Source organism: Erigeron canadensis, chromosome 5 (genome assembly GCF_010389155.1).
Source record: "Erigeron canadensis isolate Cc75 chromosome 5, C_canadensis_v1, whole genome shotgun sequence".
NCBI lineage: Eukaryota > Viridiplantae > Streptophyta > Magnoliopsida > Asterales > Asteraceae > Erigeron > Erigeron canadensis.
Genome location: NC_057765.1, coordinates 31251707 through 31530837, shown reverse-complemented (window position 1 = coordinate 31530837; position 279131 = coordinate 31251707). Strand labels below are relative to the sequence as shown.

The 279131-nt window shown below is 33.0% G+C and overlaps 33 protein-coding genes, 1 long non-coding RNA gene and 1 pseudogene across 43 annotated transcripts; 17 read left to right on the top strand and 18 right to left on the bottom strand.

The window, feature by feature from the left end:
- The first annotated feature begins 7701 nt into the window (after window positions 1–7701).
- LOC122601575 (B3 domain-containing transcription repressor VAL2-like) lies at window positions 7702–9715 on the top strand. Its single transcript, XM_043774325.1, has 8 exons — window positions 7702–7790; window positions 7964–8045; window positions 8185–8283; window positions 8446–8510; window positions 8590–8689; window positions 8782–8956; window positions 9071–9139; window positions 9349–9715. The coding sequence occupies exons 1-8, from the start codon at window positions 7702–7704 to the stop codon at window positions 9402–9404; spliced, it is 735 nt and encodes a 244-aa protein (XP_043630260.1). The 3' UTR covers window positions 9405–9715.
- Window positions 9716–14801: 5086 nt separating this feature from the next.
- Window positions 14802–17964, top strand: LOC122600993. Its single transcript, XM_043773771.1, has 2 exons — window positions 14802–15087; window positions 17397–17964. Exons 1-2 carry the CDS (start codon window positions 14892–14894, stop codon window positions 17714–17716), a joined length of 516 nt encoding a protein of 171 aa, XP_043629706.1. The 5' UTR covers window positions 14802–14891; the 3' UTR covers window positions 17717–17964.
- Window positions 17965–22920: 4956 nt separating this feature from the next.
- On the top strand, window positions 22921–24138 carry LOC122602039. Its single transcript, XM_043774772.1, has 2 exons — window positions 22921–23184; window positions 23714–24138. Exons 1-2 carry the CDS (start codon window positions 22950–22952, stop codon window positions 24040–24042), a joined length of 564 nt encoding a protein of 187 aa, XP_043630707.1. The 5' UTR covers window positions 22921–22949; the 3' UTR covers window positions 24043–24138.
- A 1693-nt stretch (window positions 24139–25831) lies between these two features.
- Window positions 25832–27618, bottom strand: LOC122601574 (transmembrane protein 184C-like). The gene is given in 5 exon segments (XM_043774323.1): window positions 25832–26099; window positions 26102–26426; window positions 26607–26729; window positions 27039–27104; window positions 27370–27618. Coding segments are annotated over 5 exon segments (1008 nt in total). The 3' UTR covers window positions 25832–25854.
- Window positions 27619–28999: 1381 nt separating this feature from the next.
- LOC122599120 (receptor-like protein kinase THESEUS 1) lies at window positions 29000–31671 on the bottom strand. Its single transcript, XM_043771578.1, has one exon. It carries the CDS (start codon window positions 31669–31671, stop codon window positions 29158–29160), a length of 2514 nt encoding a protein of 837 aa, XP_043627513.1. The 3' UTR covers window positions 29000–29157.
- Window positions 31672–34015: 2344 nt separating this feature from the next.
- LOC122599590 (trafficking protein particle complex II-specific subunit 130 homolog) lies at window positions 34016–43820 on the bottom strand. Of its 3 annotated transcripts, XM_043772119.1 has the most exons (21): window positions 43624–43820; window positions 43458–43537; window positions 42416–42645; window positions 42063–42244; window positions 41766–41949; window positions 41415–41505; window positions 41123–41283; window positions 40910–40999; window positions 40606–40767; window positions 40379–40440; window positions 40211–40301; window positions 38955–39118; window positions 38679–38853; window positions 38066–38605; window positions 37763–37975; window positions 36941–37325; window positions 36665–36846; window positions 36309–36498; window positions 35278–35558; window positions 34952–35045; window positions 34016–34496 (listed from the first exon to the last, which is right to left on the bottom strand). In XM_043772119.1, the coding sequence occupies exons 2-21, from the start codon at window positions 43519–43521 to the stop codon at window positions 34321–34323; spliced, it is 3717 nt and encodes a 1238-aa protein (XP_043628054.1). In that variant the 5' UTR covers window positions 43522–43537; window positions 43624–43820; the 3' UTR covers window positions 34016–34320. The 3 variants fall into 3 exon arrangements, with proteins under 3 accessions (XP_043628054.1, XP_043628053.1, XP_043628055.1); XM_043772118.1 differs by having other exon boundaries at window positions 43458–43820; XM_043772120.1 differs by having other exon boundaries at window positions 34952–35042; window positions 43458–43820.
- Window positions 43821–53744: 9924 nt separating this feature from the next.
- Window positions 53745–58951, top strand: LOC122600333 (peptidyl-prolyl cis-trans isomerase CYP37, chloroplastic). 2 transcript variants are annotated; one of them, XM_043773042.1, is made up of 13 exons: window positions 53745–54001; window positions 55991–56251; window positions 56333–56422; window positions 56503–56598; window positions 56800–56907; window positions 57052–57101; window positions 57249–57351; window positions 57528–57581; window positions 57693–57851; window positions 57939–58061; window positions 58244–58293; window positions 58546–58653; window positions 58736–58951. In XM_043773042.1, the coding sequence occupies exons 1-13, from the start codon at window positions 53807–53809 to the stop codon at window positions 58740–58742; spliced, it is 1404 nt and encodes a 467-aa protein (XP_043628977.1). In that variant the 5' UTR covers window positions 53745–53806; the 3' UTR covers window positions 58743–58951. The 2 variants fall into 2 exon arrangements, with proteins under 2 accessions (XP_043628977.1, XP_043628976.1); XM_043773041.1 differs by having other exon boundaries at window positions 53782–54012; window positions 56001–56251.
- Window positions 58952–60386: 1435 nt separating this feature from the next.
- LOC122600630 (NAC transcription factor 25-like) lies at window positions 60387–63223 on the bottom strand. Of its 2 annotated transcripts, XM_043773375.1 has the most exons (5): window positions 63040–63223; window positions 62461–62649; window positions 62339–62373; window positions 61240–61579; window positions 60387–60909 (listed from the first exon to the last, which is right to left on the bottom strand). In XM_043773375.1, exons 1-5 carry the CDS (start codon window positions 63221–63223, stop codon window positions 60647–60649), a joined length of 1011 nt encoding a protein of 336 aa, XP_043629310.1. In that variant the 3' UTR covers window positions 60387–60646. The 2 variants fall into 2 exon arrangements, with proteins under 2 accessions (XP_043629310.1, XP_043629309.1); XM_043773374.1 differs by having other exon boundaries at window positions 62339–62649.
- Window positions 63224–90476: 27253 nt separating this feature from the next.
- Window positions 90477–92338, top strand: LOC122599324 (NAC domain-containing protein JA2L-like). The gene is made up of 3 exons (XM_043771821.1): window positions 90477–90781; window positions 90888–91156; window positions 91467–92338. Exons 1-3 carry the CDS (start codon window positions 90595–90597, stop codon window positions 91980–91982), a joined length of 972 nt encoding a protein of 323 aa, XP_043627756.1. The 5' UTR covers window positions 90477–90594; the 3' UTR covers window positions 91983–92338.
- Window positions 92339–112079: 19741 nt separating this feature from the next.
- Window positions 112080–116655, top strand: LOC122600156 (beta-glucosidase 18-like). 2 transcript variants are annotated; one of them, XM_043772823.1, is made up of 12 exons: window positions 112080–112308; window positions 112395–112461; window positions 112785–112843; window positions 113198–113273; window positions 113365–113439; window positions 113970–114057; window positions 114145–114397; window positions 114614–114729; window positions 114831–115083; window positions 115166–115268; window positions 115365–115473; window positions 116312–116655. In XM_043772823.1, exons 1-12 carry the CDS (start codon window positions 112120–112122, stop codon window positions 116559–116561), a joined length of 1638 nt encoding a protein of 545 aa, XP_043628758.1. In that variant the 5' UTR covers window positions 112080–112119; the 3' UTR covers window positions 116562–116655. The 2 variants fall into 2 exon arrangements, with proteins under 2 accessions (XP_043628758.1, XP_043628759.1); XM_043772824.1 differs by lacking the exon at window positions 112080–112308 and having other exon boundaries at window positions 112433–112492.
- A 19346-nt stretch (window positions 116656–136001) lies between these two features.
- On the top strand, window positions 136002–138803 carry LOC122599683 (beta-glucosidase 18-like). The gene is made up of 11 exons (XM_043772230.1): window positions 136002–136245; window positions 136364–136430; window positions 136552–136610; window positions 136688–136838; window positions 136974–137061; window positions 137155–137407; window positions 137503–137618; window positions 137798–138050; window positions 138137–138239; window positions 138318–138426; window positions 138506–138803. Exons 1-11 carry the CDS (start codon window positions 136063–136065, stop codon window positions 138732–138734), a joined length of 1611 nt encoding a protein of 536 aa, XP_043628165.1. The 5' UTR covers window positions 136002–136062; the 3' UTR covers window positions 138735–138803.
- A 1020-nt stretch (window positions 138804–139823) lies between these two features.
- Window positions 139824–144536, top strand: LOC122599091 (beta-glucosidase 18-like). The gene is made up of 13 exons (XM_043771550.1): window positions 139824–139924; window positions 140461–140675; window positions 140756–140822; window positions 140904–140962; window positions 141075–141150; window positions 141234–141308; window positions 141391–141478; window positions 141573–141825; window positions 141900–142015; window positions 142097–142349; window positions 142429–142531; window positions 143452–143554; window positions 144138–144536. The coding sequence occupies exons 2-13, from the start codon at window positions 140526–140528 to the stop codon at window positions 144364–144366; spliced, it is 1572 nt and encodes a 523-aa protein (XP_043627485.1). The 5' UTR covers window positions 139824–139924; window positions 140461–140525; the 3' UTR covers window positions 144367–144536.
- Window positions 144537–145009: 473 nt separating this feature from the next.
- Window positions 145010–148634, top strand: LOC122599092 (beta-glucosidase 18-like). 3 transcript variants are annotated; one of them, XM_043771551.1, is made up of 12 exons: window positions 145048–145344; window positions 145437–145503; window positions 145985–146043; window positions 146199–146274; window positions 146358–146432; window positions 146519–146606; window positions 146701–146953; window positions 147303–147418; window positions 147502–147754; window positions 147831–147933; window positions 148129–148234; window positions 148303–148634. In XM_043771551.1, the coding sequence occupies exons 1-12, from the start codon at window positions 145219–145221 to the stop codon at window positions 148502–148504; spliced, it is 1524 nt and encodes a 507-aa protein (XP_043627486.1). In that variant the 5' UTR covers window positions 145048–145218; the 3' UTR covers window positions 148505–148634. The 3 variants fall into 3 exon arrangements, with proteins under 3 accessions (XP_043627488.1, XP_043627486.1, XP_043627487.1); XM_043771552.1 differs by lacking the exon at window positions 145985–146043 and having other exon boundaries at window positions 145254–145344; XM_043771553.1 differs by lacking the exons at window positions 148129–148234; window positions 148303–148634 and having other exon boundaries at window positions 145010–145344; window positions 147835–147927.
- Window positions 148498–149047, bottom strand: LOC122599093. Its single transcript, XR_006323863.1, has 2 exons — window positions 148989–149047; window positions 148498–148851 (listed from the first exon to the last, which is right to left on the bottom strand). It is a non-coding gene; the product is annotated as an uncharacterized LOC122599093 (long non-coding RNA).
- A 1782-nt stretch (window positions 149048–150829) lies between these two features.
- LOC122599613 (COP1-interacting protein 7-like) lies at window positions 150830–155090 on the top strand. The gene is made up of 8 exons (XM_043772146.1): window positions 150830–151034; window positions 151433–151600; window positions 151709–151821; window positions 151927–151979; window positions 152068–152111; window positions 152480–152632; window positions 152717–154019; window positions 154095–155090. Exons 1-8 carry the CDS (start codon window positions 150976–150978, stop codon window positions 154962–154964), a joined length of 2763 nt encoding a protein of 920 aa, XP_043628081.1. The 5' UTR covers window positions 150830–150975; the 3' UTR covers window positions 154965–155090.
- On the bottom strand, window positions 155035–156701 carry LOC122599614 (anthocyanin synthase-like). The gene is made up of 2 exons (XM_043772147.1): window positions 156121–156701; window positions 155035–155751 (listed from the first exon to the last, which is right to left on the bottom strand). The coding sequence occupies exons 1-2, from the start codon at window positions 156621–156623 to the stop codon at window positions 155187–155189; spliced, it is 1068 nt and encodes a 355-aa protein (XP_043628082.1). The 5' UTR covers window positions 156624–156701; the 3' UTR covers window positions 155035–155186.
- A 5879-nt stretch (window positions 156702–162580) lies between these two features.
- LOC122601821 (phospholipase A1-IIdelta-like) lies at window positions 162581–163973 on the top strand. The gene has a single exon (XM_043774555.1). The coding sequence runs from the start codon at window positions 162618–162620 to the stop codon at window positions 163881–163883; it is 1266 nt and encodes a 421-aa protein (XP_043630490.1). The 5' UTR covers window positions 162581–162617; the 3' UTR covers window positions 163884–163973.
- Window positions 163974–166527: 2554 nt separating this feature from the next.
- On the top strand, window positions 166528–168267 carry LOC122600816. Its single transcript, XM_043773585.1, has 5 exons — window positions 166528–166738; window positions 167215–167331; window positions 167481–167531; window positions 167727–167778; window positions 167907–168267. Exons 2-5 carry the CDS (start codon window positions 167227–167229, stop codon window positions 168134–168136), a joined length of 438 nt encoding a protein of 145 aa, XP_043629520.1. The 5' UTR covers window positions 166528–166738; window positions 167215–167226; the 3' UTR covers window positions 168137–168267.
- An 834-nt stretch (window positions 168268–169101) lies between these two features.
- Window positions 169102–170500, top strand: LOC122599044 (phospholipase A1-IIdelta-like). The gene has a single exon (XM_043771493.1). It carries the CDS (start codon window positions 169136–169138, stop codon window positions 170393–170395), a length of 1260 nt encoding a protein of 419 aa, XP_043627428.1. The 5' UTR covers window positions 169102–169135; the 3' UTR covers window positions 170396–170500.
- A 72-nt stretch (window positions 170501–170572) lies between these two features.
- LOC122599043 (plant intracellular Ras-group-related LRR protein 6) lies at window positions 170573–176256 on the bottom strand. Its single transcript, XM_043771492.1, has 21 exons — window positions 176135–176256; window positions 175949–176012; window positions 175382–175518; window positions 175212–175298; window positions 174967–175042; window positions 174349–174423; window positions 174174–174243; window positions 173984–174061; window positions 173847–173907; window positions 173671–173749; window positions 173448–173538; window positions 173157–173217; window positions 172997–173064; window positions 172792–172859; window positions 171924–172061; window positions 171743–171847; window positions 171506–171630; window positions 171332–171428; window positions 171166–171240; window positions 170968–171023; window positions 170573–170807 (listed from the first exon to the last, which is right to left on the bottom strand). Exons 1-21 carry the CDS (start codon window positions 176197–176199, stop codon window positions 170732–170734), a joined length of 1752 nt encoding a protein of 583 aa, XP_043627427.1. The 5' UTR covers window positions 176200–176256; the 3' UTR covers window positions 170573–170731.
- A 6313-nt stretch (window positions 176257–182569) lies between these two features.
- On the top strand, window positions 182570–187936 carry LOC122600015 (nuclear/nucleolar GTPase 2). The gene is made up of 11 exons (XM_043772645.1): window positions 182570–182898; window positions 183655–183788; window positions 183897–184026; window positions 185025–185182; window positions 185440–185541; window positions 185647–185751; window positions 185876–186004; window positions 186107–186247; window positions 186621–186724; window positions 186957–187014; window positions 187443–187936. The coding sequence occupies exons 1-11, from the start codon at window positions 182655–182657 to the stop codon at window positions 187821–187823; spliced, it is 1686 nt and encodes a 561-aa protein (XP_043628580.1). The 5' UTR covers window positions 182570–182654; the 3' UTR covers window positions 187824–187936.
- Window positions 187937–188798: 862 nt separating this feature from the next.
- On the top strand, window positions 188799–193015 carry LOC122600017 (MLO-like protein 11). Its single transcript, XM_043772646.1, has 15 exons — window positions 188799–188930; window positions 189167–189224; window positions 189307–189485; window positions 189576–189692; window positions 189787–189847; window positions 189957–190051; window positions 190158–190232; window positions 190307–190392; window positions 190580–190629; window positions 190772–190812; window positions 191111–191281; window positions 191406–191441; window positions 191695–191762; window positions 191861–191921; window positions 192671–193015. Exons 1-15 carry the CDS (start codon window positions 188799–188801, stop codon window positions 193013–193015), a joined length of 1575 nt encoding a protein of 524 aa, XP_043628581.1.
- Window positions 193016–193317: 302 nt separating this feature from the next.
- On the bottom strand, window positions 193318–194613 carry LOC122601573 (pollen-specific leucine-rich repeat extensin-like protein 1). The gene has a single exon (XM_043774322.1). It carries the CDS (start codon window positions 194611–194613, stop codon window positions 193318–193320), a length of 1296 nt encoding a protein of 431 aa, XP_043630257.1.
- Window positions 194614–195311: 698 nt separating this feature from the next.
- Window positions 195312–198824, bottom strand: LOC122599783 (DEAD-box ATP-dependent RNA helicase 42). The gene is made up of 8 exons (XM_043772361.1): window positions 198286–198824; window positions 197083–197128; window positions 196937–196986; window positions 196738–196779; window positions 196402–196515; window positions 196129–196207; window positions 195969–196040; window positions 195312–195856 (listed from the first exon to the last, which is right to left on the bottom strand). The coding sequence occupies exons 1-8, from the start codon at window positions 198771–198773 to the stop codon at window positions 195809–195811; spliced, it is 939 nt and encodes a 312-aa protein (XP_043628296.1). The 5' UTR covers window positions 198774–198824; the 3' UTR covers window positions 195312–195808.
- A 6271-nt stretch (window positions 198825–205095) lies between these two features.
- On the bottom strand, window positions 205096–207342 carry LOC122599994 (E3 ubiquitin-protein ligase RMA3-like). The gene is made up of 2 exons (XM_043772625.1): window positions 207221–207342; window positions 205096–206002 (listed from the first exon to the last, which is right to left on the bottom strand). Exon 2 carries the CDS (start codon window positions 205995–205997, stop codon window positions 205239–205241), a length of 759 nt encoding a protein of 252 aa, XP_043628560.1. The 5' UTR covers window positions 205998–206002; window positions 207221–207342; the 3' UTR covers window positions 205096–205238.
- Window positions 207343–210464: 3122 nt separating this feature from the next.
- LOC122599826 (thioredoxin 1-like) lies at window positions 210465–212302 on the bottom strand. The gene is made up of 2 exons (XM_043772413.1): window positions 211961–212302; window positions 210465–210956 (listed from the first exon to the last, which is right to left on the bottom strand). Exons 1-2 carry the CDS (start codon window positions 212178–212180, stop codon window positions 210640–210642), a joined length of 537 nt encoding a protein of 178 aa, XP_043628348.1. The 5' UTR covers window positions 212181–212302; the 3' UTR covers window positions 210465–210639.
- Window positions 212303–214174: 1872 nt separating this feature from the next.
- On the top strand, window positions 214175–215438 carry LOC122601969 (dynein light chain, cytoplasmic-like). Its single transcript, XM_043774701.1, has 2 exons — window positions 214175–214548; window positions 215113–215438. The coding sequence occupies exons 1-2, from the start codon at window positions 214306–214308 to the stop codon at window positions 215290–215292; spliced, it is 423 nt and encodes a 140-aa protein (XP_043630636.1). The 5' UTR covers window positions 214175–214305; the 3' UTR covers window positions 215293–215438.
- A 3672-nt stretch (window positions 215439–219110) lies between these two features.
- LOC122601572 lies at window positions 219111–221789 on the bottom strand. Its single transcript, XM_043774321.1, has one exon. It carries the CDS (start codon window positions 221787–221789, stop codon window positions 219111–219113), a length of 2679 nt encoding a protein of 892 aa, XP_043630256.1.
- Window positions 221790–222355: 566 nt separating this feature from the next.
- Window positions 222356–223213, bottom strand: LOC122601570 (UDP-glycosyltransferase 73E1-like). The gene is made up of 3 exons (XM_043774320.1): window positions 223206–223213; window positions 222604–222994; window positions 222356–222532 (listed from the first exon to the last, which is right to left on the bottom strand). Exons 1-3 carry the CDS (start codon window positions 223211–223213, stop codon window positions 222356–222358), a joined length of 576 nt encoding a protein of 191 aa, XP_043630255.1.
- Window positions 223214–223748: 535 nt separating this feature from the next.
- LOC122599550 (putative ubiquitin-conjugating enzyme E2 38) lies at window positions 223749–227955 on the bottom strand. The gene is made up of 7 exons (XM_043772075.1): window positions 227713–227955; window positions 227546–227624; window positions 225987–226637; window positions 225478–225541; window positions 225229–225368; window positions 224805–225116; window positions 223749–224209 (listed from the first exon to the last, which is right to left on the bottom strand). Exons 1-7 carry the CDS (start codon window positions 227754–227756, stop codon window positions 223943–223945), a joined length of 1557 nt encoding a protein of 518 aa, XP_043628010.1. The 5' UTR covers window positions 227757–227955; the 3' UTR covers window positions 223749–223942.
- Window positions 227956–234199: 6244 nt separating this feature from the next.
- LOC122601569 lies at window positions 234200–235872 on the bottom strand (annotated as a pseudogene).
- Window positions 235873–250629: 14757 nt separating this feature from the next.
- On the bottom strand, window positions 250630–251893 carry LOC122600856 (cytochrome c oxidase copper chaperone 2). Its single transcript, XM_043773630.1, has 2 exons — window positions 251789–251893; window positions 250630–251124 (listed from the first exon to the last, which is right to left on the bottom strand). Exon 2 carries the CDS (start codon window positions 251110–251112, stop codon window positions 250861–250863), a length of 252 nt encoding a protein of 83 aa, XP_043629565.1. The 5' UTR covers window positions 251113–251124; window positions 251789–251893; the 3' UTR covers window positions 250630–250860.
- Window positions 251894–255197: 3304 nt separating this feature from the next.
- LOC122600684 lies at window positions 255198–256649 on the bottom strand. Its single transcript, XM_043773437.1, has one exon. The coding sequence runs from the start codon at window positions 255996–255998 to the stop codon at window positions 255564–255566; it is 435 nt and encodes a 144-aa protein (XP_043629372.1). The 5' UTR covers window positions 255999–256649; the 3' UTR covers window positions 255198–255563.
- Window positions 256650–266521: 9872 nt separating this feature from the next.
- LOC122600221 (protein SPA1-RELATED 4-like) lies at window positions 266522–272257 on the top strand. Of its 2 annotated transcripts, XM_043772902.1 has the most exons (8): window positions 266555–266755; window positions 266866–267805; window positions 268205–268362; window positions 268496–269399; window positions 269631–269777; window positions 269911–270222; window positions 271744–271803; window positions 271889–272257. In XM_043772902.1, the coding sequence occupies exons 2-8, from the start codon at window positions 267116–267118 to the stop codon at window positions 272075–272077; spliced, it is 2460 nt and encodes an 819-aa protein (XP_043628837.1). In that variant the 5' UTR covers window positions 266555–266755; window positions 266866–267115; the 3' UTR covers window positions 272078–272257. The 2 variants fall into 2 exon arrangements, with proteins under 2 accessions (XP_043628838.1, XP_043628837.1); XM_043772903.1 differs by lacking the exons at window positions 271744–271803; window positions 271889–272257 and having other exon boundaries at window positions 266522–266755; window positions 269631–269832; window positions 269911–269995.
- An 870-nt stretch (window positions 272258–273127) lies between these two features.
- On the bottom strand, window positions 273128–277431 carry LOC122600577 (beta-glucuronosyltransferase GlcAT14A-like). Of its 2 annotated transcripts, none has more exons than XM_043773315.1 (5): window positions 277289–277431; window positions 275829–276557; window positions 274812–274887; window positions 274282–274397; window positions 273128–273750 (listed from the first exon to the last, which is right to left on the bottom strand). In XM_043773315.1, the coding sequence occupies exons 2-5, from the start codon at window positions 276415–276417 to the stop codon at window positions 273254–273256; spliced, it is 1278 nt and encodes a 425-aa protein (XP_043629250.1). In that variant the 5' UTR covers window positions 276418–276557; window positions 277289–277431; the 3' UTR covers window positions 273128–273253. The 2 variants fall into 2 exon arrangements, with proteins under 2 accessions (XP_043629250.1, XP_043629252.1); XM_043773317.1 differs by lacking the exon at window positions 277289–277431 and adding an exon at window positions 277239–277254.
- Between the last annotated feature and the right edge of the window lie 1700 nt (window positions 277432–279131).

Here is a 279131-nt window from a genome sequence, read left to right as displayed (position 1 = left end):
AACAAAGAACCTTGAAAAATAAGCAAAATTTGAAGTGGGTTTTTGTGCCCAAAAAAATCTAGGCTATTTTTGGTTTAAACTATAAAAAAGTTTGATTTTTAAAAACCGAAAAATGAGAAACAAAAGAAGAAATTATGTGATAGAAAACCAAAAACAATATGTAGTGTGTGTTTTATAGAGATTGTAAACTTATATAGATTGCAATAATAAAACTAAAATTATCAATAATAATGAAAATGGGGAATTGAGGAAATTAGGGGGAAAGGGGAAAGATAATTTGTTGAATGTTTGTTGCTTAAAGGGAAATATTTGAATGTATTCAGGTTGGTGGTAGTGGCGCGGGGGTGATATAATATATGTTGGTACTATGATAAATACAGTATTTATTAATAAATTAATAATGACATGATGAGATCTAATTTCGTACTATAAATGTTGGTACCATATCATCCTAAATCAATTTCTAGCTTAAAAAAAAAAAAAAAGTTAAATTTCACTTGAAACTTCGTGTCGCGATTCGACAGCGAGAGGTCTAGCATACGTTGTCTTATTCAGGTCCGCGCTAGAGAGCTCTATCGAAGTAGAGATGCCTATTTCAAATACCCAATGAGGAAATCAATTTCTATCTAGCTGGGAGATTGGTAAAATAATTGTTAAGGTCGAATTTGATTAGTATAAGTCTTGATCAAATATAATTTTTTTTTTAAGTAAATTTTATTCAAAGATTGTCAACCTCACACAATTTATTGAGTGGCCAAACATATTTACAAGTGAGATTTTCTAATATATGTCCTAAATGCACATATAAGTAGCATTTATTAATCTGAATATTCTTATAAAAACTAGTATTTCATATTAATTATGTTGTTTTTTTATTCTCTATTATTTTTACCCTTATATTATTACATCCTAAATTTTCTTTTTTTTTCATGACTACTAATTAAATTTTTTCAATTTCCTTTAAAATTATTCTTTCACCACACTTAATTTGTCGTCATTTTCTATAATCTCTTCCGTCGTTTCTCTTAGTATTACTTCCAAACAAACATTAACTGCTTTTTATTATAAACAATCACTACCATTTGAATGTAAAGGTAGTAGGTCTTAAATATTAAAAAAAATCTGATACGCACTGTACTAGAAATAGATTCTAATCCCATTTTTCCATTTTAAATGTTGTAAATATTTAATGTTTTTGGTTACGCGGGATGAAGTAAATATTCATGGTAAGGTGGAATGAAAATTCCATTCAAAGTTTGGCTCTATTTTTGTTATCATATTAATAATGATTTTTTTTTTTAAAAAAGTTTATATGATAAAAAGTCAATGTATAATCTAGGTGAAAAATATGAAGCATGCAAATTATGTGTGATGAAAGAGTAACTTTATAGAGTATTGGAAATATTAATTAGTAGACATGAAAAGAGAGAAAATTATAGAGGAAATAATATAAGGGTAAAAATGGTAGAGAGGAAAAAACATAATTAATATGAAATGCTAGTTTTAAGAATAATATTCAGACTAATAAATGCTATTTATATGTGCCCTTGGGGCATATATTAGAAACCCCCTTTACAAGTATACACCAAGAATTACAAATTCACATTAAAAGATGTCCAATCTTGCCAAATAGGGTAACAAAGACTCGACCGATTCTTAAGCCATAAATAGCTCAAGGTCTTGATCTCGTGTATAATCTTCTCCACCTTAACCTCTTTGCCTTCGAACTTCTCGTTCCTTGCCTTCCAAATGTACCAACAAGTAACAAAAACCACCCCTTAAAATACCTTCCTTGTATTCTTCCCAAGCCCCATATGCTTATATAGTTCGAAAATGTCCTTAACATAAAAGATAAAGATGGTGCTGACTTTACACCAAACACTAACTTTACACTTGATTTTGTAGGTGGATTCATCCGCTTCCGGACATAAGCCACATACTAAGCTTCCATAACATCAATTCCTATCTTTCAATGCCAAAAATGTGGGTATCTCATCCATGGAGACTCTCCACATGAAGACATTACACTTCTTCGCAACCCATTTGGACCATTTGAAAGTGAAACAATTACTTTAACTTGTCCCGCTTCTAAGAAACTCCTTCACTCCTTTGACTGAAAACTCGACACCCTTAATTCCAATCCACTTCCATTTATCATTCTGTTGTTTAAGAACTGTCCCATTCAGCAATCTCTTTAAATCAGACCATTCCTGTAACTCTTCCACAGATGATGGGCCACGAGTCCATAAGCAATCAAACCCGAAAATCTTGGAGCTAAGACCGAACATGTCCTTGACATAACACTTTTTCTTTTTCTCTAGTTTGAACAGATTAGGGAATGCGTTCCTAAGAGGCTTATCACATGCCCAAACATCTAACCAGAATCTAATCAAGTCCCCTGCCCCACATACTCCTTTGAAACATCCGTTTAGTGATGAATTCCCGGCCTGAACTTTATTAATGCAGCTTACAATTGATCAAATTTAATAAAATTGACAATGAATTTCCTTTTTTAGTATGTTTAGTACTTATAAAATTAAATTAGTGGATACCAAATCATACATAGAATCAGAGGATTTTCATCCAATTACCCTTTTAAAATAAAATTCATTTTGTTCAGATGTATAGTTTTACCATAATGTAAACATTTATTTGTTGGATGAAATTTGATTTTAGATAAATTTTCAAATTTTTTCTCTCTTGAATTTTCGAAATACAAAAAGCATTTCTTTAAAACTTTATTCCTTCAAATTTCATTCTAGTTACATATTTCATCCATTACATAACACATAGAATAAACCATGTGCGTCGAGGATATTTGGTACGATATAATAGAAAAAAGAGAAAGGAAATAATAAAACTTCTCATGTTTGGTTGCACCGGATAATAAGATTGAAAATGGACAATAAGATATGATTTCCATTGTCTTTGTTTTTTAAAAATAGTAGAGAATTGACAGGAAATGGGAAACAATATTTTTTGTGTTGATGATGTTATTTGTGTTAATTTTAATTATTAATTAAGATTTTATATTTTTTATTTATATTCTCTATTTATACCAAATGATATAATGTATTTTTTATCTAAATACTTGTTCTCTTTTCCAATATTTTCATTTTCTATTGTATTTTCATTCTCTAATATCTCTTAAGATTCATCATAGTAAAAAGAAAAGAAACTTTAATGACTATCAAAGTTTATGGTTGGGGACTTACAAGAAAGAATTAAGATTATTAAGGTAATTCTTATTGAAAATTTTACTATTGGGTAATTTTATACGTTATTAAATAAATATATTGATATATATATATATAGGAGAGAGATCAAATAAGAAGGTGTCTTAAGGAGAGAAGGGAAAGAAGGTCTTATGAACCAATCAGAACGTGACATGTGGATTTTATATAAAAAAAAAACGCGGTGACATTTTTGTAAATAAATCAAACTTTTGTCAGTCTAGTTCTGGGTCAGCTTGGGTTATGATCAGCTTGGTTTGTCAGCTTGGTCAGCCTGGGTTCTAGGTCAGTTTGGTTGGTCAGCTTGGGTTCTGGGTCAGTTTGGGTTATGATCAGCTTGGGTTCTGGGTCAGTTTGGGTTCTGATCAGCTTGGTTGGGTCAGATTGGTCAGCTTGGGTTATGGGTCAGCTTGGTTAGCCTAGAATCTGGGTCAGCTTGGGATCTACATTTGTGTAGATTATGTGTAGTTTTGTGTCAAGTTAACCAACATGACCCAACCTGACCCAACCCAACCCCAAGCTGACCCAACCCAAGCTTACCGAGCTGACCCAACCTGGCCCAGACCCCAAGCTGACCCAACCTAACCCCAAGTTGACCCAAAACCTATAATCTACATTTGTGTAGATTAATTTACATTTGTGTAGATTGTGTCAAGCTGACCCAACGCAAGCTAACCAAGCTGACCCAACCTGACCCAATCTGAACCAGACCCTAAGCTGACCCAACCTGGCCCCAAGCTGACCCAAAACCCATAATCTACATTTGTGTAGATTATGTCAAGTTGACCCAACCCAAGCTAACCAAGCTGACCCAACCTGACCCCAAGCTAACCCAACCTGACCCAACCTGACTCCAAACTGACCCAATTAGACCCTGACCCCAATCTGACCAAACTGATCAAGCTGACCAACTAAGCTGATCAGATCCTAAGCTGACCTAGACCAAGCTGACCTACCAAGCTGATCAGAACCCAAGCTGACCTAGAACCCAGGCTGACTAAGCTTCAAAAAAGTTTGATTTATTTACCAAAATGCCACCGCGCATTTTTTTCATTTTGACACATGTCACGTTCTAATTGGCCTATAGGACCTTCTCTCCTTAAGATACCTTTATTCAGGATTTTTACTATATATATATATATATTATAGAGTAATAAGAAGGTGGATTAAATTGGCCTTGATCTTGTTGAAGTCAAAGTTGTTAACTGTTGATCACCTTCGTAGCATAAGAAGATAGGATGGTTAGAATGGCTAGTTTGATGCTAGACACTACAACAAATTAATCATTTCTATATAAATTATTCTATACACTTTTCACAAGTGCGTAAAATTTTGTTGAATACTTCTCATTAAAAAATGTGTACAAAATAGCCTACATTAAAAAGTGTGAAGAAAGCTACAAGCTTCACATTTAAAAGTGTGAATAAAAATGTTCACACTAATAAGTGTGTACAAACTTTTTACTTTACACAATTATAAGTGTAGAGATCATTTCTTCACGGATATTATTTTTATTTCAACATATATAATTATATATAATATACAATCCAAATTAAAACTATTACGGTGTTAGATTGGTTAAAATTTATAGGGCTTAGTTCACTATTCATGTCTTCTCTGGCTTGTATCATTGATTATTTAATTTTATTAAAGTACAAAACGATAAGAGTATTGTATTGAAATACATGATTGTATCATGAATCATGATATACAATATAATTATCGTAATACAAACATAAGACACCAAGCACGTCACAATGTGATACCATTATAGAGTCCAATACTCCAATGCCATTAAATTAAATATTATAATATAAAATAAATTATGGTACTATATGTTGCGATATCATATTATAATACAATGTAATGGATTTTAATTTTTAAGGAGAAAACTAAAATTTCATTTCTTAGTATTAATAGATTTAATACAGATTGGATTATTTAAAAATAGTTTTTAAAAAAAAATAGGTTAAATTATGAAAATAGTTTTGTCGAATAATTGAAATTACACTAATCATATGCATACGAATTTATTTACTTGAGACATACCTATGGCTTGAAAATATACATGCTGATCATACCTCTCGTTTAATGAACCCTGAGAGATCGTTAACTTTGGTGATATGCCAAATACGTGTGAAAATAAAATCGTTATTTCTCACTCATATCGGTCCTTTTTTGTTCCTTTAAAGATAAAATTATAAAATATCATTTAATGTAAATGGTGTGACATGTGTCCTCATGTGTAGTGGTGACAAAGACCATATTAAGAAGAAAAATCAAAGAAAGGCAACCCTAAACTTTTTAGAGAAAGCTTTAAAAGAATACAAAATTTAAAATCCATACAAGAATTTGGATTAAATTCACCATTCTGTAGCGTACTTTTCAAAAAGTTCATTTTGTGTACGATATTTTTTTTTGGGTAATAATCAATTCCTTTAATTGTTTAGCCTAAAAATTCTCCTAATTAATAGGATTGTAACATGTAGAAAATCAGAGGTGAAATTAAGAAAGAAAATTAGTGGATTACATGTGTTAACAAATGGATATATTAGGAGGAGTTTTAGAATGATTGGTTAGGAGGATTTGTCATTTTTTTTTAACATGTACAAACGCATGTACTTACCAAATTGTTCATTGTACTTTTCAAAGATGTCCATTTTGTGTAACGTAATTTTCTTGCGACAACTACATCATTGTATTTATAATATACTAGTTTGTTATTTTGTATAGTGTACTTTTCTAAAAAGTTTATTTTATAAAATATACAAAATCTCATGAAAAGCCTTCCAAGGAGTCTTTCGAGAAGTTTTTCGAGTTCGATAGATGTAAATAAGGTATGACAACCGTAGATGGATGTAAATAAGGTGCTTCAGTTCGATAGTATTATAAATATAGATGGAGATTCCCTAAAGTTAGAAATAACTTTAGGGGTAAAGTTTAATCAATTTTGACATTTGGATCAAAATCAAAGGTCAAAACCCAAAGATCATCTTTGAATCTTGATATTTGATTTTAATTTAAGGGTCAGGATTAACAACTTTACCCCTAAAGTTATTTTTAACTTTAGGAAATCTTCATCCAATAAATATAATAATGTAGTTGTCAGGAAAAAATGAACCATTTTATAAGTGGTGATGAGTTTGTTTAAAAGAAAAAGTTGCTACCCATAATTATATTTTTAAGAAAGTACATTACAGTAACAGTGACTTTAAACCAAAATATTTTTAAATAGTGACTTTAAGCCAAAATATTTTAAAAATATATTTCAAAAAATAAATTTTCATTCTTGCCCCTCTTTGGTACCCCTGTGGATGGTTATGTTGTCCACACGGCAAATGGTGTGATGGCCTGCCACATGAATTCTTCTATGTCTTGACGACAATGTAATTCTAAGGTGATCGACAGTGTGATAAAACTGCCATATTCTAAGCTCTTCATTTTCCTCGTATGTAAAGCTAAAAAAGGTTCTCAAAAACCCATTCAATTCAGGCCGGATGCAAGAAGTTTTCACTTTTCCAGCACTACTTGAGATGATGCCTTCTTCTCAGCATTTCAGGGGATATATCAAAAGAATCACATTAATCATATTACACAAACAAGATTCACATGATCATATATATATATATGATGCAAGATTATTTCACTTTTCCAAATAAAGTACATTTATGATGGGTGGAATTACATGTCCAAATTATGGGTTTGTGTTTGTCAATAAATTTCTTTTTCAAAGTCTCTTCTTTTTCTTCATTATTAGTATCAATTTAATTTACAAACAATTAAAACCATTTCTCCTTAATTTCTAGGGTTGTCTTGGTTTCCAATGGCCGAAGATTCATCATCGAACAAGTCTTGCATCCACTGCAAGGACTCTTCCTCTGATCCCTTGATGAATGGCTGGAAATTTCACACCAGCGAATACGCCCAACTTTGCCATAGCTGCTAGTAAGTTTTATACATATACATATACATATATCTTGATCTCTATCCCACTATCAGATACACTTGCATTTGTTGGTAACTGAATTGTCTGTTTATAACCGAGAAGTGGGACTCAAACCCACGTGGATTACCTCATGGTCAAAGACCTTACCAATGGTCAAACTGTATTCTGTAATTTTATTTTAGATTGTATTAGAGCAAATCGTCTTGATCTTTTGTGGGGATATGTTGTAAAATGTAGCTGCTTTTTGAGGTCTCAGATAATTACAAACTCTTAATTTGGTAACATCTGGAATAACTGTATTGATTCTTAGAGAAGTTTGACAGACTTCTTCGGTATAGGTGTTTTCAACATGATATTCATTTATACAAAAACCCAACTTGAATTTGATGACACCCAAAAATGGGTTTTAGTTATATCTGTAATGTTATATAAAGTATTTGTTTTGATTCTGTATGGTCTATTCATAGTAAATTGGGAGATTGAGTTCTCGATCAGTTGATTTTACAATGAATGAATTAAACAATGGTTTTGATACTGCTTATCCTAAATTCGGTGAATTTATCTAGAATGTTTAAGTATAGACGTCTTGTCGATGGTGTAAGAATTAAGTTGTAAATGAAGAATGAACAATGATCCTGCGTATCTTGTTCAGTTTTGTCCATAACGAAAAATCTTGTACGGATGAAATATCTGATTACCATAACATCCCCTTAGAAATATAAAAATCATACTCGTATTTGTTTAAATAAAGTGTTTACTAACCTGATTTTTTGAACCTGTATAGTTCTATTTATAAGGCGGGAAAGTTCTGTATAACATTTCATGTGAACGAAGATGGTTGGAGGGACTGTAATTCTTGTGGGAAGGTGAGTAAAATTCTGAATTTGTCTGAATCCATTGTTTGTTTTTTAATGTAGAATTGTACTAAAGAACATGTACTTTATGAACATCTACACTTGTATTTCATAATTTTCATGCAACGGATGTTTTGTTCTACCTTTGCAGCTATTCCATTGTGGATGTATCGTGTCACTCGCTGATTATTCAATGCATGATTTTGGTGGGATAATCTGTAATGACTGTTCAAGGACTAATTTTGTGTCGGTAAGATGAGAATGTGCTTTTAGTTAATGACATCGCCTTCCACGTCGTTTTACTTTCAAGAATTGAATCAGAAGTTATCATGGGTTACAAAAGTCAGCCATTTATTAAGCTATCTTGGTATTCAAAAAATTAGACTAATTCTTTAAATCTAAATCTTCATAGGCACGGCAATGTTTAAAAAGTGAATCAAATCCTCAAGATTTGGAGAAGCAATCAATCCCTACAGCGTATCCTTGTATTTCTATGTTGTCTTTAATGCGTTATTTGTCGTTTGTAGCCTACACGTTGTTCTTAACTTGAAATCAGCCCTGAATCTGACGTGACGTTTTTATTTGACAAAAAGATAACTCCTAGTGACGCCAACCACAATAATAGCCGTATAATAATTTCAAAGAAACATGCTACGGTGAGGCAAAAGATCCCATTTACCAGCTATTTATATGGAACCATAAATGCAAGGATATGATAATCTTAATAATTATGCACAAACTTGGGCAGGCTTTTTTCCCAGAACTTTCTGCTGGTCAAGTATACCCATTGAATCTCATGGATACAGATGGGAAAACTTGGGATGTTAACTACCGTTATTGGGTTCACGGAGACAGAAGAATGCATGTTCTACAAGGGCTAAAAAGATACATGGTCTCAAAGAACCTGCAATCTGGTGATACAGGTGATTTTTATGTTAAACAAGCAACTTTAAGTTTGTCTCTTTGTTGATTGTTCTATGCATTAATAATGTCAGATAATATTTGTTTATGGTTACTACAAGTGGTTGTTCTTTCAGTGACATTTTATCAGAGGAAATCAGATGGAAAGATGGTTATAGAATTAAAAAAGACTTCCAACTCATCAGGTATTGCGTTCGTCTATTTAGTTACAAGCAATCACGGCTAGTTTAAGTTATTAAATTGCGTCAGATACCAGTTAAACCTTATACGAATGGTATCATATATCCAACCAGTCACCATATCTTTGAAGTAAACTTGAAAATCCAGATTTTCTAAAATCAGAGTTACATTTTGTCAATATCCGTAGTTTAATCACACGCTTACCATCTTACAGGCCTCAATCTGACGGGGAAAATAGCCAGTTTGCGCCCACGGAAGAGGGCTGCATAATAAATCTTGTCGCTAGATTTAATAAACTTAAAACATATTTTGCCGTTTATTTGCTGTGAACAACGCAGAGAGACAAACCCCTGTTCATGATATTTTATGTTGTATGTTGAATGAACCCTATATGTTTTTACGCTTTCTAGTTACCTGAAATAATGCACATTTGGTGGAAACCAAACGAACAAGTTAAGAACCCACTCCTGTTGGGGTGCAGCAGCCGTAAGCATGGTTGGCATTGTTTCTTAATAGGTTTTGATAATGAATCTTTGAATTAATCTTCCTTTCCTTTTTGCTAAGTGCTGGCTTATTTTATACTAGCTGAATCTTTTGTTTTCTTTTTGAACTAGTTTCTTGTAGACTTACAGTTACTAAGTGTTGGATATGTCTTAAGTCGAAAATAGTTATCTAAATTTATAAATGATCAAGACTATCTTTCTACTCTATATAACAGTTATTTATGTCCATTAACAAATAAAATGTTTATCTGGTTAAACAATTCCAGTAAGTGAAGTTACATTCTAGAAGACCAATTCAGCTGGTTCTTTATTAATGTAAGTGACAAAATGGGTGGGACAAACGGGTTGGGTAAGCCGTTAGAACTAATTTGGAGCAGGCAAAAATCATGATATCCCATGGGTTTTCTAATATGATTGGAACTATCAATATTCACTGATCACATCTCCAATTATCCGATAAGTCATTAGTTGAGGGGTAAATGGTAATTAGAGCCAACACTTAAAAGTTATCTAGAATCTTAGCATCTGATTTGAAAGTCAATTTCTGAAAAAGCAAGCTATTTGTGTTGGGGTGAGTATCTTGGATGCATATTTACTAGCTTCTTCCATTTGATGGAATACATCCCAATTAGATCCCCAGGTTCTATCTTGGCATCCCAAATGGATGTAAGATCTGCAGAATTTAAATTGGCAACCCATAATATAAAGATTCCAAAATAATTTATCATGTCTTAACAAGCTTACTAGTTACTGCCACATTGGTCTATCAATTGCATCAAGGTCATATTTCTTTGAGCATTACCAGTATACGGGTCCTAATAACTAATACAAAGAAAAAAAATATCATGTGATGATATCGATGGCGAGGACGAATCAAGGTGGAACACGTAATTGCCCCAAAACATGAGCATTGCAGCATGTAGCTAGAATTACGTGGTTGTCTTTGAGCGTTTAGGTAGTATTACTTGGATTGATAGTTCTAGTAACCCTAACTCCTCATTGTATTCTTTGTAATCGTTGACTAGTATCTTGCTAGTCCATAGATATAATTAATCCACCGCCGTTTAAAAGAAAAGGAAAATCCAATTAACGATAGGGACAAACAGTAAATCGACGTACCCATTTATGACAACTTCTAATCTCCTCTCTGTTTTGGTCCTTTTAGTGTAGGCCTAGTATTTTCAGAAATCGCCTTGTTTATTTCTTCATGTTCAAAAAACAAGATTTTCCAGAGCCAAGGGCGCAAAATTTTATCTTTTTTTTTTCCACACTAACCCTTGTATCATAACACAAATATCCATTATATGGTATGAGGCTTCCATCAAAATCTTGCCAAATCAAATAGACCAGAATCAGTGAATAGCTGAACTGTAAAGTTGCTTTACTCTAAATGGTAGCGGCGTTTACTGATACTCAAAAACATGATTTATAATTTATATATACTTATGACAAAGATCAAGAAGAAATGGTAATATGTATCAACACCATGGATATTATTCAGCCTGCTTACTTCTTTTGTGAATCTAAGCCTTTTTATTCGATAATCTTATTATTGTACGTAGTTTATAGTGCTATAAACTTTATTTATTTAATAGTTTAACTAGAAAATTCAGATTAACGTTTAACTCATATAGTTATATTTGCTAATTTTCTTGCCTCCTAAATTTACTTGGGTTTCAGTAGCTGGAATTATGGGTCTCTTTCTAGTCCAACATTTGATTTAAAATTTGGCTCTTTTTTTCTTTTGTCTTTATGTAAAATTAAGCAATATCTGATTCCATGCACTGAATCACAAGAATCATGTGTTATATTACACAAGAATTATATTGTATTACAGATATAAACAAGAATCAAATATGGACGTTTCAACATTTCATATGATCAGCACTGCACCTAAGCTGAGCTGGATTACCTTTTTCTGGTCTGACTTATTTATAATTTTACCTATAAATGTATCCCTTTTGTATTGATTTTTACAGTATTAAGGGTTCTAATTTCTTCATTTTTTCTTGAAGCTTCAATATGGCCTCTTTATCATCACACAAGTCTTGCCTTCACTGCGGAGACTCTTCCTCAGATTCCTTGAGAAACGGATGGGATTTGACTATTGGAAAATTCGCGCAACTTTGTGATCGCTGTTTGTAAGTTTCTTAACTCTTTTCCACACACAAAATGCAGTTCAAGTATTTATTGGTAATGTCATGCTAATATTCTTGATCTGTGACTTCCATAAGTCCATGCAGATCGTAGATGAGTTAACGTAAGTTTTTCTTGTTCGTGTGAAATTAAAATTTTGGCGTTGTTTGTTAGCAAATGTTTTTGATTATTGATATGAAGTAGATATCTTATAATGGTGATATTTAAGATTTCATGACTGAAACAAAATAAGAGGTTATGCATAATCTTGCAGGATATATAAAAGAATTGATGAAGATAATCTTTCAAAAAATACTCACCTTTTCCAAGTTGATCGATCTATCAGAACATTTTTCTAATTTACTTAATTTGTATCTTCGATCCATATATATAGTTTTATTTATGAGTACATTTCGTAGGTTATTCGCGGTAAATTCTGATTTGATTTTAAATTAGTAGTAGCGCGCTCTTTACATTTGAGTTGATGTTTCGTTTATAGGATACATTTGCCAGTATAAAATTCAGTAAACCTAGGCTAGGGTTTTATTAATACGTATCATATTAATCAAATTTTATTATCGATCTGGAGTAGATATCCTGTATTGATGATATATAATAAGGTTTCAAGCCGAAACATTATAAGAAAGTATGCAGAAAATCTAGTTGGATGAGATAAATGATAAGCATAATCTTTCCATTCTAAAATTGATTTATTACAAATACTTCTTATCTAATCTAGTTTGTATCATTGATTAATATAGTTCTATTTATGAATCGGGGCGCTTCTGTGAAAAATTTCACAAGAATCAGCCTGATTGGAAGAACTGCAAATCTTGTGGCAAGGTTAGTAAATTTCTGAGCTTTGTTTTAGGAAATATAACCTATGCATAAAGAGTTTGTACCGCGCATCCTCATTTTAATGTAATGGATTTCCCTGTGCAGCCAATCCATTGTTCATGCCTCGTGTCATTTGACCAGTGGCTCTTGCTTGAGGGTGGATGCCGAGTGGTGTGTATGGAATGTTCAAAGGTGAACTCTTTTCTGGTAAGATGGAAATTTTCATAACGAAATCTTGTCCTTCATGTGTTGTCTTTTTTATAATAAGTGAATTAGCTTAATTAGTACGGTTCAAACATCATAGGTACGGAATTTCAGCAATGTGAGGGATGTTACTGAGGAAATGAAGAAACTTCGCATCTGTAGGATGTATCCTTTTATTTCTATCTAGCGGACGTCATTGTTGTCTAATTATACCAATACGTTAATTGATTTCTATATATCCTACATGCTGTTCTTAACCATATATTAGGACGAAAGGTGCTCTTGCTCCTATGTTTGAGATATCGTTAACTGCTGCCGGCATCAAGAGTGGCTCTATAACTGTTCCGAATAAATATGCTGAGGTTAGACCAGATCACAACTTTCTAATACTTAACCGTTATGGACTTTTATATGCAAGTATTTGATAATGATAATGGATATGAACCTAAATTTGAACAGGCTTATTTCCCAGAAGTCAATGATGCTCAGGGCGTCCCAATAGAGTTTGTATATGATAACGGAGTCAATGAATGGTCTCTAAGTGTATCTTCTGATCTTGACAAAACGTATGTCTTGGATGGCCTCGAAGAGTATCTGAGTTCAAACAATCTGAAGGAAGGCGATACATGTAATGTTTTCTTTTATTACTCAAAGTTTGTTGATCTTTTCATGTCCTTACGTGCGATTTTCAACGACTATGTTGTTCTTTCAGTGGCATTTTCTCTGATGGTGCCGGAAGGACCATTTGTCGTGGGATTTAATAAGGCTTCTACCAAAAAATCATCGCGTAAGGTATGTGTATCTATTTGCGTTATGATTGATTACCATATACATACATATATGTAGCCTATCTCGACTTTGAACTAAGATACGTGTAAAAACCTTATGATAAACGTTACTCTCATTTATCACATATCCAAACAGTCACCATATCCGTCAAAGTAATATGTGAACCATTCTTGTAAAATCATGTACAATACCCACCCGAGATATCTTGCGTCTATATGCAGAATTGCAGATGTTTATTCATTTTATGTCGTGAACATTTCACAGGGGTCATCGCGACGTAGGAAGTAACAAGTTAATTTGTCTCTGGATGAGTGTCTGGTGTTGTGGAACCTTGGTCTTCTGTTGCTAGCTGCTGGAGTTATATGTCATATATATATGAACTTTAAATCTTATGTAGTTGTTATTTCTGTGGATTGACACACAAAGAGACATTATGTTGTCTGTGATATCTTCTGTTTTGTTTTTTAGGTATGGAGAACTTGAACCTTTTTAAATCTTATGTTATGCATTTTAATTTGTGATGCTTATGTATGAACTTTATTATGTAGTTGTTATTTCCTTGAAAATATTCCGGTTATGATATATCACTGCAACAAATATTTCATTGTTACACATTTCCTTTCCATTTTTATTTTTAATTTTTACAAAAAAATCCTTTATAACTTTATCAATTTGTTGGCACTTATAACGTGCACATAATCTATAAAAAAAAATGCAAACAAGCATAAAAGATTGAATTACTTCTCAAAATTACAAAAGTAAAACAGTAACAAATGTTATGTTTGTATGTAGTGATAAGTATAGAAGATTATACGCACCCATGACCCAACTTGGGTACTTTGAGGCAAATTTTTATTTGTATATTCACTTATAATAGTATAATACGAACATTGGTTTTCTACTATATTAAATGTGAAAATGGACCGGTTAACATATTCTAAAACTCCCGTTACTTAAAAACAAAAATTCGCTATGACTAGTTTGGTAAACATAAAATCAAAAGACCGAGAAAAGTTCACTGTTAAGAAGAAAAAAAAAAAAACTGAGGAAAGGAGTACTTTATATGTTTATGATGATGACGTGTCCAGTGTGGGGGTCAACCGTGAAATCTGGGCTAAAAAAAACAGGTGATCGATTGGAGTTAACTTATAACTACAGTATTATTTACAATCCTTAATAATAATAATAATAAAATAATTCCATATAAATAAGTACCACATATAATTAAGGTGTAAAAAGAAGCAGGTGGGGGTTTGAATGAAAATGGGAATTTGGGACAACATTAGCGATGGAGTTAAAGGGATCGGAGGTTATCTACCGACAGCACGTGTCCCGGATGCTGTTAAAAAGATGGATCAGGGTGGATGTTGTTGAGAAGCTTCAGCAGCACTGGCCTGATAGAGCTCAGATTGGGCTATTCACCTATACTTTTGCTAAAAACACGCCCAAATACGTTGCCTATGAAGGTTTCAAACGCATTCCTGGTATTATATTCTCTATATATCTTTCTTTTTAGAAGATGTAATAATATTAATATTAGTTAAGTGACAACTGACACAACCCTTAACATTGTCGTTAATTACAACCCCTATCTATCTGTCTAATTAGTTTTTTTTTTTTAATCTGTCTAACTAGGTTATTTACCCGTGTGTTATGTTTGTTCCCTAAATTAGTACTTAATTTTATATGATGGTTAAGTAGTTTGGCGGGTTATCAGAGGGTGTTTCCCCGTAATCTCTGCGGTGACATCCGTCTCAAAATGGACGTAGAGACTATTGTCTATTGGGGATGAATGTAATAATAATAATAATAGTAAAAGATTAATTAATTAATTACATAAAATAAATTAACCTTGAGGGGAGGTTTAGATAAAAGGTTTAGTGCACCAAAACGTAAGAAACTATGAACGAATTTACATTGTGTGTAACCAACTTCAATTTTGTTCATTATAACTTTATAAGTATGTAACTGTTGTTCTTTTTTCCTAATTTGTGTAACATTTTTTTAAAGGTAAATTTTGGCTCAACGACATTGCCTCTTCATATACCCAACACCAATTCTAGAGGAAACTTTGGTTATTTCCAAAAAAATCTTCGTCTCCAGTTTCAGGAACATTTTGAGCACACCCGATTTGAACCCAAGACCTCAAAATCTCAATAACGTTTAGATAGTTAGTAGGTTAGCAATTGATTTTTGTTAAATTAAACCCTTGGGATTAGTGTCACAAAATGTAAAAAACTATAAACAAATGTTTATCATTTGTGGTACCCACCGGATTCAGTCGGTTTATTACACAATTTGGACAAAATAACAAATTACATACTTACAATGAACAAATTTGAAGTTAGTTACACACAATGTACGTGTGTGTATAATTTCTTACATTTTAGTGTACTAAACCCCAAAATTAATGGTGAGGCGGAGGATAAAAATTAAGTAGGATGTTGATGTGGATGAATGATGTTTTGTATATACTATTTGATTGGCATAATTATTTTTTTCCTTTAATTTTGTCACTCTTTTATTAGTAACTAATCTAGTATCATCTACGTCATTTTTGGTTGATGGTCTTAGAACAGTAGATAACAGCAACAATCTCTATTCAGAGAGGCATTTTAGCTCTAGAAAGAGATAGATAGATAATCTAAATGTTTCGATTCGTATTTAGCTTTAGTTCAAAGTCTGTTGTCTTTGTATGTATCCAACTTAGAATTTTATCTGTGTCCAACTTTTAAATATCCTTATTACGTGTATGATTCTACTTTTGCTCGTGTATCATTTATATGGTTCCATGTGGCATCCATAAAAGTTGCCACATTAGCAAAATTACCACTAAACGTGTCCTATTTTGAATTTTTAAAGTATTCTTTTATAAATTTTGACCTTAAATATTTTGATTTGTGTTATTTAATATTTGATGAAAATTATACGAATAAAATAAACATGTAAAACTCAATCAATTCATATATCTTTCATCAAATATTATATAACACAAATCAAAATATTTAAGGTCAAAGTTTATAAAAGAAGACTTTGAAAATTCAAAATATGACAAGTTTAGTGGGACGGAAGGAGTATAAGATGATTATAATAGTTGTAGGGATCCAATAGTTGCATTTAAAAGTTGAACGCATATGATAGAAGCATCTTAAGTTGGCGATTTACTATAGACTAACAACTAATGTTGTACCATAGACTTTGATCTAAGGGCAAGTTTGGTAGGGAAAAGTTGAAAAAGAAATGCAAAGAAATGAATTGATTGAGAAATCCGATGAAGATCTCAATCAATTCATTTCATTGCATTTCTTATCTCTGTTTCGTTTCATTTTTATGAAATCTCTTTATCGAACGTGGCCTTACAGTCATTCTAGTTAACATGATAACATATCCCCCGTGTGGCTGTGTGATAGATACTCAGACTGAAATAAAAACTGAAAGTAACAAAAGTGGGGGTCTTTTGTTGATGACAATGTTCTATAGCATGCTAGTGGATAATGGTCGTCATACAAAAACAGGAAAAAAAAAAAATAGGGCTGACATCAAATACAGGGTTGGAAACATGGCCAAAATTGAGACAGAAAATCAGTATGGTTAGACCCATCATGGGCGGTATAGAATATTCATTATTCTATGAAGTTGATAGATCATAGATATGAGAGTTGAAAATGTGAATACAAGTTTTCTTAAGGTTTTAATCCTATGCTTGCTTGTGTCCTTTCATGTGCTATATTTCTATTATCCCTGCTTGTTCATAGCAATTGAAGTCAACTGATACTTCATGTGTGAAACACAGGTGCAACTGTGGTTTCTAAATTGGTTTCTGACACGATGCGTGAAGTGAAACAAGAGAATCATAAAGTTGGAATAAAAACAGAGACGATTATTGTAGAGAGAGACATGAGAAAATCAACATTACAAGCTGATAATTTCAGCCAAAATGAGAATTTAAGCTCTCAAAATGCCGTTGGAGATGGAGAGGTGGGTATACTAGTGAAAGACTTGAAGTTTTCAACATCACAACCTGAAAATTTCTATCAAAAAGGGAACTTTTTAGCTTTCAAGGTGGAGGTGGAGGTGGAGTTGGAGTTGGATCTGAGGCGATCAAGGATATGATTAATATGTTCATGAAAACAGAGTTTGTTGGAAATCACATGTTTCGTGACTTGATGGTCCCTAAAATTGCCCGTATGGAGAAGAAAGACGAGTAGAAGTCTAATGGTTTGTCTATATTGCACTTAGTTTTGGAGAAAGTTTTAGTGATTCTGAAACAAATCAAATTCACTGGGAATTGAATGTCTAAGTAGTGTTTGTAAACATATGTCCTAGTATTGATGAAACTAATCAACTCTTTTTCTCCTTAATTCCTCGCCATGTGTGTTATTTGGTTGTCAAATGCAGGTCTCCATCCGATCCCATGTTGTATTGCTGGATAATATCATTTATTGGTATATGGCTATATGCCATGTCTATCTTTAAGCTTTCTTCCATGTTTAGGTGATATATGTTTTTTTAAGAAGGAAAAATAATTAAATTCTAGTGTCTATCAAAATTAAAAATAAAATTTGTAACTTTTGTTAGTATATGCTGCAAGAGTGCAAGAGGTAATGGTGGCTGACGGATTTGGGTTAAAATTTATGTTTTTTATTTATTGTTAGCATATTTACGGATGTTAGAATTTATAGACCTTTATGAGTAGTAAAATAATTTATCCTTTTAAAAAAGCCTCTTAAATATTCTTCTATTGTAATATTTGGTAAAATCAAAATGTGAGATTATGAAAGAATCAATGGAACTCGTCAAAATAGTTATAATATCAGTAGGATTTTTAAAAAATATATGTTATTTTTTAATGATTTACCTAATACTAAATACCGTACTAAATTACTAATGAATCGTTTGTTCAAGGCAAAGTCTACTTCGCTTCTTTTTCGTCATGTCAGTAATAAGTAGTAGAGTTGGTAATAATGAAATTTGTATAATATTAATGTAATCTTAGTTTGATTTTAAATTAGAATACCAAACACCAAAGTTTTGATTGTTCACTTCTTTTCTTTTCTTTTTTTAACTGCAAATAATATATTATTAAGAGGAGATCAACTAGCAAGTTACTAAATATCCAAAATAAAAGTTATAAGAACAAAGAAAGCTTTGTGTTACAATAAGGAAACAAAGTCAGGCCTTAACTGCAAAGATCGTAAAAGAGGTTAAAAACCCCACCAGACGGAGACCGCGCTACCGGTTTTCAATCCGTGATGTTTTTGTTACTATCCCAAACAGGCACTGAGGAGACGAAACAAAATAACGAATCACTAAAACTACAAAGCATAAATCGCCTACCACAAGACACAATCGAGTCAATATGCACAAAAGGCATCGTCCATGGCATGGTGGGTTCGTGATCCAAACTACCCCCGATATCTCGTGTAGCCTGCTTCGGTTTGAAACCCAAAGATAAGATGTAGCCACGATGGAGTCAAGAACATCCTCATGTTCATTTCTTTTTATTTTGGACACCAAAGCTTTGGCTTTTTAGCTTTTAACATCAAACATCAAAGTTTTATTTTGTTTTATTTAGGACACCAAACTAATTCCTTTGTATTTTCACACCAAAGTTTTTATTTATCTCAATGTTCTACTATATACTGTCACAAATTTTTCATAAATACCCTCACTTGGAATCTTAGATCCTCGTGTTTCTACCATACTAATGTCACACAATTTTTTTTTTATCAACGTAAACATTACTTTCACACATTATGCCGTTCTCACTTTTGTCGTTCCAAAAAATAAAATAAAAATAGTATAATCAATGTATCATTAGTCAATTATTTTTCAAATTTTAAAAATAAACTGTTATCATATATAAATTTTTATACCACGCTCGCATTTTGCTTCTTATCTAAGGTTAAGTATCTTGAATGCAACTAACTATAACCAAGTGTTTATAGTAAGAACACACACAAAAGTTTTAGACATTGTATGTTGACAACTTGATGAAAATGTTTAAATCATGTAACCGACCAATCAAGACCTGCATGTGACAACTCATATGGGTTGTCATGTATACGATATGCAGTGGCGGCTTAAGGTTTTTTGAGGCCTAAAACGGTATCAATTTTTGAGACCTAGTTCATTACCATATAAATTAGAGTAAAAGAGAAAAGAAAAAAAAAAGTAACTCGATTTTTATTATAAACTACTAGTAATAAAAAAAGATATGAATGTCGATACCAAAACCAATAAGGGCGTTACTATAATGCAAATTATATATCGTAGTTAGTCCAAAATCCAAACATTAAGTCGAATATACAAAATATTGAGGCCTCGAAAATTTAGGGGCTTAAAGCGACCGCCTAGTTCTATATTACTGTTTAGCCACCGTTACTGTTTAGCCACCTCTGACGATATGACATGATTTAGACAATGTACCAATTATTAACTTACAAGGTCCAAATCTTAGCTCGTTTTTACTATAAACATTTTATCGCACTTTGTTATATTTTGAGGTACTTAATCCTCTGAAAAATGTTCGTTTAAAAAAAGTATATATTATTGGTCAACATATTTTAAAGTTAAAAAAAATACGAGTATATACCTGTGACAATAAGAGTATGTCATGACTAGTTACACATTTATTCTATGCCATTAATTAAAAAGTAACTTTATTACACCTTGGAATTTTACCATGTAATCTTGTATATATTGAGGCATTGGGTTATATGTAACGGTAACACTTTATCATTTTGTAACATTCGTGAATTTCAACCTATTTGATTATTTTTGCCTTTTGTTGACTATGTGGTTAATTGTAACACTCGTGGTGTTGGACCCATTGACTTCCGTTAATTATGTATGTAACATTTGTCGTTTCTTTTCGGATTCATCCTTCATGTGTATAACTCGTGTTTTTGATTCATTGGGCAATAGTCTAAAGACAGAATAAGACTAATTCATTGAGTAATAGTCTAAAGACAGAATAAGACTAATTAATGGAGTAATAGTCTAAATGACAGAATAAGACTAATTCATGGAGTAATAGTCGAAGTGCTGGAACCCCACACCCCCTTATCTTAGACTTAATCCCCTCTCACCTATCCATTTCTTATCTTTATTTCTCTCTACTTTATGCAAGAACACCCAAAAACACACACTTTTGTATCTCTCTCTCTCCCTCTCTCTAGAAAATCATCATCACTTATTGTTATTAAAGCTAGATTAGTGAAAGAATCAACATCATTATCATCATTACTACATCATATCAAAATTTTGAAAGTCAAAGTGCAAGAAAACTCCATATATAGCTAAAATTCGGATTTGAGGCCTTGTTGGTGATTTTGGTAAGTTAACTTGTCTCAATAACATCATTTTATATTTATAAACTCATTTCAAATCTTATAGAATCATTTTGAGTCATTTTTCCAAGTAAAATCATTCTTGGGTCAAAATTAGGGTTCTAAGTGGTCAGATGGGTCAAAAACCGGGTTTTATACCTAACTGATGATATGGGTCGAGTTTTTGTAGTGGAAAATGTTTATAATCATGTTTCAAGTCTAACCTAAACAACCCTTGGTCGATTTTTGGGTCAAAAGCTTAATGGGTCGATTTTAGGGTTTACAACTTGGATAATTTAGGTCAAATTGAAATTAAGGCTTAATTGAAGTTATGGAATGATTTTTAAAGTATGGGTTAGTTTAATAAACATTACTTATGCCAAATTATGCTCAAAACATGTCTTAACACTCTTCAAATCGTAGTCTAGGGCGAATTAGGGTTCTTGCAAAAGTCAAAGTGGGTCAAAAACGGGTTTTGATGATTTTGTGAGTCATGGGTTAAATTCCTGAAGTGGGATATGTTCATTGGCGTTATTTCATGTCTAATATAGCATAAAATTCAGTTTTGAAGCATTACAAACCGGTTTCAAGTGTTTAATTAGAGTTTGGATGTTCTTAGTCAAATTTGACTTTTTAGTCAAACCATTCTTACCCATGTTGTTTCCCACTTTCTTCCTCTATGTCTTTAACTTGTTTAATCCATGTCATAGTCAATTCCTAACATCCCCCAAATCTCATATCCGTCCAACAAACATCATTTTGATTCTCATGATCGAACGAATCCCGAAGAATGAAATTATGAACGTGTATTGATATGCATATATGTATAACTATAGGTTGTGAATATGTGACGAATATTGTACGCTTGTGATCATTCTTAACTTGAGTCTTGCCGATCAAGGTGAGTTTCGTAGCCCCTACGTTTACTTTATTTGGGATGGAAAGTGTACTCGTTTGTTAAATGTTTGTCGGTTAATTTGATTGATTATGATATTGAACGAGATGATAAGTACTTACTTGTTTTGCCTGTTCACGTGATTGCATGTGTTTATGATTACGCATTGTCCATCATGTAAGTCGTGTCGGTTTATTACGCATTATTTATTATGTAAGTCGTGCCAGAAACGTATTTTACGCATTGTTCATTATGTAAGTCGTGTCGGTTTACTACGCATTATTCATTATGTAAGTCGTGCCAGGAAATGTATTTTATGCATTGTTCATCATGTAAGTCGTGCCGGTTATTGTTATTATTAAACGTAAACGTTGACTTATGTTGATTTGTGTGAACGTGATTAGGTATCCTAATCCTTGTGTATCGTTAACGGTTGTTATCCTGACACACTTGATTTCTTTCTTTATCTAAACCTACGAACTCACCAACTTTATGTTGACCCGTTTTAGTACACTTTTCAGGTGAACAGGTTAATGGAAGACGTATTGGATGATGATTGATTGTTTGCATGCTAGGATTGGACTTGGACTTATTCGTGGATCCATGATTCATTGTTCCCGCTTATGGGTTATGCCTATGATCATTTACCATCTTTTGAACTATTATTTTGTAAACGTTTGATGGGAGTGCTCTTTATGCATTTTGTTTGTATGATCCGGTATTTGAATCTGAATGATTTGTTGGAATTACCAATCCTTTTAATGCATCCAGACTTGTCTCTACTTAATTTCTATGTCATGCTATGCTTAGTATGTAACCTTTATGATTCCGCCTTGTTGGGGTGTTACACATTTCTTAAATATCAAGAACAAATATTTGTTGCTATAAAAACAGAGCATTGATTAATTGTCTTATACATATGAAAGATGAAAATGACTTTTTTAAGTAACTTATAATTACACTGCGGCTAATACTAATTTCTCGTTAAAAATAAAATAAAATAATACGAGTAATAAATAACACTGCTAATTAACTTACTACTACCGTATTACACATAATAATTATTCTCATATAATTACGAAAAGTGTAAAGAAACAGGTGGCCGGGTGGGGTTCTGAAAATGGGATTTTGGAACAACATTGGCGATCGAGCTAAACGTATCAGAAATGATCTATGGACACGTGTCCCGGATGCTGTTAAAAAGATGGATCAAGTGATCAGGGTGGAAGCTGTTGAGAAGCTTCAGCAGCACTGGCCTGATGATGAAACTAGAGCCCAGATTGGACGTTTCACCACCACCTTTATTAAAAACTCTGCTAGATACGTGGTCTATGAAGGTTTCAAACACATTGCTGGTATATATTTTGATATTTATTTTATACATATACATGTATTCAATTCTCTTTTTCTCGTGATCAGATCCTGTATAATTCTAACTAGGTTATTTACCCGCGTGGTAGCCGTGTTAGATTGGTTACCTAAATGGATACATATATGATACATTACTTCTATGATTTTTTTTAAACAACAAATATTACATTATTTTCAATTTTATGCCTAAATTACCAGAATAAATGTTACGGATTTGATCCTGGTCTTTTTTCAAAGAGACGAGAGCCTTTATCATCCAGCTAATTAAAGCAGATATGCTTTAACGGATATCAAAGTATCTAAGGAACTAAATCAAGATTAATTAATTAGTTACATAAAAATAAACAACCTAAATGTGAGGATTAAAATAAATGATGAGGATGAGGATGAGTAGTTTTTTTTTTAAAAAAATTCTATGTTAGTTTGTATCCTTTCATGTGCTGTATTTTTCTATTGTCTCTGCTTGTTGATAGCAGTTGAAGTCATCTGATTCTTGATATGTGTAACACATAGGTGCAAGCGTGGTTTCTAAATTGGTTTCAGACACAATGCGTGAAGTGAATCGAGAGAATTATAAAGTTGGAATAGAAAAAGCGACGGATATAGTAGAGAGAGACATGAGGAAATCAACATCACAACCTGATAATTTCAGCCAAAATGGGAACTTATTAAGCGCTCAAAATGCCGGTGGAGATGGAGAGGCGGGTATACTAGACAAAGACTCGGGGAAATCAACATTGCAACCTGATAAAAATGGGAACTTAGGTTCTCAAAATGCAGGTGGAGGCGGAATTGAGAAAACCAAAGATAAGATTAATGTGTTGATGAAAGCAAAGTTGTGATATAATAATTATAACGAAAATTACAAATTCACTGACAATCGATTGTGTATGTTGACTATATATATATATATACTAAACAAACTAATTTTAATATCTCATCCTGTTTGATCTCAGTTAGCTGTCATGTTATATATTGTTTGAATGGTGAACTTGTATATAGGAAACTCTCAACTAGTGTCTATGGTGACTATGTCTAGCATTAAACGGTTTTTGGTGTCTCGACCCTGCATTTGTAGAAACTAAATGAGTTTTAACGGATTATACTTCACTGCGTGTGCTCCTGGAGTAGACATCATATTGATGCAGATGCTGTTTAAGGATTCAAACTAAAACACCAAGAAAACAAAAAGTATATGATTCTGTGTTATTAATATATCATATTAATATTCTGCATATACTCTTATAGGGATGAAAGAAGTGATGTGTGTATATGATCTTTAGAAAAATATGAACTTTCTGCAACCTGATTTATTACAAGTCATTTCATACGGTTATGTTTAAGAGAAGCCAAAGTTCCGCAGAACATTTCCCTTTAATGAGAACGCTATGTGCACTGTGCAGAAGATTTTGCAGGCAGAACATGTTACAGACGTGGGAAGTAGCAAAGTTTATCGCCATGGATGTGTTTTTAAAAGGGTAGTCCACCCTCTTGTGGCTCCATCAGTTCGCTCTTTTGGAAGGTATATCGTGCTAACTGCATGAAAGAGACATGAGAATTAACTATAGTCAATAGCCATTAGAGTCAGTTGGCAATTTGTTTGTTTGGGTATGTTTGTGTGTTTGTCGGTGCAACTTTATCCTCTAAGTTGGTTGCAGAGACAATGCGAGGAGTGAAACAAGAGACCGTAAGGTGGAATGAAGGCAATGCAAGCAAAAGTGGGATAGATTGGAGAAAGAGTTGACTGACTAGATCAACATTTAGAGTTTAAGACTGCAAATTTTAAATCAAAACTCAACTCAAGCTCTCCAAATGCAGGTGAATGTGGAGTCAAGAAAATTAAAGATATCATTGACGTATTCATGAAAAAGGAGTTTGCAGGAAACCACATGTTTCATGAGTTGCTGGTCCCTAAGATTGCTCGTTCTGAGATGTAAAAAGAGTAGAAGTCAGAATGTCAGATCACAGTTTGCGTATTCTGTATGTATCTACAGGTATCTAGTAAACAAATTGAGGAAATAAATTGATTGTCTAACAAGTATTTGTAGAATTGTAGACCCGTGTTCACGATATCTACTAAGCAAACTGCACTTAGTGTGTTGTCTGTTTATCTTCAATGAGTTATATCAGTTTTCAGGTAAAACTGTGTTTACAACTGTCATAATTACTTTCTGCATTTACAAACTATGCAAATATTTGGATTGTTATCCTCTCAAACTTGTCAAACTGATCAAACCAAGTTGCTTTCGGTAAGTGCAGTTCAGCACAATGTTGATTTGGTTCTAACAAAGTCTGACCAAAGTACCAATTTGACCAACATTTTTAGTCTAAATAGAACAATGTACATGAATTACCTAGATTCTGGGCTCCTTAAATTACCACAGAAACAGATTTCTGTTTGACTGTAACATCGGCAAAGTTTGTTTCTACTTGTACAATTTTGGAACATACTGCAACTCCTTTTCATCAGGCGTGTCGACTATAGATGATATTTGAGCAACCGACTTTGTATGAACTATGAAGTCAAAGGATATTTTTTTACCCAAGTTGATCAACCCGTTTAAAAAAATTTAAAGAGTAGGTTAAAGATTCTCCAAAAGCAGATTACAACCAAAAACAGAAGCTCTACAAACATTTGGGGGATGTTTTGTCAATCAGTCTTTTTTCTTCTCTTTGACAACTTTATCTTTGTATGGAGCAGCAGTATATGCATGCATTTGAAAAACTGAAAAAAATATCATCTCTATGATCACCAGCATGTTTTGCAGCGCTTGTTGAATATGAGCTACATCTAACCAGTAATGATCCGCCGTGATTATATCCATTGCCACCAGAATGCTAAGCAAGACACCCTGCAATAAATAATCCATTATGACCTTTCAGAGCTCGGTAGAGTTTTAAGAAAAAAAAAATCCAAATCAAGTGAGCACCATACCTGCCAAAAACAGAAGAAAACGATCCCTTTGACACATAAAAACTTGGCAAGAGGCTTATGTGGTGCTAATTCTTTAGCAAATACATGGTAGAACACCACGAGGGCGTATAAAGCCAATGAAACCGATACATTAAGTATTAGAGTAATTGTCCAGCTAAGCCAATCAGGATATATTTCAAGAAGTTGAAGAACTATCATCACAACAGAGCACACAGGTCGAATCACCACAAATTGCCATGTCCAGTACTTGAGGAGTTGCAGTTTGTAATGGTTCAAATGGACTGTATGAGGCTGCAATTCATATACTTGTAAGTCATGTTTCCCATCAATTTCTCTATTTATGTACTCTTTATATCTTTGGCTTAACATATGTATAATTTACTCAATCAATAACTTTGAAATGCAAGTGAGTTACTAAAAGAATGTTGATCTATCACGCCTATGAATTCGACAAAATTGGAAGAAACTTACCTGGAAAAGAGTCATTGGGAAGGAATGGTGAATGACTCTTCCTTTGATCTCATCAGGTACCATATTCTTACTTATAGATATGTCCAAGTAAGTATACAGCAAAGCCAAGAACTTAGCCATGACCTTCATTAGATAAACAAGAAGATTAGCTAAATGAAACAATTGTATATGTTACCTCCCATGTTGACTGTTGAGGACTAAGTGCACAAAAAAGCATTCAACTTGTCATGGATAAAAAAATTGTATGTAGCATATTTCCAAACGGTTTGTGTAACAAAAATTCAATACTTTGCTATTTTGTGTATCTAATGAGCTTTTTATCCGCTGACATTTTACTAATATAACAACCATATAAGTTGTCTTGTCATCTGTCACATCATCATATCAACTGGTATCATGTCATTAATTTGGTTATTGGTACTTATTACTGACATCTAGCACAGGATAGACCTCATACAATAACTGTCCTAGCTCTACCGTATCTGTTGTTTCATTTATCTGCAATAATCGCAAACACTTCTTTGATTATGGATCTACTAATACCACAATTTCTATGTGTAATCTCACCATTCAACGTGTATTATTGAATAATCTCATTCATATAAGCTGATATGCCATCCTAATTAGAAGTTCAAACACATGATGAGAAGTGTTATTAAAAATCATACATGCATGATAAGCAGGATGCCTTTCTATGCCCTAATTATATGCTAAAATTTATTATAATGCCATATAGGTGTTATTAGTTGCAACTGTTAATTACCAAACCCTCATAGCATTCTTTGATTGAATCCAACAACTCAAAAAAAGTTTCACTCCCACGGATTTGAAGCAAACCAACATAGGAGTTGATAGCGTAAATAGGCGCCATGAGGATGATAACGAGTATCGCCTTTTGTTCCTTGGGTTTCTTCCAATGAAGAAGATGGTCAAGGAGCAACTTTAATGACAAAATCACTGTAATCGCTACAAGTGCTCCCGAACCATATAAAGTTTGCTCTTTACGATTCATCTTCTTTCGTACTACTATATATATCTATGTCAATAGCTAGCTAGGCTGTTTTGAAAGTAACCCGGAATTAATTAATAATCTGCAAAAAAAAAAAAAAAACATAGTATTTGATTCAAAAATCAAAACATTGAAACATTTGATGATGCAAAATCAAAAAAACATATGCATGCATTAGTTTATAAAGTGTTTAATTTTTAACAGATGGGAAATGAATCTATATATATGAATATATGATAAATGTAATGAATATATAAGCAATGATAAAAACATAATAATGGCAGGGAAGAAACATAGTATATAATTAATGTACATGCAATGCAATTGTATGTATGATATCATGTTTGTGTGATTGGAGCATGCATGGCATATACATATCTGCTTAATCATGTATTCATATATTATTTTATTAGGAGCGTGGATCCCTTTGTCGGATCGGATCGTACTCTCGCCCATTTGGCTAAGGCTAATTATTTATCTTTGGAATAATATTCTCCTTACAATATACTCGTATTGGCCACAAAAACCAAGAAAGGAAAAAAAAAGAAACAAAACACTATTTAATTCTGAATTGATATTCCTTATCAAACATATGAAGATCGGTACAAATACTAAAATAAGATCCTAAATTAATTTGTCAGAAACTCAGAATGAGACCTTAAAAGCAAATTGTCATATATCATAAATTTAGCAGATCATGTATGGTAGCATAGTACACTTTTTTTTTTTTTTTTATCATAAATTAAGTTGTTGAAAAACTTACTGTCAACTGAATAAAAAAAATTTCAATTGTTTATAATGTATAGTCATATAGATCATTTATGTACTCGAAGTCTATTTCATGTAATCTATTTTAACTTTTTAAGTATTTTGTTCATTAGCTTATAAACAAAAATCAGGCTGTAAATTATAATAATTATTATGCATTATTTACCTCAATTCTTGTTCTTGGTTATAAATTAAGGATAAGTATCATGGAATGTAACAAACTTTGGACGAATGTCTATAGTAGGAAATAACTAAAGTTGTGTGTATTGTATGTAAACAATTTTAACAAATGTTTATTGTATGTAAGAAAACATATGTGGCAATCATATAGAGGTGTCACTTGTCTAATATTAATTGGTTGAATATATTTTCTTAAATAAAATAAACACAACTTTAGTTATTTCCTACCATAGACATTCATTCAAAGTTTGTTACATTTTAACATACTTATCCTTATAAATTAACCCATCACTAGACAATGGACTATAAGTGTGATTGACCCAAGCTCTATGTAGCCTACATCTACGAGTAAAGCGCATTCGCGAGCCATATTCACCACCAATGGCTGCAGCCACTGCTATATTAAGTAGCCAAACAGAACAGATTGCTGCAAACATTCAACCAGAACAGATTTGAACACTTTGTGCTTTATTTTCTATATTCACTATGGAAATGAATCATTACCAATCAACAATTTGATGGCAGTTAATAGGTGTACATAAATTTTACGATCAAAAAAGACACTCGATTCAGTGATCACTCATTAAACATCAATCATCTTCCCCGTGGATGTACAAGCTGAGAAAAAACTGCACTTGTTGCAGCATCTTCCCTCGCGTTATCTGTCCTGGACTCTTCCCCATCGACCACACTTGTACTGTTGTCATATGGCTCAAGTGGACCCAGCCCGAGTCCCTTGATATGGTTCATGCTGCTATCTTCAGGCTCCACAAGAGCCGTAGACGTCTCTTCAAGCTGCAATGCATACTCCAAGTTCCATAAGACATCACCCATTGATGGCCTATCAACACCGTATTCTGCCAAGCATTTCTCTGCAGTTTCGCCATATTTCTTCAAAGACGCAGAATTTAACTTCCCTGTAAGATTTCCATCCATAATCTGATCCAAATTTCCCTTCTTTTGCCAGGTCAGAGCCCATTCAGCGATGTTTACTTGATCTCTTGGAAGAACTGGATTCAAGGCGGGTCGGGCACACAAAACCTCCATTAGAACAACCCCAAATGAATACACATCTGATTTCTCAGTCAATTGTTGTCGTCTGAAGTATTCAGGATCAAGATACCCGAAACTACCCTTCACAGCGGTGCTGACATGGGTCTGGTCGAGCGAAGGTCCCGCCTTTGACAGCCCAAAGTCAGCAACTTTTGCTACAAAATTCTCATCTAACAAAATATTAGTTGTCTTCACATCACGGTGGATCACAGATTGTGATGCACCCGTGTGAAGATAATGTAGGCCCCTGGCGGCCCCGATACAGATCTCGAGCCGTTGTTTCCAAGAAAGCGCCGCAAGATCTGCACCATAAAGGTGGCTCCTGAGGGGCCCGTTTGCCATATACTCATAAATGAGAATCATTTCGGACCTTTCATCACAATACCCGATAAGCGAGACGAGATGACGGTGACGTAGCTTTGATAACATCTCGATCTCAGTTCGAAATTCTGCAAGACCTTGTTCAGATCTCGGGTTTCCCCTTTTTACAGCAACAATGGTCCCATCTTCCATAATTCCCTTGTAAACACGCCCGAAACCACCAACTCCAAGCAACAAACTCTCGTCAAACTTATTCGTCGCATCCAAGATTTCTTGAAAACTAAAGTTCCTTCCAAAATTATTCGAAGCTAACGAAATGCAGCTTGCAGTCATCGACGTTTTTGTCATGGTGACTGAATTTCCATACAATGGAAGCGGACGCCATGATGGTTTTAAAGGATCGGTCCTCCTTTTTGACCCACGGCCCGCCATACAACAATAACCTAAACCCAAAAGAATCAGCACCACTATGGCCCCAATAACCGCTCCTATCACAAGACCAACCTTTTTGCTCTTTTTTCCCGGATTAACAACCAAATCTTCCGCTGCAGACACCCCATCTAAGCTTCGGGCTCCATTACTAATCTTCATGATTTCAAGACCATTCAAAATAGCATTTGCATCATCCGCATCTGCTGGTGGCCCAACACTCACAGTCAAGGTGTTTGATTCAAGAGTCAAATTCGTGACAAAATCTTTATAAACAGGCACATCTAAGTTACCAGTGATACTCGATAGATCCAAATCATTACTAGCATTATCAGAATTTATATACAGATTAAAAATGAGGCTATCTAAAGACTTGCTCACAATATCACAGAAATGTACCCTAACAAAGTATGCAAAATCAGGATCAACAGGAAGAACCCAAGTCACATTAAAGTTCAAATTCGCTACGTTTGCATCACCCATCATCTGTGCTGTTGCATAAACCCAATTTGGAGCGATTTCAGGTGTTAAACTTTGGGGATACTTAACAAGTGAAGGGTTTATCGAAACATTTGCAGCCGAGCTATTAACATGAAGATACTTTTCGTCATTTTCCCAAATCCTTCCTAATGTATCGTTTTGTGGAGTTAGTTTCGGGCCACCCATATTCAAACGGTACACAGTTTCAAAAGCAAGTTCTGTTAGCCCGTTAATCGGGCTAGATCGTGGCAACCCGTTTGCTTGATCAGGGATCAACTCATCAGGGACAGATACAACTTCAATTGCATTAATGTATGCAACCGAATTATTTGCAGGTACAAAGTTTATAAGCAATGTGTCTGATGTCACATTGATAGAATACTCTTTCGAAACGAATTTAGACTCACTGTAATTCTTGAAACTCTGACTGTTTAATAACACAAAGTTTTCGGTCAATATAGTGAATGAAGCTGAAGTTAAGTTGTGGCCCGGAATTGGATAAAAATGAAGACGGATCCAATGCCGGCCTTGTTTTTGGATATCGAATATAAAAGTTGAAATGGTTGTGAAAACTCTAGCATATTGATGGATAGGTAATGGAACAGTTGAACTCGATTTGATAATATGTGAATCTTCTTGGTTTTTTAAAGAAAATGATGGTTGTAATGAATCAGGGACATATATTTGGCCAAGAAATGTGATGTTTTGTGAAGAACCACAAGTGATCAAATACTTATCAATAGGACTAAATGAAGAAGATGAAGATTGATGTATGTATATAGAAATATAAACAAAAATAAAAGCAACCCAATTCAAATAACACATTATTACTTGAAACCCTTGATCCAAACTCTCAAAATTAATGAATCAAGATTTATAAATAAATATAATAAAACAAAGAATACGCTAAAAAGGGAGGTAATTTTACCTTAAAGATTCCAGATTTATGGATTATAACTCAAAGAATTTAATAAAGTTAGATTCTTGCAAATTCAAAGAACCCCAAAAAGGTATTTATGCATTAATAAACTAAAATGAAAGCAACCCATTTCAAAAAGTCTAACCTTAAACACCAATTTAGCTCAAAAATGAAGCTAATTGCACCTTATATAGATGTTCAAGAAGAATGTAAGCAAGTTGATGGTTCATATATATATATAAGTGTTGCATACATAAACCCCAATATATACTTTTTGTTTGATGAGAGAAAAGTGAGAGAGTGTGAAGAGGACATGAATGAAACACATCAGTGAGTAATGTATAGTAGAAGTAGTAGCAGTGAAGGAGAGTCACAGCAATTTACAGGCTGCCCAAAAGAATTGGAGGTGGAATGGGCCCACAAAACAAACTGGAAAGAATCAAGAAAAAAATCTAGCCCACAATACCAACAACAACAGGGGTTGATTTATAAATTAATTAAAACAGCTGGTGTCTGTCAATCAATTACTTTGTACAGAGAAGGTACCATGATAGTTCTGCAATCTATGTTTGGATTGGTGGCCAAAATAAGTTTTCATTCTTTTTTTAAACAGTTAATCGGTATTCAATATTCGGAAATACCTTATCATATGATGGTGAAACTTGCAGTACTCTAGATAATGGGATGTAGACCATAAGCCGTTACAGGTAATTCTGGGGAAAAAAAACTACAGATTTGTCAACCAGTTGAGCAAACTTCATTTTAGAATTGGATTATGAAAATTTTCTAAACATATTTTTAAGGTAAATATTTTTGAGAGATTCTTTAAGAAGTTGAGTATGTAAGGTTAATTCAAAAAAATGGTTACATTGATTTTCTAATACATTGAATATTTTTCTTTATAAAGTACTATTTTTGTTCACTTTTTGTTGTTGATCGAAACAAATTGAACGGTTATTATAATCTAACATAATCTAGTCATGAGTATAATATGGAAGATGTAAATGAGAGTAGTAGCTCATTAATAAGTTTTTTGTACCTTAAGGTTTTTTTAAACCTCGAGAATTCAAGTCGAGATTTAAAAAAACCTTAAAGTATCGAGGTTTAAAAAAACCTTAAGGTACAAAAAAACTTATTAATGAGCTACTACTCCCATTTACATCTTCCATATTATACTCATGACTAGATTATGTTGTTAGATTATAATAGCCGTTCAATTTGTTTCGATCAACAACAAAAAGTGAACAAAAAGGGTTTTGTTAGTGACAGTCCATAGGGTTGTTAGTAAAAACTAATTGGGTGCATTAAAATTTGTACCTTGCCGTTAGAAAAATCAGGGGACGGTTTTTAATATATAATGTACAAGTTTTTAAGAATGTACTATGTTGTTAGTAACAGCCCTTACTATATAAAAGATATGATGTACTGGGGCTGTCATTATCATTTTCCAAAAAACAAATATAAAAGATATGATGTACTGTAGACGCTCCTACTTTTATTCGTGATATACCTACCTCTGCAGTCCGCACTAATACAAATTCCCTTAACAGAATATATGAAGCTAAACAAATCATTTGATAACTACAGTCGCGTAATAAAAAAAAAGTACATGAAATTCGTACATTGTTAGAAGACTTTGAAAACGCAGTTTTAGGCGTACAAGACGGGATGATTGAGGGAAGACTTTTGACAAGAATAAAAAGATATGACAAATTGACATCTTCATTGTTTTGTTTTTTTTCATTTTGTTCTTGCTTTTCCTAATTCCATGCAACCGCTACTGCAGCACATGCACTGTCATTTTCTATGTTCCTACCAACTACACATTGTTTTTCTTTTAACATACAAATCCATATATCATTGATTGAAATGTTTATTAGTTGTAATCCGCGTTTTGTTGTCAAAATCATTGCTCGATTTGACTCTGATAATTGATTCATTATCGGTCTGAGTCTTTCGCTGATATGTCTTACTGGTAACATGAAAAAAGTAAATCATGTAACAAGATGGTTAAAGAGACGTGGGGCGGGACTTAAACCAAAGACCTGCGTGTGTCCCACCATTGGGTTACTAACCGATGTTTTGTTTTTCCTTATAAATTAACGATTGTGGAACAATGATTTATATCTAATCTTATGTAATACTCGTACATAATCAAAAACTAAACAAAAACAACATTAGAAAGGAGAAAAGGAAAAAGCAAGTGAGCTCTTGGGATTAGTCTGGTCATAAACCGAGTTGGACACCCAATGATTACCAAAAAAAAAAATTATATAGTTATTTAGTAATACATAAGCACACAAAGTCATAATAAGTATACGAAGTTGGGTATGACCAATATATAACACAAAAAGGGATATAGCAATATTTGTGTAATCATATCATGTGGACTATTGATGCCACTATCCCATATATATGCACCAGGAAATGACCTAACCTACCACTACTATCTTTTTATAACAAGACAAAAAGAAATCATGTAAATGCTACAAAACTCACCATATTCATCTCTATATCAGTCTTGGGACACCGGAAAATGTAAATCGTATAATGTATTAGGCAGGAATGCAGTAGGAGGAGCTCAGAGGTGGAGGAAAAACACAGACCAAATGGGGTCCAGCCGGGTTGCTACTTATATTAGCCTCAGCAATGTTGGGTAACTCGAGTTGTGGAGGTCGAACGTATCCAGCAGCGAGTGGAACACATAATATTGAAATCTCAATTCTTGAACCTGTGAAAGTTGAGATAAAAAGAAACTGTGAACATTCAGAATTATGTTGTGCAGCAATTTTTCTATATCCATGGCTGTCATCACAATGCAAAACAAAGGTGTCTATGAGACTGGAGTATAAGGGTAAGAAAATGGACAAGATAGGTAACAGGCTCAAAATGATTAAGAGTACGGATTCAGTGGAATTGACCAGCCAGATACCCTTTTCTAAGACTATTTTTGTTGCATGGGCTCAACAGAGAATGTATTTATTACAATTTAATATATTACTTTCATAATAACTACCTTTTAGATAGAATAATGTAAGAGGTTTTAAGCATTTGTACATAATGCTTGTAACTTTCAAACCATCTTATTTGTAACTAGTCTAATCTATTTTACCTGTTGAATCTGTATTCAATAACATACAACCTATATTACTTCCTTTACACATGAAAGGGTTGAATTTGACACACCTTGCTTTGTTGAGAGAGCCACATGACCTCGCTTCCTCCCGGCAATCATCCAGTTCTCGGAATTTGCATTCACTTCATATAGTACTTCATCCTGCTGCAAATCAAATAGATGATTCAACTAATGTTTTTCTTAAAAAGCCCCAGCGTATGGTGCCTCAAATACAATTTTTCTTTTGCTCCAATTTACTTGCCTTCTAGCAAGTACTATACTATATTGTTTATTAAAGAAAATCAGCCAAGATTCTCACCATAAAAATTTGAGAACACATTGGTGGTGAAACCCTAAAATAAGTTAGAACATTAAAAGGCAGGCTGCGAAACCTTACATTGTTTTCCTCCTCGAGATACTTCAACCTTTCAACTCGCCACTTCATTGTAAAAAGCTGCCCAACTCTAAGACCGCTTGAAGGAAGAGGAAGAAAACCAATTGCTAAACAAGGTTCCAGCACTGGACGTTGTAAAGCAATGGCACACTTAAAAGTCATCAACTGTGTGGCGTCATCACTCGATCCCGTAGACACAGGGGTATGAGATCCAAGATTTCTATCCCCGCCAATTTTGTATCTAATATTTAACAAAGTATCTGGATTCATTGCTTTAGCTTCATCTGTGTAAACAAGACATGGTATTTTATTAGTTTAAAACTTGACACTGGAGCATAGATATGATACTCCCATAAACTTTCTTCTTGCTTTAATACTAGATCCTGGCAGCTATGGGTGTAGACTGAGTTGAGATCTTAACGAGCTAATGGAGCTCAAGCTAAAAAATTACTGCTCAATTAGTTTCACGGGCCAAGCTCAAGAAATTAATTTCCAGCTCAGCTTGTTTGAAAGCTTGTTTAGTTATTTCGAGTCAAATGAGTCGAGTTTATAGAGTGTAGCAGACTTGGTAAAAGTGAGGTTCATGAGCGTTTGAGGCCTAAAATAGAGTAATCTGTGCATAAAATGAAATTACTCAAGTTTGTGTTTGAGCTACTAGACGAGCTTAAGCTAATATATGAGTACCTAGAAATAAAGTAGTCAAACGAGTCAATTTACATATTGTCTTTATATCAAGAGGGTCAAAAAAATTAAAACTTGAAGGTAACATGGGTCAATGGTAGAATGGGCTAAAAATCACCCCAAGTATACTTTTAGTTCATCACTGTAGCAATTGGGTTCAATATTTATCTTAATTTGCCATCAGTAAGACCAAAACACCAAACCTCTTAATCTTGCTGATCAATCAGAGAGTCCTAATGGTTTATATTATAGATTAGCCAACTCCTAAAACGCTGTATATAGTATTTCATGTAATAGTGTCCATATTCCACATGAAGTACAACATACTACATAATACCAAAAACAGCGTTTACCTTCAGAGGTCATAGTTCCCAAGGATATACTGAACAAAATTCCAGCTCTTGAAGCCGAGGGAACAACAAGAGGAAAGAAAGCAGATGTCGGTCTCCCATCACCTCGACCAGAGTGAGCAAAACCGTCTTGCAGATCTAGCCATGCATCATGAACAGTTAAGCAGGCCTTTACTTGTGAGTGTAGTATGACCTATAAAAGATGTAGCCCAAAACAATTGAGACTGTTTATAAAAGTAACAGCTAAAACACCCATGGCCATGAACCGGTAATCATGGTCTTAAGTTATCTTCATGCAACCCAATGACTCATAAGGCAAAAGGTTACTCGGAAATCCATAAGTGTTAAGAGCAATATACCTGCAAAAGCAAAGTGCCATCACTGCACTTGTCTGCTACACGTGTACTGACATGGAATGGGTCAGTAAAATGAACAGCTATAGTCCTTTCAAAAGTCTGATTGTGTGATACTCCAAATTCAAGTTTCAGAGCTACTGTCCTCAATCCATCCACAACACTTGGTCTAGCAGAAGAAACCACCCCTAAAAGAAATATCATAACATAATTAGGTAGCTGAATTATAGTCAAATGCAAAAAAAAATAGTATTATAATGACAATAAACAAATAAATAGAACCTGCAGATGTTCCTCTTGCTAGTCCTTCATTAAGGGCACAAACAGGTATCCATAAAACGCTCACTATATTGCTGGCCCAGTCTGGCAACTCTATGCTACCATCCTTTAAACTTAGTTGTGCAGATTCTTTAATACAAGTACTATTTTCATCACTGTCTTTATTCTCAGGCCCATCTGGGTGTGTTGATGTACTGGTAAAGGTCTCCATTTCGATAGCATGTGACTCTTGAATTTTCAACCCGGGGCCAGTATCGATATGTAGAACAGCTCCCTTGAGAGAATAATTAATCGGTTTTACGATTATGCCCACCCACTGAGGCTCATTCATTAACAATGCAGATGACACTGCTGCAGCAAGATCAACAAGAGCCCTTGGTTTGAACACCTGACGTTGGTATAGAGAGCAAACAAACAGATCTTAGCCAAATTGTACTACATTCATAAGGTGACAAGATTTGCGTTTTGAAGCTTACCATCTGTGTAGACACAACAGTAAGCTGTTAATAACTTCTGCTTATAACCGGGGTCGAATAATCGGTTTTGGATAATCATCACCATAGTAGTTGCAAAATACTGATTATTTGAGTGTAAAACAGAAGTACCTAATTATCCCTTCTTTTAACCTAGATTGAACACTTTTTTTCCAGTCTCACAAGACTTCTGCTTGTTTTCACAGTAATGTCGTTTTTGGTAATTTTATGGCACTTAATATAATTTGTCAAACACTCAAAAAGATATTTCAAGTTTGCTATCTTCAACTTTTAAATTGGTTATCACTGTCAATTGTTTTCCTGTTCTGCAATGTAAAACTACAGTTATTACCTTGAGAATTGGTCTAGTTGGCCTCTCATCACTCATAAGATCGTCACTCTCTGTCGGACCACCTCTGGCGTAACCATCAGACCTGAATCGTAAATGACCAATCTTCCCAGTAAGAACACCCAAGACATACGAACCAGTTTTCTGAGGTGGCAATGAAAGCAAAATTGTATTTCTACCAGGGTTTAGGATTGTTGCACCAGAACTCTTAATTGCCTGAAAATTTTACAAAATAACTTATACCAAAATTCATAAATTTTGAGCTGCATAGAAATCAATTGAACAAAAATACACTTAAAAATTTACCTTGCCACCTTCATCGGCATTGGTGGTAGATATTAAAGTGAGACTGAGTGATTCAAGAGTTATGTCATCAGGAAAGCCACTCCATAAAGTTACGGACAAGATCCCTGGATCCCCGTCACATAACTCAAGAGGTGGTCCAGAATTACCAGAAAACGTAATTAATGACGAGACATCTAAAGACACATCCATTTCGCTGTGCGCAAGACGAACAACTTCGGATTGAAAAGCTTGACGTTCTTTCGATAAAAACAATCCCTTGTCCAGAGAAAGTAATCTCACACAAGATTGTAAGTAGCCAGCTTGATCATTTAATATCTTTTGGCACTCAGCTAGATTTGGGAGAACATCAGCCAGTAAATCTTCCCATCCTTCACCAGAATAAAGAGCACAAACCTTCTCATATGACTTTGAAGCTAGATCATAGTTACCATGCTTAAAGAAAACAGCAGCAATTTCACCATCAAGAACAACACCATGTCTTTTCCACCACGAATTATGATAATTTTCTGCAGCGGCTTTTGATAATTCCAGGTATTTTTGCTGATGGAAGCACAAACAATGAAGTGAGATAAACATGTGTCAAGTTGGACGACAGAATTTGTAAATCATATACCTCGAAGTCATCTAAAGATGAAAATGATGTCCATAAACCAGGATCAGAAACTGTTTTCTGGAGAGCATGTTCGGCAGCAACAAAGATTTCTGCAAGTTTCATAGGGCGGTCAATTGAGCTCTCAAAGTTTCCAGGCGTAGAATTGGTTCGTGACATGGCAGCGTTTGAAGCTGAGCTGGCAGCATATGCCAAGTGAATCAGAGTGGTATATTAACACACATAATCAAAAAACCCTTTACAAAAAATGGAAAAAAGTGCAACAGGACTTTTCCATACCCATCCATGAAAGTTGAGCGCCCATCAAACATTTCGGATACATTTCCAACAGAAAGAGAAGCTCTTCGACGATTAGCCTCACGCAAAAGAAAATTAGGCTCAAGAGGTAGTGGCTTCTTCTGAATACCAAAAAGCTTGACCCTTGGTGTAGCTTGAAGAATCATCTAATTTCCAACAAATCAAGCATTATATATATAAATATATACATATAGGGGTGGGTTATTTTAGGACCACCTCTTATTTTAGGACCAATTAGGACATGTGTTTTTTGTAACTTACACACCACTATCATCATCTACTACGATATACAAGACTTTTTTGTAAAAACACTAAGACTTTCTAGCGACGGGCCCACTGGAAAATCATGTGTAAGTTAACTTACACATATGTAAGTTACTTACACATGTGTTACTTACACATGACTTACAAATGATTTTCCGGCGACACGGTGGCTGGAGATGATCATGGTGGTGGTCGGAGATGATCATGGTGGTGTGTAAGTTACAAAAAACACATGTCCTCAAAATTGGTCCTAAAATAAGTGGTCCTAAAATAACTTGCACCTATACATATATATACATATATAGAGGAAAGATAATTGTAGTACACATGAAAAAAAAAGTACAAAAGTACAAGGTTCTTCCTCCTTCTCCGGCCAGCAGCCTGTTTCTTCTCCGGCGAGACTGTCGCCGCCAACCACCACCTCCTTCTCCAGCGAGACACCACCTCCTTCTTCGGCGAGACAACCACCGCCACCACCCTCATCTCCGACCACCCCAGCCACGGCGCCGGCATCAAGGGCTTCGCCCGTACCGTATCAAACCGTCATCATCTCTTGGATCGCTGCCCATCAAATCCATACGATTCCCATATGCGTCCCTTGACAACCAGTTTAGAACGAATGAGGGCAACGCCCGTACCGTATCCACCCGAAAACGAACCTAATTCTCGCTGGAAAAGTCGCCGGTAATGTCGCCAGAGGTGGTGGCGGTGGTTGTCTCGCCGGAGGTGGTGGCAGTGGTTGTCTCGCCGGAGAAGAAGGAAGAAGGTGGAGGTGTGGCGGTCGCCAGAGAAGAAGGTGGTGGTTGGCAACGGCAGTCTCGCCGGAGAAGGAGGAAGGAGGAAGAACCTTGTACTTTTGTACTTTTTTTCATGTGTACTACAAATAACCCACCCCTACATATATATATATATATATATATATATATATATATATATATATATATTTAACCATGATATTAGGTACATACACATACCTTTTCTTTAGCCAGAACTTCAGACGATGCATCAGAGGGGACAGAAGGCCAGATTGCAGGTTTAGGCCAAGGTAGCATACTAAGTAAAGCACTGTAGAAGAAAAGGAAATATGCTTATAAAGCATAAATCGAAAGCAATAACATATTAATGTTGAATATAATGTCTACCTGTTGACAGGACTTCTTTCTATAGCACAACCATAACCAACTAAATATGCAAGCCTCATAAACTGCCAATCCATCAATGCTATTGATAGTTAATACTTGATTATAATTTGTAATCTACAAAACTCAACAAATGAATGCCATACTTATTGGATACTATAATTTCCTTGGAAAATATGGTATAAAAATATTGATTTTTTTGGTTACTTGGTGTTTCATAACCTCTTTACCTTAGCTCGGCATAGAGAATATAGTTCCCCACGTACGCGATAATATTCTTTTTCTACCTCTGGTGCCACAAATCCATTACTGTAATGAGCAGCTGTTGCATTGGCTACATCCAAGCACGCAGTTATAATCCAAACTTCCCGTATACAGAAGGGTAAAATACTCTGTTGGAGAAGCCACAGCCAATGGACAAGAGATATAATCAGGAAAAATGTTAGGTGATAGTTGTAGGGAATACAAACGACTCCAATAACCAACACTATTACCAAATAGCACAGAAAATGGACACTGAAGTGAATGCCAGACCTCATGAAGGGCCAGTGCTTTTGAAAAGCTAATTACAAATGAAAATCCCCTTGATGCAACCTCAAATGGACGGTTTAGCTTGAACAATAGCTGCAAAAGGTTTTCCCATCAGTTGAAACATTGTAGAGATGATTCCATCAGATATTGAATAACAAGAAAGTGGTAGGGCTAAACCTAACTACCAAGGAAAATAAAGCAGTATATCGAGATTACCTTTGCTTGACAGGCAAATAAATATTGTCGAAATTCAAACTCCCTAAAAGAATCATCTTGAACGATTTGTGTTAGTGGTTTTTTTGTGGGGTCTAACAATGCAGCCTGATCGTCTCCTTGTTCCATTCCTCCAAAGTCCCTTTGTTTGCCAGCTATATTAACTGATTATTAAAGTTCATAAACATTGTTATAAGAGTTAATTAACTTACAACAAAAACCACTTTTATCCACAAAAAAAAAAAAAAACTAAAGAAAGTTGAATTTAGTGGTGGTTCATCATAATCGTTAACACCTGTTTCCAAGTAGCAGAGCTCTAACTCATCATATTCCCGTAACGAGTCCTCGTGAAGATGAGCCATCTCAAACATGAATGCCAAGCTTTCCTATATTGACAATAATGATAAAGAAAATCCAAAAACTTTACAAGAAGCAAACTTCTAAACAGTGACATACTTATGAAATACAGTAGGAAACTGGGAAAGTTTTTTTAATTCAGCTATCCCTAATGTTGTCTTAAACTAAAAGACTATCACAATAAGATATATGTTGCGGTTCTTCAAGAATATTGACATGAATAAATCGTTCTAACAATTCTTCCATGGTCCACAAATATAAAATGTTAAGGATGTACAGAGTTGAGTACCTTCAGAATGAAGAAGTTACAGAAGCTCCATACTGGCTTGAAACGTTGTTCACTGAGCTTACGGATTTCCTCCTCATAGAACTGAATACGCCTATCAAGAGTATTTCTAACACACTCCGTAATTTTAAATTCCAAATCTTCCCAGAAAGTAAGTTCAGGTCCATTTAGATCAAATTTGCAGCAGCTACAACAAGGATGATTTATCTTATAATACTTTATGCAAATTATGATATGTATAATATGTCTGATGGCAATGAAAGGAAACTCAGAACACATTAATTAGTTTCAAGTTGTTACCGTTCCCTCTTCTTTGAGCTGAAATCAACTTCAAGTCTGGCATAAACTTTTTTTGCCATCTTGGTGGCTTGATCATTATGGGGTGGAGCCCTGGACACAAAAACAATAAACCACTCCCGCTCATCATTTTGCACAATCAACTTAAGACGTGGTTTGAGGATTGTCTTGAACTCATCTAGATCCTGTTGAAACATAAACATTATAGTATGTTACAGTAGTAAAATAGTAATTATGTCACCAAACCACCATGGGAAAAAAAAATACTTCGTATACAGTTTTGATTTATGCCTAAAACTAATACTCCATAGAAGTATTGAAATATTTAGTTACAGAAATTATGTAATATTAGTTACCTCACAAGTTACAAGAACAATAGTTGCATACGGTTCTCGGAAAGAAAATAATAACTGCTCCTGTGGGAACCTACTACGAAGCCTTGCATCTGTTGTCAGTATAAACTCAGCTGGCAAGTTATCCACAGTTAAAGGATTGCGGGTTTTGTTATTCAATGTTGCTCGCTTAAACGGAAGCCGCTCCTCAAACACCTTCTTGACAAGGGGCCACAAATCACTTACATCTTCAACTGGAATGAATGAAATTTGAACTTCATTAATATGAACTTATTAGTAGAAAATGAGAACGCTGTCGGAGCAGGACATAGACAAAATCTAAATCAAAATTGACACCCACATTAATGTAGGGTCCCTCCTAATTCTTACACTTAGACTCTCACCATATACTTTCTACACATTGAATCCAAGCACTTATTTCAAATTACTATAAACTTTGAACTAGAAAATGAGTACGCTGTAGGTGCAGGACACAAACAACATCTATATCAAAATTGACACCCACTTTAATGCAGGGTCCATCCCGATTTTTACTCTCAGACTCGTGTATCTCAAGTAACTTAGCTCAAAAATCCAAACTTTATAACAACTAAGTCGGTTCCATTACAAAAAATTAACACCCAGGTTAACCTGTAACAAAAAGTTTACCAATTTGGCAACTTTATCAACCGAACAACTAAAAAAACCGATGCCCACATTAACAACTAACAAAAAGTTTAAAAATTTGGATACTTTATTAGCCAAAAACCTATACAAATTGACACCCACGTTAAAAGTAACAATAAGAGTAAGAATTTTGAAAAGTTATTAGCAAAAAGCCTAAAAAATTAATACCCACATTAACCTGTAAGAAAAAAGTAAGTAAATTTACAAACCTTATCAACCTAAAACCTAAAATTAATGACACCCAGATGAAGATTTGATCTAATAACTTAAAACTGTATTCAGAATAGCATTACTTAAACATATACTTATTGTAGCAAATAATTATTATATATTTATATATAATGATAGATGTAAATGAATGAGTTATATTATGTAATACCAGCAATGACAAGACGTTGAGAAGAATTCTTGATAGAAAGAAACTGAGCTAAGAAATTCGCCATGTGACTGATCGATCTACTGCAATCATGCCCAGAAAAAAAAAAAAGATGAAGTTGAAAATTAAAACCCTGTTTTTTTAGGTGAGTTAGAGAATGAGAATGAACCCCTTCTTAACAAGTGTAAGTGTGTAGTGGCGATTTGCTTGGGAGGATTTTCCGTCAATGTAGGGAGGCTTCGTGTGATCTCATATTTGTTTGTTGTTGATTTGATTTGATTGTCACTTTGATCTAAGCTTTCATTGGGTCTTGTTTGTAGTGTGAACGTCTTGGTTCATAGTAAGTGTGTGTTCGGTTTAGGTGGTGTTTGGTTCATTGATTAATGAGATAAAAAATACTCTTAGAAAATTTAATTAATTTAGGGTAAGGTGCAAAAATGTTTTAGTGTTTGTTATTTTGCGGTTTTCATGGTTGTTGTTAACTTTTGGTCAAAAATCATTCATATGATTTGCATTTCGTTCCTAATTCGGTCAAGTACCCTATGTGCAAGTGATATGAGGGACATTTTTGTTATTTCACTTAACTTTTTTCCTACTTATTCAAAATCATCCTTGTGGTTTGTTTTTTTTTTAAATTTGCATCTCTTCGTTAATTTCTTTTAACTTTAGAAATTTAATCAAACACATTGTGTAGATATGCGTAAGAATGCTTGTGAATTGATAGTATGAGTGTATGACTAAGTGAGTTAGCCAAGATTGTAAATAAAGTCCTATATATACATTGTGTTGATATGCTAGGTTGAAGCTTTGTCAATTTGTGTTGTGGTTATCTTAATTGTGGTTTTTCGTGGAGAATGTGAGTAACTTTTCATAATCTTACGTTGTGCGTTGGATTACCATACGACGGTGGATTCCATGTGTGGTAATTGATTCAGCGTTAAGGCCTAATTTGAGGTTGGGGTCTAAGAACCCCTAGTTGTATTGATTTGAGGCCTAAGAAACTCTTGAGGATGAGGCTTAAGAACCTCTTGAGTATGAGGCCTGAGAATCTCCAAATAATCTTGGAGACACAATTAAAGTTGGTAATAAAAACACTTTGCAAGAGCATGTAAAATCAATTATTTTTCTCGGACATCACCTCAATCCATGAGGATTTCAAAAGCAAATATATAAGGATGAAAAGTCGTTGGAATCATGGGAACACTTGAATATTTAGCGCTGAAATACCCGTTGCAATTATGAGAAATCTCAATGGTGAGTTGACAACTATTACAAATCAAAAGCTCTTAATGATTCTTTGTAGAGAATCATAACTACACGTTATGTCCAATGGACTAAAATTATTTTTGATTTCCTTGGATCAAAAATTGTATGATTTGCTAATAACATCAGTTTATTACACAACATGGTTATCGAATACCATGCAATTATGTCAAATACTTGAAAGAAATATCATAACTAAAGTTATGTTTATTTGACATGAAGTTGTTTCAAAATTCTCCGTAAAGAATGATATGGATATGCCATTGATTACTATTACTTGTAGTTCATGTATAATAAAGAACAAAAGGTTCTTGTGTGATTCTTTGAACACGTTCAAAGCATAAATAACTATAGGTTATCGATTTTTTGACATTATTTGTCATTTCAATAAACTACGTCATGTAGTTCAATAGTTCTTAATGATTCTTCGTTGGGAATCATTACTATAAATTATTGTGTAACAATATACAACTTTTGATTTTGTTGGATCAAAGTTTGGTTTGATTATCAATATTCATGTGATTATGTCGAAAAATTGACATAAGATACTATGATGAATTGACATTTCCATTTTCTTGAAGAAAAGGATCACCAAATTGGTGTGATATAATCACGAAAATCCAATATGAGAGCTCAATATGAGAGCACATCAAAATTCATGACAATGGTCATAAGAATTCTATAATAATCATAAACATGTGATTCTTCTAAAGACTCGTTACAATTAGTTGCACATGAACTTGAAAATTTGTCAAATATAAGTGAGTAAAACTTCACATGGATGCTCATTAAGTAGCAATATGATAAAAAAAATAATAATTCTAAAACCGTTTAACGGTGTGGTATTCATTCACTAAAGTGAATGCAATTACATGCGATCGGAATGATCAATATGTGTCATGGTCATAGAAATTTAAATATCAAAGTGTTTCTTAAGAACACGAGATGACACTAGCAATGATCGACAAATGAACACGAGTTGTCACAATAACTGACCAAATTATGAGTAACAAAAAATAAAAAAAATAAAAACCGACTATATACAATATGTCGTTTATATATGTATTCAAGATTGTCATATTATTGACATATTGTTGGTTCCTAAAGAGATACTTCGATAGCTAATATAATTTGATCAAAAGGAACAACATTTAAGAGTAAATGATACACTTTGGTATCATCATTGTATATAAACTATACAATGCAAAATGTACTTGAATCACATATGGTCATAACTAGAAGTTTATGAACCATGATTTCATTATTATTGTTTTGGCATGACGGGTTGACCATCCTGAGTCATTATGATGCAAAAGATAATCTATAGATTATTCAAAGTAATGAGTTTATAAGCTCTCAGAAAATATCAATTACTCACCAATTTCTAACCAAGTGGGGACTCATTCCCTTAAATATCTTAAGATGACATAAGAGGATGTATGTGGCCTATACATCTAATATACCATTTAGTTATTCAAAAGCGATGCATCGTTTAAATGGTCATATATCATGAATAACGCAACACAAAGTTTGCGTCAAAAGTGGCTTAGCTGATAAGATTGTGAGTATTCGTAAATGGTGGTGAATCTTAAAGCGCCTATTAAGCGTCTATTGCAAATTAAAGGATTATGAGAGCAAAAGTCTGAATTTGAGTATGTGGATTCAATTCTTTATGAGAAAGGTTATTTATTTTGACATGAACTAAACAAAAAGGTAAGTGGTGATATTGAAGATGGAAGAATGCATATTATGAAAGGCTAATGTGGTTATATTGATTAAATGATGTCGGTAAAGTTGTTGTAGTCTTCATTAATAGGTTTTTTTTAGTTATACATGTATTCATGTAATGTGTAGTATGTAGAAAACTAAAGTAGTAATGAATATGAACAAAAAGAAGTAGTATTAAATAATATTTATAAAAATATAGTTAAATGAAATTGATAAGGTAAGACTTTTTTGGAAAAAAAACTGATGAGATAAGAGAAAAACATAAAATGAAAAAATGTTCAGAACGTGGTATAAAATTTTCTATTGTTTAGAAAAGAAGCATACTTTAGGAATAAAATGAAAAAAGAGATATAAAATGGGAATTGACTCTAAAATATAATGAGGAAAAGTAAAAGTGAGAAAGTGGAAGATATAAAGGTTTTGTTTCTTTCAAGTGAAAGTGAGGGGTGAATAGTCACAACTCTCAACCAATCAAAACTTCTCACTACTCTTCACATAGATCATCATCGTGCGTCTACCCAAATATTTAATTTATAATCCAACGGTGTAGTTAATACTTGGTAAACACAAAAATTTCCTATGTATATTTCAACGAATTTTTGAAGTGTACAACTATCTTTGCAATAGATACAAGTGTACAACACTCTTTTACTTTTGTTAATTTCAATTTAAACCCTTAAGTTTCTATTTTTTGAGTTTTACTTCCATCATATTGTAACTTTAATATTTGTTTACTTTTGACTCATCTTATTTTTACTTCTCAAAGCTTTTACCTCTATGAAAAGATTAAGTTCTTAATTTTTTTGACACTAAACTTTTGAGTTCTCACGTTTCTATTTAACTACTTTTACACGTTTATGTTTTTTTCAAACATTTGGCTATATATATAACATTTTTTTAAAAATAATAACTTTCATCATCATACGTTTTACGTTCATGTTACATTAAAAGCAAGACAATATATTACATCACTGTCGTCAGGTTCATAACATCCACAAACGGTATATATATATATATATATATATAATATAGAGTTAGATAATGCAGGCAATGTCTTTGATTAGAGGTCTGAATTGCCTTTAATTAGAGGTGTGAATTAAAAATAATAACGAGATAGATGAAAATGTGCAAAAACGGGGGGGATTTAACGGAAGTAGGATCGAAGTGCAAACCACATGGATGATTTTGGTTAAAAGTTAACGGCAGGATAAAAACTATAAAAACGACAAACCAGAACGACGGTTTTTGCACTTCACCCTTAAAGTTAATATCCAAGTTTTCATGTTTTTACAAAATACTCATCAAAATCCCAATAAAATGCTTAGGATTTTAAAATCATAGAGTGGGGCTTTCAAATCGTAAAATTTCGCAAAATTGTAAAACATAGGTTGCGATTAACAAGACCTTGCTTTACGGGTTTGCGAAATTTGCGTTTGCATGCCCTAATTTGTGATTGTGTATTATTTTTTAGGTTTGTAGAATTTGAAAATATATCTATATAATATAATGAAACATAAGAACTTACCAGTTTTTTAATGACTTATTATATACCAATTTTTTTAAAATTGTTTTTTGAATTTTTCTATTCTTTTTTTAATTAACTCATTCAATAAAAAAAAATTTTAAAAAAAAAACTAAAATAAAAATTCTAATCCGAGTTAGCGAGCTATACATATAAGAGTACCGTACGGGCTTCGCCGTTACGGATATTAACAAGACGGGCGTCGCCGTTACGAATATTAACAAGAGGTAGCTGGTGAGAGTAATAGATCATAGAGAATGATAGGTCATAGAGAAGGATAGGTCATAGGGATGATCGGTAATGAAGTGATTTATCTAACATAATTCGTCCTTAACCATAATGGTTCCGTCATAGATTGAGAGGTTTCACCTATAGCTTACGGGTTACACTCTTTGAAAAAAAACTATTTTTAAAAATATATAAAAAAATTTTGGAATTAATTAAGAGTTAATTACTTAAACGGTACCTAACATTTGTGCGATATTGTTGGTTTAATACCTTTCATTTCGAAATTACGCAGATCATACCTAACGTTTCCAAAATCCCACTCGGACCACACTAGAGCTAAATGCCGTTTGATGGCCGTTAAACCCCCCCCCCCAACACGTGACTTGCACGTGAGGGGTAAAGATGTAATATCGCGTTTCTTAATTACTTAAATGGTACCTAACGTTTGTACGATATTGCTGGTTTCATACCTAATGTTTCTTAATTACTTAAATGATACCTAATGTTTAGTTATTAACTAGATTTTAGACTCGTGTCCAACACTGGACACGGGATTTACGATATTAACAATATTAGATCTTCATACATTTAAGTCGTAAAAGCTTGCAATTTAAAAAAAAACGGTTTTAAGTGTTATATTTTGCAAGTTGTAGTACAATAATCATAGGTTCCTCACTGTCATTATTAGTCTAGACATATTGATGGAATTGTTCGCCGTAGTCATTCCACAAGGCACATGCTACATATAATAATTTCTCCATTATAATATATTTTGAAACAGATGTACTCATAATGTGATATTATTAGGAGAAATAATTAAAAATTAATATATAAATATATGTATTTAATCATGATGCGCGTTCATAATACGCATATGTTTATTTTCAATCACTTGTTCTATGATAATATGATAACAATTAGGATTGCTTTTTATATTCTTTGATAACAATTAGGACTCTTCTAATATTTGTTAATAAGTCATTAGGTTTTCAAATAATTTTTTGTAGAAAATATTTCATATGTTAAATTTTTTTTATTTAATTAAATGATTGTAAATTTTAAAAAATTCTCTCAATTTGATAGCTAAAAATAAATATAAATTAAGTATTCAGAGCTAAAAAGTGTAAATTATTGATGGAAAACAAAAAAGTGTAAATTAATGAGACTTTTTCTACAAACTAATATAAATATTAATATAATAATATATTTAGATAATGATTATTAGGATTTTAATTTGTAGTTTATCTAAATGATGACATCATCAAAAGTCAATTTGATGAAATCGAACAATGTGATTGGTCAATTAGTCATTAGTTCAACTGTCTTATAGTATATATTAAGATTTAATTTATTTTTTTTCTTGTATTTTTTTTAATTTTGAAAGGTGAATTTCGCTTTAAGACAATGTTTGAAAAACCGTTATTTTAGTCATACCAGTGTAGAAAAATTTCCGGTATTATCAGTATTACCGGAAATACCGGTCGATACGACTATTTTTAATTTGTTTTATTTTTTTTAATAAAAATCTTCCAAAACTTGTTACAATTTAACTAAAATAGTCAAAATGCAATTATAATCTACTAAAAAATAATACCGAGTAGATATTTCAAAACAAAATATAAGCTTTAAAATTCACAAATAATAAAAAATAGAAAATAAAGTATCATAAAAGTAGTTTTAAAAAAATTTCAATTTTTTTTTTGAAAATATCAGAAATAACGCAACGGTAATACCGGAAAATACAAGGAATACCAGAAATACCGGCCGGTATTTACCGTGACACGAAGTTTAAAGTAATGTTTTAAATACCGGAACATAACGACTGATATTTCTGGTATTCCTGGTATTTTCCGGTATTACCGTTGAAGTATTTCCGGTATTTTCAAAAAAGAAAATTAGAAATTTTTTAAAAATTATTTTTATGACACAAAATTGCTATTTTTGGTTATTTGTGAACTTTAAAACTTATATTTTGTTATAAAATATATATACTTTGTATTATTTTTTAGTTATTATAAGTGCATTTTGACTATTTTGTTAAATTGTAACAGGTTTTGAAGAATTTTTATAAAAAAATAAAACAAATTAAAAATAGTCGTACCAGCCGGTATTTCCGGTACTACCGATAATACCTGAAATTTTTCCACACTGGTATGTCTAAAATACCGGTTTTTAAGACATTGGCTTAAAGCGAAATTCACTTTTCAAAATTAAAAAGTAAAAAAAATAATAACTAAACATTAGGTACCATTTAAGTAATTAAGAAACGTGATATTACATCTTTACCCCTCACGTGCAAGTCATGTGTGTGTGTGTTGGGGGGGGGGGGGTTAAACAACCACTTGGTTCAAGTATGGCCCGAGTGGAGTTTTGAAAACGTTAGGTATGATCCGCGTAATTTTGAAAGAAAAGGTATCAAACTAGCAATATCGCGCAAACGTCAGGTACCATTTAAGTAATTAACTCATTAATTAATTAGAGAGAGAATGAAAAAAGTATAAAAAGGAAAAAAAACAACATTTTCTCTCTTCTTCCCTTAAAGTATCTTCTATTTTGATCTCTATCATATATATATATATATATATATAACCATAGGAAAAAGTTAAATTATGGACTCCTTATTTTAGGAACCATTAGGGACACTTCTCAATCATTTATTTTTCACCATTTCCGACCACAACCATCTCCGACCACTACCATGATCCTCTGGTGACGGCGACCATCTTCACCACGACTTACACATGTGTAAGTACAACTTACACATGCGTAAGTTATACAACCACCATCACCACCACCACCACCACCATCTCCGACCACCACCACGATCCTCCGGCGACGGAGACCACCGCTACCATGACTTACACATGTGTAAGTTACAACTTACAACTTACACATGTGTAAGTTACATGTCCATAATGGTCCCTAATATAACCCAACCCAACCCACTAACTATAATATATATATATGGTAACACTCTGATGAGAACACTTTTAAAATAAGAACGGTGAGAACACTTAAAAACATCATTTTGATGCATTAAAAGTCCATAAAACTAACATAGTGCTTAATTAATTATCTTTATTTAAGTGCTTAACAACACATTGATCCGTCAAAATCGAAAAAATCATGTTTTTTGTTTTGTGCATCCATCTTTGATACATATTCATTAAAATGATGCATCCAACAAAAAACGTGATTTTCTCGATTTTGACGGATCAATGTGTTGTTAAACACTTAAATAATGATAATTAGTTATGCACTATGTCAGTTTTATAAACTTATAATGCATCAAAATGATTTTAAGTGTTCTCATTTGTTCTCATTTTAAGTTGGTTCTCATTTGATTGCCACCCTATATATATATATAGGGTTTTGATCATTTGAAAACTAAATTTTTCGTGAAAATTAGAAAACTGTCAAAACACATTGTGTTCTGAATTTAACACAATGTGTTTTTAATATGTTTTTCGAAAACACATTGTGTTAAGTTCATATCACAGTGTGTTTGAACAATTTTCTGATTTACAACGCTATAAAAAACACACCGTGATTTAAAACTTAACACAACGTATTTTAGATTATACAATAAAAATACATTGTATTTTATAAAAACACAATTAAAACACATTGTGTTAAATTCAGATCACAATGTGTTTTGACATTTTTCTAGTTTTCACAAAAAATTTAGTTTTTAAATGAACATTTCACTATATATATATATATATATGGTTTTAGGTAAAATAAAACAAACATTAAACTAAAACAAATAAAACAATAGATTTCTTTTCAGTGAAAATCATTGTATATCATGAAAATCATCGTGCATCAATTGTTTCGTGAATCTTCGTGCATCAGTTTAACCATGATCTAAGAGTCAAGATCTTGTCTTATTTGTTTTACTTTAATACTTGTTTTACAATACCCAACCCCTATATATATATATATATATTAGAAAAGTGAGTATGAGGCTGTTATGTACCCAACTTTGGTGAAAAACCCCTCACATACCAATATTTTAATATTTTGAATAAATGTTTGGCCCCTCATGATTTTTATGGTTTAAAAAATGGTATGTGAGAGGTTTTTCACCGAACTTAGGTGCCTAAAAGCCTCATATTCCCTTCCCCCTATATATATATAACCACTATATAAGGATTACATATATATATATATATATATATAACCACTATATAAGGATTACATTCATAGATTAACTGGTATCATTTAATAAAGGTTGCAAGTTACAAGTTCAAACATTAAAAAGACAAGTGGAGAAACTATATTTTGTTATCCATGTATGGGAATGGTGAGTTACCAGACATGAGAATTATGTGGTGTGTACTCAAACTACCAATATGGTACTTGATACCAAATGGTTCCCACTCATTTACCATTTTCTTCACTCAATTATTGAAATTATACATTTTTAATTGGAAATTCCTTATTATCTTTTTTATATATTTACATCATATTTTCCTCATCTTCTAGAATACAAACTACCCCTCTTTACATCAACCTGTACACCACTTGACGTCATCATCACTACTAGGGGCGGTACTAAGGGGGGGGGGGGGGGGGGGGTCAAAGGGGGCAAATGCCCTTATTCAAAATTTAAATTTTGTCATGTATTTTTAAAGTTTTCATGATTTTTAAAAAAATTTATATAGGTTTTTAACATTTTGCCCCCTTTTAAATTTATTTTTCACGGAATTTTTACTTTGCCCCCTCTGAAAATTTTTCCTAGTACCACCTCTGATCCTAGATGGGGACTTTATATATACAGTATACACACACTAAAAACTAATGTGAAATGTACAAGTCTTTATGCATAAAGTACAAAAACCTTTTTTTTTTTAATTTTCATTTTACTCCTTAAAGTTTCAATCTTTTAGCTTTTAGCCTATCACAATAAGTTTTATGTACATAAAGTACAAAAATTTTAACTTTTGTTTTTTTCCCCCCCTTTTTACCCTCTAAAACTTATATCTTTTAACTTTTGACCTTATCAATTTTTTTGTTTTTCGTTTTTCAGACACCAAACTTTGGGGATCTCATGTTTCTATCAAACAATTTTCATATGTTTATAGTTTTATCTTTAAACATTTATTTTCCTCCGATTCGTTATATATAACGTTTCTTAATATATGATAATACTCTTCATCATTACTTTTTTATGGTCATTTAAGATTTAAGCAAAACATTATATTACATCACTGTCGTTGGAGTGTCATTATTTGCATTAATATAGTAATTGCTTTGTTTAATGCTTTTCATATATCTTCTTATTCTTATTAATTATATAAGTTATTTTTATTATTGTTATGTATTTTTTATTTCAAAATATGCGTTTGAATATTTATTACAAACGTATTACACTTATACTATTATATATTGTTTGTATGCAAAAATTTATCGTGTGAATAACATGTTTCGGAGCAACGCGCGAATGCAAAAACTAGGTTTTTCTAAGTACGAAGGATGACAATGTATCATAGACCAGGGGAACAAAATATAAGTAGCCACAAAATATCCCCACACCAAAAGCAAAAGCAGAACAGATAGGATTTGGATAACGAAGATAACACCCGCCAAAACCTGCAATTGTTTGGCCATGGCTGTTATGTTATCTTCTTCTTCTTATTCACTAATCTCCCCCAAAGTTTTTTTTAATGTCACTATTAGTCCCTCTATTACCAGAAGGTATTCTGTGTCCACGCATTCCCTGTTCCAGTTCAGCACAAGTCCAGCTAGATCAGTCCAGCCAAAGCTTATTAGTTGCATTTTCACTGGCTCGAAGCGATCAACGGTTAGTTACAGGTCTATATACTACATTTCATGTTACCCATTTTTCTTTATCTTTAAAAAATGATATATCACACATTGTGAATTAGTAATTTTATGTCTTTGATTCGAACCTCGCTAGGTAAACATATTGAGGGCCCATAAAAAGTTTATGTTAATCTAAGTTAAAGACTTGCCTGAAAAGGAAGGAAACCCTCATTCGTTTATACAGAATAATTTTATATATAGAACTAACTTTTATATATAGACCTAATTTTTACAAGCAAGGCTTGGATTAAGTGGTTAAAAGAGTCGGATCTTTACTCCTTGCAAGGCCGGAGGTTCTGTCCTACCTAAGGTAGAACTTGGAAGTAGTCTCTCTACCTTAGGTAGGGTAAATTGTCTACATCCCAATCCCCCATGTACTGTAGTAGGCGGTATTGAGACCCATAACTTCTAGAAGACAGTATTGGGTGTTACTTACTTACTAGGTTTAACATTTCTATATAGCGAGAACGGTACCCACGCGTTGCAGTGGACGTGGAGTTAGCGGCGGTGAGAAGGTGGGCTGATAGGTCATAGAGTGTGATAGCTAAATGCCTTAGTCGTACGGGCTCCGCCTTCGGATTTAAAAATTCGTCGAAAGTATATCAAATGACATCTCTAATGAAAGAGCATGAAATTTTATGAACACCCATATAATTTTTATGATACATCGATGTACGGATTTTGGGATAAAAGATTTTGAATGAATTAGAGGAATAAAATGATTTATAGAGGAGGGAGAAAAAAATGAGTGGTTAAGATTTGAGGAGAGAGATGAAAATGAAAGTTGAAAGTTGTGGGGTATTGATGTATGGTACATCATGCATTATCATATGTATATTGTTGAAATTGAAAGTTGAAAGTTGAAACCTTATTTGCTTTATAATATAGTATAGATATAGATATAGATAGTATTATATTTATATGGTGTCAAAACCTCCCCGCATCTTAACCTCCCCCATACACCGTCGACGTATTGGGGCTCAAAACCCGCAGAAGGCGGCACTGAGCAATTACTTACTTACTTATATTTATATGGTGTGTTTTTTTTTTCTCATACAAAGATACAAGATTACCAAAATAGGACATGGAATCAATCAACCAATTTTTCATACATATTAATACTTGACTATACTAGAGGCTAGACACTTTGGGTTTATTTGCTTAAAATTTGCCTCAAAAGTATAGATGAATAAAAATTCTCTAAAATATAAATAGTCCTTTCTGATTAGAAAACAGGCTTCTATGTATACATATCGCTCACTACAGGAAGGATATTGTGAAAGATGATAGATATGATAACATGCATGCCCAAAAAGAGTATGCTTAACTAGGAGATCATTGCAATAGCAAGATCAAAGGTAAAGATAAGGAAAGAGAATGGTGAAATTTATGTGTCATACATTGTATGGATCAAACATGTTTGCCCACATTGTGTGGATAAACATGCTTGTAGGCCTATATTTTCGGCATATGTATCACTACTTCGTACAAGATTGGCAACCTAAATCCCCAACTTAAACAGTTTTGCAGCTAGACACATATTTTGGGAAAATTAGTTCAAAACCTTGATTGTGTATTGTTTCATCTAGTTGTGTTTACTTTGTGCTTCAATATGGATAGAACCACAAGGGTGGTGGCCTAGTGGTAAAGGCTTGGTCTTTAAGGCTGAGAATATGGAGGTCTCAAATTTGAATCCTAGGAACAAAAAAATATACCCCTTTGTGGCCATGAAGGTTCACCCATGATGATTCCAGGCTATCCTCAAAGCAGATTGTTGCTGGGTTAGTCGGCTTGCAAAAAGGGTCAGCTACCTAGGTTACCAATAAAACACTACATTCAGATAGCATCAGAAGCTGTGTATATGATTCTATGCAGATGCATTTTGTTTGAAAGTCATACATCAAAACAAGATTGATGTATCATCTTGATCCCGGTTGTTCAAGTTTCACAAATGGATTTCATGTAGGGATGTTCAGACCAACAAAAAGTGGACACCAAATTACATGTATCGGTTTTAGAGCGTGGAATTATGAGACTGGGGGCTACAATTTCGGTCATTCTTGTGATCATTCAACTTACATCTCCAGTACCTTTGCCCGGATGGGATGTGTCATTTCTTCCGCCTGCTGAAGCAGTCCTATACTCGCCAGACACAAAGGTTCCGAGAACCGGAGAATTAGCTTTAAGAAAAGCCATCCCTGCGAACCCAAACATGAAAAGTATACAGGTCTATCAAACATTTCATCATTGATCCATTTTCATTGTTTTGATAGTCTTATGTTGAAATCTATTCATGGCTTTCTTGTAGAATTCTCTCGAGGAACTGTCGTACCTACTAAGAATTCCTCAGAGAAAGCCTTACGGAACGATGGAGAGTAATGTAAAGAAAGCTCTTAAGGTAATTAATTACCTTAAGGCAGGTAAATCAGTGTAGAGTGCTTGAATAGTATTTCTTCATAGTTCTTATTGCTTGATCAGATTGCAGTGGATGAAAAGGAATCTATATTGGCAAGTGTACCAGCTGATCAGAAGGAAAAGGGGTTGGAAATTTATACATCTCTTACCGATGGGAAGGTACCTTGAAAGAATATGTTTTAGCTCTGTTTAGGTAGTTCCTAATGCTTTTAATACCACGTTACTATCCTAGTATCCTGTATACACACCTTATATATTGTTTCACCTTTTTGAAATCAATGTTTTACCGTGTTTATGAATTAGTCCATTAGTTGGGTGGATGTTGCCACAAGTTATACAGACATGTTTATGTGTCTGCAGGGGGGATTGCAGACTCTACTAGGATATATAAAGGAAAAGGATCCAGATAGAGTATCAGTAGCTCTTGCATCTTCACTGGATTCTATTGCTCAGCTAGAGCTGCTACAGGTACATACAAACGGCATTACATGCAAAGTTATAGATAATGTACTGGTTTTGGACCTGAAGATACATTGCGATATTATTTTGGTGTATTTTATGTGTAGAATATTAGTTTTTATGTATATGATTGCAGTATTTTGTTTTCGGCAGGCTCCTGGACTATCTTTCTTGCTCCCCGCACAATATACAAATTATCCTAGGTAAACGTTCTCCCATATTTTTTTTCTCATTCTGTATATTATGTTTTAATAAACTGAATGCATATTAAACAAAGTCGTGATAATTTAAATGGGTAACAAAACCTTAAGATTTTCTGGGTGGTGACAGTCGTTTTACTGAACTTTTAGGCTCACGGGCAGAGCTGTTGTTGAATTAGTGATTGAAAAAGGAGATGGCTCAATGTTTACTCCACAATCTGGTGGTGTGCCAAGAAAAGCTGCAACAGTCCAGGTATAATAAATTACAACAAGTTTAGGATACATACTATATAAATAATGTATAAATATGTTAAACAAAAACAAATGTTTGAAACTTTGGACAAGTTCTGTCCAAAATGTGACACTAACCATGTACAGTTCTGCAAATCTTTGTTTGATGCTTCGCTTTGTTCCTAACTATATACATAGGTCGTCCTGGATGGATATTCTGCACCACTGACAACGGGAAATTTTGCAAAACTGGTAAGGTAGTGAAGTTTTACATCATCCTTTCAATAAAAGAAATTTTTTTTTTTTGTGAATTAGGATATACTATATAGAATTTCAGAAGAAAAATGGTAAATGTCCTGTCAGGTAATAGACGGGGCCTATGACGGGATGAAGCTCAAATGCACTGACCAAGCAATTCTCTCGGACAGTGGGATTGACAAGAGTATTGGTTATAGTGTTCCTCTTGAGATAATGCCATCTGGACAGTTTGAGCCACTTTATAAAACAACTTTAAGCATACAGGTTGGTTCATTTTTGTCGAAATGGTCAATGCTTCTCTCTCGGTTAGTTTTCCTGTAAAGCCTAATGTTTCACATTTTCAAATGGAAGGATGGAGAGTTGCCTGTGCTTCCATTATCGGTTTATGGTGCGGTTGCTATGGCTCATGATGATGTCTCTGAGGAATACTCGTCTCCGAATCAGTTTTTCTTTTATCTTTATGATAAGAGCTATGTAAGTAGCATCTAATATGCGTAGGGTGACCATTACATTTATAGTTCCTCTTTAAGAAACATATAGAACCATAATGGTTCTGTTTATTATTTAAGAATTATCATTTTACTAACGTTTTAGAAACAGAAAAGAGTTTATCTACATGACCACTACTCGACTAATACATGGTGATGCATCTTCAGTCTGGCTTAGGAGGGTTATCTTTTGACGAGGGACAATTTTCTGTTTTTGGGTACGTCTTCAAAACCTTTTGTACTCTTTGGTCTTTAAGGATAGCAAAACCTACAGATGGCATTTTTAGCCAATTTTATTTTGAAAATGGTTGATTCGGACTATGTTTGATCTCAAGTGGGTCAAACAGTAAATCGCCTAAAAAAATACTACCTAGGTTACCCTACCCACCCAATTTGCCACCTCTAGTTAACTGTCTCATTTTGCCTAAACTGATGATCTTTTTCTACCCGCCTCCCCAAAAAATGAATAGATACACGACTATTGGAAGAGATATTCTCCCTCAGATAAAGACTGGCGATGTGGTTCGTTCTGCAAAGCTTGTGGAAGGTCAAGATAACCTCGTATTGCCAGCTGAAAAGTAACATGCTCTCTTTGGACCTATCATTTTACTTCCACTATAATCTTTGACTCATTCCGGTTAAATATTTTGGTTTATGTAGGATATGAGTTCAAGTTTCAAGCTCATTTCATGTCAAACTGATGAAAACTTGTGTAAATTTGATTTGGGTTGTACATCTGAACAATTGACCCAAAGATTTTCACATTGACTATAGAGTTAATGTTCCATATTTTGATATATACGTATCATCCCCGGTGGTCAACATTGATTATTGCTAGTTACAATATTTAATATTGATAACATTTTGTTTACGTAATTTTTTGACCTTTTTCCCCCTACAAGTTCACTGTCACTGATTTTGACCTCTTCTGAGAAGATACAATAAGAACATAGAAAAAAACGAACACTAGTTTTTATCAAGAGTATACATCTGTTGGCCTGTAGCATATCTTTTGGATAGTGGGATGTTCTCAAAGCTTATAGGTGCCGTTTTTCTCACAAAAGGCCCATTTATAGTGGGCTACATATTTGGGCTTTTGGCTTTTTGTTTTCTTAGTCGTTGTTCACCGTTTTGCTATGGAATAAAAAGACTTGTGAACTCGTGCGTATTGTGCAAATAAGTCATAAGTGCTTCGATGTAGTTATCATCACCATGTAATATCATATGAGATCACGAGTACTATATTGAAAATCTTTAATTCCTTGCAAAATGAAAAAAGAACAAAAAAAGCCAGAGTCATCAAATGGGAGATAAAGAACATTTCTCGAAGGACATCTAATAATAATTTTGTTGGAACTTTTATGCTTGTCCGAAATTCTGCTGGAAATTAGTATCCTAGACAAGTTTTTCCTACATCCAAATCCGTCATAAATCTGTCGGTAAAGACCCTCTCTGACAGAATTTGCAAGCGGAAATTTGGTGAAATTTCTTGTACTGTTATACATGTACGTATTTATTTCATTTTAAGACTTCTATACGTATACGTATAATATATGTGAAAATATGCGAATATTTTACATATTATGGGGATATATATATATACACTCATAATGTCCACACAAATGATAATTTCTTTCAATAGAAATATTAAGAGAAGATAGTCCGATCCATGTCTTAGTTGTCCCTATTCTTTTTCCAAGTGAAGTAATTAATAGTTTCAAAGTGTACTAAAGTCGAATCGTACCCATACTAAAAATGGAATTAAGTGCATCGAATGTGTTTTATTTTGTGTGGTTTTAAGATAATAATGCCATTTGAATGACAATCCATATGGTCCCAGAAGTCACTCAATCGATTAGCAAACACAAAAACGCAAATTAGAATTTAATTAAACCATTAAATATTGAAAGCTATATTGTACCTTTAGGAGCATTTGATTAATTTTCCTTTTTGTAAATTTTAATTTAATATTATTCTGGACATGATCAATAAACTTCAACTATTTACTTATGTAAATGATGAGAGGGCAAAACTACATACACATGGTTTGATATGTGCATGCTTCTCGATTCAACCAAATTTGTTGTAACATTTTTTTAATTAAATTGAACTTTGAATGTTAGATGTCTTCGATCACTAAATATGTATATCACGTATTAGTAATATTTATTAAAGTGATACGAGTAAAAACAAAAATAATAATAATTAAAAAAATAAAATTGATAGTGAATATTGCATGCATGAACTTTAATTTTCAGCATATTATTATATAACTGTAAAAAAAAAAAAAGATAAGTAAATAATTTTTCACATAATAACTTATATATATGCCTCTCTTTTACATAGTTGTGTCCTACATCTAGTCTAGCTAAATAAATCACTGCTTAAGCAAATATATCATCATCCATTGCTTCTTACCTAAATTTGGTATGTAGCTAACCAGCTGCACATTCAGACGGACCATCAAGCTAGTCTAGGACATTTTGTCTTACCAAAATTTAACAAAGTTCATATTTTCATATGTAACTTCAAATTCCATTCACACCCGGCCACTTGCCAAAAATAATCTAATTACGTGTACCAATTCATGTCCGGAAGCTGATATGGTTGCCGGAATATGCTTTGATCTCCAGGAGCCACAAGCATTGTTTGCTGTTGCAGCTGTGGCATTTCACTTAGTAAACTTCCCATAGATGCGTTGTTGTTTATCTCCGTGGTGGTGGTTGCCGTCGGTTGTGTAGCCATTGGACTCCCTTCCTGGTTACTATCGGTTAAGAACATTTTGGTGTACGTCGAAGATGATGTATTACCCGCCTCTTCATTCCAAAACACACCTAATTAAAAGAGTTCACACATTATAAATAAGTGAACCAATCACATGTTATAATTAACTTTAGGAAACTATATGGTATGATATATGGTAGCATATATAGCTAGATTTTGTGTAACTACTACCATCATAATTTTAATACTTTTAGTTTTTTACAACATGGTGCATTAAACAGTTGTATGGTGTACATGCATAAATTATGATATATTGTGGTAGATTTATCAAAAATAATCGTACGAATATCACTGTTTGGCCAATTTATATATGAAATGTAAACATATATACTAAACATTTTTGTTTAGTTGTACACCATGTTCGATCAAAAAATACATACCTGGTAATGAGGATCGTTTCATAGGAAGGAGATTCGAAGTGGAAACAATGTTGTCATGATTCTGCAAGTTGGCGTCGGCCGCATTGGAGTTTAACATGTTGTCGAACATGAGATTGTTGTTGTCGTGTCCATGATTGTCTAGCATAAGATTATACCCTCCTGTACAACTTTTTATTAACTCACCCTGGTGATTGAATGACGTCCTACTCGCCGGCGGCAGTGGAGATGATAAAATCCCAATATTCATGCTCATATGATCACTACCACCGCCACCATCTCCATCTATCGGTCTCTGCATATTGCTCTTTTTATATATTCGACATAGAACCCAATCATCCAACTGCAATAATAATTAGTTAAATTAATCCCATAAAAAAAAATTCACAGATATAATATATAGCTCAAATTCTATGAGTCTTTTTCATACATATAGTAGGACTGTTATGTGTCTACTTGCTATGCAAAAGGGGTTAATTCATCGTTATCACAAGACACTAAAAAAACCTTTATAAAACAATCAACATGTTAATTAAAATTAACTTATTTTATATTAAAACTCATTAAAATATTTTTCACCAAAATATAAAATATATAAATCTATGATCTTATTAATAATTAATACTTTACTCGTACTTTTCTCAAGTATTTAGTTTAACTTTTTATATATATATATATATATATATATATATATTTATTTATATTTATTTTCATAACCATTTAATTTATTATTTGGTTAGTTATCAAATTAACTTATTGCAACTTATTTTTTATATTTTCTTTTGTTGAAAATCGCATAATATTAATTAGAACTAACAATAATTAATAAAACTTTATTATTTGTAAGTTAAAATATACATAATCTAAGTTTGCCTTAAGAAAATTAGCATATAATATATTACGTACAATTCTAAAACTTGAATCAAATATTATTTCCAATTCTTATGGTCCCCCTAGCATCACACAAACATGCAGATACATATGAATCATATATCTTTAATTTTATATTCATATATCACATGATGTCATGTATAGGATAAGATATGATAAAAGAAGGAATATTTAATTTTAATAAATAGAATATATGCAGATTAATAATTACCCTTAAAGATCCTTTGTTTCTAGAAGCATCGAAACCTGGTGGTTTGCAAATAGATGATTTGTTATCAGCAAGTCGATATTCATGCATGATCCAGTTTGTTTTAACACCTTTTGGTGGTTTACCTCCATAGAAAACAAGAGCTTTTTTTACACCAACTTTTTCAGTACCACCCGCTGTCAAAACCGGTTTATCTGTCCCGGTCGCCTTCCAATACCCCGACGTCGCCGCCCTGTTCGGCCTTGCTCCGTTCGGATATTTTCTGTCCCTTGGACTGAAGAAATACCATTCTTGTTCTCCAAAAGATGCCTTAGCTGTTTACACCATGCATATACATAATAAATAAATCAAAAAACCCTAATATTTATTATGATCACAAAACATATCCATATCTTACTACGTAGATATAGATATATGTGTGTGCAGTGTTTAATTTATATGATACGTTCTTAACTGTATCTTATTTATTACATGTTCATTTTATTCAAGTATCGAACACTTTTTAAAATAAGAGCAGTAAGAACGAATTTAGTTTATCTAAACATATACGATGGAGTATATGTTTAGATAACGCGATCCGAACATATGTATATATATTTGTTAAAATTAATTGTATTGATTTTGAAAAAGTACTTGTTTATGTGGTAAACTAAATAGACATGAGAAAGATTAATTCAATGATCAATTAATTATTTCTAAAATACCTGGAAGCTCCCAAGGATCGAACTTATAAAGATCGATTTCCGCGATAATGGAAGCGGGAAGAGGGATGGAGGCGGCTTTCTTCTTAAGGTAGTGAACCACAAGTTCTTCATCCGTCGGGTGAAACCGAAACCCCGGAGGCAGTTGAGGTTGTTGTGATGAAGTCGAAGAATCCGTACTTTCCATCTTTAAAGTTATATTACAAGAAGATTTATAGATGGTAAAACTAAATTTCAAGTTGATCGGAAAAGTTAGCTAGCCGGCATGCTAAAAGAGAGACGAAAGAAAGAAGAAAAAGATGACACGAAATTAAAGAGATAAATATAATTAAGGTAAATATAAGAAGTGTGTATAATATATTATGGACTATGGTATGGTATTTAAGATGGGGTGAATTAAAGATGATGTATGTGTTAATAAATCTTTAATAGTTATAGTTTAGCAATAATATGATGCAATGTATGTGTAATAAAAGGGTAGATTAGTCATTAATGGGATATTAAAGCTATATAGTAATGGAAATGAGATTATCAAACCAATCTATATTTTACTTTTCTAATAAATTCTTTAATTCTTGAAGATGCATAATATATATAATTATTATATCTATATTATAACTTATTCTTTATAACTTAGATATTTGTGTTTTTTTTTAACGACGGATGTATTTGATAAAACATTTATTTATATATTAAATGATTTATTATATAATTATTATATCCTTATAACATTTATTTTTTAATTTAAAAGACATTTTAATCTAATTATTCGAATTAATTGGACCAAATAACACATGTGATACATTATCACATCATGATTTTGGTTTTATTAAAAATATAATAAATACTATAATAATACAAATAAAATAATTTATTTTTCTTTAACTAAAAATAACTATGCATCACTTTTATCATGATTTATAAATCATTTTGTATCAATATTTATATATGTATTCTATAAATTATCGTTTATCAATTTTATCATGATTTAAGATTCAAAGTTTTATTATATTTTTATTATTATAATAATAAAGCTTTATGGTAACCAATCCCTTCTAATCTTATACTTTTTAATCACACTATTTGTCCCATTACATTATGCTAATAAGTTATTATGAGTTTTGAATGTTTAGCTCATTTGGTAATTTAGTCTTTGTATATAGCTAAATTCAAACTTTGATGATGATGGAGTAGTTTAACATTATTTTGTGTAATTTAGTGAGTAATATATTTGTAGTTATAAAGAAAAAAAATTGGGTTACTTCTGTTTTTTTAAAATTAAACCTATTAATCAAACATTATTAATATTAATATTAATATATAATCAAACCCGTTATGTAATTTGCATATCATAAATGTAATTTGCATATCATAAATTGAACACTTAAGTAAGTAAGTAAAGGGGTTTTAAGTTTTCAGAGTTTAAAGAATGATGACGAAAAAAAACATATTATAATTATAATTATAATTATAATTATTACTACTTAAAAACTTCGAATGAAATGTTGACACCGATTATGTAAAGATACCACGTGGTAATTGGAGAACGGATGACAGCGTGGAATGAAGTGGGGACCATGGGAATGAAGATCTTTTTGTCTTTAGCTAGATATTTGCGGATGGAACTCGATATTGATTTACAGTATATAGGTTTCAATATTTTGAAAGAAAGTACTCCTTTCATTCGAATTTAAATATTTAAATTTGATATCTTTTTCTCCAACTTTGAGGTAAGTATTTATTTATATTCATATGTATATTTCTATATCTATACTATTTTATAAAATAAACTTTTTTTCTCCCTACTTAATTTTAAGAACCTGAAATGACGCATTTACCCCTTTATCTTAATACATCTTTATTTTTATTCTATAAACTGTGACTAAAATGTCATTAAAAAAATCCAACCTCTATCTCTTCCTCACGTAAAAACACACAGCAAAAACCCTAACTCAAAATTCTTCCCCCTTCTCCCACCATTCATATCCCACACAACAATTCATCACCTTTCCGACCACAATGAAATTACTTTTACGTTAATAACAATACTATCACCGTCGCCGTTATCGCCGCTGCATTGTGCGGGCACCAATCTAGTATTTGTATAATATAATACCCAATGAAAATTATACCAACGAAAAATACGTCCAAAGCTTAATATATTCATATACTCCCTCCGTCCCATATTAAGTGTCATAGTTTGACTTTTTAAGTCTTTTTTTTTTCAACTTTGACCATAAATATCTTTGTTTGTATTATATAACACTTGATATAACATATATGAATTGATTGAGTTTTAAACGTATTTTTCATTGATATAACTTTCATCAACTAATACATAACACAAACAAAGATATTTACGGTCAAAGTCGAAAGAAAAAGACTTGACCAGTCAAAATATGACAATTAAAATGGGACGGAGGGAGTATTTAATTTACATCAATTATTGTATAACACATATGAAACAATTTACGGTGAAAATTACGAAAGAAAGACTTCAAAAATCAAAATAGGACATTTAAATTGGGACGGAGAGAGTATTAACTTACGTCAAAATGACAATCGTTTAGTTCCGAGTTAATTAATTACAATCTAAAAATGAGAGCTTGATCAAGCGACAGACAAAAGTCATCTTTGATTTTAGCTCAAGTCACGAGTTCAACTCCTTGAAGCAAAACGTCCAGAAAGTATTTCCTTTGAACCGTCTATAACAACTCATTGTCTACGTCTCATAGTCTAAAGTATGTGCAACGTTTCACCATTGTATATAGAGATGTCCCGTTATGTCAAATACAGTCTGATAGTTAAAAAAAATGAAAATATAATTACAATTATTAAATATAATTAAGAAGCTTAATGCAAAAGTTTATTCTTGGTACCAACTCTTATTTTTATATGGTATATATTAACATTTTTATTTGTAAATATATAATAGCAAGAGAAAAGGATGTATTTATATTTTTTTTATTAAATGGAGAATATATACACCATACATCTTCAAATGAAATGAACCATGTTCTGTTTCAACTTTATAGTGGAACTGAAAACTAATTTCTTGATGATATTATTATGCTGTATGTCATATCACTGTACGAGTGCTTTTCATAGGTGAATAAATTATGTAGCTTAAAAATCCATTAATTGATGGATTAAAATGACACCACGATGTTGAGAAAATTAAACAAAGATGTAACACTGTACGAAAGAGGTGTAAATTAACATAAGGACCCACTACCAATATATTATTGACCACACAATCAAAACAGCAACTATCGTTGTCAACCTCAAAAAAAGAAGTATATACATAGCATCATGACATAAAAATCAGCTTATCAAATATCTTATTATGATTTTTCTATGTATTACCAAAATAAGAGTAAGTATCCGTGTGTTGCGGTGGTGAGATGGTGGGAGTGATGACTAGGTTATAGAGTGTGATATGTCATAAAGTGTGATAGGTCATAGGAGTTGATATGCCATAGAGTATGATAGTCAAATGCCTTAGCCGTACGGGCTCCGCCTCGGATTTAAAAATTCGTCGAAAGTATATCGAATGATATCTCTAATGAAAGAGCATGAAATTTTAATAACATCCATATAATATTTATAATTTATTGATGTACGGTTTTTGAGATAAAAGATTCTGAATGAATTAGAGGAATAAATGATTTATGGAGGAGAGAGAGAAAAAAATGATTGGTTGAGATTTGAGAAGAGAGAAAGGGTATTATAGTTATTTTAGGTAAATATAGAATAGATAGGATGTGCATTTTGGAGAAGTACTTAAAATTAATATTGAAAATTTAAGTTTAATGTTGAAAATCTATAGGCTTTTTTGCTTTATAATATACTATTGAAGTATAAATATAGATATACCATCATAAATGAGATAGTTTTAGCTCAATCGTTGAAAGACCATCCCCTTTTCATAAAGTCTTGTGTTTAAGTTTTGGGAAGAACATAGGAATTAAGTCCCTTTATGAGAGCTTGTTTGGATATACCCAAATTAAAGTCTAAGGGGCAGAGTTTACCTTTATTAATGGTCGTGCTTTTGGGCGAATTAGTAGGGGTTTTCCCCCATCGGGTATTTAAAATAGACATTAATACTTAAAGGGAGTTCTCTAGCGCGGATCCAGATAAGACAACGTATACTAGATCTCCCGCTGTCGAATTGTGCCACGAAGTTTTCAGCGGAATTTACCTTTCAAAATATGTATATACTAGCAGTAATAGTCTTGTGAACCATAATTCAATCATTTGAATAAAAAAAATCACATAGATGTTAATTTTTCAAAGTTGATAGTTAAGGTTTTCTTAATTTGGCTGGAAAACTAATAAGTTAAAAACTGATATAAACTAATCTTAAGTACCTTATAAAGTATTTGTCCTTTCTATTTTCTCAAAAAGAATTTAATTTACCCGAATTACTCATTTCATTTATTCACTAATTCAAATATCTCTACCTAATATATTTATAATACCCTTATATGATTTATTTACAACATACATCCCTAACTTTTAAAATAACTACTGTACATTATTTTATATCAATTACTTTTATATTAATAATCATGTCACAATCGTCGCTGTGTCACCACCACCCGTCGCCGCCATCATCACTATCATCGCGCTGCCTCATCGCACTGGGATATATGACTAGTAAGTTAACAAGTGAGCATATATAGTTGTTTTTAGTTAATTAATTTTGTAACTTCTTATGTTATTGTGATGCATGTTGGAAAAAGAGGCATCAGAAGCCGTCAAATTAACTATAAAGATATTTCACAATCATATCATAAACATGTGTCTCAAGTTTGCTTAAATAAATATATAATGAAATAGAATAATCATGTGATGAATGTCTCAAAGTTTTCTCAGGGTTCGATGCAATGTACCAACAATTATAAGTGATAGTACATTAATTAGTACTGTACATGCATAGACAAGCACACTTTAAGCCATGAATATATTTTCAATTAAATAAAAGTTGAACTTTGATCTAAACTCATACAATATACTTTAGAGTCGTCCCAATAGAAATTGTGATACTGAGATTACTACGTACATATATACAAATAATCAAAGCTTGTAGGAATTTCGCAATATTTGTTTTAACAAATAATCAAAGTGGGTGAACAAAAGGACGTCGCATTAGCAGTGATATGATGATCGACTAGTCAATTCAAAAATCTATCATATTTATCATTTTTGACCTTTAGTTTTAATCTAAAGGGTCAAGAACCCTTAAAACCTTACTAGTAAAGTTGTCTCTGACTCTCAATACTTCTTTCACTATTTATTTCAAGTTATAGGTTAATACAAATTATATAACAATAATAATGAGGTTCGGATTTGTGACCTTTTATAAAATTAAGACGATCCGAACATTATGCTATATATACAATGTTTAATAAAAAGCTATCTAGTACGAGTATAAACTTGACACCTTCACCAGTTATTGGTCATTGTGGAAGGAAGGGGATTGCGGGTCAAGGATTGGACGATAAACGAAAGTTTTGCTAGATGGATCAATTCAATTAAGAAAATGCAATTAACTAATTAATGAGTTTTGTTAATAATAGCCCTTAGAGCCGTCAGTATAAACTATTTGTATGCATTAAAATTTGTACTTTGTTATGCGAAAATTCAGCTGGTGGTTTTTAATACGTCAATGATTAGTTTTTATGCATGTAATAGGCTTTTAAATAACAACCCTTAAGGCATGCATTATCATTACAAAACAGCAAGAAAAGACACGAGGCGGAATTTGGGGCAAAAGAAAGGAGAAAAACACAAACATGTCGTATGTATGTAAATGTTATTATGTAACAGAATCACATAACATACATGTGACCTAAACATATGCATTCTGTTTCACGTAATTATCTACCAATTTACTATAACTTACTTAATTACAGTTTTTATGGTTATATAGCTAAAACTTAATTAATAAAATTCCAATTTATTTTAAGTTCTAGCCCTTTTAATTTCTATCAACTACTAAAGTATATCAGAGGGTTAGAAAGGAGTCAAAGGACTGTATGACTTACTTGCCCATTGGCCATTGTATATATATATATATGTTACTACTGCTGATACATATATTAGGTTTTAACCACTTAATTTGTGATAACTTGTATAAAGTTCCCATTTGTAAAAGTTTATGTACCTAATGGATACACATAATGTTGACAATCTGATGGGAAATTAAGATGGAATCTGCAGGGCACGTTGTTGGCGTTTTAGGTGGTCGACAGATAGTATGAGTAGTATTAGTAGTAGTAGAAATATTTGGATGACATATATATTGCACGCGTTATAAAAGTTAAGGAGTTAGACAATACGAAACCTAATTTGTTTTGACTCAAGAAAACGACGTTGAATTGATCATACTTTTGATCGGCTCTTGATCGTTGTTCTATCTAAAATTCTCTACATAAGTGATTATTCGATAGAAAAAGGAATGAATTATAGCTACGCATCTCGATTTGGTGATGGTTTATCTGATAAATTTGCCATTATCTGCTTTGCCATATTCTATTCCTTAGTCTCTTAACTTAAGTTATGTTGTCATACAAGTAGTAACAGAGCGTTTTTGATCTTGTATACTTTTACTATGCCTTAAGTAGAACAGTAAGACCTCTATACTTATGGGCTTATGGCTATCATATGTATAAATACATAAGATAATAAATTTTATGATAATTAAAGTATATGTAACAGATTTTAAGATATATAAGATAAAATGTTTTAGGTGTTGATAAACACAGAAATAAATTTAAAAAGTGGGTCAATAAACCAAAATAGACCAAACAAGATAAAATTAGTGGTGTTTAGGCTAATTAAGCAAGTGGGGTATCACTCATCACCTTTTAATTAGTCTTTAGATATCTCTTCTTTTCAATTCTATATGGAATAATCTATGAAGAACATATAGAAGTTACAATAAAGTTTTGTTAACTAGTGATAATACTCTTAATCCCTAGATAACTTTGTGTCTCTTTGTATGATAGATAACCCCAAGTCCCCAAGTAACACTATAAAAGAGAAATTTCACTGCTCAAATCAAATGAAGGAGTCTAGGAAACGAATTTAGTATTTAGTATATATGTGAAATCGTGCTCTTTACCTTGGGTCCAAATAAATGTATATAAATGGAAGTTATGGAACTCAAGAAGTTGAACTCTGAAGGTTAATTGAACATTTGGCTAAAATGTTCATGAAGAAATTGAATAAAGTCTAGCAGAAAATTTGAAATTGGGAATATATGTAACAAAGAAGCTAATACTAAAGTTTGTTTCACACGAAGTTATTTCTCCTGCACAAGTCGTTACAGTTGTTCATTCGTGGATTTTTTTAAAACGATCATTCAACTAATCACCCTAACAACGCAATCTCATAACATGTTGTAATCTGCTAACTCGCTCTTCTCATCTCATAATATGATTTTGTCATATATAATAATCTTGTTGTCAACAGATTAGTTTTGTGCTAAAAGGTTGATAATTGTCAATGCAAACTGACCCAAATAGGATTACAGAGAAAACCTAGCTAGAAACACCCAAAGAAAACTAAGAAAAGGAATCGAGATTTAATTTGTTACAATTTTCTTATCTACCAATTGAAATTACAATGCACCTTTAAATAGAAATTCTAAACGACTGCAACATAAACTAAATGCACTTTATTAGGGAAAATATGGGAGTTGATGGAAAGAAACGTGCCGACTAACAACGTGAGGAATACTAATTCTTCTTGTTGATATCTAATTTCTTGTGCAGCATTCTCACAATCTCACCTATGACTGGGCCGTAGATCCAATGCTTTCTATGGGCTTCCATCAGAATAATGGGCTTAAGTGATCGGGTCCTGTCCGTATCAGACACCAATCACATGTAGTATATCTTGGTCATTGTTTTTTTTTTTTTTTTGGTCATTGTTTTGCTTTCACTCTCAAGTGACATTAAGTTCCGGCATCTCTTCTAGCCTTTTACTAATCCCATCCCAATTCATTATATGTGTATGCCGCCATTATTAACAGTTTAGCTAGCAAAAAATTAAATCGGTATACAAAACTTGACCCTCTTATGATCTTTTGGACCCGACTAAGCCTTTCTAAGGACCAACTCCAACCTCACACAATAAACACATCTTTTGAGGTACACCTTATGAAGTTAGGAATGGATTCAAATGTGTAACCTATTTTTAGCGAAGTCCTCCATAGTGGGCTCACAAAACAATTGTAACAGGGAAATGGTACCACTTTAATAAGGTACATTAGACTGTAAACGAACCGAACGAACACGAACGGTACCTTGTTCATGTTCGTTCGTTTAACTTAAGGAACGGTTCACGAACAGATAAATGAACACAATGACTTGTTCATGTTCGTTCGTTTGTGTTCATGAACGAACACAAACGAACAAAATATTTAAAAGTATTTATATTTAAATTTATTTTAAAATTAAGATAACTAGGTATTAAAGAATTATTTATATTCAAACTAGTTTTTAATGTATAGTTGATTAAGTATTAATATATGTAAACGAACATAAACGAACTATTGTTCATGAACATAAATGAACGAATGTTCACGAATAGATTATCGAACGTTCATGAACATAAACAAACGAACGAGAGCTTTGTTCATGTTCGTTCATTTAACTAAATGAACAATTTTTTGTGTTCATATTCGTTCATTTAATTAAACGAACGAATACGAACGAACTTTCCGCCGAACGGTTCATGAACTGTTCGTGAACTATTCAGTTCATTTAGTAGGTACATGTAGTACCAAGTCCATAAATTTGGTTGGTTGGTAATTTGTTGGGTCATTTTAATGGTATAATTTGACCATTTAATCCCTTATAGGTTGTTCGATTTTTGTCATAACTGATAACTAAGAGTCTACGAGTCTTTGTGATTGATCATTTGATCGCGGATGTTAAGATCTCTTTAGATTATTAGTGTACGTTTTTGTGGCAATCCACATTAGTAGATTCTACATTTCTATATAAATCAAAACAATGTTTACATGTCGCATGGTGGTTCTGACACATAAAAAGGTCAAGCTGAAATAGTCGAAACCAAGGAAGTCGTTATTTTTCACTACCTAACAAGCTAATTCAACATCGACTAGTTACAAGTTACAAGTCATTTTAATTTGGTGGATCTAAAATTTTAAGGGCTAACTGTTACGGGCCTAAGTGACCAAACCAGTCTGATATGCAGGCCCAAGAGGTATCATAGGAATTTAGGTAGCCTGCAAGGTTTAAGGACTAAATTACATTGGTTATTAATTTGTTCCAGGTTTTGAAAGGTCTATAGACTTCTTAATTATTTTTCTTCTAATATTGTCCGTAATATTTTTGGTTGTGTTTATAATACTTGACATAAAATATATGAATGAGTTGGATTTTTAACATACTTTTCAATGATATATATTTCATCAACTAATATATAATACATATAAAAATATTTACAGTCAAAGTTATAAGAAAAAGATATTGAAAATCTAAATATGACACTTAAATGGGACGGAGGGAACCTTTTATAACCCCTTAAATATATTTACACTATATATATATATATATATTTCTCCTAAAATACATAAAATACTTCATTTATTTCGATTACCTACACGATTCGGTGATGCCAAAACCACACTGTATTGTTGCCGCATTGAATGGGTATCCATTTACTACTATATAAATCATAATTACCCCCCACCCCCACCACCCACCAAACCCCACACACACAACCATTTTTAAAATGTTGAAAATACAATTTGATCTATCAAAAAACCCCTAATTAATTAATTCACAATATCTATCATTCAATTTTTAAAATAACTAAACTATACTCCTTTTTACATCAATAATCGACAATAGCTACTCGTTGTTGCTGCCACCACCAAGTTGCCACCTCCATCACACCGTCGCCGCTAACACCATCGTTATTGTATCGCACGAGCATCTGTCTATAGTGTGTGTGTGTGTGTGTATTTATATATATGTAGAGAGAGAGAGAGTGTGTGAAGATAACGTGAGAACTAGAAAATTGTTGATAACTGCGAAAACCAACCATAACCATTAGATAAAGTAGATCAATGGCTAAGATGGATCAATGACAATTGTGTAAATAAAGTTACTTATTTAAAGTAATGAAACGTGTAAGAAAGTAAAACAAGAATATTGACAATACATATAATTACGTTATAACACCACCTTGGAAAACTCTGCTCATTTAAACACCACCAATAAACCACCCATTACCTTTCAAACACAAATCTGCATGTTTTTTTTTGCCGTGAGTAGCTAGCATTTACATGTGGTTGCATACTTCAAAGGCTTTTGTTTTTACTTAAGAGCCACATGTGTTTATAAAAAAAATATCTGAGACTTATATGTGACAAGAAGCATGTAATTCTCCAAGAGGTTGTACATGTATGTGTTTTTTTTTAAAATAGTAGTATATTTTCGTAAAACCCGTCGGATATAAATATGAATTTCCAAAATTTTTTGCCTAACGGCGTCAAAAGATAGCATAAACAAACTTTAAAAGACCAAACCAAAAGGACATGTTTGGTTCATTTATCAAATGGTGTTACTAGCAATGTCATCACAAATAGTTCAAATGAAAATCCAACAGTTGGCCAACATAAAACAACCGATATTAAAGTAATTACATGTCATCAATGTCTAGACAAAAGGCAAATGTATAATATGAGAAGCAACTACGGGTATACTAAAGTCAGCTTCATTGTAATCTACCCATGTCACACACTTTATTCGTCATCTAGCTCAAGCTTGCTAAACCTGAGGGAACAACACATTTCATGAAACAAGTGTTAGCTAACGAATTAGCTAAGTAAGATAACACATAGTTTATAAAGCATTTATCCAATTAAACATTATGAAAAACCACATTTTGTCATTAAGGCACATATCACAAGTCATCACATTTATCATATCACATCTTGCATTAAACATCTTTCATATAGGATGGATCATCCTAAGTGTGTCTAGTCATCTTTTACATCTCACATATAGCATCTAACATCTTATATAGGTTTAAGTTTGTGTGTAAGTGGTCATAAGACCTAACAGGGAACCTCACACCCGACTGGATGGATAAGCCTTACAGTGGTCCATCGATATCGTTAAGGAATGACAAGTCAATCCTAGAGTATTCCGTATGTTCAAGACAATGGGGTTGGTTAGGCCTCCCGGAGTTACTCAATCACATTTTACCATCTTGCAAGGAGCCACCCAAGCAACTACATCTACGCAGTAGCCGGGCAAGGGTAAGTACGGGTTAAACTTAACACTTTCATCTAATTAGGAGCTTGATTTCACATCTCATATAGTTTAGGTGTGCACATTACCTAAACATTCATCATATAGTTTCATCTTAAACGTTTGGGCCCATACACGTGCACGTGTCATGGCAACTTACATAGTCTAGTGAACTAGATAAACAAGCCATGTAATTATCACGTTTCCAATCTACGCATCCACATATACATATCATCTATCATTGCATATAATAGCTCCTCATATCATCGCATATCTCATATTATATATATATTATATATCATTTCATATCATCTATCATCTCATGTCGTATATCGCTGCATATCATTTATCTTTTCATACTATATTATCTATTAGGAATACATAGCATCTCATAGCAATACATATCATTGGGGTAGCATTTCAGGCTTCAATATGCATCTACATAGCCCATATCACCTCACGTGTAATCCCGAATACCCATAAGCAAACAAGATATTATTTGGGGAAGTTATTATATGAAAACTATGTTTTTGTTGAACCCTCGGCGTGTCAAAGTTGTGTATCTTACCTCGATCGAGCTTACGACAACTCACAAACAAGTTTATCGTGCTTGACAAGTATTCCTGACAACCTAGGTTAAACATATGAACCATATATGAGCTTAACGGGGCTAAAGTGACATATAGGGGTCTTATGTGCCGCATGAAAACATCATGTGTCGCATAAAAACTTACTGCCCAAAAAATAGCAAAGTATGTGCCACATACACTTTTTATGTGCTGCATATTTGCATGAATTACAAAACAGAACCATATATGCGCCACATGCGGTAATGCATGTGCCACATATTTGGTTGTTCGTTGAAAACAAGTTTTCTACAAACAAAACTTAACCCAAACGTACAGAACATGATCTCAAACCCTATGAACGCCTATTAACACTCAAAATTCATCATTTTAAGATTCTAATGATGCAATGAAAACAACCCTCAATATCCAATTGATTTGCAATAAAATAACAAGCGTTTTAGGTTACCGATTTATCAAAACACGCGTTTTCGACATCAATTGATCCTTAATGACCTAGACCAGTTATTGAATGAATTATATGATTAAAAATACATAAAATCAATGTTATTATACCTCTAACACCTGGAAATTACAAGAAGGTTGCAAAAGGCTTGATCAAACACACCCGAAATAACACGTTTTGAAGGATTCTTGCAATAGAGATCACAATGGGGTGGGGGACGGTTTGGAGAGGCCAAGGGAAGGAATATAATCAGATTAGTGTCAATTAGGTTAGCCTAATTGACCCCTAAAACCTGGACGCATTTTTCAAAAGTTCTCATATAAGTCCCTCCACTTTACATCTTGACATCTAAGGCTTGAACGTCTTAACGAAAATACTTGCCGAAACATTTAACACATACTAATCATCATTGACATCTTAAACACATTAACATATATATCATTAAGGCATTAAAGCCTCACACATATACCACATTAATCACATAAAAGCATTAAATCTCCTAAAGATTTAACGGGCACAAGGTGTTGACTTAACGATACAAGTCAACCGTTAAATAAAAGTTCGGGATGTTACAATTTTGGTGGTAAACTATGTGGTGCTTTGTTTTGTAGACATTACACATGTTTCTTTTGTTGTTGAGCGATTTAGAAAACATGGTTAAATGTAAGGGTCACATGTGTTTGTGTATTTCGGACACATGTTTGTTGTGAACACATATGTGGTTATTTAACAGAAATTAAAAACCAATAGTAGTATGCATGGAACTTAAAGCATTGGGGGTTTTATTAAAAATTGCACGTTAGATGTAGTATAGGGTTTCCCATTAGGTGATTGTAACTAAGAGGACTAATAGTACACACATTAAACACCAAAAGGGTTGAATGTGTAAATAATAAAGGGTTGAATGTGTAATTACTCTCATTATAAATAGAGGGTAATTAACCCTAAGTTAAGGTTAATCCCACACACATAATCCCACACAAATTCGTGTGTTTACTCCTCTCTAATTCGTGCATCATGTTCCAGCCGAATTTATCATCTCATTATTACTCAATCACCTTGTTATGGGAACCCGAAATCAATAGCAATTATGCTTTATGTTCTTACAGGTTCCACAGGACGATTGGGGATGTTTCATCACTCGAATCAAATCATATTTATTCCAACATGTGGTATCAGAGCCTCGTTACGAGCTATAAGTCATGATTTGGTTCGAATTTGATGAATTTCACGATCTTAAAAAACTGAAGAAGACGAACTTCGTGCTGACGTCATCACGGACTAAAGCCTACTTCACGCTGACGTCATCCTCGCGCTGACGTCATCTTCATGCTGACGTCATCACAGACTAATGTTCACTTCGCGCTGATGTCATCCTCGCGCTAACGTCATCTTCGTGCTGACGTCATCATGCCTTCTACTTATGTTCGCGCTTACGTCATCTTCGCGCTTATGTCCTCTTTGCGCTTATGTCATCTCAGGAACTTCAGCTTAATTTCATACATGACTTACTGAAAACCCGTGCTTACGTCATCACGAGTTTATGACTTCATCGTGCTTACATCATCACGGATTTATGACATCTTCGTGCTTACTATTCACGACTTAGATGATGTTTTCGTGCCTTTGTCATCACGACATACTGATGTCTTCGTGCTTACATTATCACGAACTATTAATTAACTTCATACTTACTTTATCATAAGTTATTACTTAAGTTCGTATTATACTGAAGATGATCTTAGCTGATAAATATGTTCGTGCTTACTATTTTACCCTATAATTTTGTAGCTGAATTTGTCTCTAATTTTTCAAAAATAATTTTTTTCTGAGACATTTTTACCATAGCACTTTAAGGGTAAAAAAATTTTGGTCGCGCTGACCCCAGCCAGGGGCTCTGCCCCTTGGACCCCGCCAGGGGCTGCCGCCCCTTGGACCCCGCTCGCAGGGGCGCTTCCCCCGGACCCCGTAATGTGTGGGGGCTTCGCACTAATGTACATGGTTTCATCATTTGTGCCCAAAGGTCAAATATGATTCTCATGGTGCGTTCTTTTCCTTTTGGATAATGAACACTAAGTATATTGATTCTGCCCAAAGGTGATTTAATACACTTTGTGTGTTAAAAGGAATATTTTTTCATGCATAAGATACACGATTCTTAATTTTGTGCCCAAAGGTCAAAAGATAAGCGTTGTGCCGCATGATCCTAATGCTCATGTGTACTTAGATATTAGTTACTTCTGCCCAAAGGTGATGTAAATCTAAGTAGAGCCTTATGTCAACTTATTCTTTTGGTGTTTACAATAGGTTACCTATCACTGGCTTCATTAGTATAATGGTCTTAGTCTCATTACTTTTAGAAACATTACTTTAGCCTCTTACGTATTCAGGCATTACGTTACTTCCATTACTTTTAGAGACATTACTTAATAAGCCTTGGATATTTAATTATGAGGAACATTATTATTAGCCCTTAGTTAAGTTTAGGCATTACTTTAGTTCCATGAGTTTTATAGATATTGCTTAGTCTGCCTTAGATAGCTAATTATGTCACTATAATCTTATTGCCTTTAGTTTTAGGCATTATTTTATTAATCTTCTATTACTTGTATCATAAATTGATATCCTCCTTATTTCCACTATAGTACCTAACTTAGGCATTAAGCCACTTATTGATGAAAACTTTGCTTTATGAAAGGATTAATTACCTCTAAATCTGGAGATGCTAGACCTTGACTATGTCATTCGTCATAATGAACCCACTGCTATTACTGCTAACTTTTCCGCAGCTCATAAAGCGAATTTTTAAGAAAGCGGGAAAGGCAAATCACTTGTCACTAATGATGGTCAAGAACTTCATCAATCATAATATCTGAGGGAATATATAAAGCATATGCAAGTAGCTTAAGAACAAAGGAAATAGCAGTGTTTGTGAACACATAATGAATATGACTGACATGACTCATAAGTTTAAGAGTCCTAAAATGGAAGTCTCTGACAATTTTCTTATGCATTTTATAATGACCTCATTGCTTGCTCATTCCGCCACTTTCAAACATTAGATATAATGCTATGAAGGATAAATGGTTGATGAGTGAACGAATAGCAATGTGTGTGCAAGAAAATGGTCGCCTTAAGTTGGGCCAACCTATATTTGTTCATCTTACTACCACTGCTAATTCCATTAAGAGAAAAGATATAACAGTAATAAGACTGAAAATAAAGTTCAAAAGGCTAACCATGGTGCTTTTACCTCTAGTTTTAAGTCCTTGATGAGCAATCCTAACTGCAAATTCTCATTGTGCCCAGATTGCCTTAATTTCAAGGAACTGCTAGCTAAGAAAGGTAACTTATTTCATGTAATATTTGATTTATTTATGTTTGATGTACTTATTAATACATGTGTGAGTGATTCTAGTTCTATGATTCATGTTATCAACTCTATAATGGAGTTCCATACAATCCAGAAGCTATCAAATGACCAAAGAAAGCTTAGAGTTGGAAGGGTTGATCTCTTATATGTCGAAACCATGGAGACTTATGATTTACATATAAACACTTGAAAGTGTATTAGACCAGTGGATACCTTATGTGTACCGAGAATTTCTCGGAACATTGTGTCTATTTTTTCTAGTCTAACACCTTGAAAGTTATGTAATAATTCATGGTTACGACGAGATTGCCATTACTCATAATAATGAATTCCTTGGTCCTAGTTTCTTGAATGGATTGTTGTATAAGTTAGAACTAGATCATAATTTCTCACAGTCTTTGTTGTCTCCTAATATTGATGACATAACTAAAACAAAGACAAAATCACCTAACTAATTAAGAGAATTACTCCATGTAGTGGCATAAATGCCTTAGCCACATCTCACGAGTTTGCATGATACGACTCATAGAGGATGGAATATTACATTCTCTTGACTTTTGTGATTTTGAAACATGTATTCAATGGCTTAAGGGATTAAGAAAGGAGCCACTAGAGGTTCCAACTTGTTGGAAATAATTCACTCTGATGTTAGTGGCCCCTATCTCGCATCCATGCATCACTTATTACATTCATTAACGATTATTCATGTTATATGCACCTATATCTGATCTGAACCTTTAGAGACTTTTATTGATCTTGTAACGTCGGTTTTAAACCAACTTGATCATAAAAATAAAAGTTGTGAGATCAGATAGAGGAGGTGAGTATTATGGTTGACATATTGATATTGGTTAAGCTCTTAATCCTTTCCATAACTTTTTGAAAGGAACAAGACATAAGTAACTAATATACCATGGTTGGTTCTCCTCAACGAAATTATGTTGCTAAAAGGAGAAATAGAACCTTAATGGACATGGTGAAAAGTACATTTGTCAACACTAACTTACCTACTTTCCTTTGGACTAAGGTCTTACGCACAGCTGTTCATATACTCAATAAGAGTTCCATTAGAATCTGTCCTTAAGACTCATAGACAGAAAGGAAACTGAGTCTGAGTTATATGAACGTATGAGGTTGTACTACCAAAGCATAACTCTATAACACTAACTTAAAGAAACTGGATCCTAAATCCCTTACCCGTTTCTTTATCGGTTATTAGTTTTATTGTCTTTCCTACACTACTAGCATTATTGACACGTAGCATGTCACATTTCTTGAGAACTAAGAGATCAGTGGGAGCACGACAAATCATAACTTAAGATTTGCAGGAAGTACAAGAAGCGGGGGGAACCACTCGTCGGTTATTATTACTCCTCCGATAACTCCTCTTATACCCAATGCTGCTCCTAATATCACTGATCCACCTTCTCTATCAGAATTCTAAACCTCCTAATTAGGATACTACTAATGTTAAAGCATCTTATTAATAATGCTAAAGCAAAGAATCTTACTACTAATGCTAAAACATCTTCCTTATTGAACCTGAAAATCAACTCAGGAGATCATCTCGGTCACTCATGACCATAACTTTGATGATTTCATTATTTAACTGAAGTTGAGGACATTGGAAAGCTTACTGATCCTACCTCTTATTAAGAAGCCATTAATAGCAATCATGCCACTTAGTGGAATGAAGCCATAATTTGAGAGCTTAATTCCATATAGCATAATGTCGCTTGGGACTTGGTTGAATTTCTTGAAGAATCCAAATCTATAAGTTGTAAGTGGATCTTCAAAACCAAATTAGACCCGAATGGAAACGTCAAACGCTATAAGGCCATAACCATTTGCGAAGGGCTTTACTCAAAAGGAAGGAATCGATTATCAAGAGACCTTATCTCCCGTCTCATAAAGATTCCTTAAGGATCATCATGACATTTGTATCTCATTATGATTTAGAGTTACATTAGATGGATGTCAAGACCACTTTCCTAAATGCAAACTTGCATTAAGATGGATACATGTGAACCTGAAGTTCCATAAAGTAAAGAGCACATGATTTGCAAGTTGAATAAGTCCATATACGAATTGAAGCAAGCATCACTAAAATGGTACGTTAAGTTTAATGAAGTCATAAGAGGACAAGACTTCCTAAGAAAATCAAGTGGATTAATGTACCTATCTCAAGATCAGTGGGAGTAAATTTACAATCCTTGTTTTGCACGTGGATGATATACTTGCAACTAACTACTTGGATATGTTGCATGAGTCGAAGCATTTACTTTTCGCAGAATGTTGACATAAAAGATCTCGATGATGCCTTTAATGTCACAGGTATCGAAATACATCGGGATAGGCGTAATGATGTTCTAGTTCTTTCTCAAAAGGCTTATATTGAACATATCTTAGAACGCCATAACATGCAGAACTACACACCCACTATAGATCTATTAGTGAAAGGAAATGTATGTGATTGTTTCCAAAGTCCGAACATTGAGATTAAAGAAAGGGCAAATGAGGATGATACCTTACTGATAAGTAGTTGAGAGCATTATGTACGCTCAGGTCTGTACTCGTCCAGATATCGCTCATATTGCCGGTATGCTTGGGAGTTAAGTATATAATCTCGGATTAGCATATTGGAAAATGGCTAAAAAAGAATCTACGATATCTGCAAAGGACTAAAGACTACATATTAACTTATAGAAGAGGTGACAACTTAGAAGTAGCAGGATGTTCTAATTCCAATAAGAAATCTACTTCTGGATGTATATTTATGATTAGCTGGCAAACCTATCTTTTGACGGAGTCATAAGTAGAAACTGACTGCAACGTCTACCATGATGTCTGAACGTTCATAATTTCATGTCATGAGATGTTGTTAAAGAACCTGGTCAGTGGACTCGAAAGTTGTCAACTTTATTACCAGACCATTGAAGTTTTACTGTGATAACTCAGCTACCGTAATTTTTGAACAGTAACAGTTCAACTGGCGCTGAGATGTATCTTAATACAAATTGAGTATCTGTTTGTGAACAAATTGAGGAAAATGTTCTTTGTATTGAGTACATAAGTACACATAATATGCTACTGGATCCAATGACCGAAGGTCTTCCTCCTAAAATCTTCGTAGGATACGTATCGAAGATGAGGCTTACTTAAAGACATATTATAATAGCATGTTGTACTTATTGGTCATTATTATTATGTTAATTAAAATTTTCCTCCTTATTCAGATTTTGTTTGTCTATTAGTTACACTTCGAGCTCATAATAGTGTAAAGACATTATGTAACAAAATTTGTCTTAGTCAATTGATCATTGCTTATTAGTTTTAAATTTGAGTCATAGTTTGACTAGTGGGGGTCCTGAATTGATGTTCTTCTCTACGACTGTACTTATTGGCTATGATTTCGGTTTAAAACAAAATGAGTATTATTCCGGAACTTATTTGAATACTTATAGATAAATGATCGCTCGGTCAAGTGGGAGAATGTTGGAACCACGTTAGTGTGACCGTCACTGATCATGTATCATTCCTGATATGATAATTGACAATAACTGAAATCCCTATGTCTAGGTAAATATATGATGGGCGTATTTAATCTTAGAGACGTAGTATAGGGTTTCCCATTAGGTGATTGTAACTAAGAGGACTAACGGTACACACATTAAACACCAGAAGGGTTGAATGTGTAAATACTAAAGGGTTGAATGTGTAATTACTCTCATTATAAATAGAGGGTAATTAACCCTAAGTTAAGGTTAATCACACACACATAATCCCACACAAATTCGTGTGTTTACTCCTCTCTAATTCGTGCATCATGTTCCAGCCGAATTTATCATCCCATTATTACTCAATCACCTTGTTATGGGAACCAGAAATCAATAGCAATTATGCTTTATGTTCTTACAAGTTCCACAGGACGATTGGGGATGTTTCATCACTCGAATCGAATCATGTTTATTCCAACACGTTTATTATCAAAATAGATGGTAACAATAACTACTCACTGAAATAAATATCAACAACACTCTGGTAAATCTTGTTGATGGATCGACGTATTCATGGGAATAAAAGGGGGCATGTTTTTTGTAACCGATGTTTAAAGATAATGGCTAGAGACATTCATTGGGTGGGGTGGTCAACAATTCACGGGGCTTTTAGTTTTGTTTTGGTATCTTATTTAATTGTCTTTATAAATTTATCATGGTATCCTTATATCTTTTAATTAAATATTGATTCTTGCAATTCTCGACAATTTTATAATTATCATTTTAATTTTGACTGTATATGTATATGTATCCATGAATGTGCAAAATACTTGTTTTTTGTTCACGTGGCTCGCCCTTGGTATATTCAAAAGTTTTTTTCATTAACGATATTGCTATAACATAAATTTGTCATCTATAACAAATATATAAATTTTATTTTATAATGTACAACTGTATAATGTAGGTATTGTTGTAGATGGCTAAATGTTGTTGTAGCAATATCATTCCCCTTCTTTAAACGGTATTGAAAAGCTTTTTTTTTTATCTTAACTATAAAGGTAATTTACATTATGTTTTTATTCTTTAAAATTGTCACATTTTGCACTTTTAGTCATTAAACCTATAAAATTACAAAAAAAATATTAAACTTGCCATTTTTTTCACTTTTGATCACCGCGTCAACTTCGTTAGTTTTTCTCCATTAACTTGCCCACGTTCGTTAATTTTTTTTTCACTTTTCGTCATTCCCACTTATTCCATAATTAAAAGTAATAATCGACCAAACTTCAAGGATAAAAAATGTAATTTACCTAAAATTGTTTATATAAATATTTCATTCGTCTCATTTTAAATGTCATATTTTTATTTTTCCTGCATTTTACTTTTATTTTTTACCATAGTTTTTTATTGTTTGTGTTGTATATTAGTTGGTGTAAATTATATCAATGAAAAGTACATTTAAAACTCAATCCATTCATATATTTTATAACAAATTTATACAACAAAAACAAAAACATTTACAGTTAAAGTAGACATAAGAAGAGTAAAAAATTCAAACACAATCACTAAAAAAAATTGCTAACTTTATAAATGAAACTTTCTAACTAACATTTATTTATCGTCGTTCCAAAAACAATGTAAATTATTTTATCTAATCAACCTTAACACCATTATCACTAAGAAAACAAATAAAAACTCAAAAAAATTAATAAAAATAAACAATAATACTTATCAAACAAATCCAAATTACTTTATAACCAATAAAGTAATAAAGAGTGTTTCACAACACAATAAATAAATATGTATTTTTACTTATAGGCCTAAACGATATCTAACACATGAAGTTGAGCCAATTATTATTTTTAGAGTAAATTACACTTTTCGTCCCTGAAGTTGACACGTTTTGTACTTTTGATCCTTTAAATGAAAAAATTACAACTTTGATCTTAAACTTGACAGAATTTTTCAATTGAAGTCCTTTGCCAAACGGTGTTAAGTTTCAGCCGTTAACGTCCTCACGTGCAAAACACGTGACACGTGAGGTACTGAAAGTGCAAAACGTAACATGTTTAGGGACGAAAAATGAAATTTACTTTTCTATTGTCATCATCTTCATCTTCTCTGACTAACTTTCGTCGGAAAATTCGCTGGAAAACTTAAAATGCAGATATCTCACTCGTTTCTTCGAATTAGACCACGAAACCACCACCAAACTTCTCAAAATTATTTTTCGCATGAATCCTAACCAAAAAATTTTAAGATTCAACACTTGTATTTTGTTTCAATTTCTTTCTGTAACTAAGAAAAATTTTTAACATACAGAAATTACAAGGTGAATATATTGCATGGCTCCAATCAAATAATGTGCGTGAAGTACAGCTTGATGAGGAAACTTTTGAGAGAAGGTGGGCCTCATTTATGGACTCACGCAACCGATATTTGTCGGAGACTCGCAAATTAGTTGAGAAAAAAAATGAATTTAGTATGGAAGTGGTAGAAGACTTTAGTGCTGTTGCTGCTTCTAAGCTATTTGAGCAAGAAATCCGTGAATGGTGAGCTTTATTTACTATTACACGGTATTTCATTATTCATAATAGATAAGACTAGACGAGGCAAAATCAGCTTGTTGGCCGAGTCGGGTTACATGTCAAAGCGCGTAACTATTTGTGCATAAGAGGTTGGTGTAAATAGTTCTGTTCGTTGTTAACCATTAGCGTGTACTATATCATTTTACTTGTAACATAGGTTTTTCGAAAAATAAAAAATTATTTAGGAGGTTGTGTTTTGGAAAAATAAAAGATGATTTAGGAAGTTCTGTCTCTTTTTAGGAGGCTTTCAGTTATTTCTTTTTAAGCTAAATTTGTTGTTATACCCATTTGACATTCTAGAGATGAATCTTAAAATGTAAATCAAATCGACCATTAGTAAGGAAATGGTTTGAATTTATTGTCTCTAAATAAAGCATTTATTCTTGTGTTGTATCTGAGGTGGTTTAGTTGGTGTAAATACTTCTAGTGGTAAGATGGGTGGATCAGACTGGTTGGATATTGGTAAAAACAAAACCGGGTTTTGAATTTTCCGGCAAGTATTGAATTTGAAAATTTTTTTGTTAGGATTCGTGCGGAAATTAATTTTGAGAAGTTTGGTGGTGGTTTCGTGGTCTAATTCGAAGAAAAGAGTGAGATATCGACATTTTAAGTTTTCCGGCGAATTTTCCAACGAAAGTTAGCCGAAGAAGATGAAGATGATGACAACAGAAAAGTAAATTTTATTTTTCGTCCCTGAACATGTCACGTTTTTGCACTTTCAGTCTCTCACGTGTTTTGCACGTGAGGATGTTAACGGCTGAAACTTAACACCATTTGGCGAAGGACTTCAATTGAAAAATTATGCCAAGTTTAAGATCAAAATTGTAATTTTTTCACTGAAGGAATCAAAAGTGCAAAACGTGCCAAATTTAGGGACGAAAAGTGTAATTTACTTTTATTTTTAATAATGGGGAATCAATGAGAAGGATGAAAAGTGAAAAAAAAAACTAACGAATATGAACAAGTTAATAGAGAAAAGCTAACGAAGTTGACGCGGTGACCAAAAATGAAAAGGAGACAAGTTTAATATATTTTGTGCAATTTGATTTAGTGACTAAAAATGCAAAATGTGACAACTTTAGGCACTAAAAGTGTAATTTACCATAACTTTAATTTTTTTTAAAAAGGTGTGGATCAATTGCTCGTAACAGGGATCTAGCTTACGTTGTCTTAACCAGGTCCGCGCTAGAGAGCCCCTTCACCCTCAATACCTAGTAGGAGGAGAAACCTCCAACTAAACCGTCTGAAGGCACGACATTTAATTGGGATAAAACCTTGCCCCCTCTGTAGGACTCAAACTTGCTTCACTGGAGGACTTTTTTGTTAAATTCCTTTAAAATGTCTCTCCCATATCTCGAACTCGAGACTTCCAGCATGTAAAGCTGGTGCTCAACCATAACTTTAATTAATCTAATTTAAGTAGTTTATTCACCAATGAGTTAAATAGTGTATTCACTTATAATTTTGACAATTGATATCTTTTTCTTCTTTTAGTTATTCAACTTTTTACTTTAGTTTCATATATGAATAATTAATTTGCTTATTTATTTAATAACTATTTCTTTCAGTTTTTTGATAAAATTCATAGAAATACAATTAATGGTTTCATCTCAGGCATGCGTGATTCAAGCTCTGTATACTGTCTAATTGGATGACACTGTAGTATCTCGAATGTTAACTGCTAATTTTAACAACTAACTCACTGTTATATATATATATATATATATAGATATATATATATATAGGATAAGACTCTAGTGAGAACACATAAAAACATTATTTTGATGCATTAAAAGTCCATAAAACTAACATAGTGCATAACTAATTATCATTAATTAAGTGTTTAACAACATATTGATCCGTCAAAATTAAAAAAATCACGTTTTTAGTTGGATGCATCATTTTGAAGAATATGCATCCAATGTGTTTAACTAAAATGTGTTTAACATTTTGGATGCATCCATTTCAAATTTTGGTTTTTCATTTTGAAAAAATTACGTGATGGATCCAATATGTTTAACGGATCAATATGTTGTTAAACACTTAAATAATGATAATTAGTTAAGCACTATGTCAGTTTTATGGACTTTTAATGCATCAAAATGTAGTTTTTAAGCGTTCTCATTTGTTCTCATTTTAATTTCATTCTCATTTGATAGTCACCCTATATATATATATATATATATATATATATATATATATATATATATAAAGTTTTATACGGCCATATGTTATGTTAACTAAAATCTGACTTTTTGATATCTCCATTTCAAATTTTGGTTTTGCATTTATAACGATACATCTTTTTTTTTCTTTTTTTTTTTTTGAAAAGTAACGATACATCTTTTCTATAGTCATTTGATTGATTTGTATGATATGTTTTTGGATTATTAGTACGTTATGCGATAGTTAGATTAATTATATTTTATAAAAAAAAAAAGTTTTATGTTTTGAACTTAATTTAAAGGCCTTTTTTTTACTTATCGAGCAGGACCCATGAAAGTGATAGGATGGGCTTGTCGACTATAAATATTTTAAACCGACTTAATATGAGTCAATGTGGTACTAGTAATTAAGGGGACAAGCACATAGTATAGAGAAGGGATACTAAACAAGGGAATGCTTATTTGGTTCATGTTTTTAGGCTATTTTCTAGCTATCGTGTAATTTAATTTGTTAAGCTAGTTTGGTAGACTAAATTTTTTTTTTTTTCTGTAACAAGCTTGGTAACTTTCGGTCTGTCTGGGACCCTATGTGGATTTATGTCCTTTGGTTTAATTTATTACATATATATAGTGTGTCTTATATATGAACATGTAGTCACATTACTTGTAATTAAAACGTTTATAGTTATATAAATTCATCGTGATAACTTTTAACTAAAAAATAAAAAATAAAATTCAACACACATGTGTATCTGCGTATACATATAGACATTTAAATATCCATAAAAAAATACTAAAAAACATACAAATGAAACCCCCGGTACGCTTGTCTAACAAGTTGAACCAAGCAAATCGGCCGGGAGCACACCGAGGCCCGAGCCTCCAACTGACTACATAGCAGCAGTGGCGGATCCACCTTAAAATGAGGGTGGTCCCATGCCCCTCCTCAAGTTTGCTTAATTGTTATAAATTTTTCGTAGTTTATATCAAATAGTTCTATGACTTTTATCCTACGTTTTCAGTTGGTATTTATTATTGTTATAAAGGGTTATAAAGGGTCTCAGCCCAAGATAAAAAAGAAAAGAATTCCAAGCCCACTTGCTAGTTGAAATATCTGGAAACGGTTCCCTCTTTTACTCTTTCACGTCTTGTAGTACTGTAGGTTAAGAACTTAAGATAGGTTGAATATAAAATAAATCACCAAAAGCCTTTTATTTTATATTTTTATCAAAAGTTCTTATATAACGCTTTGCATTTCATAGGGATGTTTAAAGAGGTATTTTGTTTTTATGATTCTAAATTTTTAAATAATTTAACAAATGGAGTTTTGACTTTTATTTTGAGTTTTTTAAATAATATTGATATTGCTTTAAAACTAAAAAATAGTTTTAATCAACATTTAATTAACTAATGGGCAAATATTATTTAATTATGCATATACTATATGGACTATGAAGTATCATTGTATGACATGATATTTTAATTTTTTTTTTTTATTTTTAAAATTCGTTAAAGTATACGTCGTTAATGATTGGTGCCCCTTACGAAAAAATTGTCTGGATCCGCCACTACATAGCAGGCTAGACGTCAATCGGACCATCAAGATGTTTTTTAAGCAAAATCTATATAATTGAAAACTTAAAATATAAACGTTTGAAGACGTTTTTTGGGATATTGTGTAGTGTGAACACAAGTAGATTGCGTGAGAGAACAACACCTGGAAAAATTATATTAAAAGCGTTTTTGGAAGTATTAAAAAAAGACTGCCCACGTTGCATAACACACCGACTAAAGTGACTATGAATGAAAAACGGACTTCATTCTATGTTAAGACACCACCTTAAAGTTAAAGCTTTTGAGATATTTTAGGATGACACGAAGCTTTTTACAAACTTTATAATAAAATACTTTATAAAAAATAATAATGACAACCTTTAAAGCTGTCATTAACAACTTATTACATGCTTAAAAACTTGTATATTATATATTAAAAACCGCCTCCTGATTTTCCAAACAGCAAGGTACAAATTTTAATGCACTTAATTAGTTTTTACTGACAACTCTAAGAAGTATCACTAACAAAACTCATATTTATTTATTACCGATATATTAAGGATTTGTTGTCCTTAAAAGTCTTTGTTAAAATATTAAATATTTATATATTTATTATAAAACTTAAGAGTAAGCTTTTAATGTAGAATTATACAATTATTTTATGTAATTTTCATTTAGCATTTTTCATATATTAAACCATGATTGATTTTTATTTAAATATATACAATGTAGTATTTAAAGAAAACAAAAATATAAAAAGAATCATGGACGAAAAAAAATACACATAGTCAATCCGAATCAAATGTTTTATTTTTTTTATTTTTTATTTTTTTTGTATAGTTTTACAAAATATTTAGGTATCTATAAAAAACTCGAAAACTCTAAAATTATTCAAATCAAATAATTTAACCATAATTATAGTATGTGATGATACTTTTTTATACCGTTCTTCCTTAAATTTTAATCACTTAAATCACAATTCTTTTTCTCACGCCACTTACATTTCGTTGGTTTTGGAACTCGATATCAAATAGATCAATGAAGCTATCATTTAATTATAGTATATGTACATAAAGTCTATGTATATCTTAATCAATTATGTATGTGCGTAAATATATTTACGCAGCACACACATGATGATTTTTGACAAGAGTAAAAAAATCAGATAATCAACTTATATAAAATTATTATTATATTTGTATAAGTATAACAAATGGTTCGCCATAAACAAATTAATAAATACGAAGAAATCTTGTCCATTTAATATTAAAAAATAGATGCATGAATGGGCATAATACCAATAAAAAATGTTTATATTCATTTTATTATAAATTAAACAACAATTAGAAACCAAACTTCTCATCAAAATATATAGTTCAAAAAGAATCAGCAAACATTCGATTTTTGTATCACACTAGAACATCATTATGTAAACACTTGAAAGATCCCACGCAGCAATATAGATAGCAAATATTTAGAATATCCATAAACTATTTTATATCCCAACATATTACTTCTCTTGACATTCTAACTTACACTTGGCACAAATTTAAATCTAGACGTAAGTTATGACAAGTGGATATCATTTAAACTAGAAATAAATACTAGTATTCTATTTTCTTTGTGGTGGTGTCATTGCAAATGTAAGATGTAATATATGTGTATGTATATATATTATATATAGTAAGTATAAGTATTTTAACCACGTGTACGATGAGATCCAATCATTCTACATGAGTCATTTCAAAAACTAAAAAAAGTATTTTTGATACATGCATTTAGTTTATTGACTTATTAAGATAAGGTTGGCCGCTCGGAGATTACTTGTCATTTAAACCCTTTTACTAGTCCCCACCATTAATATACGTCCATTTCTAGTATAAATATCAACCAAATTTCCTAATTTTTTTTTCATTTAAAAAAAAAACCCAAAATACAATTCTATTTCATATTATTATATACTCTATAAACATTTCTCCCACCTTACTAATTTCTTTTCAAACAAACAAATATATACACATTATATGCAATAATAATACAAATTAAAATAGAATGGTTGTTCCGGTTCAAGTGACGGATCCAATGACTCAGTTGAGTTTACCTCCGGGTTTCCGGTTTTACCCGACTGATGAGGAGCTTATGGTCCAATATCTTTGTCCAAAAGTGGCTGGACACGTTTTTTCGCTACAGATCATTGGAGATGTTGATCTTTATAAGTTTGATCCATGGGACTTGCCAAGTAATTAATTAAGCCTAGCTAATTAACTATATATATATATATATATATATTTTAACAAAATCTAATTAATTAATGATGAATTTAATAATGTTGTTTTTGATGATAGGTAAGGCAATGTTTGGAGAGAAGGAATGGTATTTTTTTAGTCCAAGAGATCGAAAATATCCAAATGGGACTCGACCCAATAGAGTTGCGGGTTCGGGTTATTGGAAGGCTACAGGAACGGATAAGGTGATCATGTCTCAAGGAAAGAAGGTTGGAATTAAGAAAGCTTTGGTTTTCTATGTTGGTAAAGCTCCTAGAGGTTCCAAAACTAATTGGATCATGCATGAATATCGTCTTTCTGAATCTCCTAAGAAAAATAATAGCCCCCGAGTAAGTCATAATCCAAACTACTCCAAATTCATCGTTTTTTATGCTTGTAATAAGTTGTTAGTTTAATTTTTTCCCCCTTTTAATAAGTACATTTAAATAAGTTATTCATATAATTTTTTATGTTAGTTTAATTTTTTTTTCCCATTTAATAAGTACATTTAAATAAGTTATTCATATAATTTTTTATGCGTGTAATAAACTTCATGTTTCAAGTGTACTTTCTACTAGCAATATATAAAGTATCACTTTTTACGAGGGTCATTTTATAAATAAGTTTTTTTAATTTTATATGTGTTTTATTTTTTTGCAGTTGGATGATTGGGTGCTTTGCCGAATCTATAAGAAGAATTCAAGTGTGGAAAGCACAATTTCTGGGGGTCCAAGCACTGAGCAGAGCCATGGTTCGCCTTCATCATCGTCATCGCAACTAGAAGATGTTCTAGACTCGTTTCCGAATTCGATATCCGCAATGGGCGACAAGTTTCTAAACGTCAACAACTCATCAAATCAGACATTTACCAATGAAGATCAGAAGGACAACATCCAAAAGTTTGATTCTGGCAACTTTGATTGGGCTAGTATGGATGCATTCGGGTTAAATGACCCGACCAACAATCAACAAAATTCTACATGCATTGATCCTACATTCAACATGCAAATGAAGTTCGTGAAGTATTCATCAGAAGATGAAGTGGAAAACAGAATTAGAAGTCAAAGAATGGAGAATGCTGCTGGCTATATGTTTCCAACAAGCATGATGAATATGAATGACCCGTTTGCAATTCGGTACCCGACCCAACCGAGCAGTTCGGGTTATGGACAGTGAGAACGCAATAGTTAATAAAAGGGAAGTGATACTCGTACCACAACAATTGATATATTTATCACACATGAGTCTAATTGACTTGTACAATGTATTATAAAAGTTGTATGGTGTGATAAATAAATCAGTATTTTGTGGTACAAATATCACTCTCTTTAATAAAATGTTGAGGGTGGTCTATGTAGATAGGTTAAATCTTGAAGGAGTTGGACGTAGATTTTAGGAGTTTGAAAGAAAGACATGGGTTTGGGTTAGGTGCACCATGGGACTAAAAGTCAAAAAGATGAATGTAAACAGAGTCAAACTGTTTTTTTTGTTCATTGTAGATAGCATGGAAAATACAATGGTTTGTTCCCGAATCCAAATAGTTATAGAAATTTTGGTGGTTGTTTTCTTTTTTAATAATTATTTTTTACAAATTAAAATAATTATGAGTATTAACGATAGATAATCATTGGGTTGTTCCAAAAGATAATACGAGTATAATCATAGGGTTATTAGGATAAACAACATAATTAAACTAGAATTAGAAAAGTTAGGTTTTGTTTATTTTTTACTTAATAAACTTGGTAGTTAAAAATTTAATCATTCAGTAAATTTTCTTCAAATAAACAAAAATAACCGTTAATTACTGATATTTACTTAACACACATAAACATTTTTAATGCATTCAGACACTTAATACATTCAGCACTTAATGTATATAAGAAAAGGGCCTTAGACCAGGATAACTGATTTTTTTAGACCAAGATAACTGATTTTTTCATTTTTGGTGTACAAATAAAAGAGACCTGACTTATACTATCACGTACCGCCATTGCCGCCATCATCACCCGCTACCGCCACCACTACAATGCCGTTGTTATCATCATAACCGTCGTATTGCATGGTTATACGTGTAGTTTTATAAAATGCGTGTTAAGCTTACTCAAATAATCAGATTCTATACACCAACACTAGATTTTAGACTCGTATTTAATGCACGAACTTACAAATTTATCAATATTATGTGTTAGTTTTTTTATGATTTAAATTTTTTATCAATTTTATCAATTTGATAAAATCAAGAGCTATCATTGATTAATAAACTATTAGGTCAGTTGTCTTTTAATATATATAAAGATTAAAATAATTTTAATTCAAATGTTTTTTCACATTTTTAACCTTTTTTATTACTCCACGTTTTTTTATGTATATGTGGTAAAGTGCCACGGCCGGCCAAAAGCCCTAATAATGTGGTTGCCAATAAGTATATTTATTGGCATAACATATCGATTTATTTTTCAGTATATTTTATAGTTTTTTTATTGGATTAATTAGAATCACAAACTTACTTTTCAAAAAAGTTCATGTACATGTATAATTTTTGGAGATGAATACAACTATCATTAGATTATTACTTTTCTTTTGTCTAATGTATTTTTTTAAAAAGTTCATTTTGTGTAATAAACCTTACAAGAAACCTTCCATAGAGTCTTTCGAAATATATTTGAAGTTCGATAGATCTAAGGTTTTGGAGGAGACAAACTTATGATGCGTTTGATGCTTGTAAAAGTGTGAAGACCTCTCGGGTTGAAAAAAGTACGGTTACAAAGTATGATCAAAGTGTTGGGTTATATAACTATTTATCAAATCAAATCACAAAGCACGCAGCGGAAGACAAGATCTATGCAGTTTAATTAATTAACATGATATAGAATATGTGCCTTATATTCGAGAGATTAAAACAAGAACAAAGTTTAAAATAACCTCTCTACGATTGCACATACAACGTTGGAACGTACGTATGCTAGTACTTGATCACGAACAAACAACCCTTTGTTAATACCCTTTCACACGAACCAAACAAAACCCGAAACCCTTTGTTTTTGTGTGGAACGGCCGAAGCCAAGAGAGAGGGAGGAGAAGAGATTTTTAGGGTTTTAGAAAACCTAATGAATTGTGTGTAAAAAACCTTAAGAATTGGTTTGTATTTATAGCCACACATTAACTATAAAAACAAGTTTAGGGTTTTCTAAAAAACCCTTAGATGTAGTCGTCCCCCTCTAGGAACATTCTAGAGGGTTTCTTAATTTTTCTTTTAATCACAATTATCTCCTCCGTTAAGTCCGTCAGTTAAGTACCGTTAACTATTAACATTTAACAGACGACCGTTAGTTTTTCGTGATCAAATTAATTAATAAATTACATTTAATATATTAATTAATTATAGTTACATTCACGTTGAGGTGTGACCCCGTAGGCTTAAATACTTTTCGGATATACATTCATTTTACGTGATCATATTCCAACAGCTCCCACTTGAGCTCGTAACGAATGAAGGTAATAACATTGGTTAGCGTCTAGCAACACGCCAATGCTCTCGAAAACATTTAAGTATAGTTTTAAACGGTTAAGTCATTTATTATCCCTTTGTTCAGATACCTTTGTTAAATATGAATATGGATCGAGGTCATTTTATAATTTAACGATTATGTTTCTCATTCTATAACTAATTAATGATTACCAAATATAATTGAGAACAATCTGGGTTTATTTGGGCACGGCCATGCAAACATCTTTAATTAGTCCTAATGAGGGCGCCAAATGGTATCATACTTCAACTTTTGAATTAAAGGAACAAATCCTGTATTGACTACACATGTCAGTCATCATACTTCACGACACTTTCTGAAAATAGCCCTTTATGTACCCTCTTATTCAGGTGAGTTAGAACTATATCTAGTAAGTGCGATTCATACATGCTGACCTACTTGTATCTCAAGTCAAAGGATCAATAAAAGTAACCATTTACGAATTTCACTTAATGACGTCGATCCACAAAGTGATAATTCGTTAGTGGGGTAGTCCGATATGCATCCGCTATAGATATCATGTCAGTTTGGTGGGAACTATCCATTACATATTCCAAGAATATAACCAATCACTCACATTTGTCTTAGTTTAATTATATTCCCATATAATTAATCGACAATGGACAATTTAAAATATTTAATAATATATAAAAATATTAAATAAAATATTCAAGGATTAAACATGCAAATATAGGACACAATTTAATATTGAATGAAATCAAACATATCAAGTACTTTATTTCATTATAGAAAATATAAATTGTTTAACATCCCTTATCCAAATACCGAAACAACAGATTTATATGAAATAACTAGCTAATTTAAGTCCTATGCCCTCGGCATGCCTTTCAAGCTTGGGCCTAGACAAAGCTTTTGTGAAAGGATCAGCTAAGTTAAAATCTGTGTGAACTTTGAGAAATTTGATTTCACCTAGTTCGATCTGCTTACGAACATAGTGATATCGTCTAGCATAATGTCTGGCACCTTTCTGAACTCCGGGTTCGTTGGCAATGATTAATGCACCAGTATTATCATAGTACATATCATTGGGTAAGTCACTCGAGGGGATCACGTCAAGCCCGCTAGTGAACTTCCTTATCCAGACTGCTTCCATTGCAGCTTCTGAGGCGGCAATGTACTCAGACTCTGTTGTAGACACGACAACTGTGGTTTTTAGCTCATAGCATTCCACCGTGCCTTCATTTAAACAATGAAGACGTATCCCGACTGATATTTTGAATCACATTTATCAGTCTAAAATCCAACATCACAGTATCTATTCACTTTGAATTCTAGATCAGGATTTCTTCCATACACCAAGAATAACTCTTTAGTAGCACACATGTACTTAAGAATATTCTTTACAGCAATTCAATGATCCTATCCAGGATTTTGCTGATAGTGGCTAACTATATTTTGCGCGAATGCCATATCAGGTCTAGTGCATCTTACCGCATACATAACAGATCCCACAGCCGAAGCATAAGGGATTTTCGCATACACTCCACCTCATTAGGTGTAGAAGCACTGTTCTTGCTAGATAAGTTAAGTCCTTGCATGAGTGTAAACCCACACTTAGAATTCTTTATCTTGAAACGCTTCAAGATCTTATCAATATAAGCACTTTGACTTAGTTTAAACAACCGCTTTGATCTATCTCGGTAGATCTTGATTCCAAGAATAAATGCCGCTTTTCCTAAACTTTCATGGCAAAACACTTTCCAAGATGGGATTTAACATCTTGCAACATTGAAATGTGTTTTCCTATGATTAATATGTCATCGACATATAAGACAAGGAAAGTAACATTACTCCCACTAGCTTTGCGATATATACATGGCTCATCGGGATTTTGAACAAAACCAAACTTTTTGATTTCTTCATCAAACCGTTTATTCCAACTTCTTGATGCTTGCTTTAGTCCATAAATGGACCTTTGAAGCTTGCATACTTTGTTGAGATGTTTTGGATCAACAAAACCTTCCGGTTGATCCATATAGACTTCTTCATCCAAGTAACCATTTAAGAAGGCAGACTTAACATCCATTTGCCATATCTCATAGTCATAGTACGCTGTTATGGCTAAGAGAATCCTAATCGCTCTAATGTCCGCGACTGGAGAAAAGGTTTCATCATAATCAACACCAAAACGTTGAGTATAACCTTTCGCCACGAGACGAGCTTTATAGGTGTGTACATTTCCATCCATGTCAGTCTTCTTCTTGAAGATCCACTTACACCCAAAAGTTTGAGCATTTTGTGGAAGATCAACCAAGCTCCAGACTTGATTGTCTTTCATGGATTTCATTTCCACCTTCGTAGCTTCAAGCCATTTGTCAGATTCCGGATCTGATAATGCAGCTTTGAAATTTGGAGGCTCATCGAGATCTCCAACAACGTTTTCTTCTACCATCAGACATAGTCTTTCGGTAGGACGTCTAGTCCTTTCGGACCTACGAAGTGGAATCGCTTCATTATCATCGACTTGAGGTTCATCACTTTGAACATTTTCCCCCCCAAGTTGATGATTGCTAGTATCTTTAGAAGGTGACACATCTTCCTCTTGAGTCTCATCAAGTTCTACAACCCTCCCACTGTTCTCTTGAACTAACTTCTTTTCAAAGAATTCAGCATATCGAGCAACACGAATAGTGTTTTTGGCGGGATCATAGAAGTCGTAACCCATCGTTTCCTTAGGGTATCCGACAAAGATGCACTTAGTAGTTATGGGTTCACGTTTGTCAGCGTATCGCGCTTCACAAGTGCCTTACATCCCCAGACTCTTAAGTAAGACAAATTAGGGACATCACCATGCCATAATTCGTACGGTGTCTTGTCAACCTTCTTGGTTGGAACCATATTGAGAATGCGTACAGCATAATCCCAAAACGAAAATGGTAGAGTTGTATGGGTCATCATTGATCTTACCATGTCTAGCAAGGTTCGATTCATCCTTTCAGACACTCCATTATGCTGAGGAGTGTATGGAGAAGTAAGCTATTGGACAATTCCACATGCTTTAAGATAATCCTTAAACTCTTGGCTTAAGTATTCACCACCTCGATCCGAACGAAGAATCTTGATGGTTTTACCGAGTTGAATTTCTACTTCATTTTTAAACTCTTTGAATGTTTCAAAGACTTCATGTTTATGTTTAAGCAAGTAAACATAACCATAACGACTGAAATCATTCATAGAATAATGAAGTAGTTAGCATATTTCCTTGACACATGCCTAAATGGGCCACATACATCGGAATGTATTAATCCAAGTAGTTCCTTAATGCTCTCCGGTTTTATGCGGAAAAGATATACTTGTCATCTTTCCGAAAATAAAAGATATGCATTTGTCAAATGATTAATCATCTGATTGTAAGATCCCTTCACGTTGAAGTTTTTCAATGCTTTTCTTGCTAACGGTAATTCGAAAGATATTTATCAAACGATTCATCATTTGATTTGTAAGATCTCTTCACATTGAAGACTTTTTAATGCGTTTCTTGCTAATGATAATGCCAAAGACACGCATTTATCAAATGATTCATCATTTGATTTGTAAGATATCTTCACATTGAAGTCTTTAAATACGTTTCTTGACAAAAATTAAACAAGATGACCATGTCAAAGATAGAGTCCAAGTTAACTTGACTCTTTTGCTATTGAATTATCATTTGAATCTCATCAACACTTATAATTCAGTTAAGAAGATACTTGAAAAATTGGTTAAACCAACTTGCTTCTTCTTCTTGTTCAACTCAGCTATATACTTAGGACAATTCCTCTTCCAGTGTCTCACCTTAGTATAGTGATGACAAGACTGGTCTTTAGCCGTATGCTCCTTTTTCTAAAGGGTCTTTTAAGGTTTTGAGACTAAACACTTTGTTTTCTCTTACCTAAGTTCTTGCCTTTAGCTTTAAGGTTGTTTTGCTTTCTAAACCATTCCCCCCTTGATCATAAGAACTTGGGGTATCTCAGATTTCTTGGATGGTTTTCTTCATACTCAATCAACTTGATATGAAGTCCAACTATGCTATGCAAAAATGCAATTATCTCGTATGCCAATAAGAATCGGCAGAAGATACGCATAGTTTAAACCTTTCCATAATTGCTCAAAGTGACTCTTCATCTTGAGTACATGAACATTTACCGGTTTCCCATACTCATGTTCAAGTTATGGAGTGACTCAATTAGCTAAAGTAATTCAACTCCAACTTGTTTTTCGTACATAGACTTGAGTTATTTGATCATATCACACGGATTTTGCAATCCGAATTGCTTTTTGAAGCTCAAGAGACATGCTTCTAGCATCAAATAAGCAACCTCAATATGTCTATTGTACCGAGTATTTTATGCTTCCAACTGCAAAGCAGTGGCATTCGCATTAGGAATAGCGGTATCTGAGTTTCAATGACATCGGTTTTCTTTTCAACTCTTAGAACAATTCTCTATTGACAAAAACAGTCATTGAAATTGGTTTTAGAAAGTTTTCTCTTTCTAGCATCGACCTGAAAGCCGATTGGTGTATGTTTTGTGAAGGATTTGTTGCCATTTACAAAACATATTCAAGTTCAATTATCGGTATTTTCGATAATAAATCCTTAAGAAATTAATTACCCAATGTTTATAGAATAAACAATTAATTTCATTAAGGCTAGGATCCAATTGACATACAACCATTTCATCAGTTGATCTGCTAGAAATGATTGCACTCAAAAGGTAAGTGACGAGCAATAATTGCATTACAAGTGCAATTCCTAGAAAGTATGGGACCTACGTAAGACGCTCGATTCATCAAGTGATCTTTTGTAGTCATGTTTTGTCCCATCTTTTACCACGGGTCAAGGTCTCACCGCTTAACTCGCTTTAAGTCGTCCAACTAAGAACGTGCAAAATTGACCACCACTGTGTACCAGTGAATGGGTTTCGCCATGCAATCGCCATTTCAACACTGTGTACCAGTGAGTAAAACAACGACCCCATGTGTCCTTGACAAATTGGATGGCAAATGACTTAAGTTTAATGGGTCATTCAATTTGATATGTGATCAAAAAGTTATGTTTCGAAGATTCATGCATATCTTCTAAACATAATATTTAATAAAATCATTTGTATAGTCTTAACAACACAAGAGAGCTCGGTAGCTCAATTTGAACGCACAAAGAAGCGCAAGAGCAAAGGTTTGCGATGAACGCAATTAAAAACCCGCCCTTTTAGAAGGCTAGTGCACTTCGACTTATACCTCTCTTAGAGTTTGTTCAAATGGGTGAGCCGGTGTATCTCAAGGTTGTAAGACTCCAATTTTATTAAAAAATCTCTATTTCGATATTGCTTAGTCAAGTTTATATTTTCTCAAAACAATTTTACATCACAATTTATATTATAATAAATATGTAAAATCATAAACTATAACTTTTAAGCATGCAACGAGTTATGGTAGGCTACCTAAACATGTCACTATGGTTTATTCATGTCTAAACCGGCTCCCCCTTCAAAGAAGAGGACCACATATATCAAGTCGCCTTGATTGCGTAAGCCTTAAACATATACAAAACAAACAATTATCACATAATCACATAGTTTGCTCACTGGAAATTCCAGTAGCTTCACGACCTGTTTAGACCTTATTCTGGTCCAATTCAGATTTCGACCAGAACTACAAAGTTTTAGCCCTATGTGTTGAGCATCTACAGTTCAAAGCACGACCTCTAACCTATTATGGATTAAAAGATATTAATTTTTTAGTAAACTGTCGCGAAACAGAAAATTTACACGAAAAATTCACATTGTCACACAATTAATTATACAATTATCTAGAATGATCAAGATTTCATATCAATATATCTAAGTAAGAATCATGAATGATTTGCATGAAAAATTCATGATTTTTACTTCTTTTTAACCATTAAAAATTAAAAGTACACATATAATTACATACAATTTATCACATAAACATGTAATTAATCAAAACTTGGATTAGGAACCCTAAAAAAAAAAAATTTTATTTTTTTTATTTTCTGGAATTTCAATCCATATATATATATATATATATATTAAAACTTTTTTCATATTTAAATAATGTAATTAAATTACAAAATCAATTTAATAATATATATATATATATAATAGAAATTTTTTAAATCATGAACCCTAACCCCCCTTCAAGTTTTGATTTATTGGTAATCAAAAAACATACATAGTAGCCTCGTGATACCACTGTTGGGTTATATAACTATTTATCAAATCAAATCATAAAGGACGCAGCGGAAAACAAGATCTATGCAGTTTAATTAATTAACCAAAGTATAGAATATGTACCTTATATTGGAGAGATTAAAACAAGAACAAGGTTTAAAATAACCTCTCTACGATTGCACACACAATGTTGGAACGTACGTATGCTAGTACTTGATCACGAACAAACAACCCTTTGTTAATACCCTTTCACACGAACCAAACAAAACCCGAAACCCTTTGTTTTTGTATGGAACGGCCGAAGCCAAGAGAGAAGGAGGAGAAGAGATTTTTAGGGTTTTAGAAAACCTAATGAATTGTGTGTAAAAAACCTTAAGAATTGGTTTGTATTTATAGCCACACATTAACTTGAAAAACAAGTTTAGGGTTTTCTAAAAAACCCTTAGATGTATCCGTCCCCCTCTAAGAACATTCTAGAGGGTTTCTTAATTTTTCTTTTAATCACAATTATCTCCTCCGTTAAGTCCGTCAGTTAAGTACCGTTAACTATTAACATTTAACAGACGACCGTTAGTTTTTCGTGATCAAATTAATTAATAAATTACATTTAATATATTAATTAATTATAGTTACATTCACGTTGAGGTGTGACCCCGTAGGCTTAAATACTTTTCGGACATACGTTCATTTTACGTGATCATATTGCAACACAAAGTTGTATTTTCATATTTACATTCTCCAGACGAAGCGGTTTTCATACTCCAACAAGTATCAAATACGTCGTTGGTTTTCTCCTTCGAACGTTATTTCAAACAATTAAGTATAAAGGGATAATGGCATACGAATGTAACCACCTATGACAAAATGGTTATGTAATGTAGTAACCTACTCATGTGACTATGTAATGTATGCACATATGTTTTATTGAATATACTATGTACGAACCTTTTTATATGGGTCAATTAATGTAAGGACCTATGTATTTTTTTTTGCTATACTATGTAAGATCCGTACATATTTTACGCAGTATAGCTAAAAAATATAGGTACATACATTACATAGCCACTCGAGTAGATCACTACATTACATAATCATTTTGTCATAGGTGATTACATTCATATGCCATTATCCCAACTCCCAAGTATAAAACACAAAGTGAACTTTTTCGGAAAGTAAATTATACAAAGTGGTCTAGTATTTAACTTTGTTGATGTATTTGTTTTAGAAAAATACATTACACAAGGTAATTTGGAAAATACATTACACAATAATGACTCCAACTCTTTACTTTTTAGGCCATTAAAGCATATATATATTTATAAATTTTCGCTACCCTACAACCGGATAACCCGCCATATGCCCGTATATAGTCGGTTCCTCAAATTCTTATTACATGTCACTGAAGAACATGTAAATATACTAATTTACATTCACAATTCATTAAAAATGTAGTTTACTAGTTTTCATTATGTGATACTAGAAGAGTGGCCGCGCGTTGCAACGGTGTCTTTAAAAATTGCGATGCTTAAGCGTGATGATTCCAGACCTTGTTTCCAGACCTTTCAGTAGATAAATACCGATGTAATGGAATCGTTTGTTCTTTGGCTATGTTGATAGTCATTGCAAAGCTAAGTTGAAGCATTAACTTCACCTATACAAACAATAGATTTTAATAACAATGTGAATTAAAGGTGAACTAAAAGCAAGTGGAGCAGCAACATGGTCCTTCAATCCACATCTCTTTGCAATTTGGTTACTAATTTCATTGCATTAAAACACTACCTCTGCTACAAGCAAATGTGACAATAGGACTTAACCGTAAAAAATGGAAAAATGTAGAATTCCTAAATTACTTTGAACAGCTTACATTGAAGAAAACCTGTCTAAGGAGTAGCTCAGCCAAAACGAAACTTGCCGACCACATGTCAATAGCATTGATGTAACTGAGGAACGGGCCACATGGTTTGAAAGTTCGTTGTATAAAACATTAACCAATTCGCTGGCATACATGTCTTCCAAGCTAACTGAAAACAAAAACAAAAAAAATCAGTTATCACATCATTTTCTTTTATAATAACCCATAAACGAATTTGTGATTAAGTAATTAACTGAGTATCATTAACAAAAATTCACACCTGTCCTAAAAATTGTAGAAGAAAGCATCGGCCATGTACATTTTAACAATTTGGAGACACCCGAAACAATTAGCTCTCACCAAACCTAGCATCATCCTGCAATAAGTAACTGTAATGACATAGTAATGGATAAAGTAGTACATTTTGATGCGAATCAATCAAAGATCGTCCAACGCTTGCTATATATGGTAGAACTCGACAACTCGTGTTGTAAATACACTAAAAAAATGTAAAATTACAAGAGTCGTGGCATATTGGAATCGCATAAATTGATTATGTAGTTGTGAAAAGGTCACATCCATGTACCTTTAGATTAACCACTGATCGCAATGTTTGCAGGCATGTATAGCTTAATGGTTTAGAGACTTATGTTTCATCTAACAGGTTTTGTTCGTCCAAGTACCGCAGGAATGATAGCACTTTTACTACAAAAAGAATTCCCACTTACCTTTTGTGCTAGCATTCCCATATCTCGTTAAGACTTGTGTTTTCATCTAACAGGCTTGACAAAATTGTTTGCCCTCTGCATTACTTGCTATTAATACTGCATTTCCTTGAGACTTGATGCAATATATATACACACACAGATATATATATATATATATATATATATATATACCAATGAAACAAATGAATTCAAATACTCATATACATACACTTAATGAAGGTGAAAACCTAATGACATCAAGTTGAAATGTTTGTTATCCATTGATACTCTTAAAAGTATTTATCTAAAATAGTTTAACACAAAAGCAGCTAAATTTAAACACAAGAATCGCCACTAAAATAAAGGTAATAACAACCAAGCATCTTTAAAACAACATAATAGTTCTTTTGAGCTATGACGGATTTACCTTTTCAAAACTGTGAGTATCAAATTTATCATTAACTGCGCCGGACATTATAAAGCAGCCTTCAAATGAGACACTTCAAATAAGATTTCCAATGTGTTGTCTATACATGTAACAAAAACAAAAACATATAATTTCAAATTAAGAATATGATATCTACACATGTAGAAACGTAAAGTTTAAAAAATGTGTAAAATTAAAACAATGTTTAAGAATCAATAGTTTCTACAATCTGTTGCTTAAAACCACTTAACAACATATTATCATCAAGGTCCACAACATAAGCCTCTCCACCGCTATACGACATTGACCCGTCTTTATTCGTGTCAAAGTCTCCCATTCACTTCAATGGACGGGAATATTTGAAAAAGTATCATATTTGAAAAAAAAAAAACATAAACGAACAAATGATGTTTGGCAAATATTGGTTGGACATGCGTGAAATGTTGATTAACTAATGAACATTCACATGTAGGGATGTGCACGGGTCAAAACCCGGCCCGACCCGGCATGACCCGTGACCCGTGATTGCATGTAAATTGGAACCGTGACCCGGCCCGTAAACCTCCCGGACGGGTCGGCTTGGGCCCAGGTTTTACCAGGTCGGGCTCGGGTTTGAAGGGTTGAGCCGAAAATTTGTTGGGCTGCTACTGAAAATAGGGTTGGTTGATGCAGTGAGTTGATGGCGATGATGATCTTGAAGTAAAAGAATACCTATTGATGATAAATTAGAATAATTTGTCATCTCAAACGACGGTGTTGAACTGTTGTCGATTATAAAGTGGTGGTCCCGTCGATTGCCCCTGTTGTGCATCTCGTCCTTTTTCTTCTTTTTGTGGGTGAAGTGTGAACACTTTAATGTGTGTCTCCACCTCTACTCTCTGGTTTTTCTTATTTTCTTTTATATAAAGAAAACAAAAATATAATAAACTAATTAATATTGGGAACTCAAAAGGTATAGTAATATTAAATTATAAAAACTATATCTAGATGTAGTAATACAAAAACTCAAACGTGTCTACTTCTCCAACACACATTTAATTTTATTTATGTCAAGACATTATAGAAAATAGGACCATTTCATTGACCAAGATTTTCAAGATCTTTTCTTCTTTGGGTTCACACATATAGCAATACATATATCCTGCTCATAACATCAACATTATTCTAAATTTCTAAATCTTCTGCTCATCCGCTCTCATCGGCTTGTTCTTGTTAGTATGAGATATATATATATACATATTTTATATATGTTACATGTATATATACGGACATATATATATATCATATTTGTATATATATTAATATATTCTTCTACTCATCCTCTTGTTCCTGCTTCAATATACACCTTTTACATCATATATCGTAAATTCCATACCTTTTTTTTTCAACTTTCGGGTTTCACGGGTCAAACCGGCAAATCACGGGTTTTGACCCGGCCCGGACCGTACCTGGGAATTTAGTGAAATGCTAACCCGTGAACCAGCCCGTTTGGTCTCCGGTCGGGTCGGTTACGGGCGGGTCAGAGACGGGTCACGGGTTTCCGGGTATAAAGCTCATCCCTATTCACATGTTTTGAAACGAACAGAACACATTCCCAAATATTGGTTGGACAATATTCATAACCCATCCTAACCCAATATATAAAAACTAATAATGAAATAAACTTGTAACTCAAATATTGGTTGGACCCATCATAACCAATTTCTTATCAAAATGTGATGAACCAATAATGAGATATGTTTGTAACAAATACCTTGCAGATCGATATCCCCAAACTAATAAAATGGTTTCTGGTTCTCTTGAGCACTTCACCTGATATCATAACCCAAAACCGAAAATTATTTCTAGAATTTTTGATTATATAAAAACAATGATGATATACATGAATTTAAAATTAAAAACAAAAGTTCAAATGATGATCCACCTCAGATCGAATATATGATCGTGGTGCAACCCGAAAGCTGATCGAATGATGATAATAAATCTGACCGAATGATGATCGTGGTGCAACCCTCCAAAATTTAATGATCGGATCTGATGAACCCATGACATAAAAAACCCAGAATTTTTTAGGGAGACATAAGGGTTGGTGTTGATCGGATGGATCGGATGTTGATTGGGGAGACATACGGCTATGGCGTCGATGGTTGTGGCGGGCCTGACCATGGTTATGGCGGCCAGAGACCGAGAGGGGGGGGGTTAGGGTTGCTGGAACGGAGATGAAGGGTTTGTGGGTGTCTGTTCTGAACATGGGGAAAGAAAAGGCAAATAAGTCTGGTTTTAGATTGAAGGGTATTTTAGACTTTTCAGGTTCTTACTCCCTTAAAGCCAGTTTGCTTTATAAGGGAGTATAGATATATGCTTGACGATCCAACAATAATATTTCTTGCACCGCTAAATTATTATTTATTGGCTTTGATGTATTGTGCATGCTTTTATTAATGTTGTCTACGTCTGCGTAACTTAATTGTGTATGATGAATTTGGATGTTACAATTATAAATTTCATCAGCAATTCAGCATGTCTAACAAACTAAATTTCAATCACTTCTCTAAAAATGTATAATATTGGTTGCGGTGTGGTGGCGCCAATGGATGGTAATAGTGGTCACAACTGTTGGTGATGATGATGGTGTCAAGTGATGTAAGTAATTGATAAAAATATATTTAGTTTAAAAATGTAGTGGATACCTTTTATAATATAATGGATTGATTGTGTAACTTAATTAACTAAAGGGTAAAATAGTAATTTTGCATGTTAAGAAAATCTTAACTTTTCAATATGAAGTATAATTTACATACGGATAATGATATATATGCCTAAGTCTTATGCCTAAAAATAGACATACTCCATACATCATATGACACATATTTCCCACTTATTCTCTTTCATCATCTTTGCCTTTGATCTTGTCGCATGACTTGATATCTCTTTTATGCCTATCTTTTAACATATAGATTAGTCACATTAATCATATCCTTTTCATATATTAGTATAGATGTGTTACTTAAGAATACTCTTTAACATGGCATGCATAATAAACAAATTGGAAAGGTCCTAACAACATGGACAAAATTAGCTTGGGGGCAGTTGCCCCATTTCAATTTCAGTACTATATAAATTTTTTAAATTTATTTTAAAAATATACTTGGAATTTTGGCACTAAAAATGAAAAGGAACTTATTAATGGAAACATATGTTATCTATACTTCTATACTATATTTAATAAACAAACTATACTCTTTATTTTTCAATTCTCTACCTTTAAAATACCCAAAATACCTTTAATTTTCAATACATTCCTAACTCACACATTAAATCTACCCAATATATCCCTAAAATATTTTACAACCATATTTATCCAAACTATCTATCACCTTTAATAATTAATTTAAATATTTCCACCTAATATCCTTATAATATATTCTTAAAAAAAGTTATTTACAAAATATACATCTTTTAACTATAAAATAACTACACTACCTTTTACGTCAATACTTATAGATTAATAACCACATCGTTACCACCACCGGCACTAGCACCATCCGTTGCCGCCACCGTCACCGCACTGCGCGAGTACCCATCTCGTATTAATTAACGTAGGAAACATATGATAATTAAGTTAATAGATACATTTAATACAATAAGTTGTATTTGATATTAGGAGGGTGTTTGAGATTTCGTTATAAAGTGATTATTTGATTATTGCGTTTGTAAAACGCGAATAATTTTAAAAAGTGTTTGTATTAAAAAGTGATTATCGGTTATGAAAACACAGTTTTGGAGAAGCATGTACCTACATGCTTTTTCAAAACGCAGTTTTGAAAACGCATAATCTAGTTTTGAAAAAGCATAATCTATTTTGAAAACGCAGATTTTGTTTTATAATCGCGACACCAAACACCCCCTAAGTAAGAAACATACAATCGATATAGATAACTTAAGATAAACTGAAAAGTGTCGATCAAAGAATCTTTATCTTTATATCTATAATCCCTTATAAAGTAAAAGATTAAGACATTAAGCATTTTTTTATTATTCTAAAATGCCCTTAATCACTTTATTCAGCACTCTTCACTTTTTTCTTTTTTCCTAATTACATATGTTAAATCATAACCCTAAAACATACCTCCTTTTTGAACCTCCGTCCTCTCTCGCTAGCTCTGGCACCACCGCTACCAATCCGCCGTCGTTAACATCACCACCGCCGCATCGTGCGGGCATACATCTAGTTTAAGGTAAAAGCGTATTCGATCTTGAAGTCATAATGAATTAATCATCTATGTTTTAATGGTGTTTGTGTTTTTGGATAAAGTTACAGAGCGATAGGGAGGAAGATGATATATTTTCAAAACACACCTTACATTTTAGTTTCTATTGTCTTTTAAACCTTTATTATTTAATAATATGGTTATATTGACCTTATGACTTTATAAACAACCTTCTTGACCTTTAAACCTTTATAGACAACCTCTTTAACCCTTAGACCTTTTATGTAAATTTTTGTTTGAAGGAAAAAATACTAAGCAAATAACAATAGTTCAACATCATATCTCTTTTTTTTTTCCGAGATAAAAAAAAATCTTAAATCTATTTATATGAATGAATATAAGCTATTTAGTAAATATTGACAATTTGAGTATAACTAATTTGGTTTTAGATATAGGCTGACAAGTAAACTAAATTGTTATATGTATTGTTATATTTTTATTAATTCTTATGAGCTTCATTTTAAAAAAGCAAAAATGAACAAAGTAATAAACTTCTAGTTTGAGTATGCTCCAAATAATTTGATATCTCTTTATAAAATTTAGTAAAGGTTTCTTCAATCGACCCGTTGTAGGCGTCAAAAATTTAGAGACCGTCATGAGTATAACATAAGACTTTTAAAATTGACCCCTTACAAAAAATACTCTAGCTCCGTCCTTGCCCAACTATATCAGGTTTAACCGTTTAAGAGTGAACACTTTAAGCCCAAAGTATTTAATGTGTTAGCTCAGTATTCTTGCTGATTCTCGGAACCTGACTACTTTTTTTGAGGGGTCCTAAATGTAATTTTATTTTCGATAACTAGGATAGTAGTAATACATTTTATACTATCCACTCAAAGTTTTGGCTTGAAGTATTTTGTAATATTGTAAAATTTGTTTAACCTCTTGGCTCTTGTGCATTGTACTTTATCCTAACGATATTTTACTTTATTCAATTCATTCATAAATAAAAAAATAAAGAAAGTCATAAAAATATGACATGCATATAATTAATAGTTCCGCCGATGTTTGCGCTTTCAAGTTCAAGACAACAACATCAAAGTGTGAAATAACAACAAACTGGACAACGATTGGAAACGACCTTCTTAGGCTTGATAAGTTGATAGGGTACATTATTCTTATCTAATTAAAGTTTAATACAAAGGTGTTGACAAGTATATTATTAAAAAAAAAAAAAACTCATACACTACTAAATTACGAGTATTAATTATACTATGTTAACGTTAGTCTTATAGTCTAATGAACTTTTCCTTGATTTCATGGAAGGTAAAATGATTAAATCGACCATTTTTGTAATATATAAAAAAAAGTCAGTGATATGTGAGTCGTCACCCATAAGTTAAAGAAGTCAAATTAAATTGCATAATATCTGGTACAATGTTGGGTTAATTCGGGTAAATAAAGGCGGGCCATGCATGGAAAACGTGAATCATAATGGGCTGGTTCGCATGGATCCGTAGTTAACAATCTTTTGCCCACCAAGTTTATTGAAGAGGTGTTACATATAATACCAATTTAGGTGAGCAGAAAATTGAACCATTGAAATACTCCCTCCGTCTCAATTTAAATGTCATAATTTTATATTTTTGGTCTTTTATGACTAACTTTGACCGTCTAAAATTCTATTTGTGTTATGTAATACTTGATATAATATGTATGAATCGATTAGGTTTTCAATCTATTTTATAAATATATAACTTTCATCAAGTATTATAAAACACAAACAATAATAATAATGGTCAAAGTTGTGAAAAAAAGACTTAGCAGTCAAATTTAGACATTTAAATTGGGACGGAGGGTGTAATCAATAACTTGATTTTAGATTCTGGATTATGTAAACTAAGTTTTACGAGTCATGAGTTGACTTTTACGACTTGAGTTTGATTTACACCAAAAACGAGTTGACTCGTCAGATAACTCTTTTTTGTCTGTGTGAACTTGAACCGGATCGATGCGCGTCACAAAATTATAGTTATTGTAGTTTCATTATTATGATTATATATTATATATTATATTTATGGCTACATTATTTTGTTTGTAATATATGTATTTTTGATCTTTTTAGTGCGAGTTTGTAGATAAATTGCAAATTTATTACTCAAAACTATCGAATAATTAATAGTTTGGTAAATGTCTTAAAATAATCAACTTATATTTTTGTTTATAAAAATGTCATATATATATATATATATATATATATATATATATATATATAGGGTAAAGTTATTTTGAGAACCTTTTTTTTGCGAGACCCTTTGATAACTTTTCAAATCATGCCCAACCGATTATTGTTCTTTACATGAAACTTGTTTTTTGACTGTTTTCTGAATAACCTATGTGTAACTTTGAAGTTTTTATTTATGTGGAGGCATAGATTATCATTCGTTATACAATTATGTGGAGATTTGAATATTGCTATGATCACATGTATGCAAGTCGATCACATGTAATCATAGCAATATTTGTGCACATGTGATCAAGAATCCAAATCTCCACATAATTGTATAACAGATGATAATTCATGCCTCCTACACAATTATAAACTTCAAAATTACACATAAGTTATTCAGAAAACAAACAAAAAACAATTTCATGTAAAAAATAATCATCGGTTGAGCTTGATTTGAAAAATTCTCAAAGGTTCTCGCAAAAAAAGGTTCTCAAAATAACTTTTCAATATATATATATATATATATATATATATATACCATATCATATCATGTACAGAGTAATATTTAAAAAAATGTTAACTCTTACCATTAATAAATGAATTGATACTTGGAAGACTTGAACTATAAGATATTGGTTCAAAATGCGGTTGTGAACAAAATGCTCCATGTACAAGTTTTTCTTGGAAATCATCAGGGTTTGTCTGGAATTTGAGTTGGGTATCTGAATAAGCAATGTATTTGCTAAATTAAAATTAAAATTAAAATATAAAAATAAACTAATAAGGAGTTGTTAGATGTTTAGGCCTGCACGAACATCTACTTCCTTGGATGATAAAAAAGCTATTTAATTAAGGAACCACAAAAAGTACAATTTTGGGCGGATTTTCAGATTAATTAGTTAGTCTATTGTTAAATACTCGTACATATATAATTGATATGATTGTGCCTGCTACATCTATGGGCCTGCTGGTCTATTATGGATTAGTTTGTCATTTTGGCTTTTGCAAATGGTGTTGCTATGAGAGCCAACTATATTGTTTGATTCTTCATACTCTTCAAAAACTCAAAAAGTCAAGATAAATCGAAGTCATCAACATTCCCGTTGGTCAAAATTGACTACTGTAGAGTATAGAAGCATAAAATAAAGTTTAGGAAAAACAACATGCTATTCTATTGTCATTCTGATTTTCCCAAAAAACATCCTAATTAATTAGAGAGGAGATCCAGTCACCCCAATTGCCTTGAGTTGTCCCAATTGGGAGTTGTTTTTAGAAAAGTAATTAGGTTAGCTATAGGAGATTGACAACATAAACCAACGCTTCTGTCCATATCCGATCACGAACCTTCTTGACAACATAAACCAACGCTTCTGTCCATGTCTTTAAAATTCTAGTCTCTTAATCAAAGTTTTTGGGTAAAAGGTTGTAGTACCCCGGTGACTATATATTAATAAAATAAATATGGTTGAATATTATATTATATTGACTAAATAGGTTTTAGGTAAAATAAAACAAGTATTAAAGTAAAACAAATAAAGAAAAAATAGATTTTTCATATGTAAAAATCACCGTGCATCATGAAAATCATTGTGCATCAATTGTTTCGTGAATCTTCGTGCATCAATTTAACCATGATCTAAGGGTCAAGATATTGTCCTATTTGTTTTATTTTAATACATGTTTTATAATACCCAACCCTGACTAAATAATGTACATGCAAATAACCATCTCCAACTCTATATAGATGCTAATTCTAACAAAATATTTACGTTATAGCCATAAAAGGATATCTTAATCGAACTTTTGTCAATGATTTTTTTTTTTTGTGAGACATGTAAAGGTATATATGAAACATGTAAACGAATAATGTTTTTTCTTATTCAGGTTATTCATGAAAAACAAGTTATTTTCTGACTTAGATATGCCGGCTTCAATAATATGCCAAGTTGATATGGACAATGATAAAAATGTGATAATTAAATTAAATTAATTTAAATGAGCCATCAAAAACAAATATTAGAGCATTCCAAGTTGACAGATGATGTGACACAAAGATATTGTTAAATGCTTGAGTATCAAGTATGGGGTATTCATGGCTTTATATATAATAAGAATTTGGTAAGCAAATATAGAAGAAAACAACTATTTCTTCATATAATTCCATTATGAAGATTAAACTATCCACAATTTCAATCTTTTTCTTTCTTATTTCTGCTTCTGCTCGACTACTTAATCAAACCTCCAACAATAATGGAGATACAGCAGTCGAATTGCACGAAAACGAGCCACCCCATATCAAAAGATCCGAATTTCCACCCGGGTTTCTCTTTGGGTCAGCTACTTCTGCTTACCAAGTGAGTACGTTTTTGCCACTTTAACTCCCTTTCTTGGTCTTGATCACCATATGTTTATTTATTTCTACAAAATGAACTTTTTGCAGGTTGAAGGAGCTTATCTAGAAGATGATAAATCCTTAAGCAATTGGGATGTATATTGCCATTCCATAGGTTAGAATATACATACATTGATACATGGAGGGTAAGGTTCATGTGAGAACTGTTCACGCATGAACATAAGTAGAATTAAGTATAACATGATCCGTTCATATGTGAACCAATTTGTTCACATATATACATTCACATATGAACATCAAGTTATAATTTAGAGTTTCTCATAGTTTTTCCAATTCAAATGGTTCTCACATGAATTTTTTCCGATACATGGATACATATATAATATATTTTTGCATGATTTGTTTTATTGTTTGTGCCAAAATATATATTTGATTAAAATATCTAGTGATGAATTGAATTTATGTCATTTTTGTTAGGGTGTGGACTGAATGGAGAGAATGGAGATATCGCAGATGATCACTATCATCTATTCATGGTTCATTTTTTTTACTTTATCTATACACTTAATTTGTTGACTCCTTTAATTGTTCCTATTTTGGAAAGGCTGAAAGGGTCCATTCCAATGATGCAAAAATAGGAACAAAAATGTGCAACAATTAAAGGCATTGGAATGGACCCTTATGCCTTATGCCTTAGCGGGTCAAAGCTAGAATATACTCTGGTGGAGGCCTGCAATGACACCGACGTGCAAATGTGCAAATCAATAATGCATGTTAAACAGCCACGAACTGAAATTTAAAAGGCCTCCAATTTTTATTTTTATTTTTTTTTTCTATATCGATAAAAAAAAAAAAATGTGGATTTTTAACTTTTTATCTCTGCAATACAGAATGATATTGAGCTGATGCATTCACTTGGTATAGAAGCATACCGATTTTCGATATCATGGGCTAGAATTCTTCCAAGTAATATATCCAATCTTAGTCTTGATTACTTCCATTGTTATCTTTTCAACTTTGCTTACTTTGGGTTTTCGAATTGTATTTTCTTCACCAGGAGGTAGATTTGGTCAAGTCAATCCTGCAGCCATCATGTTCTATAACAAGATCCTAGACAATCTGATCCTCAAAGGTGGCTTAAATTCATACAGAGATCTTTTTGCCTAACGGTTTCAAACTAAGATACATGTATAGACTAACCATATAGTTTTCTAGCTAATAAAGGGATCACGGCTTGAAAAACCAACGTACTTTCCTTTTTTGTACAGAATTGTACTATAAACCTTTTAGTTGACCTAGTTGAGCAATGAACTTTTGAAAATTTATTGTTACCATCAAACTTTCGATTATTGCTTAAAAATGAGTGTGAACTTTCAAAATATGTTTACATCATGCTGGGTTTGGTAGGCTTTGGGCCGGGCTTCGGGTTTCCGAGCTATATTCTCAAATGGGTAATTGGGTGGAAACCCCCTGATCCCGTGTACCATTTGGTACCCACTAATATATACCACAGAATTGGATGGATTGTATGCACTTGTTAGATTCTCTCTAAATGTGTTGACTGCATTTTTACTTAGTGAATTTTTAAAGTTCTACCCAAAAGTAATGATAAGTTTCGTGAGATTAAAGCTTGATTCATGATTCTTGATTATTTTGATGCAGGACTAGAACCATTTGTGACTATTTATCATGTTGACTTTCCTCAAGAATTTGAAGACAGATACGGGTCTTGGTTAAACCCTGAAATGCAGTATGTCTAAATATTATTTTATCATTACATCAGTTCGTATGCTCTTTCTCAAGCTTATAAGATGTATTGTGTATATCCTACTATCAGGGAAGAATTTTTATATATGGCAGAAATTTGTTTCAAGTATTTTGGGGACCGAGTGAAGCATTGGGTCACAATTAATGAACCAAAATTTGTAGCAGAAATGGCTTATGAAATAGGGGCTGTTCCTCCATCTCGTTGTTCAGAGCCTTACGAAAACTGTAATGATGGAAATTCAGATGTTGAGCCACTCATTGCTATACACAACATGTTGTTGGCCCATGGCAGGGCAGCCAAGCTATATCATGAATATTTTCAGGCAATGATCTAACTTAAACTCTATCTTGAAATTTTGGCCTACATCTAGTTATTATCTACATATATCACGAGTTTTTTAAATTTTTACATTGCAACTTCTGATAATTCCATCACATTTAAAATCTCTAGCATATCGAAAATTATGACCTTCGTGAAACAATCTCAGCTTTAAAATTTGAAGAACTGTTCATTTGACCTCTTGGATTTGTATGTGTAGCCTAAACAAGGGGGCTTAATCGGGCTTACTGTGCACGCTTGCATGTATGAACCACTAACTGATACTGAACTAGATCGAGGAGCTGCCAAAAGGGCATTTGCATTCCATGCTGGCTGGTAATTTTCTGGTGAAATCATTATTGTCAGTAGGGAAAAAAAAAAAAGAGAGAGAAAAGGAAATGGTCATCATATTGGTTAAACTTCTTAACTTTTAACAGGGTACTTGATCCCTCAATATTTGGAGAATACCCTGAAGAAATTCAGCAATATCTTGGAAGCAGATTACCAAGTTTCTCCCTCGAAGAAAAGAACTATATGAAGAACAGCATTGATTTTATTGGGATCAACCATTATTCAAGTATTTATGCCAAGGATTGTACTAATTCTAGCTGTTCTGCTACTGCGAATCGTGCAATGCAGGGTTTTGTAGATACTGTTGCGGAACGTGATGGTGTGCTGATTGGTGGACTTGTAAGAAATCACAAAAAAATTGGCCTGTATTTTAGACAAAGTAGATCTTATAATAACTACAATTTGTTTATTGCTAAATCAGACCGGGGTTGAAGGATCGTATGTTGTTCCTGGAGGCATGAGGAAGATTGTTAATCTGATGAAGAATCGCTACAATAACATACCCATGTTTGTTACTGAAAACGGTAAGTAAGTGTCACAATTTTAAAATTTTACAAATTACAGAAATATTATTGGGCTTATTTCCATCTTAATTTCTCTCATTTTTGCTGCATTTACAGGGTATTCATCACCAAATGGACAGGAGCTACAAGTTAATGAGCTACTGAATGATGTCAAACGAATCGAATATCATTCCACGTACCTTGCTTCTTTACTCCAGTCTATCAGGTTCACTCTACAATCTTCCAATACATCAACTTTGTATGCTAAAGATATGCCTAGTGATTGGAAATGCTATGTGTGTGATTTAGTGAAGTTCTCAATTTTCAAGTTGTTGATGTTAGTCTGTTAGACACAAAATAGAATATAGATGGGTAGTTCATGGGCCCAAAAGTTTGCTCAACACAAATCTATAGGCTTCACACCTTTGAACTGTTTCAAACATAAATCACTACGACAAATATGTTATTTATTAACACTCATTCTTCGTATTTTTAAAAAATATTAAAAAAACTGATAATTTGTTCACACTTATAAATGTGTGAAAAGAACTCATATTTAAAAGTGTGAAAAAAGTTAAAGAATCAAAATTTTTTCACAATTATATATGTAGAAGTAAAAAGTTCACATTTTCAAGTGTGTAAAAATATATAATTGTTCACACTTTAAAGTGTGGAAGTAATTTGTGACACCAAATTTCCGCACACAAGAGGAAGTGCGAGGAATTTGAGTGTGACAAATTAGCTCTCACACTTTTAATTGTGAAAATGTTTGACATTTTTTCACACTTTTAAGTGTGAACATTTTGTTTATACATTTATAGTTGTGAAAAAAGTATTATTTTTTTAATTTTTCCACACTTCTAAGTGTGAATTTTTTTTATACAATTTTAAATGTGAACAAATTAACACATTTTTTCACCTTTTTTAGAAATGCGAAGAAATGAATGTAAGCAATTGACATTTTTGTTGTAGTTAATTATCCAAGTTGAAAGTAGTGTGCTTGAATTTGATAATTAAATTGAACTATTATTAATTACAAGAAGAAATTCTTTTTGGAACAACAGAGAGGGAGCAGACGTACGCGGCTATTTTGCATGGTCGTTAATGGATAGCTATGAATGGTTGAAAGGTTATAGCGTGAGGTACGGGTTCTACTATGTGGATCATCAAACACAGATTCGGATACCAAAACTTTCTGCAAGATGGTACAAGAATTTCTTGACGAACAACGGCGATCTTATTGAAAAGGAAACATCAAGAGATAATGCATCATTTCACAAAGATGTAAAAATGCAATTAAAAGCAGATGCATAGAAGATTTTTCAAAAGAAATGTATATCTTCTGTTCATAATTCATTTATCCTAAGAATGTTTATATATTATTGTTGGTCTATGTTTTTTTTTCTGATTAATTGTCAGTAAGTAGACCAATAATACAATTGTGCCTGGGCTTATTGCTTCATTTTGTGATCGAGTTGATGTATGACAATGCATAAAAGTATCTATCTATCTATCGGATCGAATATTACTTAGATGTGAAACTTGCGTAACTCTTATAAAAAAAGTAGTTAACTAAGCTTTTTAAAGCCCTCTTAGAATCTAAAACTATATTGAAAAAATGCCACATAGGATTTTATCTTATGTGTAAACTCCATATTTTTTTCAAAAATAAACTATATATTTAGAAAAAAAATGAACTTATATATATATATATATATATATATATATATATAGTTAATAAATAAATATATGTAGAAATCTAAGATCTTCTCATTAGATAAAATGATATCTTCTCTTTAACTAAAAAATCACGTCTATACCTAATAATATTTCATTATCTTTTTTATTCAACATTACATAAAGTTCTTTTCCTTTTTTTCTTATGATGATTATATGGAAGTTTTCAAAACTATATGAATATACAAAAATAAAACAAATAAATAATACAAATTAAGTGTAAAAAATAAATTTAATTAGTTAAAAGATAACATCGAAACTCATAAATCTTAACATTATATTAACTACACCTTGAATATATGTTCCAAATTTAAACCTTTTGTTTTAATAAACAATATCCTCTTTTAAGTATAAAAACTACCTTGGTGTATACCTTCTTCTTTGCCAATAGTCGGTAAGTACAAATAAGATGGTTTTATGGTAAACGTACAACTAATTAATATACTTTAACAAAAACCCTTAGGGTTTCGTTTAGCAAAAACCCAAAAAAAAAAATGAGTCATATAAATTCAAGTAATTGTAAATCGCCCGGAGTCCGAGACCTACCCCACCCTTAAACCAAATTCTACATCCTATTTTCTTTTTCTTTCTCTTTTGGAACGACACATTCTACCTCTTCTGAATTAGTCAATTAGATTAAACAAAAATTAAAACCACCATGGTGTTGATAATCCATTTCTAAAGCCTTCTATATCTAAAGTTAGCTTTAAACATTACCACATAAGCTTTTATCCTACGTGGCATCTCCATACTTTTTCTACAATATTTATTTTGTATCTTCTATTTCTTCTCAATCTAATTTATTTTATTAAAGATAATATAAAATATTAATTCAAAATTATATACACAAGATATAAAAAAAAATCAAAACCCATATTATGAAGAATAAAAGGTCGTTCAATATCTCTACTAATTTGGCAAGGATATTTGACAAAAATAATATTATTTATTACAATATATACAACTTTGAAGACTATATGAAATTTTAAAAATTATTTTAAAATATCATTAAGTTATATATGACAAAACAATTTTGTTGTTCATCTCTTTCGTTCTCTTGGCCGAATCACAAAATAAAGTAACCAAAATTGGTTGTTACTATTCTAGCCACAAAACAAAATCTACTATATAATAATGATAATAGTTACTGAATTTTACAAATGAGTTTTTTGATTGACGGAGATAAAATACTCTATTTCTTAATTATATTTAGGATTATTTTTTGCCATCAATAACATAAGGTATTTTCTTCATCTTTTGAGCATAACTAGAAGCAAAAACTAGCAGCATGCTACATTATCGATTTACGTTTGATTCATAGTAGGGTTAATCTATCAGGTGAATACATTTTTGTAACACCCCGAGCTAGGCTCGAAATACTACTGAAAAGATATAGTGTATGCGTGGGATTATCGTAGAACATGAACTATATGAAATAGAGGGGATTCGGTGAATCCAACAACAACAAACAAATACATAATGCATAATGCAAAATACGGGTGAATGAATCCTGGATCCATGTAAGTCCAAGCCCCAAACTCTAGCACAAACATCAATCAACTGACAAATCTTGGATTCTTTTGAAATACCTGAAAAGTGTACTAAACAAAGTCAACACTAGGTTGGTGAGTTCGTAGGAGCAAATGACAAGGATCTAAAGCCAAATCCATTCGCATTATGAACAAAGATAATGAACAAGGAACACACTTACAATAAGTCCTTAAAAGGCACAATTATTCAATTTAGGTTGGCTCGTAGCGCAACCTAGACCCACACGTATCCATTGCACAAATTATACCATAGCTAGAACACATGTAATGCACGAGAACACAAAATATGGACATCAACAAGTAGCCATTAAATTCTAAAATGTCAAACAAGTTCATCAATGTTCCTAAATTGTTCTCATGTCATTCAATTCTCATTAAGTACATAAATTACCCGTTTATCGCACTTGCACACATTGCATCTCAATTGTCCACCCTATTGTCTCAAGTACATCTTGTCCATCAAACACAACCAAACACAATACACATACATTTCATACGACTTTACATTTAAGAAATCTTAGATGTTTGTATACAGGGTCACCCGCAGCCTTCCCACCACATCTGCAACTCATTCGATGTATCATTGTCTTCCATGTATGTACAACTATCCTAATCATAAATAAATCAATCATACTCAAACAATCCATAATCAATCAATGTCCATCAATGACCCTCATATATGTACTCACATAATGAACTACGCAAGGTATTTAGAATACGCATAGTAAACAAGAACAAGTAATAATGATATCAATAAGTATCTAACAAGTTTTATAATGCCAAACATGTCTATCAATGTCCCTCAATTGCACTCAATTGCACGTAATGTACCTCATTGTACTCAATTGAACGTAATGTACCTCATTGTACTCAATTGCACGTAATGTACCTCATTGTACTCAATTGCACGTAATGTACCTCAATGTACTCAATTGCACGTAATGTACCTCAATGTACTCAATTGCACGTAATGTACCTCATTGTACTCAATTGCACGTAATGTACCTCATTGTACTCAATTGCACGTAATGTACTTCAATGTACTCAATTGCACCATGACCATCAATATCTACCCAAGAACAAACAACATGTGTATATACTTCGTACGATACTACTTTTGAAAGGCCTTTGATGCTTATATATAGGGTCACCCGCAGCCTTCCCACCACATCTCCAACCTTTTGAAGGTATTACCGTCTTCCATATATACACAACTAACCTAATAATCAACCAAACATGCACATACAATAATTATATAACAACCACGTATTTACACGTCAACAAATCCATCAATCAAACAATGTCATCACTCAAGACACTCAAACATATGCACAATCAAGTCATGTCATCATCAAGGAAATCAAACGTATGCACAATTGAACTATGTCATCAATCAAGGCAAACACATAATTGCACAAACAAACAAGTTAACACACAAAGGTTGTGCACTTTTCAGCCCGAATTTCAAACGAGTAAGGAGCTACGAACTCACCTTGATCGGCAAGACTCAAGTTAAGAATGATCACAAGCGTACAATATTCGTCACACGTTCACAACCTATAGTCATACATATATGCATATCAATACACGTTCATAATTTCATTCTTCGGGATTCGTTCGATCATGAGAATCAAAATGATGTTTGTTGGACGGATATGAGATTTGGGGGATGTTAGGAATTGACTATGACATGGATTAAACGAGTTAAAGACATAGAGGAAGAAAACAGGCAGCAACATGGGTAAGAATGGTTTGACTAAAAAGTCAAAATTGACCAAGAACATCCAAACCCTAACTAGACACTTGAAACCGGTTTGTAATGCTTCAAAACTGATTTTATGCTTTATTAGACATGAAATAACATCAATGAACATAACCCACTTCAAAAGTTTAACCCATGACTCACAAAATCATCAAAACCCGTTTTTGACCCACTTTGACTTTTGCAAAAACCCTAAATCGGCCAAATTGCCTTTTTGAAGGTTTGGAACTCATTTGGAAGTATATATAAACGAAAATTAGGTACATCTACTGCAAAAATCGATTTAGAACATCCATTTTTAGTTTAGATTCGGATTTGACCTAGTTTACCCACTTTGAAACCCTAATTTCGACCCATTTCACTTTTGACCTACAATTTCACTCAAGAACACTTGGATTTGACTAGAAAAATGATTATAAACATAAAATGGTGGATTTGAGATGAGTTTTACTTACCAAAATTATCTTCAAAGAGTCAAACCCGAATTTTAGCTAGATGGAAGAATTTCTTGGACTTTGACCTTCAAATCTTTGATATGTTGTTTAGAAGATCTTGATGATTATTATTCTAGTTTTAATCTTGCTTAAATTTCCATAAATTTGATAAAAATCTAGAGAGAGGGAGATATGTGTTTGTGTGTGTTCATGGGAGAGAAGTAGAGAGAGAAAGGGAAGATAGAATGAGATGGGTGGAAGGGAAATAAGTCTAAGATAAGGGGGTGTGAGGTTCCAGCACTTAGACTATTACTCCAAGAATTAGTCTCACTCTGTCTATTTAGACTATTACTCTACGAATTAGTCTCACTCTGTCTATTTAAACTATTACTCTACGAATTAGTCTCACTCTGTCTATTTAGACTATTACTCTACGAATTAGTCTCATTCTATCTTTTAGACTATTACCCCGAGAATTAGAAACACGAGTTATACACACGAATGAAGAATCCAAAAAGGAAAACGCAGATGTCACATACATAATTAACGAAAGTAAATGGGTCCAACACCACGAGCGTTACAATTAACCACATAGTCAACAAAAGTCAAACATAGTCAAATAGGTCAAAATTCACGAATGTTACATAGATATAAATGTCATCTCAAGGTTTAGGTTCGATTTGCACCAATGATGATATCGACTAGCACATAAGTCCTAAATTAAACGATAAATTGATCTATTTGGACACATTGCACTTACATGAACTCCAAATTGCACTTGAACTATATTGGCCAACTCGATAGTTAGTTAAATTGTACATATGGTCAAAAGGTCAGGAACCACGATTGTTACAATTTTTACGTAATTTATGGCTACACAAATAGTGGTGTTGATGATATCAAAATATCTTAGATTAAATGTTCTCATAAGGGGTGTGTATTTACTATAGTAGGTTAAGTGACTGTGATATCAACATGTTGGAAAAAACAAAAGGTGACCAAAGTGATCCACGAATTAAGCATGAACTATAACATAATCAATTTCTACATGATAAATCTATAGAATAGCTATTTACTAATGCATAAAATAACCTTTTAAACTAGTCTCGCATCGCGCGGGGTAAAATATCTAATATAATATAAAGGTGTTGGAAATTGTTTAATATTAAAAGTAAAAATAATTTGTAGTTCTATAATAAACCCTCATCAAAATAAAGGGGCCTTCTGAGATGCTAATTTTTTAATTTTATTTTTTTAAAGTAAAAAAAGTTCAATTAGCAACAATAAATTCAGAACATATTACTTAACTAGGTTTAGCCCCGTGCGTTGCACGTGATAACATAAATTTCTATCAAATAGTTCAACAAATGTTCAATATTAAAAAAAAACGTCATCGAAGAACGAAGATATTTTTTTATGTAATGAAGTAAAATATCAAATGACAAAGTAATAAACATTATTAGAAGGAAAAATTATAAACCTCAAGATAAATCTTCACTTTTTTTCATCCTCCATCACCCCTTCCACAAGCAATGAATATTTCACCATTCTCTCACCGTCTATGTAGGAATTAATCTTGACTCAGTCATATTTAGTGTTGCTTCAGATAAATGGTATAAAGTCATAGGGTTGACCGAATTATATGCAATTGAGAATATGGACATTATGGGTCATACCCATGACCAATTCCTTAGGTAAAGTTGGTAGTTTATTTCCTTATTTTTAGGATCACATGAGATGTAGTTTTGTCTATTTAAGGCTTATTCAGTCATTGAATGAGAAATAAGTCTCACCTTTGTTTTCTATATTTTTGTACGTATTTACTCTTTTTTCATATTAACATACATAAGATACATACTGAGTGAGGTTCAGAGTAATAAAAAACAAAGAAAAAGATAAAACTAAAAAGGTGAGAGGGTGAGAAAGAAACCAGATTTACACCACCATCACCACTTTGCTACCCACCCCTTTGGTACCTACAGGGCGGGTGGTGTTCCAACTGGTCACCGGTCGATCACCACCTTGCCTCCTTACATATTACGTCCACCCTCAAAGAATTAAACATAGAGTATATAAAAACATAAATTCAACTTAAATTAAGACAACATTTTTTTATGTTCCAAGTAATTTAAAGTTTATATTTTTGCAATATATTTATGTTGGAAAATAAAAATTAAATATAAATTAAAAAAATTTACATCTCAAAAGATATTATATTAAAAAAAATTAAGAATCATTATTATTTTTTAATAAGAATTAAAAAGATCTTTATAATATGGAAATTTTTTTATAAATTTAGAATATGTCATTAATATATATTTTAGGTAAGAAACTATTACCATATATCTCTTTTATATATATGTTAAGTGTCATCTAATTATATAAATAATATTTTTAATAATTTTTTGTGGGATTTTAGACCGAATATCTATCATGTTTTTCAAAATATAAACAAAAATCTCATTAGATCAAGTGGTTTATGTTTCACATAAAAAACTTGAGGTTGTGGGTTCTAATCATGCTTATGACTTTTTAATATGCTGTTTATTCATAATTAATAAAAGTTATGATGATGATTTGTCAAATATGTATAAATGTTAGCTTACGTGTCAACGTTTAAGAAACTAACGACGTGAGATCACCAAACATAACATAGATTGTTTCAAGGCCTATAATAAAGGAGAAGAAGGTGGAAAGCTGTGCAGAAGATGATCATGCCCACTGCATCAAACATGACATAGATTGTTTCAGGGCCTATAATAACAAAAACTAAATACATTGACTTCTAATTTTATTAAAATAAGCTTAATCATTCAAAATAATTAAGTTATACACCAACAACTTTAGGTGATTTTTCATTCTCTTTACGAGCAGAACAATACAAAAAGTACTCGTTGTACAATTAAAAAAGTACTTCGAGAAAAAAAATTAAACAACTAATAATAATTTAAGAACATATCACTTAATGCTAAATAAATACAACGAATAATAATAAGAGCTTTGAAAGAGAATCAAAACCTCAACCAAAACTTCAATAAAAAATCGTAACAACATCTAAAATAAAAAAATCGAAGAAAAGACGGTGCGCAACGACTCGAGGCATCAAACATGGCTAGATTAGGGCCATTAGGGAAAAAATATGTACATTTATACTACGAGTACTACATAAATTATTACTTTGAATTTTTTAGATACATAAACCCAAGTGGTCACAGTGTTTTACTAAACCTGCTATGCGGGGTCCCGGAGAGTTTACTTCAAGGTCTCGAGTTCGAGCCTTGGTAGGTTCTCCTCGACGGTATTTTCCAATTAAGGAGGTGTGGTATGGTGAAAAAAGCTATTTAAAATCCACTTAGTGCGGGACCCTTTCGTTGTGCAATTAGCACACATCATACGCATATGTGATAAAATTCACTTGTAAAAAAAAAAACTTATACAATATTCCACTAGAAAAAAAAAAAATATTTTGATTGCTGCAAAAGCCATTTGTTGCGAAATTACTATAGGTTGTTTAATTGTTAAACTTTAAATACCTTATATTTAAATATTAAATTTGATATATACACTATACGTTTATTCTTATAGAATTTTTTCTGTATCACCGAACTTTGCAAGAATATGATTCTAGTGTAAAAATAAACGTGCGTATATAAATCTAATTAATGTCCCTATATTTTATTAATTAATTGGATTGGATTAGATTTGGTAACAATTTATCTATCGTTGGTAAAAACTACAAGTAAAGGTCTACACACGATATGTCGATATATCGCGTAGTAGTTAGGTAGGCCGTAGGTTTGGTGCAATGATTATCTCTCTCTATTTGTATTATTATAGTGTTAACTTTTGTGTCACGGTTATTGATAGGGACGTTACCCGGGATCACTTTGTGCTAGAGCAACTAACCACTAGATATTGTCCACTTCATATTCGCCAAGTTATCAAGAATTCAAGATACTAGATATACCTCCATGTATACTAGATTGGTTATCAAGAATTCAAGATACTAGATATACCTCCATGTATACTAGATATACCTCCACTGTCACTTTGTACTAGTGCAATGAAATTATTTTTACATTAATAATTATAACTTTATGTACAATTTTATGGTACAAACTTTTGGTTTTCTAAAAGGGATTATTACCTACAGATGTAACTAACTATGACCAAATATCTATGTTATGTAACAATCTTGTAAAATGTCTATGTCATGTAATGAACTTTTTGCTTTCAAATCCTGATTACTAGATGTATTTCACCAATCAAAAACTTACACGTGACAACTTATATGGTTGTCACATATATCTGGATACATTCATTAATCAGGATTTGAAAGTTTTGTATATTGCATAGACATTTTACGTGATCCTTACATAACATAAAAATTTTGTTATAGTTAGTTACATCTACATATAATAATCCCTTACTAAATTTGACCACTAACTTTACCACAACTTATTTTTTCCATCTTTTTACCCCTTCAAATTTCCAATGCATTTTGTACTAACTTCAATTTTCCATTCTACACCGCCACAATTCCATTAGGTTACATCAACGTACATTTATCTTATGTATGTGTCACCACATTTATACACGATATACGTTATACGTATCGTTATCTCTCCCGGGGCAACGCCCGGGATTAAAATACTAGTTTATTTTTAATGTTATATTATTTATTAAAATTATCAACTTGTACATTCAAATCATCATGAAAAATGGTTTAAAATGCAAAATTTCAATCTTTATATATATATATATATATATATATTTTATTTTTGATACTTATGAGTTTGGATGATCACTAGGGATGTGCACGGGTTAAAACCCGGCCCCAACCGGCATGACCCGTGACCCGAAATTGCAAGAAAAACAGAACCGAAACCCGGCCCGTTAACCTCTCGGGCGGGTCGGTTCGGGTTCGGGTTTTAGCGGGTCGGGTCCGGCTAAACCGGGTAGACCCGTTTTTTCCACCTAAAATTATATAAATAGCACACCAATCAAATTATACATATAGAATCATAGAGGAGAAGGTTTACAAAGAAGCCAAAATGAAGTAGCAGCAGAAGTATGTATCATATCAGTATGTTACATATCGAACAGAGCAATTGATAAAGTGTGATGTTGATTGTAGATGAGCCGCCGGTCGTGTTGCCATGGTGACGAGGTAGTGGTTGTGCTAGTGCTTTGATTCGTGCATCTCTTTTCTTTTCAAGATATAATGAATAATGAGAAAAGATGTAAGTATATATATTTTATATCTATATGTAAAAGATGGGGTAGTGTTGTAACAACCGCCTTAGAAATAATTTAAATAAATCCATGATATGTTCTAGTTTCGAATATGTGCTCACACGAAGATCTATTCACTCTTAAATCTTAAATTATAAGACGCGTCTATGGTCTATTGTGATAAGAATGTTAGGTTTCAAGACGTAAGCGATTGTATTCAAGAAATTCTAGTCTGAAAATGTTTCATTTAGACCCTACAATTATTAGAATCATTAATTAAGGGAAAACTATAAAAGGGTTAGAAAACCCCATTTTTCTACTTCTTCACCATTCCCCCCCCCCCATCTCACCTCTCTCTCTCTCTCTCTAAAAACACACACATACATTCACCATCTTCACCCACAAAAATTCATCATTTGATTTTGAGTTGTTAAACCAAGATTTCTTGCATTTTTAGCTTCCTTGTGATAATCAAAACATATTTCTAGTATCGATTTTCAGGTAATGACAGCAAATTTTGAGCTTTTCATCAAAATAAAAGTTTACTTTTCAAGTGTATGTTCTTGATGATTTGGTCCATTTTTGGTGTAAAAATCGTGTTAAAAGTTAGTGGGTTTGTGTCTAAAAGTGTTTAGTAACCTTTTCGTGATCAAATTTGGGTCGTAAACGTGTCTTAATCTTCAAAACCCTCGTTTTTGTTGAACAGTCCCAAATTCGTCCTAAAAACACTTAAAACGAATTTAGTATCCTAGAAACGAATTTAAGTCTTCCAAAACGAAGTTAAGCTTCAAAACGAACTTAAGCTCCAAACAAACTTAAGTCCTCAAACGAATTTAAGGTTTATCTTCGTTCAGATACACCTAACGAATTTAAGGTCTATCTTCGTTCAGATACACCTAACGAATTTAAGGTTTATCTTCGTTCAGATACACCTAACGAATTTAAGGTTTATCTTCGTTCAGATACACCTAACGAATTTAAGGTCTATCTTCGTTCAGATACACCTAACGAATTTAAGGTCTATCTTCGTTCAGATACACCTAACGAATTTAAGGTCTATCTTCGTTCAGATACACCTTACGAATTTAAGGTTTATCTTCGTTCAGATACACCTTACGAATTTAAGGTTTATCTTCGTTCAGATACACCTTACGAATTTAAAGTCTATTTTCGTTAGTTGTAGAAATCAAATTTTATACTTCGTTGTAATCCAAGTCTATCATGTACAAGGAAACCCTAATTAAGGTATAATCAAGACATATTCGATCTTGTTTATCAAAGTGCGAGTTTAAAGACGTTCATTACGAGTCTAGTGTATGAAAAACACTGTTGAGTCAAACGTTTAAGGATCTTTAGTGAACCAAATCATCAGTACATCAAGGACACTTAGTAAATAAATAATCACGAGAACTAATACATGTATCCATCTATGCTCAATGGTTTGTGATTAGGTTGACATCAAGACATACTTGGATTCGAGTAGATATATTTTACTATATCTGTGCTTATACCCTGTGCTTGTAGAACTACGCTTGTAACAGATCACTGTGAGTCTTCGTAGCCCCTTTTTCTTTACTTATTTCGGGGTGAAAGGAATACTACTCATGCTTTTATACATGCCGTAACTACTTTTACTACTCTTTGGCTATTTGACTACTTGTTACATATTAGCCGGTCCTATTGAGGATTGTGTGTGCTCTATTGATACTATTAGCCGGTCCTATTGAGGATTGTGTGTGCTCTATTGATACTATTAGCCGGTCCTATCGAGGATTGTGTGTGCTCGCTTACTTATGTGCAAGTTGGTCACTAGCCACTACATACGACTTAATACTTGAGATCTATTGGCGGTATAAAATGCTTTTATACTACTTGTTTATACTCAAACCTACGAACTCACCAACCTTTGTGTTGACTCTTTTAAGTATTCCTTTCAGGTAATCAGGCTAATCGTGGCTAGGAGTGGTAGCATGGGACTATTAGCAGACTTCAGGATTTAGGGTTGGAGTTTGCATGCTTGTACTTTGTGTTGGGTGGCAATATGCCCAATCGTATCCCCTGCGTGGGAACCTTTCGTACTTGATTTGATCATCTTTGTTGAACTTGTGTGTGTAATAACTACTACTATGCTTGTTGGGTTATGAAATTGACTATTTATGTTTATCCTAAGCACTCATTTAGTATTCCTATGTAACATCCATGTGCGCGTGTGCTTTATCTTACATCCCGAGTTTTCCGCCGCTGTCGGGGTGTTACAAGTGTAAATCAGATAACTTTCAAAAAGAAAGTGTAAATCAGATACTATTAAAAAATTGTTGTATGGTCATGTCATGTCTATCCAGTGTCCCCACTCCCCACTTCTTTAGTTTATTATTTATTTAATTTTATTTAATACAAAATATATAATAAATTACGTATGGGAATTTCAAAGCTTGGTTGTGTACACTTTTCAAGACAAAATTGACCACTTCCAATACATGTGCTTTCTTGAGTTTTTCACCATTTACCCTCCACCTCCAAAACTCCATTGTTACAGATTATATACGAACGCATATACATACATAATATGAAGTTAACCCACATATATATATATATATATATATATATGATTATGAAGTATGTCACGGTTTTGACGGGTTAAACCGGCAACCCGCGGTTTTTGACCCGGACCGACCCGGACCCGCTAAACCACTAATATACTGAACCGTGACCCGGCCCGTCTGGTGTCCGGGCGGGTCGGTTCGAGTCAGGTACGGGCGGTTTTGTTGCGGGTCACGGGTTTACGGGTTGTTTGCTCACCCCTAATGATCACACTCGTGCTATATGTAAGACGATTAATCTAAAAGCAATTTTATTACTTTGCGGGCATGTAGTTAATTAGTTATAATGGGTGAATTTTTCATTACTAACCACTATCTTAATGGTTAAAACTACTGTAACAAAGTTTTTAAAATTTTAAAAATAATGTAACTTGAATACACTAAAATAATTACAAAACCTTGGTTGTAAAATAAAAGATAAATAAATCAAAATCTTTCATGACTTTATTGACCAAGTCAGAAAAAAAAAACTCTAATTTTTTATTCTTAGTTAATTATTAATATTAATTAAGTCTTAATTAATTTTACTTTTCAAAAAAAAAAAGACTTAACAAATTTTAATTATTTATTATTAAAATAGATCAAAACAAGTATAACATCCCAAATTTCGCAGTAGTATTTTATTACTAAAAATAATTACTAAAAGTAATATCTATCAAATGAATAAATGCCGAGTTATTTAAAAAGCCGTATAAACCAAATGTCGGGCCTAGTATTTTACGTGACGTTCATTAGGACTAAAAGTGCAAGAAAGTTGTAAAGTGGAGGACTTAATGTGTAAAATATAAATTAATTCAAAGGTATAAAATAATATATATGGTGATGATGATCAAAAGGATCATTTAAGAAAAAGAAAATGAAGTCGGCAGAAAGAAATAAACAACCAGACGGTCCGCCGGAAAAGAAAGAAAAAGAAAAAGAAGAGAAAATGAATAGCGGGTATTTGACCAAACCAAATATACCAAATCATTCCTAATCGATTATAGGTTTTGATTATCATCTTTTTAAGGTATTATTTCTTAGTTTTCTAGTCTGATTATTAGTTGTATAAAAATACCCTACGTCAAGAAAAGGTGGTTGTTTGGGTCCATATTAATTTCTTAGTATTTGGGCTCAGCTATGAAGCATATATTAAATTTTGGTAAGATTTAGAGATAGTTTTTGTGTCACGTTATGTGACATAAAAAGTTTAAGAAAAGCTATGATTTTATAAGGTAATGATGAAATAATGATAAGGAAGTGAAAATAATTGGCCTGGGAAGTATTGAGTAAGAAAAAGTTAGAAAAGACAATATGTATAGATATTGATGGGTTATATGAATTTGGTTAATAGGTAACCAAGGATTTTGAGGAATGCAAGTGTATGATGTAGCAGGACCACAGGTGAGTATATAGGATTTAAACTGGCAGGTTGATTATATTATGGCAGATTACTTGTGCCTAAGAGATCTCATATGATCATATAATTATATAATGTTGTATTCGTTTAGTTGTTCTAGTTGTTGGAAATATATGTTGAAATTGTTTTTATTAATTATATTATGCAGGATTGAGCCGTAACATTGAATTATATGAAACTCGGTTATATATGTGTGATCGATTTCATGTAATAATGCAGTTGGCACTATTATAGTAGTAGTTGTGCAGTCTTGTTTAGTTATGTGATATGGTTTTTGTTAATATTCTAAAGATAAATAAGACATAGCAATGAGATTTCTCATTTGATAAGGTTATGGTAATTGGTATAGTAATAGAGAAGTTAGTAGCAGAATTTGTTATAGATTTATAATATTAAGCTGATAAATTGAGTATAATCTCTATTGTAGTTAAAATATTGAGGTAATAATTAAGCAGCTTGAAGATTTATAGCCAATATTTGCAATTGACCATTGTTTTTGGCTTTAGATAATGATCATGTCAAAGACAGAATCTAGGCCGTTGATGTTGTATATTGAGGTATGATTATAGCGCTGAATCGACTTAATTGTGAGTGAGAACGCTAAGTAGGCTAGATATGTGATACCCATGTTGTTCATTGGATTAGCAATGGGTTACCTAAATGTTTTGTTGTGTAAGTGTCTATGTTATGCAACTACACGTGCTTTCATTGTTATGTGATTGTAGAATTGTGTTAGTCAAGTTGTTATTCGTATCTAGATGTCATGTTGTGTAAGTGTGTATGTTATGTAATCATTCATACTTTAATCGTTATGTGATTGTGTGATGTGCATTCAGATATATAAGGCTAATGTGCAGATTTTGTGGATGTATGTAGATTGACATTGTAGAAGAGATGTATTAATGAATAGCAGTTAATCCTTCTATGCGTATAGCTGGCTTATGTACTTTCTTATAGTTTGATACAATGACCCTATTAAATTTAGCAGGCAGAGTTGATTATATGGAGATTGACTATATACGTGTAGTCTGGTCCATATAAGTGAGCAGCAGCTGGCAGATTATACTTGCAAATTATACTTACAGTTAATAAGTGCAGTATTTATCATGCAGTTTATCTTATGCAGTACAATATACACGCAGTCTATATAGTGCAGAAGGTTACACGCAGTTTATATAATGCAGAAGGTTAATATGTTTATTTTCTATATATTCACTAAGCGATGTGCTTATTCCTTTAATTATAATGCTGTAGGTGCTTATGGATTTAACGTTTAATGATGAGCAACTGGATAGGATGAGCATGAGGAAAGTCATAGCCGTGGATGATCACTTGCCGAAGGTTTATGCAAGTGATACCTTTAAATTACAGCCGAGTATATTATGCTTGTTACATTAATAGCCCATATTTTGGAACTAAATATATAATTCTCTTTAAGTTAGCAATGTGGTCGTTAAACTGAGTTGTGTCAAGTATTTTGGCTGTTTAAAGCATATTGTTTTGAAAACTAGCAGGTATCGATTGTTGATATTACGATGAGGTCATGCCGAAATTTCTAATTTTTCTATGGTATCGTTTGAATAAATTGGCATTCGGCATTGTCGAATAAATATGTATTTACTGAATACATATTTATCTATAGAAAGTTAAATAAAGTTTTCTTTAATAATAAAAAAAACGGGCGTAACAACAAGTTCTTAAGTTTATATTCTAGGCAAGTTTAAAATTGTTCGAATTATGTAATCGTCAATTATTGACATTGGTAACCGATCCAAATCAAATAAATTTCATTGTCAGCTATTTTTTATTTATTTTATGCAAGGGTTCAAAAGACATATAGTGTAAGTTTATTGAGCTAATAAGTGCAGGAGAAAAATAACTCGTATAAACTTAACTTTTAATTTTTTTTTTGTCATTTTAGTCATTCATCTTTTATTTTTATGAAAATAAGATGCAACCTTTCATTTTATTTACCACTATAATCACTTACTTTTTATTTTTGTTAAAATAGGACGCAAATTTTCAACTTTTTAACATTTTAGATAGTCAACTTTTATTTTTTATTTAAATGATAACTAATATTTACCAATTGTCTGACATAAAATCAATACCTATTTTAATTTTAGATATAACCATTATAAAAATAATATATAATATATATATATATATATATATATATATATATATATATATATATATAATGCATAACATAAGATACATATATGATATCAAAGTAAATACTCATTATAAATCATTTATTCATTACAACAAAAACAATGACTTTATATACAAAGATATTTAAAAGGTTTTCAATTCCTTTAGTTACAAAGAAATTTTAGGTTAAAAATAAAAAAGGTAAATGAGTATGGATGAATTTAATAATAGTGTTGATATGTTGTCCTAAGTTTTGATGACAAAAATTACTGTTTTAAGTGACATGACAAGCTACGTGGAAGCTAAGATGAATTATTTGTAGGTTACTTAGTTACATATTGGTGTTTAAGTATATATTTTAATACCATTTTTCAACAATTTTTTATAATGTGAGTGATAAATGTAAAAACTTATCTAAAGGTTACATTTCATTTAAACAAAATTAAAAAATAATTAAGTGACTAAAGATGTAAAAAATGAAAGATAAATGATTAAAATGGTAAAAAAAAAATGAAAGATAAGTGATTAAAGTGGTAAAAAAAAATGTCATATGCCTTTCAAAAAATAAAATAAAATGAAGCTGAGGTATACATATTTCGTCATAATGAGACTGGTCATTGTGGAATTAATCATAGAATCGATCGAGGCCACAAAATGTATTTACCAATAATCTCCATTGGAACCGGAGTTGAGTCAAAGACTAGTAAATATTTAAAATAACAACTATCGTGACATGAAAAAATGAAGTTTGTTCCGTCGAACTTTTTTACTTTCGCATCTTTTGAACGTGTTTGGGGTCTCGATCATCGGATAATATATTACGTTTTGATTTATGAATATTTATGATATACGTAGTATTAGTTTAGTACATAAACATTACATTCTTGATTAAAACATATGTTATTAATGGAAACCCATAAAAATAGTTTCGTTTTCTTTCTACTTATGGTTTCTGACTTTTTAATGCGTTTTATTAATTGAACTTTTCGCTAAACATAGATTATATTTTCTTTGTACGTAAGTTTTACTTATTTGTATAATAAGTGTACACTTTATTATTAGTTCTTTTTTTCTTTAAAATAAGTATTAACTGATTTCAAGTTTTAAACAATTAATCAGAATAATTCTAAACTACTAGACAGATGCCCGCACGATACAACGGCGATGGCTGTAACAATGACAGTGTGGCGACGGCGGCAGAGCGGTGGCAATGTGCAGTGGTGGTGGTGGCATGGTAGTGAATGTAAATTAATTTATGTAAGAGGGGTCAAAATAATTATTTAAGGGTTGGAGGATCGATCAATGTTGTAAATTATTTCTTTAAGGATATTATAGGTTTATAGGTGAATATGTTTAAATTAGTAAATAAAAAATAAGGGTAATATGGTCATTTCAAAGTTTTAATTACTTAAAAAAAGGGGGGGGACGATTTGCTTTATATAGAAATGTAAATTAATTAATGTAAGAAGGGTTAATATAATTATTTAAGGGTTGAAGGATCTATGTTATAAGTTATTTCATTAAGGATATTATAGGTATATAGGTAAATTTGTTTAAATTAGTAAATAAAAAATTGGGGTAATATGGTCATTTCAAACTCTTAATTACTTAAAAAACGGGAACGGTTTGCTTTATAAAGAAGTATTGATAAAGGACAAATTACAAAAAATCTAACTAGTCCAACTGGTCAGAGGCATCCAAGTTTTACCCAAAGTCTTGAGTTCGATCCTTAGGGATGACAAGTCTTTGGGGTTTTTTCCTCCGAATACTTGTAACGGCTCATGGTCAACATCTCGTTGTCTAGGGTACGTGCAAGACTTCACCATTATACAGTGAAATTTTCTTGATATCACATACTGACTGACTGAATGTTCGGAAAAAAAATATTTAATTAAATTCTTTTTAATTAGATGAACCTTAGATATTTTTGAACAAGACAAAGCATAAATTTAAATGTGAGGATTTTTTTTCCCTTTTGGGACACTAACTTTGTTTTATCAATTATGAATTTTAGGATAACACGTTATTTTTTAAAAAACATTTTAGTTATGAGTTATTTTAACTTTTTATATGTCCATTATCTTTTTATGAGAAAATTGAATCTATAATATTTTTTTCGCAAATACTTCTCATTTTCTTTATTAGAAATTTGTGTATATCTTACTATCTTACGCTGGATAACTTTTAATTAGATAGGCATAAAATATTAGGAACTTTAATAATTTGCATCATTGGTGGACCTTATATGACTAGGAGCCAATCAACAACCATGTCTTATTATTTCCAAAAAAGAAGGAAAAAAAAAAACTCTCATTGTTGTCTTCGATGAGATAGGTTGAGGTGTAGATAACTTTACCCATACCAAAGGTAAAGCATCTGCTTTCAGGTTCTATCAAATGTTGAAAATGATCTCTAGCCTTGTTGAACATAATGATAGAATCCTAAACCTATCATTATTGGTGAACTCAAATTAGGATTGTGGAATAAAAAAATAATAAAATCAAAAAATTCTCTTCAAACTTCAACAATCTAGACTAAGAAACAATCTTTGTAGCACCAATCTTGTATTCCTATTGGTGAAAACTTTTATTATATTTTATTATATATAATTAGTTATGAACTTTATTAGTTTTTCTTTAATATTTTACCTTTTTTAACTTTTTGTAAAATTATAAAAACATAATATTCTTTATTTTTCTGTTACAAACATTTTGATATAAATTTTATTAAAAACAGAGTTATTTGAAAAAATATATATTTTTATATAACAATATTTGATTTAGAATTTTGAAACAAAATAAGAATATTATTTTAATGGTTCTATCTAATTTTTATTTTTAAATATTTATTATCTTTTCATTTGTTACTCTAATCTACTTTTTTATAAAAGTAATTAATTTATTTTAGTTTATAAGAAATATTTTTAGTATGATAAATTAATAAATCATCTTAATATAATAAAAAATTGGTTTAGGTTGGGTTGTGAATGAGAATGAAAATTTAAGTTAGATTGAGTTGTATAGGTGAAAGAGAGAGAAATTAATTTTTAATTGAAGATTGGGTTGGATTGGTTCACAGATATGGGTAGTCTAACCTCTATATCCAAAGACAAAGGTTTAACCACTTGATCCAACCCAGTTGGTTTAAAAAAATAAATAAAAAGCATTATGTTATATATATATATATATATATATATATATTTAATTTTATTGAGATTGAATTAGGGATGTGCATATGGCCCGACCCGGTCCCAACCGCGACCCGCAAGTACATGAAAATCGGAACCGTGACCCGACCCGTGATGGTTTGGTTCGGGTTCGGGCGGGTCGCGAGCGGGTCACGGGTTTCCTTCACACTTTTTCGATTTTTGGCTTGACCCGACCCGGTCCGACCTGCGCAACCCGTGACCTAAAAATGCAACAAAAGCTTGACCCGTGACCCGACCCGTTAGCCCTTCGGGCCGGTTCCAGGTCGGGTCACGGGTTTCGGTTTTTTTTTCTCATCCCTAGATTAAATGATGATGAATAGCGGTGACTTATTATTCGTCCATGGTATTTTTCAAACCACTATTCAGATTTTGTCAAATCGCATCCTGTTTGGATTTTCTTGGTTTTTTTTGCATATCTTTTATGTTTAGGATTTTTCAACTAATATATTGTAACTATTTTGTGGGCACACCCTGTAACATTAAGTATCTTATGAATAGTAACTCACACCGAGTTATCCCATAACACTATTCGGATATTGTCACATCGCATCTTGATCGGGTTTTTAAATATGTGTTACTTTGATTTTTTGCAGTTTTTTTCCTTTGATCTTAAATAAATACATATTTGAAACAAACAATGTAACGATTTTTAATTAACAAGGCCAACTTTACTAGTTTAAGTTAAAACAACATACAAGAAATAAAAAAATCCCCTCCTTTTTCTCTTTTTGCCAGAATGAAACTAAAAGCACTTGTCCTTTTCCTCTTCTTCTTTCTCGTTTCTTCTTCTACTCACTTTCTTGAAGCCTCATACAATGAAGATGGAGGATTCAAGCTCGAAGAGAACGACGAAATGCTTATCAAACGGTCCGATTTTCCACCCGAATTTATCTTTGGTGCAGCCACTTCTACTTACCAAGTCAGTCTAGCTTCTCATATTTCCTCTCCTTTCTTGCTCATGATCATAAGTAGTTAAGTACCATTTATAATATGTAACATGATATCTATCTATCTATACATAATATATAATCTTGTAGGTTGAAGGAGCTTATCTTGAAGATGGTAAATCTTTAAGCAACTGGGATGTATTTTGTCATTCCATAGGTTAGTGCATATAATACGATGTATCTAGTTTTTCATGATTCATCAATGTTAATTTAATCGCGACTTGGTGTGTTTTATTCTAATGATAAATCAAATGCATTGCTAATTTGCTATATACCAGGTTGTGCTGAAAATAGAGAGAATGGAGATGTTGCAGATGATCATTATCATTTATTTATGGTACAAACACAATTATGGTTTCATATATCAAAAAGAGATTAATTTTGTTAATTGAGTTTTGATTTTATGTAATGAAGGAAGATATTGAGCTAATGCATTCCGTTGGTCTAAAAGCATACCGATTTTCTATTTCATGGGCTAGAATTCTCCCACGTGGAAGGTTTGGTAAAGTTAATCCTGCAGGGATTATATTCTATAACAAGATCATAGACAATTTAATTCTTAAAGGTGCTAAGATTCTCAGCAAATTGATATCATTTTTATTTTACTCATATATATTCAATAATCATCTATAAATTCTAAGGTTGTTTATGTTTTGAATATTTAGCTTGATTTATAAAACTTTGATTAAAAATGATACAGGAATCGAACCATTTGTGACGCTTCACCATAACGATTTTCCTCAAGTACTTGAAGACAGATACGGGGCTTGGCTAAACCCTGAAATGCAGTATGTCTGAAACGCAGTTTTCTATATTATCGTCATATCGGTTTATATATACATTTTCTAGCTTATAATACGGATTATGTATCATTGTCACAGGGAAGACTTTTTATATCTGGCAGAAATATGTTTCAAGTCCTTTGGAGACCGAGTGAAGTATTGGGTCACGATTAACGAACCTAACATGTACATAGAGTTGGCTTACGAACAGGGAGTTTTTCCACCATCTCGTTGTTCAGAGCCTTTTGGAAATTGTGCTGAAGGAAATTCAGATGTTGAGCCACTCATCGCGATGCACAACATGTTGTTGGCCCATGGCAGGGCAGCCAAACTATATCATGAAAATTTCCAGGCAAATCAACTAACTTAATTTTAATCAATCTACAATATTTGACATATACCTAATTATCCGAATTTTCAACTTGACCTCTTGGATTTGGATTCCAGCCTAAACAAGGTGGTCAAATCGGGCTTGTTGTGCACTGTTACATGTATGAACCTCTAACCGATAGTGAGCTTGATCATGAAGCTGCCAAAAGAGCATTTGCATTCAACATTGCTTGGTCAGTTTTTTAATGTGTATATTCATTTATAAATTTAACAAACAACTATAATGATTCAGATTTCAGATATTTGAACCACTTCTAATTAATATGCGGAAGTGGTATTTAGATTTAGACATAAAACTTTTACCAAGAACAAACGAAGCCTTAATTTCAACTTATTAGTTATCATTAAACAGGGCATTTGATCCCTCAATATTTGGAGAGTACCCCAAAGAAATGCAGGAATACCTTGGAAGTGATTTACCAAGTTTCTCCCTTGATGAAAAGAATTTCATGAAGAACAGTACCGATTTTATTGGCATCAACCATTATTCGGCTCTATATGTTAAGGATTGTACCAATTCTAGTTGCACTGCAACTGGGAATCGTCCAATCCAAGGTTGTTTGGACAAAGTTGAAGAGCGTGATGGCGTGCTAATTGGTGAACAAGTAGGAACAATAGAATTTTGGTTTTAGGCCACATTTCTTCTCCTTTAGTTGATTATAACGACGTTTTAACTTTATTGCACAAACAGACCGGCCTAGAGTTTTTATTCGTCGTTCCTAGAGGCATGGAGGAAATTGTTGACCAAATCAAGATTCGGTACAATAATAAACCCATGTTTATTACAGAAAATGGTAAGGGCTAATTCAACAATTTACACATGTGTTTTTGCCCTTTTGGCCGTGCTCATATATTTTGGTCTTTTCTTGCAGGATACTCTTCACCCGACGTGCAAGAGGAACGAGTTAACGAGCTAGTGGATGATGGAAAGCGAGTTGAATTTCACACAACATACCTTGCTTCTTTAGCCAAGTCAATAAGGTTTGATTTACAATAATCTTGAACTTCATAAATGTACCCTTATTAGTTTTTGTATAGACACGTTTGTTTTGAACGACAGAAGGGGAGCCGATGTTCGTGGATATTTCGTATGGTCTTTGATGGATAGCTACGAATGGCTGGTAGGTTACAAAGTGAGGTTCGGGTTGTACTATGTGGATCATCAAACACAAACTCGGATACCAAAGCTTTCTGCAAGATGGTACAAGAATTTCTTATCAAACAATAGTGATATTGTGGATATGGTTGAAGCAAACGATAACAGATCATTACGCAAAGATGTTATGTAAAAGGCTTATGTAAGAAACATAGTCTAATTGATCACATTGATCAATATTATCCTTGATTCCTTTGGTTTATTATATCAGCCTGTCACTTTCTTGACAGCTTGTACAAAATGAGTGGGATGATAATTGGGTTAAGTTCTGGTTGACGGATTGAAAATATACTCAACCCTAATCTGACGTGATTATAAATTGGGTTGGAAAACTCAACCCAAAACCACAACCAACCTAGTTAAAAACAGGTTGCAAGGTTTGTTGGTCCTTACTTTATGTTTGGTGTTATATTTTTTTTTTCGGGGAATGATTAATCCTCCTAATTAATTAGTCTAAAAATCTTACTAATTTGTTGGATGGTGACGTGTGAAAATTCAATGGGGAAATTAATAGAAAGATTAAGTAGAATACAATTGTTACATTCATAAGGGGTTAGGAGGATCTTTAGGCTAAATGAGGATCAATCATTTTTCTTTTTCTATAGATATCTTTTATATAATACATAAGAAAAATGATAAATTCTCTTAAAGATTAGCTTGACAATCCTCTTAAAACTTAAAGAAGGTGACATGTGTATCCACTAATTCTCTTTCCTAATATTGCTCCCTGATTTAGTTACATGTCTTCATCTAATAATTAGGATGATTTTTAGGTCATTATATTGGAAGGATTAATCATTTCCCAACAAAAAAATAAGAGAGTTTTCATTGTAGATAAATAATGAAATTGCGTGGTTATTCGATTGTCAATTTATACCACTGATTCTTAATCGTATACCACCAAATATGTTTTAAAGTGTTGTATTGTATAATATCATAAAAAAAGTTTGGAGATGTATGTATAGAACTAGGTGGTGGTTAGCTCACTAAACAAAACACATAGATATAAAACAACAAACACGATTTAGTTATATCCAAACTATTTTTCCATTGACTTCACAATATGTCAAACATGAATCTAAAAGTAAATCTCGTGGATCAGGAGGGTTGTTATCTTGAATACCCACCACACATATAAATAAATAAAATACTAAAATAATAATATAAAAAACAGATCTTGATTCCCGTGTCAGATTAAAATTAAAATGTGCTGAAAAATGATAGAAAATCGATAAAATAACACCCCATACAACAAATACAAAATCAGTGCTTCTAACATTCCAAGCTCCACTTTATTGTTCCAACTTTAAAGACGTTTGCTAGGTACAAATTCTTATCTCGATTATTTAACAACATATTTAATTATATCGGTTAACTCGAAAAAGAATTGATGTTATATTTGGTTTTAAAACAAGCAAATAACATAAGGAATTAATTTTTTTTCTTATATATATACTCGTATATAATAGTCAACTCTAGCTCTAAATCTTAGGAGTATATCATACACATGACACATTGTACATGGTTTTTCAAATTATTTTTAAATTTTAATCTAAGTTTGTAAGTTACAGTTTTGGTACCCCACAATAAAACATTATTACATTTGAGTCCAAAATAACATCTCATGCTCTACTTTCACCATCGGGCATGAAATTTGAATCATGTTTTGATTTGACCAACACAGTTTTTGGGTTCAAATCTTAATACATGATCATTTTAGGTGGTAAAGGAAGCATTTGTAATATGGATGAAATCTGTTATTACTTATTTCAGTTATTTGGTTATGATATGTATCAGTTTCTTTGTGTTTGAAAATTTAAATGAGAATCTTATATTTGAACATTGTGAAATTCTTGTAGAACATACCCGAATAGCAGTGTGTTCTTTTGCACAAATTTAGTACCATTTTAGTAGACAGTTTGACATGATTGCTGTCGGTATGATCAGCAACAGTAGTAAACTCCATTGGTTGCTTTTGTGCTGCTGTTTTTGCTTGTTGGCATTTGGACAAGACATAAAAAGATCAGATTTTCCGAAAGATTTTCTGTTTGGAGTCAGTACATCTGCCTACCAAGTATGCCCGGTTTTCCTTTTTATCCGTTTTCTTTCAGTTTTTTTATAAATTCATTTTTTTTTTTACATTGTGATGTGTAGATTGAAGGAGCGTATCGTGAAGATGGTAAAAGTCTCAACAATTGGGATGTATTTTCTCGTACTCCAGGTAAACAACATTTTTAAAATAATCTACACTTTGTTGGTCCAAGTTTAGATTTTTCATTGTGTTGTTTTATTAAATGTGTAGGCAGTATTCGAAATGGTGATGATGGATACATAGCTAATGACCATTACCATCGATATCTGGTATCTATATTTTGTTTGCATTATAGCTAAAGACCATTTCCATCGATGTGAAAAATAGAATCGCAACTGAAATGTATTCATTAATCGATGTTTTTGTGACCAACTGTTGCAGAAAGATATTGAGATCATACAGTCTCTTGGTGTAGATGCTTATCGCTTTTCTTTATCATGGGCAAGAATTCTTCCAAGTAAGATAGTTTTTTAAGAAAAATTGTTATAAACGGAACAAAGATTTATGTTTTTTAATCAAAGATATTTTTGCGTTTTTAAGGAGGAAGATTTGGTGAAGTTAATTCATATGGGATTATGTTTTATAACAAAATCTTGGATGAACTCGAACTCCGAGGTATACTTGTTGATCTTTACATCAGTTCTTCAACTTTATAAAATTTTCATGGAAACTAACCATAAATTTGCTACTAATATAGGAATTAAACCATTTGTAACAATTTACCATCATGATTTTCCTCAAGAACTTCAAGATCGATATGGGTCTTGGCTCAGCCCGTTGATGCAGTATGTAAAAAGAACTCGCTCATCTGTTTAATTCAATAGACATTGCCTTGTAAAGTTGTAATATTTTTTGTTGGTTTTTGACGGTTTGTTGTAGGGAAGATTATGTTCATTATGCAGAAACATGTTTCAAGAACTTTGGTGACCGAGTGAAGCATTGGGTCACTATCAATGAGCCGAACTTGTTTACCCAAATGGCCTACCAGAATGGAAGATACCCACCTGCTCGCTGTTCACAACCATTTGGAAATTGTGCAGCTGGAAATTCTGATACTGAGCCTATAACTGTGATGCACAACATGTTATTGGCACATGGCAAAGCTGTAAATGTATACCGAAGAAAATATCAGGTAATCATTTGTCGTTAATAGTTGTTTTCTTCATAAATGGTGAATGTCGGTTGATTAGTGAAATGTATGTGCAGCATGAACAAGGTGGGTCAGTAGGGATTGTTTTGGATTGTTATATGTACGAGCCCCTAACTAATAACGATCTTGATCAAGAAGCTGCAAACAGGGGTTTGGCTTTCTCAATTGGATGGTATGCACATAGATAATTTCTGAATTTTAAGATCAGATGAACAATTTCTCTTAGGTTTTGTGTGTTATTATTTTTAATCAGGGCATTGGATCCGCTTATATTTGGTGATTATCCCACAGAAATGCGACAGTATCTTGGAAACCAACTGCCAAGATTTTCCATTGCTGAAAGTACGTTTATGAAAAACAGCGTTGACTTTATTGGAGTTAACCATTACTCAACTTTATATGCAAAAGATTGCATCTATTCTAGTTGTAGTGAAACTGCGAATCGCCCAATTAGAGGTTTTGTAGATGCATTATATGAGCGTGATGGTGTTCCAATCGGTGACCCAGTATGTCCAAATTTTCTTTTGTTGACCTAGTTTACTAATATATTTTCCTATTAATTTAACGTTTTGGTTATGTTCTCAGACGGGCATTCAATCGCTGCCAGTAGTTCCCAGAGGGATTGGAGAAGTGGTAGACTATCTAAAGAAGAGATATGACAACAAACCCATGTTTGTCACTGAAAATGGTACATAAAATGATGCACTGTTGATTTTTTAATTTTGGTCAATCTTAATACATAGAAATCCGATATTGAGTTGAATATCTGTAAAACAAATCTTAGTTACTGGAAATCGTAACTACCCTAGTGCCCGTTTTGATGGTTTAATGGTATGCAAAATGGTGCACTTTTATTTTTAGATGGGCTAATGTCACAAAATAGCAACCCACTTATCTTGATGTTCCATATTGGTCTTAATACTTTGAATTATACCAATTTAGTCATTAGCCTTTGGAAATGTTCCATATATATCGTTTTTGATGATCTGTACAGTGACGGAACATTTGAGAAAGTACATTGCTATTGTATGACATAAAACATGATCATGTTAGAGCAAATCTACAAAGTTAAATGACTTAATATGTGTGCAACATAGTCTACAGAATGATGTTGAGCGTGATGTGGTCGTTGGTACTTAATGATAGTAACCATAGTGAAAGCATGATCGGGTAATAAGGATGAGAAGAGATTAATTCGCTAAATTAATTTCAATTATAAAAAAAAAGAAGCTGGAAGATCCTTGTTATTTGATCATGATCCCATATATATAGAATATATTGTGAATTATAACTACAAACTGCAAATTTGATTCAACAATCTTATGAGCCCGATCAAATATTTAGTGAACCAATGTCTTCTCATACTTCTTACTCTGAATACACTTTTCTGTGGATCCGATTCCAACTATGACATATATCATCGACTTGCATTTTCTGCCAACTTTTATGTGGATCCTGTTCCAGCCATGACATTTTTTGAAAATTCATCAGTTCTTATCCAATTTGGAGTTGAAAATCATTTTTCTTTGACTTCTGAGGACATTTCTTATATTGAATAATCAGAGCTGTAGATTTAAGTGATTTAGTGCATGTATTCCCTTGCCGCAGGGTATTCTGATCCGGCACAAGTACAAGCTCAAGACATATTTCAAGATGTCAAACGAATAGAGTTTCACAAAATGTACCTCTCATCTTTGGCCGGAGCAATCAGGTGATTATATCATATTAGCAGATGACTACTTAAATGCAGTGTTTTGACCCATTAATCTGTAGACGGGTAGGTTGGATTATCTCTTCTTTGTATAAAACAAAAAATAAGCTAAAAGGAAACAGATCGAATGAGTTGAAAGTCACCTGTAGTGTAGTCTTAATTCCCAAAGATAGATAATCAGTTTATCATTCCAGAATGTGTAATTACTAATTAGTAGAGTGTCATAGGAATGTGTTAGATGATTTCTTTATTGTTGTTTGTGTTATTAGTTGGGTCTAGATATTATTCCTGAAGCTCCCCTTCTTTTGAGTTATTTTTATAAAACTTTTCTTTGTCATTCAAAAGAAGTCTTCTTTACTGAAACTATCTTGATTTGTTACATTTTGAATATCACTGATAAATTTATTTTGATACCATATTTAACACTATAATGTTTACTGCAACTATGAAAGAAAATTCAGGTAAACCGAATCCGAAATGCCCGTACAAAAATAATCCGTTTGATCCATTACCCAACCCACCCATTTTGTCACCTTTAACTAGTTTGGCTGGTCATTTAATGATAAAAACTGGGATTTCTCAGGGACGGTGCCAACGTGAGGGGCTATTTTGTGTGGACATTGATGGATGATTTCGAATGGATTATTGGGTACAATTGCAGATTCGGATTATACTACATTGATCGTAAAACGCTTGATCGGGTCCCCAAGTTGTCTGCAAGATGGTATCAAGATTTCTTGATAAACAATACCCAACGATCCTACCATTCAGTCACAATATCAGAGTTAATGTACAAGCATGCAGACTCATAAAATATTCTTTCGGGATTCAGATTAAAATTTTGTTTTTGTTGTAATGTTAACTTTTGTAAGTTTATGAAAAATAGATGCACAAACTTATAAGATGTGCAATTCTTAATTCCTCTTTTGTTCTTTTTTGCTCATGTAATTCAACTACTCCAAATCCAATAATGTGTTATTGATCTGATTGGCCATTCCACAAAAGTACAAAACCAATAAGTGTCCTTTTGCTTGTTGCCTGTAGTACCATTCTATCACAAAAGTACAAAACCAATAAGTGTCTGATTGGCCATTCCACAAAAGTACAAAACCAATAAGTGTCTTTTTGCTTTTGCTTATTAATCCTGATGTGCTGTAAATGAGAAAATGTAGTCAATGAATAATGGGCCCATTATTCATGAGATTTTAAGATAAGATTTCAGTTTTATTTTAATATATATCAAATATCAAATATAATCCTATATAAAAGTCTAAATCTTATACCATAGGATCTTTAAGACGTGTATCTAACATGTTCGTGAGGTTGTGTGTAAGTCTCATCGATTGGATGAGTGTGTGAAGTTTGTTCATTTGATTAAAAAAGAAAAGTCTTAAACGTGAAGTATTAATTTTATATTGATTATAATACAAAGGCCAGTAGCATGATTTCCTCAAAAGTAGTATTCTTTTAGCATTTAAAATACCAAACCATGACTGATTAATTAGTGATAGAATTGTTTATGACCACATGAACAAAAGCGGAGTACAGCTTTTATAGCATATGTACAGATCAGTTAATAGATTTTTTTTCAAGATTTTTATTGGCCTGACTTCCAATCAAAGCAATCAACATATTTATCAGTAGCAATATAACAGTGAACTGAAATGGTTGGTTTTGTACAAGTCATCCTGCTGCTTCTTGCAGGACAGCCTTTAACTTACGGAGAAACTGTAAAAAAATCAGATTTCCCAGATGGGTTTTTGTTTGGAGTATCTACATCCTCCTATCAAGTAGTTATTTATTCTCTTTTTTTTTTTGAATAATTCTTTCCTTTTTGGCTTATGATTTCTTACATTAGGATATGAATAATGTTGTGTTGTAGATAGAAGGGGCATATCTTGAAGATGGTAAAAGTCTCAACAATTGGGATGTTTTTGCTCTTTCTCCAGGTTACAACACTTTTTTTTTTACTTTCCTTCCAGTTAAGTTTAACCACCACCAATGTGGTCTAGTGGCCACGCGACTTGATTTCCTCACAAGAGGTCTCAGGTTCGAACCATGATAGGTAACATTTTGCTGGCCAAGGAAATAGTTAAGATATAGTCACGGGGATACCCAAGTGAAGACTCCGTAAATTTGAGTAACAAACACCTGCCATCCCTGGGTGATCTGTACACGAAAACCTCATATGTTTACCCTTCCCAGCTAACTTTATTTTTAGTAGTTTTCAAAATGATCATAATTTATTCAACTGAAAAATGATGCATACCACGATATTATGAGCCTCATGATGAAACTATATTACAATTGAAAACTTTTGAAACACCAGTAACACAAAACCTTGAAAAGGATGCATCCTATAAGTTAATAATCAGATTTTCGCATGAAGTTAGTTACAGTTTCTTTGTTTTGTCGGTTTTAAATGTGTAGGTAATATTGAAAATGGTGAAAATGGATTCATAGCTGATGATCATTATCATCGATATCTGGTATCTATATATGATGTAATCTCATGGAGTAATAATGTTTAAAAAATGAACGACACAAATTTTTGTAGAAGATATACATCAATAGTCGCAATCTAAATATACTCGTTGATTCTGACAGTTTATTTCAAATGTTTCTAATTAACCAACTGGTGCAGAAAGATATTGAGACCATAGAATCACTTGGTGTGGATGCTTATCGGTTCTCTATTTCATGGGCAAGAGTTCTTCCAAGTATGTTAACGACTTAAAAAAAGTGCTCTAAAAGGATCACATACTTATGTTTTTTGATGGAAGTCCTTCTTGAGTTTTATCAGGAGGAAGGTTTGGTGAAGTTAATCAAAACGGAATTATGTTCTATAACAAGATTTTGGATAATCTCTTAGTCAGAGGTAATATGACAATGCTCTTTACATCTCTTCTTTTACTTTATGAAACATAATACATATCACTAACCATAAGTTTGCAACTAATCCAGGAATCAAACCATTTGTTACGATTCACCATGATGATTTTCCTCAAGAACTTCAAGATAGATATGGGTCCTGGCTTAGCCCGTTAATGCAGTATGTAGAAAGGAACTCATATATCTATTCATTTCAACTTCTTAATATGCGGTCTGACATATTGTTAGTACTATTGATTTTTAATTTTTGTCAGGGAAGATTATGTCCACTTTGCCGAAACATGCTTCAAGAACTTTGGTGACCGAGTGAAGCATTGGATCACTATCAATGAACCAAACTTGGTTGCACAAATGGGATACCAGAATGGTAAGTATCCACCTGGTCGATGTTCACAACCGTTTGGCAATTGTTCAGCAGGAAATTCTGACATCGAGCCTCTAATTGTGATGCATAACCTGTTATTGGCACATGGCAAAGCTGTCAAGCTATATCGCATCGATTATCAGGTACACTTGGCAAAATGGATGGATTGGGTTGGGTAAAGAGTCATCTTGGGTCCTGGATATAATGCACAGTTTTAATTCGAAACAATTAGGTTGGGTTGGGTTGGGTTGGGTAAGGTGGCCTGCTTCTAACCCAATTTACCGCCTTACCCATACTTTTATTTTTGGTAAACATGGTTTCTGAGCTTTGGCCTTAACAATTGTGGCACTGGCACATTTAGCCAGCTTCAACCCAATTTGATACAGGTGGTTTCATACTTGGTATTAACATCATCGCATCCATTTCTGAATTCTGATACACAAGCACTTCAAATGTAACGAATAATAGCCGACTAAAGAAATGTACTTGCAGCGTGAGCAAAAAGGGTTAGTCGGGATTGTTTTAAATTGTTTAATGTATGAGCCTCTAACTGATGACGATCTAGATCAAGAAGCCTCTGCTAGGGCTTTGGCTTTCGATATCGGCTGGTATGTACAATTACATATATGTCTGACCATCAAGTTAATATTTGTTTTTCTTAAAGACAACCGTGTATGTTACTGATAAACAGGGTGTTGGATCCACTAATATTTGGTGATTACCCTTCGGAAATGCGCAAGTATCTTGGAAATCAGCTGCCAAGATTTTCTATTACAGAAAAAAACTTTATAAAAGATGGTATTGACTTTATTGGAGTCAATCATTACACAACTCAATATGCAAAAGATTGCATTTATTCTAGCTGCAGTTTGACTGGAAATAGAGCTATTAAAGGTTTTGTGGATGCAACAAGCGAACGAGATGGCATTCGAATCGGTGAATCTGTATGCATGAAGAACCTGTTTTCCTCTCAGATACAATTGGTATTTCAATTGTTTTATTGTTTTGCTTGTTTGGCAGACAGGTATAGAAATAATGCGGGTCGTTCCAAGAGGCATTGGAGAAATGATAGACTATCTAAAAATTAGATACAACAACAAACCCATGTTTGTCACTGAAAATGGTATGCAAAATGGTGCACTCTTGACTAAATGATTTTAGCTGATTAGGCACTCCTAAAAGTTACAGATTCAATTTTTCTGATAGATATACTACTTACTAAACACTCGTTTATTATAATTTTGAAGTTTAATATTATGTCCAATTAACCTCCAGAGTCAATCTTTTGTGATTTAATATATGTCCTACCATGCTGCAGGGTATTCTGAACCAGGAGTACAAGATCAAGTTGAAATTATACTTCAAGATGACAAGCGGGTGGAATTTCACAACATGTACATGTCATCGCTGGCCCAAGCGATAAGGTAATCATGTCATGTTACTTCAAGATTATCTATTCTGCACGAATGATGTAAAACACGCATTTCAACAGGGATGGTGCCGATGTAAGAGGCTATTTTGTGTGGACCTTGATAGATGCTTTTGAATGGTTTCATGGGTACGCTCCCAGATTTGGGTTATACTACGTTGATCGGAAAACACTTACTCGGATCCCTAAGTTGTCTGCAAGATGGTATCAAAATTTCTTGAAAAATAATACACAAGCACTAGGAATTCAAGTAGCAGATACATAAAAATTTGTTTAGACAGACTATTTCATTTTGTAACCTGTGTTGTCTCATATATAGAGGTTGCCAACTTGCCATTACTATTACATTAAAATTTATTTGGCATTTTGTTTATGGTACATGATAAGTTCTGTTACTACACATGCACTTATAAGCCACTGGACAAGTCTCGGCTTCGGCTGGTCCAACTGAACAAATGAACCGAACCCTCACTAAGCGGCAAGGTGAACATGAGCCACATGCATGCATACAGTCTGGATATCTTGAACCTGCAATCTGCAAAGTATCTGCTCCATGATTGGTAAATACCACCCTCGCGCCTTCCACTTGAAGACCATGTATATTGACACTTCCTGTTACAAAAACAAAGATAAAATCTACAGGAAACAGAACCGAAACTTGAAATACATGTGGTTCAGTAGCGCGTGTGTCACGTATATGTTGTGTAATAAATAAAGATAGAAAATTGGAATGAAAGGAAAGTACTTACTCATAAGAAGCAGTGTGAGAGTTAGCAAAAAAAGTGACAAGAAAGTGTTCATGTTGTGCTAATTGTGTGTTTGTGTTTGGTGAAAGTTGTGCTATTATATGAATGTAGGAGTGGTAAAAAAAATTAAGGGAGTCACAGGGAAGTTGTTTTTTTCACAAGATAGAAATGCTTTCACATGGTTTTCTACCTTGTAGTTATGTCTTCGTGTTCAGCCCATAAAATCCTATGTTATGTTTAGCTTGACTATATCATTGGGCCTAGTATCACCGGCCCAACTAATGACATGTACTACTGTAATGCATGGTTAAAATTTCTTTTAATAAAAATACTGTAAAATATACTGTATTTGAAAAATATAATAAAAAAGAATTATAAACTACTGGAAAAGGTGATAGTGGTCAGCAACGTGTTTCAAACTTTCATAGACTGCTTGACTTTGGATTATTTAATACATTATACTGTATATCTTAATTGTATTGTATTTTTATTGCCTATTGGAATATTTAAAAATGAGAATGATATCAGAAAATACTACAGTACTATTGTAGCTCATAAAAAATTTAATATTTAAGACTTCTTCTTTATATGTTGTCTTTTTCTGAAAATACATTGTTAATTGTTGAAGTTTTCTTCTATTATTTCAAACCGAATTCAGTGAAAGAGTGGTTGTTTTAGAAGATGAAAGAAAAGAAAGAAATTAGAAAAGAGAAGAATGGGAACATGCACTAGAAAGAAAATGGGTGGCTACGAATGTGTTAGGGCACAAGACTCCTTTGATAAAATCATTGACGAAAGCTCAACATACAATTTTTTATCTACTAAAATAAAAAGCTTAACCTACTTTCTTACTATTATTTCATTTGATTAGGTTTTCAATAGACCACTTTGTTTTAGATCAAGTGGTCATCTGACACTCGCTTTTGAGAGTTATGGGGAGGGAATGTTAGCTTAGAGACCAGGGATCGAATCTCAATTTCTCATGGTATCAGACATTTACCTCTTTAAACGCGTGTGAGCCATGTTATCGCACCCTTGGTATCTAGGGGTGCCTTTGGGTTCCAACCTCTAGCATGCTACCCGTTTGGATGTCACTGCTGGATTCAAGCTACTAATCAACTAACACGTCGTTTTTTTTTTTTTATAAAAAAAAATTAGGTTTTCAATATTATAATTGTCAATCCGATTTGATTTTTCAAAAAATCCCTACTCTCTTATTCATCCGATCCTTATTACTCGTATGATTTTTCTAACCTTGACACCCACACCGCGAGGGATATTTCTTAAGCTTTTAGTTAATCAAACATTTAAATGAACTAGAATATATTACTTTTTTAAGACAAATTCAGGGTGTTAGATTTTTTTTGGGTTTTGTTTTTGAGTAGCGTGTCTAACATTATATTATAAACTATTTATTTTGTATTATAAAATTTTTATTTCTAAGTTAAACTCATCTTATTTACAGTCTAACCTAATAAAATGGAAACTAACTAATATAAACTAGAATAATAATTAGTATCCGAATAAGATAATGTTACAGATAATAAGATACTGTAACCGAAATAAGATAGTGTAACAGAAACACAAAGTTTATTCGAAAGTCACTTGTAAAAGAAATACGGTATAAAATAAAAAAAATAAGTTAGTATGTGCATATGACAATGTCAGTTGAGGTGGGTTGTTGGCTGCTATAAAGTAGTAAACACTTTTTCATCACAATGCTTCCAATAACAGCCAACAAACAATTGAGCAAGATTCAATAACAAGTAATGTACATATATCTCTCTTTCATACTTGACTTAGAAATAGAACAAGCTAGTAGTCTGTCACCATCAGAATTGGTTCATAACTATAACCAAACTAAAAATATCTCACAATTTCTTATCCCATCACTTCTGTTATGACCACATTTTGGTAATGTGTGTGACTACCCATTATTTGTAAAGCTTCTGTAATCATATCGTTTCGTGGTGCATACAACGTAACAAGGATGGATACGAGAAGCCGGTTAGATTATGCTCTTTTTCAGCTCACCCCTACTCGGACCAGGTATATCCAAGTTTTGATCCTTCATTTGCTTATTTTCTTTTGTGTTTTGTATTTATACAATTTTAGTTGCTTAACTTTTTCATTTGTCCTAGTCAATGTGCAGTTGTTTGTATTGCTAAACTTAATTGTTTCATTTGTACCATTTCGTAAGTCCTCATTTGAAATGTAAATATAATGACTTTGTATTGAAGTTATCATTTTAAAATCGGTTTATTGTTAATAAAATGATCCAAACCGTAGATGTAAACATTTGTTGATGACTTAAAAGAACACAAAATGTACAATGACAGAAACAGGACAGATTTAAAATGTATATTTGGATTATCGATACACAAAAAACCAATTTGTTTTAAGTTCTAATGTGTTTAGAATCTACATTGTGATTTTCGATATGGTAGATGTGATCTGGTTATATGTGCTGGTGATTGCAAAGAGAAAATTGCATCCGGACTGTTGGAGCCTTTTAATGCTCATTGCAAGTTCGTAAAAGATCAGGTTTCAAAAGGTGGTTATTCTGTTACCCTTTCGTCTACCAGTTCTTGGTTTACCAAATCCACTCTTGAAAGGTATAATTGTTTTTATAGCTGTTTTGTGTAATCACTGGTTGAATGATCTGTTTAGGTAGTGCTGACTCTTTAGTGCAATATATGTCGATTTTTTGGTTCTTTGATCAGATTTGTGAGGTTTGTAAGTACACCGGATGTTCTTGAGAGATGCATAACCATTGAGAGAGAGATCGAGAACATTGACTGCTCAATAATCACCAGCGTGCCATCAGACTCCCAAAGTTCGTAATCTTTACATAAGTTTTCTTACCCCTGCAGTTTGGTTACTCATATTTCTCTATCGGGATAAAGTATAATGACAATTATTATTTTTTATTCTTGAAAAGCTGTCTATGGATTGGATGAACACTCAACCAAGTCAGCTGCTTTTGCATACAGGGTATGTATATCGTTCTGATAAGATTACTTTCAACTTAATATTGTAAAATGGATGATTACTCATCCATTCCCACCTTAATGCATTGTAGCCTGAAGAAAACACAAGTGATGCCATCCATGAAGAAGATCCTAAGTAACGTATACTTGTGTCTATTCTGGTTTATTAATGCAGTAATAAGTAAACTTCTCCGGGCTGCTAATATACTCTCCGTTCATTTTTAAATGTCATAGTTTGACTTTTTGAGTCTTTTTTAAACTTTGACTGTCAATATTTTTGTTTTTGTTACGTAACACTTGATGTAAAATACATGAATATATTAGGTTTTAACTGTTCTTTTCATTGATAAAACTTTCATCAAGTATTATATAACACAAACAAATTTATTTACGGTCAAAGGTAAAAGAAAAAGACTCAAGCAGTCAAACTAGGAAATTTGAAATGAGACAGATGTAGTAATTTTTTGAATCTGTATAAGTTTTATATATTGTTTCCTCGGCTAGGGTTCATCTTCAGCGTGTTCTTGAAACTAGAAAGGCTACACTTCAAAGAGAGCAAGCAATGGTGTATGCACGGGCAATAATTGCAGGGTTTGAGACAGATACCCTACAAGATCTCATTTGTTTTGCAGATGCTTTTGGATCTCCTCGTTTAAGGTATGAACACATTTCATCACATACTAAAGAATGATCAAGTATCTGTTAATGAAAGTTAGTGAACTAAAGATAGTGTTACACCAGGGAAGCATGCTCAAGTTTTATGGAGCTATGCAATATTAAGAGTAATGATATAGCCTGGATGGATCAAGTAGCGGCAATGCAGGCATACTCTTGTTCGCCTTACTCATATATGGAAAATGATCTAGGTCAGGAACTTAGGATTAATGTCCAAAATGACCATTTTGCGACTAAGAAACAAGACGGGTATGTTGATGGCACGGAAACTGACTTGGGCTTAAGTCATGGGAATCATGTTCCTCAATATATGCATACCTTTCCAGGTGGTCCCATGTTTCAGCCTCCATATCAAGGGCACCCCTTTCCAGGCATGATTCTCCCTCCATATTATCAAGGGAATCTTCCATTTCCTCCAAACATGGAAGATTCTAGAAGTAGAGGGAAACGTATACACAAGAAACGATCAGAAAATGACAACTTTGACTCAAGTGACTCTTCTTCTGGAAGAGATTCCGATAGCTATGAAATGGGTTCATCACGGAAAGTTTTAATTAGAAATATTAATTACATCACTTCTGCAAGAAATGAAGCAGAAAACGAATCTTATGCCATCCAGGATCCTGATCGAACGGTAGATAAACATGAAGAACAAAAGGAAACACAGCAGTGGAATATCTTTCAGAACCTTCTATTGAAGGATGCAGATGACACTGATCATATTGGAAATTTAAGATCCGGGGAAGAATTGAGCCCGGTCATAAAGAAACGTCCAATGTTTGAGAAGGAATTTGGTTCCCATAAATCTACCACTGCTGGAAAACATAAAGAAGAATGGTTTCTGAGAAGCCTGCCAGATAAAGTAATTCAAGAGAAAAGTAAAGACATCTTTGAAGACCATATCAATTCGGTGGAAACTAGAAAAGTTGGTCTTGTTAATGATCCTTTCGCAGTTCAAGCCCGGTCTGCTAATGATTTGTCTGATTCTCAGTTGAGAACACGTGACATTTTAATGGTTTCAGAGAGTAATGCGACTCGAAAAAAGGTGGAAGCTAATTGTGTCAGTGAGCCGAACGATCTGTATATGGTGCTTGAAAGAGATACAACTAGACAACAAGCTGTGCCAGCTTGGACTCCAGAAATGGAATCGGGCAATAGCAATGATAAGGTTATAAAACTGAATTCTGCTGAAGAAATTAAGTCAACAGTTCATGCTAAAGAAATTAAGTCAAGGACTAAAACTCCAGTTGGGAAAAGCCTTGAAAGAAAAGTCTCAACCATTGAAGCAAAGTCTAAAGTTTTAACTGGATCAAAAAGCATGAAACCTACAGCAACCAAAGCAACAATGCTAAAGGCCAAATCAAATAAGGTACTAAAGGCTGCAACTTTTTTTCTATTAAATATCATCGCTGCATTTTTTATCTTATTGATCGCTTTCATGCAGGAGGAAGAGAAAAGAAAGAAAATGGAGGAACTTTTAGTTCAACGTCAAAAGAGAATCGCAGAAAGAAGTGCTTCTGCCAGCAAGACAGCAAAGATTGACAAGCCAAAAGCCGTTGTATCTAAAGACATGAACAAACCAAAAAAGCAGGTGATTAGTAGTTCCACCATTAACCGTCTGTCAACTGCACGTGTAGTTAATCCTAAGGTTTTACCTACTGAATCAAAACCTGGTAATAAACCTATGAAAGTGGCAGCGAAAAGAAATAATGAGCCAAAACCTGTTAATAAACCAACAAAAGTGACAGCCAAGAATAGTGGTGTTTCGCATACTGTATTTTCGCAAAATACTACTGATTCTGAAAAGAAAAGAGGGAAACTGCAGAATGTCAAACCTCTAGGTAAGAATAATAGTTCAAAGAATATAAATGGACCAAAGAATAAGATTGCTGATCTCCATAATTCTAAACAATTGCCAAAAGCATCTACAACCAAGAAAACGGGCAATGAGGTTGCCCGAATTGTAGTATCAACACCTACAGAGTCAGACAACATGAAAGGAGCGAATAAAACATTACAGGAGCCATCTTTGGTTCATGAAACAGATATACCTGTTTCTGATAGTATTGCCAGATCTGCCAATAAAGCTACAAACTCTGTTACTTTCAGAAATATTGATAAGCATCTAGGTGCTAAAGAAAATACTGTTGTCAAAGTGAATGATCAGATTCGAATGAGAGATATATCGACTCCATCACCAAGCAAATCGAGTGTTGAAAGAAACAGTTCAAAGAAGAAATGGGGAAATTTTGAAACAACAAGTAAAGCTCTCAGTGGTTTCAAAAAGCTTCTATTTTTTGGCAAGAGAAGTTAAAAGGGTTAACTATTTGGATGCATGATTGAAGAACTTAAGATTGTTCTGTGTGTGGCTATAAGATGAGATATTTCATTAAAATGTACTCTTTCTTATTAATAATATCATTATTTCAAAATGGTTACATATATAAGCATACTAAATTAACTGATAAATGAAAACATATATAACAATGTCGGCACTTGTAAATGCAATGACAATAGTGACACATAATATAGGCTATCATTTTGGGTCGACTGCATCATCATTCTTCTTAAACAATTTGTGTTCCATATGTTGTTGGAAGGTTCGTGGTGGAAAGAGTGGTGGTTCGTCCTCAGAAACGGTCTCAGGAAGTGGTTTCAGGATGATCTTGTCCTTGGGCGGTTCACAGAAAACAGCCCAAGAAATTCTAACCTTCTCCTTATTCACAAGCCCTCTATGGAGAATACTCTTGTACTTGCCATTACTAAGAATCTCAATAGTGTCACCAATATGCATAATGATAGAGTCTGGCACACATTTTGCAGTGACCCATTTTCCACCATAAAAGAGTTGGAGCCCTGGAACCATGTTGTGTAGGATAAACGTGAGTGCACTCACGTCCGTGTGAGCTTCAACACCAAGTGCCAGCTCGGGTTGAGGGCATTTTGGGTAGTAGTTGATCTTTAGCTGAACTAGTAGCTCCTCCATCCCTCCTACCTCTTTCTCTAGCCTTCCTTCCTCCAGTCCTAATCCTAATGATAATGCTGCTAGTATCTTGGTTGCAAGTGCTCTTAGTTGTTTAGCATATTCAGTGGTTGCAGGGCTGTTCGATAAAAGAGCAACGACTTATATCAGATAAAACTCAAACATCAAGAACAAAAAAAAAAAAAAAAACAAGTTGCCCCATTTTAAATGACCTAGTTTGACTTTTAAAGTCTTTTTCTTTCAACTTTGACCGTAAATATTTTTGTCTGTGTTGTATAACTTTTGACATAAAACGTATGAATTGATTGGGTTTAAAAGTACTTTACATTCATATAACTTTGATCAACTATTATATACTGAAAAAAAATATATATACGGTCAAAGTCGAAAGAAAAATACATAAAAAGTCAAATTAAGACATTTAAAATGAGATATAAGGAGTAATGAACTTTCTCTGCAAATTGGTCTATATATGTATCAGACTTACATATAATCACTAGGTGTCGTTGGCCAAATGGACAAATCGCGTTTTTCCTTAGGAAACGCAAGATGGAAGAAGTAATCTTCCCATTCAAGCTGCCCACAAGCATTGTTAGCTAGTTTACTTCCATAGCCTTGAATCTTCCCTGAAGCAATATCATTACAATATTTCTCCTTCTCTTCAACAGGCTGATCAAAGAAACTTTTGCCTGCAGCCTTAACACGGTCAATCAAGTCACTAGAGATTCCGTGGTTCACAAGATGCATGACACCCCACTCTGTGGCCGCTTTTCTAAGTGCATAACTACACTTTTCTCGTGTTTTTGGGTCGTTTGAGTTAATGTCATGTAAGTCGATAATTGGAACTTGAGGACCTTGGTCTTTTTTTTCTTCGTCAAAAATGTTGGTGATGGTTGTTAGTTCATCTTGTGTCCGGATATATTCTTTTGGGATTTGATTGATTCCACTTGTTGCTAAGCTTTCAACTCTTGTGTTGGCTGAAATAACCATTTTAAAGTGTTTGTGTTTTTGAGAGGTTTTGCTTGTGGGTATAATTAAGGTGATATTTTGATGGGTAAGTTGCCTGTGATTTTGTTTGTGGTTTTATGGTATTTAAAGTTGGACCAAGAATGGAGAGTATGAAGATTGGTAAGGGGGTGGTTGGTCATGTGATGTGGTTAAAACCACCATTCAGAGGCAAGTGGAATATGGTTTGACATTTTGACTTGGTAGGTTGAAGCTCATTTTTTATGGAATTTAAGCTAAGTTTTGTGTCCTAATTAGAAAGATGAGATGCATGTGATAGTATCATAATTAAATATTATTTTTCTTCTATGTAAAAGTAATCTTATAAAATATATATATACAACATCGCAGGTATTAGTATCATTTAAACAAACCGTTGGTACTAATAAACTAAAGTATGTATCATGATCCAATCTTCTTGCATTCGATTGAAGCAGAATAAGTCCAATCTCAGGCCCAATCGGCCCAACAGTTTTTTCCACCAGTCCAAAACATCGCAGTATTTCACAATCTGACAGCCCGACCTCTGTTCAAAAAATTGTTCTTTCCACATGTAACACTCACTTTCATTCTTCAACTTTACATTATATCTTATAGCAATATTATATACTGAGTAATGATTTGTAGGGCAAATTGGTGGGACATACATATATGCCTAAGATTGGTAGTATTAACACATGTTTAGACTCAAAAAAATCTCTCTTATGAATTGTAAGCATTGATCATACATTCATACCATGTACGCGAACAATAGATGAAAATGTTGGTAATGGGAACTTTAGGGCATATTAACCAATCTCCCTAATCAATGATTCAATTCCTGATAGTTTTTATTACCGGCTCCTCTCTAACCTCGTTGGAGAATACAATTATACCTAGGAAAACTAGAAAAACATCCGCGTGCATACAAATTAGGCCACATACCTCATAGATCAAAGGTTCAACTTTTTTTATTGGGTAGCCTAAACATGGATCTCTATCGAATGGTGGATTCCAAACTAATGTTTGGTTAGTACTAAATTGAGAACATTGTATGAAAATTATAGTTTGATTAATTAGTAGTTGGGAAAGGGTTTGAAAACAACCACAAGAAGACCCGCTAGGCCATGAACTAAAAGGCTCAAGTTTCCCCAAATTGTATCTAGATTAGTTGATTGTGAGTTAAGATTGAATTTTTTTTGACAAAAACTTACAACAAGTTGGGTTAACATTGGAAAAAATTTTGAAAATGGGAAATTTTTAGGGGGTGTTTGTCAAAATAGTTTTTGGTAAAAAAATTTTATGAAATTAGGTAATCCGATAATTGGATTACCAGACTCATGTTTATTGGTCCAATCCGGTTTTACATTTACCGGACTCGAAAATTTTTCTCCAATCTGGTAATTCAATTACCGGACTCGCATGGTTACAGTAAATTTTAAGTTAATTTGACAAGACACTACAGGGACAACAGTGCATAGCTCGAGACCGGTTATTCAAAAACCGGAGTCACACTAGCCAAAAAAATTGCATGCATGCATTTGACACGCATTTGACACTTCATGACACTTCAAAACTTTATATATACATGAAAATTTTCAGAACTTACATACGCAAACATTGCAGCAAACTTAAATCTTTCTCTCAAATATTTATTATCCATCATCATTCAAATTTCCAAAAGCCAAATGGCATCTCTGAATGTTACCTATGTCCCAAGAGTTCCAGATTTATTGTGGTTACAAGCCCAAGATATCAAGAGAATGATTATTCTAGCTCTTGTTGGAATATAGCCAAGCCTTTGGGGACTTTACAACAATACCAAGGGAAGTATTTTCATACAAACATCAGGAGGAATGTATGAATTACAGTTAACAACATTTCCAATTTCCTGAGTCGCAACCATTTCAATTGCCTCCCTCTCAAAAATCACAGGGTCCCTCATGGGCCGGTGGTCCTTCCGGTTATGGAAACTCATGGGCTCCTTCATGGCATGTTGGTCCTTCTAGTTTTGGTACCCAACCGGTGTTTAGGCTGTCACCGAACTTGGGTTTTCAGAATTACCAATCGGGTAATCCATGGGCTGGTGCCTCAACTTCTGGCACCCAACAAAATATGGGTTTTTTTTTTACCCCGAATCAACCATACCATCTGTTCAATGTGTCTCCAGCTATGTTTGCACCTAATTATTACCCACATTTTGGTCAAACGGCACGAAACTTTGATCTTATTCCAATGCAGCATTTCTATAGTTCATCTCAACGCACAACTACAAATTTGGGAAATGACGAAGAAGAAAAAGATGAAGAAGAAGAACCGGTTCAAGAACAGGTGCCGCTGCGAAGAACTAGCCGGGTTTGTCGTAGCTGACCCAGATGTAGAACGGGTGGGGCTCGATAGATTCAATATATGTATCTGTTTAGGTTTTTTTTTATAATAAATATCAGTTGTCAATAAGATATTTTTATTATGTTCTTTTTATAAATAACAACTTCAAATATTAGTCTTACATCAAAATGACATATTAATAATTAATTTAACATAAAATAATAAAACATACTAAAATGACATTAATATAACCTTTACATCTAAATAAAACATATTAAAAAATAATATATATATATATATTGAAAAGTTATTTTGAGAACTTTTTTTTGCGAGAATCTTTGAGAACTTTTCAAATCAAGCCCAACCGATGATTATTTTTTACATGAAAATTATTTTTTGATTGTTTTCTGAATAACTTATGTGTAATTTTGAAGTTTATAATTGTGTGGAAGCATGAATTATCATCCGTTATACAATTATATGGAGATTCGGATTCTTGATCACATGTGCATCAAAATTACATAAAAGTTATTCAGAAAACAGTCAAAAAACAATTTTCATGTAAAGAACAATCATCGGTTGGGCGTGATTTGAAAACTTCTCAAAGGTTCTCACAAAAAAAAAGTTCTCAAAATAACTTTACCATATATATATATATATATATATATATATATATATATATATATATATATATATATATATCTTTTCTATATATAAAACTAAAGTTCAATGCTAAAATCTAGCTAAAAAGAGACTTACTTGGTACCTTTAAAACCCTTTCTTTCTTTAATTTATTTTAAAAGTTATTGATTAGGATGTCATAATTAAATAAATGTATTTAGATATAAAAACAAACTAAACATTAGGTTGTTAGTTTCCGTTAAATTGTAGGCTTTGTCCAGTGATACAAATCATATCATGTTAATTATATTGTTTGTATAAATAACACGACTAGTGATACATATTAATTTGTAGATTTCCATAAAACTACATTCTAAACTTATTTTATATGTCTTAGAAAAATTGATCTAAAATTCATGTCTTAGAAAAATTATTCATTCCACATCTCAAAAACTCACCTATACATTTTATAATAAAAATACAACTATTTATGTACGTTAATAACAATGCACATAGCTGTCGTTAGCAAGACTTGTTAGATCAAATGGTTAATTGGTGCTCTCTTTGAGAGAACTGACAGAGGAAATATTAGCTTGAAGACTTGGGATTGAATCTTGATTCCTCATGGTTTCGGTTATTTACCTCTTGAACGTGTGAGCATACCTTTTATCACTTCTGAATAGCAGGATTGCACGAGTTTCAAATTCTAACATATTGTCCACATTGGATGTTACTGTAGGGGTTCGAATTATTAACATCTAACACTTGCCATTTAAAGTTGAAGACTCGATTAATTACAACCCAAATAAAACAAAACTCATAAAAACCCTCGGAATGTTTTAAGTTATTGGTCAATCACTTTTTAAGTTTATAATAATCTATATCGCTTTCTATTTTAAACCTTTTGATTTGCATCATATGTATTGAAATAAACTTAAATGGTATACTATTATAAGTGTATGTGTAATCTATTTACACCATTTGCTTTGTTGCCAAGATTCTATATTTAACATTTGCATCACAAAACTATAATAAGTTATCTTTTTTTATAACTATAATAAGTTATCTTAATACTACCCGGGTATTCACCCGGGTGCTTAAGCTAGTATATATATATATATATATAAAGTGAGCCCGGTAATTGAATTATTGGTCTCGTTAAATGAGCCACGCACCCCTGTTTCACCCGCCCCCTAGTCACGTCTCACCCGCCACCTAGTCATGTCAACTGTAAAACTGTCAAAAACTCTGCGAGTCCGATATTTGAATTACCGGATTGGACTAAAACTTTCAAGTCTGGTAAATGTAAAACCAGATTGGACAAAAAAATGTGAGATAGGTAATCCAATTACCGGATTACCTATCTATACTCTATTATAAAAAAAATAGGACCATGTTGAAAGTTACGGATGGGGATTTTACGTTTTTGCCCTTCACACGCAAAACCCCTTTCTCGCCTGCCCTCTCTATTGATTACACACAAAACCTGTTCCCTACCTCTGATCCCATCTCTCCGACGATTACACACCCACGCCTCCCTCTATATTGTCCATCATCCCTGCCGTCCATCTCAACCACCGTTCATCACCAACGCCACCATCAATCATCACCACGGTCTTCGTCAATCAAAATCCCCGCCGTCCGTCACTATCGATTAGTTTTTTTGTTCTTAATCTTTTGTTTAATTTTTCAGATCTACGGGTAATTGACTAATCGCCATAGCCATCAATAACCACCGCCGCCATCAATCGTCGTCTATCATTAAGTATTGTAGGTTTTTTTAAATTTATTTGTTCTTGCTACTTTGTTCCTTAATCTATAGTTTAATTTTTTTTAATCCGGAGAAAAGTTATTGTTAAAAATCTATTGATATTCGTTGTTGATAGTATATATTTTCATCGTTTGAGTCTATCGAGAAACTTGAGTCTACTGCTTCATGATTTGTGATTTGGCAGATTTTGAACGAGCATGTAATTTCTTTTTTCAGTACAACTGTTTTTATGTTAAGAAATAATGTATTTGCCCTATTTATAACATTTTGATTAAGACATATGAAAGTGAATTGAAGGAGAAATCGACCCAAATGCCATCTTGGTTTTCAAGTTCAGAACTCCTTTCGGTGGTAGCAAATTAACTCACATGATTTTGATGATCATATTTTCTTTTTGATTAGATATGTTTTTTACTTCGGAGTATAGATTTACTCTAAAGTAACTCTCTGAATTTCTGTTTATGGAAGTTGCCTATTTTGAGACTATTGGGTTTCTTATTTAGAAATTTAAGTTAGAATATTTGCACAATTATAGATTTATGTTTATGTTTGGTTAAAGTTTCTTGATGTTTTGTATTGTCTTATTGTTTTTCATGTTGATTTTATCACGATTGTGCTTTTTGAAGAATATCAGCATATAAGTAAGCTTTTATCACAGAGTTTTCGGTAATTACAACATCAAACTTGTTGTCAATGGTATCTGTTGCAACGCGCGGGTACCATGCTAGTTTTCATAAAAAAATTTTTACCAAAAACTATTTTGATAAACACCCACTAAAATATGTCTATTTTCAAAAAAAATGATTAAAATCGAGTACTGTTAACCCAACAACTCGCATCCAACCTGATTGATAGAACTACTCCCATTTACTTAAGTTTTTCTTCATCCATTATTTTTGTCGCATACTTACATCAAACATATATAATCACAAGGACATAGATATACATAGTTCTTTTATAGTCAATTTGATGTAAATAAATTCAATTATAAAGTTAAGAAAGGCAAGTTCAATCCATTTTATTTATAACTTGTGTCGATTATTTTATCTTCCACAGCCCTAATGTGACTAATTACATGTCATTCTATAAAACTATTTTATTAGAAGTATCATAAGTATAAGTCCACCTAAATTGACTTATGTTGAAATAATATTTACCCATGTGTTCTTACAGATTTGTCACATATATGAAGAAATACTTATGCCCAACTCTATATAAAAATATATAATATGCTATACAACGACCATTATTCATTTCATAACTTTGTACTCCTATACAATATGGAAACCACCACTCAACCCAAACCTTCATGGGCAGAGCTGCTCGGAAGCAACAACTGGGAAGGTCTTCTCGACCCTCTCGATATAATTCTTCGTGAATTCATCCTCCGGTGTGGCGACTTCTGTCAAGCCACTTACGACGCATTCAACAACGACAAGAATTCAAAATATGCTGGGAGTAGTCGCTATGGCAAAAAATCGTTTTTCCACAAAATTATGCTTCAACCATCCCCTGATGATTACCAAGTACACGCTTTCATCTATGCCACGGCTAACGTATCCGTCCCTGGAGCCTTCTTTCTCCAATCCATATCTCGTGAATCATGGGACCGAGAATCCAACTGGATGGGCTACATTGCAACAACTAGTGATGAGGTGAGTCAAAGATTGGGAAGACGTGAGATCTACGTCGTGTGGAGAGGAACTACTCGTGTTTCCGAATGGATTAATGATTTAAGAGCCAAAAGTGTGTCTGTTGCACCAATTTTGAGCCAAAAAACGCTTAGTACTTTGATGACATTAAACACTCGAGATAGCAGCAGTAGTAGTGATAGCGACGAAGATGAAACGATACCAAAAGTTATGCAAGGATGGTTGAGTATATACACATCAAATAATCCAAATTCAGCTTTTACAAAAGTAAGTGCAAGAAAACATGTGTTGACATGTATTAATCATTTGATTAAAAAGTATAAAGATGAAGAAATCAGCATAATCATCACAGGACATAGCTTAGGCGGATGTTTATCCATCTTAACCGCTTTTGATTTAGCTGAAAACGGGATATCTGATATCCCGGTTTCAGCTTTTACATTTGGTTCACCCCAAGTGGGGAACCAAGCATTTAATGATCAACTTAATAAATTCTCAAATGTGAAAATCTTGAACATAAAGAACAAGATTGATCTCATTCCTCTATTCCCAAGTAAGTTACTAGGTTATGTGAACTCAGGTAACGAACTTATAATCGATACGAGAAAGTCTAGTAGCTTGAAGGAATCAAAAAACACACTTGATTGGCATAATTTGCAAGGGATGTTGCATGTAGTGGCTGGTTGGAATGGGGCTGATGGTGAGTTTGAATTGAAGGTTCAAAGAAGCTTGGCTTTGGTAAATAAATCGAGTGAGTTTTTAAAAGACGAGTTATTGGTTCCTGGATCGTGGTGGATCGAGAAGAACAAAGGTATGATCTTGAATGGAAACGGCGAATGGGTTTTGGAACCGCCTGATGAAGAAGACATTCCTGTTCCTGAGTATACAGAGTGATATATATTATTATATAGCATCTTTAAGTTGTATTCTTGTTATTGTCTTTCCATTGTTAATAAAACGATAACAAGAAGGCTTAAACACAAATCTAATAAAATCTTGTTGTGAAAATCACCTTTTCCATAATGCCATGTATCGTAGTTTTATTATCTCGCATAGAGACCTACTAATCTAAGAATGAGTAGAATAACTTTCATAGTGAATAATGTAGAAAGTTAATTCAACTTGATTCATTAGTAAGGACCTTAAGGGGTGTTTGATATGATGGAATGGAAATGAGAGAAAGAGAATGGGAAAGACTTCCCTTGTTTGTTTGCGACGAAAAAAGGGAATGAGAAAGAAGAAAGAGGAATCATTCTCTATAAATTGTAGAGAATGGGTGAAAATGGAAAAAAAAAAAATTTAAGATGTTATATGTAATAAATATATTATTATTTAAAATTTTATTTTTTATATATATATTCATTCTCTGTGGGTACCAAACAACGGAATCCATTCTCTTTCCAAACACTCAGGTCGCGTTTGGTTCACAGAATCTGATGGAATTTGATGGAATTGGAATTAAATTTCATTTCTTAGTGCATTTGGTTGCACAAAGAAAAGGGAATCTCATTCCATAGGAATGTAAACATTCCATCATTCGATGGAATCTCCATTCCTTGGGGATGGATGGAAGGAATTTCATTCCTTCCATCACTTGAATTTTCAAAAAATCAAAAACATTCCGTCAAATTCCAATTCTTTTGAAAGATTTCATTCCTTCCTAAAACATTCTGTGAACCAAACACGTCCTCATTCTCACTAAGGTTGAGATATAAACCTAGACCTTTACTCATATCTAAGGTAAAAAATATTTCCTTCTTGATCTATGTCTACAGGGTAAATACCTTTAAAAGTGCATACTTTCAATTAAACAACCTCAAATGTTCTATATGATTGTTAAAACAGATCGAAAAACAATAACTTTTTGTACATGATAGTCTTATATCAACTAAACTTACATTTATAATATTGTCTTTTAATTGAAAACAATAACTTTTTGTATGAGACAAAGAGAAAGTAATAATTTATAAGGTATTACTAGCACGGTATTCGCATAATGGATGACAGTGGTGGTAACATCATCTGGTGGTGAGGACAATAGGGTGTTTATGGCGGTGACAATTGGTGGTGATGGCAATGTTGGTATAGGTTTAAACATTTTTTTAAAAAAAAAAAATTAGTGTGTAAATTTATAAAATAAAGATTTATGGTTTAAATTATTATTATTATTAATTTATTAAAAGTAAATTGGATATTTTCTTATTAAAAAAGGGATACATTAAACATAACTTAGTCAAATAAGATTTATTGGGTAGCTTGGGATAGGGTGGCGTCACCCACTAGTGCAAGTGGTCTTGGGCTTTGTAAACTTGTTGATTCAAATATAGCTCTTTTATCTAAGTGGTTTTGGAGATATCGGATTGAACCCGAGGGTTTATGGAGGCAAGTTATCAAGGCTATACATGAGTCTAAGAGTTGTTGGTCAGCTATTCCTGTTAACAAAACTGTGACGGGGGTGTGGCACAACATTGTTAAATCTATCATGAAAGTAAGAGTGGCAAACGTTAACCTTAGCAATTTGTTCAGAGGCAAGTATGGAGATGGCTCTCAAATTAGATTCTGGCTAGACCCTTGGATTTGCGACATACCCCTTAAGCAAGAGTGCCCGATTCTATTAAAAAAGATAGAGATAAAAAGTGTTTAATTAGAGAGAAGTTCTGTTTTGCTGCCGGAAGTTTTGTCAGCTTTGAAACTCATAGTGTCGAAGGCTTGCTTGAAGGTGAATTGGAAGAGAGATAAAAACTGAATAGAATTTTGGTTGGTCATCGACTAAAAGAGAACAGGGACACGTGGATATGGAATGGGGACAACAAAAGTGGGTTCAATGTTAAAGCAATTAAGGAATTTTTAGGAAAAGATAAGAATTATAGTGACAGATTTGTGTTTAGTTGGTCTAAATGGGTGCCGAAGAAAGGAAATATCTTCATGTGGAGATTGGCTATGGATCGGCTTCCCACACTTGAGGCTCTTAAAAAGAGGAATTGTGTTTTTGACTCGGGGACCTGCTGCCTATGTAATCAGTTCGATGAAACCACCGAACATGTGTTCTGCTCATGAACGGTCACCATGGAGATTTGGCAGAAGATTGGAACGTGGTGCAAGGTATCTCCCAGTTTCTTTTTCTCTGTTAAAGATTTGTTTGAGTGGTACCAACAAGGAAGACTTGGAAAGAAAGAGGAGGAAGTACTAAGGCATTGCTTTCGTTACATGTTGGTGTTTGTGGAAGGCTCGTAATGATAGGAGATTCAACTATGGCGCTATTAATATGGAGAAGATTTTTCAAGACATTAGATCGATTGGTTTCCTTTGATATAGAAATAGAAAGAAGCATTATACGACTAACTGGGATAACTGATGTAATTTTGTATTGTCTTAAAGATTTGTACAGTTTGCCTCATCACTTTTCGGTGGTATAGACCGTGTGAATAAAAGTTAACTTAAAAAAAAGGAAAAACTAGAGTCATTTAATGGAACTATTTTGTAAATATTTTTAAAATGAAGGACTTAGGATTTTTATAAAGGAAAGGTGAAATATGACACGAGATATTGCAGATACAAAAGAGAAACCGGAAATAAAAACAAAAGGGGTGTGGCACCGGGTGTACAGCATCCACAGTCCGCCGTGTTAAGCCGTATAACAACCGCCGTCTTATCTTATTTTTGTATGGTGAGACAAATGTAAAGGGTGCCTCAAGCTTTCCCCTCCGAAAACTGAAAAATCCGAAATCATCTTCACGGCTCCCAATTTGGTAATATACTTTTAAAATTACTCATCAAACTTTTACTATCTAATTTTTTTTATGCTTTCTAATTATTACTGTATTTTTTTTTTATTCCAATTAATTACATATAGATATTTATATATATTTGATGTACAAGATATTAGGTCCTTATAATTTCCCCAAATTGATTCCAATTAATTACATATAGATATTTATATATATTCTTGCTTATGTATGCAATGTCTAATTTGACATTGAAATTGATAAAAAAAAAAAAAAAAAATGTTTGACTCTTGTAAAATGGCTAGATTGCCTTCTTATTAATAAAGTAAAGAAAACTTGTTAACAACAACTAAAGATAATTTAGAATAACTTTAAGAATGTAATGTAAAATGTTGTATTTCTTTCTCCAGGACTTAGGATTTAGCAAAAGGTTATTTAGAAATTAGAATAAAAGATTGTTACAAGTAACCATTAAACATAAGCTGTCGTTACGTAAACAGATCTTGAAGGAAATGGCAACATCTCATGAGGAGTTGGAGGGTAATGAAGATGAATATGTAATGCTCGACTTGGATGGAATTTCTGACGTTCCGCCTAATGCTCCTTACGTTCTCTCTGTATGTGGCTTTGCCCTGTAACATTTACACATTCAGTATTTAAAAAAATGTAGTTTATGCTCCTATGTCTGTAAGTTTCTTCATTGCTCGAGATTAGATTTGCAGATATGAGACTTTTGTTTTGTTGACCCATATTGCTGAACATGCAGGGCCTGGACACATTGAACCCAATTCTAATCATTGATGACAGGATAAAACTGGTAAAAATATACCGGTTACTCACTACTAGATGCTAAATACGTCTTTGTGTGTTTTTTTTGTTGGACGTCTTTTTATTTTCTTTGTAAGATCACTTGATACGCAAAAAGTTTTGATCTTGTCATGCGTTTTTCATTTACCACTGAAACAAACTCTTGTGTATCAATTTACATGTTTTGGGATTTTGTGTTTTGCAGATTGGCGAATATGATGAAACTATAGGGACATGTATTGTTTTCAGTGAAAATGGTAAGTTGTTAACACAAAAAAGGAACAAATTTTGTGTTTTAAGTTCATGTCGTTGTAGCATAGCTTATATTTTTGAGTCGCCATGTTTAAAATTTATGTGGGTTTACCGTTCCTGATCTGTCTTGCAGATGCTCCTCCAGTTGTCCATGTAGAGACTGGACCATCAGAAGCAAATCTTTTTGCGGGTAAATCCATAATAAACCCAAATCATGTTCCAAAAAAGGAGGTCAAGCCTGTTTGTCAAGTTCAAAAGATTCTCAGATTCAAGTTGTTAATAGAAACTCAAGCCGACTCAATAATCGAACAGGCTGGCATGAATACGGTAATACCGACTGGTCCAAGTAACACAAAGCTTTAATCTATGAGCTTCGTATATCAACCTTAGATCTTTGTTTGTTTAGTAGTAGATAATTTGATGTCTGTTTTCACGTTAACTTGTACAAGTTATATTTTTGTGTAGCAAGTAATGCATGTACTATTTTTACTCTACTAATTACTAGCATATATGGTGACAGAAATATAAATGGTAGTTATGTTTGTAATTATATAACCAAATTTACTACATAAAATATATATATATAATATATGTAACCCAGATGGATTAGGAGGAGGATTCCTTCAAGTTTTTTTTGAGGAATCCCATTCGGATGAATTATATGGGTAAAATCTTTTATCTCTAATATTTGTAGTCCCCACACTCACAATAATTGTAGTATAAAGAATTTGCCTTCAATCATAGTTCTAGGATTTACTTTACATTATTTGCTTGACTAGATATATATACTATCAAATTTGCTATATTGATAGTGTGGCCTACTATCTTTCTTTAAAGGCATTATAGACATGGCAACATGAATCAATGCTTATAATTATCTAAATCTAAATGAACTGTATTTGCTGATACAGATAAATACTTTTCTGGTAATTAGATATAAAATGATATGCTTAATTGCTCATTTTATTTTTATATATCAATCTTACATACTATTTAGTTGGTAATGACTGATTTTATTAAACAAGTTATCTTTTTTTTTGAAAGACGCATTTGCTCTAGCAACCAAGCTTGTTTAGATAATACGATTACTAGGACATGTTTCTTTTTCTTTTCTTTTTTTCTATTTGTTGAAAGGGGCATTTATCTTTTTTCTTCTACTAATGCTCGTTCTTGAACTCGATAAAAATTATCCGGTCCGAAATCATTAGATGAATAATTAAGTGGTCAATATCACCAACTATTATTTATAAAATGTTTTAAAGATTTGTCATGGGAATATATTTGTGCCCCACATTATATATTATTACATGCATATATCCATCCATCCATACAACCATTCATTTCCTACTTGCAACCACCACCATGGAATCCACAACTCAATCCAAAACTTCATGGCTGGAGCTACTTGGTAGCAACAACTGGGAAGGCCTTCTTGACCCTTTTGACATCAATCTGCGAAATCTCATTCTCCGGTGTGGCGACTTCTGTCAAGCCACTTACGACGCTTTCAACAATGACAAAAACTCAAAGTATGCTGGGAGTAGTCGGTATGGCAAAAAATCATTTTTTCACAAAGTCATGCTTCAACCATCCCCTGATGATTACCAAGTCGCTGCTTTCATCTATGCAACGGCTAAAGTATCTGTTCCTGAAGCTTTCTTTCTTCATTCTCTTTCTCGTGAAGCATGGGACAGAGAATCGAATTGGATTGGATATATTGCAACTACTAGTGATGAGGTGAGCAAGACATTAGGACGACGTGAGATATACGTCGTGTGGAGAGGAACTAGTCGAGATTTTGAATGGATTAATGTTTTAGGAGCTATAAACGCGTCTGCTGAACCACTGTTAAGCCAAAAGACAATTGGTTTACTTAAAGCAGGTGCTGCAGATAACAGCAGCAGCAGTGATAGTGATGAGGACGAGGCGGTACCAAAGGTTATGCAGGGTTGGTTAACGATTTACACTTCAGATGACCCGAATTCAGCTTTTACAAAAGTGAGTGCAAGAACACAAGTGTTGACCACTATTAAGCAGTTGGTGGATAAGTATAAAGATGAAGAAGTTAGTGTAATACTTACAGGACACAGTCTTGGTGCAAGTTTATCGATCTTGGCTGCTTTTGATCTTGCTGAAAATGGGATCACGGTCCCAATTGCAGCATTTGTGTTTGGTTCACCACAAGTGGGCAACCAAGTATTTAACGATCGTCTCAGTCAATTCCCCAATGTGAAAATCCTGCACATAAGGAACAAGATTGATTTGATTCCGCTTTACCCGAGTAGACTATTGGGGTATGTGGATTCGGGTGTGCAGTTTGAAATCGATACACGTAAGTCTGGGAGCTTGAAGAACTCAACGAACACTGGTGACTGGCATAACTTGCAGGGAATGTTGCATGTAGTGGCCGGGTGGAATGGGGCCGACGGTGAGTTTGAGTTGAAGGTCGAAAGGAGTTTGTCATTGGTGAATAAATCAAGTGAATTCTTGAAAGATGAGTTCTTAATTCCAGGATCGTGGTGGATCGAGAAGAACAAAGGTATGATTCTGAATGAAAAAGGCGAATGGGTTTTGGAACCGCCTGATGAAGAGGACATTCCTGTCCCCGAGAACACAGAGTGAAAAACCTTCGTGTTGCATTTTATATTTCGAAATCATTATCTGTTTCCATTGTACTTGGTTGCCATCTAATGTTAATTTGAATTTATGATATGCAAGTTTTCTGTACAAGTGATTCAACAATTGAGAAGATAATAACAGTAACAGGGAAATACAATAAAAAAAAAAAGGAAATAATGATTCAGCACAAAGAATGATTGCATTGTACAAGTACCAAATACCAAAATTATAACTTGCCATTATATTCAAAATAAGAGCCAAAACAAAATACAAACACATACAAACAGCACACATCCCTCAAAAATAGTCATCTAGGAATGTACTTTGAAAAAAAATCTTTTACTGATCCGGTAACCTGTCCTTCAGGTAGCTCAGTATAGCTTTGGTTCCGCGATCAAGAATTGTTCTTCGTATACTGCAAAACAAGAAAAATAAATAAATCAGACGTTCACTATTGTCATTAGGTTACTTTAGAAATGATGTCTAGAGAGCAAGCTCCATTCAGTATCGCTCCATTTATGTGCCTTGGATTGGTGTATACGTATGCACAGAGATATAAAAGAGACCGGGCATACCTTCTCAAAGGGTTCCCATCAAGCTGAAGCACTTGAAGACTGGGTTCTAGTAAACCCTGCAAAAACCAAGTTCCATTATTAAATCCAGTCCTCATGAAAAGAATATATTATGTGCACAAAATTGAACACTATAAACTACCCAATCATATATTATGTCCAACCTAACAATCTTGGAACCAGAAAAGATTGAGTACATACCAGTTCAGCGGGAAGTGCACTGATGTTATTGTCAGAAAGACGAAGTTCCTGAAGAGATGTAGCATCTTTAAAACCCTGCAAGGGAACAATGAATATGTTAGTAATGCATGTAAAACTGAAATTGGGTATCAAGCAAAAGATGAACTCTAACAAAGAAAAAGGTTACCACTGGAATTAATTGAAGAGAATTTTGACTCATATCAAGAATCCTTAATTTAGGCAAATTTATCAAGTCTGCCCTGACCTCTGAAATTTGCATTCTCCTGTATGAAAATAAGTCACAATAAAGGTTAGTAAGACCGCCATTCTGACCAAGAAGTGAATAAATTCTTGAACTCACCTTATATATAGTTCCTGCAACTGCGGCAGAAAAGAAAATGCAGGATATTCGGGTAGGCAACCTGCATTGCCGCTTAGATCCAGAACCTGGAGCTTGGAAGCGGCTTTGAACCCATCTGATGGTATCTACAGATAATGAAGAGTGAGATACATATGAGTCCTTTCATCCATACACCATGAGATCATTTATGACAGCCTAACTACTGCTAGCTTTAAAGAAAGCAATATGTTGATTTACCTGTCTAAGTGGATTGATGTCAAGCTTCAAACTCACGAGATTTTGAAGTGACTCCAAGACTGCACTTGGCCAGTCTTTAATCTTGTTCCTCGATAAAATCAAAGTCTGCAAGATGATGTTAATCAGATTAGTACCAACACCTTTCGTTCCCATAGACAAAAACAGTAGAAAAAAAAGTAACCTCCAGGGAAATGCATGAAGAAAGTTGATCAGGTAGATCTTCTATTGAATTCTTTGAGAGATCAAGTTTTGTGATATCACTTGTCTCCCATACTTGTGGTGGAATAACACTCAATCCATGTCCTACTAAAGAAAGTTCCTGAAAAGTATCAACAGTAACATTATATATGATAAACACTAAACAGGATGATTCTATTTAGGAAGATATAAAAAGAATACAGTTGATGAATCATTGGTATTAACTTGATGATCATTCTTCTTGTCATCTTTTGGTTTGGTTTTACCATTAGTTTATAAAGTTCCTAAAGCTTAATACTGTTGTCGTTAGGATCTTGAGTTGTAATTTGTCATATGCTATGTAAAACGATTATCCTCTCATCGATATTCTACCTAACTGAACTGATAATAGTTGATCATTTTAGAAAGAATAAAGGTTGTTTAAGATATTATATTCTTTTCTTGTTTCTACAATAGTCGACTTCATTTATTAAAGACTTAAAAAGTTTGAACAATTATAATTTGTGTATCATCAGTGCAATATTGTAAAAAAGACATCATTCGTGTGAACATGAATGACGAGCACATGTCTTTGGAAGAGTAAACTGTTCAGAGACAAACGCGGCCAAATAAAAATGGTTTTTTTGCACATTTATACATGCTCGTTTGGTCCTAAGCTGTTGAGCCTTGAAAACAATAGCGGTTTGTTGGACTTTCAGAAGAAATGAAGCTTATATATCAACAAGTCATACACTCAATAGAAATGGCCTTCTAGGAGATACTCAAAGAAAGATATGAGGAATACTCTAGTCATCATGTTTCTAACTATCTACGTGAATGAATCTAATTGGATGAAAGAAATAAAATAGCACCTTTGACCCAAGCGATAATCGCGAGGCCATAGCAATAACTTTTTCTTTGTTCTCAGATGTTTCACCCTCTGCATCATATATTTCATTTCAGTTAAATCAAACATCTATAGAAGATAATTTAATAATTAACAAAGATCAATATTATGCCTAGACAATGGGCTTCTTCACTTCTTGTTTTATACACAAACCACTAAAAAGTTGGTACCTTCTTGGGCTGGAAGTCTACTTCGAAGAAACCTTAACAAAGTAGGAGTAGGTCCAGATACCAGTGAGCTATATATAATTAGGAAAAAATAGTTTATCAGCCTCCTGAGACATGGATCCAAATCAGGTATAGAAATTAGTAAAGAAGTGGTGGCTCAAACCTTCTAAGAGTACGTATAGGGTTGCCAGTAAGAACAAGCTTCCTCAACGTTGTCATTAAGCCTATAATATAAGAATTTTGAAGCACATGTAAGATTCCACAAAGCTTCCAGAGAAAGCGATACCATTACATGCAGAAAATGTGCAGCACCAAAGGACATCAGAACTGAATCTTAAATTGTTTACAAGGTACAATAATTATGTATAACTCATGATTACTGGAAGAGTGCATACAATATGGTCTGCATGCTACTGAATACTAGTACAACAAGATATTAACACTCTAGTCTTACCAATCTCAGGGGGCAGCCCAGACAGTGAATTATTAGATAAATCCAAAACGGAAAGTCTCAATTTACATGCCTCCACCGGATACTCCTTCAACTACATAAAATAAATGATGGAAGGTAGAAAAGAGGTGCAAACGCATACTGAGAATCCGAAAAAATAATATTGGGAAATTCAAGAAAATAATGCGTTGAAAGATTGTAGGTGAGTAAACTTTAAAGTTTTTACCTGATTTGAATGAAGATCAAATGTCCCTAACTTTGTAAGTTGTCCTATTTCTATTGGTAATGATGTCAAAAAGTTATTCCTACAAAACATGCAAGGATAAACATCAGTAGATAATATAGCAATAATCAAGACTATAGCTAGCAAGCATCGTTCTTGTTCAAGAATAAAAAAAATACCCCATGTACAACTCTGCCAATAAAGAGCAGCCCATTATTGATGATGGAATTGATGCAATTTCTGCACCAGAATGATATAGAGAATGTATCACTGAATAAAAAAATGTAAGATCATAGTAAATCGATGAAATACTCACTGTTCTGATGCAAGTCAAGGCGAATGAGACGTGAAAGGTTTCCAATACTGTCCGGGATACCACTAAGAACATTTTTTGCTGGATTATTCATAATAGAAATACAGGTCGTTATAGGTTATCAAACATCAGATTAGATTAGCATGCCAAATAGGCATATAAACTGAAGCCAAAAGGAAAGCATGTGACTTGCCTGCATTCAGTTCAGTGAGCAATGTCCATGATGCAACCAATTTCTCAGAAAGCACGGGTAGCTTGTTTCCCTAATACAGCAAATGCTTTATGCCAACTACCCCACGTGGTGTAAACAATATAGAGGAAGATCAATAGCCAGACAACTATGATGAAATGGTATCAGCAATTTATACCTCTACATCCAATTTCGACATTTTGGAACAGTTGCTTAAATCTTCTGGCAAACTGGTTAGAAAATTGTTTGATGCCTACAAGGAAAAAGTAACAAAATTAAGAATTGAAAGACAAAGCATTTCCAAAAGCAATCATTAGATAACATTTCTGAAGGTGAAACTTATCCATCGCTGAGTTGTATACGCCACCATATACTATAGAAACTAAGATTACGAAGGACATGTATTCTAAGATAGCATGATTCACATTTCACATGCTAAAAGATTCAACACAAAGGCTATCCACAAGTTAGAGTAGACATATGATACAAGCTTATTCAAACCAAGTGACAAAATGGATATTGACTGATCGAGACTTCAAAGTTAAAGAAAATACATTTGCAGTATTACTAGAATACTTGGCAATAAAATAGATGAGTAGCTGATACATTTAGACTCGGGGCAACAGCGACTAAGTAGAACAGAGCTACATCATACAAAATTCCAACAGACTAGTAAAAACCTTTTACTTTTGGGACTAACAAATTTGTACTCGAATAACACAGAAAAATTTAGTACATCAAATCAATTCATTAACAAGTGCAAGTCTCAAACCATAATGCATTTGTACATTCATACCTTGAGGTCAGATAGATCTAAGCAGTTTCCAAGATAGCATGGAAGATCCTTAAGTTGATTACCCGAACAATCAAACCTGTGATAAAACCACATGTCGATGAAAGCATTCAGTTAGACTACAAGACGGCTTGTCATTATATAGCTTTCTACAAGGTTTTGCGAGGACAGACTAAAGATAACTAGTCTTTCATAAAAATCAACCCTAATTCACATCGAATGCAATCATCAGGGGTAAAGAAACATACTTGATCAAAGAAGTAGCTGATCCAACTTCTTCGGGTATCTCACGTAGCAAATTATTCGACACATCTAATGACTTTAGCGATTTAAGCCTGATGATAAATACAAAAAAGACACTTAATGACCAAGAACAACAAAACCTGTTTTAACTCAAAAGGCTTTTAAAGTATCTTACTCTCCTATAGCAGCTGGAAGGCGGGAAAGCTTATTGTGACTAACATTTAGCACAGTCAACAATGGCAAATTTCTTATATCTTCCTTTATCGATTCTATCTCATTATGAGCCAATATCAACTTTTGTAACTCAACTGCCTACAATATTGCAAGAAACATAAAGTTTGCATAATACAAAAGATTGGCTTTTCGGGTTACTCTTAATCCAGATTTCCTAACCCACATGGCCATATGACCGTACCCGAGGACCAATGCAGAAACAATGAGCAGTTGGTTTGGACTTAAGACCAGTAACTAGCAAAGTCTCCTTTCGAACCCACAACAAAAACGATACATACTTCTACATTACGTATCATCCGACAGGCAAAACTACGAAAATCAGTTACATTTCTAGCCCTGTCCTCCATTTTTAATACATTTACACATTTTTTGTCACATTTTTTGTAGTAAAAGCACAGTAAATGATCAATAATGCCAGAACAATGATTCATAATATATAAAGATTTGACCTTTATGAACAAAAAAGAAAAGGGTATACTAAAAAATGATAAATTAGTAATAATAATACCTCCCACCAATTTTCACCTTCACCAACTGCATCTAAGCTTTTGTATATCTCATCTGGTACTTCCCTAATACACAAACAAAAAGAATATCTAAAAAATAATAAAATATAGAAAGATTGTGTCTTTTTGATAAACAATAAGTAGATCAAATGAAGTATAGGGTAGGAGTATTAATTAATAGTATATACTTGAGGGAACGATTTGAAAGATTGAGAGAACCAGAAGCTCTGGCAGCTTTTAGCATCCGATCCATTGATCAATGCCAATGAGAATGACTCACTGTGTTTATTTGATTTCAGCGCTTTTGGTTATGTAGTTATTTTTATATTTTTATTTTTAACCCAGAACCATAATACGAGTAATTAGGATGATTGATCTTTTGACTTGGAAATAAGCACTATGGTCACCCGAGATAATTATATCTGGTTATGGCTTAAGAGCCGATTAATTAAAAAATGAATTAGTAACACAAACTTTAGGTCATTAATGTTTAAACAATGAATCTAACGAGAATTTGTTTATAAGGTAGTGTGAGTCTAACGATAGCACTAGTAATAAAGCAAAGTGAATCTAACGAGAATCTGAAACGTGATTAAGTTTCCAACAGTCTAGCAAATCGGTAGGATAGTATTTGGTCTTACCATGAGATCGGATATGCTAAACAAGTATTTTAATTTAATTACTGTTATCTGCTTTTTCAAACTGTTTTCAGACTGAGTCTCTCGCTGAATAAGCGGTTGCGTCTTTTATTTACTTTTTATTGCATTAGTATAATAGGAAATCGTGACAACCCCACAACCGCTAGAATTACACGTATTACTAGCTTATCAATAGACTATACTGCATTGACCGGGTTCTCTACTCGTTAGTGTAGTTGTGTTTTAAGATAGTTACTTGTACAACATTTTATAAATTTAAAAATAGAAATATAAACCACCATCAGAGCTTTAGTTGATAAATATCTTGATTAAGCTACGTACATTTTAATAAAATTAGAGTGAAGGTCCGTGCGTTACACAGTGAGGCAAGCGGTTGGGATTTACATCTATTTTCGGGTGTCGTGGTATACTGGTATGCTGGCAAGAATGCATGGTATCGGGCCAATTAGGGGTTTCTTCATTTTTGGACCAGAATTGGAAATAGATTTGGGCAATTTTTTTTGGTTTATGGGCTAATGTTGTTTGGTACATGGACTGCGTTTTTGAGCCTTACATTCCAACCAGGTTAATATTTTTTGTTTAGGTGGGCTAACGTTGTCTAAAAAATGGTATGTATCATTGGATCATAGATACGTTTAATTTTTTTTTTATTTGCTTGTTAGTAATACGATTGTCGGATATAGAAACATAGGAGATTAGGAGGCATAGTTGTTTTATGAATCTATGTTTAACATCCAAAAAGCCAAGTAATTAACGTTATGTTTATTTGTCGAAGGGATTTGACTGTTTATCATCAATCATGTTAATGGGAGAAGTTAATACCAATCATGTTAATGGGAGAAGTTAATACAAGTTATATATACTACTAAGGGGGTGCTTGGTTGGAGGTTTTAAAGGGTAAGGAATTATAATGATAACTAGGTTTAGCCCCATGCGTTGCACGAGATAACATAAATTTCTATCAAATAGTTCAACAAATATTCAATATAAAAAAAAACTGTCATCGAAAAACGAAGATATTCTTTTATGTAATGAAGTAAAATGTCAAATGACAAAGTAATAAACATTATTATAAGGAAATATTATAAACCTTAAGATCAATCTTCACATTTTTTCATCCTCCCTCATCCCTTCCACAAGCAATGAATATTTCACTATTCTCTTACCGTCTATGTAGGAATTAATCTTGATTCAGTCATATTATCTAGTTTGATTTGGTTTTATTTAAGTTAGTATTTGAGTTGGTTTTAATGTTGCTTCAAATAAATGGTATAAAGTCATGGGGTTGACCGAATTATATGCAATTGAGAATATGAACGTTATGGGTCATACTCATGACCAATTCCTTAGGTAGAGTTGGTAGTTTATTTGCTTATTCTTAGAATCACATGAGATATAGTTTTGCCTATTTAAAGCTTATTCTGTCATTGAATGAGAAGTAAGTTTCACCTTTGTATTTTATATTTTTGTACGTATTTATACTCTCTTTTCATATTAACATACATAATATACATACTGAGTGAGGTTGAGAGTGATAAAAAACAAAGAAAAAGATAAAATTAAAAAGGTGAGAGGGTGAGGAGGAAACCAGATTTACACCACCATCACCACTTTGCTACCCACCCCTTTGGTACCTACAGGGCGGGTGGTGTTCCAACTGGTCACCGGTCGGTCACCATCTTGCCTCCTTACGTATTACGTCCACCCTCAAAGAATTAAACATAGAGTATATAAAAACATAAATTCAACTTAAATTAAGACAATATTTTTTTATGTTCCAAGTAATCTAAAGTTTATATTTTTGCAATATATTTATGTTGGAAAATAAAAATTAAATATAAATAAAAAAAAACTTTATATCTCAAAAAATTAAGAATCATTATTACTTTTTAATAAGAATTAAAAAGATCTTTAAAATATGAAAACTTTTATAAATTTGGAATATGTCATTAATATATATTTTAGGTAAGAAATTATTACCATATATCTCTTTTATATATGTTAAGTGTCATCTAATTATATAAATAATATTTTTAATAATTTTCGTGGGATTTTACATCGAATATCTATCATGTTTTCCAAAATATAAACAAAAATCTCATTAGATCAAGTGGTTTATGTTTCAATTAAAAAACTTGAGGTTGTGGGTTCTAATCATGCATATGACTTTTTAATATGCTATTTATTTATAATTAATAAAAGCTATGTGGTTGTTGACTGGATGATAATTTGTCAAGTATGTATAGGTGTCAGCTTACGTGTCAACGTTTAAGAGATTAACGACGTGAGATCGCCATGTAGGAAAAAGATGATGTGGCGAGCTCTGGGATATGCCACATCATCAAATTGAGATAGAGAATTATATATATATAGAGATATTTGAAAGTGCTTGCCTAAATATAATCTAGTTAATCATTATAAAGTATGGGGTAATGGAACATTCCCCACTAATTTGGGGGTTATGTGAATCATTATATGGTAGGTTAGCATGATAAGTTGTAACCGTCTTATATATCTTATTTCTTTTTCTTATTTTCACAATCCTAATCTATCTTCCCATATCGTTTATTCATTATTCTTTTCTGTTATTGCTTAAAATTTGATTACAGGTACATATACATATGAAATCACATAACCCATTTAGTGAAAACCAATATTATCTTCCATGAAATAATCGAGAACAATATATCATGTAAGTGATTTTTTGAATTTTTTTAAAATGTAAGATAATAATAATAATAATAATACTTATTTATAACTGAAACATATATATATATATATATATATATATATTATAATACATAATTGAAACGACTAAACTCATTTTAGGCCCAAAAGTATGAACATAAAAAGAAAGAAACACAATTTAGTTAAATTATACTTAGAAAAATACGGTTAATTTTCACGAAAAATCAAAATGTTTCAAATCAAGAAAAGACACTTGGAATGTTCTTAAAATGATGTAAATAGACTACTATGCGAGTTTCAGGACCCGAAAAGATCAAACGAAGCCTCGGGAAAACTTGTGAAAAATTACAGAAGAGCACGACTCTTGTTTCTACAAGAGCCGTCCTCAAAGGCCGTCCTCCTGCAGCTTCATACTTTGACACTTTAATCAACTTTCGACCCTTTTTCTCAATACCGAGTTTCGTACAACTGATAAACAACTTCATTTTGACATAAAAGACATATCATAACATTTCCAAAAGTCTTTATACCATCCATTGCTACAAACCAAGTTTAAAAGACTAAATGGGTCATTTACCCAAGTTATCAAACCTCCAAAATCAGCACATTCATTTAGTTACTAAGACTATGACACCAACTGAAAATTTGCAGAAATATATGTAACAAATCTTTACCAAAAACACTTCAGATGTACCAAGAGCCATTAGTCCAAAGGGGGCTACTACGGGTTCTAGCTTCAAACCATTTTACCACATAAGTCACATTTCCATAATTCAATTCATCAATAATCTTCAAAGAACATAATCTCGTTTCCAAATTCCGAGACAACCTATAAAAAGGGTAAATAACAAAAAAGTAAGCAAAGCTTAGTGAATAATCCTACATACGTTTATACATACGAAGGAGGGCAATGCACAAAGGTCTATTGCATATAGCCTATGACACCATCGTGTCATATCTATAACACTCACCTTTGTGCCAACGCATTACATGGATCCATATAAGCAAATGATTACAATCTCAATAAACAATATCATTGCTCCACATGAGCTATATCTCAAATGTCCCTCATGAATTATGGCCACTACTTAGGCCCGTAATCAAAGACGGTCACTACTTAGGCTCAACGCCAAATCAATTACCACACACGGAATCCATCATCATATGGTAATTGACTCAAGACATATATAAAAGTATGCAAGAAAGCTCACCTCTTTCGCGACCACAAATCAACAACTCAAAATAACCGCAAGTGCATAAAATAAGCTTTCAACCTATCATAATATCATGATTCGCACATAAGACAATATTCATACTCTTGGCTAGCTTAACGTAGCCATACAACAAATTTCACTAGCATTTTTAACCCACAACAAACCCATTGTACCATTGAGTTCCTTTACTTTGAAAAATATCAATTTGGTGCAAGAATGTTCATCATCATTTTCACCAAGTCCAATTCATTTAAAATAGCAAAGTCACAATTTCTCATACATGAGTCTTACTAATATCATCTATATTTTAATCATTTTATTAGGCAACTCAATAACAAAACCATATCATAAAAGAAATGGGCAAAAACATCATGCAAGGACTCAATTATACAAAAACTTTCAAATTCCCAAATTCAAAAACCCTAATTCTTAGATATTTAATCAAACTAGGTTAAGAAATATTTACCTTAAGGAAATGAAGAATGAAATCAAAGATTTAAGTCACAATTCCTCCTTCTCCTTCACTATTTGTGTTGACACACACACAAATATCCACATTTCCCAACTTAAATTTCCAAGATTATTGAGGTTATTATTATTACTTAAGAAATTTATTGGATTTGGAATGATTAAAAAAACATACTTGAAGAAGGATTGAAATTGAGAATGGATGGAGAAAGAAAATAAGAATTTAGAGAATGAAGATGAGTCAAAAGCTAAGATATGACTGACACTTTCTCTAAGTGTCACGCCTCTTTTCTAATTTTGGTGGGTAAAACACCCGCTATCCGCTAAATTTCTAACTAAATAAATCTCGTATCCAAAAATAAAATACTATGAAATTATTTTAATGTTAAAACTACAAAAAGGGTTAATTTAATTATCTTAAAAATCTTGGGGTGTTGCAATAATAACATTAACTTTTTTGAAAAATTAAATAACTATAACAAATATTTATTATAATTAAGTTAGTATAATTTTATGAAGAGAACCAAACAACATCAATGATAAATGTAATGTCTATTGCATTCCTTATTATTATCATTACGTTTCCCTTTATCATTACTCAATTTGAACTAAGCATCCCCTTGTTGGATGGCAATGGATTGAACTGTCAAATAATTTTGGGTGTTTAGAAAGGTTGTTTTTAATGAAAAGTATGTTTCTTATTTCACTTTATATAAGGTTATATATATTACTAAATGTGTTGAATGGCAATTGATTGAAACTGTCGAATAAGTTTGGGTGTTTTAGAAAGGTTGTTTTTAATGCAAAGTATGTTTCTTGTTTCTTGTTTCACTCTATATAAGAAGATGTAGTTTGTTGACTATTTAATTTAAACGAAAGTCGTAATAGTTTTAAGCAGTACGGAAGAAATTTGTGACGGCAAAAGGTGAGTTTGTTGAGTTTGATTATGCTGATATTGATTGAAGTTTCTTGGTTGGATGGTTCTTCTTTTCATCCAATTGTTGATATATTGTCTTCACGACAAGTCATCTGATTACAACAACTTTTAGCTGTTACGCATGCTAACGCGATGCAAAATTTGTTGGTGAGTAAATTTAAAACAAATAATTGTTTCATAATGATTCAAAAAGATCGAATGCATAAAACAGATAATTGTTCGACCGAATTTTATTTTTACTTTTTAGGGTTTAGAGCATGCTGATAACGTGTTGTAAAACTATATAGAACAAACAATAAAGAAGACACAAGAATATAGAGAGAATGGAGAATTCTATTATTAATCTCATCAATACATTATTTATATAGATACAAAGATGAAGTTTCTTTCAAGAAACAAATCTCTCAATATCATACAAATATTCAGTTATCATACATGGACATCCATATAATATTTATTCATAATATTATTTTTATTTTTTAATTTTTATCCCTCAAAGTTTTTTTTATTTTTTATTTTTATTTATAAATATAGCCTTTTATTGGGACCAAAAATGTTGATTAGAAAATAGTAAAGGGACTATTTATGAAAAATAAAAACCTCTCTGAATCACCGAAACCCTAATAAAACCTGGTTTACCTTCATCTAGCCGTATACACACACATATATATATATACATACATAAAACTATATCTATCTTCACATCTTGTGTTTTGCAGGCAGCTGAAAAAACACAGTAAAAATGGTGAGTAAAAAGTCAAAATCAGTAAACGTATCAGGAAAGCCAAAGCATTCACTTGATGTTAACAGAGATGCCGGAAATAAGAACAAAAGTGGCGGCACCGCCCGTACAGCCGCCACCGTCCGCCGTCTTAAGATGTATAATAACCGCCCTAAACGTGACGCAAAAGGAACGATTTTGAAATATGATTTACAGTCTAGAGAACTCCCTAGTACTCGTATTCCGCCTGATCGTCGCTGGTTTGGTATGCTCTTGTGTTTCTTTATAATTATCATCATATATATTGTTGTATTTATATATATATATATATTATATATATTGTTGTATATATATTGTTTCTGTATAATTATCATCATATATATTGTTGTATTTATATATAATATATTATATATATATATATATTATATATATATATTATATATATTGTGTCTGTTTCGAAAAGTGAGGGATAAGTTGTGATAGTTTATAAATAGTCTAGGCTGATATTATGTTTTTGTAGAAAAGATGTTTGATAGGTTGTAATGTTAGTATTTTGTTTGTAATGGGTTAGAATTGGTACCGGTTCGAACGGTAAGAAGTGTTTGTGGGTTAGACGAGTAATGAGTCGGAATGGGTTATTGGGTTGGAACGGGTAATGCGGGTAGAAAATTGGATTGCAAGTGGCGTGGTTAAATAGGTATCAAATGGGGGTTTAAACAAATGGATTTTGGGAAAACTTATTGAAGTAGATATAAAAGATTGAGCTTGAGGTTTGTTAAGGACACAACATTCATTATTTGCAGATTTTTAATGCCAAGTAGTCGTTTTTTTAGTTTAGTTGGTCGGTGAAAGTATCAACATTTGTGGATACTTGGTTTTTTTAAGCATAAGGTTGAAGGATTTATGAATCTATAGATACTAATGATCGACTATGAAATACGGATTAATGGCTAACGTGTAGAATGTAGACAAAGAAGAATTTAACTTGGCATTACTAATCTGCTTCATATCAACATTGAAGGTAACACGAGAACTGTAGATCAGAAAGAGCTTGAGTTTTTCCGTGAGGAGCTGTCAGCCCGGCTCTCGAGTAATTATAATGTTCTTTTGAAGGAGAGGAAGTTGCCTATGTCTCTACTGAATGATTTTCAGAAGGTAAATTATTAGCCTAAGAGATTCGAAGAATTGAAAATTATGTTTTGTAATATATGTTGTGATATGTGTATTCATATCTTAATAGTGTTTGATTGTGTACTTTTGAAGCAACAAAGAGTTCACCTTCTTGATACCGAGCCATTTGCTGATGCATTTGGACCAAAGGGGAAAAGGAAACGCCCAAAACTAGTGGCATCTGATTATGAAGCATTAGCCAAAAGGGCTGGTGGTTCTCAAGGTAAATCAGTTAATGACATTTTCTGGCTTCACGTATAGTGTTTTTACCTTTTTATATGTTCTTCTGTATGTTTTGGTATCATGCGAAGAAATTTGTTCGTTTTTTAAGTTTAGTGTCTTATTTAGGCCTGGCAAAACGGGCGGATCGGGCGGGTTTGGGTAACGGGTCAAAATGGGTGCGGGTCTAAGCGGGTTTCTTTAGGAATGCGGGTGTGGGTCAAAGCGGGTTTGGTGCGGGTTGACCCCCATTTTTAAATTGAATTAGTTACAGTATTTATTTTTAACAAAACAATTAAACATATTTCATGATTCAGTTAAAACACTTAAAATTTGAAAAAAAAAAGAAAAAGTAAAAGCATTGAAATTTGAAAGTTACAGTATATACACATGAAGTTCTAACATTACATCCAATTGTAATATTGTATACACGTGTACCTAGTTTTGCCACACAAAAACTTCATTAGAATATATGTATGTGTATGGCTTTAGTTCTCATTGCTACACCATCTCCAACAAATACACGAAGACATTGCTTGTTCACCGTCTCCGACATATACATATACACACACACACATGTCGTTGATTTTTATGCAGTTTAAAATGGATATTAAACCCGAAAACTATTAAATATTTTCCTCCGACAACCGTGGGTTAAACGACGACAGGGTACCGACCAGCAAGGTGATAGGGCTCTGGTGGTTGCGCCTTTTTGCCGGCCAACGATGGTGGCTACATCTAATCGTTTCTTTCAAATGCATGGATAATTTTTTGAGTGGGAAGTCGTGACCCGCTCGACCCGCATATAACATCTCAGAATTTTAGGTGGTGTGTCTTAAACCCGCTTTCTCTTCTTTCCTATTACCCAAACCAACCCACAAAGTGATAAAATTTACCCAATTTTATCCATTTATCTGGTTACGGGTCTGGATTGCCAGGTCTAGTCTTATTGTAACTTTTGTAGTTAAGTGCCAGTTGTTTAAAACTTTACCAAATCTCTAGATGCATTTGAAGAAAAACATGGTGGTAATGATCCTACCGTAGTAAACGAAGATGGATTCAGGGATCTAGTTCGTCATAATATGTTTGAAAAAGGTCAAAGTAAGCGGATATGGGGTGAGCTTTATAAGGTCATTGACTCTTCGGATGTTGTTATCCAGGTTAGTGGTTATCTTACTTATTTCTCTCAAGCAAATACGAAATTAGTTTTCGTCATATATTACATAAGCTTTTAATGAGTTGCACTTCGTGCTATGTTTTGTTAATTTTATTAATTTTGGTCTTAATGGGTTTTGTGGGATTGAATTGGTCATTGGTATTTAAGTAAAGTCAGCATGAGCATTATCACGAAAATAACGATTAATATGATTGAGTAAAGAAAAGTTAAGAGATTTGATACTCATATCCTGGATTACAGGTACTTGATGCAAGGGATCCCCAAGGTACAAGATGCTATCATCTTGAGAAGCATTTGAAAGAGAATTGCAAACATAAGCACATGATTTTATTGTTAAACAAGGTAAAACCTTAATTTGTTTTTGTAACTTTTGAGGTTATTTCCATTCGACTGCCCCCATCATTATTAGTGAAGTGATCGTTTTTTTTTCTTGCTTTTATTGTGTAGTGTGATTTAACCCCTCCATGGGTCACAAAAGGATGGCTGAGGGTACTATCCAAGGAATATCCTACCCTTGCGTTCCATGCAAGCATTAACAAGTCTTATGGCAAGGTATGCCCACTACGAACTAAACAAAGGTGTTAATGTCATTGATGATCTTGTGTATTCTTGTATATAAATGCATTATTTCTTTGATTCTAGTCTATGCATGAAAATAATTATCTCTTTTCTATAGAATTCTCTTCTGTCAGTGTTGAGGCAGTTTTCACGCCTGAAAAGTGATAAGCAAGCAATATCGGTTGGATTTGTTGGGTACCCTAATGTTGGCAAGTCATCAGTGATTAACACGTTGCGTACGAAAAATGTAAGTTCTCTTGTGAGCACAGAGTAAAAAGTCAATCATCCTCAAATATAATTAGGTTTTGAGGGTGTAGGTCGCTGACATTTCATGTTTTCATTTGCAAAGGTTTGCAAGGTTGCTCCAATTCCTGGAGAGACAAAAGTTTGGCAATACATAACACTTACAAAGAAGATCTTCTTGATTGATTGCCCCGGTGTTGTTTATGGCAGCAAGGATACAGAAACTGATATTGTTTTGAAGGGCGTGGTATGTAAAACTTGCTTTGGTACTTTGGTGCATAATTTGTTTCCTTGATGTGAACTGTGAAGAATTTGTTTTCTAGATTTATGCCTCTTGTTAGTTTATCATCTCCAGCTTTTCTTTTGCCTTTTCTGTTTCACATTATTGCCAACAGTAACACACAGACAAACACTCATGCATCCACACACACAAATATACATACACATTTGTTTACTCTTAAATCTGTCCAAAGGTTCTCCCTGAGGCAGTCTTCCTATCTGCGGGTAGAGTTAAGACTGTCTACAATCAACCTCCATAACCTGCTCATGGTGGAATTGGGTATCGTTATCATTGACATTGACATATTGGCAACAATTATAGATAAATGTTTTCTTTTCAGGTGCGAGTTACTAATTTGCATGATGCCACAGAACACATTGGTGAGGTATTGAAACGTGTCAAGAGGGAGCACCTTGAAAGAGCATATAAAATAAAGGATGATTGGTATGTCATATTTCCTGAAATACTCATTTCATATAGAATTCAAAAGTATTCTAGTAGGGAATCTAATATCTATTCTTGTTACCCCTAGTATGAAGCCTTCACTTCAATATCAATATGCATAAAATTAGGGAATTTGTTGCTATCATTCCCTGTGGTGTATCTAGCTTTTACTTGATCTTTTTTTAGTAATTGTGAATCATAATAAAACTATATTTTTGTATGTCTGTAACAGGGAAGATGAAACTGATTTTCTGACCAAGCTATGCAAATTATCAGGCAAACTTCTGAGGGTATAGTTTTGTTAAAATTTCATTAGTTAATTATATTTCAAGGTCTCTTTGCCAAATCATAATAACTTCAAATGAAGCGATGATATTTGACAGAATTCATCTGTCTGTTTTGATTGTATGGGTTACTTCCTGCAAAAAATTTAGAATAGGTGAAATAAGCAAATCTGAGGTACACTAAATATATTTTGATATTTGTGTCACTGGGCACACTCAGAATTTTAAACTCTCTAATAATTTTTAAGTATTTTTCTGATGTAATATACAAGTTTCATTTTTTAATCATCCAAATATTATTGCAAGATATGGTTTTGCTCCCGTATATGATACACTAATTTTTTGGGGAAGTATTCGTGATGTGGTATATATGTTGGTCAACCCAATTTAGGCTGTCCTGACTAGTCATTTAACTAAATACTTGTGTTTTATAGGGAGGTGAACCTGATCTGATGACTGCTGCAAAGATGGTTCTACATGATTGGCAGAGGGGTAAAATACCTTTCTTTGTCCCGCCGCCGAAGCAAGATGATGAAAATGCGGAACCAGAAGAGACTAGTGTGACAGGGAAGGATATGGTGGATGAGAACAAAGAGTTGGCTGTAAAAAGAAGCATCAAAGATATTGTTTCACAACAGCAACTAAAAGATGTTCCTGTTGAAGAGGATCTTTTTACTGAGAACGAGTTAAAAGGAGATACAGGTGAAGAAGAGTTAGTGGTTAATGGGTTAAAAGGCGATGCAGGTGAAGAAGAGTTAGTGGTTAATGAGTTAAAAGGAGATGCTGGTGAAGAAGAGTTGGTGGTTGTGGGTTAATTCGTTACCTTCAAATAGATAAGAGATTACATGTGTTTTTTCTTTAATTTTATCTGGTTTGTACCCCGAATACAGATGCCAATATTTATAATGCTCTTTTTGCTTTTGTGATCGTTTATTGCATCTTTGATTGCAGTTTTACAACTCAATATTTTAGACATGTTGACAATTGCCTTTCTTAGTATATGACTAATAAATTTTTACATATAGCTGGACTGATCATGCTTTCGGGTCCTGGTCTGTTCAGGTCGTGAAATCATTAAGTATCAATCTGCCTTATATGAAAGAATCAAGAGAAACAAACCTCTAAGCTGTGTTTAGTTGCAAAAACCCCCCTCTTTTTCAAAAAATCTTTCTAAAATACACGAGAGTAAATGTTATGAAAAATGTTTTCAAGTAAACTTCTCTCAACAAAATCGAAAACACCATTTTCCATTTTCATAACTTGAAATATAAAAACAACCTTTTCGTATTTTCTCTCACCCATATATATATATTTTATAAACCCCTACCTAGATTCTATATGGAGGGACTGCTACTGTTTCCCAGAAATATTTAACAAAATCTCACTTGTTTAATCACATCCGGATTATAGTGCTTAACTGTAATATTAATTAACTGTCCACCAAATCTAATAAGAAATTGGTATCTTGAAATTATGTCAGATGAACCTGCTTTTTGGATTATTGTGCTTGTCGTGCGTGTAACTTCAACTGGACAATGTTTCCATACAACGGGATATGTTCATTTTTATACTTGTTCTATATGCATACTATTATATATATGCCGCTTATGCACTTACAAGTACCAACTATAATCCAGCTGACTTTAGGTTGTCGTTCTCGAATTTCGAGAAAACATAACCCACTGTTGGACTTAATGTATAAGAAAGGTTACTTTGAGAAGTATAAAGATATAGGGAGGGGAAAGAAATAGAGGAACTTTTGAGGGTGATCTAGCTTGTAGTAGTAAAAAATGTCTTCAATGGAAGCTAAGGATGAAACCAGATCAATGGCATTAACTCCAACATGGTCTGTTGCTACAGTTTTGACTATTTTAGTCGTAGTATCTTTGGTCTTGGAACGATTAATTCATCATTTGAGTAATGTAAGTTACTTAACCGTCTTGCTTAATTAGTTCTTTCTTTTCCTTGAATGAAACCATCTCATTCAATCAGAAAAACTATTGTACTAGTGTATAGTTATGGATAGTACTAGTGTATCTATAATAATCGGCTTCTAATCTTCCATTTTGTACATTCCTATTTTGCGTTTAATTTAAGTGTGTTTAACCCATGTGCCAGAGGATGTGATTCTTCTTGACTTATTTTGTTTTACATCCAGTGGTTGAAGGAAATGAATCGTAAACCATTGCTTGCTGCTTTAGATAAAATGAAAGAAGGTAATTAGTATATTATCTATATTGAAAATATGTGAGCAGCATTTTCATAAATCATCATCATGAATTGGTTTCCTGCTTGCAGAATTAATGCTTCTTGGCTTTATATCATTGCTTCTCTCAGCCACCTCGAACGGTATATCTAGTATCTGTATCCCTTCAAAGTTATACAACAGTACATTTCATCCCTGCAGCAAGAATGTCCAGAATTTAAAAAATGAGGATAGTAAGCGTAGAATGTTAAACGCGAAAATCTGTAAGAAGGTGAGTGTATTGTTTATTACATCATTTATTTGCATCGGTGCATGTTTTAATGAGCCATATTACCAACTTCTTGTGCTTTTGAAAATACAGGATTACGAGCCTTTTGTATCAGAAGAAGGGCTCGAGGAACTGCATCGCTTTATTTTTGTCATGGCAATTACACATGTATCTTATAGCTGCTTAGCCATGCTTCTGGCAGTAATGAAGGTCACATTTTTTTTCTCATTAGCCACAAATTGAGATTAAAATATTACCGTATATGGTATTATTGATTTTATTTTAAATATGGAAAAATCATTAGATCCGTAGTTGGAAAAAATGGGAGGACGAATCCCAGATGGACCGGCATGGTGTCATAACTGGTACGATATAGTTGAATTAAAATAGTCAACCAATTGTCATTTGCACACAGAGAGAAAAGTTATAGAGTTTGTTAAAGAGCACGAAAATAAAATTATTTTTCTTATGTAGAAATATCAAGAAATGAGACAATTAAGAGACAATCAGCTATTGTCAAATTCCACATGTCAAATCCGTTGGTTAGGAATGGCTGCTTCACTTGGATGGTATTTATTCTATTCAGACAAGTGCATTTTTGTAGCTAGGTTATGGAATATGTTTGGAAGTGACTTGTGTTTAGCATATTTATCAGACACTCTATGTAAATTTCAGGTCTGTTTCTTTCGACAATTTGGCAGTTCAGTTGTTCGTGCTGATTATCTTACGTTGCGTGAAGCCTTCATATTGGTAGGAAAACTAGTTGAATTAACCGTGTAAAGTGAACCAATATATTGACTTTTTTTTCCCCTCTTATCCTACAGAACCATAACCTCACATCGAAATATGATTTTCACAGCTATATGATTCGCTCTATGGAAGAAGAATTTCAAAGGATAGTTGGATTGAGGTAAAAAAAGAAAAGAAAATAAGTTCCTTTTCAATTTAAAATATTGTAGGAATAGAGTGATTGCAGTTGCCGTCCTCAATATAATAGCATTATGCATGCAATATTCAACATTTTGGCTGCTACAAGAACCAAAAAAGACCATTTTGTACCATGTGAAAATTCCTAAAACTTCTGTTATTCTTTGCAGTGCTCCACTCTGGGGATTTGTTGTGGCGTTTATGCTTTTTAACGTGAATGGTAAATCGTAAATGCAGATATATTGCTAGTTTCACAAAAGGATCGGTGAAAAATGATAACGCTTGAAATACCTTCCAGTTGTTTATGTTGGGCTTGTGTCGCGAAAACTTAAAATTTAGTAGATAACGTACCTTTATTGCAGGATTTAATATGTATTTCTGGATTGCTTTAGTTCCTGTTGCTGTAAGTACTTGCCTGATTGCCTCATACTTACACCAAACTATACTGTAACTAACTTTACATTATGTTAATTCTATCTTTAGTACATACAACCTTCTAAATCGTTTTTTAATCTAATATTTGACTATCACCGATTTACTGTCATAATATCAACGTTTGTTGCTAAACTTGGTATACTTAATAATTTTAAAAAGATTAAAATGGAGAAATTAGGTTCTTGTTGGTCAACCCATTACCCAACCCACTTGCCCCACCCATCTAGCCAACTCTAATACTCCTTGGTGTTTGTGTTAATGTTCAGCTTGTTCTACTATTGGGGGCAAAACTGCAGCATGTTCTTGCTACTTTGGGACTGGAGAGTGCTGGAATTACAGGTTATTTTACTGAAACTAAGTTAAAGCCTCGAGATGAGCTGTTTTGGTTTAACAAGCCAGAGCTATTATTGTCATTAATCCATTTTGTTCTCTTTCAGGTGAGCTATGTTCTATCAGTTGGTTAAATATTTGTGCTCTCTTTTTGTTGGTTTTATTATTTCATAAACTTGACCATTAGTAGATGCATCCAATTTAAGAGTTAAAATTTTATTCTTGTTTCAGAATGCTTTCGAGCTGGCTTCATTCTTTTGGTTCTGGGTAATGCTTACATCTAGATGTTTAAGTGTGTATTTTTTTTTCCATATAAAGTTGACCAAAATTCTCTTCAATAGTTTCTCACAATGGTTTGTTTTTCATAAGTGCACCTTTTGATCAAAACTATCCAAGTATACTTGTAGGTGTTAACACAATCGACCATTTGAGTATAAAATATTTCAATGTGGTTCTATTTTTTTATAAAGGAAGAAATTGCAAAATATGCTCATTAAGTGTGTGCTGTGATTGTTTCTAGTGGCAATTTGGATATGACTCTTGCTTTCTGAAACATCACTTATTGGTATATATACGGCTGATTTTGGGGTATGCATAGCTTTCGAACTACTAACTATTATATGTTTTATTTCATTACACCCCTTGGCCCTTGGTAAGTCCATGATATCTTGCTTAAATCATTTTAGATTTGCCGGACAGTTTCTGTGCAGCTATAGTACTCTGCCACTATATGCACTGGTGACTCAGGTATGATTCTAAACAAACTAAATGCATAGTCAGTTTACCTATTGATACAAAATTATGGTCACAACTCACAAGAGATAAAAATGAATAATCATTAGCATGATCATTGGTCCTACCGGTATTCAAGATGACCCATAAACCAGCAGGTTGTGGGTTCTAGTCCCATGGTGGAGAAATTGTAAATACTTGTGGATACATATTAGCACTTCCTTTTTGTTTATGAGATAAAACAAGACATCTGAAATGGCATTAATAAAAATTTGTACGTGTATGATCTGAAGTTCTCTGATGCAAACCATAAGTCCTGAAATGCATCTGTATCTTTTCTTCAAGACATAATGGTGGGTGGTGGTTAAATGTATTAGTAAAAGTTTGATCTTTCAGTTGCTATACAGAATTAAATTCATCTACATTTTCACCTAAAGATGGTAATATGGGCTAGATGGGTAACGGTCTAAAACAAGACGGGCAGTTAGGTTCACCTGAAACTTTTTTCTCATGTATTGAACATTTTCTAACATAAAATTTGTAAGTTAAATGTGATTTGGTAGGTTGTTTGCATCAACAATACATTTTCGGCAACTTTTAGTCCTTTTGACTTGTTTCCCTTTTATCTATCTTTAAGAATCTTCATTTGGCCCGTTAGTGATGAAACACAATCGATTTAACTATACGTAAGAAATGGTTTGAAGTGGGCATCTATAATCTATGTTGTGGCCCATGGAACTCAATGCCCTCATATTGTTTTGTAGATGGGTACGAACTACAAGGCAGCATTGATTTCACAAAGAATTAGAGAGACAATCCATGGATGGAGAAAGGAGGCAAAGAGGAGGAGGCGAAAGTTAGGAATATATTGTGATGACTCAACTATACAAACAGAAACGAGCACTGTGATATCTTTTGAGGAATTTGACCACCAAGAGCTCGATAGTCCTCAAACTGGAATGACACCTGTCGAATCTTTAGAAGTTGAATTACAACCACATCATGTTGTTAACGGCTTACCTCATCTTCGAACTTCTGCTTCTGTCTCTTCAGTTTTACCAACCTTTCTACAAGAAAGAGTTACAAGATCCGACTCATTGCCCGCCTGAAGATAAAATTACTTCTTTTTTTTTTTTTGTTAATATGGCTTATTTTGTAACAGCTTTGTAGGAAAAGATGGAAGTAAATGAAAAATTCTCTGCCATAATCATTATAAATGTAGCTAATGTAATGTAGTACGGAGTATATATTTGTAGTCATTTAGACTTTAATAGACATATATATGTGAAACAAGTGTTTATTTAGTATGAATTACAGTTACGCAACACCTATATCTCAAACTCTATTGTGCGGTGATCAGAGTAATTGTTGTTCTTGGAGAAAGAACAAAGTTTTGATTGAAACTTAGGATTTAGGAACTACGTGGAGATGGGGGGGTTGGAGTGGATGGGCCACTCCAACTGTCTTCATTCTTGGACCCATCATCTTCATTTTTATGAATGGATTCTACTTGAACCTCATTCATTGAGGGACTAGGTAAAGATGGGCGAGAAGACCTGCTGTCTTCATTCATGAATTCATCCTTCTCATGAATGGATTCTGATTGAACCTCGTTCATCGAGGAATTTTCAGTAGTATCCCGCTCTTGTAGTGACTTTTGTTTGTCACCTCGTGGACTTTTACAGCCTCCGAGCAAGGAACATCCAAGTTTACCTCTAGGACCATCTAGTGGAGGAGGAATGTCTCCTTTGGTCTTGGGAGGATAAGATGGTTTGTGCCAGGGAGGATAGGTCGGTGCCGGTTGGGGAGGAAAGGCTGGTTGAGGAGGATTGGTCGGTTCTATTTGAGGTGGATAGGTTGGTTGGGGTTGAGGTGGAAAGTTTGGTTGGGGTTGAGGTGGAAAGTTTGGTTGGGGAGGATAGTTTGGTTCCGGTTGCGGAGGAACAGTTGGTTGCGGTTGAGGAGTGGCTGGTTGACATCCAGGGTTAAACTGTGGAGGAGAGGCTGGTTGACATCCAGGGTTGACTTGGGGAGGATAAGTTGGTTCCGGTTGAGTAGGAGAAGCAGGTTGACATCCAGGGTTAACCTGGGGTGGATAACTTGGTTGATAAGGAGGGCAAGGATAGGCAGGATTCACTGGTGCAGGTTGAGGAGGATTCAACGGTTCTGGTTGAGGATTTAGTGGTTCAGGTTCAGGAGGATTCATCGGTTCAGGTTGAGGATTCAATGGTTCGGTGTGAGGAGGAGGAGTGTGACATCCAGGGGCGGGTTGGGGAGGGTAATAGACCGGAGCACCCCCACATGTAGGAGTAGGACAATTGCTTGGACAGTTTGGAATCACGTCTGCAGGTGCACAAGCAGGACAACCACAATTAACTTTCACATCACCAGGGCTCGTTGATTTCCCGCTTGTAGAAGATCCATGGTCATGTGGGACTTCCCTGCTTGTGGATGGTTCGTGGTCATGTGGGATTTCTAAGAATCCCTTGCTATCTTCTTTAACCAATTCGGGAACCCAGATACCATCATCGGGTAACATTGGTGCATCTGTATCTGGCATTGAATATTCTTCACTAAGTTGTCGTTTTGAATCTACTAAGATCTCATCTGAGATGATCTTACGTGCCAAGCCTGAGGGTGAGCCATAACTAGAAAATAGAACCAAGAACAAGAATCCTAGTGTTAGGCAACCCCTCAGTGAAGCCATAATCGTTCTGATATGCTTTGCATTTTGCCATGCAGGAACGCGATTTATATCTAGAGAACACATTCTCGAGGGATACGTGAACGACTCAAAGACTTGGGACATGCATTCATGCATGCTTCCGGTATTTATGACTAAGCTGCTGATCATGAGACTTGTATGTTCATATTGAAACCACAAAACTCATCCTCAATGCATTGCACCACTTGACTCACATAATATCAGCTTTTTGGTAGGCGTTGTTGTTTCATGGTAGTTATTCAATGTAGTGGCTGATTAGCTGATATAGCAGATAGTATAAATACATACTCAATGTGCATGTCTATAATATACACTTAAAAATATGCATTGCATGTCATTCGGAAACAACTGATTTTCTTTACTTACCGTTGTGATTCTCTAGTTAGACATCTATCTAGATAGGACTATCTTTTCTTCCTTCCACATTAGATTTAAACCGAAACAAAAAGCACAATAGGATTTTGGGTTTTAAGTGTTGGTGTGTTACACATTAGATTCATGTTCAAGATGATACCCGCCAACGCTAGTTACCTTTGCAAAAAACTATCAATTATGCCCATTCAGTTAGATTAACATCTAAATAAAAAACAGCATCAACTAGAAAATGATGGAGCTACATCATTTTAACATGTTTATGCATATTTTGGGGGATGATTAGGAATTCTTTGATTCCCTAGCAATAGTTGAAATCATAGAAAATTCAAAGATTGCCTGAAATATTGTACAAATCAAGGTTATTGATCTACCCAAATATAAAAACTTTAAAGATATACATTACTAAATATTATGATATTAAGGCATCCTGTGGTATTAATGAGCAAAACAAAGTGTGGCCATGTACACGCTTTCATTGACGGCATTTATAAGACAGAATCTTTGACGAAGCTTCTTCATTTTGTAATGTCTTTAAAATGACCGGACTACCATAACGTGATTACTTTATGACATACACTAGTGTGTCAACATGAGCTCTTATGCGTCAAATTTCAAGTGATAAGTTGCCTGTAGGCCATAAAAACCAGCCGTAAAAACTGATGACTAGTCTCACTGCCATGGTGCAATCCATCGGTTTAAGAGCTATAGCTAAACTCCACCAACGTTTCAAGACTGGAAGCAGATATGAAATGACCCTCTCAAGATTATATAGCTGCAATTAGCTGGCTGCGTTAAGATCCATTCACATAGGAAGATCAGGATCTAATCGTCTTTGAATAGCAGTTGCAGCCTGCAAATTTGACAATATGAACACACAATCAGCAATTTTAAGGTTTAAAGGGCTGCTGCCAAGAGTTTTATACAGGAGAATTGTTCATTACTATTAAGAGTTTGAGACTCACCTCGACATTGCCAATTTTGAACAAATAATTCATTTCTTCTCTCAATCTATCTTGTTCTTTCATTGCTTGTGCCTAAGAATCAAAAGGTAACAAATGAATATAAATTTCAAGTGCAATAATGGAAAAACACTTATTTGTGTTCACAAGGAAGCTCAAGTACCATTCCACTTTGCATAGAGCGTTTCAGCGCTTCTACCTCTGCTTCCTTCTGTTTCTCACGTTCTTGCTGCAATTCAAGTCTGAAAACAAAGCAAGGGGAGTTTAAAAAAAGCTAAACTTCAATCTAAAAGCATTTCAGCTCGCTTTAAAACGCATGTTAAATAATTGTAATCATGCAGTTAAAAAGATCGACTGCTACTTTTGAAGTTTTGATACCTTCTTTATCAATAAAATAACTACCTAAGCAGCAATTAGAATACACAATGAAACATACCGCCTTTGCTCTTCATCGTTAAACACAATGCGCTCTGATTTTGCGGCTTTGGCGGAGCCCTTTTTTATGGCCTTCTCGATTTTCTTTCGGTGATAAGCGTCAAGGCTGTAATATCTGCACCATTAAGATGTAAAGTTTATATCACTAATACCATTAATCTTGGACACCCTATGATGAATGAAAGCATATTCTCAACGCTAGGGGCTTTAAGTTATAGTGACAAAGATATATCACGAAAACCGGCTCCCTAGGAATAGAAGATCAGCTAATCTAACTTCACTACTTGAGAACAGATTTTAACACCGCAAAGGAAAACATTGAGGATTTTCAACTTACTTTTTAGAAGGAAAAGTAGCCGTGTTATGGTCTTCCATGAACCTGTATAGATACCAAGATCAGGTAATCCATTATATTCATTAAATCTCAATAAATATGAACACTGAAAATAAACATATAAGGTAGATTTCCATCAGATACACGTAGCATTTCCAAGTTTTAAAAGGTGGCCGACACCAAGAATAAGAGAAAAACATACTGTTTAAACATCTGCTTCTCTTCCCAGTTTGGCAGACTTTCGAGGTTCACCTGCACATTCAAAAATGAAAGACATGTCATCATCAAATAAAAAAAGCGAATACTTCAAAGTAAAACTGTTGGCTAAAATGTGTGCAAACTGAATACCTGTTTGACTTCTGCGAGCCATGCAGTGAACTCTGGCCGTTTGGTCCTACAAACAAAGAAAATGATTATGGAAAGAAAGGAATCAGCAACGCAGATATCTTTTGGTGAAATAAAAGTGAATTTTACACAAGGCACTTCTAGTAAAATTTTAAGGGTTATGGCATATCTTAAGAACTAGCTTTCATCCGCAAAGTAACAAATTTCACAAAAAACTTATTATGGCCTCATGGCAACTGCATATTTTTACCAGAAACACAATGAACTGCCACAAAACAGTTAGTGATCACTAATAAAAGCAAACCATTTAATTAAAAAATTCTGATTTTATAATATGCTTAGGATCATGCTTTCTCATTACTTCCCTCCTCCATTTGTAAACCCTGACATGAATCTACTTATTACAGACACCAACTAACATAACAGGAAGAAAATGAAGATATTCATATGAGTGTTGCACCTAGCTTATGAACTAGAACAATACATTCTTAAACATGTTTGGGTATGTTTGATGCAGAAGTAATAAGAGCTTAAGCATATTGCTTCTAAAAGCTCAAGCTCACAAGCTCCATTTGGCTCACAAAAGTTTTCTAAGCTCGTGAAAAAAAGGAGCCCCTAAAGAAGCTATTTGAACTCTCAGAGTATCTTTGGAAAGTACTCTAAGCTTACTAACGATTAAAACCACCTAGACACCCCATTAAACCTTAACTAATTGCATTGCATATTTTTTAATTTTTTTTTTTACTTATTATGACTTTCAAGTAACTTAACATTGAGAAGGTCCAGCACCGGCTATTTTGCCAAACACATTTATTCAAAAATAAACTCCTGTAGCTAAAAGTTGTAAACTTAGGCAGAAGTGAGCTGGGAAGTAGCTTAAAGCCCGGTGGACCGTTTTACAATATTAATTTCGCTCACTTTCATTTTAGAAAACTACGTCCAAAACAAAACTCTCTTTTTCAATCAAAAGATTTAAGCTTGAAAAGACCCTAAAAGAACCATCTCCAAACACACCCAAATGCCATTAGCACAGCTTTACTATCACCGAGATTAAATTCTAACGGCTTTCACTAAACAATGTACACACTAATCTAACCAATGTAATCTATTTGCTTGAGAACATACTAACATGTCATAATCTTACCAAAGAAACTGCACAACAAAAACATCAAATAGAATCAAATAAAAAGTAAAAAATGAGCTAACCACATATCGGTTTCTCGAATAATTCCGTATTTCCCCCACGAATCCGTAACCGCCCCAACGACTACTTTCTTCTTGGTTCCCTTATCCTTACTTTTCTTCTTTTTCTTATCCTTTTTCCTCTTCTTATCATCATCATCATCATCATCTCTTCTTTTCCTTTTCTTTTCTTTCCGCCTTTTCCGGTCCCTCTCTTCCTTTCTTTTCCTTTCCTTTCTTTTCCTTCGCCTTCTCTCTTCCTCACTCTCACTCTCGGAATCGTATTCCGAACTCCCCGTCTCCGATTCCGAATCCGTATCCGAATCGGAATCGGAATCGGAATCGGAATCGTAACTTCTTCTTCTTCTTCGTGATTTCTTTCTCGAGTGTCGGATTTTGTGTTTTTTTGAGCTGCTGCTCCGGTGGTGATCGGATTCAGATGAGATGTCGGATTCGGATTCCGATTCGGACTTTCGCTTGGATTTGTGTTGATCGTCTCGGTCCTTTGCCATTGATATTTTTTTAGGGTTTTGATGAGTTTGTATTTGGAAATGGAGAGAAGAAAAAGGGGGAAACAAATACAAATACTTCACTCGTAAGGTTTAGGGGGTATATATTAAAACTTACAAAGTTTAAGGGCTAAAATGATAATACTATCCGATACAGTAGGATGACCAAGATTACCGAAATACCGAAACCGAACCGGTACCGATGGGGATTCGGTATCGGTATCGGTATCAGTATTTAGTTTGGGTCGTTTTCGGTTTCGGTACCAATCGGTTCGGTACAGGGAAACCGAATTGTAATACCGAAAACATCGAGGGTCTTATTATTTTGCTATGAATGGGCCTGCCTCCAATAGTTCAATATGCTATGCATCTATTTATATACATACATACATAATTCTAACTTCAAACTCCATAACAAAAAAAAAATGATTTATGTATTTACGTTACAAAGCTTTGAAGTACAAAAATCTGATCAATTTGAAAAGTAAGTCGTATACACACAAATGTATATGCTCTGCATCAGATTACAAGCCACCTAGCTAACTATTAATTTACAAATTAACCACGAGGATATGAGTAAATGCATGGGGCATAATGTAATATTTACGTGAAATGTGTCAATCTTAATGTTGGATCAAAGGACAAGAATGCAAATATGCAATCATATGTTCTGGACTAAAATGCATGCATTACAAAGGATAAGAATGTAATTATATTTTAATACAAAGTCTAATAATCAAACTGTTAGAACAGTTGCTCATCAAACCCGATATGTTCATGAAAATTCGGTACTAATCGGGATAACACCGAAAAACCGGTACCGTATCCATATAATCGGTACGGTATTCGGTTCTCACTTTGAGTTGTTTTCGGTATCGGTACCAATCAGTTCGGTATCGGTTTGGTACGGTACGATACCAAAAACCATTCCTACGATACAGTATGTAGATTATAGAGTTGGGTGAAGTGAACTTTCAGCATTTTGAAAAGGGAGATCTTCTAGGTTATACATATGATATAATTTATTATTTAATTTGGGGTTAGATATTGTAAAATAAATATTAAAGTAAAACAAATAGAACAAGATCTTGACCTTTTGATCATTGTTAAATTGATGCACGGAGATTCACGAATAAATTGATGTACGATGATTTTTATAATGCACAATCATTTTCAGTGAACAAAAACCTATTGTTTATTTGTTTACTTTAATACTTGTTTTATTGTACCTAAAACCTAATTAATTTAATTACTTATTTCATGCAAGTTTCTGATCTTTACATTTATAATTGTGGTGGATTGGGTCGTTAAAAGTGGTATGTGTAGGATGTGAGTAGAGATATAAGTTTGTTTATCAAGTATCGATATATAGTGGCTCTATTTTGTAAATATTACCGACTTGTACGAACTAACTTATTTTAACTAAGAGGATAATATGTCGCTGGTTGATAATTAAATGGTCTTTTATATAGCGATCAAAAACATGTATGAACCAAGACCAACAATGTTTTAGAGTGATATGGCATGATAAATGTGTTGCTTCACTTATTTGTCATATTGTTGATATCAGTTGTTATCATAATATTTTAAGCTCTATCCTTTTACTTGTGATATGGGTTTATTAAAATCCTTCAAAGCCAAATTGGCATTGAGGTAGCAAGTGCTACAGAATATGCCCTTCTTATGATTGTTTTGTGTTATCCATCGCTCGTTGCTCCTACAATGATTATCTTGTTTTGATGACATTAAAACTTAGTGTTTGAAATGTCTCTCCATAATCGTTGCTATCACAATGATTATCTTGTATAATGACTTTAAACTCATTTATGGGTTATTGGGATCTCCATTCATCTTAGCTTGCAAATACCAAGGTTAATGGTCTTTTGGGAAAGCATCATAAAAGATGGTATAAGGTCCTTTGCAATCAAGTCATGCATCATTTGCTATCCATGTCTTCCCCTTTCATTGTAGACATAGTTTATGGGTGTTAGTGTTGTAAAATGTGATTTGCTTATTGTTCTCGATCAATCGTATTGATGTTTAAGCTCTTAATTTTACCATAGTTGGTTTCACACACTTGAAGAGCCCGTCTTTTGTGGTGATGAGATTTATCTCCATTTAAAAGAGTATGAATTGAAAAGTACAACCATTACTGAAGAAGTGCCAAAAATACTTGGCACTTTGGCAGTATTTTTAATTAATTAGTAGTAGTTTAGTGGCAGTATATTAATTAATTAGTAGTTTAGTAATATTTTCATTTTAATAATTAAAGAACCATTTTTGTCAAGAAGGTGAACCCTGCCTACATGAGAAGCACCTAAATGTGTCTGCCAAAACCATATCACCCATACTGGATTTAGACCGGCAACTCAATTGAGTTGTGCAAATATATCCTATTTAACGACATTTTTCTGGCAAATTTTTCCTGTCTTTTTTTTAATAGATAGAAAAGATTGAATCTATGCAGAGCTTTCCAAAACATTACATACTAGAGTGAATTTTCCATCAAGTTTTGCAGTGCTCCACATTTTTTCCACAAAAACAAGGTATACATTAATGCTTTTCAATTTAACGTCATACAACTTGCAGTAACAAGAAACCTAGAGGTAATGAACAAATTTCAAGTAGCACTAAAATGGTTACTTCACTTATCAGCAACGAGAACAAATTTTCAATTCAAGCAGGAGGGCAGCCTCAATGCTATCCACATTTTAAAGAGATCAAGAGCAATAAAAGCTTATAAAAAATATGTTAAATGTCGACACAACAACCCATTGACGTTCAACTGAATCTTAGCTAGTTAGCTTATAGCTTAAGGTCTAAAGCCAAAAATTTGAAAAGGTAAAGGTAAACAACAACGCGTCAACATACAATAATCCATAAAACCCAATGTCAAACTACGAGGGTGTGCCCCATAACATACGAAACAAAACCATATATAGTGCCTGAAATATAGAATATATGGAAGGAAAATATAAATTACACATGCATATACTTTCCAAACGCATAGAAATTTAAAACAATGACCCTAAGACTGAAAGGTAAATCACTAACATCGCATCGAAAACATGTCTTCCCAAAGTTAAAGAAGTATTTATTCAAAACCTGGACGAGTCATTGGCAAATACTTCTCATCTTTCTCATTCCAAACGTATATGTACCTTAGCGAAGTTATCTTATTGAACACAAAACTCAAAACTTCTTCCTTGGTAAACTGGCAATCCTTTATTTTCAGCACACGTAATTTTGGGCTGGATAACTTGTGAAGTCTGGGTATTCCTGTAAAGTTGAGAGAGAGATATCTTAACTCATGACCATATATATACCCTAATATATTCCATACCCTTACGGGTCAAACGTCTGCGATCAAGGTTGATACTCAGTCTTTTAAGTTTAGTGCAACCAATTAGCAGAGCTCGGATCTGTCAGTGCTTCTTCTGAGATATCTTCGAGTTGGATACGTATTTGTTACAACTGAGGACATCCTTGTGCCAGAGTAATCAGACCCATGTATGGCAGATACTTATCATAAATCTTAATTGTTTGCAAATTCTTGCAAATCCGAGCAATAAGTTGCAATCCCTTGTTCCCATAAATACTACTAACATACAGAGATTTTAAACTAGGACATCTTTCAAGCAAACAACATTGGTCATCTTGTTTCGTTTCATAAAGCTGCAGTTGTATTAGTTGATGAGCAAAAGGGATAACGAGTCCAAGTTCATCTGTCAAAGTGCGGCCTTCAAACATCATATACTTCATAGTTGGCCATATATATATGGGGGATTTTTTTTGGCTAGAAAATTGGGCTTCGAACCCCTACGAGAAACCCTATGATCGAAGGATTATTAAGAAAAGCGTTTAGATTTTAGAAACAAACGTTGATTATGGAAATTGCCTAAAATCCTAAATAGCCTCAACAACATACTTAGTCACGTTTGTTTCTCTAGGCTTATATCTATATCTATCTATAATATACGAGTAATATAACTAAAAGAGAGGGTTGGGGTACACAGTGGCGGTATTAGAAAAAAATCTCAGAGGGGGCAAAATTAGAAAATCCGTGAAATATAAATATAAAAGGGGTCAAAATGTTAAAAACTTATAAGAAATTTTTTAAAATCGATGAAAAATTTGAAAAAACATGACAAAATCTAAATTTTGAGGTACCGCCCATGGGTACACTTGGTACCCTTAATCCTCCTCCTTTATCCAAATCATCCATCCTTATTAATCCTCTAATTTTTTAATATTAATCTAAATTAATTTACACTTTTTTGGTTTTCCATCACAAATTTACACTTTAACCCAATTTAAAAATAATTAACTTACACTTTTTGATTTCCCATCACCAATTTACAATTTAACCCAATTTAAAAATAATTAACTTATACTTTTTGATTTTCCATCACCAATGTACACTTTAACCCAATTTAAAAATAATTAATTATACTTTTTGGTTTTCTATCACCAATTTACACTTACAAATAATTAATTTACACTTTTTGGTATTCCATCACCAACTTACAATTTCACCCAATTTAAAAACAATCAATTTACACTTTTCGGTTTTATTGGTAATTTATAATATAACTCACACAAAAAAAGCTACGATCAACTACAAAAGAGTTATTCTTTTTATATACTTTGCACATGATTAATCATTATTATTATTTTTTAACATTGAATTCTTATGTTATTCTTATTATTATTTTTTTAATTTAGTTTGTTGTCCATTATAGATTCGTCATGACTTTTTCTTCAACAACAAAAAATATAACCACATTAGTTCATCTTGAAGATCTTAAGCCAACACAAGTTAACCATCATTTACGACTCTGTGTTGTGCATGTATGGACTGTTTTGGAGTGGAACAACCCGATGAAAATCAAAACGTTCGAGATGGTCTTTGTTGATAAATTGGTATGTATTTTTTAAATTATATAGTTTATACTTTTAGAATATAAGAAACTGTAATTTTTTTATTTAAAGTACAAATAAAAGGGGTAAACTGGAATCAATATTTATATGAGGTTAATTTTCGTATGTTTTTTCTTTAGCTTTCGTATTGATTAAGTTGTGATATATGACTTAACTAATATAAATATTATATATTAATTTTGTGTTTGTAACCTATAATAATTCTTAGGATTTACGATTATATCTTTCTATAAGCTTTTAGATAAAAAGTCTAATTTTGCTATGAGTAATATTATGATTATTTTAATATATCGACTATGATTATTTTAAATCAGTTTTGAAACTAACTCATTAATGGTGTAATTTTTTAGCCGCTGTTATTTTATCAGGGGAAAGTGTTACATATTGAGATGGTGTTGAATGTTTTAGTATGATTATTTAGCATGGTGGAACAATTCATCATTTTAGTTTGTGTATGACATATATACTTTGAATCTTATGAAAAACAAGATATCAATTTTAAATAATACCTTTAGATAAACCCTTTGATCCATGTTATGTTTAGGATTTAACACAACAGGAAATGACTTTGCAAAGTTTTTGCCTCGACTATTTTATTTTTTATCAAGAATTTGTTTCCCTAACTTTCTTGCATTAGCCTATAAATTCATTTGATTGACGTTTGGAATGTCCTTGGTTGGATTCCTTTTCTATCCAGAATAATTTTCCTAGATCTGTATGCAAAGATGCTTATTCGATTCTTATGGTTAATTTGTTTGGGGTTTATTTTTCAAAATTGGATTAAATACATAAAAATACACTAAGAGAACTTACCAGTTATTTCCATGTTTTTTTCTTATATTTGCAGGGCACTATCATACATGGCTCGGTCAATGGTGAATGAGCGGAAAATTTTAGGAGTATTTTGACCGATGGAGTGGCTATTCAGCTAGCATATTTCCAAGTAGATTTCGGTATATCTATTAAATATATATGAATTCCAATTTTTTAGCTTTGATTAATATATTTTGAGACTACCTGTCCATTAGACAAACCTGAACACTAGTATATATACCTGATTATAACAAAAATCTTCCATACCATACATATTTTTTTCCTCAAATTTTATCCCTCTCTTTGGTGTCTATTAATTCGTATATATTTTTTTAGGAAGAAAATGTATGACCAAACTATGTATATGTCTATATTTAACGATATATACTAGAGATTCTGTCTCAACAAGTAGACATTACTCCGATGTCCAAATCATATCAACTCAACCGAACAGCTTTAAAACAGACCCAGACTATGAACGCCACCTCATATGTCACAAGCAGAAAGCGACCAACTAAGGAATCAAACGAAGTATGTAGGTATCATTAATCTCAATGGACAACTCGACAGATTAAACGTAAAATGGTTCAGTTAACCAAGGCTCATTAAGATGATGCATTATATAACAACGATCACAACATATTGTGGATGCATTACAAGATTCCATAGATATGATAAACTCATATACAAGCTATATACAATGGAAGGAAAAACTCAGAACAAGAGAAGACACAAAATGAAACAACAGAAGAAAAAGATAGTTAATCGGTTAAGCGATTTCTCTACCTGCATTACTTGCCTTCTAACTCTTGGACTACTAGAGCCCGAAGCTGGATACGGGTTATGGTATGACCCATAAGGATAGGCAGCAAGAAAACCCGAATCAGGGCTTCTGAATATCATAGCACAGACCATCTCTCCAACCATTCCCACTATTGGGTTTGAAATGCTGGTTGGTATGGGCCCAGATAAATTAGATGGCCCAAAGGTGTAGCTTCCGAATGGGTGTGTGTGATTCATGATGTGAGGTTGAGGCTGCGCCTGGAAAGGGACCGGATGGATCTGCTGATTTGGGTGCAAAATTGATCCACCTGGTGCTGGTGGTCTGTTGGGTATGACCAGTTCTGATTGGTGGGCAGTCTTCAACTCCGGTTCTGATTCAGGTTCTGATGATGACTGAGAATTTCCACGCCCGTATAACGGGACTACGGATGAAAGGGAGACGTGGGCTTTACAAACAGGGCATTTGGGCTGTTGGTCAGAATCAACAGAGGAGGTTTGAACATGAAGCCATTTGTAAATGCAAGGCCAACAATAGAGGTGGCCACATAAAGTAACTACAGGGTCTCTTGCCGATTCTAAGCAAATATTGCACTCACAAAACCCTGTAGAATTTTCAGAAACCGATTTTGAGTTCTTGTTCAGTGATTCATCTCCCAAAGAATCGAACAATTGTGACTGTTGGGAAGCCATAAGGTCTGCATAACAACAAGGGAATTATTAGCATACGTAAACAGCACCCAATGTCTTTTGGTTAACCAGTTTTAAGCATTTGAGACAAAAAATAACAGAACTCGACTCATTAAGAAACAAAAAATACTTCTTCGTTTTAACATATCCAATTACACTATAGCATGACCAATCTAAAAATTAAAGAATTGAAGAAACCTTGTGTCATGTGTAGTTCCACAACCTAACATTAGTAATTACATATTTACATATATCAAGAAGTATAGCTAATATGATTATTTGTACACGTCCGTTGATGAGCTAGTGAATCATCATATTAGTAACTTAATATTCAACAGTATTTGATTAAGAACAACGAAGTTCTGCTAATACAAGGAATTAAGACGACACAAAGAAGACGTATTGATATTATCAATTAACACGATACCAATACCTTTAACAGAACAAGCAATTGTAGCCTACCATTTAATATTATCAATTAAGGATGTGTATTTGAAAGAGCTCTAGTACGTGTGTCAGTGTGTGTATCCAACTTCAAAACAATTCATGCTATCATTGTATGTGTTTTTTTTTGGGTAAACACCCTTACGTACCTACAGAGGTTATGGGTTCAATCCTCTCCCTATGCAAAGGTTGGAGGTCGTATCTATCATTTAGATAGATATTGGAAACAACCTCTCTAGTCTCTACCTTGATAGAGGCAAGGCTGTCTACATCTCAACATCCTCATACACCGTTGAGCCATTGAGACCCAAAATCCGTGAAAGATAGCATTGGGCGTTACTTACTTCCTTTTTTTTTTGGGTAATGGGTTGTTTTTACTAATTGTAGGTATTTAATTGATATATTAAAATTTGTAAACCGATATCGGTTTTGATAACATGGCAGAATCATTAAGGAATCACTACCAAAAATATGTCAAACCTCTGCAAATTAATCAACAATGTAAAAATAATTAATTTTTTTTTATCTCATTGTAAAAAATACTTACAGTAATATTAATAATAATAATGAAGCAACAACATATGATGCGGATACTTTCCAATACAATTTTATCATTTCTACACTAATTCCAGCAATTCATAATAATAACAAGTGATCCATAAAACTGAGCTAATTACAAACATGAACAACACAGCAATATAAAATCAGATATCAATTTCATTTCATTTACAAAACAATGGAAGAATATATATATATATATAATATAAATGTAGAAAACAAACCTTGAATTGTTATGAAATGAATTTTGTTAGGAGGGAATTTGGTTAGAAATGAAAGTCGAAGATCATTGGAAAAAAAGGAGAAGAGTTTATTTTAGTTAGGTGAGCATTATTATTCTATTTTATTTTATTTTATTCATATTTGTTATTTATAATGTCGACATGACAGCTGTTTTAATATTATACGTGATTAATAATATCCGGCCACATAGACAGCAAATCATGTTTGTTGTGTGGCTGAGTGGGGTTCAAATTTCGTTATCTACGATAAAAATCTAAAGTATGTTTATTCTACTTTTTTTAAAGAAAAAATTAAATTAAAGTAAATTATTTACCTATTTACAAATAGGCCCATGGTTAACATGCATTAACTTTTTTGTTTTTTAATATTAGGAGCTTAATCAAATCCATATTCAAAGTCGACTATTACGAGTCGAGTCAATATAGATGCCAATTAGGGATGTGCACGGTTTCATCCAAATCAGCTGAACCATTTATACCGGGATATTTGGACGAATTGGTTGGTTTTAAATCAAAATTTTGAACCGTTGGTTTGTTTCCGTAAACCATTTGTATGGTTTGGTTTTGATTTTAGATATTATACAATCGGGTAAAACCAAACCGGACCATTTAATTACAAAAACTGTAAGTTTATATTTATATCAATAGTTAATAATGTAAATTATATATACTTATTATTTGTCAAAGTTGTAGACACGATATCGAATCTTAAATTGTTATGTTTGTTTTTTCTAATAAGACTTGTGAATATTTTGTTATGTCATGATATCGAATTTTAAATGCTACGTATTATTTTATGCTTTTATACATTTAATTTCCAAAAAAAAAATAAAAAACCATTTAACCGTACAAACCAAACCGGATTAATTAATTAGTTGGTTTGGTTCGACATAACAATTTGGACGGATTGGTTTGAAAAATCATGAAACCGTATGTATTGGTTTGATTGAGATTTTTTGCTAAAACCACTCAAACCGGACCATGCACATTCCTAATGCCAATAACAAGTTGACTCGCTAAGTAACTCTATTTTCTTCAGACTTATATGAGTCATTGTGTAAACTTTTACCGAGTCAATGCAAGTCGCAAACTTATAATTATTGTCGTATGATACTATGGTTATATATGGGAAAAGTGAATGTGGTGGTGTCACACACCTAAGTTGGGTGAAATCTTCATCACATATTAGATTTTTAATCCATAAATGTATAATAAATAAATTATGGACACCATGTTTTTTATGGATTAAAAAACTAGGTTGTGAGAGGGATTTCACCCAACTTAAATGTCAGCACCACCTTAATTTCCCCCATTATATATTATATGAAGGGTGAGCATTTGTGGGTTTCATGCACCTAACTTATGTATTATCCCTCACATTTTAATATTTAATGCATAAAAAAACATAAGGGCTCAATAATTTGTCTATTATACAAAAAAATATTAAAAAGTTAATATTCTAGAGGTTCTATACTTAGATACATGATAAGCGGACACTCACTTTTCTCATATTATATATATGTATATGTATATATTAATATGTGTGTTATCTATATATGTTTGATTCTTTTAGTGCGAATTTAGAAATAAACTATAAATTGAAATTATCAAATATAATATTTATTATATATATATATATATATTAAGATAATCAACTTATATTTTGTTTCTAAAGACTTCACATATATAGTTAAACTATATCAATATGTAATATTATTAAAAATCTAATTCTTACAAGTCGAGTCACGAGCTAGAAAATCATACATTTGAGTCAAATGAAAAGATACGAGTCGGCAACTATAAACAAATCCCTTTACCCTTTGCTGATACAAAAGGTTGAACAATTTGATTTTTTAAAATTAATAAAATTTGTATCTGGTTGGTGACCGAGTTAGAAGAAAAATCTTAAAAATAATGGCAATTGGTAAAATTAAAAGATAAGATTAGGAAAAAGATTTAGTAGAATCCATATGTCAGTATCTTATGGTTTTAGAAAGATTTTTAAACTAATTTTTAAAAGGATATATTATATTCCTTATTAAAAAAATAGTATTGCAAAATTTCATGAATGAAAATGATTAATCCTGTTAACAAAATAGCTTAATTATCCTCCTACCATTATATAATGACGTGTGTAAAAATAGAGGAATAAAATTAAGAAAAATATCTAGTGGAATCCACATGTCCGTATCTTATAATTTTAAGATGATTTTTAAGTTAATTTTTAATATAATATATCATTTACCTTTCTCAAATTATATTATAAGAGTGAGTTGCCAAACAAGTAATACACAATAATTCATATTCATACATTGTACAATTATACACTTTGTTGTGAAATATATACTATTGTTGTATATGGCTAATAAGTGATATCCTTTAATTATCCATTGGCAATTTTCATACACAAAAACATCATATATTTGTTTTTGGAATTGCTAGTTATATCTCTTAGGATTATGATATGGAGTAAAATGTTGTACTTAAAAATGATTCTCTTAAAAGTAATTTTAACTGTCATATTTACTAAGGAGGTGCCTTACGCCAGGACTCATCTCCAGGATATCTAGTCCTAATCAGCGTCACATTAGCAAAAAATCATCCAAGAACTAATCCCTTAAATCCAACCTTATACCAAGGACTAGTCTTGAACCCACCTTTTACTTAATTATATACTCACAAAATAAAATAAAAAAGAAGAAGAAGAAATAAAAAAGGTTAAATCACTCGTCCCGGGGGGACGAATGGAGAGGGACAAGACCAAGGACTGGTCCAACCCCGCGGTGTACACAGGAGGACGAGTCCTTGTATGAACCAAGACGAATACATAAGGCAGCTTCTAATTAACCATAGTCCTAAAGGGAAGTGCAGTTGTACTATCACAATTGATAAAGCTACCACACACAAACAATAATTGTATTGTATGCTGAAAAGTGTGCACCTTGTGATAGATTAATAGAAAAACAATGATACAATTAGTCCATCAAGATGATTAGTTTTTCATGGATAACACTCCTAAAATGTAGAGTATAAACAAAGGGTTAATTACAATGCCAAAACCGTACCCATGGAATTCAATCAGTCCATCAAGAGGATATATATATGTTCAAGGCAAGAAATATATATAGATCATTTGATTGATATGAGAAACATTCTCTGGCTGGGGCAATAGACAGAACTGTGAAAACATCATCCAAAACACATTGGCCAATTTGGCCTATCCATATAAGCTTGGATCTTTGGAGATTAAATTTCAAGAGTTACTTCAGCAAATACATTAGAATTAATCCAACTATACCGGAACTTATTAACAGTGCTGAAAGCATCTTTGTGATATATCAAAAGGTAGATACGCATGATATACAAACAAATCTAGTATATTGTATATATACATGATATCTCTACAAGCAGAACTTGTCTATGGAGGTACACAATGTTGATTTTGGAACTGCACCAATAACGGCGTCTTTCTTCTCTCCACCTTTGAATATAATCACCGTTGGGATGCTTCTGATCCCATACTTGCTTGCTATTGCAGGGCTCTCATCTGTGTTCACCTTGTAACAAGTGAGCTTCCCTGAGTATTCCTTTGCGAGTTCATCTATGACAGGGTGGATCATGCGACATGGTCCACACCACGGGGCCCAAAATTCGACTAGTACAGGAAGATCAGAGTCCAACACAAGTGATTGCCATTGTGCATCATTCACTGGAAGAACTGCAATTTTGGATATACCAAATGAATTGCTTTAATTAGGAGCTGTTTATGTTTTTAAAAAAACAGATAATGATAATGCAATACCAACGAATCGTTGTCTTGTATGAGAACAATGTAGGCAAATACAAATAATGCCAAGGGTGGCCGTGATAACTCCACAATGTACGCTCACCCTAGCTCAATTCAGAAGTACTGGACTATTTTGTACATTTGTTAGTATCTTATAAATTGTTAGGCTGGCCACCTAAGAACTAAAATCCTTGTTTCACCATTTTACCAGGTTACTCAGGGAGTGTGAGTCTTTGACTCCAGAAGCGGTACCAGGAAAAAAATCCCACAGGGGGCAAAATTAAAAAAACTAATATAAAGTAAATCTAAAAAGGGGTAAAATGTTAAAAACCTATAGAAAAATTTAAAAAATCTACAAAAATTTAAAAATACATAGACAAAATTTAAATTTTGAGGCCCCTTGCCCCCCTTTAGTACCGCCTCTGTTTGACTCGGATGTACACAACCTTACCGAGAACTAAAATCCTTGCTTCGCCATTTTTCCCAAGTTACCCAAGGGGTATTCCCCTGACTGATTCTGAACCCTTTCCCTATATATCCACCCCAAGATGTTAATCTAGAAAAGTTCATCAAACCAAAAACCACATAACATCGATCGATTAGGGCGTCTAAACACTATTAGTTGCACCTTGGTGGTAATTAATATTTGATTTAAATGCATGCAGTTCACAGATATAGTTCAGTTCCTTTGCAAATCAATTTCACTTTTAAAGTGAATCCTGACTTTTCATCAATTTTTTTAGGTGCAAGTTCTATTATAAAATTAAGGATAGATTGAATACACAAAAATCAACTTTACTAATTAAAAAGCTCTGAATTCTTTCAAAGTGATTAAGAGCAATTAACGACTTCTTGATTGAAGATGTATTAAGCTATAACAAGTATGTTACATGATTTAATTAGCACTATATATATAATGGAGAATTGTAACGTACCTTGGACTGCTTCTTGAGCCTTGCAGACAATTTGTGCTCCACGTAGGCCGGTTTTGGACCTCAAACTCATCGACTCGGGAGACAAACCAAATGACTGGATTTTAGAACCACTTGAATCCGGCAAGTTAACAGAATTTCGACGAATAGAGAGCCTAGAGACGACAGGAGACAAAGATGCTGCCGGTAAGACCGAAGCACGAGGAATTGTAACAACAGCCATCTAAAGAATTAGTGATCTATACAAAGAGGCCAAAAAAAAAATTTTAAGAAAGAAAGAAAATGAAGAATGTATGAATGTGTTTTTTGTGTGTTGTGTAGTGTTATGTGGATGGAAAGCTGGTGGTTACAAATTCTGTTAATATGATTAGAGATTGGGTGGGAAATATGATGTATGGATAGATGGGTGTCACGTGATTTGCACAAGTTTCATTTTTATTCTGGTTATTTATTTTTGAAAATGTCGGGACCCTACTGGGGTGGATATAATTTATATGTTTTTAAAGCAACACCACATAAAAAGAATGATTTTTGAAACCAAAAGCTTTGGATATGCGCCTATGTGAATAGGTGATCGTGTAGGTTTATTATTGGGTGACATGTCATGGATAACATCATAAATTTGGATTTTCGACATTATTTACATCTATATATAGTGGGTGAAAACCTAAACTTAACGTATATTATATGAAGTGTTGGTCATAGGAATAATGATACATAGTACTAATTTGTATTACCAAAAGTCCAAAACTAATCAACTTTTGCTACGTACATGATGGATTTAGATCCATTAAAGTGATCAAACTTCATGGAATTTGATTAATTTTAACCATTAGATTAAATTTAATTGTCAAAATTTAGATTACATTTAAATTTGATCTTAACTATTAGATTTAATCTAAAGGTAATAGTTCAATACAATGGTAATCGAATTTTTTTTTCCTACCAAATTAATAATAATAATAATTATTATAATTATTAATTATTATTATTATAATTATTATTATTATAAAGTATAGGAGTTTTGTTTTCATGCTAATATATTTTAAGAAAATAATAATATGGGTTCATCAGTGACTTATTATATGTATAAAAACTATAAAACCACCTCTAGATTTCCTCATAACAAAACATAGATTTTAATGCATCCGTCATTATTAAAACCCTATATTTTAAAGTTATTACTATTGTTGGTCACCGTCTCACCGATGATTCTTAATTAAGCTTGTTTAGTATAATAAAAAAAATAGGGAAATGTAAATGAAAAATAGGGAAAGGAATGGTCAAGAAGAGTGCCTAAACTCAGGGTGGATGGTCGGTTGTTTTGTTGCTTGCTAACCATGCGATTCTCGTGTTTAGACCTTCGTTGACTATTGCCGACCTTGGTCAATCATTTTCATTTCATACATTAATTATAAATGGATTCTTATCATTTAGTATTCTATGAATCCCTTCAATCATGTTCATTGGGCTTGGTGTATTTAAATTTTTTTTGTCTCGATTTAAACGATTGATGATTGATAATTGTATTGAAAGCCATATGTTTGATCTATCGATCGATCAGTTTTACAATCAATATTAGAAATAAATTTAATCATATAATAGAAGTTTAATGACATAAAAATAAGTTTTGAATTTATAGTTTATGTTTTTATGATGTATTATCTTCACACAGTAACTATTCGAAGTAAGCAAAAACATATAGCTCGGAATATATGTTTAATGGGTATAGTTCACATATCAAATATGTTAATTAATTCAAAACAGAATATAGCTTTGTTAAATTCATTTGATTTAGCTCGGAAGCGTATTAGTTATTTCCTCTAACTTCTATATCTTATTCTATTTGCCCTTTTCTGTATCTTATTAAGCCCTTTAATTGTGGTAATGAATGAACACCAAGGGAGATTTTAGAGTTTTAATGACCTGAAATCATCAAAAACTTTGATAAAAAGCAAAAAAAAAAAACATAATTTCACAAACATATCGATAAGACACGACTCACCAAATGGTACATAGATTAGAATTCAACAAATAAAAATACAATATTGTAATTTTTCTCATTAACAATCATTATACAAGATTTTGTCTAAAAAATTGTATCATACATATCCCATAAATTCATATAGTGTGAAATATATATATTAAAAAAAAACTATTGTTTTGGAAATAAATATAAGGTTCCTTTCACTATAGTACAACCAGTCAAAGGTTCAACCTTGTTGTTCCAACGACTTCATGTACTCTATACAAATTCAGACTTCACACCTTAATTAAGGTACAAAAAATCTCTATTCCAATTGTTTGACTCAATTCATTTCAACTCTACTTTTGTATCTTAAGAATCAATGGAGAAAGAGTGTAAGAAGAAACAAGTAATAAATTCTTGCACCAGGCCAAACCCGAATGCTTCATCACCTCATAAAGAACCTAACCTAGCTGCAATTGCGGTTAGTCTTGACATACGGTTGAGATCATCCGACATGCCTTTCGCCATGCAAGAACGTGCCATACGTCTCACTAGATCACTCCTTGATTCGTCTACTTCTCGTCCTCATAATCTTACTCTCCTAGCTCGTTCCATCAAAAAGGTAATCCTTCTATCATATCCCTTTCTATCAATGTGATAACTATATGTATGTTTCATGTACGAGAGGTGATCCGTATACTACATTTTCTAGTCGTATACTGCCCAACGACCAACCTAGAAGTAAGCAAGCACCCAATGTCGTTTTTCATGGATTTTGGGTCCCAATATCTTGATGTTGTATAGGGAAGTTAAGATGTAGACAACCTTACCACAACGGTGTAGAGAGACTGCTTTCAGGTTCTATTTAAAATAGAAAAAGACCTACAGCCTTGTAAGACATGAGGATAGAACCCTTGACATCTGTCTCCAGAGCCAAGAGTGTTAATAGAACCCTTGACCTTTGTCTCCAGAGGCAAGGGTGTTGACCACTTATCTAACCTTGTTAGTTTGTATACTGCCAAACGTGCTTCATGTAGATATGAACATAGAGTTATATATGTTTTGGGACCTTTTCAATGCCAACAAACCGGCTCCACTATACTAGGTTTGATGCTATGTATGCAGGTTTTCTAAACTGTGTTTGTCCGTTAGTAGTACCTTTTTTAACGTGAAACATCATATACAGGAGTTTGATAAATGGTATGGACCGGCATGGCACTGTATAGCAGGGAAGAGTTTTGGATCGTTTGTGACACATTCACCAGGAGGATTTGTGTATTTCTCAGCGGACAAGTACTCGTTTCTTCTATTCAAGACAGCGGTGCAACTGATCTCCGACGAACCACCATCTCTTTCCAAAAGTTAACCGATGGTAGACAATTGTTTTGGGACAGACAGTACTTTTAACTATTTGACACATGATGTCCAGTTAATGGGTTGTTTTCTGTAGATACATTTGAAAATCGCTAAAATTTTGGTGCTTAATTTGAGTGAGTTGGTAACAAGTTCAAATATGATATTGTGGTTGTAGTTAATGAGATCCTACAGCTCGTGATTCATGTAAATGGAAAGATGTTACCTCATGCATCCATTTTAAACAAAATAATTAGATGAATTGGTATTTGTATGGATTTGAGACTTTGTAAGCAATAATGTTTCTGGGGCTGAAGTACGAAGACAAAAGTTTTTTCAAAATAGGTTTCTCTTAAAATTGAATTGGGTATAAAAAGAGGCAATAATACAGGACCCATATTTGTTAAAAAAATTTTTATCCATATATGCTACTTTTAGTAGTAAATTTTGTATGCATCTAATATTATAATGAATGATGATCGGTGTTGTAGTAATACCAATAGCATCTAGTTGGCCGTTTCTGTCCATTGCGCTTGATCGTTGCCGGAGTTGTTGCTGCTATTGTCACCCACCCGTAATTTCAGTCAAAGTTGACTTTTTGTTCATTGGTGGTCGGTGAATACAACTTTGATTCATGTATAGTTTATTTGTTTATTTTGCAATCCAAATCTGATTTTTTTAATTCTTGGTAGTAGGAAAACATAGTTGTTCACTACATCACTTGGTGCAGGCTGGGCATTCCATGCCTCTGATCATACTGAGGTTCGGTGTGATGCCCACACTGCGTGATGGTGGGTGTGATGTCTCACCATTTAGAAAACCATGTATTTGTCAGTATGAATCACTGATTATATAGTCATTGTTTACAAAAACTCACATATAAGTGACATTTAAATCAATCCTCCGTACTATTCTTTTCTTTTGATAATTCGGCATTTGGTCGGCTAACCCACGAGTCGATTAACAGACTAATTAAGTAGCCCATGAGGTACTTAATAACCAAACAAGATTTGATGATGAATTCATCGAGTTGAACAGGATTGGAGCAAATCAGACAGAGATAAAACAGGGGATGGGACAGAGTAGCCTTAAATCTATGAACCCAGACCCATTAGATTTAAACTTTTATTAGTAGAAAATCCAGGCAAACTTTTAAATTATGGTGCAAGTATATGATCTCCGCCGTTAGGCATTGGCGTGAGAATTAGAACTCATTTGCTGCCGTGAGGGAATGAAATGGGAACGTCAAATAGTATAACCAGCAGCAGATGGAAGAGCCAACTAAAACTAACCAAGACAAATTGATCACCATTCACCACTAGATACAAGCGTTTAGAAGAATGATTGAATCTTCATTTCTTGGATGACATTTTATTAACAATTAAACTAGAGAGAACCAAAATTGTGACTCAAAACCGAAGTTTTCTCATCAATGAACCAAGAACTTATACACAATCGCTATTTATGTACACGTTTTGAACTACTTTTACACACCATATGACTATTTATGTTCAATGCTTACGGCACACTTTGAAGTTCAAACCTTGGCATTCGCATAGGGGGTAGTTTTAGGAGTAGAAATAAATTTAGTGTAATATTTTGTGGCTAAAAAAAAGCTAAATAGTTGACATAATGTACAAGATCACTTACTTTTAAAGTTTGATGTCCAGCAATCCCCTCTTCCTATCAAAGCAACTGAGCTATACATACATATACATACTTGAATTAAACAATAAAACTAATATTAAATTAAAGGAAATCCATAAACAAAACTATTAGGGATCAAATTATTAGCATAATTGCAATGCTGCAAAGTATATAGAATTATCCAATACGGATACATACAGAAAATTTGATGCCGATGTCTCAAAGCTGCAAAATTCAACAATTTAGTACTTAGATATTTTACGCAATATAGTCGCATACACTACACATATATACATATAAAAGTTACGTTTTACGATATTGGATTTGCCCAGTTTAACAGAACCATTTATTCGAAACAAAGTACTAAAAACCATATGCAAAAACTCCAAAAAAAAAAAAAAAACTTACCAAAAAAAAAATGTAAAAACAAAAACAACTATATATATCAATCTATATCTAATTATCTATCCTCACTGTCATAATTACGCAATCCTCGATCATCATCTGAATGATCAGTATAATCTGAATCTGTACTATCCACTTCATCATCATCATCGTCATCTTCCACGTCAGCCCCATCATCAGCTTCAAGTTCCTCATCAGCACCATCAAACACATAATCCATATCTTCACTGTTATAATCCTCATTCTTAACAGCCTTTAATTCCTCTTCAGTCAATTCATTTATTTCACCGTCTTTTTCAGCAGCAGATTTACTACAAAACCCATTTTGGAAAATCATCACTGGGGGCCTGGCAGTTATTGCATTCAGCCCGGTGATGCTCACTGGGGGCCTGATGATCATCGTGGCGGCGACGGCGGCGGCGGTTGTAGGACGGATGGTGGTTTGGATTAAAGATCTTAATATTGATGATCTGATCATCATCAATTTTGATGACATTTTCTGTGTGTGTTTTTGTGAGAAACAAAAATGGCGGTGGTGAGATTTTGGTTTTTTGAGTGATGGGTTTAAGGTTTTTTTCTAGGGTTTAATAAGAGATCTAAGAAACATGCCGGATTGGGTTTACACGTGGCATGATCTGGGATTGTGTACATGTTTCTGTGGGAAAAGTACATGTCTTTGAAGCTGTTCAGAATTTTGGACTTATTTTGGGCTAATAGATGATCTTGTATGTCCAGATTGGCCCATGTATAACAAAGTCATGTATGCAAATTGGGTCCATCTTGAAAGGGAAGTGATTCTTATATTACATATATTAATTAATCAATCATACGTATGTTTTAATGGTTTGTACATGTTTTAATAGTTGTATTATGTGGTAGATTTATCAATATTTGTGGTACGAAAATCATTTCCCATCTTGAAAGGGTTGAAAATTTGGTTAGACTTCGACTGTGTACGTGGAAAAAATTATTGGCTAATGGTAAGGTATTATAGTAAGGATTAAAGACCCGGACTTCCAATATAATATCTGGTATTCAGAAAGCCGGATTTTTGTTGCACAAAAGAGAGGGTTTCTCAAACTCAAACATATTGGTTCTACAAATAATTTGTTGATCTATGGATTCGACAACAGTGGCAGAACTAAGATTTATGGTGATCTGTGTCATAACTTTTAAGGTAGTGTAAAATATTTGAAAGAATACGATTTTATTAACAATGGTAAACAAATTAACGAAAAAGGCTATTTATTAAGAACACAAGTGGCCTAATTTGCTAAGACTTATAGTACTAGCAAAGAATTGCACTATTTTATAATAGGAAATGCATTTCGTGAGCTTAGCAGACCCGTAGTCCATGCTACCCCTAGCTATAAACTAGTTTCACCCATGTTCCACAAACTCTGTTGACAAAGACCCCAATTCTGCAAAAGAAGTTTTCATTTACTTACGAACATATGCTAATAATATACATTTTATAGGATAGTACAAGATATATATTGCTAAATTTTGATAGTAGCAGGTGATTGAATGAAATCATCTACATGTCGATTGTTATGAATTTATGATCATCCTTTTCTGCATGTAATCAAATGTACTTCAAACCAATCTCCAAAATCAAGAGTATCTTTAAATATAGTATGATAGGAACATTATGATTAATTTTATGAAAAAAGTTTGATTTTAGCACATATGACCTGTACAAACATACCATATGATATTTTTAAGAAAGTCATAGTAGAAGAAAAACTATTACAGACTGCAGAAACATTGAGTGATCCATCAGCTCTCATCGCTTGCTACAGGTACCATTTCATACTCAACAAGCCCCCGACCGAATATCTTGGGCAAATTTAATCTGCCGCCAAATCGTTGCTGCAAGAGAAGCATTACTGCAAACACAATGCCTCCACAAACAATGATGATGTCCGAACCAGGTGAGTAGAAATCTGCTCGTGGATTTGCATAAATATATAACCTATCAAACTGATGGCCTATACTCTTTGGACCCCTATAAAGATCATACACATGAGGGAGCAATCGAACGAAAGTGGTCCCTATATAGAACGAAAAAGACAAAGCGTTTCCTTTAGAAACCTGAAAAATGTTGAGTATGATTTGTGGGAATAGGAAACCATCAAGGGCTAATCCAGCATAAGACCTTAGACCAATAATGTGATTATTGTTCTTGCGGTTCATTAGCAACAAGACCGTTCCACCCATAATATACGTTGGTAAACAAATGACCAGAGTCCATATCTCATGGATCCAATGATCCTTTTTTGCAGCCCATGTAAGTTGTAAAAGACGGAATTGCAAAATGAAAGCTACCATTGTTACTATTCTCACAACCACCTCGTTCAACTCGACCCATCCACCCTTATCACCAAACGGTATATATTTCTGATCACGACCATTTGTGAATACTGCCTCAAAGTTTAGCACCAGGGGAACCATGTGTCCAAAGGTAAGAATCAACATCATTAAAACCGAAATGAAATTTGCCATTTCAGGCCTTTTCTTCAGGTGAAATAATTGTTGTCCTATGAATACACACACAAGTGTGTCTGAAATCAAGACCATGATGATTTCCAGCTCTATTCTCCAAATTGTTTTTCTTGCTATGCTTTTACCGTAAGTCAGTGAAAAGAAATCAAGATGCTCAAAGTACAAAGCATCAGTTTTTCTCCGTAAACTATGTATACTTCCCTTCGCAAAAGTTCTGTTACCATAAGGGAATTGAATATTTACCTTTATCTCACAGTCAAAGTGAGAAGTATTCGAGTTCAGATTTCTACAACCAACCATACAGATTCGGGCAGATTCATCATCATAAAACCCCTCTGCAGATATGTGCACTATTCTATTCATAGAGGATAGGTTCAATGAAGAAATCCCACTTCTTGAAATAGTACTATTGTTCAATCTGAAGCTAATCTCATAGCTTATATTCAGGGGACCCTTGTAGCTAGCAGTTGAAACATCAGCTGTTGACTGACTGAAGTTTGTAGCGCCAATTCGCTGCAAGTTGTACAACCGACCCCCCACGAAGATTGGGACTGCAGAACCAGTCCAACCCATGTTCTTGTGTCTGACTAGCATGTCAAACTGAAAATCTTCATAATTCTCTGGTTGATACATGACCCCTTTCCTTTTTGCATTTTTCGTTGAAGGACAAATCTGTCTTACTTTCTCCATCTGTGTGTATTCATACTTCCAACCGTAGTTCTCTGGGCTATGATCAAAGCTTTGAAACTTAACGGGTCTTAAGGATTTGATCTCTTGTGTTGTCTTTGTGCTCCAAATTTGACCCTCAGTGGTATGTGTTTTCTTAATTGACCGAACGTTAAGAAACCACAAACTCAATCTAATTGAGCAATCCCCAACATGAGCACTACCTAAAGGATCATCTTTGTTTAAGATATGGCAAGCGACTATGCATAACTCATCTTTTGTTCCATTCCATGTTCCATCTCCAATTAACGATATGTCAGGAATGAACGATTGGTCATATGGAGTATACCTTCTGTCTTTAAATTCGACTAAAAATCTAAGCTTTTTGTCGTTTGGGGAACACTGAATTGCGTACAATGACACAAAAGAAGGCAAGTATCCAATATCTAAACCAAACAGAGAACAATTCTTACAAATAGTACTAGGATACTCCAATTTGTAAGTTGTGAATCTTTGTGTGAAAATGCCACATATATCTAAAGATTGCATACTAGTTACTGATTCTGCTTCTAGAGCTTTATTTTCGACCCCATTACACTCTTCGTTAGAAACGGATGTATAGTTATACTTGAATGGAGAAACTCTAGGGAATCCCAACATTGAGATTGAATCAAAGTAATTGGAATCATCAGGAGAAACCAAACTCTCTAAGATTCCACTTACTAAACTAGTATTTAAACTAATAAACCGTGCAAATTTAAGCTTAAGAACAGCGTCTAATTTGACAGGATTACCTTCTTTTGAATACCAATGAGCTGATCCAACCATGCAAAGCCTACTTGTAGACACTGACCAGAAGCCATCCAAACGAAACACCAATGGACGACGATATTTCCAGCCAACCCGAGAATAATTAGATTTGGTATATGAAAAGTTGGACGGGCGATAGTATATATTCGAAGAAAAGAAACTCAATCTAGCCTGGATTTTGTATGTATCAACGACGTTGGTCTTGAACAGATTTTGAGTGGCTGCAAATAAGATGGACCGTTGCGATAGTTCATCTTGGTCAAGAATGTTTTGGCCACCCGTATAATGGCTAGTTACTGGCTCGAGAAACGGGTACCTTGTGAAGACCTTATCAGTAGGAATGGCTTCAGGAGCAAAAGACTGACAGTGATCGGAATACGAGATTGTTTGATGAGTGGTGAATGACAACACTTTTAGAGTGAAAAAGATGAAGAAATGGAGCAAGATTTCAGATGAGAAGAGTGAAAGACTTTTCATGATGGCAGTGAAGGATGGTTGACTTGGATTTGATATGTTTAATTAGTTTATGTTATATTGTGTTTAGTTAGTCAATGTTATGTAGTGGGTATAGCACCTTCCAAGAAGCTAATATGGTTTTTGATGAAATCAATGTAATTAAGTCAAGCTCCCATGATATTTAGCTAGCTTGACTTATGAAAATGTTTTACATCAAAATCTCATCTTATTAGAAAACCTGATAAATTTTTACCCAGCCTGTTCTGGTCAGTAGAAAAGGTATTTCTGGTCAGTAGAAAAGGTATTCCAAGTAGCCATTTTTATGTTTGATAATGTTTAATACAACAAATAAACATACTGTTTTAAATGGTCACTACTATTTCTCAGGGAACCTCTAAAAGCAAATTATTAATTATTATACATGAATTACAAATTGCAATCATTCAAAATGTGAATATTTCTGATGAGAAGAAGTAACTCCAACTCACACTCCCTGTTTTTCTTGTGCTCAACGAAAATCAGAGATGTCTTGAAACAACTTGGATACATTTAGATAAGAGGATCCTCCTTTTTCCGCCATTGCACTCTTAGCCATTTCTGCAAGCATTCGCGCCCTTTCCCTGCATGCATTCTTTACCAATTCCGTCTTCATCTAGTAAGCGATTAACACCCCTCTTGACGTCTTCTTTCTTCACCATCGGCTCCATATCTTTAATATCCTCTTCTGATATGATAGCTTCCTCCACTCCTAAGCTTACACCAATCTTCAAAATTATTTGTACCAAGTAAAAATTTCATTATAAAACTGGTCCCATTGAAATGGCCACGTGACCACCGGGACACCAGCACATATGGTTTCTAGCAACGAGTTCCATCCACAATGTGTCAAGAAACCCCCGATTGACGGGTGGGATAGTAATAACACTTGTGGCGGCCACCCATGTACGATCAACGACCCTCTGTCTCTCACCCTTTCTTCGAATTCTAAAAACCATTTCTCAACCTCTTTGATTTTGTTTTTCACACTCCATATAAATGGTTTGTTGGTAGACTCGAGTCCTAGCCCAAGTTCCATCAACTGTTTTGTAGAAACAGGGGCAACAGTTCCAAAGCTAACATACAATACAGACTCTACTTCCCTTTGCTCCAGCCATTGCAAGCAGTAATGATCGTAGCGCCACGTTGGGCTAATATACGGGCGATATCCACCATGGGTAGCATATGGCCTGAACCAGTATAAGGAAAAAATACAAAATGAAGGTTTGTTGGTAGTGTAGCCATATTTAGTGATATGAGAGTTTGTAGGTGGAAAAATGCTTCAAAACTTGATACTATATGATTTCACTGATTTTTTCTGATTTATAAAGGTTAGTCACATGAATTATCTGATTTGATGGGTGGTGTAAAACTAAAATACTACTCACAATCAAAACTCACCTGGACATAAGTTACTATAATAAATTTGACACTTGTGTGACATTTTAAGTTTTAAAAACACAGATGTATTACTCTATTACTCTTTGCATGTAATGTGACCCCTTTCATTATTTTACTGTCTTTGTTTTGTGTATGTAGTTTTGATTTTCCATTATATTTCTTCCCACATTATATAAAAAAATTATCATAAATGTTATTTTATTTTGATAAATAAGTATTGGCAAAAGTATAATTTAAATCTACTATAAAAGTTAGGCATTATATAAGTTATTTAGTTTCATTGGTATGTCAACCATTATAACTTCAGAAAATCCTGACATCTTTGAAATTACAATATCGTTTTCAAATTTGATAAACACATAGAATTTTCCCTGAAATATAAATTTCCTGAATAAGCTGAAAATTAGTATTTTTCTTTTTTCCTATAGATTGTTATTATGGAAACACAAATTTGATCATGTTTTATAGTTTCTCATGAAAAACAAGGGAGTTTTTCACAACTTAATGTACCCTTTAATTAATGAGTTTCCACGAAAATGAAAATGTAAGAAATAGCATCCATCAAGGGTTTCCAAAGGAACTTAATTTCCAAGCATTTTTTGAGACGACACTTCAATTCCAAAATGACCCAAACCTATAAACATACAAGATATACTTTTTAAAGATGAACCATAACATAGAAACTTCAAGGGAATAACTATACACATATTTATACAGAAACGGCTGCAGCATCTCTGTTAGATGCCGAAAAAGGCCCTTATTTTCTGAGTTAAATTCTTAGTTGGGGGCATGAATTCCTCCAAATCCTCGCCTCCTATTTCTTTAAATGCTCCTACAAGCGTCTTCATGTACCGTTCCACATCGTTCTTGAATCGCACTGAACCCGTTTCCTTACCCCCATTTACGGCACACCCAACTCCAACGCCTTTCATGTATGCTCTACATGTTGTTAGAATACTACGTGCACGATCACGAAAATGTCCGATCACAAGATCTTCAAAGTGCTGCACCAAAAGACATTAAATCATAAAACAAAAACAACCTGATGTCGGTCAATCATAATATGCTGGGTTTATATTGACATGTTCATCTAATTTATAAGTTTACACCAAAGACCAAACCATCGTATTTTACAAGGTGTCAAATTTGAGACATATATATGGTCAATGTTTTACCACGAAAGGTCCAGATAAAAATCATTAGGAACAACGGAAACGAGTCAACAGTTTAAAAGTTGATGAAAGTGCATTTTTACTACATAAAACCTAATATTACTAAAATCATTAATTTAGATTGTAATGAAAATTAATTAACTTCTATAATCATATACTCGGCATACTAATATAGACAAACAGCGTTTAAGTTGAACCCAGACAGCCCTCTGACAAAATAGAGCACTTCTAGATTTGTTTAGAAAAAGTTTGTTTGTTATTTGTTTTGCTGTCTGGCCGTCAGATAATACGTATTTGCATGCTCAGTTTCTAAACCAGGTTTCTTAAAACCACATAAATCAATAGAATGATAATTGAAGCTAAAAGCCCTAAACTATCCACACTGTAAATGAACAAATCATCATACAGGTGGCCATTGCAACCATACCTTGGGTGGATTCTTCATTGAGTAAACCATAGTTTTGAGCGAGTATATTAGAGTACGCTCATTGTATTGCATCGATCTACTTTCTCCATAGTCAGAGCCTTCATAATCAGCAAGCCCAGGTTCATTAAAATAAGGCTTTGCGTTCAAAATCATACCCTGTATAGAGACCAAAACTTGGAGCATAGTTGAAACGCCAGGTGTCCATTTCTCATCCTTAGCACCGGTCCAAGTGTTTAGAAGGCTTAGGCAAACTTTCCCATCATTATAAAGATTAGGATTAATACGTAACCCGCCAGAGTGATAGTACACTTTCTGAAAAGAATTGTATATATAGCAATTATATTATATAGTATAATTGTATCACCTAAAAATGAAACCTAGGGCAAACTGAAATAAAATAACTAAATAAGATATATAGACATACAGGCGGATCATGAGGATAGCTTATTGGGAAATAGACATCAAAGAAAAAAAGACCGTCATGATAAGGAGTCCCTTCTGCTCCTATTATCCCAGCTCTTAAGAGATCCATTCTCGATTCATAAACCCTGACATATATCATATCTACAACAAAATAACAAAAATTACAAATCCAACCCAAATGTCCCGGCTTCGGGAAAAGATTAAGATTACAAAGCACAGAAATAAGTTGCAAAAAAGAAACAAAAGAGACCAGGCAAGTCCTTCTTGAGAATCCTCCATTCTTCTTGAATCTTTTTAGTCCACCTTCCTGATGGCTGAAAAGATACACATGTAAAAAGTTAGGCTGGATGCAGGGCTAAAACCAGAGGTGTCATATTAGGCACATTTACTTATGAATGGGTTGGTTTAGGTTACATTTTAGGAAACAGATCACATGGATTGAGCAGGTCAAACTAGTGGTAAGTCTATCAGAGTTTATTATCAGTTCAGTAAACCCGCTGAATATTAATATTCAAAGATTCAGACTAACATTGTAATAATATAGGTCTTTTAATCATAATTATCACAATAATTATGTATAAATGAAATTTCAAAATGAAGCAATAATTATTTGCGGGTCAACCCAACCCGGCCGATTTCAGAAAGCAATAAAGAAAGGCCCATTTCAACCCAAGCCCTTTTCGACCCATTTCCCGGCCCATCCATCCTGCCACCATTATTAGCAACCAAATAACAAGTTTCGGATAAAACTACACTTGCCTGCATTATTCCTAAATTTAACGATGAATAGTGATGATCTGAAAAATCTTCGACAAGATCAAACTTCTTGAACTTGCGAAACTTCCTTGTTACATCATCATTGTAGTCAAGTCCTATGGTAGTGGAGCTTCCGGCTACATTCAAGCTCTTTTGGATGTTTTCAGAATCTTGGTCCAATTTCACATCTTCCATAGGACTGATTTCTTCGTGATTCATCACATCTTGGAGGTCGGGAAAATAAGAAGTACCAGTACCAACTTGCATATTAAAACTAGTAGACACTTTGTGAAGCCGAATTAGTCTCTTAAAAGATCGAACCTTCATTGCATCCTTTTGTAACTGCAGAGGAGGACACGTGGAGCTACATGAACCACCTGATGATTTTATTTGTTTGTGCTTGCGACCTACTCTCCCCATAACTGGCAAACTAGGAACTGAAGTCGTATCGTTTTTAGTCTTGATAGAATCCAGAAATGGTAAAACGGATGATTCATTTCTAATAGAAAGATCTATGCTATCATAACGAGATGGAAAAACTGCATACTCATCATCCTCAGAAACATAGTCATCATCATTAGAAGATGATTCCATATACTCTTTGCCATTATATGAACCGGAAATGCTGCCTTCTGAATCTAGTTCAATCACATCCTAAGAATAGAGAATGACATTGTTATTTGCAGAGAAGCTTGGATAAAAAGGACACAAAAAGTAAAGTAAAACGGAAGTGAGATTATGGGAATCATACTTGAGTACAACCACTTAACAAACGGTGTATATAATATATATAATACAACATTCTAAACTTTAGCCAGAGTCTCTTAATTTACATTTTTCGTGGATTCATTCATTTCAAACAGCGTCCATATTCTCTAAATCTCCTCTCATATTGATGACATGTTTCTAATAAAAAGATTTGTAGGCTAACTTTTAGAAAATTACATCATTTTTCTATACTGCTATACATGAAGTGATATCTCAACTTATTCTTTCATTTAAATGTCAAGAAAAGTGACCTTATTAAGTTCTTATGATACATGAAAGAATCCTAATAAAACTTGTTTATCATACTATAATGTATGAAATTTCATCAACTAGCACAATAACAATGATCCGCAATCCTGCCAAGGGCAGGATATGAGAGAGGTGAGACGTAGACAGTCAGAGAGACCGCAAAAACCTACATCAAGAGTCTATGGAAGTAAAAAGAGGATTGCAATATGAGACTACGAGAGTCACTCGTTCTAGTACTACTCTCCCCAAAACATGTTTAACTGTGAAGTTATGATGGAATTCGATACATTAGTGTTGGTCTCATAACAACCGAAATTTCATCAACTAGTATAAAGTAGTAAACTAAGGATCCCATAATCCCATCACAATATATAAAAAGACTTTGCCTTTCTTAATTAATTAAGTATACAAATAATATACCTCATTTAGTTTAAGGAAATTGTTAAAGATACCAAACCTTTTTGATAAAAATACCACAAAATAATGCATTATAGATTTATATAAAGTTTGTACATTTATGTTAGATATATGAAGAAATGTGGTACCTTTATGGATTCCTTTAATTTAAGCATCTTATTAGAAACCTCTGCTTTGAATTCTGAGCTCCCTTGAAACACTCTTTTCCTACAAAAAAAAAAAAAGCATATAAAAAGAAATTTATATATGTATATACTATATATATATAATATAAATGAAAGAGAGGTAAAATTACTTTGATTGTTGAGGCATACAGATTCCAGTAGCAGAAAGACCCATTTACTGGTACAATTATCAAAAAACCCAAAACCCCAGTTGGTTTTTTTTTTTTTTGTGAATTGAAGTTTTAAGCTTTTGAATCGTGATCAAATAGGCCAAGATTCTACAGAATAAAAGTTATCTTTTCTTCTTCATCTTCATGAAATTTACACAAGAAGAAGGGAAAATGGTGCTGAAGACTACCAACCATGTAATTGTCAAAAGTCAAATCAGAACGATGCAGCTTCCTTTTCTTTTACTCTTATAAAAGTATAGTTAATTGCATTTATGGTCCCGTTGTTTCCATTATAAAACGAATTTTGTCCCTTCCTTTTATTTCATCAGTCCTAGTAATTGAAATAACTCACGCTAAGGAGCAAGAGTGTAGTCATGCAAAATACATCAGTAAGAAGGATCGGCAAGAATCAATAAATCGGCTCACTACACCCTTCACTTTGGCAAAATTCAACAAGAATCGTCGACAACTTCAATCAGCCAAGTATAGCCGATGCAGGTGAACGTTGGGCATCTGGGAAATGGTGATGTTGACCGTTTACTTTGGCAAAACGGTGATGCATATTATTGATAATAATAATAAAATAATATATCGTTCTTTTTGCCGATCGGCTCCAAATTGCAAACCACACCCTTCTTTTTTACATAAAAATAACTAAACTTGTTATATTTTGTTATGCCACATGTCGAATTATGATTGGTCCAAAACTTACCAATTTGCCACAAGATTGTCACTACACCCTTGCCCCTAATGGTCCAATTTTTCACGAATGTCAAATTTAGTCCGTTAAGTCGGTTATGTGCCTAGCACGTGAATAAATTTTCATCCGTTCATCCTTAGATAGTTGCATCTCTTATATTATACTAGTATTCAGGCTCGTCCGTTAAACAGATAGTCTCAAAAAATATATATATATATATATATATATAAATGTTTGGGCCTCATGCTTTTCATGGATTAAAAAAACAAGATGTGAAGGGTTTTACACCCAAGTTGGGTATCTAACAACCACATACTCCATACTCTCATATATATATATATATATATATATATATTAAAGGTAGATATCAAAATAACAAGTAAAAAAATAGGTGAAAAATAACAAAACAAATTTAAAAGAATAAACCACTTTTGTAGTAAAAAAAAGACATAATCTAACAAAAATTGATAATAAACTAAATTAAAAGAGATGAAAAATAAAATTAACATAACAATTAAATATCAAATAATAAATAAACACGAACAAAATACCAAAAATAAAATTAAAGTGTTATTAAAAAAAAAAAACGTTTGTTTTTTTTGTTGACATTAATTTGATTTGTTTATTAAAAATAAAAAGGGGAGAATTAATATGAATGAGAAATATTATTAAAAATTTAAATTGTATATATAATAATTTATTGGAAGAGTTCTAAGGATATTATATATGTTTAAAACTTAAAAAAGTTTAAGGATATTATATATGTTTAAAACTTAAAAAAGTTTATTTTATTATGATAGTGTTTTAAATATAATTATCTATTTAATAAGCAAATAAAAAAAATTAAAAAAAATCTAGAAAAAAAGAGAGAACTCTAAAGTAATTAGGAGAGAGTTTTAGATCTAAATTTTTTTGTAAAGAGTACCAAGTGTACCCTCAACATCTTCTTTTAGTTATAATATAGATAGATTGAGTCACCTTATATTATTTTGAGTCATTTACACCAAAATCATCTAGTTGAGTGATTTGTATAAAAAATGTATACTTATTATGAAATTGTTTGGTTTAAATAAATCAAAACATATTATAAGAAATAGTATTTGGTTTGGTTTGATTTATGTTATATCTTAAACACAATAAGCTAATAATTTTTTAAAATAATTGGTAATTTCTGAGTATATATTGTGGTACATCATCTACGTGATGGATTGTTACGTATATCATCTCTTTTTATAAAATGGTTAGCAACAACGAAGTAAAATGTCCGCTTAATGAGTATATAAACTAATATTATATAACTAAAAAAGATGAAACGCTTTTGTATTGTATATAGCACTCCTAAATTTGAAGGTATTAGAATTACCTACAGCATTTAATGTCATCATCACCACACTGCTACATTGCGCGTGTACCATGCTATATATATATATATATATATATATATATATAGAAACCTTAAAATAAGAACATTTATTTTTGTAAGAACCATAAGAACCTTTTTATATATTAGTTATAGATAAGGGTAGCTTTGTAATTCAATAATAAATTATTATATTATTTAATATAAATAAAGCTCCATAATTATATATATATATATATATATATATATATATATATATATATATACTAAAAACTAAAGTTGGAATGTGAGGGGGAGTTACTGTAGCTAAAAGTACTCCCCCTTTAGCATAAGGTACAAGCCTTTATAGCATCCAACATAATTAACGGACTTAACAACGGTTAGGTAACAGACTTAACGACTGTTAGGTGACGGACTTAACGACTCTTATTTTCTTTTTTAACTGTAGCTAAAAGTACTCCCCCTTTAGCATAAGGTACAAGCATTTAAAGCATCCAACATAATTAACGGACTTAACGACGGTTAGGTAACAGACTTAACGACTGTTAGGTGATGGACTTAACGACCCTTATTTTCTTTTTTTTTACTACATAACTTTTACTTTTTAAACTTTCCACCAAATTTTATTTTTTTTTACATTTCCCCTTTTACGTTTCGTCACATAGCTCTTGCTTTTTAAACTTTCAACATACAAACTTTGTTTTTAGGTATAAAGTTTATTAACTTTTGTATTTTTTTTCATATAACTTTGTTTTTAAACTTTGCTCTGAAAATTTTCTTTTATTTTCTTAACTTTTGATTTGGTTCGAAGTTTAAAGGTAGCAATAATAATACATACACCCGTTCAACATGATGTTCCTCTTATGCTTTATATATAATACTAGCCCCCGTTTAACAAGTTTCCAACAAAATCATGTATTTATTGAAAACTCTCATATATTAATCACCATTTGAAGATTATACAGATCCCTGGGCATTTCGTTCAACCATTTGAAGATTAACAAGTCCCCAACACATATGGACATTTGATAGCCGCATCGCATTTGAACAAACAAAGTAATCATGTGTGAACAAACAAGCACAAATGAGCATTTAATACCCGTCTGGTATTTGACATAGTAAGCACGTGTAGAACAAATAATCACATATGAACGTAGTCTTATAATAATCATATGTGAACAAACTAATCACGTTTGAACAAACACATATGAATAGACCATCGTTACTCATATACGAGTATGAGTTCTTTTGCATTATATTTTTGTATCACATATGAATAGACCTTCGTTACTCACGTTGCGATATATCTATTGTGTCAATTAATTAAAAAAATCATTTGTGAACAAACCTCATTAATATCCATCACATATGAACATTTGATAATCACAATCTTGAACAATGTAATCAATCACGTGTGAACAATAAACACAAATGAACAACATAATCACAAAACCAATCACCTCATATAAGATGGAGATATGTAATCAAGTTCTAACAAAAAGTGTATAGCACACCAAGGTTTTTAATATGAAACAAAAAAATTCATATATGAATAAAGCTGGAAGCCTGAAAATAAAAATCCCTGTCTGAGTATGAAACTTGAGTGTATGTTAATAGATTGATAATGGGTCTTTGTGATTTCTTCTTTTTGATCTGGTTTGATAATATCACTTATTTCTTTTTTGTAGGAAATGAATTGAATTTGAAAAACGTAGCTAACTAATTCGAAGGGATTCTATATTTAATAATCTGATGTGGCTTTTTTAATATATTAAAAAACATTTATGAATTGACACTCATATCTCTGCACACGTTTTGTTCCGTTCCCCCCGTTCATTAGTTTATGATAAATAAATTAATTGCCATTAACTGTTCCACACCCTTAATTAGTTAGATCTAATGGTTACAAATAGTTCTTAAAGTTCCTATATATGGGAAGGGTTATTTGAGAACTCACAAATAAAAAAGAACGCGAGAACAATTCTGGACCACTCATTTTCTTATATTTTCTTATATTTTCTCTCTCTTCCATTAAATAAGAAAATTCACCCAAATCATTTAAAATGTTTTATCTCACAAACCGTAAATCGTTAGACGAAACGAAAAGCATGGGTAGTCTTAAAATTTCGTCCTCTTTCATTAGAGATCCAATTCGATATAATTTTGACGACTTTTTAATTTTCGTTTTTTTTCCCATCGCGTTCATCCTACACATGTGTAAGATCATTGTTTTCGCATGTAAATTAGTAAATGAACATATGTACACAACAATGAAGGTCAAGGGCGGAGCCCGTTAATCCATGGCAGAGCCATGGTAGCCAAGGACGGAGCCCGTCAGTCCATGGCGGAGGAATAGCGGCTAAGGGCGGAGCCCATTAGGTAGATCACCCCTCACTGGTCACCCCCTATGACCTATCACCCCTACTAACTTTGGTTTATGAATATCCTTAAGGGCGAAGCCCGTTCCGAATCATAATTTTTGTTCAACCTACACATGTGTTTACACATGTGTAAGTTATGTGTAACTACCTAAAAGAAAACGAAAATTAAAAAGTCGTCAAAAGTATATATATATATATATAGAGAGAGAGAGAGAGAGAGAGAGTTGAGTTATTGTGAGAACCAAATATTTGTCGAGAACTGTGAGAACTCTTTTATATGAGGACAGTTTTGTACTTTTATTATATATTATTTAAATTAAAAATAATGAAATAATAATCCCATAAATCTCTCCACTATATGCTCCAATAAGGTTTAATGCTTAACTAATTTCATGTTTTTTATCTACGCCAATGAGAATTATATGATCTAACTAGTGAATCTATAAATTATTTTCAATGGGTGTTTAATGATTTAATACGATTTTACTGATTAAAAAACCAAAAACTTTATAACATGTCCTACATTAATGAACTACATAGTACTTATGTAGCAATTGACCTGCTTATAATTCGAATAAACTATTATAGATTAAATGTCTTTTGGTTCATATTTCGTTGTGTATTTTTTATTATTAAAAATAAACAAGGTTAGGTATTTTATATAAAATGATAATAAGAATTTTCTTAAATCATGCGTACACCTATGTACTCTATAAAAATGTACACATATGTACCTATGTAAATTATATGTACACCTATATACACATATGTACACTATGAAAATATACACATATGTACCTATGAAAGTTATATGTACATCTATGTACATTTTGAAGATGTAATAATGTCGTTATGAACAAGTAAATGAGAACACATATGTACATTACAAAAATATAATAAAGACATCACACGTGAACATGATAAAATAACACTATTTTATAGGTAGGCACACTTGATATTCATAGTAAAATGAAATTTTCCACGAAATATACTAATTTAATGTTCACATAAAGTTGTAATCGTTGATTAAAAAAATAATATTCCTAAATTCACTATCGGTTTTACTCAAAGTCTTGAGTTCGATACCTAGGGATGTTAAAACCTTGGGCTTTTTCTCTCCGAATTGAATACTTGTAACGGTTCATGGTCAACATCTCGTTGTCTAGGGGTTTCACCATCATAAGGTGAGGTTTCCCCGATGTCGTATACCGACTGAATATTTGGAAAAAATAAAAGAAGTCCCTAAGCTAAACTATATAACTAAACTACTCGTAATACACTACGAGGTTTTTTTTAACATGTATGCAAACACATTCAACTATATATTCTAGCTATAAAGATATTATCGTTGATTGAAAAAAAAATCCCAAAACTAAATTTTTTCAATATGATATAAAAGACATGTTTTAAAAAATAGTAAAGAATCGTGTTCACGTATTACTACAGTCTACAACTTTAAAAAATAACATGGAATTCTGTTAACAAAATTATTAAATAAACTAAAAAAAGAATTTAAAACATGGTCAAACCACTATGTACAAGCCTTTGAAATCGGAAATACAATCTTTTGAATTCAAGACTTCTGTTTTTAAAAATCATATTCCAATTATACCCTGATTTTAATTTTTAATTTAAAGAATTCACAATAATTACATAAATGTCATCAAATTATTTTAGCCCTTGATTTAATTAATTCAATGGATAGGATCGTTCTCGTAGTTCTCGACATTTTCTATGGTTCTCATTTTAACTTTTTAATATTATATATATATACTGCTACTTTCCAACTCCAAAGCATTATGACAAATATTGAAATATATACATGTCCGAACACAAAAGACTTGAAGCAAACATCATAATTGTAAGGCTAAGCTACATCCATGGACCACGGTTAGTTTTTTTACAAAGGAAGCTTATAAGTCCCAAATCACGTGTTTAAATCACATTAGTAAATTTGAAAATAATCCAACATAAATGCGGATATAGTCTTACAACATACTCTATCTTTTAAACACAGCATAAAAAGGTCGTTATCTTCTCAGCAATAGACTTCTTTTTCTTTGAATTCTCAGTTAGAGGCACAATGTATTCATCCACATTCTCGACTCCTATATGTTTAAAGGCACTTATAACTGTGTTCATGTACGATTTCACATTCTTCTTGAACCATGCCGAACTCGTTTCCTTATCCTTGTCAATACCACACTTGACTCCAATGCCTTCGGCCGCATAATACTCCTTAAATGTTTTCAGAATATCATGTGCGTGAACACGAAAATGTCCAATCATGAGATCCTCAAAGTGCTTCATCCAACCAAACAAACATAAAGATGCACAAAAAAATAAAAATAAATAAATCTTGCATCAGAAACCTAAAGTGCTTATAATGCACTAGCTTCAAAAGAACTTGTTCATTAAGGTTTATGCTTATACATTAACTTATACTACTCGTTTTCCTTTTTTCTAACCTTAGGCTCTTAAAAACGTGCATAAAATAGTTATTCTTTTATCATAAAATTCAAAAGGTGAGTTCCCAATATGAAAAGTACAATTGTTTTTGCACGCTCAAGAATAGTACAAGATAAAATACAATACCATTCATAAGTTAATAAACTAGAATTGCTACTACTAGAAAATTGTGATAGAATCTTATATATGTAGACACTACAATCATACCTTGGGTGGTTTGTTCATATTGTAGACCATAGTTTTGAAGGAATAAACTAAAACCTCCTCATTGTATGACTTCGATTTATTTTCTCCACCAACAGAGCCAATAGTTCTCGCATATTCAGGTTCATTGAAATAGGGTTTTCTATTCAAAATTAGGCCTTGTATAGAGACCAAAACTTGGAGCATAGTTGATACGTCAGGAGTCCAACGCTCTTCCTTGGAACCATGCCAAGTGTTTAGAAGGCTCAAGCAAACAAAGCCATTGCTATAGAGATTCGGATTCATACGTAGTCCATGGGAGTGATATTGCACTTTCTAAAACGAGTTAAATTTTGCCATTAGATTGATATCTTCAAATCCTTTCACATAATAGTTGGTGACAAGAGATATATACGACTTACGGATGGATCTTTTGGATAGGTGCTCGGAAAACACACATCAAAGAAATAAAGTCCATCATGATACGGTGTCCCTTCTGCTCCCTTTATCACAGCTCTTAAGAGATCCATCCGTGATTCATAAGCCCTTACATATATCGCATCTGTAACAAAATAATGTAATTATAAACTTATGGTTAAACTAAAAAAATGTTGCAAAGAAAAAAAAATAAGCTGCAATAACTAGCAAAACAGACCGGGCAAGTCCTTCTCAAGAATCCTCCATTCTTCTTAAATCTTTTTAGCGCACTTTCCTGATGGCTGCAAAAATTGATAATAAATTACAAAAAAAAAATAACTTACTGAACAAGTTCAATAATTAAAACATTAAAATTAGTCTGCATCAATAAGTTGTGATCTTACTTCTGATGTTGATTTTGCGTAATAATGATCTCAATAGTCCTCAACAATGTCAAACTTCTTGAAGTTCCGATACTTGTTCACGACATCATCATTGTTGTTGCCGGAATGGCCTTGGTTAATTTGGTCATGTGTATTATGGACATTCATTTCATTAATTTCTACTTTTGGACTTGAATCAGCGATTGGACCTTTTGCAGGAACCTCCATTGATGACAAACTAGCTAGTCATTGCGTGAAACTTTATTTCTTAGTAATAATTAGTAAAAGATCAATTCAAACATTACTAATATTTGTTAGTTGTCACCAATAGATAAGAACGTAAATTTTACGCACTCCCAAAAGGACATTCTTATTTACAAACAAACTTACGATAACAAATTTAGTTAAAACAAACCAAACAGCGCACCAAAATAGCTAGAGGTATAGATTCCCCATTTATTATCAAATCCACATTATCAATACAATAACAGATTTCCGAGTACCATGGGAAATGAATACGGGGAATTCGAGAACATTTATATAAAATATTATTTCCGAGTACCATGGGAAATGAATACGGGGAATCCACATTATTAAGTAACTTATGCGCGTATAGTTAGACTCGTATAATATATAAAATATTTTACATAGAACATAAATATTTATATAAATACAAGATAGAGCATATATATATGGCTTCTAAACAAATTAGTCTTTGCTACAAACAAATTGATACGTTGTGTCAATGCATGCGTGTTTCGTCTCTACCTAGTTTGCTTGGTTTGTGGTAACATAGTCATAGAGTACTCGTGACCAAATCAAAACCTTAACATTACTAAATCACTAGCAACTAATAAAACTTGAAATTAATATATAGTATTAATATTAATATTAATAGTTATTAATAGATATATACCTTGAAATTTGCGGGAATATTGAAACGAGCTAGGCGACTGTTTGCTCTCTGTCGTGAATTAAAAAATTAGATTACTTTAAAGTTTAAACATGGATATAATATAACGCTTTATATATAAGCACCGGTCGTGAATTTCGACATGGATAACACACAGTTACAATACGAATACAACTCTTATTCATATAACAACCAACCTTAATCTCTATACAGGTTAGTTTATTCTATTACTAATATTAATAATGTAACGAATGATTACGGTTCTGTTTGGTAAGAGGCTTTTAGGAGTGCAGAAGCCCCGAGATCTTTTAATAAATAAGCTCCTTTTAAAATTGTAGCTCTGTTTGGATATACATTTAAGATTAATAGCTTCATTCCCAAGAAGCTCTTAAAAGCCCGGAAGATTTTTAAAATTAAAATCTTGTGGCTGAGGGCTTGAAACTAGGGCTTCTAATGGGGCTAGGAGAGGGCTTTTATTTCAACCCTTCTTAGTTCTTACACAGTCTTATATATATATATATATATAGCATAGCGAGAATTGGTGCAGTAACTAACCTCTTCTTTAATTCTTCAAAGCACTTCTCACGTTCATCATTCCATTCAAATTTTGCACCCTTTCTAATCAGTTGGGTTAATGGCAATGCTAGTGTCGAGAAACCTTCCACAAAACGCCGATAGTAGCCTGCTAAACCCAAGAAACTTCTCACCTCGATGACTGTATTAGGTCTTGGCCATATTGTGATAGCCTCAACCTTGGCAGGTTCGACTTCAATTCCATTTGCAGAAACCACATGACCAAGAAATGCAACACGCTCTAACCAGAATTTACACTTCGAGAATTTTGCGTACAACTTCTTTTCTCGAAGGATACCCAAAACAATGCGCAGGTGTTCTTCATGCTCTTCTTTAGACTTAGAGTATACCAAAATGTCATCGATGAAAACCACAACACATTTATCTAAATAATCATGAAAGATACGATTCATTAGATCCATAAATACAGCAGGAGCGTTATATATATATATATATAAAAGTTAAATAAACTTAAAAATTACATGTGTTCCACCACTTTATATGTTATAGTTACTTTGCAATTTCTAGTCTACTTATTTACTTTATTGTATGAGTTAAACATCTCGCCTACTGGAACTAGCAAAAGTCGTGCTCCAGTGAACATACTTGAATATCTCGCTATTGACTTAAATGTGTCTTCGGGAGTGATATTAAGTTGAGACTTACAAAAACTAACAGGATCTAAATTTAAACAGCAACACCCCCACCCCTCTGAATTGATCAAAATAGAAAACCAATTGGTCGGTTTTCTGATAGGGTTAATGGTTGATCTGGAGGGGTTTCTCGACTTCTTCATTACTACTGTCTAATGGAAACCAGTTGTTTAATTTACAATCGTAGCAAGCATTGTACCTGTTGGAGTGTGATCATTTTAATATAAATCGCATGTCCGGGAATAATTTAAGCCTACGGGGTCACACGAAATGACACGGTAACTCGATAATATTAATTGATATATTAAAGTAATATATTGATTAGTTTGATCACGAAATGATTAATTAAACATAATTAAAGGGTTAGTTATATTAATTGATTAAAGAGGAAGATTAAAATGTGAAAATCGGAAAATGGACTTGGACCTAAAGCCCATGTAGGGGGACGGCAATATGGAGGCCTTTTTAAGCCTTTATGTTGCTTATTTTTCAAGATATGTTAACCCTAATTAAGCCTTATAAATAGATGCTTAATTCATGGTTTTTTATATACTTTTTCATATAAGCAAATTCTCTCCTTTTTCTTCCTTGCTTTGAAGTGGCCGAAATTCCTTCTTCTTGAGGGGTTTCGACTTTGAAGTTTAAGGTTCAAGCAAAAGGTTGTTTGGTTTGTGATCGAGTACTAGCATACGTTATTCGGGGTGTCTAGTGTGAGATCGTAGAGGGGTTTTGCTTTAAACCCTAAGCATTAATAATAATCTTATTATTATTAATTTTATTGGAGCTTGCATAAGGTACACGACTCAATTCTAGTCTTTGTTAATTAATTTGATTGCATATATGTTTCGATTTCTTCCGTTGCGCTTATTCGTGATTATATGGTTATTTATGTGTTCATATTCTGACAGTGGTATCACGAGCCACATATGTGATCTATTAATTACAAAGATCAAAATTTGAAGGGGGTTTAAGGGTTGGTTGATTTTAATTAATTGTTAAATAATTAAAAGGTTGTTTTTCTTATTTTTTAATTAATTAAATCAGATCTTGATTAAATAAAAATTAGGGTTTTTGTTTAATTAAAGTTTTAACCTTGTTCAATGGAGATTGAAACCCTCAAACAAGTTTTGAATTGTGAATTGACATGATTTATATGATGAATTGCATGATTATGTGTATCTTAATTATTTAAAGTTGTTAAATAATAGTAAAATCACAAGAAATTCATGCAAAATTAATTGTGATTTTACTAGATATATAGAGATATATTTTGCAAAGCATGATGATCCAATAATTAGGGTTGATTATTAGATAATTATGTGACAATGTGAGTTTTTCGTTTAACTTTCCTGATGTGCGACAGTTTACTAAAAAATTCATATCTATTAATCGGTAATGAGTTAGAAGCCCAAATTCGGACTGTAGATTGTCGACTCATAGGGTTACAACTTTGTAGTTCTGGTCGAAATCTGAATCGGACCAGAAACAGGCTTAAACTGGTCGTGAAGCTACTGAAAATTTCCAGTCAGCATGTTTTATGTGTTTATGTGCTAATTGTTAGTTATTTTGTTTAAAGGCTTACGCAATCAAGGTAACTTGATGCATGTGGTCCTCCTTTTCGGAAAGGGGAGCCGGGTTTAAACATATGCATGAACCATAGTGACCATGTTTAGGTGGTCTACCTTAACTTGTTACTTGATTAAGTAGTTCGAAATTAGTAAAGTTTATTAATTTTTGTATTGTTTATAAGTTGTATAAAGGTGATGCAAAAATTGGTTTTGAAAATAAACTTGACTAAGAACTATCGAAATGGAGTTTTCATTAATAAAATTGGAGTCTTGCAACCTTGAGATACACCGGCTCACCCATTTGAACAAACTCTAAAAGAGGTATAAGTCGGAGTGCGCTAGCTTTCTAAAAGGGCGGGTTTTTAATTGTGTTCATCGCAAACCTTTGCCCTTGCGCTTCTTTGTGCGTTCAAATGGAGCTACCGAGCTCTCTTGTGTTGTAAGACTATACAAATGATTTTATTAAATATTATGTTTCGAAGATTATGCATGAGTCTTCAAACATAAACTTTTAATTCACATCAAATGTATTACTCATTTAAAGTTAAGTCAATGCCACCTACTTTGCTAAGAACACTTGCCAGTGCTTTTTGCTCTACGTGAGACGTAGGTGAATTGTATCTCTTCAAGGTAGATTAGCACTCGTTGTGAGACAGCGGTGGACTATCTACATGTTCTTAATTGGGTGACTTAAAACAAGTTAAGAGGTGAGACCTTAGCCCGTGGCATAAGATGGGACAAAACATGTTTACAAAACACTTAATACCCATTTACAGTGTTGTTGTAAGTCCCATAATTCTAGGAGTTGCATGAATGCAATTATCGATTCTCGATTACCTTTTGAATACTGTCATTTCTAGCAGATCAACTGATGAAATGATTGTATGTCAAGTTGAATCCTAGCCTTAGTGAAAGTAATTTGTTAGATGAATTTAACAAGGGTAAATTACATTTCTTAAGGATTAATTATCAAAAATACCGATAATTGAACTTTTGTCTGTTTTGAAGATGGCAACAACAAATCCTTCTCAAAACATACACCAATCGGCTTTCAGGTCGATGCTAGAAAGGAAAAGACTTTCTGGAGCCAAACTTCAATGACTGGGTTCAAGTCATTGATGAGCAGACACCGTTGTTCCGGGAGCGAATGCTTCAACTTGAAAGTTGGCTACATACAATGCTCGGTATGATAGACACAATGAGGTTGCTTGTTTAATGTTGGAAAGCATGAATGCCAACCTTCAAAAGCAATTTGAGCATTCATTTCCATGTGATATGCTCACTGAACTCAAGTCTTTGTACTAAAAGCAAGCCGGAGTGGAGTTGTTCGACATAGTTGATCAACTTCATGACTTGCGACACGAGCATGGAACATCGGTTAGTCCTCAAGTACTCTAGTTGAAGAGGTACTCATGGGCAATTGGAAAGGTTAAACTATGCTTATCATCTGCATATTACTATTGGCATGAACCTAAAAAGCGGATTTTTTAGGAGTTCGTGCGCAATTGTAATATGCATAGCATTAGTAAAACCACAGCTAAACTTCATGTCATGTTAATTGAGTATGAGAAAGAGCTTACAAGGAAATCTGCTACATCCCAAGTTCTTAGGATCAAGGGGGGAAAGGTTTGGAAAGCAAAACAACCGTAAGCTAAGGTCAAGATTTTTGGTAAGAGAAAACAAGTTGTGTTTGTCTCAAAACCTTATAAGACCCTTTTGGCAAAAGGAGCATACGGCTAAAGTATCTAGCTGAGTTGAATGTGAAGAAGAAGCAAGTTGGTCCGGCTAGTGCTTCAAGTATCTTCAAATTGAATTATATGCGTCGTTATACAAATAATAGTTCAATAGCAAATAGTCAAGTTTAACTTGGACTCTAATTATCTTTGACATAGTCATCTTGTTTAATTTTGTCAAGAAAAGCATTTAAAGACTTCAAAGGGACGGTGTCTTACAATCAAATGATGAATCATTTGATAAATGCATGGATTTGACATTATCATTAGCAAGAAACGCATTGGAAATCTTCATTATGAAGAGATCTTGCAATCAAATGATGAATCATTTGATAAATTGCGTGTTTTTTGGGATTGTCGTTAGCAAGAAACACATTAGAAATCTTCATAATGAAGGGATCTTGAAATCAAATGATGAATCATTTGATAAATGTGATTGTCGTTAGCAAGAAACACATTAGAAATCTTCATAATGAAGGTATCTTGAAATCAAATGATGAATCATTTGATAAATGTGTTGTCGTTAGCAAGAAATGCATACTTCAAATTGAAGGGATCTTAAAATCAAATGATGAATCATTTGACAAGAGATCGTTAAATCAAATGATGAATCATTTGACAAATGCATGCCTTGTGGTTTTGGCAAGATGACAAGAATACCTTTTCCGCATAAAACCGGAAAGGGCTAAGGAATTACTTGGACTACTACATTCAAATGTATGTAGCCCATTTAGGCATGTGTCAAGAAAAGGCTAGCTACTTCATCATTTTTATGAATGATTTCAGTCATTATGGTTATGTTTAATTGCTTAAACATAAACATGAAGTCTTTGAAGTATTCAATGAATTTAAAAGTGAAGTAGAGAATCAACTCAATAGAACCATCAAGATTCTTCATTCGGATCGAGATAAATAATACTTAAGCCAAAAGTTTAAGGATCATCTAAAAACTTGTGGTTTTATCCAAGAGCTTACTCCTATATAAGGGTATATGTGAAAGGAGAAATCGAACCTTGTTGAACATGGTAAGATAATCGATGAACCTTAAGACTCTCCCATTTCATTTTGGGATTATGCTCTAAAGATTGCTGCATGCATTCTCAATATGGTTCCAACCAAGAAGGTTGACAAGACACAACATGAATTGTGGCATGAAAAGTGTTCCTAAGTTGTCTTACTTAAAGGTCTGGGGATGTGAGGCACTCGTGAAACGAGACACGTCTGACAAACTTGAATCCAGATCTGTCAAGTGCATCTTTGTAGGACACCCAAAGGAAACGATGGGTTACTGCTTCTACTTTCCTACCGGAAACATTGTCAAAGTTTTTTTTTTTGATTTGCTGAGTTCCTTGAAAGGAAACTCATATCTCAAGAGGACAGTGGGAGGATTGTTGAACTTGATGAAACTCAAGAAGATGAGTCAACTTCTGTAAGTACTGGCAAATCTTCAACTTGGGGGGGGGTGTTCAAAGAGATGAATCTCTAGGTGAACTACAAGTTGAAGATAAAGCGATTCCAGTTCGTAGGTCCTCAAGGACAATACGTGCTCGTGAAAGGTTAAATCTTATGATTGACTCTGAAGAACACGTAGTAGGAGATTTGAATGAACCTCCTAATTTCAATGTTGCATTATCAGATCCGGAATCTGACAAATGGCTTGAAGCTGCGAATGTGGAAATGAAATCCATGAAAGACAATCAAGCCTGGAGCTTGGTTGACCTTCCACCAAATGGTAAAACCGTTGGGTGCAAGTGGATCTTCAAGAAGAAGTCCGAAATGGATGGAAATATACACACCTATAAAGCTCGTCTTGTGGCGAAAGGTTATACTCAACTCTTTGGAGTTGATTATGAGGAAACCTTTTCTCCCGTTGCGGACATTAGAGCTATTAGGTTCATCTTAGCCATAGCGGCGTCTATGACTATGAGATATGGCAAATGGATGTCAAAACCGCTTTCTTAAATGGTTTTATAGACAAGGAAGTCTATATGGTACAACCGGAAGGTTTTGTCGATCCTAAATATCCCAACAAAGTATGCAAACTTCAAAGGTCCATTTATGGACTAAAGCAAGCATCAAGGAGTTGGAATAAAAGGTTTGATGAAGAGATCAAAAAGTTTGATTTTGTTTAGAATCCTGATGAGCCATGTGTATATCGCAAAGCTAGTAGGAGTAATGTTACTTTCCTTGTCTTGTATGTCGATGACATATTGATAATAGGAAATCACATTCCAATGTTGAAAGACGTTAAATCTTATCTTGGAAAGTATTTCCCTATGAAAGACTTGGGTGGAGCAGCATTCATACTTGGAATCAAAATCTATAGAGATAGAAGTAAACGGTTGATCGGATTAGGTCAAAGTGCGTATATAGATAAGATCTTGAAGAGATTCAAGATGGAATATTCTAAGCGCGGGAATTTGCCTATGCAAGAAGGACTTAATTTATCTAGCAAGAACGGTGCTTCTACACCTGAAAAGGTGGAGCGTGTGCAAAGAGTTCCTTATGCTTCGGCTGTGGGATCTATCATGTATGCGGTAAGATGCACTAGACCTGAAGTTTTGTTTTCGCTCAAAATATTGTTAGCCGATATCAGCAAAATCCCGGAGTGGATCAGTGAACTGCTGTGAAAAGTATTCTTAAATACATGCGGGCTACTAAAGAATTATTCTTGGTGTATGGTTGAAATCCTGATCAAAATTCAAATGGTAATAGAATTTGTGATGTTGGATTTCATGACTGATGAAGATGTTTCAAGAATATCAGTCGGGATACGTCTTCATTTTAAATGAAGACACGATGGAATGCTTTAAGCTAAAAGCAAACCGCAATTGTTATGTATGTGACAGAGTCTGAGTATATTGTCGTCTCAGAGAAGACGACATGAAGGTTGTCTGGATTAGAAAGTTTATTTTTGGATATATATGATAATCCTCAAATAGCACACCTATGGAACTATACTGTGATAATTCGGGAGCAATTATCATTGCCAATGAACCTGGGGTTCAGAAAGGTGCCAGACATTACTTGAGAAGATATCACTACGTTCGTGAGCAAAGCGAATTGCGTGAAATCAAATTACTCAAAGTTCACACAGATTATAACTTAGCGGATTCTTTTACAAAGGCATTGTTAAAAGGAAAGGTCAATAAGTATGTCGTGGGCATAGGTTATTGCTAAGTTATATCATGTAAATCTGTGATTGGTATTTGGATAATGGGATGTTAAACAATTGTTATTTTCAATAAATGAATTTTTATATGCAGTATTAGGGGTTTCATTTTTATAATAATTGTGTCGTATATTTGCATGTTTAAATCCATGAATATTAGTTGAATATTCTAAATGTCTATTGTCGATTAATTATATGGGAATATAATTAAAGTAAGACAATTGTGAGAGATTGGTGAAAATATTTAAGGGAATATTTTGAAGATGGTGGATCGTACCAAACTCACATGATATTCAAAAGGTGAATATTGGACTTACCCCACAGAACGAATTATCATTTTATGGATCGGCGTCATTAAATGAAATTCGTGAAATGGTTACTTTATTTATCCTTTGACTTGAGATACAAGTGAGTTATGCATGTGTGGATTGCATTTCTTGATATAGTTCCTAACTGTCCTGAACAAGGCAGTAATTAAAGGCTATTTTCAGAAATGTTGAGAAACGACATGGCCAGACACTTGTAGTCAATACAGGATTTGTTCCTTCAATTTACAACTGAAGTATGATACCATTTGGCGCCCTCATTAATTAATTGAAGATGTTTGAGTGGCCACACCCAAATGAACTCAAGAAGTTGTCTTGACTAATTTGGTAATCTTAATTAATTGTAGAAATGAGAAACATAATCGTTAAATTATGAAATGACATTGATCCATATTCATAATTAACAAGGGTATCTGAACAAAGGGATATTAAAGACTAAATCATTTCAACTTGGCGATTTAGAGAATCTATTCTTAAATATTTCCGGGAGCATTGGAGTGTTGCTAGACGCCAACCAATGTTATTGCCTTTATAATAACATGCTCAAGTGGGAGCTGTTGGAGTGTGATCATTTTATTATAAATCGCATGTCCGGAAATAGTTTAAACCTACGGGGTCACACAAAATGACACGGTAACTCAATAATATTAATTGATATATTAAAGTAATATATTGATTAGTTTGATCACGAAATGATTAATTAAACATAATTAAAGGGTTAGTTATATTAATTGATTAAAGAGAAGGATTAAAATGTGAAAATCAGAAAATGGACTTGGACCTAAAGCCCATGTAGGGGGACGGCAATATGGAGGCCTTTTTAAGCCTTTATGTTGCTTATTTTTCAAGATATGTTAACCCTAATTAAGCCCTATAAATAGATGCTTAATTCATGGTTTTTTATATATTTTTTCATATAAGCAAATTCTCTCCTTTTTCTTCCTTGCTTTGAAGTGGCCGAAATTCCTTCTTCTTGAGGGGTTTCGACTTTGAAGTTTAAGGTTCAAGCAAAAGGTTGTTTGGTTTGTGATCGAGTACTAGCATACGTTATTCGGGGTGTCTAGTGGGAGATCGTAGAGGGGTTTTGCTTTAAACCCTAAGCATTAATAATAATCTTATTATTATTAATTTTATTGGAGCTTGCATAAGGTACACGACTCAATTCTAGTCTTTGTTAATTAATTTGATTGCATATATGTTTCGATTTCTTCCGTTGCGCTTATTCGTGATTATATGGTTATTTATGTGTTCATATTTTAACAGTACCAAAACTTGTTAAGGAAATAAGTGGATAACTAAACAAGATTTGTTCCAAAAATTATCGGGCATGAATATGACAGACGATGCAAACAAATGCCTATTTTAGTGTTATGCTACTTGTTCCCATCGAAAAATTATCGGCCATGTAACAGACTAGGAGGATAAATGATACCGAAATCATAAAGAAACCGGCCCACCCAGCCTTGCCAATTGGTAGTTTCTCATCAGTTGGAGACGCAAATTCCTCCACATCCACAAGTACTCCTATTTGTTTAAATTCCCCTACAAGTGTGTTCATGCTCCTTTCCACATTCCTCCTAAACTTTCGTGAACTCTTTCCTTTACGCTCATCGACACGATTGCCAAAGTTTCCGACCGTATGATAGGTTTTACACGCTGTCAGAATACCATGTGCCCGCTGGAAAAAGTGCCCAGTCACCATATCCTCAAAGTGTTGCACCCAATAAACATCAAGTTACGTAGCGTTTTTTACACCATCAATCATCCAACACAGATGCAAAATTTCATAAATTAGCGAGAGTTTCTAGCCTCTTTAAGTATTACGAATACAATACAAAAAATGTGTTTGCATTACCATTGCAAGTTTGCAACTTTTGCATTCATTTTCTAAGTACACAAAAATATAACTAGGGTATAGATGTGCATATCAAACGTTAAATAGAGGTGAAGAAAAGTTCAAGGTTCAAGAAGCCAGTGGCAAACCTAGAAAGGTTTACTCAAAGTGTAGTGAATAGAGACTAATTGTGCTTTACTATTGCAAAACAATTAGGGGATGTATTATTCCCATTTATTGATCACATGTGCATGAATATTGCTATGATCATATGTATTCAAGTCGATCACATGTAATCATAGCAATATTCGTGCACATGTGATCAAGAATCTAAATCTCCATATAATTGTATAACGGATGATAATCCATGCCTCCACACAATTATAAATTTCAAAATTACACATAAGTTATTTAGAAAACAATCAAAAAATAATTTTCATGTAAAGAATAATCATCGGTTGGACTTGATTTGAAAAGTTCTCGCAAAAAAAGGGGGTTCTCAAAATAAATTTTCAATATATATATATAGGAAAAGGAAATATAAGTTTGTCCGACACCTAAGCTTAGGCGTGGAACCCCTCACATACTAATATTTTGTTATTTATTGTTTAATGAATAAATGTCTGGCCCCCATGATTTTTATGGTTTAAAAATTAATATGTGAGTGTCCGGCATCTAAGCTTAGGTACCTAACAGTCTTATATTCACATCCCCCATATATATATGTATATATATATATATATAACAAAAAGAAAGTTGAAGACACACACGACCATAACTTTGCATCAGCCTTCACGTCAAAAACTTGGACAATTTCTAACTTATCAAAAATGAAGTATGTGAGGGGTTTTTCACCCAACTTTAACGGGTCAATTCAGATTATGTTTGAGCTTTAACGGGTAACCAGTAAAATCAATAAAACAGGCTCAAAAGAAAACAGTCAAATGTGTTAAAAGTAACCAAAAAGTGTATTTCTATTGAATGAAACTTCTTAAATCATTAATATTTATAAGAGATCAATTTTCTGTAATTAGAATCAAGTCATTAACACACTAACCCTTCACTTTCAGAAAAAAAGTGTTATTGATCAGTCGGACTTGATCTGTATCATGATGGAGGTTCCTGCAGCTCAGAATGATAGCAATTGGACATGTGGTACTAACTGCAGTCTGCAGCTGCAACAACTGCACATTTGGTCACTAAAGCAATATGTTGTTACTGAACTCATGGATGCCCAATAGCTAATAATGTTAGTCTATGATTAAAGATAGATTGGATATCTGTTATGTATTTTTGACTAAAGAAGGTGAATGTAGGTCGTATTTGTGCTACTTTGAGAAAAGGTTGCGCAAGGAAACTCTTAGTGCAGTTCATCTCTAAAGACGATCAAATTGCATATGTTTTTATAAAGCTTCTATTACAGTCCAAGCTAAGGATGCTTGTTGGGGAATATTAGACATAGTTTACTGAAAGCTTTTCCATATTCCAACCAAGCAAGGCTTTTTAACCGGGTAAGAGCGTTTACATAAAAAGCTTAAAGCTTGAAGCTTCTAAAAGCTTGCTACCAATACCAAACATACCCTAAATTTCACTATTATTGTATGTATCCAGTTTTTTTTCATCGAAAAACATGTAAATTTGATGCTATGCAGCCACACAAGTTATTATGTCATCAAAACCGGATTTTGATTAAAGAAAACTATATGTTGGCATAGTTTTGAATCCATCTGCAACAACTTATAACCACCAGATGAGTTATACAAAGTCTCGTCAATCCACTTATTTTCTACAAAACATAACGAAAACCAGGCAGGCAGACAAAATTTAAAACTCTCAACCATAAACCTAAGGTTTAATGTGGAAATGACAGAATGCTTTGTTTGCATCCATGTCAAAACATGCCTCAAGTCTTGACAATTCGATGTGCCATGTGTAACAACTCCAATACGAAGACAGAACAAATATAAGACATTACTTTAGCCAAAAGAAGATAAGCAAGTGAAATAACACCACAAACAAACTTATGGAGCCGACATAGAAAAGTTCATTTTAAAAAGGAATATATGCTGAGAAAGAACCATACCACATGGATGGCCTAGCATGAAACTGCATCCCATTATGCAGATACCATTTTTCCGTTTCATGATGGGTCCGAATGAAGCCATGACCATGACCACCACATCTATAAATACCATTTTATAAATAAGCTTTGGAGATACAGCAAGTTAAACTATCTTCATAGTCTACTTTGTCTACAGTTCCCCTTTACCCACTTCATATTACTAACCATGTCTTCCTGTGTCAACTGTGACTGCTTCGACAAGAGCAACTGCATGTAAGTACATGGTCGTGTGTATGTATCGTCCTTTTGAAGTAAACGTGGCAACTTTTCATTCACTTAATATGAATGGGTCAATTCAGATTATGTTTTAGCTTTGATGGGTTAACCAGTCTATCAATAGATAGGCTTAAAAGAAAACAGTCGAAAGGGTTAAAAGTCACCACTCACCAGAAGTGTATATCTATTGAATGGAGAGAAGGTGATTTGATTGGTCAAATAAGTGTTTCTGTATAAGAAAAGAAACTTCTAACATAGTACGTACCTCTCTATTTTATTTGCAGCACTGTCGAGACAATCGTGATGGAGGTTCCTGCAGCTGAGATTGATGGCAAATGTACATGTGGTGCTAACTGCAGCTGTTCTGTATTAAGTAAAGAAGGCGAATGTAGGTCGTATCTGTGTATGATGGTCACATATATGTGGCCAGTCCATGATTATATGACAATACTTACTGTTCTGGTGTAAAATAATCTTGTTCTGTGCACAAGGTATTGAAGAAACTCGCCAAAAACTGTTGTGTTTATGCAATGAAGCCGAAATGGCCAGAAGCAGTCTTATTATGCAATTATTTTATTAAATAATATAAATACAGCAAAACTAAAAAAAACGGAGTATACAAGAACAAAATCAAATTGCCCACCATTATTGTAACCATTGTAGTCAATATGACATGCCATGTGCCAAATGCTAAAACTATTTTCATGTTAGGCAGACGCCTTCAAGCTCTGTCCAATTGTAGTTTTATTCGAACAGAAAAACACTACCATTCTGCTATTCAAAAAAACACACACAATACCTACCACTTTATTCTTGCTATGAGCACTGCCCATAGTGGAATTTAACCAGACAATATACATACAACATGGATAAGTGTTTAAAACGGCAGAAAATTGCCCTAATGACAGATCTTTCCAAGAAATGACTCAGATACCAAATTCCTAGTTCATCAAGTTCGCATGTGGAGAGAGAACAAATTTTTTCTTTTTAAAAAAAAAAAAGCATTGACATCAATAGCATGCACCATAGCATTTTGCTGCAGATGTCAGTTGCAATGTCATCAATAACTAAACAAAACTATCAGAACCTAAAGCATAGCATTGGTGCAGTCCTAATTTATTGATATCACCTCACGCTAGCTGGTACTTGATAACCTATCATGCATATTCATATTTGCAAAGGCAAATCTTAAAATATGTTGTAGTTCTAATTTTCCATAGGACAAGTGCAAAACTCTTTGTAGCACTCCTAAACGAATAACCTTGGTTGTCTGACTGTCAAAAATATCCTCATAAATCTCGTGTCTTCGTCTATGTAAGTACTATAGTCAATAACATTAGCCTAACATTACTCTTGATAAACATATCCTTTTGACGAAGACATCACTAACCAATTTCTAGGACTGTCACAGATATTCATAAAAAATGCATGAGTCAAATACTCATCTGTTTAGGCCTCTATTTATGTAACACAACAAAGTGTTCAAGCTTGGTATATTTGTCCAAAAGACATAGCTCTACTTGTAAACTTTATTGCAAGAACCAAGATGGAATTATGCATCAAGCTAAAGCTAACACAATTTTACTATATCTGTCTTGAGATGCATATAAATATACAGCTATAAAAGTATATTTATTTTTTAAGTAAATAACAAGTAGCATAAGAAGAACAAAAACAGCTAAGACATAACAAATACAAACACAAAAGAATACGCTTAGCTGCAAGCCGAAGATCTTGCCTTTGCACCAACTTTAAGCTCCATTTAGCCCGTCATTATAAAGGTCCGGTCTGCTGAAAATGAGAACAAGCATTACTAGCCACGATTTTCAGCGGCAAGTCACTAAAGCAAAAAAAGAACACAATGCAAACTCATAGTACCAAAGATCATTTCAGATACTAACAAATCGAAAATCTGTGTTTATTATTAAGATATCAGAACAACAAAAGTATTTTAACACAAGGATCAACCTCGGTAACTCAACAATGTAATATTAATCAGAATTCTTTTATTCTCGACTAGCAATAACCATGGCCTAGTTCAGGAAAATCAAAGAAACCAAAAGTTTAAAATCTGCTCCTTCTAATTGATATCCTTGCATCCAACAATCATACATTAAAACCCTCAGAACGAAGACATAGACGATGAGCTTCAATCCATTTCGAGCAAGCTGATTCACCATGCTCCACAATGCATTCATCCCTCAGCTTTTTAGTGTCGGGGCACGCACAACATATTTTCTTCTTTGGCTTTGTGGTTTCAGATGACGTTACCGCATTTTGTGTTTCTTGTTCTTTCTGTGCTTTTGAGGTTAGTCTTATACTAGTGGTAGGGAAATCTTGAGCCTGTAAACCACTCATGATTACAAGTTCCTGTGGATTTAACATATGTAAGTATGAATTCTAGCCTATAAGAAAAAAAAAAATTCAAAATGAAAACTTCCTCTAATTTTCATAAAAATCACAAAATCCTGTCAGTATCTGGTGACCTATCAACTAAAAGGCTCTATGTCGGTCTTTCGATATTTTCATTAAAAAAAAAGGAAACAGAAATGAAACTAAAATCCTAAATTTGACAACATGGGGTACCAAAAAGGCAAAAACTTTGTATCCATCATCAAAAGAGTATTTCATTTATTCAAATATTTATTCTAAAAACAATGAAAATTGAATCAAAATTAAAGTATATTTGGGTTATGAAATTTGTAAAAACAATTCAAACTTTAGCTCATAAACATTATCAAATTTTGGGATCTTTAATTATCCTTTTAAGCAATTTACACATAGATCAACACAAGTTAGCAAATTTATCAAATTATTACTAGATTTTTTATAAATAAAAAAATTCCATAAACCCTACAAAAACCCTTATAGTATCAGATAAAAACTATTATAAAAATCCAACAGAAAACAAAGACTAATAATAATAATGATCAATATTATATTCATGTATTGATTCAATTTCATAAACAGAGAAACAAATTTGTATCTATTAAAAGAAAGAAAGAAAAAAAGGTTGAATAGAAGGCATGAGTACCTGAAGAAAGGAAGGATGGAAGTGAAAAGATGAGGGAGACGAAATGTCAATTTTTAAAGTGGGAGAAGAAAGTTTAGAAGCCTAAAAATGAACGTGTTGCGTTTGAAAACCGCATACAAAAGAACCGAGAGTCGGTACAAAGATCGGCTAGCAAAATACTCGAGTATGTAATTTTCCTTTTTTCTATTTTTTTGATATTTTAGCTTTTTCTTCATTAAAATCTGAGACACTTTATTTGTGAAATACTTTGAAATGTTCTTCCAATGTTTCGAAACCTCTAACATGAAAAATTAATGCTCAACCATTGAGCTGTAAGAGGAAATACAACATTGACTTTTATTTGAAGTATAATCAATAGTCAATTTGAGGAGTTTGTAAGTTTCGATTATGGGAAAAGGTTAGGTAAAGCATGCAATACCTATCTTAGGTAAAGCAGGGGTGATTATGTAAAATTCAGGGGAAGTTTATGTAAAATTCAGGGGGGGTTATGTATGTTTATTAAATTCAAAGGTTTAATATGTAACTTTTTTTAATGTGGCAGTACCTAAGCTTAGGTAAAGTCTGCAGTACGGATCATTTTCCCTTCGATTAATTATTTGAACTTGGGATTTGTTGTATATTTATTTTATTTTATTAAATGTGCAGATTACTCGCATCAGAAAGTCTAACATATATTGTTTTAACTGTGTTTACACTAAAAACTTCCTCACTTCCTGTCTTGTTATCTTTTTTTAACCGAGTTTACACTAAAAACTTCCTCACTTCCTGCCTTGTTATTGTTTTAACCGAGTCTAACATATATTTATTTTATCTAGACCAAGTCCTCATTTCTTATCTTTTTTTAAGCTTAATTATCCAACTTAAAATGATCACCTATTTTACTTGATAGCTTGGAATTGTCACGAGTAAACATCCATGGCCACAAGACAGTTCTTGGTAACATTGAATCACTTAAAAGGTATTTTTTATGAATTTTAGAATTTTATTAATTTTTAATTTGTAAGGTTTTTATGATTGGTGGTATTGGTTAGTGATGATGATGTAATATATAAAAATGATGATGATTCATATATCACTATTGAATTTTGGAAAAGAAACGGGTAAAGAATGTATACAATGGTTTAGATAATCAAAATATTGACATGATAATGTTGGTTATTGCCTGTTTATTGGAACTAAATCCATGTCGAATATGAAGAAAAAAAATACGTATAAAGAAAATGATTTAAGATAGTAAGTACATAATTGAGTACAGTATTGAATGATCAAATGGGACATTTACCATTAACATTTGCTTACACATTCGTCAATCTATATTTATATCTATATTATCAAAAAAAATAACCTCTTGTTAAAAGTTATATGAGAAGAATTGTTTAAAATGCCTTTAATGGTTAAATTACTCTATGGGTCTTTTTAGGATATCTTCGGTAACCTTTTACATATCAATTATGTCCCCTCTACCATCAACAGTCGCCTCCACCACCATACCGTCGTCGCCATAATCACCGCCGCATTGCGCGGGTAACGTGCTAGTTAGTTTAAATGCATGTAGGGAATGCCTACCCAAAAATTCAATACAAAACTTACTAAAGTACATCTAACTTTAAAATCGTAACATGCAACTATGTGTTATAACTCACCCCTTTCCGTTTATTCGTTCTACATTTGGTGTAAATTTTCGGCTCTTTTTGACCACGACCTTAAAAGACTTTAAATCATATTCACACCAAAGGACTTTTTGAAAGAGTCTATATCCATACCTACATCATACTTGTATCCTAATGCATAAACCATTATGATTGAGTAATATGATCGAGTATTATTGTTTTCGAAGACTGATATTCAAAATGTTTTCACTCAAAAAGGTCAATCAATCTATAACAACCGGAGTTCGGGTCAAAAGAAACATAAAGAAAGGGGTTTACAACATCTCTATTATGCATTTACATGCCTCTTTTTCGAAGTTTTAACACCTTGAGTTTTTTTTAACAATATTGAAATGCTTTAACAACGATGATAAGAATCTGCTCCAAACTTTACTCAAGTCATACATAAAAAGGGCCTAATGTATCTCATAAACGTTATACTAAACGATATCTTGATCACTTCAATCTGCCAATCGGCAAACAAACAAGCTGGGTACGATTAATGCTCAAAAAGAGCATTATATATATACTAAAAACCTATGTAATTGTATAAGTATTTTATGCGTGGAATGTACAAATTTTTAAAGCACATACTAATTTTTACCAAATTTCGTTTTAACCCTTTAAATTTAAACCAAATTTCATTTTAACCCTCTAAAATTTCTATTTTTTTAAAAATTTCATTTTAACTTTTACCACACATCAAAGTTTTCGCTTTTATTTCTGTGACGCTAAACTTTTAAATTCTCATCTTTTCATCAAACAACTTTCACACAGTTACGGTTTTACTTTTAAACATTTGGTCTTTGATTTATTTTTATTTGTCTTTTTATACATATAGCATTTTCATTATACAATAACTTTTATCATCGTTACGTCTTACGTTCATGTTACATTTAAAACATTAATATAGTTATTGTTCATGTTTCCATACATCTTAATATTCTTTACATTATTTTCATTGTATTGCTACATGTTTAGTTGTTTTTTTTTAAATAAAGTTTTCATCTTTTAACTTGTATCCCCCATCAAAATTTTCGTTTTCATTTTTATTGACACTAAACTTTTGGGTTCTCAGGTTTTCATCACACACTTTGTACACAGTTATGGTTTTACTTGTAAAGATTTAGTTTTTGATTAATTTCTTCCGTTTTTATACATATATATAACGTTTTTAATATATAATAACTTTCATCATGCTTACGTCTTACATTCATGAAACATTTAAAGCATTAATATTGTTATTATTTGTGTTTTTATACGACTTATTATTCCTGTAAAATATTTTTGATGTTATTGTTAGATGGTTAGTTGTAATTTTTAAGGTTTGGGTTCCAATATTTGACATAAATTTGCCAAAACCCTCCGCTTCCTCAGACCCTCACTTTCTCACTCAACTCACTTAGATGCTCACCAAAAAGGTACCCCGCGGCAACGCGCAGGGTTAACCGCTAGTTACATTCTATGACAAGCAGATATATATATATATATATATATATATATATATATATATACCACCACATTTCGCTGAAGACCAAATAAAAGAACGAATCGAGAGTTTTCTGGATGCAAATCACAAACACATGTATCTTCCTAATAGGACTTAATCCCACAGGATACAGCATCTGGTTAATGGAACGCCTTTGGAGCAGCTACGCAAAGGCCCACAGAAAAATGCAGATTAATTGACCAAGAGAAAGTATAAAAGCAAAAGTATACAAAGCAAATTTAGGAGAAAACGTATAGCAAGACAGAGCAGCAATCAAGAAATTTCAATATTTATATCCAGAAATTGGAAGCTTTACATTGAAGATGAAATATAAAAAGCAGCAAGATAAGAGTTCTTCTCTTTAAACATAAAAAGAAAGGGGAAAAAAACATATTTGAAGTCTCCAAAGATCTACTAATCACAATCAAGAAAATATGTACTCCTATAAATCAAGCAAGAACAAAAAGCACCTTCACAATCTCCGTTAGCTGAGGTCATTTCCTCAAAAATCACCAAAGACCAACTGTGCAAGCTGCGATATTGATTTAAGAACATCGAATTTGGAATGAATCCAAGAACAGGGTTTTTACCCGATTCAAGAATGAGTCATGTACTCGTGTGTCGTTCATCTATTTGCCTAATCGTATTTTTCTCTCCAACTATAAACAAGAAACAACACCCATGAAAGTGCCAAAACAAAATCACCAAGAACTAGCCTAAGCCAATCACGACCAAGTTCTTCGAGTTTGCTCTCAAAGTATATCCTCCATGTGGCCATTGCAATGTGAAGAAGGACACACCCTTTTGCGAAAAAGCTTTGAAAGTCTCTATCTTTCACAAAGGCAACCATAAAGAAAAGAATTCCAACAGCAAACAAAAGCAGCCCAGAGAACGAATCGGAAGTTGTAATCAACAACTGATCATGAGGTGTTGAGCCTAATAACTTAATAGCAATTTCACTCCCATGACAAAATGCAAATACCTCATGGCTATAAAACATCATTAATGATCCACAAGTTAAAGCCACAATAGAATATATCAAACATATTGAGAAAAACCCTGATGATCCCATATCACAAATCACCAAATTTGAGTATTTTAAATAGATAAACGGGTGAGGTTTTCCCTGTTCAGGTTACACAAGGAGGACGAGTCTTTTCACTCAGACGTAAGCAACTAACTGAAGTATCCGTGGCTGTTTCCTAACCTTTTGTAGCCAAATTTGAGAACTTTAGCTCCTAAAAACTTAACCCAACTAATGCTAAGGAAAACCCATTGTGGAATTATCGACAAATTAGCCCTAAATCAATAAACACCATAAAATACTAAACAAGCCCATAACTTTTTCTCTACTTTTTGCCATAAACAGTAAACCCTAAAGAAAAAACTTAAAACCCTAACATCAGCCAACAAATTTCATCATCAAGATCAAAAATTGATACAAACCCAGATGAAATCTAGCTAAAATAACAACACCCAGATGAAAATTAGCCTTGAAAACCTCAAAAAGTTGGGATATTTATAAGAAACTTAACTAAAGATTGATGCTTTTCTTCATAATAAGGACTTAATAAGCAAAACCCAAAAAGATTAATGCACAAGAAAATGAAAATACAAACCTCGAATAAATTTGTTATAATGAAGTGGGAAATCTTGCAAATGTTAAAAGGGGGTTTATAGAAGAAGAAAGCAAAGTATTGAAGAATTTGTCTATTATTATTATTACAGACAGAGACAGCTATGATGATATGGTGGCCTTGGTGGGGTGTCATTTGTTTTAAAAGGATATACATATAAAATCGTAAATAATATTTCAGATATACGATGTCGACTAAGCTACCAGAAATGTCATGATCTTGGTAATGCGCATTTAGAACTTGCACATTATGTATTAAGAGATGTACCATAAATTATAATCTTTTATTATGCTAAAGTGTAATTGGTCTAATAATAAATTATCGATCAGCTTTCGATTTTTTAATAACTTTTGTTTTCTTTAATTTACATTTTTTTTTCTTTTTTCATCATAAATTTACATTTTTTACCCAATAATTTTTTTTTTAACGGTATTTTATTCTACTCTTACTCCTAAATTACACGTATGTCTAAAAACCAAGACTCTCGAAAAACTCCTATTAATCCACCCTCACAAATGTGAGAAGTAAGACTCAAACCCATGTTGATCCTCCCAATGTAGCGATGGCATATAAACCCGTACCCGATGGGTAAATCCGAAACCCGACATCTTTAAATCGGGTTCGGGTCCGGGTATTCGGGTTTAGGGCCGGGTATGGGGGTTATTTTTGTTTTCTTTTTGGGTCCGGGGATGGTTTTATATAAAAACTCGTATACCCGTCCCTTTTCCCCGAAACCCGCCCGAACCCGTATACCCGACCCATATATATATATATTACATAATAATAATAATAATAATAATAATAATAATAATAATAATAATAATAATAATAATAATAATAATAATAATATGTTTTATATAATAATAATAATTAACTAAACCCGTCGGGTATGGGATGGGGATTTTTAATCGGGTCTGGGTTCAGGATTAACTAAACCCGGACCATATCCGGCCCGATGTCATCCCTATTCCAGTATCAAAGACCTTACCAATGGGCCACCAACCCCTTTAATATAATAAATAAATAACAATAGCTAACATAATCCGATAGGATAATAGCTCATGTTTATCCAATAGGATAATAACTAATATATATCCAAAAATATGTTTTATCATATAATTATAAAATTAGTTAATTAAGATTAAATAAAATTTTACCACTTTGATAGATATATTATATTTTGTAGTATTCAAATATCGCTAAGCATATCACATTAAACAACTTCGATAAACATATTTTTTAAAAATATTTCAATATAAAACTCAAAATTTTGATATATAGATCAAGTTTTTATTACCCAAAATAGTATATTAAATTTTAAAGTATAATATACTAACATCCAACATTAATAACATTGTAAGCATCGTGTATTAGACATGGACCTAATTTGTAAGATGTTTATCAGTTTTTGCTAATCTTTATATTGCCTTATTCTTCTCTTATTCTTTCATTATTTATCAGTTTTTTTCATTCTTAAAACATCTCAAAAACACCCCTCCTTATAATCCATATTCTCTTCTTATTCTTTCATATTTTTATTATTTCATTTTCACAAATTTCTATTAAATAAAATAACAAATTAATTTAAAATTTTATCTATATATACTATGTAATAAAGAGAAAAGCCTTTTTTTTTCCTTTAAGCATTTGAATTACCTTTTACCCCTAACCTTTTAACACGTGCATTCTAAACCTAAAACACCCTTATATAAAACCAAACATATTCACACATATCTCATATTTCACAAGTATCCCTTTTCATTAACTATGGTATCCTTTTACGTCAACTATCTTTACATTAATAACCACACTGTTAATGTCACCATCAACTGTCGTCGTCGATCTGTCGCCGTATTGCGCAGGTACCCCTCTTGTTAATAATAAAAATAAAACATTATGCTACTATAAACTATATACAGAATAGATGTATACGGTGTAAAAGCGAAATTGTTTAAACTTTAATAATTATTTTGTAATCAAATTAAAAGTTAAAGGGTTAAATTGAAAATTCTATATTTTAATATACTCGTATATATTCAAAACAAACCTACGGATTTTGCGTGTAAAGAATAGTATACTTTATATATATATATATATATATATATATATATATATATATATTCTAACTCTTTACACTTTTAACACTAAACTGTTATAACATTTTATTTTATTTTATTTTTACCACAAAATTAATATATATATTAAAAACAAACCTACGGATTTGCATGCAAAGAATAGTATACTTTATATTTAAAAAAATATATATTTTCACCACAACACTTTAACTGTTTACACTTTTACCAGTAAACTTTTATATTTTTCATTTTCTTTTCTTTTCACCATAATACTTTAACTCTTTACACTTTTAACACTAAACTTTTATACTTTTTAATTTTCTTTTATTTTCACCACAAACTTTTTATTTCTTGTTATTTTCACTACAATACTTTAACTCTTTTCACTTTTATCACTAAGTGATAAGTCGTATTTTATGCCCATTTCCCATAGCTTAAGTAGTCGATTATTGATGTTTAAGAGTCGTTTTCGTATACATTTGGTGCGTTTATGGTATTTGTTAGTGTTTCAGGTTGATAACAGGTACCTAAGCGATAATCTGAAGAAAATGAAGTTTCTGGAGTAAAACGAGTGCTTACGGACGTTTTACGAGGCAAGAGAGTGAAGATTAGAAGAAAGTCAACACTGGTCAACATGCACTGCAGCGCAGTCTCGTGGTGCGTCGCAGTTATACATGTCGAGAAAAAAAGTGCTTCGCAGTCTACTTAAAGTGCGACGCACATTTACCATAGACGACAAAGGACCAGTCAAGGAAGTCAAATGGGAAGACTGCGACGCAGTTTGGCGCCGAATCTGCAGAATTTTGTTAACATATAAATAGCTTGCAAAAACATTCTAAAAACCCTAACTTCACTTTCCAAACGATTTTTGAGTACTTTTCAAGGGTTTTTCTTGTATTCAATCATTTTGAAGAATCTCAAGCTCGATTGGAATCATTTCGTTATTCGTTTTCAATTCCTTGTATTCGGTAACGATAAATTCTCTATATTTGATTTTTTATTCGTACTATAATATGAGTGGCTAATCGCCTTTTCATCCATCTTGATGGAGTGAGAGAACATGTAAGGATTGCACAATATTTGTATAATTCAAGTGATTTGATTTAACGTTGTGTCGTGATCTTAATCTGTAATTCTTTGTTATTTAATTATTAATTGCGGATAATTTTTATACAAACTTAGTGGCAACTAGGGTTGGGTAGAAGTTATTTTGATCGCTTGGTTAGAAGCGATTGGTTCTATGACGGGTACGGTAGAAGGTAATTAATAATTAATAAGGATTAACGGGTTGATGGTTGGGTACAATCAATAGACACAATTGTTATCTGAAATGACCAAAACCATTATTGAACTAGAGAAGTTATAAAAAGGTGTCTTGGGGTACCGATCTTAATAATGGAACTAGTTTATACAAGAGAGTCAAATAAGTTGTTAACTTGACGGGTACGGGGTTGAAGATTAATTTGAGTCTCGGTCATTTAATCAACTAATTGAATTTGAACTTCATCAAATTTGCAATCTTAACATGTTGTCAAGCAAAATCAAGATGGGTGACCTTTAAATTCTTGTTTTAAACAACAAATTCTTCTTTCGATTAATCCTGAGGGATTACTAACTTTTCTCACTAACTACTTGCAACGTGGTAGTTCGGCCACAAAACCCCCATTTTTACTTGAATCACTTAATTGTTACAATTGCTTATAAAAGTCCTTGCGAACGATCTCGGCTTACCAGTTTTTACTATACTGCATGCGATCGGGTACACTGCCTGTGAGTGTGTAGTAGTCAGTCTTTCGGTAAATCGTGTTTATAAATTTTAAAGCTAGATTTCGCACATCACTAAGCTTTACACCTTTTTATTTTCTTTTATAGTATACTTTTTATTATTTTTATTTTCACCACAACACTTTAACTCTTTACACATTTAACACTAAACTTTTATACCATTTTATTTTCTTTTATTTTTACCACAAACTTTTGATTCTTTTTATTTTCACAACAATACTTTAACTCTTTAAACTTTTAGCCCTAAACTTTTATTCTTTTTATTATTTTTTTTAATTTTTATTTTCACCGAGAACTTTTTATTTTATTTTCACCTCAACATTGTAGACTCTTACACTTATAACACTAAACTTTTATACTTTTTGATTTTTTTTTTAATATTCACCACAACATTTTAGCCTTTTAAACTTTTAGCACTAAACTTTTATGCGAACTACTTTCACACACAAAAATTTCACTATTCGTCTTTTTAACCGTCGCGTGTAAAGTATAATACCTTTTTGTTCTTTTTATTTTCACCACAATATTTTAACCCTTATACTTTTAACACTAAACTTTTATACTTTTTGATTTTCGTATATTTTCACCATAACATTTTACCCTCTAACTCTTTTAACACTAAACTTTTATGTGAACTACTTTCACTTTCACACAAAACATTTACTGTTCATTATTTATCTGACAAGTGTCAAATTTTGTTTTATTGTTAATCATTTAAATAATACATGTTTTCTTCAAAAAGTTTGTAGTTTTTTAATCTCGATCCATGAACGCATACCTATTTGTAATGCATTATCTCATCGTTATTGAAATGTCGTAACTAATATACTCATTTCTATACGCTTTGTTATTTCTATTAAAAATTTATTTCAATAGATATGATCCTATTAAATCGTAACAAATGTAATGTCTTTTGGGGCAACGCCCCGGTGACATATCTCGTTAAATATTAATATATAAAGTCTATTAGGTCGCCTTCTTCAACTTTTTTATTTATATACGTGCAACTTTTAAATATATATATATATATATATATATATATATATATATATAGTTGAATTTCTTTTTATTTTAAAGCAACAAAATTCAAAATTGGGACCCACCTACGCGTAAAGACGAGGGTCTATATTTGGAACAAACCCTTCAAACGCCTCCTTAGACATTGCCCGTGCTACTAGCGTTTTGGAGCTGATTGGCGTCGAACGCAGTGGAGAACACCCTATAAGCACCGGTGACCGGCCTGAGAGGTTGTATATGTTACCGTTTTTTGGATTAAGGAATGATAGGAAAATTTTAGTTAAAATTTAATGAATAATCACTTTCTCATAGATTGAGTAATCAACGTTACATATTTTGAAGGGTTTAATCCTCATTTTATGCAAAATGTTGGAGGTTTTTTCCTATCATTTAGATAGAACCTGAAAGCAGCATCTCTACTTAGTTAGAGGTAAGGTTTGTTTACATCTTAACCCCTCATACAACGTCAAGATATTAGGACTCAGAATTCGTATAAAAGAGACAATTTCTTTCTTTTTTTTTTCTTTATAGATTTTGAGTATTTCAATATTCACGTATTACATCGGCATATGAATGTTATCGATATCGTAAATTAATAGACAATTCGTTTGTCATTCCTATAACATTATGATTAAAAAACTATGGAGTAAGATTTGAATATCTGGCATGTAGTTTTTTATTGTATATTAATCATCCTAATTTCAAGGATCTTGAGTTTTTGAACATATAGTCATATCTATTGGAACCTTAACTAAGAATAAAGAAAGGGAAACACTAATTTATTTTCATGTTAGGAAAGGATACCAATATATGATACACTTTGACAATATATTTTTGTCTTGCATATTACTCGTAGTTCCTAAATCAAATAAGATGATGATTTTATTGCATATCGATGATTATATTGTATTGTGAACAATTGTTTTTTCCATGTTATAAAAAAAAAGAGTTAATTACATTTTTCACCCTATGGTTTGATTATGAGAACTTTTATGAGGAAAGAATATGTATGACCATGTATCTTTTTCTCTTTTTAAAGTAAATTTCATTAGAAACTATGTGTTGTAATCCGAAAGTGGAAGGTTTAACATGTGTTAACCGTTGTGTGACCATATACCTAAAGTTATGTTTCTCCATTTTTATTTTAATTACTTTTTTTATATATAAGTTGAAGAAGAGTAGAACGGTTAAAAAGAAAAATTTAATGGTATCCAATCTATCATCATTCAACTCACCATCACTTCTCTTGATTTTGCACTTTCATTGGCACTTCACCATATGCAAGAAACCAAAAGGATTTTGCTACTTTTTTTGTATTTTTCTAACCATATCTTATTGAATTAACATTAATTAAAACTATAATCAAGTTCTTATGTTAATTAACTAGATTATTTTCCCGCGTAATACGCAAGATAAACATATTAAATTTTCATTATAATATAATCAAGTAGTTATAGATAAAACATGTTAAAACATGTTAGAATAATGTTTTTGTATCAAAAATTGTTAGTAGGATATGTATGTTATATCTTTATAACACATTACCTATGTAATGCGGAGATTGTAATGGTGACGAGTGGTAATAGTGGTTAATATTGGTGGTGGTGACATTGTCGAGTGATGTAGGTGGTCCAGGGTGTAATTTAGTTCATTAATAACAAATTAGGTCATTTATAATAACTATTTCCATTGAAGGTTCATTAAGGACAATTGTCTCATTTCCGAACTAACTTTCTTATAGCATAATCTAAATGGGAAGTACTATTAGGTAGTATTCAATAATGACTTAATTAAGAAGTCATTACTTAATCTAAATTGCCTTAATCCATGAAGTCAATCAAATCTGTTTGTTTCTTAACTTGATAAGCAAAAGCCATTATACAATTATCACTTCCCTTTCTAGAAGGATGGGGTGTTTGAACTTTTATAAAGAAAAAGAGATTTAATGACGTTGTAAAGTTAAATGAAGATATTATAAAACTTGGAATTGTATAATTGGATAATTTAAGTGTTAAGCTGATCAAATATATTACTTGCTAAATATATTTATGTATTTCTCTTATTAAGTCGGAGGTTTATTTAATTTATGACACCAATTTGTTTCATTAAAAGGATATAAACAAAAAATATAAATAAATCTAAGTATAAATTAAATGATGTGGCGGTGTGGTGGCGACGTCAACAACGACAGTCGGCGGGGAATTTGGCGGCAGTTGTGGCTGTGGCGGTGACGGTGACGATAGGTGGTGGTGATGACGGCAGTAGTGTTGTAGTTATTAACTTATTAATGTGAAAATAACGTAACTGATGTAAAAGGGGGTGATGTAGTTATTTTATGATTGAATGATATATGTTACACATAATTTTATTAAAGTTATTACAGATATATTAAGTGAAGATATATAATTAGTTAAATGATATAGTTAGTTTGGGTAGATTAATATGCTTTTTTGAAAAAAAGAGGTTAGATTATCGATTAATAAACCACTTGGTCTTGAATCAAATAGTCAGCTGAGGCCCACTTTGGAAAAACTGATAGAAATGATGTTAACTTGGAGACCAAGTGTGAATCTTGATTTCATGTGGTTTCAGACATTTGCCTTTTAAGCCTGTGAGTATACGTGTTATCACTCACGTTCTACGAGAATATGTGAGTTCAAACTGTCATTATTAGGGTTCCAAACAATAATACTTATCTAACATTTGCCGTTAAACAAAATTATAAGCTGAATAGAGTATAAATATAGTTATGAAATAACTCAAATACTATAATATATCTACTTGTACGTATATAAAAGGTTTAGGAAAATTAGCTAGTTTCATTTTATATATCAATAGATTTACGTACATATATGGTAAAAGAAGATCCAAAGTTAGCTAATCTATTTTGTATATAGTTAACGTATATATGAATGTGTATATAAATTTAAGGAAAGTTAGCTCATATTATTTTTTAATATTAAGGGTATGTTTTAGCAAATCATATAAAATATAAGTATTAATATCATTATTTTATAAAGATGAAATAATTAAATTTGATATAATGGTTCTAATATCATTATTTGTTTAGGATTGAATCTATGACCTTGTTATATATATATTGGTAGATCTCAATCATTAGCTTAACCAAAATTAAAAAGATACCTGCGTGTTGCAGCGGTAAAAAAAACAGTGTCAAGAGTGGCGGCTAAGTTTGGATTAATTTATGAACAAACTCATAAGTTTATATAACTCACATGACTGCTAAAGGCATCCGCTATTTCACAAAAGTGGGGATATAGCTTGTCATTAGTACATACATAAATCTTTCGAAATAGAAATAATAGAGATAAACCATACTTCACCAGCATTATCTTCTCCAACGACACTAAATGGCATATTTTGGCTCCAAACTTATTTGCCGTGATCCTGACAAACTGCTATGGCCAGAATAGCATGGAAATATATGCATCTGGAAGTAGCATAAAAAATTTAACAATAAGTTAATTACAAATACTAAAAACTGTAGTATCCAAACATGGAGTCATGGACTATTAAGTATGGAGAGGCGAAAGTTACCTATGTTCACATTGACATCATCATCCAGTTTGATAAAAAAAAACTCAGCAGCACACACATAGTACAGCGGTTGCAAAATATACTTTTGTCTTTGCATATAATTCTAAATATCCCTCTACATGGTCCTGCACGTACACTATTTGTTATTAGGAATATCAAATTATGTATGTTGGTTATGTACATAGTGTTGAGCATTTGCAATTATAATAAGGATTTGAAAATATTTGGTAAAGCTAACCTTCTAATATTGAAAGTAAATTTCGTTGGAAACTATGAGTCGTAATTCGAAAGCGAAAGGTTTAACATATGTTGACCGTTGTGTGCAATGGCGGTTCTCTTTAGGGGCCCGTGGGGGTCCGGGCCACCACCATTTTTTCGGTTAGTAGTACTAATATATCCGTATTTCGTCCAAAATAATTTATATCTATTAAGTCGGCCCCCAAGGATTATTTTTTAAAAAACTTTTGATACGTTTAATAAATTTAATAGTCCAATAAAATTTATATTTTTGGTTTTTATAACCCACAATTAACTTAGTCCATTCATAATTCTATGTTTTAGCTTACAACTCACAATCCACGTAACAAGGTCTTCCTTCCTTTTTTGAGTTTTAGGCTCCAGGAATTATTTTTTTTTACCTTTTTAGTTTTTATAACACACAATTCACTTAGTTCATTCATAATTCTATGTTTTAGCCAACAATCCACAATCCATGTAACAAGGTATTTCTCCCACAATCCAACGCCTTTTCTCTTGTAGTTTTTTGTTGGTTAGAAACTATGTATTGGTAATTTGAATGAAAAACTTAGATTATTAGTGTTATTTTTGTTTGACCCGACCCGATTAAGTATATTGCATGACCATAATATAATACCCGGAATATAGCGATAGAAAAAAAAAAAAAAATTGGCCCCCACTGATAAAATTTTTAAGATCCGCCACTAGTTGTGTGACCATGTACCTAAAGTTATGTTTTTCCATTTTTATTTTCTATTACTTTTTTTTAATATAAGTTGAAGAAGAATAGAACGGTTAAAAAAGAAAATTTAATGGTATCCAATCTATCATCATTGGACTCACCATCACTTCTCTTGATTTTACACTTTTATTACCATATGCAAGAAACCAAAAGGATTTTGGTACTTTTTTTGTTTTTTCTCAACCATATCTTATTGAATTAACATTAATTAAAACTATAATCAAGTTCTTATGTTAGTTAATCCCAATCATTGGCTTAACCAAAATTTAACAATAGTTAATTTAAATAACACTAATTTATTCAACCCCACCATCACCAAAATTTCTGTCAATCACACATTCTTGAAAAGTTGAAATCTTTATTTATTATTATATTCTAATTTAAATTTAAACGAAAATATAAAATAAGTCTGATGTTAATTAAACCAGAGGCCATAGAAGTGCCACGTATGATATATACATTTTAGTGGGTTAGAGATGATGACTATATCTACAGTTTCAAAAGATACATTACAAATTTATGCAAGCTTGTTTATTTTATTCATTTTTGTGTAAATAAAAAATTGTGTGTTTTAGATCATGAACCAAAATAAGAGGCCAAAGATTTTTGTGGGAATATTCTATTTCCTTTTATAGTAATGAAATATAAAAATAAAAAATATAGAAAAGCTAGAAAAGCCATTTATAGTAATAAACATTTCAAGAAAAAGGGGTAAACTTTGCTGCTTTTGTTTACAGAAAGCTGAAGATTCTTCCATGGGGATTACTGGTACCACTATGTTAGTATCTTTATATACAAATATATATGTGTTTGTGTGTGTAGTTAGTAATTTGCATGGTATGTTTAGTTATGTTTTTAGTAATTTATGATGTTTGTAAATGTCTTCAGGGCAAAAAGAGATTGTCAAGAATTAGAGTAAAGTTTAAAACTTTTTTGCATTATGGATGTTTGGAAGATTGTTTATGAAGTTAAAATGTGAAAAAAAATAAATTTAAATTGTTGGATGATATATAATGGAGAACCTATCAGAGTTTGGCTATCAAGAATTGGAGTAAAGTTTAAAACTTTTTTGCATTATGGGTGTTTCAAAGATTGTTTATGGAGTTAATATGTGAAAACAATATTCGGATGATATATAATGGAGAATCCATCAGAGTTTGGTTATCGAAATTCGGGTAGTTCTAGAGGGTTAAATTATTCAGAAGCTTCAAATAGGAACCTTAGGTCAGATCATAATTCAGGAGTCATTGAAGAGAGATTAAGAGACGATAAAACCGTGTTGACTAGATTGAATAGGGTCCCAACTCAGCTTGGTTACTTTAGGGAAGATGGCGGTGCGATTATTCGTCCAGTGGAACAAAAAGATGTTAGCTTGAGACAATGGATAGATGATAGAAAACGAGTCGTGGATGCACTTGAATGCTTGCATATATTTATGCAGATAGTTGATATTGTGAATTTGGCACATTCTCAAGGGATGATTGTTCATAATATTCGGCCTTCTTGCTTTGTTGTGTCCTCTTTAAACCGTGTTTCGTTTATAGAATCTGCTTCTTGCTCTGATTCGGATTCTGATTCTAATGCTGATTTCAAGGGTTCATGTTCACCTCTTACCCAAAATATGGTATCTGGTAGTACTTGTTTGCAGTCTGGTTTGGAGAACATAGAAACGAGTTACAATGAATCAGTACAAGAAACGAAACAAAAGTTCCCGATGAAACATATATTAGAAGTGGAAACCAACTGGTACACTAGCCCGGAAGAGGCTGCTGGTTTGCCAAATTCTTGTGCTTCTGATGTTTATCGACTCGGGGCCCTTCTCTTTGAGGTGTGCTTTTACATTCAAACATGTCTTTATGAAAACAGGTTAATTTTGGTTTATTTTCATGCTAACGGGTCAAACAGGTAATACCTATAAATTTGCCCAAAAGAAAACATGTCAAAATGGGTTGTCCGGGTTTAAATAGCCCTTAACAACATAATCAAGTGTTTATTATCTTCTAATGTGTGTTATTCAGAACTTGGATCTTTATTTTAGTTATAGTTTTCATAATTCAATGTAATTAAGTTTAACTTTTGTAAGCAAAAGGGACAAAAAGGCTGGTGGATCAACCACAATAGACTTGTTGGCAAGTCTTAAAATGTTACCTGTTTTGACCCATTACCATACCTTCCCATTGTTAACCTATATTCTTATGTAACCCGCATGAGTCCATTCTGTCAACAGTTATATTGTACGTGTAGCTCGGTAGAAGAGAAGAATGCAACAATGTCTAACATGAGACATCGCGTTTTTCCTCCTCAATTACTACTGAAGTGGCCAAAAGAAGCATTGTTTTGCCTGTGGTTACTGCATCCTGAGACAGCTAGCAGACCGAAAATAAAGTGAGCTCCCTTTAGTCGATTAATGCAATCAATACTTTCATGTCTATGGAGGCAATTTAACATTTGAACTATTGCAAAAGTTATATATAAATGTTCTTGTGCTAAACTAGTTTTATGTGTTACCACTTACCAGTGAAGTCTTGCAAAGTGAGTTTCTTACTAAAATAAGAGATAACTTAGACGAGCGGGTGGAAGCTATAGATATTAAAGAAAGGATCGAGGAGGAAGAGTTGTTGCTCGAGTTTCTTTTAATGATGAGACAACGCAAGCAGGAAGCTATAGATGATTTGCGTAGTACTGTTTCTGTTCTGACTTCAGATTTGGAAGAAGTTATGAAACTGCACTCGTCTATAAGCAATAAAGTGGGATCAAGTTCGGATGTCTCTCCCATTGATGATTCTGCTAGCTCGGGATCCAGAAAACGCATCAGACCTGTCATTCAATCGAATAACACAAGTTTATGTAGTCAAGAGTATCAGACATCTGAAAATCAAGAAAGTTCGATCTCCAAAAATCCTCGATTAATGAAAAACTTTCGAAAACTAGAATCTGCTTACTTTTTAACTAGGAGCAGGGCATTAAAACCAACAGGGAAAGTATTGCATAGAACCACACCAGTTAGTAGTGGTGGTAGAGGATCGGTTGTTTTTACAGGAAGAAGTTCTGCTAATGATTTTCCATCAAGAGATAGGCTTGCGGATAGGCAAAGTCGATGGATAAATACGTTTTTGGATGGATTATGCAAGTATTTATCATATAGTAAACTCAAAGTGAAAGCAGACTTGAAACAAGCAGACCTCTTGAATTCTTCCAACCTTGTATCATCTCTAAGTTTTGATCGAGCTGGAGAATTCTTTGCAACGGCTGGTGTAAATAAAAAGATAAAAGTTTTCGAATATGATTCAATATTGAATTTAAATCATGACATTCACTACCCTGTTGTTGAATTGGAAAGTAGAGCGAAGCTTAGTAGTATATGTTGGAACAGCTATATTAAAGGTCAGATTGCTTCAAGTAACTTTGAAGGAGTTGTACAGGTACATTACACAATGTCAAATCTTTAAATTATTTCAGGGTGTTTAGACGTGCGATTTGAAGTTATATGATATTGCATAACCAAAATTTGGTTATAATAAAACTCAGTTAAAGTTGTCATATAGTGTTGAATTTGGTTACCCAAGTACTACAAACTTAAATTTTACACATTTGAACGCCCCCTTAGATTTTTTTAATGATGAACATCCATTACTTATATGGTGCCTTTTCAGGTATGGGATGTTACCCGAAGTCAAGTGTTTATGGAAATGAAAGAGCACGAGAGGCGTGTGTGGTCAGTGGACTTCTCATTGGCCCAACCCACATTGCTAGCAAGTGGTAGCGATGATGGTTCCGTTAAGCTTTGGAATATCAATCAGGCAATTCTATTCTTGCACTTGGTGGATGTCAACCTTTCAAACTAATATCAATCAGGCAATTCTATTATCGCCTATAAATGCTGTCTAGATTACTATCTGCATGTATGATGACTCGCTTTGCTTATTACTGCAGGGTGCAAGTGTTGGTACCATTAAGACAAAGGCAAACGTTTGCTGTGTTCAGTTCCATTCAGGTGCTGGTAACTCACTTGCGTTTGGTTCAGCAGATCATAGAATATATTACTATGATCTTCGCAATGCAAGTAGACCCGTTTGCACATTTACTGGACATGATAAAACTGTTAGCTATGTCAAATTCATAGACCCAATGACACTTGTATCGTCATCTACTGATAACACGCTGAAGCTTTGGGATATGTCAGAGTGCTCATCCCACGTTGTTGACTGTCCTCTTCAGTCATTCACGGGCCACACGAATGTGAAGGTAAATTTCCTGCTTTTCACATTTTCTCGCTTGGTTGGTTCCATTCTTAGAGCATGAGGATGCCTTTGAAAATGCTTTTCCTGTTTTTCTTGCCACATTATCGCCACATCACTCCCGTCTTCCATTCTTTCCTTTCCCAACAAGGATATGCCTCTGTTTCCTTTCCTTGCCTTTTTTCTCCACAAATTTGCTGTGCGGATCATTTTCCTTACAATTTAAACTTACATAAAACAATTTTAAAAGAAAAATAAATGAACATACATAAATTTCCTAAAATTAGAAAACTAAAAGTAGCATAAAATTAAGCCGCTACACAAGATTATACATTTCATAAACCTAATACATACACAATTTATTCGCCATCATGTGGTATGTAAGTTATTGATATGATGATGGTGAAGATGATGACAAGTTGAATTGAATTGGAGTGAATGGATTATGTTTGTGGTAATTGAAGATAATATGATGTATAAAAGTTGAAGTGTTTGAATTACAAAATTGGTGAGTAAAATTGGAGCTTTTAATATATGTGTGTGTAAAGAAAAGTTAGTTATTATAAAAGAAAAGAAAAGAAAGAAAGAAATGAAGTATAAAAATGTACTAAATGTAATACAGTTTTATACATTAAAGGGAAAAATAATGGGGAGCTCAGATGAATGATCACTAAAAGAATCTATATGTAAATTGACCCGAATACCATGAAATGCTTTCCCCGAAATATTTCGGGCCTATTTAGTAGACTTCTCCTGGGGAACTGAGCACTCTGTAATTCTGTATGGCCTTACCCACCCAAAAGTAAGGAAATGCCAATGGTGGCTATCCAACAATAAGAAAAATGTTTCTTTTAGGCTGTCGAAGTATCATGCCACATTTGGTTAGGAGTAACGAATCACCACGAGTATGAATTTGTTAACATGGTAAATGACTAAATGGTGATGGGAATGGGTATATATTTCTAAACCAGACCCATTAAGTGAATATGAAGGAAAGGAGTTTAAGTTTTATGGGCATCAACTCCTCAAACCCATACCTTTAAAGCAAGCATGCCCAAACACCATATAGGCTATAGCCCATACCCCTACCTGTGCCACGAAAACCAGAATCTCGGTCAAAACATCAAAGCAGACCATCTAACTATGAAATCGCCTTCATTTACCACAAATGCAACCTAAATGATGGGAGAAAGGAACAACATGGATAATATGCACTTCAAGGATTTTTAAACTTGATGGTGAAATTAAGGCTATTTTGAAAGATAGAAATCGAAACTTTTGGACTAAACCTGCAAGTTTTATGACTTGATTGTGAAACTGTTGGACAAAACCAGCAACCCCAACCGACAATCACGTGAGAGGTTAACCAAACGAAACGTTAATAATGTTGTGGCAGTACGGCCTCAATAATCGTTTTCCCATAAAAGGAGAAGAATAAGTAGTTTCCTTATTACATTTTTATAGATGTTACTAGTTATAATAGCAAGTGACTAGCTTCTAAAATGTTGTTATCTATTGTTTTCTTCAGAATTTTGTTGGTTTATCTGTATCTGACGGATACATCGCTACTGGTTCAGAAACAAACGAGGTACTAAATAAATTACATGTTGTGCTTGTTATTCTTAAATTCTAAGATAGATTAAAAGTTGATGTGCTTCTAAACATGTTTGCAGGTTTTTATCTACCACAAAGCTTTCCCTATGCCTGCTTTGTCATACAAATTCAACACCATAGATCCGATATCTGGAGATGAAGTTGATGACGGTGAACAATTTGTGTCGTCTGTCTGTTGGCGTAATCAAACTTCCACTTTGGTTGCTGCAAATTCCATGGGAGATGCCAAGCTCTTGGAGATGGTTTAGAAGGTACACATAAACATAAGTGTAGTATTGTTTATAGAGACAGAAATTTGTGACAAATGTTTTTCAATTTTAGGGGATGGTGATTATAAAGATTGTCACTCGCATGAAAAAACTTGGTTGAGAAACAAAACCTTGAAAGTAGATCATCTTCATGTATATCATGTAATTTTTTAGCGTTCACATTGATTTGCTAACAAATAAAACTTGTGTTCTGACTTGTTAGATCCGAGTCAACATTAATGCAAGATACTAGTTCGTTTCCTCTTGAATTAAGATGATGGTTAAGTTTGTGCAAATATATAGAAAATATTAGCAATAAGTATCATCGTGGAAATGGGGGAGTCAGGCAATGGGTCAAAACGGATAATTCCAAATACAGCTTCAAACATGTTGCTTTGAACTTCTTTTAATGAAAAAAGTACAATGGAGGAAAGTAGGAAACACAAGAGTATGTATCCTTCTCTGAATAATCTGTTAGAAATATAAATATATGCAACTATGCAAGTATAACAGAAATAGTTCAGTCCATACATGAATGAATAAATAGGTCAGAATACCGAGTATACTAGATATTGGAAATACTGTACACCGAATTGAGACCTATGAATTGTCTAGTATCAGAGTTCTACAACTTTGAATCTCTTAGCCATTTTGATGAAACATTTGTTAATGGGTTTATAGAGATTGTTTTAATTGTTTTAAGTTCCTATTGTGGACAGATGTTCTTACTACATAACCAAAGTTCAAACGTAATCTGTTTCCTTAGATATATATCTTAATATGACAGAATGTCATAATGATCATTTCGATACCAAATGAACACTTTCAGTTCTCAAATCATACATTGATACATCAACTCCAAGAAAAATACAAAGTATAGAAGATCGATAAAAATCTAAAATTCACCAAACAAAAAACAACCTTAAGCTTGGTCTAAACAAATAAATTTCATTACGCCAGCAATGGATGATGAGCAAACTCATGGTGTAACTGCTACTCGTGCGCAGCATAAACTAACAAAAATACAGTCCCAACAAGAAAAAATTGGGATTGCAGATCGAATATGTATATATATATATATATTGAAGTACTCCACAAGCAAAAATGCTATAACATATCATCAAAACTACATCGAGTTTGTTCCACATTAACTATCTCAAAAATAAAGAATATAACCTATCGACACTGATTTCCATCTTTAGCTGATTTAATTAACTTGTTTATAAGTTTTCGAAGCCTTTTAGCTCCCGGGCCAGGTTTAACCCGTGTAGGTTTCCCGACCTTAGTACAAGACGTGCTAGCTTTGCACCATCCACCTGGGGTGAAGCTCCCATTGGGTCGATGTAGTAATTCTTTGTCAATTCTATCCAAAACAGAAGTATCCTGGTTAAATTTACGAGCAAATGCAGCCCCACTTTTAATCATTTTCGCAGTGTCATTTATATTGAGGACATGGGGATGCTGTTTTGGAGGGTTGTCCCATGAAATAAAGTGCATATCATGGTTAACTACAGTAGGAACGAATTCTGGAACGTTGCATATAACGGTTTGAAAATAACCTTCGGGTGAGGAAACAAAATTTGTATAATACATGAGTAGAGTTCTTGGAAGATTATCCCAGCCCCATATGCAATACTCTACGAATGAGCGTGATAGAACCATCCAAGCTGATCCTGCAAAAGGCAACATTCTCTTTAAAATTTGTGCCAAAAATTATTTATAAAGAGTACGAAAAACTCTTAGATAACCATAATAATTCAATATAAAGGCATCTCGTAGAAAATAGTAACACACACAGCAGGCATGCCCAAGTTTTTCACTTAAGTATGCATTACCATAATCACAACATTTGTTTTCATATGTGACGGTCGTGTGACTCGTGTCCACATATATTAGAGATAAATTACACATACCACGGTATGCATTTAAATCTTCAGAAATTTGTTAGACACCACTAAATCTTACAATAAGTAGTGTTCGTTACGCATTTTACCAAGTATGTTGGGTTTGATCCAGCAAAAAGGCTAAAATGATCTGAAAGCAAATTACTCCTTAAGGATCTATCCATCATTAACTTATCAGATACACACATCACCATTTTACTAAAAATATTGGCTGATGGTTATAGAAATGCAATTTTGTAAACAAAAATCATGTTAAATTACTACCATTACAATGCATGCAAAGATTCAGGCAGAACTTACCAGTAAATAATTTAAATGCTGTTGGCAAAGGCCTGTTGGGTTGTACCCAAAAGATGTCAGACTTCTTATTCTCATATAGTCCAGGGTCAATCATCAATGGCATTGCTCTCTGATCCCTGTATGCAAGTAAATTTTTAGTTGCTCTACTGTATGTGTTTAATATGCTGCAAAATGGATGGGGCGGGAAAGTTGGCAACGGTCAAAACGGGTAAAACTATGACGGGACAGATACATGACATGTCAACATTTAATTCTGTTTTCTTTAGTAGTTTTTAAGAATGAGTGAACCATTATATACAGAATATGAATAACTAATCACAAACAAAAGACCCAATAATTAAAAGAATGTTAAAGCAGTTGATTGTGTCACGGGCAACTTTTAACCCACTGAAATCCATCTGGCCCTTCCCTTTATGGTTAAAATTGTTTACAAGTTCACCCGTGAGCATGAAACTAAAGCCCAGGTCACCCCGTTTTGACATAAAGAAGTTGAAATTGCCACCCCTAGCTCTGCAAGTGAGGGGGCTTACTCCTTCCAGCCTAGTTGACTTGTATGCTCAACAAAATTCCAATCTCGATTCAGATTACGAAACGTAGATAGAAGATCTGTAAATACATTCAACCAATCAGTTTTTTCTCAAGTATTTCACTTGATATCGTTTGTGTAAAGATTGACTTTCCAGAACTACCACAGTTGGCTTTTAGTTGCAAAGGGAGCAAAAATGCCAAAAAGAAAAAATAACTCATGTGGCCATTAGTAGTTTTAGATAAGTTATGATTTCTTTACATTTACATTACCATTATTTGTTTGCTCAACTCTTGCGACGCCTAGTATTTATTTTGCATTACTGCAAAACATGGATAGTTTGTAACAAGAAACAGGTAAGATAGTTGGAAGTTAATCACTGTCACTCATAGATATTCTCTCCAATCCCTATTATTGGGTTTTCACGGCAAACAGACCATCACTTTTACAAAAACAAAAAGAGTTTAGAGACAAACGGCACTATGCTATGTTCAAAGCTTAAAATTTATAATTTGGATAGACCTAAACGCAACACATTTTATCCAAAGTCCTTCAATTGTATAAAGAGTAGTGCCTTCTCAGCATTTTCACTAGAAAGATAGTTGGAAAGGTAATAACTGTTATATTATGGTAGCTGAAAATGAGACATCAGACATGGCAAGATGGTCAGGCTGAACGGGTTGGTAACAGGTCCAAATGAGTTTGAGTGAAACAGGTCAGATTCTAGTGCAGGGAAAGGGCAAAGGCAGGTAAAGGTTTACCACAATGCTTTTTGGCCTTTTTTCTGTATTTCTATATTCTAGTTAAAAAAATAAATCTGCCACCTATAACTACAAAAACAATATTGCTACACTAATAATCTAAATCTTTGAACAAACTAGACTGGGTGACTTTTAACCGGTTCAGCCTGTTTGTCTTTTAGCTAAACATTCTCATTTGACAATGCTTCAGTCTTTCAGAATATATATCGGCCCATTCATAAATTAAGGGGCCGGAATAGCCACATGTACAAAGGACTTACCATCTTGAGTCACTAGAGGATAATCAGAAGCACTTAGGTTTATAAACCAATCCCAATCTTTATTCCTCTTTAGAAGAATGGCACATGCATGAAGTGTATTCGACACCATTGTGGGCCCTCTATAAGTTACCATATTCGCTTTCCTGATTATATAAACGTTCCCCACTTGAGAAAACATTGGATCCTTTTCGACTCGTGCTGCAAGCTCCATTCGCTCATCGGGTTCCGATTCAAGATCAAGATGAAGCACATAATAATTCCAAGGATGATATAACGCTCTAAGTGTCCTCCAAAGTTTATTTAAATCCCCTTTTGACCCGGAAATCAAATAGGCAAAACGAGGGAGGGAGCGACGAGATTGCAAATTTGGAGATTTAAGCTTCTCTTCAGCAAAATGTGGAATTGTTTGATTTGAGGAAACATGAGTGTTGAATAATGGGAAAAATGAATTTATTTTGTACAAAGGAGGAAGGAGGCCCATATTGAAACAAGTTGCCAAAAGGAATAAACATACAATCGAGGTTATAGCAAGAGGAAATGCCCATCTTTTTTCGCTATTAAACAATTTGATTTCTTTTAATTTTATCATTCTTTATCACTACCTCGAATGTTTTCCTGAAACTTGATCAGAAACTCCCCTACTCCTCAAAATCTTGGCCTTACTACAATTCAGGAGCCCAGAAGTCTCATAAGCTCCTCATATACTTTCTGTGACAATCCGAATTAGGCCTGTTTAATGAAGAAGAAAACAAGATCATTATGTCATTTTACATTTTGTTGTGCATATTCATTCGGAAAAAAACAAGATATGATCCCACAATCGGAACCCATGAAAAGACCTATATTGAATGTAGGCTGCACGTGTGCGTATCCCGTATAAAATTTCTAATTTTGTAACACAACGAAATTATAGAAATAAAAGAAAAAGCATTTAACTACATTTCATGAAAGGAAAGATAATTGTTTGAAAATCCTAAATCCACCACTAGATCAAACAAATGAACACTAAACAGCAACTATATGGGATCAAACCAAAAAACAATAAGACAATAAGTTAAGCTAATTCACATAAATACAGAAACCGAAAACGGGTCAGTTATACTTTAACATAAAACTTGCAAAACCTTAAATACAGTACATAAACCTAGCAAAATATTACCACACAGATCTAAAAATCAAATCAAATCACATCCATATGAACAAACTGTTAATAATTTATGATCATGATTTAAAATCTTCAAAAAAGATTTAATTTTTATGGGCAACAAATAAAAAAAATCAAACCTTGAAAAGTTATATATAAATTACAAATCATAGTTCAAGAACAGCAAGACGCAGAACCCAAACAATATATCAGAGATTAAGCAATAACAATTAAATGAATACAAATTAACAAAAAATAACACATACCCATTATAAAGAAACAAAATCCCATTACAAATATGCAATAAATTAATCACCTTGATTAAATTTGTTGATTGAGTGCTAGAATCCACCTTCTTCTAAAAAGAATTATATATATAAGGAATAGTAGTGAGAAAGAGAGGAGAATAAAAGTGTTTATTGATTGAATTTAATTTAATTTGATTTGATTTGATCTGTCTTTATATATTTTATATAGATATAGATATAGAGATGTAAATTTTGTTTGAATCTTGTATAGTTTTATAGTACTGTTTTTGTTGGGGAAAAGATTACTTTTTTATAATAATTATTATTATTATTAAACTATATATTATTTAAAAACAAAAAATCTTGTCTTAGAATATAAGTAGATTATGATAAATGCTGCTAAAATCGACACGACATCATAAACATGTTATAGACGGCTGTTTTGTTGTAAATAAGTGTGGGTATTTAATTAGTAATGGAAGATCGAGATCTATATTTTATTTCGAAAGGGGACCTAATGGTCAATTCTTTAGAATGAGTGTATAATTTGACTTTTAGTCTTAATTCTTTAATGAGAGCCATACATATAAATGGATACATGTGTTTTTTTTACCTTTTTCTTTCTTGTTCTTACATAAAAATTTTGAAGGATAAAGGTTTCTAACATGGTTGCTTTGAACCAAATAGGAAATTGTCAATTAAACCAACACAATGAATTTAAACATGGATGATTGATGAAGAAAACGAAATCTGGAAGTTGTAACTGTCGTTACTGTAGTAACGGCCGTTATAGAAGTGATTTGTGGTTTCTCCTGTAACTGGCAGTTACAAGTGTAACGGCCGTTAGAAATTAACTGGAGTGTAACGGTCGTTACTGGGGTAACGCTCGTTAGTGGTCAAGTATAAGTGTAACGGCCAGTTAGTCCAGTAACGGCCGTTACACGCGTATTATGTATATGGGATCAGTTAGGGTTCTGCACTTTGCACGATTTCTCAACACAATTTTATTAGTTTTTTCATAGCTTGGAATACTTTGGAGCAAACAAGTGATTAGGGTTTCACATATTTTCAGCTTTGGATTGTAATCATCATTGCTACCGGATTATCTTCATTCATTTGGTATAATATGATTTCTTCTCTGTTTGTTTGTTCTTGTGTTTTTAATATGAGTAGCTAAATCTTTAGCACCCGCTTGGGTAGTAAGCATGTCATAGGGTCGAATTAATATTGCTTGTAAGTGTTGGACAAGGTTTATATGTTTAATCGAAGATCCACATTTATTTGGATTTAAATATTGTTTTCAACTTTTATATTAATTGATTGATAATTGTAATTAGAAGTTCGGGAGAAATCTATGTCAGTGTCAATTGATTTATGAAATGGTTAATCGGTCTATAATTAACCTAAAATCGTTGGAGTTCGGGAGAAATCAACGATAAAGATTTTAAACAATTAAATTCATTTTGAATGTGTAAACGCTTATGATAGAGGGATCTGATTAGGCGAATAAGCAGTTCGGGAGAAAGCTTTCAAAAGATTAAATCATAAAATCAACTCAGGTATTTAATGCTTAACTGTTTAGAGTAGAAATTAAGTGCGGGAGCAATAATTATGTTTTAAGCAGATAAAGTGTCAAGTATAACGGGGGTTCATCTTGTCTACATTTTGAGTCGTTCAACAAATGCAAGTAATATTTAGACCCGATGATTGGCATGTGAGCTGTTCCAAGTAGGTGTTCCTTTTAAATCAGTGTTAAGATTCAACCAATCAAATATTCTTTTGCGATTAATCCTACGGGATTACTGACTTTCTTCACTAACTTTGCAACGTGACAATTCGGTCACAAAATCCCCCTTTTTAATCTGAATCATTTTATTGTAACAATTGCTTATTAAGTCCTTGTGTTCGACC

What these genes read in the sequence shown, in the direction of transcription:
- LOC122600856 (XM_043773630.1), bottom strand. Translation starts at nt 251,112, where the DNA reads ATGAGTGGTTTACAGGCTCAAGATTTCCCTACCACTAGTATAAGACTA.
- LOC122600156 (XM_043772823.1), top strand. Translation starts at nt 112,120, where the DNA reads ATGAAGATTAAACTATCCACAATTTCAATCTTTTTCTTTCTTATTTCT. An exon ending in AGACAATCTGATCCTCAAAG is followed by an intron (nt 113,440 to 113,969) that starts GTGGCTTAAATT and finishes ATTTTGATGCAG; the next exon opens with GACTAGAACCATTTGTGACT. An exon ending in TCTTTACTCCAGTCTATCAG is followed by an intron (nt 115,474 to 116,311) that starts GTTCACTCTACA and finishes TTGGAACAACAG; the next exon opens with AGAGGGAGCAGACGTACGCG.
- LOC122599614 (XM_043772147.1), bottom strand. Translation starts at nt 156,623, where the DNA reads ATGGTTATTTCAGCCAACACAAGAGTTGAAAGCTTAGCAACAAGTGGA. An exon ending in ACGACACCTAGTGATTATAT is followed by an intron (nt 155,752 to 156,120) that starts GTAAGTCTGATA and finishes TTTATCGAACAG; the next exon opens with CCCTGCAACCACTGAATATG.
- LOC122599120 (XM_043771578.1), bottom strand. Translation starts at nt 31,671, where the DNA reads ATGTGTTATTTGAATTGGGTTGCTTTTATTTTTGTTTATATTTCTATA.
- LOC122600017 (XM_043772646.1), top strand. Translation starts at nt 188,799, where the DNA reads ATGTCTTCAATGGAAGCTAAGGATGAAACCAGATCAATGGCATTAACT. An exon ending in CCGGCATGGTGTCATAACTG is followed by an intron (nt 189,848 to 189,956) that starts GTACGATATAGT and finishes TTTCTTATGTAG; the next exon opens with AAATATCAAGAAATGAGACA. An exon ending in ATGGCTGCTTCACTTGGATG is followed by an intron (nt 190,052 to 190,157) that starts GTATTTATTCTA and finishes TGTAAATTTCAG; the next exon opens with GTCTGTTTCTTTCGACAATT.
- LOC122600015 (XM_043772645.1), top strand. Translation starts at nt 182,655, where the DNA reads ATGGTGAGTAAAAAGTCAAAATCAGTAAACGTATCAGGAAAGCCAAAG. An exon ending in AAGGGCTGGTGGTTCTCAAG is followed by an intron (nt 184,027 to 185,024) that starts GTAAATCAGTTA and finishes CCAAATCTCTAG; the next exon opens with ATGCATTTGAAGAAAAACAT. An exon ending in TTAACAAGTCTTATGGCAAG is followed by an intron (nt 185,752 to 185,875) that starts GTATGCCCACTA and finishes TCTTTTCTATAG; the next exon opens with AATTCTCTTCTGTCAGTGTT.
- LOC122599994 (XM_043772625.1), bottom strand. Translation starts at nt 205,997, where the DNA reads ATGGCTTCCCAACAGTCACAATTGTTCGATTCTTTGGGAGATGAATCA.
- LOC122600993 (XM_043773771.1), top strand. Translation starts at nt 14,892, where the DNA reads ATGGAGTTAAAGGGATCGGAGGTTATCTACCGACAGCACGTGTCCCGG. An exon ending in AGGTTTCAAACGCATTCCTG is followed by an intron (nt 15,088 to 17,396) that starts GTATTATATTCT and finishes TGTGAAACACAG; the next exon opens with GTGCAACTGTGGTTTCTAAA.
- LOC122599826 (XM_043772413.1), bottom strand. Translation starts at nt 212,180, where the DNA reads ATGGCTGTTGTTACAATTCCTCGTGCTTCGGTCTTACCGGCAGCATCT. An exon ending in GGCTCAAGAAGCAGTCCAAG is followed by an intron (nt 210,957 to 211,960) that starts GTACGTTACAAT and finishes CCAAAATTGCAG; the next exon opens with TTCTTCCAGTGAATGATGCA.
- LOC122599092 (XM_043771551.1), top strand. Translation starts at nt 145,219, where the DNA reads ATGGTTGGTTTTGTACAAGTCATCCTGCTGCTTCTTGCAGGACAGCCT. An exon ending in GGATAATCTCTTAGTCAGAG is followed by an intron (nt 146,433 to 146,518) that starts GTAATATGACAA and finishes CAACTAATCCAG; the next exon opens with GAATCAAACCATTTGTTACG. An exon ending in GCATTCGAATCGGTGAATCT is followed by an intron (nt 147,755 to 147,830) that starts GTATGCATGAAG and finishes CTTGTTTGGCAG; the next exon opens with ACAGGTATAGAAATAATGCG.
- LOC122599091 (XM_043771550.1), top strand. Translation starts at nt 140,526, where the DNA reads ATGATTGCTGTCGGTATGATCAGCAACAGTAGTAAACTCCATTGGTTG. An exon ending in TCAGTACATCTGCCTACCAA is followed by an intron (nt 140,676 to 140,755) that starts GTATGCCCGGTT and finishes TGTGATGTGTAG; the next exon opens with ATTGAAGGAGCGTATCGTGA. An exon ending in GGATGAACTCGAACTCCGAG is followed by an intron (nt 141,309 to 141,390) that starts GTATACTTGTTG and finishes CTACTAATATAG; the next exon opens with GAATTAAACCATTTGTAACA.
- LOC122599550 (XM_043772075.1), bottom strand. Translation starts at nt 227,756, where the DNA reads ATGGGTCTTTCTGCTACTGGAATCTGTATGCCTCAACAATCAAA. An exon ending in AATTAAAGGAATCCATAAAG is followed by an intron (nt 226,638 to 227,545) that starts GTACCACATTTC and finishes CTCTATTCTTAG; the next exon opens with GATGTGATTGAACTAGATTC. An exon ending in CAATGAAGAATCCACCCAAG is followed by an intron (nt 224,210 to 224,804) that starts GTATGGTTGCAA and finishes CTTTTGGTGCAG; the next exon opens with CACTTTGAAGATCTTGTGAT.
- LOC122601572 (XM_043774321.1), bottom strand. Translation starts at nt 221,789, where the DNA reads ATGAAAAGTCTTTCACTCTTCTCATCTGAAATCTTGCTCCATTTCTTC.
- LOC122599590 (XM_043772118.1), bottom strand. Translation starts at nt 43,521, where the DNA reads ATGGCGAATTTCTTAGCTCAGTTTCTTTCTATCAAGAATTCTTCTCAA. An exon ending in TTGTTCTTGTAACTTGTGAG is followed by an intron (nt 42,245 to 42,415) that starts GTAACTAATATT and finishes ATGTTTCAACAG; the next exon opens with GATCTAGATGAGTTCAAGAC. An exon ending in GGGAACTATGACCTCTGAAG is followed by an intron (nt 35,559 to 36,308) that starts GTAAACGCTGTT and finishes TTGTTTACACAG; the next exon opens with ATGAAGCTAAAGCAATGAAT.
- LOC122600333 (XM_043773042.1), top strand. Translation starts at nt 53,807, where the DNA reads ATGGCTGTTATGTTATCTTCTTCTTCTTATTCACTAATCTCCCCCAAA. An exon ending in GAAAAGCTGCAACAGTCCAG is followed by an intron (nt 57,352 to 57,527) that starts GTATAATAAATT and finishes CTATATACATAG; the next exon opens with GTCGTCCTGGATGGATATTC. An exon ending in CGGGAAATTTTGCAAAACTG is followed by an intron (nt 57,582 to 57,692) that starts GTAAGGTAGTGA and finishes ATGTCCTGTCAG; the next exon opens with GTAATAGACGGGGCCTATGA.
- LOC122601821 (XM_043774555.1), top strand. Translation starts at nt 162,618, where the DNA reads ATGGAAACCACCACTCAACCCAAACCTTCATGGGCAGAGCTGCTCGGA.
- LOC122601570 (XM_043774320.1), bottom strand. An exon ending in CCATATGTGCTGGTGTCCCG is followed by an intron (nt 222,533 to 222,603) that starts GTGGTCACGTGG and finishes ATAATTTTGAAG; the next exon opens with ATTGGTGTAAGCTTAGGAGT.
- LOC122600630 (XM_043773374.1), bottom strand. Translation starts at nt 63,223, where the DNA reads ATGGAAAGTACGGATTCTTCGACTTCATCACAACAACCTCAACTGCCT. An exon ending in CGATCCTTGGGAGCTTCCAG is followed by an intron (nt 62,650 to 63,039) that starts GTATTTTAGAAA and finishes TGGTGTAAACAG; the next exon opens with CTAAGGCATCTTTTGGAGAA. An exon ending in GAAACAAAGGATCTTTAAGG is followed by an intron (nt 61,580 to 62,338) that starts GTAATTATTAAT and finishes TTATTATTGCAG; the next exon opens with TTGGATGATTGGGTTCTATG.
- LOC122599783 (XM_043772361.1), bottom strand. Translation starts at nt 198,773, where the DNA reads ATGGCAAAGGACCGAGACGATCAACACAAATCCAAGCGAAAGTCCGAA. An exon ending in GAGAAGCAGATGTTTAAACA is followed by an intron (nt 196,780 to 196,936) that starts GTATGTTTTTCT and finishes GTATCTATACAG; the next exon opens with GTTCATGGAAGACCATAACA. An exon ending in GCTACTTTTCCTTCTAAAAA is followed by an intron (nt 196,516 to 196,737) that starts GTAAGTTGAAAA and finishes TTAATGGTGCAG; the next exon opens with ATATTACAGCCTTGACGCTT.
- LOC122600684 (XM_043773437.1), bottom strand. Translation starts at nt 255,998, where the DNA reads ATGGGATCATCAGGGTTTTTCTCAATATGTTTGATATATTCTATTGTG.
- LOC122601969 (XM_043774701.1), top strand. Translation starts at nt 214,306, where the DNA reads ATGGAGAAAGAGTGTAAGAAGAAACAAGTAATAAATTCTTGCACCAGG. An exon ending in TAGCTCGTTCCATCAAAAAG is followed by an intron (nt 214,549 to 215,112) that starts GTAATCCTTCTA and finishes CATCATATACAG; the next exon opens with GAGTTTGATAAATGGTATGG.
- LOC122600816 (XM_043773585.1), top strand. Translation starts at nt 167,227, where the DNA reads ATGGCAACATCTCATGAGGAGTTGGAGGGTAATGAAGATGAATATGTA. An exon ending in TTGATGACAGGATAAAACTG is followed by an intron (nt 167,532 to 167,726) that starts GTAAAAATATAC and finishes TGTGTTTTGCAG; the next exon opens with ATTGGCGAATATGATGAAAC. An exon ending in TATTGTTTTCAGTGAAAATG is followed by an intron (nt 167,779 to 167,906) that starts GTAAGTTGTTAA and finishes TCTGTCTTGCAG; the next exon opens with ATGCTCCTCCAGTTGTCCAT.
- LOC122599613 (XM_043772146.1), top strand. Translation starts at nt 150,976, where the DNA reads ATGGATACGAGAAGCCGGTTAGATTATGCTCTTTTTCAGCTCACCCCT. An exon ending in CAGCTGCTTTTGCATACAGG is followed by an intron (nt 151,980 to 152,067) that starts GTATGTATATCG and finishes AATGCATTGTAG; the next exon opens with CCTGAAGAAAACACAAGTGA. An exon ending in TAAAGGCCAAATCAAATAAG is followed by an intron (nt 154,020 to 154,094) that starts GTACTAAAGGCT and finishes GCTTTCATGCAG; the next exon opens with GAGGAAGAGAAAAGAAAGAA.
- LOC122599043 (XM_043771492.1), bottom strand. Translation starts at nt 176,199, where the DNA reads ATGGATCGGATGCTAAAAGCTGCCAGAGCTTCTGGTTCTCTCAATCTT. An exon ending in CTTTCAAATCGTTCCCTCAA is followed by an intron (nt 176,013 to 176,134) that starts GTATATACTATT and finishes TTTGTGTATTAG; the next exon opens with GGAAGTACCAGATGAGATAT. An exon ending in TCAGCTACTTCTTTGATCAA is followed by an intron (nt 175,043 to 175,211) that starts GTATGTTTCTTT and finishes GTTTTATCACAG; the next exon opens with GTTTGATTGTTCGGGTAATC.
- LOC122599044 (XM_043771493.1), top strand. Translation starts at nt 169,136, where the DNA reads ATGGAATCCACAACTCAATCCAAAACTTCATGGCTGGAGCTACTTGGT.
- LOC122600221 (XM_043772902.1), top strand. Translation starts at nt 267,116, where the DNA reads ATGGAGAATCCATCAGAGTTTGGTTATCGAAATTCGGGTAGTTCTAGA. An exon ending in TCGGGGCCCTTCTCTTTGAG is followed by an intron (nt 267,806 to 268,204) that starts GTGTGCTTTTAC and finishes TTCTGTCAACAG; the next exon opens with TTATATTGTACGTGTAGCTC. An exon ending in ACTTTGAAGGAGTTGTACAG is followed by an intron (nt 269,400 to 269,630) that starts GTACATTACACA and finishes GTGCCTTTTCAG; the next exon opens with GTATGGGATGTTACCCGAAG.
- LOC122599683 (XM_043772230.1), top strand. Translation starts at nt 136,063, where the DNA reads ATGAAACTAAAAGCACTTGTCCTTTTCCTCTTCTTCTTTCTCGTTTCT. An exon ending in CATGTTTATTACAGAAAATG is followed by an intron (nt 138,240 to 138,317) that starts GTAAGGGCTAAT and finishes CTTTTCTTGCAG; the next exon opens with GATACTCTTCACCCGACGTG. An exon ending in TCTTTAGCCAAGTCAATAAG is followed by an intron (nt 138,427 to 138,505) that starts GTTTGATTTACA and finishes TTTGAACGACAG; the next exon opens with AAGGGGAGCCGATGTTCGTG.
- LOC122599324 (XM_043771821.1), top strand. Translation starts at nt 90,595, where the DNA reads ATGGTTGTTCCGGTTCAAGTGACGGATCCAATGACTCAGTTGAGTTTA. An exon ending in TGATCCATGGGACTTGCCAA is followed by an intron (nt 90,782 to 90,887) that starts GTAATTAATTAA and finishes TTTTGATGATAG; the next exon opens with GTAAGGCAATGTTTGGAGAG. An exon ending in AGAAAAATAATAGCCCCCGA is followed by an intron (nt 91,157 to 91,466) that starts GTAAGTCATAAT and finishes ATTTTTTTGCAG; the next exon opens with TTGGATGATTGGGTGCTTTG.
- LOC122600577 (XM_043773315.1), bottom strand. Translation starts at nt 276,417, where the DNA reads ATGATAAAATTAAAAGAAATCAAATTGTTTAATAGCGAAAAAAGATGG. An exon ending in TCCTCTAGTGACTCAAGATG is followed by an intron (nt 274,888 to 275,828) that starts GTAAGTCCTTTG and finishes ATGTATTTACAG; the next exon opens with ATCTTCTATCTACGTTTCGT. An exon ending in AGTCAACTAGGCTGGAAGGA is followed by an intron (nt 274,398 to 274,811) that starts GTAAGCCCCCTC and finishes ACTTGCATACAG; the next exon opens with GGATCAGAGAGCAATGCCAT.
- LOC122602039 (XM_043774772.1), top strand. Translation starts at nt 22,950, where the DNA reads ATGGGATTTTGGAACAACATTGGCGATCGAGCTAAACGTATCAGAAAT. An exon ending in AGGTTTCAAACACATTGCTG is followed by an intron (nt 23,185 to 23,713) that starts GTATATATTTTG and finishes TGTAACACATAG; the next exon opens with GTGCAAGCGTGGTTTCTAAA.
- LOC122601573 (XM_043774322.1), bottom strand. Translation starts at nt 194,613, where the DNA reads ATGGCTTCACTGAGGGGTTGCCTAACACTAGGATTCTTGTTCTTGGTT.
- LOC122601575 (XM_043774325.1), top strand. Translation starts at nt 7,702, where the DNA reads ATGGTTTTGATACTGCTTATCCTAAATTCGGTGAATTTATCTAGAATG. An exon ending in CAAGGACTAATTTTGTGTCG is followed by an intron (nt 8,284 to 8,445) that starts GTAAGATGAGAA and finishes AAATCTTCATAG; the next exon opens with GCACGGCAATGTTTAAAAAG. An exon ending in CCTGCAATCTGGTGATACAG is followed by an intron (nt 8,957 to 9,070) that starts GTGATTTTTATG and finishes TTGTTCTTTCAG; the next exon opens with TGACATTTTATCAGAGGAAA.